At 37.6% G+C, this 247,280-nt stretch overlaps 1 protein-coding gene and 1 pseudogene across 2 annotated transcripts; both read right to left on the bottom strand.

Moving 5' to 3' along the window:
- Positions 1–18,800: 18,800 nt before the first annotated feature.
- On the bottom strand, positions 18,801–237,950 carry TEX11 (testis expressed 11). The gene is made up of 30 exons (XM_084789325.1): positions 237,865–237,950; positions 237,704–237,768; positions 228,264–228,385; positions 224,237–224,321; positions 217,308–217,387; positions 214,907–214,987; positions 214,704–214,823; positions 202,035–202,115; positions 193,175–193,260; positions 160,374–160,428; positions 154,736–154,831; positions 151,559–151,640; positions 147,991–148,069; positions 132,525–132,676; positions 126,307–126,392; positions 120,097–120,234; positions 108,258–108,360; positions 93,524–93,648; positions 86,641–86,726; positions 84,814–84,870; positions 69,909–69,949; positions 68,530–68,616; positions 66,441–66,511; positions 64,831–64,947; positions 55,522–55,594; positions 30,841–30,990; positions 28,917–29,025; positions 27,452–27,572; positions 19,825–19,989; positions 18,801–19,155 (listed from the first exon to the last, which is right to left on the bottom strand). Exons 2-30 carry the CDS (start codon positions 237,741–237,743, stop codon positions 19,000–19,002), a joined length of 2,844 nt encoding a protein of 947 aa, XP_084645451.1. The 5' UTR covers positions 237,744–237,768; positions 237,865–237,950; the 3' UTR covers positions 18,801–18,999.
- LOC311602001 (transmembrane emp24 domain-containing protein 2-like) lies at positions 185,455–189,371 on the bottom strand (annotated as a pseudogene). The gene is made up of 2 exons: positions 189,304–189,371; positions 185,455–186,195 (listed from the first exon to the last, which is right to left on the bottom strand). The product of its transcript is annotated as a transmembrane emp24 domain-containing protein 2-like (transcript).
- Positions 237,951–247,280: the final 9,330 nt, after the last annotated feature.

Genomic DNA, 247,280 nt, shown 5'->3' with positions numbered 1-247,280 from the left:
AGCCAAGCTGGACTGAACTTCTTCTTAGTCTCTAACAGGAAGTTCTCAAAATATCCACAAGATGATACCCATGACTAAATAAAATACTCATTAAAGCAAACACAAATGACCAACTTTATCCTAAGTGCATTTAGACATTAGCTAATGAAGGCGAAATCTTCACGTGAAGCAAGTGTAGAAGTTGAGGGACCAGGAATGAAGCTAATAGAGACAGAAGAATGTTGGTTTGAGGACTGGAAGAGCCTGAGAAGGAGCCTTGGGCTCAAGCAAAACAGGCATTTCTAAAGGTCACCAGAGTCTTTTCTGAAGCGACAACCCTGCCTAGTTTTAAGCACTGTCTAAACCATGGAAGTAATGAGATGAGCAGAGGCCCAGCACTCACCTTTTCAGGGTAGCCAGCAAGTTAGCGCAGAGCACAGCATAGGTCTAGAGGCCTTCCGCTCCACATGGCTGGGCTGTGCCACGTCTTAGATTTTGTCTGTTGGCCCGTTTTCCAGCTGTGCTTCCGTGGCCTCAGTTCCACTAATCTTTATCCATCCAGGAATTTCCTTGGCATCTCTGGGACATTGTATTGTCATTGTAAATAACTTCTGTAGCTCAAATTCCAATTTCCTCAAAAGCCTTCTGTTTCCACTACTTCCAAGAGAAAGCAAAACTGGCCCCTGCTCTTCTTCATTCCTCCCCAGACGTGTTGATAGCCATGCTTTGTGGGAAGCTAGAACCTCAACGATGACACTCCAAGTACCTTGTATATGCAAAGCTATCACCGCTGGGCACAGTGATTCCCTCTAGTGGGTTTTTCCATATATATGAGGTTGCATGAACAACCCGCTGTGGCCATCTCTGACTGGCTTGCTCATCAGTACTCGGCCAGGGAGGAGCAGGGGCAAGAGGTGTTGTTCTTGCCTCACTGTCCACCTCCAGGAGATGTACCCCTGCACGGCCCATTGCTCTTTGGTGTGGCCTGTCCGTCAGCACTTGGCTTTTTTTCTTCCATGGCAGCACCTACCCCCAGCCTGATTTTGACTCATGCTCTTTCTCTGCCTGGAAATGCCCACTCCGCCATCTTAGTTATGTAGAGGCTCCTTAATATGTCAAGACATATGACTCTCATTTGTTTCATGCTGCCTCTCACAGGGCCACTCCTTCCTACACAGAGTGCATTGTCAGGTAAGGAAACTGAGGCACAGTGTGATCATGTGGCTAATAACTGACAGAACCATGAGGCAAAGAGCCTATGGCTACAGCAGCTGTGCTCCTAGATACCACAGCAGCCTGTCCCTTCGCTATGCTCAAGACATCATCCTGCCCGTTTATGTGCTTTTTCTCACAAAGAGCAGTCGACTGCCCCTTCACACATGCCCCGGAGGGTAAATGAGCTGAGTAAGCGGCAGTCTGTCTCAGGCCTGGGGACAGGAATCTGACTAGGCCCCTGCCTGTAGTCATGTTCACTTTCTCACCTTGCGTCTTCCACTGGATTCTAGCTCCATTTTTTTTCCATTCGCCTTCAACCACTTTACCTTGCTCAGCTCATTTCCCTTCTTTTCACTCTGCTGTCCTACCCACTGCTAACTGGCCACCTGCCCTGTGTCATATACAAGTGACAACACTGGTGCTCAACTAAAGCTATCCTTTAACAGCAATTGAGAGTTGTCAGAGGCTAAGGAAATTCCAAGACCCTAGAAGCATGACAGGCCCTGTCCCCACTCTTCCTCCGGGACTTCATTTTATTCTGAGCATGCCCCTCCCCTTCCACAGACTCCCCCAGCTCTGGCCCTGTCTCTCTGGATGGGTCACATTTTCCTACCCCCAGGCTCAATGCTAATCTGACTCCTTGGGTCAGCATATAGAATTTTTAGCCAAAACGTGTTGATTATTCCTAACTCTTCAGTATAGCTCTTTGTTGCTCTCCCTGTTCCACCCTGTGTGTCTGCTTGCAGAGCACTTACTGATAGGCCTTCCTCTTGGTGACAGGAAGCCAAGGGCACAAGGAGAACAGTCCTAGTCTGAAGGAGCTCGGGATCTAGAAGAGAACAAGGAAACATGTTTATATCAGGGTGGAAGGCGGTGAGGGAAATGCACAGGCTGGTGCATAGGGCCATCTATTCAGGTTGAGACAAGCAACAAGCTGCTCTGCTGGGAATGGCTTGGAATGGCGAAGGCCAAGACTGGCTGAGCACCCTTCACTATACTGGTTGCCGTCTGTTCTAGCAGTGATACTGAGAGTTCTTGAAAGACCAGTGTGGATTCCTTGCTCTTTTACCTAGGAGCAAGGCCCCCGAAGTCCTTGTCGTCCACATCTCTTCTGTTACCAAACCTTCAAGCTTCAGCTTAAATGTCATCATTCACGCTAATGTCACTGATCTCTCTAGAAGAAACCCCCTTTTGTACCTTCCTAGCAGTTTCTACTGACTTGCTCTTCTTTGCAAAGTTAGCTGTTTGTCCATATGTACTTCTCCAACTAGACAAAATGCATCTGAAAGGCCTGGAATATATCTGGTGTATCTTTCATAACATGCCCTGCACATTATAGCTGCTGGCTAGATGACTGTTGAAATTTCCCTTCCTGGTCTGCAGTCTTGCCTGAAACTAAAAGGTATTTGGGCACATGCTCACAAGGCTCTCCCAGATCCAATACTGAAAACAATTCAGCTAAATTCTAAAGGGTGCAGCTTTGCCAGTCCTTCACAAAAAGTTCGTGTTTTTATGAACTTGTTCTTAAACCCAATGAGGCAGGCGACCGAAAGTTATAAGGACTGCTATTGAAGAGGACAGTTGTCACACAACCAAATATTACTTACTGGCAGGTTAGCGGCTTTCCTCTAAGGAGCAAGGGAACAAATGATCCTGGGACAGTGATCAGGAAAATTGTTTCTATTAGCTGGTCAGTGGGGTCAAATTCTAGAACAGACTGAAAAGTTAGAAAGCTCTGGGTTACAGTAGATTATCTGAACTTCATGAAGAAGTTGTGCTAGGGAAATTAGAGAATGAAGGTGCCAAGAAATACCCAGATGCCTGCATTTGGAGAGATGCGGTGGTCCTTAGCCTGAATGGGGCTACTGAAGCAGCAAAAGTGTGATGGGGAAGCGATTCTGGATGAGACTAACCAGGTTTGAGTCCTGCCACCATGTCCTGCAGCTAGTGAAGGGCCTGGGTTGCCTTCCTTGTGGGCTTATAAGACAGGGGTGAGGGGTTAGGTACAGAGTGTGAGTGACCCCAAAGCAGCACACCACCAGAAAGTCTTACCTCAGGATGGATGACGACTTCCCCATAAGACATAGATGGAATCACCTCATTATACAGCCATTGCCTCCAGAGACCATGAGGATTACATACAGCTTTGAGAGAAAAGTCTAAGGTGGCTAGACTCTTAGGTGAGGTTCTAACGGCCCTCCCCACTTCCCTTTTCAGGAGGGAACGCTAACAGATCCAATCTGGAGGGTGGCTTGCAGTGAGTCAGCTACTTTGATAAAGTTGGTTATAGCTGTTATGCTTTGAGGACATCATCCCACACCTTCTATATCTTTGAGTCCTTCTGCTCCAGTCTCTTGCATGTTACCTGAGCCTTGGAGGGGATGATGTAGATGACTATTTTCTTCCATTTGGATGAGCATTGGACCACTATGCTATCTCAACAGTCACTGACTCTTGAGTAGCTTGACCTAGTATGGCTTTACAGTAGCTATTCACTGCAAAAACAGGCTTTCTTGATCGAAGTTATAGCTGCAATAATTATTATACATATTTAGAAGGAATATCATATTTAATAATAACATTTATTTTCCCACCAGGGCCTATGAGCTCCTTAGCCACAAGTCTTGTTCTGCCTTATAGTACCGGATATAAAGTCCTTTCTTAAATCCAATTGGAAAGTTGCTGGTTGCACCTATAATACTCTGTGCCACTACCATAGCAGCTAGCACATTTGCCTACAATGTTGATAATGTGGCATATAGGGTTAACAATCTGGGAGTATTGATTACAGTTCTCTCCCAGAAGCCTGCATAATGGACCTTCCAGCATTACAAAAGCTAGCCAACTGGGAAGGAACTTTTAGCTCAGTCCTAGCTTGATTTCTTCATGTCCTGTAACCAAGACGTGAAATGTTTTTGGCAATGAGGGTCCGGGTCCTTACCATCAAGTTGTGGCATTCACGCATGCATCTCCCCAGCCCAAATAGGTTTGATAGTGCTGCCCCCTGGGTCTGACAGGCAGGTATCTGGAGTATATTTGGCAACTTCTTTCCCTAATTTCCCTAGCACAACTTCTTTGTGAAATTTAAGACATCTATTCTAACCCAGAGTTCTCCATCAATCACATTTGGTTGCTGAGAGGGGCCCAGGCTGGGTGACAATCTCTGCCCTAGTATACTGTTTTTGTAGGAGAGAAATGTACACATCTTACTCAGGGGGGGAGGAATAACTTCCCACCTCTGGGAAATACTATCTTCTCCTGTATTTTATTAATGTATTCATATTACGTCTCAATTGTTATCCCATCCTTTGTATCCTCCCATTCCTCCCTCCCTCCCACTTCCCCCTTACTCCCCTCCCCTATGACTGAAAAATATGGAACGCTTCACAAATTTGCGTGTCATCCTTGCGCAGGGGCCATGCTAATCTTCTCTGTATCCTTCCAATTTTAATATATGTGCTGCCGAAGCGAGCACTTCTCCTGTATTTTTTAAAAGTTATTTATGCCTTCTACAAACTATTCTTTAGTCTTTAACCCCTTCTAGAAGCTCACTAGCAGAGCATTTGGCTGTCATTTCCCCCTCTTGAGAAGGCTAGGTTGAGACAAATCTTGCTATACTTGCCTTCAAATAACCCAGACACCTTCCTCTGTTTTGTCCTTTTTTTAAAGTAAGATAAAATATGGATTGTTTTACCACTTTACAGGCTCATGTGTCAGGCTTATATGTCAGTCTGAGTCACTCAGATCAGTCAAGCTTCTCCTTCACAAAATCCACACCTCACCAAGGGGCCCAGCAAAGCCACTGAAGTTCCTTACTAGTTCCAAAGTCCACATTGAATTAAATGCCTAACTCTCTGGTGAACACAGTTATATCTGGCCCAATGAACTGGGCAGTAGACATCAGCCCTGGTATTCCCTCAGTAACCCCTGACTCGTCTGTTGTCCAGTTACTGATATTCATGAGGACATCAGCCCGAGAGAACCACATGTACCTAATGGTCCATAGGAGCCAGTCCGTCAGTGACTGATTTCCTTCATATTGCCTCAGGTTATGTGTCTTTGGATGGATAGTTATGGTACTTGGTTTCTCTTACTTTCAAAGCACTCAGGCAGATCCTACATGTTCACATGCCTGAAAGTCTCATAAGCCAGGCTGGGAGAGGTTCTTTCATTCCTTTAAAAAGATTTTCCCCAGCTCAAGCAGCCCTGGTGCTGAGTAGTCCTAGATTATCATAGTTTCGTGTGCTATGGGCCATTTTTAAGGCTCCACTCTGCATGCTGAGTCATGGTTTCTCCCTTCGTCTGTAATAGATGTTGGACTTGAGGCCTAGCTTGTATCATGTCTACCTCAATTTCTTCCTTCTTGCTATACAATTCTTCCCATGGGTTCCAAGGCTTTAGATCCCAAATAAGGGATCTCTAGTATACCTATAACTTATACTTTCCTTGCACCCTGCCAGCTTTCAGAAACAGAGGCTGGAGCTGCATGCAGCTTCAATCCAGCTGGTAGAGTACCGTGTGTTCACGAGCCCTGGGTTTGACCCCAGCACTGTCTACTGAGCTCTGGGGTACATGCCTATAAATCCAGTACTAGGGGTGTGAGGACCAGGTTCAGAGGTTCAAGGCCATCCTTGGCTACATACGGAGTCCCAGGCCAGCCTGGGCCACATGAGACATTGACTCAAACAACCATGCAAGCAAGCAAATAAAATAAAAGACAAAGCAAGTCAACACCTCCATCTCATCTTTCCCTTTCCCACTTTACAAATCAGAGCTAATGTGGAGGAGAGTATAACTTTTTCTCGCTGGAATTCCCCCTTATGTGTTCAAGATTTTTATTTCTGTTTTCCTGCACTCCAGTTGCATGTCATATCACCCACCCATGAAACTGACACCACAGCTCCTTTCAGGGACTGTGCTATGTTCCCTAGTTCATCAATTGTTTGGGGGGACATCCTAGTCATCAAGCAGGCATGATTCCCAAAAAATACTAAATAGAGAAGACAGTTACCATAGAATTCTGACCAAGAACACTCCCCTCTCAGCTGGTCCTTGGTCTCATGTCCTGTCATCCACTGTAAAAGGATTACCACCATAGCAAAGAAGCACACTTTCCCATGCACATGGGGACAGGTAGCCGTATCAGGGTGCCCCCCGTGGACTCTCTCCTCTTACATGCATCAGCCTCAGTTGTATTCCTCAGCATCTGTTGCAGGGGCCATGCAGTCACCCCTCCCCAGGCTATCTTTGGTTCTATCATGTCTCTGTTTTAGGTAAGAAGCACTTGGGGAGTTTCTCCCCCACCCTAGGGGGATATGAACAAATGCCTACTTACTCCTAGATAAGGCATCAATCACAGACCAAAGCACAATACCAAAGTCCAATTTGGTGAACTAATTAGTTTATTTGACTTACTTACAGAAGCATGGGCGAGGGGTTACTTAAGAAGCACAGTTGACTTCAAAACAGCCATACCATTGAAAAAGCTTCACCCCAGCATAGATGAGGACTTCTCCATAGTTTTATAAGTGGAGTCTAGCCTTCTTCAATTAATCTTTAACACTCTATGTACTCTTACTTCCTGAGACTGCAAGACCATGTAGGGAGCTGCAGGAGGGCGTGGCTGAGAGCTCAGGTAAGAGTCTAAGGGCTCTCCCCACCTCCTCCTATGATGAAATATCAACAGACATGATCAAGGGTGTCTGCTTTGAGGAGATAATGGCTGCTATCCAGAGGACATCTGGCTCTGTCCTTGTATAATCTTGGAAGTGATCAGACAATAATCACACAAATATATAGTTATCAACTGACAAGTTCTATTAAGGAATGTTCAGTGAGAACTGTAAATGGCCTCCAAATTAGCCTTTCTTCCTCTTCACTCTCCCTTCTATAATTTACCCACTGTTGCCTAGGTTAACACTCCTAGGGGCCATTTCTGACTCTGCCAATTTCCAGCTTAAACCTCTTCAGAAGTTAAGTTGGTCCTGACTCAGAAAAGTGCAGCTTTTCCTGACTCTTTCTTTTGGATGCTTCTCAAAACCTAAGTATACCTTTTCTGATACTTTGGGCTTCCTCACTCTCTGTTGCTGGGATACAATGCCATGGTCAAAACAAGGAAGAAAGAGTTTAGTTTGGCTTATGGTTTTAGAGGGAGAGTTCATAATGGCAGGGGAAGCAGCAAGTGGCCAGAGCAGGAAGTAGAAAGAGAACAGCTCCAACTGCAAATGTGGAACAGAGCGAGCTAACTGAAAGTGGGATGGGCTATGAGCTCTTAAGACCTGCTCGCGGGGACATACTTCCTTCAGCAAGGCTCCACCTCCTAAGGGTTTTAGAACTTCCCTCAAACTCACTACCAACTAGGGACCTAAGTATTCAAATATATGAGCCTCTGGGGTGGTGGCTCATTCAAACTACTGTATTCCACTCTCTGTCCCCCATAGCCTCATAGCCATATCATAATACAAAATTGCATTTAGTACAACTTCAAAAGTCCACATAGTCTGTCATAGTCTCAGTGCTATTCTAAAAGTCCAAAGTCTCTTCTGAGACTCAAGGCAGACTTTTAATTGTAGCCCCCTGTAAAATAAGAAAGGAAATCACATACTTCTAGCATGTAATGGGACCAGAATATACCCTCCCATTTGAAAAGGAAGGAATGGGGTCACAGTGAAGAAATACTGGACAAAAACAATAATGGGATCCTTCAGGATAAATCTAAATCCTGTAGTTCCATATCTGGTGTCTGGGACTTTACCTTTAGAAGGCTTTCATGGCTCCATCTTCCAGCTTTGCTTCCTACAACATACAGCTCTTTCTTGGGCTGGTTCTACTCTCGTGTGCAGCTGTCATCGACAGATGTCTCACAGCTCTGGCATCTCCAACATCCCGGGGTTCCCACTACAGTGTGCGTTTCACCTTTGCAGCTTCCCATACCAGCCTCTCGGGGCCCTCTTCTTGCAGTGACTCCAGCATTGCCACACTTTGCCTGCCCTCAGTGGTTCTCTGAAACTGTAAAGGAAGAATATATGGCCCCCTTACTCTTGTACTTTTCATGGCTCCAAAGTCTGTGGATAGCACAGTCAACTTTGAGTGGACCCAGGGACAGACCCTGGCCCCTTAAGTCGTATTTGCAGTAACATTCGTATATTTGTATACTGGTTTCTGGGAGCACAAAACTCATTAGGCCTTTGCCTTTCACAAATTGGAAGCTTAGCTATGTGGAAGTCTTGACCTGAGGGCACCCTGTGCATTGTTCCAAGGCTTGGTGGCTCTAATCTCCTGAACAATGACAGTCTTTCTCATCACAGGCTGCAACATTAAGCTTCCTAGTGCTCCTGTGCTGTCCAAACTGTACCTTTTAAATTTCTTCCTGCCCCACTTGCTCTTTTTACATTGTACACCCAAATAAGACAAATCAACAAGGGCCACGTGTCCTAGTTAGGGTGACTGTCACTGTGATGAAACACCATGATCGTAAGGAACTTGCAGAGGAAAGATATGCTTTGCTTGCGCTTCCACATCATAGCCGATCATCCATGGAAGTCAGGGCAGGAGCTCAAGACAGCACCGCAGAGACAGGACCTGAAACATGGAGGAATGCTTCTTACTGTCTGGTTCATCACGGCTGGGTCAGCTTGATTTCATATAGCACTCAGGGCCACCTGGGAGTGGGGCCACATCAACTACCAACCAAGCACCAGAGGCTTGCCTACAAACCAGTCTGATGGGCACATTTTAAAGAAAAAAATCGATTTAGGTTCCTTTTTCCAAAATGACTGGCTTGTGTGAAGTTGACATAAAACTAGACAGCACAATTGGCCCCTTGTCAACCTGACACACAGACATGTTATTATTCACCTAGAACCTTTTCTTTCTCATTTATCCACAAGATGGTATATTAATATTAACATCACAATTCAAAACATAAATAACTTTAAAATTCCCCAGTCTGTAAAGGTTTAAAACTTCTAAAGTTTCTTTCAAAGTCTTTCTACAATATCTAAAGTTTCTCTAACATTTCCAAGGTCTCTCTAAAATATTCATAGTCTCTAAAATTTCAATGCTGCTTAGCTGTAGGCGCCTATAAAATGAAAAAAAAAAAGATATGTCTCATAGTTTCTTACTCCAAGAAAGAAGAACCAGGGCACGGTGACAATCTGAACAAAGTCAAACCAAACTCTAACAGTGGCAAAGAACCCAGTGTCTAATATGTGGGATTCGCTCATAATCTGGGCTTCAAAGGGCTTGTGTAGCCATCCACACACAGTACACACAGCTTGTCTTGCAGGACCAGGCCAGCACCACTCCACGGTTCTGTTGTCCCAGTATACTGGCATCTCTAAAATTCTGGAGTCCCCATTGCAACTAGGCTGCACCTTCACCAACAGCTTCTCCTGGGTTCTCTTTAGGGCTCTAAACCTGCTACATAGTACCAACTCTCAGTCTCTTTCTATACTTCCTTCCATACTCCATTTTCAGTGATACTGGGTCTGCACCTTCACCAATGGTCCATCCTTATGCATCATAACATCAAGCCTCAGCTGCTCTCCATGACCCCTGCATACTTTCAAAACAAGGACCACCTGGAAGACTCTTAAAACAATAAACTCAGCTGCTACCTGGAAGACTCTTATAAAACCAAATCCAGTTCCTCACCTGCTCTGAGCCATAGCTTCTGTGCACCAGCCTGAGAAAACACTTTCAAAAGATTTCGATTATACTAGCAAAGCAAAGCTTCCACTTTGGTTGCCCTGGTCTTCTGTTAATGACAGGTGACTCTTCAGCACCACAGGACCAAGCATCACATTCTTAATTAAAAATACAGAATTGCCCTAAGAGCCTTCATAAACCATCATCTGCATGTCTGCCAACATTCTTATCTCCCATGCTCCCACAGAACAGCCCACTGAGCTCTGCGTACTCGATGGGTTTTCCAGCCCCAAGGTCAAATGCCACTAAATTTTCACCAAAACACATACCCATGTCTGTCAGAGCAATACCCCATGACCTGGAAGCAATTTCTGTCTTAGTTAGGTTTTCTATGGCTAGATAAAAATATCATGATTATAAGAAACTTGAGGAAAGGATTTCTTTTGCTTATGCTCCCACATATCAGTCCATTATCCAAGGAATTCAAAGAAGGAACCCAACGCTCGATCCTAGAGGCAGGAACTGAAGTGGAAGTCATTGAGGAACTCTGCTTACTGGCTTGTTCCTCATGGCTTGCTCAGCCTGATTATAGCACTGAGAATCACCAGCCCAGGGGTGACACCATCCACAGTGAGCTGGGCCCCTCCCACATCAATAAGAAGTCAAGAAAATGCCTCACAGGCTTGTTTCCAAGCCAACCTAGTAGGGACATTTTCTCAATTGAGGTACCCTTTTCCAAAACGACTCTAGCTTGTGTCAAGTTGACAGAGAAGTAGCCAGCATACCGTGCCACAGATGCTTCAGACGTTACGCAGCCTTGAGACTTCCTTTGCCAAAAAAATTAATCCATCACTTTCTATTTGACTTCAGGAAAGTTCCCAGGACATGGGCTTAGAAAGCAGCCCGTTTCCTTGCCAAAATATCAAAGAAATGGCCTCTAGCTTTGTTGCTATTATAGTCCTTGCTTCCCTTTGAAATCTTTAAGCCAGGCCTCTACTGTCCAGTTTATTCTCAGCACCAGTTTTCCAGGTTTGTATTAGAAAAGCTCATTAAGTTCTACTTACAGAATTCAACCACTTTTTTAGTCCAAAGTTCCAAAGTCGTTCACATTATTTAAAAAACAAAACAACTCCTTAAACCCAAACCCAACATGGTAAGGTTCTTCACAGCAACTAGCCATTTCTTGTACCACAATCTGTACAGACAGATTTCTCTAAAAGAACAGAACTGATGGCTGTCTCACACTGGAGAAGAGGCCAAGAATCTGGTAGTTGTCCATTAGGCTGAAGGTTTCAGCAGTCGCAATCTGGCACTGGAGTCCCAGAGGATTCCTGGAGAGCTACTGGTCTTCAATGTTGGAAGCTCTAAGAGGCTGTGTCTAATATTAGTGAAGGAATGCTGCAGCAACAGAATTGATGAACTTGACAGTGAAAGTGAGGTAAGCAGGCCCAAAGCCATTTCCCTCTTTCATGTCCTTTTATCTGGGCTGCCTCCAGAAGGTGCCACCCACATTTAGAGTATTTTCCTGCTTCAAATAATCTGATCAAGAACATCCCTCACAGGAGTCGCAGCAGCTTGTGTTTTGGTTGGTTCCAGAAGCAGTCAAGTTGGCAACCAAGATTAGCCACCACCGCCCCACCTCTAGGCCATGTAGCTGCGTCCTGCCATATGGTGGACCTCTATGCTCATAACCCAAATGGTAAAGCTGTTTTCCTTCCCTCTTACTGTCTCCTCTGGGAAGATAAGATTTACAGCTTGCCTGCTGGTGTGCTCTTCTTTTAACCTCCAATAAAATTATTCTTGTGTTTCATAAAAACAATCCTCCAATGGATTGTATGATACAGTCCAAAGTCCCTAGAAAGATAGTGGGAATTCTTCACCGTACCTTTTTAGCTTCCACCCACACAGTACTGCCCTTTGAATCCTCCATGCAGCAAGTCCACAGAGCCCCTCACAGTGCCTCGGACAGAAGGACTTCATGCCTCCTTCATTCTGCTGCGTTTCTTGTGTTCAAATCTTATATATAGTTTCTTTTTTGTTTTCTTTAGCTTTTGGGTTTTTTCTTCCCTTTTTGGTTTTCTTTTGGTTTTGCTCTATTGCTCAGAATAGCTTGGGGATCCCCTGCCTAGCTCCAGAGTGCTGGGACTGTAGGCATGCCCCACCATGGCAGGTTCAAATCTTATCTTTAAGGCCTACTTCAATATTCTCCACAAAGCATGTCCTGGTCTTCTACTTTGGAATCCTTGCTCTTCCCTGAGTAGACACTCCCACAGAAGTCTGTATCTATTATTGTACTGGCTCTAATCTAATAAAAATTAAGGCCACCCTTTCTGCTATCAGCAGATAAAACTCACTAAGTGAAAGATCTTGGTCTAAACCACAATCATTTATTGTCTAGAAGGACAGATGAATGAATGTATAAATGAATGTATGAACGAGTAATCATTGGTGGCTTCTTGGTTAATAATAGGGACCAGGCTGTGGGTATGTGGCTGCTACATTCCCATCATCATTCTCCAGGGAGTTTGTTTGACTCACTTTCACCTTCTTCCATATCTTATTTTAACAAGTGACCTTCCTGTAGAGATCAGTGGCCTCACAAGAGGTGAGACTCTCCAAGGACTATGAAGGTGTGTGTGTGTGTGTGTGTGTGTGTGTGTGTGTGTGTGTGTGTGTGTGCGCGTGTGTGTGTGTGTGTGTGAACACATGCACATGTGCGGTCTGAGGAATTGTGAAAACCAGTTGGTTTTGTTGCTGTTTAGAGACAAGATCTCACTTTGTAGTCCAGGCTGGCCCTAACTAAAGATCTTCTTTCCTTGGCCTCTTTTTTTTCTTAGATTTTTTAATAATTTGGCTGAGTATAAGGCATAGACTTTAGGGATAATTGTAGATTTTATATTATGTTTTTTTTTTGGTGAACAGTTCAGTTGATCTTGATGACTTCAACTGAAGGGACACAAAGATGAGTAAATGGGAAAGGATTGGATCTAGGAAGAATTATTGGAGAGGAGTAAATATGATCAAAATATATTGTGCGGAATTCTTAAAGAACTAGTCATTCTTTTTTTTCAAATAAGAAGGTGCAACAGAACAGTATAAATCAAATATTATAATAAGCCAAGTACAGTGACACATGCTTATAATCTCAACAGTTAAGAGGCCAAGGAGTTTTCCCTCTAGAAGTTACCAGTAACTAGAAAGTTACTAGAAAACTCTTTGGCCTCTTAATTGTTGAGATTATAAGCATGTGTCACTATACTTGGCTTATTTTATTTTATTTTTTTTACAAAAGGAAACCGGAATAAGAATACTAGGGATTTAACCCAGGGCCTTGCACACTAGTCAAATGCTACACCACTGAGTTACATTCTTAGCTGGAGATGGCTGTATTTAGAGATGGAATTTTAGAATAAAGTGGTGTAAAATACTGGATTACTGGGCTCATAGCTAAGGACAGAAATTTCTGTGATAACTGGGGAAAATATGTTTCCAAGGGCTTTGATTATATGATAAAGAAAACTTTAAATTGAAAGCAGAGAGGGAAAGAAAAAAGTACTCTGATATTAAACTCAATTGCCTGTAGATAATCTTAGATATGACAGCAAAACCAGCTACCAGGGAGCTACTCATGAAGCCAAAGAAGGAATCTAGAAAACATCACACAAATAGAACTTACAACTTCAGATGTTTCTATTCTAATACATAGCACACACATTTGGTTTCATTATATAAAATCGCCAATAGCCAACTATTTTTGACACACAAAATGGCAGCTTCATATGGTTATACCTAACAGTATAAAATAAAGTTTACATGTTAACTAAAGCATAACAGATTAGGTACCATTAAGTTTTACAGGGATGCAACTTATAGAAGGAATCTGGCATTAGAAGAAATATTAAGCAGTTACCCTTAGAATGGGAGGTGACATTGTCCACAAAAGTGAAGGCAGTATCCTCTACAGAGTTGTGACAGTTACAAGGAGAACAGACAAGGACTTACAGAGTAAATTACATTACATACCATCACGCAGGAAAGAGGCAGAAATGGATATCCTGTATTGCTGATGGACGCAGAACACAAAAGTTTTAACATGACTAAAATCAGCAGAAGTGGGAGATTTGGACCATAGTTGCTGTGTTGGACATGATGACACATACCACAATCTGAGCACATAGATGATGGAGGAAGGAAACTCAAGGTCATTTTCAACTTTATTATGAGATAGAGGCTAGCCTGTATATATAAAAAAAAAAGTACTGTAAGATTCATTGCAAAACACTTAAAGAGTCTTTACTTTTCTTCCTGACAGTATTACCCACCAGAAAGAACAGCCATAAAGTCAACAAGAGGGATTCTTTGTTATTCATAAGTTAATTACATACCATGATGAATTGACCCATGCTGATCTGTCAAGCAGAAACTTGAAGAGTGACCATATACAACATCTTAGAATTTGTGAGTGTTTCAGGCTAGTCAGTACTGAAGTGTTTTGTCTTAAAATTTAAGAAGTCATATTTGAAAGAGTTCAGAGGAAATAAAGGTAATGTGAAGGGAGGGGCCTTGGGGTCGTGTGCATGCTAGGCAAGGGCTATACCATAGAGGTATCTTTTAGCCCCTTTTGCTTTTTATCTTCAGATTCCTGCTAGGCTAGCCTTGAACCTGTCATACTCTTACCTCAGCCTCCAGAGTAGCCAGGATAACAATTATACCACTAAGTCAGTTTAGACCTGACTTTAAATCACATCTGGGTCACTGACCAGTTGTCATGTTGTGTTGTGGTTTGAATGTGCAATGTCTTCTGTAGACTCATGTATTTGAACTCTTGGTCCCTACCTGGTGATGGTATTTGGAAAGGTTCTGGAACCTTGGAAGGTAGACCCTTCCTGAAGGAAGTGAGTGCTTTATGGCCTGGCCTCTTCTTCATTCTCTGCTTTCTAAAATAGTGAATTCAATGCAACTATGCAGCCTGTTGCGCCTGCTATCATGCCTTCCCTGCCTGTTACTATGTCTTCTTTGCCACAATGGACTGTATCCATTTGAATCTGTAAGCCAAAATAAGCCCTTTCTCCCTTAAGGTGCTTTTGTCAGGCTATTTATCACACCAACAGGAAAGTAACTAAGATACTTTGATTAAGTTCTTAAATTTTCCAAGCTTCATGCTCCACAGAATAACAAGAGCAGTGGAGGGGAGGAGAGAGGAATGGAATCCCTATCTGACAAAATTTATTTTGACCATTAAATGAGAACACATGTGTTAGATTTCTTTGTAAAGCTGGACATACAAGCAGGTAATTTATTAATGTCAGTATTTATGAGAAAACAAGCTTAGAAATTTCATGCATTCTTTCCACAATATTTTTGTGAAGTGTCAGGGACTTAGTCACAGGAATGTACAGTTGTAAGGAAAACATTGCAGACTTTTTGGAGCTTAACAGATACTGGAGGATGAGGCTAGGGATATAGTTCAGCTGCTAGAATGCTTCCTAGTATGCATGAAGCCCTGGCTTCAATCCCCAGCACTCCAAAAACTGGGTGTGGCAGTGCAGACTTGTTACATCAGCACTTGGAAGGTGGAGGCAGGAGGATTTGGAATGAGAGCTTGCAGATAACTGGGACATAGTTAGAGGGGCAATGGCTTAGAAGAGTCGAATGGCTGGGAGACTGGGGCCATACAGAGAAAAGGAGAAAAAGGTCGATGTTGAAAGAGTCACAATTATGTCAAGGAGGGAAGGCTAGAATAAATCTGAGTACTGGATTGAAAATGGAGGCATCAATATAATCTCATGGTTTTATACGTGTGTGTGTGTGTGTGTGTGTGTGTGTGTGTTGGAATCATGTATAGGTATGTTTATATACATACCCACAGGCTTATTTCCTAGCTCTGATCACGCTGAAGATCTAGAAACAGAGTCATCCCAGTTACGAATGGATGTAGCTAGGAACTAGATCGTGGGGCCTATCACCATTCTCTATCCAAAGGAACCAGATCTCTGAAAAAATCATGGATTCCAAGATTGGGGCAGTAAATGCCTGAGGGGAGCCTGGAGCTTCTCATTGTCCACAGGTAAAGAAGTGCTGACAAAAACTGGGGACATATCAAAGGAGCAGAGAACAAATAATAGTGGTGAATTATTATCCACTGAACAAGCAAGACTATATTAATGTATACTAAAGTGTAGTTTGACAGTATAAATGGTAACTAAGTGGAGGTGAGGTCTGTGGCAGAGCATCTGCATGGATAAGGCCCTGGGTGGAGTAAAAAGTAGAGGAGCAGAAAGTGCGTTATCAAGGCCAACTAGTAAAGGCAACAGCGGAGACAGAGAAACCAACAATTAGCAAGCCATCACAGTAAAAATGGACCCAGGTAAGAAACTTGCTTGTGAACGTTAATGAGAAACAGGATATTTACTTAGTCCCAAATTATCTTCCACCAAGGACTTCATAATTACTTACTAATTACTAAGTACAAAATGTTTATCAATTAACCTCACACTGGAGAAACCTGACAGAACCATCTTAACTTTAGTCAGTAATAGGACAAATTGACACTGAGTGCTTGCTGGTGGGCCGCACCAGGAACACATTGCTTTCAAAGCTCAGCCTGTCCAAAGTGGGTAAACAGAATGTAATCAGCAGGAAACAGCTGACCCACCGAAACTGAGGTCCACGCTACAAAGCCATTAGTCTGTTCTCTGAAAAAATGTTAGGGTCATTTGCGGGAGATGAAAAATACAACTAAGTGCCGCTTGTGGTTTTAAATTTATGAAGGACTATTAGGACAACCAGGCGAACATGAGTGGACCTGTGGAATAGATGGTAGAATTGGATCACTGTTAGTTTTATGATTCTGATGTTTGTGCTATGGTTATGTGTGTAGGGGAGTTTTTGCAATATGCACTCCTGTAGTGGTCAGTTATGTTTTGTTTCTGGCTCTTCGTATGCCCTACTATGTATTCCTTAAAGTGATATTCTAGCCACATGTCCAGACAACCGAGCCAAGCAACCACACACTGAAACCTCTGGAAATGTGAGCCAAAATTAATTGTTCGCAATCTATGTTGATTTTCTTAAGTCTTTGTCACAATGGAAGATAGACTAAATGGTACCCCTATATTTCTGCATGTAGTCCACATTGTTTATAGTGTAGAAATTTTAAGGTGTTTTCTTAAAAAAATCAGCATGCAAAGAATTTGAAATGAAGACTTCAGATGCCTATTAAGAATCTGAGAAACTTATACTGGCAAAGACATCATGAATAAGAAGTATTATAGGGCTGGATAAATGGCTCAGAGGTTAAGAGCACTGCCTGCTCTTCCAAAGGTCCTGAGTTCAATTCCCAGCAACCACATGGTGGCTCACAACCATCTATGATGAGATCTGGTGACCTCTTCTGTTGTACAGGCATAAAGGCACACAGAGCACTATATACATGATAAACAAACATTTTAAAAAGAAACATTTATAGTTAAGACTAAACTCAGATATCAAGCCCTGAACTATACATAAGAAACTGAAATCCACCTAGTTTCAAATACATCGCATCTTACAAAATTCACATTAAATACTATTATTGAGAATATGTATGATATTAAATATTATTGAGAACCCATATAACAAAATATCTCTCAGATTTTGGAACTAGGAGCAAACTGAGTCCCCAAAGCTTACTGAAGCACATTCTAAATAGCATAATTAGAGAGTAATAAAGGAACTCCTCTCAGGCTCATGGTGGCATGTCCTCGTGTCACCTGCCCAGCAGGATTCCAGAATTGCAGAGTGTTCCTCCAATCTTTCCTCTCAAAGTGAAGCGTTTATTGCACCTGCAATGTTCTCACTATAATGCTCAAAGCTTGACACATACCTGTTTCAGTGCATGGATAACAAGAAGTCAAAGAGTCGCTATGAATCTGATGCAGAAGACTGCCTGTCCCCAGAATCTGGGAAACAATCTCAAGGGATTGAGGAAGAAAGGAAGCAGCAACAAGGCAACGTGGCCAATCTGCATCCATAGGGAGGCAGGTGAAGGATGTACAGCAGGTGCACTGTGACTTTTATTACATATGCAGGGATTTGAAAACCAGTGGTTGAAAATGTTATGAACAGAATATAAATTAACCACGAGAGGGGTAGCAACGTGGTACTTAACCACACTAATGTCAGTGCAGGCAGAACGAGCATTTTGAACTGTGCAGGCCAGGCCTCTCTGGAATGTGAGATTTGTCTCTTGGAATGTAAGGTAAGGAGACCAGAACACAGGAGGAATGGCTGAGAGGCCAGAGGATGTTGAAGCCAAAGAAGAAAAAGCTGAATGACAGGGCAGTGATGAGTGAGGCCAGTTTCTGTCTTTGATTCTCTAAAGGGCACCTGGAATGGAAATAGCAGACTTATTACTGGGAAACAGATTTTTATTCGGTAGAAAGAAAAGCTTTTTACCAATTAGGCAAACCAAAAAGAAGGGTGCGTTTGAACAGTCATAGGATATGATTCATTGTCATCCCCACACTCTCTCACAGGGTCTGACTATGTAGCACAGGATATGTTTTAATAGACTAGGTAACACATTCTCAAGGATTTTGAAGAAAGATTTCATGAATCTGGTAAATTCAAGAGCCAGTGACCACTAGGCCCGTCCAGTGATGTTTACTGTTTTGTGTTATCTTTCAGTTGGAGGTTTGAGCACTTTGGGAATAAAGTATGTATGTTGGGCAGGGATGGACATTCCATTTTATTTACACAGGGCATCTTGTTCTAGCATGGACTGTTTCAATAGAATCTTCAGCAGGCAGGAACATTCATTTTCTTCCTAGAAATTAGTTGATCGCTGAGGTGAGAGTCAAAATGCTTTTATTTGAGAAAACTTCATTGAACATAAAAATAGGGCTTAAGACAGCAAAAGGTCAAGGAAACATATGGCAAAACCTGAAATATTCAATATTCATGAATATACACCTCTGGGTTGCTGTGAGCCAGCCTGCTTTACACAACTTCTTCCAACCATTATAACTCTTGACTGAAAAGTGAACTCACTCTTAACAACAACAAAAGATTATTTTTATTTTATGTGCATGCCTGGTTTCCTTGGAGACCAGAAGAAAGTACATGCCTGGTAACCTTAGAGACCAGACGACAGTGTCAGATCCTCTGGAACTGGAGTTACAGAGGGCTGTGAGCTGCCATGTGGGTGCTGGGAATTGAACCCTGGTCCTCTGGAGGAGCAGTCAGTGCTCTTAACTGTTCAGCCATCTCTGCAGACCTTAAGTCCCACCGTTTATCTAATGCTTCCATGAGGGTGGCATATAGAAGATTCACCTGGAAAATAGAAGAGCAAACAGATTTTGAGAAGAAAATCAGTGTGGGAAAGCTTCCCAGATCCACAATGATGGCAGAGAAGTTGGGCCCTTGCCTTCTGAGATCTGAGTTGCTATTTGGGTACAAATAGTCCTCTCTGGAGGAATAGGAATCCTAGGGCACTAGGCCTGTTTAATTAGGAACAGGCAGCTCTAGTAAGGGAGGAGGTAATCAAAACAGAAAAGATTCTTTGTTCTTATTTGGTAACAAGGCCTTTTGGTTTCCTTACCAAACCTAGCCTAGTTAACTAATGGTCTAGATGCTTGAAACCGAGAGTAATAGTCCCTGGAGAGGTGCCTGTTTGACCAGCCATTGTTTGCACAGAGATCAGCCCTTATCCACACACATTGGCACTGACTGGATATATTTCTTCAGAACATACTCCTGGCAGTCCTCGTAATTAGATTCCATTCACTGCTCCTGTGTTTCCTGTTCTCTACCCTCCTTGGTTTTCACTCTAAGAAATTACTACACAGTCTCCTACCTCATGAAGTGATACGGAAGCACTGAGACTTTCAAAGAGAAAGATCTTTATCTAGTCAAGCAAGATAGAATATGTCCTTATGGGAGCCTGTCATGACTTCCACGCTCTCTAAGTCATGTCACCCACTGCAAGAGTCTCCCTCATACCTTAGCTTCGTAGTTTATTTTGAGGGAGCCAAGGCGGCCAAGGAAATCCAATGCCATCCCAGCCCATTTCTCTGCAGATACATATTCGTTCCTGCTATACATCAATATTCCAATATTCCAAGACTTGGTCATTAGCCATAGAACCTCCTCCTCTGGATAGCCCTCCTGAAATCCAAGAAGAGTGGGTGTTTTACAGTTGTCATTGTCACTACTGATTGTAACACTGTATCATGTCCCACTGTCATTAAAGAAGAGGTGCTTGGCTAGCAGTGAGGAAAGCTGCTTCTGGAGAACAGGTGAGTACTTGAAGATACAGCAGCTGTAGAAAGTCCCACAGTGAAGTCTCATCAAGTGACACAAAAATGGGGGCAAAGGCAATGAATCTCTCTTCTACTAAAAGAACATATAATCAGATAGCAATTTGTGGTCTCTCTGAAGCAAGAGAAAAATCTGTATCCTACTTGGATCTTTTGTTGCTCCCATACTCAACCAATTACCACCCCAATTTCTACATTTCCTTTTTTGAGATGGTCAAGAAACTGTTTTTATTGAGTCTCTTAATTTCCTTAACCAGAATGAATTTCTATTTTGGGGTGGTGGTGGTGTTAGTTTTTGGTTTTTCGAGACAGAGTTTCTCTGTGTAGCCTTGGCTGTCCTAGGCTCCCTTTGCAGACTGGGCTGGCCTTAAGAGATCTGCTTGCCTCTGCCTCCCTGAGTGCTGGGATTATAGGTGTGTGCCATTGCACCTGGCCTGAATTTCTATCTTGCAACAGAAATAATATTAATCTTTAGTGTTGAGATAATCAACTAAGTTATGAACAAAGGTCACATTTCTGAGATGGTCCCACAGCCTTATCAGTGGTTTCAAATGCCACTCATCACAAAATTATGTTAGCTGCTTCATAGTATTTTGAAATAGTGAAAAGGATTCATAAAAAGAACGGCTTTCCCTGTCCTATTATAGGAGATGAGGAACAAAGAAAGCACTCGTGTTGAAGCCCTTCATTTACCCAATATATGTCAGGCCCTGGAGGGCGAAAATATGAGAGAAGACTATGGAAGAAGCTCAAGGAAGTTGTCTTGGCTTTTATGCATTACTGTTGTGTTTCAGATAGGGATCTTGCTATGTTGCCTAGTCTGTTCTTGAACTCCTGGGTTCCAGTGATTATCCCATCTCAGTTTCCCAAGTGCTGGAACTACAGACCACCATGCCCAGCTGCCCTTCAATTGGATCTACAAAAAACTTCTATGTATATCATACTGATAATGAGGGTACCAAAAGAGATGACAAAACGCTCTCAAGGACACATGGCAGCTTTGTGAAAACAAGGCATCTGCATATAAGGATGCCTTCCTGGATCTCAAAGTACAACTCAGTGACAGAATGCTTGTCTAGTGTGTGAGGCTCTGGATTCCACCTCTAGTATCACAGGAAAAATGACTTCCCAAGGTATGATTAAGGGTTTGTTGTAGTGGCATGGACATTAGGTTCCCTGAGAAGGGTGACAGAAAGGAACAAGAGCAGAGCTTGGTCAGAGGCAGTCTAGTTTGCCTGAAATATTAACTTCATAAACATCTACTTTTCAAATTTAGTCATTTCTTTCTCTTCATTCTTACAGCAAGCTTTACAATTTCTCTAAATTAGACCACATAAATTTGAAGTGTCACATATTTATTTCTTTCGGCCTGCTGAATTCTTTGTTTCATTTCTGTATCCTTGGAGTCCAATACTATGCCTGACACACAATAGAGGCACAAGTTTGCTAACTGAATTAATGAACAAATGTCTCAATCAAATGTTCACCTTGATAGTTCACAATTACTTCCATAAACTTTTGTTCCCTGAAATTTTGCTCACATACCGGAAAGCATTCTAACACATCACTGTCTTTCTCCTTTACTCAGCAGGGATAAAGTTTTTTTTAAAGGTAAAATGTCATTCACTTTTGTGTATTCACAGCCTGGAACACTATAAGAATGTGGTTATCTTAACTACGTGTATGGAAAGGTGATCAAACAAACGTGATGCTGTAAGGGAGATATGAGTAAGATCTACATCTACAGAGATTTTAGGAAATGGCTAGACTAGGAAAACCCACAGTGAAAGACAGCAGACTAGTGTGGTCCTAGAGGCTGGAAGAGATTAGCAGTGCTGCCAGGAGCTGGCATGTCCTCTATCACAAAAAGCTTCTGTTCTTAACCATATGAAATGCCATAGTCAACAGACCTCTGAAGAGTTTGAGGATCATTTATCTATTAAGTATACCTGATTTAGTTACTTGCTTTAGGTTTAACTTTGAAAACATATACTGGAGGCTAAATAAAACTCATTCCTGTAATTCATTATGTTAGCACTTTACTATAGTTAGTACTTTATTATAGTTAGAAGTATACAGTATTAAGGATTGAATCCATGGCTTCACGCTTGCTAGGTAAGCACTCTATTAATTGAACTAGTACATTCCTTGGCCCACATAATGACTTTAAGTTTCATACATGCTATAGCATGTATCAGTATGCCATTCCTTTTTTATTGGGTCATTTGGTTTGTTGGTGTTTAATTTCTTGAGTTCTTTATATATTTTTGATAATAGCTGTCTATTGTATGTAGGGTTGGTGAAGATCTTTTCCCATTTGGTAGACTGCTGTTATGTCCTGTTGACAGTGTCCTTTGCCTTACAGAAGCTATCAGTTTCATGAGGTCCCATTTATTAATTGTTGCTCTTAGATACTGGGCTGTTGGTGTTCTGTTCAGGAAGTTGTCTCCTGTGCCAATGAGTTCAAGGCTCTTCCCCACTTTCTCTTCTAATAGATTTAGAGTATCTGGCTTTATGTTGAGGTCTTTGATCCACTTGGACTGGAGTTTTATGCAAGGTGATAGATATGGAGCTATTTGCATTCAGTTAGACATCCAATTAGATCAGCACCATTTGTTGAAGATGCTTTCTTTTTTCCATTGTATGGTTTTGACTCTTGTCAAAAATCAGGTGTGTGGTTTTATTTCTGGGTGTTCGATTTGATTCCATTGATCAACCAATTTCTATACCAGTAGCATGTGGCTTTTAGTACTACTGCTCTGTAGTACAACTTGATGTCAGGGATGGTGATACCCCCAGAAGTCCTTTTATTGTACTAAATTGTTTTAGCTATTCTGGATATTTACTTTTTACATGTGAAGTTGAGAATTGTTCTTTCAAGGTCTGTAAAGAATTGTGTTGGAATTTTGATTTTCCCATTGCATTGATTATGAAGATTGCTTTTGGTAAGATGGCCATTTTTACTGTTAATCCTACCTATCCATGAGCATTGGCGATATTTCCATCTTCTAACATCTCCTTTAATTTCTTTCCTCAGAGACTTGACAGTTTTTTTTTTCATATAAGTCTTTCACTTTCTTGGTTAGAGTTATAAAGGATGGCTACTGATTTTTTTGGCTAATTTTATATCTAGCATCTTTACTGAAGATGTCTATCAGCTATAGATCTCTGGTATAATTCTGGGGGTCACTTATATACACAATCATATAATCTGCAAATAGTGATACTTTGACTTCCTTTCCAATTTGCATCTCCTTGATCTCCTTTAGTTATCTTATTGCTCTAGCTGGGCCTTCAAGTACTGTATTGAAGAGATAAAGAGACAGTGGGCACCAGTTCCTGATTTTAATGGAGCTGCTTTAAGTTTCTCTTCATTTAATTTGATGTTGGCTATTGGCTTGCTGTATACTGCCTTTACTGTGGTCAGGTATGGGCCTTGTATCCCTGATCTCTCCAAGACTTTTAACATGAAGGGGTGTTGGATTTTCTCAAAGGCTTTTACAGCATCTAATGAGATGATCATGTGCTTCTTTTCCTTTCAGTTTGTTTATATGGTGGATTACATTGATCAATTTTCATATGTTTAACCATTCCTGTATCTGGAATGAAGCCTACTTGATCATGGTGGATGATATTTTTGCTGCGTTCTTGAATTTGGTTTGCAAGTATTTTATTGAGTATTTTTGCATCAGTGTTCATGAGAGAGATTCTCTTTGTTGGGTCTTTGTGTGGTTTAGGTATTAAGATGACTGTGGCTTCATAGAATGAGTTTGGTAATGTTCCTTCTGTTTCCATTTTGTGGAATAGTTTGAAGTATATTGGTATTAGCTCTTCTTTGAAGGTTTGGTAGAATTCTGTGTTGAAATCATCCGGCCCTGGGATTTCTTTGAGGGGGGACTTTTGATGACTGCTCCTATTTCCTCAGGAGGTATAGGGCAATTTGTTTATCTGATCTTTTAGGTTTTAAGTCAGATATTTATGTAGTCCACACTGGACTCAAACTCTCTATGTAGTATAGTATGGCGTTCAATTCCTAACTTTCATGCCTCTGAGTCCTGCGTGTTGGGATTATGAGTGTCTGCTACCATGTCCGGTTTTTTTTTATTACAATATTGTTTTGTAAGTATTATCATTGGGGAAAGCTGAGTAAGGAGTGTACAAGATTGCTATGTTATTTCTTGTAAGTATATATGTAAGTATATATAACTATTATTATTTCAAAATATAAATTTATTTAAGAAACAACCTAAACAATCTAATTCTTTTTGTTTGTTTCTTTGAGACAGGGTTTCTCTGTGTAGTCTTGGCTGTCCTGGACTTGCTTTGTAGTTCAGGCTGGGCTCGAACTCACAGCGATCTTGCTTGTCTCTGTCTCCCTGAGTGCTGGGAGTAAAGGTATGCACCATCAAGCCCAGCTAACAACTGAATTCTTAAAGAAGAAGCTAGAACATGAACCTATTATAGAGTACATAGGAATACCTACTTAAGCATGTGGCCCCCTTCCCACTGGGCTTTTTCTTGCAACTAGCTCTGAATATCAGCCTAAGGTTCTCATTTGACCTGAGATTTCCTAGTAAAAACTGCTAAAAATGTGTGTTCTAATAGAATGAGTCCAGCAATAAAGGGAGAATTGAATGAATATTTAGGTAAACTCCAAAGTAACCTGTTAAAATATTAACCTTCAAATTACCAATATTAAGAATTGGCAGCCGGGTGTGGTGCCTGGCGGTACTGGCATGGAGACACGCCTGTAATCCCAGTACTCAGGGAGGAAGAAGCAGACAGAGTTTGAGGCCAGCCTGGTCTACAAAGGGAGTCCAGGACAGTCAAGGTTACACAGAGAAACCCTGTCTCTGAAAAAAAAAAAGAATTTATATCATCAGGATATGATTAGGTAGTAAATGGCAGTCCTCAGAAATAAGGTTAGTTATAAAGCATCCCAGAGAAGCTGGGTGTGGTGGCCCACACCTTTAATCCCAGCACTTGGGAGGCAGCGGCAGGTGCTTCTCTGTGAGTTTGAGGCCAGCCTGGTCTACAAAATGAATCCAGAACAGCCAAGCATACACAGAGAAACCCTGCCTCCAAAAAAAAATATCCCTCAGACATCCCTTGTCCATCTTTCTATCTGAAGTTACAACAAAAAATTCTGTCATCTGTGAGGAAGCAGGCTCTTACCAGAGGCTGTACCAGGGCAGAGGACAACTTTTGGGAATTGGCTCTATCACAGATTCTCAGGATTGAACTCAGGTGATAATGTTTATGTGGCAAGAACTTTTGCTCATTGAGTCAACTTGCCAGCCTAATTTCTATTGTTTGTAAGGCACCCAGTCTATAGTGTTTTGTTATAACAGTCCAAACTAAGACATGGTCAGAAGACCTGGGTTCTATTTCTGACTCCTATTTGTTAACTACAAATGATTTTAACTAAATTAGTAACTTAACTTTTTGAATTTAAAAATGTCAATTGTAAATCCAAGATAAATAATAGTGGCACTGTCTATTGAATCACTGTGGGAGGAGTCATATGAGACAGTGAAACATGGATGCAAACTCTAAATCATAATGTATGAAGTAGAGGTTTTATATTTGTGTAATAGGCATTTTGCCAATGCATGGAGGTGGCTAATATAAATTATCAGCTTAATAAATAATAAAAAAGATAATGGGAGAATTTTCTCCTGAGCATTTGAAACACAGCAGATACATATAGCACATTCCATCAAGAGGGGAAATAAGCATATGATCATGTTTCAGCTATGGGCCAATAATGGACAGGAAACCCTGAGCATTTAACAAGTAAGGAAACTCAACTCAACAGAAAGATACTATGTAAGAAGCCACTTAGACTCTTACTTTTTACCATATATAACATTAATTTAAAGTGTATCATAGACTTATATTCAAAAGATAAAAACCTAAAACTTCAAGAATACATAGGAGTGGATATCTGTAAACTTGGATTGGGCAAAGAATTTTTAGCATTACAAAAATACTACCTATAAAAGAAAAACATGATAAATTAGACTTCATTAAATTTTTTTTCTTTTCAAATGATACCACTGGGGAAAAAAGAAAAGTTTTGGAGAAAATATTTACAAATAAAAATTTATCTAGAATATATAAAGAACTCTTACAACTCAATTAAAAGACAACCCAGTTTTTAAGGAGTGGGAAAACCAATAGACATTTTTCCAGGAAAGAAATACAAATAGTCAATAAATATATGGTCAATACCATTAGTCATCAAGAAACTACTAGTCAAACTACAGTAAGTTACCATTCCAAACTCACTAAGATGGTTATAATAAAACATAGGCAATAACAATTCTGGTGAAGAAGTAGAAAAAAATCTGTTTTAGCTATTTTTCTATTGCTGTGATAAAATACCATCTTACAGAAAAAGCTAGCCACGGAACTAGGAGGGGACCCCACAATTCTACTTGTACATACACATGTAAGGAAATTAAACATGTTTGAACCCGTCAGACTTAGTGGTGCATGCCTTTAATCCTAGGACTTGGAATGCAGAGGCAGGCAGGTCTCTATGAGTTAAAGGAAGGCCAGCCTGATACATACGTGTGTGTGTGTGTGTGTGTGTGTGTGTGTGTGTGTGTGTGTGTGTGAATGAGTTCCAGGATAGCCAGAGCTATACAGTAGGACTCTGTCTCAATATATATATTACATAAACAACTGTATGCAAATGGGCATAGGAGCATCATTCATAACAGTTAAAAGTGGAAACAACTTAAATGTTTAACAACTCATGAGCAAACACAACATGGTATAGTATTTTTCAGCAAAAAAGAGTGAAATACTGGTAATGTGATAACATAGATGAACCTCGAAGGACATTAACTGAAAGGCAGCAGGAACCAAAGGATTTTTCACTGAAAAGGAAAAAAAATCAATGGAAAGGGACCAAAATACAGATCCTTGTTCCTTCTACTTTATTGCCTGCCTCTGAGAAATGGTGAGAATAATAAGCCTTCTCACAAAGTTAATATAATCATAGGGGAAAGAAATATATTAATCTCCAAAAATATAAAACAATTCAAGATGCATGGTAGTCTTGCTATTCTGACCCAATCCTTTAGTCAACTTGTACTAGAAAAATCCTACCATTAACTATATTTCATAAACTCAGAGATGCTTTGTCATAGATATTTACACTGTAATATGAATTTATCATAAAACTCATATCAGCAAGTACCATTCTATACAAATTCAATTATACAAAGCACTTCAATTTTTAAAAAAACACTTCAATTTTTAAAAATCAGCTGAAAGTTCAATATTGCTCTTTGACTTACAGTTTGGCTAAGGAGGCTCAGAGCATTTTTAAAATGGCCCCAAATTTCTTGCAGAGGATACAGCACGATACTTGATACTCCATCTGACACCAAAAGGTCAATCAACTTGCGTGTACATTCACTGGAAAATAAGAGAAATATAAAAGGTCATCCTGTAAGGAGAGACACCATTGCCCTTGTTGCTAAGAGAAGACAAATCTGAGTCTCATCACACACCAAGAATATTAGTTCTGCTCGTTTCTCCATTTTTTTTTATCTTGCTTCTAACCTGGGAAGATGGATTTCTGAAGATGTAAAAGGGGTTGATCATTCCTTCCTTTGAACATGCCTGTGGTTGTCTTTTTAGACTTCATCTCCCTCATAAAGGAATTATTAAATGAACTTGTTATTTTTTTGTGTGTGTGTGTGTACATGCGTGCATGCATATGTGTATGTATGGGCATGCTATGCAGAGATCAGGGAACAACTCAGATCATTAGATTTGGCAGTGGGTACCATCATCTGCTGAGCCATTTGGCTAGCCCAATTATGTCACTGTCATATTTTATGAGCTGATTCAATTTATAGGCATTTAAAGGATCATGCTACATCTTCAAGTGGACAAAGGAATTGGGATTTAAATAGAAAAAATGGAAATCTCACTAGGAAAAAAAGAAGAAAATATAAGAAAAATGGTGAGGCTGAGTGGTGGCTACTGATTGCTGATCATTTAGGATATTTAGCAAATGACATGAAGGAAGGAAAGATGCATATTATTTTAGTATATGACTATACTGTTGGAGGTTGGTTTGGTGCTATGTATTTTGACGCTAATTACTGGCTCCCAAGATCTAGATGCTGCCCTGACTAGCATATTCTATGTTACCCACCTCCTCCCTCAACATTGTTATGTAACCTTATCTCCTTGTTTGACCAATGAAAAGTTGATACTTGGGCAGAGCCAGTGGCAAAGGTTCACAGGCTTTGGGAGAGAAGGATGTGGGGAAGGAGAAGCAGACAGGTACTAAAAGAGGAAGAAGGAAGAGGATTGCCATGGGATAAGAAAGAGCCACATGGGCTAAGAGGAGAAACTCTGAAGTTCCACATAGAAAGAAATGGTCCAGATGAACAACCTGAGGGAGTATTCTGGGCTTTTGGACAGGAGCTATGGCATGGAGGCTGCGATATAATGTAAGGCTACTCTAAAATATATCAAGTGTCCATCTTTACTGATTGTGAAAGCAGGTTAAATAGTACTGCTGTAATAATTATAAGCCTAATAATAAACATTTATTCAGCCACACCATTAAATTAACAGCAACATCAGACAAAGAAAATCAGGATATATCCCTCTTTTCAGGATGGTTTCCCTATCATCTCTGTTGGCCCAGTTAACTATGGTGTGGGTGACTTAGGAGACACTGACTACAGTTTTTTTGGCTTGCAAAAAAAAAACTGATTTGAGTGTTGGATTACATTTACTAACCTGTATTTCAAAACATCAATTGGCTCTTTCTTTTTATAGATCAATAAAAGTCTTTTCAAGGCCTCCTGTGCAATAGTAGGATAGTGTGCAGGCTTATCCATAGCTAGTACTATAGGAAGAGAGGGAAAGAGGTCATTGTGAATGCCACTATAGTCTTATTTATCACAATTTTCATGTAGGACTATAACTTGTATTCTCTAATGGAACAAAGACACACACACACACAAGCTCCACAGATACTTTCAGAGAGTCTCTTATTTCCAGGTAGAGTACTATGGTAGACCTTTCAGGACTATCAGCTTACAGTCTTTCTTCAACAAACAGTGACAGAAAACCTACTGTCTGTAACTATGCACACAGTCCTAGAAGTGATGCAACTCTCTTAATAACCACAGTGAAGGAAGGGCAAGCTAAGAAAGAAACAGAAATAGCTCAATAAAAGGCCAGACAACAAACACTACAATATACTGGTTTGTTGTTTCCAGATGCTGCACATAGGAAGCCTTTGGCATTTCTGTTGTTGCAAGTGTCTCTGAGACTTCCAGATGCATTCAACAAGCCTGTAGAGCAGTTCCATTATATAAGGAATTGGTAGTCATAGAGTATGCCTCATTGGTCCCATGGCTCTAGAAAATTCAAGGCAACTGTAGTGTACCGGAAGCTACCTAATACCTTTACTAACCATGCTCTAGCTCCTGAGGAGAGTAACAGGTAAAAGGGAAGGAAATCAGGGCATTTCTTGCACCATATTCTCCAGACGGATGGCTTTGAGGCCCTTAAGTCCTACATTATAGCTTAATAAATTATAATAAACAAAAATAAAAAAACTCATAATGGCATTTGCTGAGTAGTATAATATGTTGGTTTTCTTTTCTTTTCCTTTCTTTCTTTCTTTCTTTCTTTCTTTCTTTCTTTCTTTCTTTCTTTCTTTCTTTCTTTCTTTCTTTCTTTCTTTTGAGACAGGGTTTCTCTGTATAATAGTCCTGGCTGTCCTGGACTCACTTTGTAGACCAGGCTGGCCTGGAACTCACAGAGATCTGCCTGCCTCTGCCTCCCGAGTGCTGGGATTAAAGGCGTACGCCACCATGACCAGCTGATAGTTTTCTTTTAAGAACTTTTAGGTATTTTCTAAATTCAATGTTTTATTTTACATACTAATTAGCAATTAATAAATGATTTTTTCTGTAAAAAAAAAGAAATTTGAAAGTGACAGTTGTGTTAAAATACTTCCAAATTTCTAGGGGCTAGTTATATGACTCAGTGAGTACAGATACTTGCCACCAATCTTGATGACCCGAGTTCAATCCTTGGGGTCCATATGCTGTAAAGAGAACTGACTTTGCAAGATTTCCACTGACCTTCACACATGCATGCACACACTCACACGCACACACACGCACACACACACAGAGTTTATATATGTATAAATAACCTGTATCAAAATATTTCCAAATTCAGTAAATTACTAAGGTTGAGTCATCGTTGATCATCAAAGCAGCTATTTATCATTTCTAGCTACTTAAATAAAACTAACTTTCCAACGCTTAAGCTTTCACTGTATGTAGTTACATAATTAAATTCTACATATAGACTACATTTGAGCACCTATTATGAGCAATGATTGTCACCAAGATTTATTAGCAATATATATTTAATTTATATAATTTAATATGTTTTATATTATATATAATTTATATAAAATATAATTTAATATATAATTATTTCTCATGATCCTACTGAGATTATAATCTTTTAGAGTAAAAAAGATAAGTTTATAAATAATTATAGTTCAAAAGAGCTTAAGAATGCCACCAGAGAGGGAGAAGCAATGTATTATGAGGAGAAATCATTTCCTATCTCAAGGCCAGAGAACAGTAGGATCTAGATGGCGGTGGCCTTACACAAGCACAAATATAGCACTTACATGCCATTGTTTCAAGTGTTCTGCTTTCCAAATCAGTCATCTTCCAAACTGAGTCCATGAAGCTGTCCAGTGATGGATCATTCATTTTGGTTTTAACTTCAAACTCATACAGCAGAAGCACTGCCTCACAGTCATCACCTGAGAAGTCTCCTAAACAAAAGGCGAAGTTTAACACTTCCTGTTACTACACATTAGTACTCTCTCCTGTTCTAGCCTAACTGAACAGGTTTGCCCATAAGGGAAAATTAATTTCACTTACCATTTGAAGGCCATTCCAGTCTCTATCGATGGACTTTAACCAGTAAACATCTATAAGCACACCGCTAATATTACTACCCTGTAATACATTTACTAGCATTTCCTACATATTCTGAAACTTTAGCTGTGATGCTTGTAACTGGCTTAAAAATGTTCTGTTTGCTATGGCTAAGACTCTAATTAACATACTTGCGTCCTTTGAGCTTGTACATATGTCCATGCTCACTGTCATGGCTGAATTAAACAGACACTATAATGCTGTGTGAACTAACAGTTTTATGAGAAAAATGTTCCCAATTTGTTTTGTTTATTCAGTCAACAGTATGTCTTGGCTCTCATCATGGAAAGACTATTATTTCAGGTGATGTACAGCGTGCTTCCGGTTTTATTCACCTTCTGAATGAGTATTTAAGAGAGCTGGGTGCAGTAACATGCCATAGAGTGCATGGTATGGTGCTACACACCTGTAATCTTTGGAAGCTCAGTTGTTCTGAGCCTCTTCTAGGCAGCCTGCTGGTCTCTGCTTCTTTCAGGCAGCTCAGCCTGAGTGTCTCTCAGCACCACTTACTGCTTATATATGATTGGAGAGGGAGGGACCTAGTGTATTTGTTCAGTTTCAGGAACTTTCTGAAGCCACAGAGCTATTTATTGCCTAAGCTTAAGGAGTTTCCCTGCAGCAGGGATGTTTTACTTCCCGTTAAAACAACCTGTTGTTTGACATCCCTACAAGCATCCCGAGTCTTAGAGAGCCCCACTCCACAGCACATCCTGTGGTTTCACTTGCCTTTCAATATACATCCTGCCTTAAATAGCCTACTGTTGCATTTCCTTTAACCGTCCTGTGTTTTAATGAGCTTCTTTCCAAGATGGAAAGTTTTACACTTTCAGGAAACTGCTAAAAAATAGAGTGGCCCTTTCTAAAACTTCTTAGGCATAGAAGTGTTTGTTTTCTAGATTTTGAATACTTACGTATCTACAATGAAATACATTGAGAATTAGACAAACTCTAAAGACAAAATTCATTTATGCTTTGTTATATGTCTATGCAGAGCATGAAAGTCATTTTATATATTAGTTTTTTTCTACCACTCTCTTACCCTTCTCTCTCTGTTCTTCCTTTCCCTTCTATTTGTTTGTATGTGTATGTATGTGTGGAGGCACTGTGGGTACCTGGAGTTCAGAGGCCAACATGCAGGAGCTGGTTCTTTTCACCTACCATAAGGGTCCTGGGGAGCAAACCTGGGTCATCAGGATTGATAGCAAGCCCTCTTACCCAGCAAGCTATTATGTGGACACTTTGCCCTCGTTTTTTGAGACAGGTTTTTGGTATGTAGCCAAGGTTGGCCTTGAACTCATGGTTCTCCACTCTCCATCTCTCAAGAACTGAAATTACAGGTGTGCACTAACATAGCCAGTTATTATAACAGTCTCAGTACATTTTTGTTTTGACTGTGACTGGTCATATGAGGTCAAAAGTGGATTTTTCCACTTGTGGTTTTATGCCTGTCCTAAAATGTTTTGGATTTTGAAGATTTTTGTGACTTAGATGTCCAGATTTCAACTTATAAAATAAATCATAATTTATAATCACTGACAATAGATAATCAACAACCTCTGTACCTGTTATTACCAGTGTTGAAGTTAGAACATGATTCTCCCACAGTTATTTGTTACCTCCTAAATAATACCAAAATGTACCCTGCCTACAAGATGTGCAGGGATAAAGAGGGAGCCAACCAATGACTGGCCTAACCTGAGACCCATCCCATGGGAGACAGGCAACCCCTGACATTATTAACAATACTCTCCTATGCTTGTAGACAGGAGTCTAGCAGAGCTGTCCTCTGAGAGGCTCCACCCAGCAGTTAGGCGGAGCTTGGGGAGTCTTGTTGGAAGAGTTGGGGGAAGGATAGAAGGACCTGGAGGGGACAAGAACTCTACAAGATCAAAAGAGTCGACTAACCTAGCCCATGGGGGCTTCCGGAGACTGAAGCATCAATTAGAGCATGCATTGTGTAGACGTAGGCCCCCTACACATATGTACCAGATGAGCAATTTCATCTTCATGTGGGTCCCCTAGCAAGTGGGTGCTTCTGACATGAACTGTATTGCCTCCTTTTGGATCACTTTCCCTTAGCTGGGCTGCATTGTCTGGCCTCAGTGAAAGAGGATGTGCTTAGTCCTGATGTGCCAGGGTGTGTTGGTGTGGGGAGACAACTCCCCTTTTCTAAGAAAGGGAGAGGGAAAGAGGGAAAAGGCTGGGAGGGTGGGACAGGGAGAAGAGGGTGGGGTCTGTGATCAGGATGTAAAGTAAAAAAATAAAAACATCAATTAAAAATAATACTATTATTACATTTAAAGAAACATTAGTGAGCCCTTCCTATTCTGCATAATATTCCAAAGGACTTTTCTCTCCTTGCAGAGCATGTTCATTCCTTCAATCCTCCCTCCCTTATTCCTCGGGAAAGGGGAACACCCCCTACCCATCCACCCATGCTCATTGAGTTGCATCAGGACTGAGTTCAAGCTCATCCTCTTCCCCTGTGGCCTGCCAAGGCAGTCCTGTCAGGGGGAAGTGATTGAAAAGCAGGCAACTGAGTCTGTGTCAGAGACTTTTCTCCCCTGACATTAGTTATATTAACAAATACCAATATTATTTGCTAAATTGTTTTTGTTGTTGTTGTTGTTTTGTTTTTTTAAGACAGGGTTTCTCTGTGTAGTCTAAGCTGTTCTGGAACTCACTGTATAGACCAGGTTGGCCTCAAACTTAGAATTCAGAGGTCCACTTGCCTCTGCTTTCCGAGTGATGGGATTAAAGGTGCATGCTACCACCACTCAGATTTTTTGGACTACATGTACATCTGTGTGAATGTATTATAAGCCCTGTAACTGGAGTTACAGACAGGCATGAGCTGCTATGTGGGTGCTAGGAGTTAAACTTGGGTTCCCTGGAAGAACAGCCAGTACTCTTAAACATTGATTCATCTCTCTAGCCCATGCTAATATATTAATACATAAAAATGTAACTATTTTTATTATATAAATTAATATGCCAATGTTTGGACAATTTTCATAATTAGGGAATTAACATTTTCCAAATGACAATGTATAGTATTACATGATAATATCATTAATAAGAGACCCAGAGTATCAGACACAGGATTTTAGTGTTACTATATGAAAAGTACATGGTATTGTTTTAGATTCCACGTAACAGGCAATTAAAATAACTATCAATTGAATTTTAGTATAGTATGAAAAATTATATTCACAGGTATCTAAAAGATTATCAAACATTTCTCTCAAATAAAGTTAGATAAAACTAGCAAGTTCTAGTGTTCAATAGCACAGTGAGATAACTATAGTTCACAATATCCTATATAATAATACCCAGAAGAGAAGAGGATGAAGTCTTTAAACGAATAAGGAGATGGAAATGTTAATTGCCCTGATTTGATCAATGAATACTATATTGATATATGACATATATAGATAACGTTGAAATAAAGATATAATAAAATGGAAAAAATAGCCCATGTTCATGATTATTAGATTTAACACTGTTAAGATGGCAAAACTTAAAAAAAAGCCAGGAAGTAATGGTGCATGCCTTTAGTCCCATCACTCGGGGGCAGAGAGAGGTAGATCTCTGAGTGTGAGACCAGCCTACGCTATAGAATAGCCAAGGATGAAAAACCCTGCCTTGAAAAAAATATGGCAATACTTTTCTAAATGATCTGTAGATTCGATACAACTCATCAAAATCCCAGATGGGGATATTTTCCTCAAGAAACTGATAAATTGACTTAAAAATTCATATGGAAAGTCAGCTGAAAGACATGACTGAATAACCAAAAATAACCAATATGATCTTGAAAGAATATCAAAACTCAGTGTCTAAAACTTCCTGATTTTAAAGCTTACAACAAAGGCACAAAAAGGCTGGGTGAGGGGTGGCGCACTCCTTTAATCCCAGCACTTGGGAGGCAGATCGCTGTGAGTTCAAGGACAGCCTGGTCTACAAAGTGAGTCCAGGACAGCTAAGGCTACACAGAGAAACCCTGTCTCAAAAAACAAAACAAAATAAACCAAAGCAAAACAAAACTCACAAAGGAACAAAAAGATGGTATTATAGTATTGCCATAAGGACAGATCTAATTGATAACCTAGAAATGCAGACATATATTTGGCAAACTAATTTTTCACATGTGAGAAAAAAACTAGTCTTTGAAACAAAAAGTTCTGCCATATGTAAAACAATTACATGTTAAAGAATTAAACTTGGCTTGTACTTGATACCACACACAAAAATGGACTCAAAATGAATCAAGCCTTTTTCACAGAACAGAGTGAACTTTCATTCCGAAGGGACTAGCTTAGCTACTGTGTTAGTAGGTGCTTATAAAACGAGCTGACCTTCCTTTTTGTGTCTTGTTTTACCCTTTCACCTTCTGCCATGTTATATTCTCATTTTGTACCTTCACTGATTTTGAACTCCTCAGCCTCCAGAACTATGAGACAAATTATAGAATGGACAATAGCCATCTGAAAAAACGTGCACTATTGGTCATGAGGAAAACTAAGCACAAGAAAAATCAAAGCCACCACTGTACACTCACTAGGATGTCTAGAATAATAATAATAATAATAATAATAATAAAAACATTGCTAAGGAGGTAAAGAAATTTGAAGCTCTATACACTGTCAATGATAAAATGTAAAATTCTTTGAAAAGCATTTTGTCAGTTTCTTAAAATGATTAAACATAGTTATCATATGACTAGCAATTTCACTTCTAGGTACATACCTAAGAAAAGTAAAAATATGTACAGATAAAAACTTCTAGGTAAGTGTTCATAGAGGCATTACTCATAATTACCATTAGATAGAAATAAGCCAAATGCCTATCAATTGATGAATAGATAAATAAAATAGTGTGTTTGTACAATGGAATATTTGACTATGAAAAGTAATGAAGTACTGATACCTGTTACAACATGGGTGAAGCTTGAAAATATGAAATAGTCTAAATTAGCCAGTCACAAACTATACATATTACATAATTCCATCGATATGAAAGATTCAGAATTTGCAAATCTATCTGAACAGAACATAAATTAATGGTTCAGAAAATCCAAGGGTTGATAAAAGGTTCAAAGTTTCTTTCTGGGGTAATGGGATGTTGCCAGGCTGTGGTTGCACATATCTAAACACAGTAAAGTCTACTGAATTATCTATTTTACTGGTAAATTGCATGGATTGAGTTATATCCCAATACATTAATGTTTTCAAAGATTTCAATAAACTGGTTTATTTGTATATGTGTGCACCTGTGGAAGTGCATGCCACATGTGTGTGGGTACCTGCAGAGGCCAGAAAAGGCCATTAGATTCCTTGGTGCTGAGTTTACAGGCAGCTATAAATTGACAATGTGGATGCCAGGAACTGAACTTGAATCCTCTGAGAATCAGCAAGTATTCTTGACTGTTAAAGCCATCTCTCTTGCCCGCCTCCATTCACTTTACAAATTGAATCCAGTATATCCTGTTGTCCTTGATTTCTTCATAATGCCTGTGATTTTCATCTATATTTTTGCATGGACCAGAGATTATGTCCTTTTGTTGCTTTGCAGTATTCCACTATACAAACACAATTCAATTAATTTAATTCATCCTTCTGTTGACAGAGTTGTTTCTAATTTTTAGCTCTTTTGAATAGAAATATTATGAAGATTCTTGTGCATATTTTAGTGAATAGATACATTTATTCCATTTGAATATGCCTATGGGTGAGATTGTAAGGTCATTGCTAAGATGTTTGTATGTGTTAGGTTTTAATAGACACCACTAAGCATTTTTACAAAGTGATTTTACCAATTGTATGCCTCTCATCAGTGTATTATACCTTTTAAACTTTACTATCACAGAGGTGGGGCATGCAGATCTTGCTGTGCGGATGGAGGTGAGAGGACAAGTTAATGCAATCAGTTCTCTCTACCTTTCCATAGGTCCTGGAGACTGAAATTCAGGTCATCAAACCTGCACTGCTGTGAAGCAAATACTTTTACCCACAGAGTCATCTTACCAGCTCAACAATTGGTATTTTGATCTTAGGTGCAGTGTGTGGTGGTTCAAGTAAGATTTGTCTTCCGATGGCTCATGAGTACTCGTTGGTAGTATTCTTTGGAAAAGTTTATAAAACCTTTAGGAGATGGAACCTTGTAGAGAAAGTATGTCACTGAGGCAGGCTTTGAGTGTTTATGGTCTTGCCCCACTTCCTGTTCTTTCTCTCTACTTCTTGTGTGAAGATGAAAATATGATCAGACAGCGTCCACTTCTCCTAATTCCCTACCTGTTGCCATGCCTTCTCCACCAAGAGGGACAGGATCTCTTCACTGTAATCCAAAACAGTCTCCCTTTTCTCCTCTAAGCTTCTTGTGGTCATGACATTTTAGCACATCAGAAAGTTATCAATACACGGTGGCATCACATTTTACTTCTAATGTGAATGTTCTTGATGAATGATGATATTGAGCATTGTTTCCATTACTTCTTGACTATTTGGATATGTTCTTTTGTGATGTTCCCATGTAATTCTTTTGCCTAACTTATACTGGGTTACCTTGTTCTGTTTTGTTTTTCGAGACAGGGTTTCTCTGTGCAGCCCTGGCTGTCCTGCAACTTGCTCTGTAGACCAGGCTGGTTTTAAACTCAGAGATCCGCCTGCCTCTGCCTCCTGAGTGCTGGGATTAAAGGTGTGCGCCACCATGCCTGTCTCAACAATCTTAAGTTCTTAACTGTATCAAAGTGCATTTTGTTGTTATTTTCTTATATAGTTGCATTCTTTGTATTTTCAATGTCATACAGATAATCCTCTATAATTTTTCTTATAAATCTTATTGTTTTACACTATGATATATCATTTTGTGAGATGGGATCTTACCATATTGCCCAGGATGGCCTTGAACTCCTGGTCTTAAGTGGTCCTCCTGCCTCAGCCTCTTGAGTAGTCATGATTACAGAATGTGCGAATGTGTTCAGCCTGTCTCAAATCAATGTTTATGTATGGTGTGAAGGAGGGGGTCAGGGTTAATATTTCCCCCATATTGACATGAAATTATTTCAATATTTTAATATAGAACAAGAGCAACCCAACAGACCTTTTCCCATTGACTAGATACATTTCATAAAAATCAAATCAATATTTGTGGATCTATTTCTGGATTCTCTGTTTTGTGATGTAAGTCTTAAAACTCTATCTTTTCACAATTGCCCTTTGTATATCCATAAACATTTTCATATTATCCTGTCATTTTCTGCAATTAAATTAGCTGAGATTTTGACTGGGATTCTTTACATCTATGTATCAATTTAGAGAAAACTGCATAACAACAGTGGCTTTTCTAGCCCATGAACATTGTATATATGATATGTGCATATATACACATGTATAATCTTCATTTATTTAGGATGTTAAAATTTTCCAATGTTTAAAAATCAGTTTTGCGGTCTTCTACATCTTTATTGTTTAATTTCTAAACATTTAATGGATATTGATGCTATTTAAAGTGATATTTCAGAAGTTTTTTTCAATTATTTCTTGCTAGAATACAGAAATAAAATTAATTTTCTATAATGGCCTTATCTACTAAATATACCAAATCACTTAATTTTTCCAACATTAATAAAAATAAAGCACAAATACTGAAAACCACATCATCAGTGTGCTCACTTCTATGACATGCACATGCACTTGCAGTGCTAACATTTTTTGGGGGGGGGAATTTCAGTTTGTTCCAAGATCATTGGTATATCAGGGAACATTTACATATAATGTAAATTAAGTGCTCACTTATGCTCAAAATTCTATGTAAAGTAGTAGACGAATGCAGAGAAGTACACCTAGCTGTACTATGCTGCATAGAAATACACAGAACACATGCAAGTGCGCAGCTCCAGTGTGTACCCATCACCTCAGTTCCCTGCATGTATTATGAGCTATGTACATCTATACCTAGTGCTACAGCTTCCCCTCAAGCTCAGATACTCCTTCTTCCATGAGTTCATATTTCACAAAGCTGCAGTCCTTTGAATCTTCTTCTACAAGCAGCCATGAGGTCTATTTCAAGCCAAAATGCCATGTTTATTGTAGTATTGATGTATTTTAGTCATTTAATATACACCAAACTATAATTTTATTAGGTTGGTATCTTTATAAAATGTCTTTTAAGTTCTCATGTATATTCCTAACCTTATTTTCCCCACAGCTCCGTAGAATTTATTATACAAATTTGCATGGTAGAGTCATTTTTAGTAACACATATGTCATGCTATAGCAGAAATGACTATACATGTAAAGTATATGCATAATTGCTAACCTATATACCCATGAAAAGCAAAGTTCTTAACTAGAGCACAGTATTGTACACAATATTTTTATCTTCAACCTTGTATTCAAGTCAAAACAGTATTTTTCAAAGTTAAGTCAGATTTCTTTCATCAGTTCCTTCAGTATGTTTCTGTAGTTCATTTTTTATATAGTCAGATTCATTTATCAGTGTGAATTCTATCTGTAGTTCCCTCCACTATCTGTTTATTTTTGTTATATACAGTGAAATTACTCTTTATGGTATATAGTTATATGTGTTTTGATAGTATATATGTAAATATATGCATATAATATCATAGCTCCTTACAAAATACCCTTTGCCCTATTTCATTTCTTTCTTTTGTTTTTGTCTTTGTTTGGTTTGGTTTTGGTTTTTCAAGATAGGGTTTCTCTGTGTAGCCTTGGCTATCCTGAAACTCTCTCTGTAGACCAGGCTGGCCTCAAACTCACAGAGATCCACCTGCCTCTGCCTCCTGAGTGCTGGGATTAATGGCAAGTGCCACCATGCATGGCTCCTACTTCATTTCTTATATTGCCCCTCATAGTGGATTCATTTCATTTCAAGCCTCTGGCAATCACTAAAGTTATTTTTGGTTCCTATGCATTTATTTATTCCAGGATGTCAAACAAATTTAACTATATCCATACAATCTATATAGATATAGGCTGGAATTTTTAACTTAGCAAATACATTTAATATCCATCTTCGTTGTTTATGTGATATGGTTTCAGGACTGACTACTCTGTACTAGAAAAACAATCAAGAGAGCTCATCCGGGAGAAGCTAATTCTCCTCCTCTCAGCAGTCACTGGTGCCTACAGTTATTCATCTAGGGGTGGGTAAGAGATAATTGTACAAGATTGCCATTGCTTCTTTGTATATTTGAAAGAATCTACTAATAAAATAAATTTCTTTATGTATCAGTATTTAAGATTTCATTTAACAGGTGCAGAACTATTCAAAACATTTGAAACTGGCTCATTCAGATTCTTTCTCTTTGGGCCAATTCTGATGCATATGTCAGGGAAAAAATAATACAGTTTTTAAAATTTTATCCATTTTGCCCATGGTATAATTGGTATGATGTTATTCATTATGTTTTCTCTGTCTCTGTCTGTCTGTCTGTCTGTCTGTCTGTCTGTCTGTCTGTCTGTCTGTCTGTCTCTCTCTCTCTCTCTCTCTCTCTCTCTCTCTCTCTCTCTCTCTGTGTGTGTGTGTGTGTGTGTGTGTGTGTGTGTGTGTGTGTGTGTGCAGGTCTACTTGCATAGGTGGGTGTGCATATATATAGAGGCCAGAGGTTTAGACTATTGATTTTCAACCCACCATTTTTCTATTACATGCATTTGAAGCTATATTTTCATTTATTTTAGCTGTTCATAAGGTTTTACATTTTAATTTTTAAAGTTCATCATATTCTATAGCTTTCATTCGATTTTTTCTTTACTTGAGCTGTTCCAATTTTTCCTTCCTTCCTTCCTTCCTCTATCCATTTCCAGTGGAATTTATCTAGTTATTTTTCTGTTGTGGCTTTTTTTGTTTGTTTAATATTTCATTGAGGCAGCGTATGGTTTCAATTGCTTGAAATGAGACTTGGTTTTAGATTAGCATAAAATCTATATTGGCAAATGTTAATAAATCTCTCAGAAATAGTGTACACTCTATGGTTAATAAGTGTATTTATTCTATGTATAATCTCAGTTAGGGCTAATTGAGGTTTAAAGTTTGGGAAATCCTGCACAAATAATGACTGTGGATAAACGATAGCACATAGTTTACTCTGACCAGGAGACACCGTGCTAAGATAATTGTATAGGAAAATTTCTTGATTCACATCTGTATATTTATAAAGGCAAATTGCAATGAGATATATGCTGGGACTTCAGAAAATTGAATAACATTCCTAATTAGGGCAGTCATTAAGGAATGGCAGTTGCTACTATCTCTTGAACCTTCAATGAACCTCAGCTCTACCTGTACTTACTGCCATTAGGCCTTTGTTTTGTGTTGTCGGAGTAAGTTTACAAAGCCTGTGAGGCATACTTAAAATCAACTGCTGCCAAAATTGAAGACATTTGGATCAACTTCTCCCACAGATATCTGAGTATCTCAGTGTGTTAGTTTTCTATTCCTGTAACAAAATACCCAAGATAATCAACTTAAATTGTGAAAATGTTAATTTTGCTTCACAGTTTGAGGTTTCAGTCTGTGAGTAGTTATTTGCCCCATTGATTTGGACATGTGATTGCACAAGGCATCACAGAAGGGGAGCCTAGTATAGGAAGTTGCTCATTTCATGGTATCAGAAAGCAAGAGAGGGTGAAAGGAACGACCATGCTTCCAATATCCTCCTCAAAGGCATGCTCCCAATGACTTTACTTCCTTTACTAGGCCTCTCTCTCTCTCTCTCTCTCTCTCTCTCTCTCTCTCTCTCTCTCTCTCTCTGTCTCTCTCTCTGTCTCTGTCTCTCTCTGTCTCTCTCTCTCTCTCTCTCTCTGTCTCTCTCTCTGTCTCTGTCTCTCTCTGTCTCTCTCTCTCTCTCTCTCTCTCTCTCTCTCTCTCTCTCTTTGGTTTGGTTTTGTTTTTTGAGACAGGGTTTCTCTCTGTAGCCTTGACTATCCTGGACTTGCTTTGTAGACCAGGCTGGCCTCGAACTCACAGTGATCTACCTGCCTCTGCCTCCCGAGTGCTGGGATTACAGGCGTGCCCCACCACACCCGGTTAGGTCTCACTTCTTAAAGGTTCCATCCACATAATAGCATCACACTAAGGACCAAGCTTTTAAGAGATTCGTTTTTTAGAGGGCATATATGTAAACTAGCTAATTATCTAATTTCCTCCAAAGGAACCCCCTGAAACTCATGTTTTTATTTCTGTAGCCAAGTCTTAACCTAGAATGTACCTAGAAAGTTCACTTACTTGTTTAGCATATATAAAGATTAACCACAATTGCCTTTTCCTTTGGACAATCTGAAAACAATCTCTAAATGTTTCTTAGCCATTGAGAACTATTTTTTACAACAAAAGTAACCCAGGACTAATTAGTACTTAATAAATAATGGAACTATTGAGCAAAGACTACCTGCTGAAGGAATATACATGTAATCCTAGTTTTTGTGTACACAATTTAACAGACTTCCCCCTCTAAATCCAATGTAACTCTTCTTAAATGGTAGCTGTCATTTATGGTATTTAGATCAACTAGAACGACCTTTTCAGTTATGAGCTAAGAAGCCCATAATATATAAATATGTGATGTAACACACACACACACACACACACACACACACACACACACACACACACACACACACACTGCCCTGCCAGCTGAACTGCATTTCTGCTGGCAGAAGGTCAATGCTAGGCTTTATTCAAAAGCTCTCCAGTGGTGTCTTGTTTGTCTTAATCACTAAGACTTTCTGTAATGACTGTTGTCATTTTATACCAAAGTCAAAATTTTATCACTGAAAATAAATGAATTTTTTTCTTCTGATGACTTATGACAGAACTGAAGATTTTTCTTTATACTATGGCCTTATGACAATAATTTTACTCATTTTACAAAATAAACAAGTTTAATAAATTCAATAACTAAGATTATTTTTCTTTGGCTACGTTCATTTTGTATTTATAAGAGAATCATTATATTTTAGGACGATTGACTGAAATGCTCAAGTAGATACAAGTAACAGAACTATGTTAATTGTATTGAGGGAGAAACACAACACATTGAAACTTAACTTGTCTTGGCGCCCAGATTGAATCCCAAGTAGCATGAGGGCTTTGCTGAGTCTTTCTTTGCTCTTTCTTTTTATAGTTGGGTGTATATTTTGTTTTGGCTTCAAGCTTGTATATGGATAAAAATAAATTATTCTCTCTTGGTAGCATAGATGACTGGGAATGTGTTTTTAATGCTTTGATCATTTGGTGATCTTGGAACTGGATTAATGGACTGTCTAGTCTCTGATGAGTTATAAACAGTAGTTTAATTTGTCCTTTTTCTCTCTATCCATTTTGAGCTCAAATTAAGAATTTCATGCCCATAGAAAAAAGAAAATAACACTTTGATATCTGGCAAGTTCCCATGTAACTCTTCACATGAATCTGAAACTGTAGATCTGAATTAATAAGTTCTCTGCATTTCTGTGTTTGTGTATCTGTAATTGAGAGAAGTCTTGACACTGCATCCTGAATGTGGAAAATATTTTCTTTTCTCTGGGGAATACTGATAAATTAGAGTATAAAGCTATTCTAAATTAAAGGATATTTTGTTCCAATTGGTTTAAAGACATACACACTTACATAAATTCTTAAAATACCAAGGGAAAAAATCCAATTTTTCAATAATAAATATACTAAAGGTATTCTTGCCAAGAAATCCTCCCTCAGAAATTGTGTGTGTGTTTGTGTGTGTATGTGTGTGTGTACATGTGTGTGTATAAATGCATAGATGTGTATATGTAGAGGCCCAAAAGCAACAATGGATATCATCCTTAGAAATACCATCTACTTTCTATTGAGGCTGGGTCTCTTCCTAGCCCAGAGCTTACCAATTGGGCTAGACTGGCTGGTCATTGGGCCTCAGGGATTTTCCTGTTTTTATGAGTTTGAATCCAGGCTGTTCTACATAGAGAATTCCAGAGCTACATAGTGAGGTTCTACCTCAAGTTTTTGTTTACTTGTGTAAAGTATTAAACATATATGTTTTATTTTTCTCATTTCTGTCTTTCCTTAATATAAACAGACATAGTAATTTCATATCATTGTATATAACATTTAAGGGGGCTGGGGAGATGGCCCAGTAGTTTCTAAAGGACCTGGGTTCAATTCCTAGCACCCACATGGAAGCTCAAAACTTTCTAACTCCAGTTCCAGAGGCTCTGACATCCTTACACATAAAATGAAATTAAGCTTATTTTACAACTTTAAAATAAAAATTAAAACAATTTAAGGCAGAAAATATAAATCTCACTTAAACTGACTCATTGTTCTGACAAACTCTGCTCCATTAATATTTATGTTTTGTAGTGTGTTATTCTTAGATTATTTAAAATATACTTAAAACACTGGATTAATATTAAAGTTAGTTAACTAATGCATAACATTGGATGGTCATATAATTCTTAAGGAAAATAGAATACTTTCACATTGATTATTCATTACAGTTTTAAGTTTATGAATATAACTTTTAAAAATAGTAATATCATTGGGTCATGTTAATGTGTTCATTTTTTTCTTTCTAAGAAAATGGCAGCAGGTGGGTGTGGTGGTGTATGGCTATAATCCCAGCACTCAGGAGGCAGTAACAAGATCAGAAGTCTGAGGCCAGTAAAAGCTACAAAGTGAGACCCTACAAAGAAAGAAAAACAAAGGGAAGGGAGCTTACAAAGACAGAAAGTATGATACATATGTTCACAATCTCAACTAGTCTGCTGTGCTGTGTGTATATGTAAACTGTATCCTTCAAATTTCCTTTGAAGTTGACATTTTGAATAAAGGTTAAACATAAACCAAGTGGTTGTTAGCTTATGCCTATAATTCCAGCCTCAAGAAGCAGGAAGCAAGAAGATCACAAATTGAAGGACAGTTTAGGATTCAAATTAAGTTTGCCTCAAAGAAGGATGAAAGAAAATAGAGCCAATTCTCTCTCTAATAAACAGCAATAAATAGTTGAAATTATATTATGCACAATGATGAAAATAAGTATGTGCTTCTCATTCTCAAGAAAAATGAAGTTGGCTCCTGAGGTAGGATATGTAGAAGGCAGGCACTGAGGAGGATAGAAGAACACTTTTAATCTGAAACTGCACGGGACGATCCTGAGAGTAGAAAGGTTTAAATGGGGAGGAGGAGCAGAGAGGTGGAGAATAGGAGGGTTAACCAAAACTAATGATATATGCACACCCCACCCCCACAAAGACCATTTGAATAGAATTCTGGCCTCTGGACAAAACACTCAGGAGGCAGTAACAGGTAATGTGTCTCATTAGTGATCCAGTGTGCAAGCCTAATAAAACTCAGTAAGACACACACACACACACACACACACACACACACACACACACACACACACGACATACAGATCGAAGGCAGCTTAGGATCTAGGAAAAGTTGGAGAAATTAGGAGGGTGGATATGATCAAAAGCTATTTTAGACATGTATGAAGTTCTTACATATATATTTATCTATTATGGAAGAAGCAGGGGTTCATGGGACCCCACCCCTTCTTGAAGATGTATAGGCAATCATGGTTGCTGGGAGACATCTTTTTTCTTTCACTTATGTATTTTTCAATTACATTTCTATTTTTTAAGAATTTCATGAGTACTGGGTTTACATCACTCCCCTCTCCAATTCCTCACATGCCCGGCATTCTTTCTCAAATGAATGGCCTCTTAAGTCTTTATTACTACTACATGTATGTAATAAATGTATAAATATGACTTGCTGAGACAATCTAAAGTTGATCATATGTGTTGGAAAGGCTAGCCTATCACGGGGCTTGTCTTCTAAAGGTGAAGCCTTGTGCGAATTCTCTCATCCACGTTGAGATGTCAACAGGTGGTGTCATGTTTTACGTTTTACTTTTTTAGGGAAGCGCATTGTTGAGATTTCCTGTGTACAACTCCCCTAGCACATGTAGAAGAGATATCTCCTAGAATATGTCCAGGTAGACATGTTCTTCAGCAGTACAGCCATAGGTTAGGTCTCATGAGTGATCAGTGAGCAACCCTAATAAACTCATTGAGTCACACACACACGCCAAAGATGTGAAAGTACAATGGAGACTAGTTGGGAAGAAGGAAGTTATCAGTAGGGGAGGACAAAAGTGGACCATGTGGAGTGAATGCTATAAATACACTAAATAATATGCATGGGAATATACATAGACATAAAATCCATTGTTGCATATAATTAATATAGGCTGATAAACATAAAAGATGGCAAAATCAGTTATATTTCTACATAACAGTAACAAATGACTTAAAAGACAATAAAATAATTTGGCATATAATAGTTACAAAGGAATAAAATGGTCAAGGAGTTCAAAGAACCACATTGTAATAACTGTAAAACACTTATGAAAGATATTAAAGAAGAATTAAATAAATAAAATCCCACACATCCATGGGCTAGAAGACTTAAGTCTATAAATATACTCATGCCCTAAGCAATTCCTACTAGAATTTGAAGACTCTTTCCCCTTCAGAATTGAAATATCCAATTTTTAAAATAACATGGAATTTTAAAGGCTCTTCCCCAAATACCAAAAGAAATCTAGAAAGAAGGAAAAATAAAACACAAAGACAGAGGATTAATACTTTCTTATTTCAAATTTCAAAAATGTCACAAACCTACAGTAATCAAAACAATTTGGTAATGCTATAAGGTTATATGCATATATTGGCAGAGTAGAATTAAGGGCCAAGAAATAAGCTCATTTATTGTCTATAATCAGCTGATTTTAATAAAAGGTATCAAGACCATTACGTGGGAGAAAGAATAATCTCTTCAGCAAATGATGTGAAGGCAGTTGGATTTCTACAGATGAAAGAATGAAATCATATGCCTACTGTACCACTAAGTACAAACAACAGCTAAAAACGGATCAATGCCATAACTAAAAAAGCTAATACAAAATTATTTTATAAAGTAGCCAATTTTTTATTATATTTTATTTTTAATTATATTTATACATGCATATCTGTGTAGAGGATATGGGCATATGAGTGCAGATGCCTGCAAAGTTGAAGAAAGGGTGTCAGATCCTCTGTAACTGGAATTATAGGCAGCCAAGAGCCACCTAATGTGGGTGTTGGGCACAAAACTCCTCTGCAAGAGCAGTACTCTTAACTGCTAAGCCATCTCCCCAGCTCCAAGAGGGGCACATATGTCCTTAGACTTGGCAATATATTATGAGATATAACACCCAAGGAGGCATAAGCAACAAAAGGAAAGACATAAATATAATATAAACATAAAGACTTGAGTAGATAGGTAAGTATTCCTCCACAAAGATGATATGGAAATGATCAGTAATTACATGGAAAGATGTACAACACCATTAGTCATTAGAAAATACAAAGCAAACTATGACATACCACTTTATACCTACCAGAATGGCTATAATTTTTTAAACAAGCAGAATATTGTAAAGAGTTGAAATTGAAGTATATTTTTGCAATTTCAGGGATTTCAAACAGGAATATAAAATGGCACAGCTGCTGTATAAGAGTTTGGTAGTTCTTCAAAAAGCTAGGTATAAAAATGTCAGATGACCCTTTAATTTTACTCCTATGTATATATCTCAAATGAGAAAGCCAAATACATAACCACCAAATGGTCATACTACCATTAACCACAATAACTAAAAAACTGGAAACACAGCAAGTGGCTATGTACTGATTAAAGAATGATAAAATGTGACCTATGCATAATGGAATGTTATTCAGCTAGAAAGGCAGTCAAGTATTCATCAGTACTATAACATGAACTTTAAAAACAGTGTGCTGAAAGAAATAGACCACAAAGGTGATGTATTATGTGATAATATATAAAACAAATAATATACAATGTGGAAATTGTAGAAGCAGAAAAAAAAAAACTGCTTAATGTGGCGCCCAACCTTTTTACTGGAGAAACCAAATACAAAATGTTAGATAACATCATGAATATAATTAATAAGATTGACTTTTAAATTTATTCATGTATATATCTGTATTACGCATGTGTGGGGTTGCCTGCTGAGACCAGAAGAAACTATCAGCTCCTCTGGAGGTAGAGTTAAAGGCAACTATAAACCTTCTGACTTCTGTACTAGGAACCAAACTGTGGTCTTCTGCAAGAGTAGCAAGTGCATTTAACCATTGAGACATCTCTCCAGCCCTTGTTTTTTTGAGACAGAAAGTCAATATATAACCCTGGCTAGCCTGGAACTCTCTTTGTAGCCCACACTAGCTTTCTCCTGCTTCAGTCCTCCAAGTGCTGAAAGGACAAGCGTGAGCCACCATATCCACATGTGGCGGTGCTGGATTGTACAAAGTACACACTAAAAGTGGCAGAAATATTAGATTTATGTTATATATGTTGCTGCAATCAACAGTTATGTATTATAGTCCAATAAAGGATCTTATTGGGGCTAAGGAGATGGCATTTGCCATGCCATTATATTTTCAACAGTCTTTCAATTACATTCTCAATCATCCACACAAATAAAGCAGAAGTAGGTGCTTCAAGCTGCTAATATGAAAGACGAGATTGTTATGGCTTCTGAGCTGACAGTGAACAGACAGTTTTCAGACCAGATCAGCAGATCAAGTCAGGCTTCCTAGAAATCAGTTTGAGTTCAGAAGCCCATAGATTCATGAAAGTATCCAAGATCCAGCAGGACAGTAATCACATAAGATTGAATAACTCACTAGGCACTGTTGTCACACACCTTTAATCCCAATACTTGGGAGGCAGAAGCAGGTAGAGCTCTAAGTTTAAGGCCAGCCTGATCTACAGAGCAAGTTCTACAACAGCCAGGGCTACACAGAGAAAGCCTGTCTTGGAAAACCAAAAAGAGTAACAAAAGACTGGGTAACTTTGGTGAGAGAAACTTTTTATTGTGGATAGCTTTTGAGTACTGTTGGTGAGTTCTTCTCTTTTTAATTTTAATTTTTAATTATGTGTGTGCCCGTGTGTGTGCACGTGCATGTGTCAGTGTGTAAGTGCAGTGAGTCCAGGTGCCTGTGAAGATCATGGATATCAGATCCCCTATAGCTGGAGTTATTTATAGGCAGCTGTGAGATGCCTGACGTGGGTGCCTGGGATTGAACTCTTCCTCTGCAAGAGAAATATGTGCCCTTAACTACTGAGCCACCTTTCCAGCCCTCCTTTTCTTTTTAAATAAGTAAATTTTAACTAAAAAATGTAGTGGATGCTCCTTCTATGAACTAAATTAAAATATTTTAAAATATACTTTTTGGTGATCTCCCCATTTGGACACCTGCTTATGAATTCAGAAACTCTTATTCAGTCTCTATCTTAGTTATAGTTCATATTGCTATGATAAAACACCAGTACGAGAAACAAGTAGAGGCAGAAAGGGCTTATTTTGCTAACACTTCTACATCACAGTCCACCATCACAGGAAGGCAGGGCAGGAACTCAAGGCAGGAACTGAAGCAGAGGTCATGAAGGAAGACTCCTTAGCAGCCTGTTCCTAAATGGCTTTGTGCAGCCTGCTTTCTTATATCATGCAGGATCCCCTGCCCCTGGGCGGCACAACCTGCAATGGGTTGGGCCCTCCCACATCAATTAATAAGAAAATGCCCCACAGGCTTGTCTATAGGCCAGTCTGATAGAGCTGTTTTCTCAAGTGTGGTTCCCCTTGTCAGATAACTCTAACTATTGAGTTGACAATAAACTAGCTAGAATATTCTCCCTACTTTTCATGGCAATATAGTTATTTGCATTGTTATATAAGAATTTTCCTCTTTTTTTCCCAACCAGGATATAAATGAAAAAAAAAAAGTTAGTGTACAGCTAAGGCCTCATCTAGAGAATCATAACTAAACTGACATATATGTAATCAGACATGATGGTTATGAGAAGCTCTGTATAAAGAATGTAGTTGACTTTCCTGTAACTTCATGAAGTAAATGCTCACAAAAGTGTCTCAGAGAATTAAGCTGACTTATAAGCTCTTAAAAGAGTAGAATGTTGAGTGCAGGACAGTCAAGGCTCCACCGAGAAACCCTGTCTCGAAAAACCAAAAAACCAAAACTAAACAAACAAGAGTAGAATGCTTGGTAAATTTGTAGGTTCTTGAGAAAGAGGACTTCTCCAAGTTTGTAAGAATGACAAATGAAACATGACAGCGTTTCTTGGAGCCCACTGCCTAGTTTTGTAATAGTCTACAAGAGGATGTAAGCAATCTATTCTGAGAGTCCCTATAAGCACTTCTATTCAGAAGTGGCCTTAGTAGTTGGTTAGTGATACGTGTATATGTGTGTGTGTGTGTGTGTGTGTGTGTGTGTGTGTGTATCTTTAGACTTACAAGGTAAATTTGAGGAGTTCTATTTGATTGTTTTTGAGGCAGGGTCACACTATGTAGGCCCAGCTGTCCTGCTGCTCACAGGATCTACCTGTCTCTGCCTCCTGAGTGTTGGAACTAAAGATGTTTTCTAGCATGCCCAGTAAAGAGGTTTGTTTGGTTATTATAACTATTTTGCTGTGCCTATGTAAGTAATCGCCGCAAAACTAGCAAAATTAGCCTGATTTGTGATCAAGAGTAAAAATTCTCAAGATTCTCATGACCATAGATGAGAGAAGTAAATGGGACACTAGCCAAGAAAAACTGCGAAAGAGTTTGAAGGAGGGAAAAGAATTTACATATCTTATCTAATGTACCCTTCAGAGATAGCTCTACTTAGATTGTTTCTGAGTCATTTTTAACTCAGTAAGTCATAGAAAAATTCTTAATGTCAAGTTAATATTGCCTAAAGAATGAGAAATCAGTGTTTTGAACATTGAATAGTTTTGCATCTATTTGTAAACTTATTTCAAAATTATTTTAATTAATTAATTGTATGTATATAGGTGTTTGAGACCAGAAGAGGGCTTCTGCTCTCCTGAGACCGGACTAAGGTTGTGAACTGTTATGTGGGTGCTGGGAATAAAACCAGAACCTGGATCCTCTGTAAGAGCAGTCAGTAATTTTAATCATTGAGCTATCTCTCCAGCCTCTATTTCAGAATTCTTTTCAAAAATGATTTATTTTTATTTTATGTGCATTATTGTTTTGCCTGCATGTATGTCTGGGTAAGGTTGTCAAATCATTTGAAGTTGGATTACAGACAGTTAAGAGCTGGGAATTGAACCTGGGTCCTCTGGAATACTAGCTAGTGCTCTTAACCACGAGTCATCACTCCAGCTATTCCAGAATTTTTAATTATGTGTTTTTCTTTTTGAGCTACATGCAAAAACTTAATGATTCCCTTAATAATGAGTTAATACATTTTTTTGTTTGCATTTTCTTTTCTTTTCTTTCTTTCTTTCCTTTTTTTTTTTTCTTTTTCCGAGGCAGGGTTTCTCTGTGTAGCCTTGGCTGTCCTGGACTTACTCTGTAGTCCAGGCTGGCCTCGAACTCACAGTGATCCACCTGCCTATGCCTCCTGAGTGCTGAGATTAAAGGCGTGCGCCACCATGCCTGGCTATTAAATACAATTGAGACATGTGTTTAAAAATGAAACTTAAAACTTTAAAAAATAGAGATGTGAATGACAATAGACAAAGAATATTGGTAGGTGGAGAATTGGTTAAAAAAAGAAAAAAAAAGAAAAAAAGAAAAGAAACCCAAAATATACAGAATTGGCAAAGAAAAAATAAAATAAAAATAATGGAATAAAAGCATGATTAAAGACAATTATATAGAACATTCTAGAAAGAAAGTAATACTTAAATTTACACAGTGAAAGCATTTCATTAAAAAAAATGGCCCAGAATCCATTCCTAGCAGTTTGTTCTGCTTCTATTTTTTCAATGAATATTTATTTATTCATTTGAAATGTATTGCATCTGTGCACTTGTGGAGGTCAGAGATGATTTATAAGAGTCGGTGCTCTCCTTCCACCATATATAGGATCCCAGGGATTAAACTCAGTTTTTCAGGCCTGGCAGCTGGTACTTTTACTGGCTGAGCTATCTCACTGGCTCTGAATGAATAGGTTTTATTTTTAAAGCATCTTTAGGTTCACAGCAAAATTGAAAGCAAAATATAGAGGATTCCTTCAAGCCCTCCCCACTCGATGTCTATCTGTTTATGCATTAGTTACAAATGAAGAACCAGCACTGACACATAATTTTCAACCAAATTCCATATTTTGCTTGAGAGTTCCTGCTGTGTTGTATTATCTATGGGCTCTGGGAAATGTATGATGACATGTAGCCACAATTGCCACAGTCACATAGAATAGTTTTCTTTCCAGGGAAACTGTTATTACCCACATATTTATCCTGGACATGGACAATCTGATTTTTTTCTCTCTCTCTCTCCAAAATTTTGCCTTTTTAAGAATGCGATACAGTCAGAATAACATAATTTGTAGTTTTTTCAGACTGACTTCACTTGGTAAAATGCATTAAGATTTCTCCATGCCATTTTCTGGTTTGATATCTAACATCTCTTTAGTGCTGAATCATGTTCTGTGTATGAAATATACCATGTTTTATTGATCAGTTCCCCTATATTGAGGGACATCTATTAGGTGCTTTTAAGTCTGGATAATTCTGAATAAAGCTTCTATAAACATGCATGTGCAAGTTCTTGTGTGGCTATACACTTTTACCTCCTTTGGGTAAATACAAAAATAGCACAATTGCTGAGTCATACTGGTAAGATTATGTTTAGTTTTTAAAGGAGCTCCAAATTTCCAAAGTGGCTATACTGCATTTCCATCTGTAATATATGAGAGTTCTCTTGCTTTGTATAGTCACTGGGATTTGTTGTTGCCAGTGTTTTGGATTTGGTAATTTAAATATATGTCTAAGCTGGGTGCGGTGGCAAATGCCTTTAATCCCAACACTCAGGGAGGCAGAGGCAGGTAGATCTCTGTAAATTTGAGGACAGCCTGGTCTACAAAGCAAGTCTGGGACAGCCAAGGCTACAATAAAGAAACTCTGTCTCAAAACACCAAATTAAAAATAAATAAATATGTGTCTAGTGGTATCTCAGTATGATATTCATTCGAAGTTCCCTAATGACTGTATACCTAAGCATACACACACATACAAATACACACACACAGACCAAAATGCCAAAGATCACTTAATGATGGGTAGAAATGCACCATTATGTAATCATCATAGGGGTATACTTACACAAGAGTTACGATGTCACTAGGCAATGTAATCTTATGAGGACCATTGTATATTCAATCTATTTTTAACTGCTACATGGTTAAGCTATGTATGATGCATGACTGTATAAGTATATTTTTGTAGTTTTAGGGATCAAACCCAGGGCCTCACCTGTTAGGTTCAATCTACCTTGAGCTCTACCTCCATCTCTTGCATATGTATGTGTGTGTATTCACATACACAGATAGACTATAGATATGTAGATCTATCTATTTATCTATCTATCTATCTATCTAATCTATCTTTTATCATCTATCTATTGTCTAGTTGTATTCCTGGATAGAAGACAGGCTTTTGGAGGGACAGCTAGCATTCTAACATACTTTTAATAATTAAAATCACTAAGCCTATGTATTTTTCTCTAAGCAATGCTCTAGCCTTTTAGTTTCTAGTAGGGAGTATTTTCTAATTATTATCTATGGAGACTGTACTGATAAATCATAGCTATGCATCCTACAGCAAGAGTCTTTTAAAAACCTTATATGAAAACCTAACAATACAATTGTTTTAAGGTAAAGACTCCAAGCTAAGTCATAGATTTCCCACAGGGACTCAAAAAGTAGATGGAATGCCATAGGAGCTATTCTTTGACTCTTTGGGTGGGCAAGTCTCCTGTCCTATTTTTAAAGGAATCCTTGCAAAATCCCACTAGTACTAAACAGTTTTTGATCTTTCTCCTCCATCCTTTTTTTGTTTTTTGTTTTTGTTTTTTTGTTTTTTCAAGATAAGGTTTCTCTGTGTGTCCTTGGCTGTCCAGGACTCACTTTGTAGACCAGGCTGGCCTTGAACTCACAGAGATCTGCCTATCTCTGCCTCCCAGAGTGCTGGGATTAAAGGCGTGCGCCACCATGCCCAGTTCCAACACCTGTTTCTTGCTTCCTCTTTTCACTTTTCTACTTTCTTTCTCCTCTTTATTTTCATCAACTTCTGCATAGCATCTAAATTCTTTTTTTACTGCTACCTTCACATATACCCTCTTTCCTGTCTATATCTTTATCTTCATCCTCTTCATAAATTCTTCCTTATCATCCTTATCATCCAAGTATGAGGTATTTTAAGGCTACTCTTTAATTTTGTTTTAAAAAATACTCAGCATTTTAATGATTCAGTTATTAACTCCTACTTTTTGTCTAATTATCAGATATTTATTTTACTTGTACCTTAGAATTCAGATTTTTCTTTTAATTAGTTTTATAGATATTGAAAGAAACATACATAAAAGAAGATATGCTTTCTGTTCTTATGATGTAACACATAATTTCAGGTATAAAACCTAACAACAGTAGGTATGTTATTTAGGCCTTTTTGATCTTGACTTTTGCTGTTTTATTTATTTAAATGGCTGACACAGATAGAGATATCTTAGATGTTTATGTTCACCTCTAATCATTAAAATCTGTCAAAGATATCATGTATGCACAAAAAGAAAACAATAGGACAGTAGTTTCTAAATCCCACGAAACATGATTCAGCCACATATTAAAACAACAACATACCATGACCGAATAGATTTTATTCTAGAAAAGCAATTATGATTTAATTCTAGGAAATCTATTATTATAATTCAGTATACTCATAGTTTATAAAAGGAACATGATTATCTCCTTAGAGTTGGACAAAGCATATAAACCGACTTGATATCCATTGACTCAAAGCAATTGTAAATTATGAAGAGATGAACATACTTTAGAAATCTAAAAGCTGATATCTACTAAGGAAACAGTAAGGAGCTATTCTATAACTTCCAAAGGCTTAAAACAATTTTGTTTATAAAAATATTTAGCAGTATTTGAAATGTACTGGTAAATTTGATTAAAGTCAAGTCTAATTACGTAGGAGTAATAACATCATGTTAGACAATATTATACTTTCTCAGAAAGTATTATTCTCACTACAAGCACTGTCCCATGAAGTAAAAATTCTAACATACAGTATAGAAAAATTCCAAAAGAATTATTTTACTGGTTATGAAGAATAGTGCAAATTTCTAGTAGCCAAAGTTTCTGGTGACTTTTTACTCAGTTCATAACTCTCTTCTGCTTGTAGTACTAGGCAAGCATGGTACTACTGAGCTACATCTTTAGCATTAACTCACTTTGTAAATGTGTTACCAAACCCACTTCCCATTGTACCTGTTTGTTTCAGGAATTTCCAAACATATTTGCATCTCTGGATCTGCTCAAGTGCCATTCTCAGTAACCTTTTCTATATAAAAAAATATAACATATAATTAATTAAATTCAAAGAATTTTAAGCAAATTAAAATAATTTCAAACTGCATTCAATGAAAGTTAATAGTAAAATAATAAAAATAATTGTTTAGCCAAAGATTTTTCAATTAGTATAGAAATACTAGCTTCTATATGGAAATGTTTTTCTTTATTGTATCAAGAAAGTGAAGATTAGAAAACCATGAGCATTACCAATTTATTTAATAGTATAGAATATAATAATAATATTTCTCCTGGATAGGAGTATAAAGAATTCTATAGACTATTCCAAACAAAACAGATATAACTGATAAAAATTACAAGATACAATCATGTGGGGCTGGAGGCATAGTAAGTAATATATGCTAAGAGCTTGCTTAGCATGTGAGCTAAGCTTAGCACTGCTTCTTCTCTCTCCTTCCAATAAAAATAAACAAAATGCAATCACATAAAGTCATAGAAAATTGCCCAGAGAGTATGTATTTATTTGCTCCCAGAGACCTACTAAGCATCAGTCAGAGCAGTGAGAGCCTATACATATGAGCCATGACATGTTTAAATTAACCCTCATGTCAGTGTGATGTAAGCACTGCTTTAGTCAGATGTGGCCAAGTTTCCAGGCTAGGATTCCTAGGAGGTCCAAGACCAATAGACTTCTCTCTTCTCCACTAGGTCTGTATTATAAATGCTCTATTAGAAACAAGCACAAGTTTGAGTCTGTATTTATTGGACAAAAACAAGGCAAGTTCAAAATACTTGGTCTTAATTGTCATGTCAGCTTACAGTATAGTTTCCATGCTGAGAGACAAAAGGTAAAATAACTAAAGACCACAAGTTTCTACTCAGAGCTGAGTATCTGATAAAAATCAAACCACTTCTATCTTTGCCCCCAGATCTAAAACAGTGGTTTTGTTTCATCTTAGTAGAAGACATGTTATGAACTTTGAAGTTTTCCCTAAGGAGAATGACTTTAACTAGCACAGAGCCTAGAGATATTCAAGTCCAGATCACTGTGGAAAATCCTGGACCTTTTGTTGGTGAACAAGACTGATAGCTTAACACAAAACAGACCAATTTGAAGTTACAGAAAAAGTGGGTAAAGAGGAAATTACAAATATCCTTATCCATTCGAAGGGGCATTGGAGTGGATGTAGACATATTTTTGTTTTGATCCCAAGTGTGTGCTGTGACAGACTTGTGGAAGGGCACTAAAACTCATGTCCAAGAGTACTAGAGAGTGAGATCAAAATCACCTAGCAAGTAGTTAAGACTAAGGGTTAGGTGTGACACCAATAGAAGTCCATTTTGGAGCTTAAAAGGGAGATCAACCTGTATTTTAAAAAGTGACATGAATGTAGAAAGGAGACAAGTTGGGAAGGAGAAGGGGATCATTAGGCGTTGGAAGGGAAAGAAAAGTGAGGGGAGGGGGTTGGTGAATACGATCACAATATATTGTATGCATGCATAAAATTACAAAAACTAAAACTGTAGTTTGAATGTGAAATGGTCCCCACAGCTTCATTTGTCTGAACACTTGGTCCCCAGTTGGTGATACGATTTGGGAAGGTTGTAGAATCTTCATCAGGAGGAGTCTCACTGCAGTAAGTGGATGCCTGACAAAAAGTCTTAAAGCTTTACAGCTCAGCCCCACTTCCTGTTTACTGACTGCTTCCTGGATGTGGATGTAACGTGACAAGCTTATTCTCCTGTTCCTGCCACTTTGCCTTTCCTGCCTGCTGCCGCATCTTCCTTGCCATGGTGGACTCGGTCTCTCTGGAACTATAATCCCAAATAAAGCCCTGTCCTTTAAGTTGTTCTTGTCAGGATATTTTATCACAGCAAAAGAAAAGTAAGAGAAAAAACTGGTTCAGAGAAGTGGGAATTGGAGACTGTTCTGCAGTAGAAATGTACAAGAGTTTGGAACCTTGGGATAGAAAAGCCCTTGAGCCAGGTGGTGGTGCACACCTGTAATCCTAGCACTCTGGGAGGCAGAGGCAGAGGCAGAGGCAGGTGGATCGCTGTGAGTTTGAGGCCAGCCTGGTCTACAAAGTGAGTCCAGAACAGCCAGGGCTATATAGAGAGATCCTGTCTCAAAAAAAAAAAATAAACAAAAGACAAAAACAAAGCCCGACTTGAATGCAGAGCCTAAAAGTTTGGGAGGCCAGAAAACAGAAAAAAAATGTAGACTATGGAAGACCAGCTTATGAGGCTTTAGAGGGTGGTAGGGTGTCTTTTGAGAACTGGGCTAAAGGCCATTTAGTGTATATTCAGGCAAATAATCTGGCTGCATTCTGCTATTGTCCCAAGAACTTGAGTGAAGGTGAATTTAAGTTTCAGCCTTATTTATTTGGTAGAGGAATTTAAAGACAGGACAATGACAAAGATATGCCAGTTATTGGTCACTGCTCTCATTTGTATCTACATTAGGAGAGATAAAGTGGAACAGAAGAAAATGTATTTCTTTATTTTACATCCTGATTGTAATCGCCCCCTTCTCTCGACCAACCATCCCTTCCTTCCCTCTTCTCCACGCCCCCTCCCCTACTCCTAGAAAAAGTGGGGCCCCCTCCACCAGCCCACCTGAGCTCATCAAGTTGCATCAAGACTGAGCCCCTCCTCATCCACTGAGGCTGGGAGAGGCAGCCCTGCCAGGGGGAAGTGATCAAAAGCACGCAACAGAGTCCATGTTTTTAAATGTGAAGTTTGGTGAGGAAAGGTATATGAAAAAGCTTAAAGTTGTGAACCAAGAAAATATAGATGATAAAGCATCTGTAATTGTTAAAGAGGCTACTTCCATTAAAAAGAGACCTCCTGTTCTGGACAAAGACTATAATTGAGATGCCTGAAAGGCAAGACTCTCTCTAGCTTGTGAAAATGCAAATTCATTCGAAAGGGCAAAGTATAAACTCACAATGCCAAAGGAGCTTCCTGTTCCTGATAGCAACTGTCCAAAGAAGTGTTTCTCCAGGGTTAGTGCACAAAAACTGATATAATTGTGGTTCAAAGGAACCAAGTTTCATCCTAAGGTCAAAGTAGAACCTGGCACTGTCATTCATGAGGTAGTGGTTTTGCAGGCACAAAGGTGTAAAACTGAGGGGGGTCATGAAGTCTTGTAGCACAGTTCCAGAGAGCTGCTAAGGACAAGTAATATGTTGCAGGGTCAGAGTCCGTGCAAATGTGTCCTGAAAGACCACTGAATAAAGATGAGAAGATAAAGAGTAAATTGCAGTAGAGACTCAAGGCTACTGGAGAATCCAGAACCAAGAATGTCCACGGACTGAACCAAGAGAAAAGCAGCAGAGCTGGAGGGTCAGGGCTAAACAGACCCATTGGAACTGGGATGAGTCCATTATGACTTCCAGATGCCAGACTGGGCTGCAGGATTTGATGTTGCTGTACTGGCTTTTGCTCTTGCTTTGGTACCATCTTTCCTTACTATACCTCATTGCTCTGTTTTGGAATTGAAATGCATTGTCATGTCTCATTATATGTTGGAATTACACAATGTCTTTCTATTTTACAAAAGGTCATAACTAAGATACTGCCTCCATTCTCAGAAAATAGTTTAGATTTTGGGCTTTTGACCAGTGATGGGATTGGTAAGATTATAGGAATGTGAAGTTGGACTTCCTTTTTGCTTCAAAACATGGGCATGAGCCTATAGAGACTAGGGACAAAATATTGTGGTTTGAATGTTAAATGTTTCCCATAGGCTCACAAGTTTGAATGCTTTAGACTCTAGCACTAGTAGCACTAGACTCTAGTAGCACTGTTTGGGAAAGATGTGGAATTTTTAGCAGACAGAGACTTCCTGGAGGAAGTGAGTCACTGGGAGTAGGCCTTATAGCCAGTCCCAATTTTCTGTTCACTCTCTGCTACCTAAATATAGGTATAATGTGACCAGCAAGCCTTCTCATGCTGCCAATATACCTTTCCTGCCTGCTACCATGTCTTCTTTGCCAGGATGGACCATACTGCTCTGGAACAGTAAGCCAAAATAAACCCATTCTCCCTTAAGTTGCCTTTGTCAGAAAAGTAACTATACAAAACTAAAATTTAAAAATAAATAAGGGTGATTAGGAAAAAGGTATAATATTAAAGCACTCTACTAAAACCACAGTTGTGTGGAGAGTGGGGACTGACTCTGACATGAACTCCAGTGCCCCATATTTGACCACTTCCCCTGGATGGGGAGGCCTGGTGGCACTCAGAGAAAGGATAAGTAGGCTGCCAAGATGAGACTTGATAGCCTATGATCACATAATGGGGGGAGGCGGTCCTTTTCTGTGACAGGCCTAGGGGAGGGGAATAGGGTGAAGGAGGGAGGGAGGAACTGGAGGATACAAGTGAGGGGATAACAACTGAGATATAATCTGAATAAATCAATTAAATAAAAAATTAAAAATAAGAATGCTCACCAAATGTATTCCAATAAAGCTATACAAATTATAAAAGTAATCAAATGGGAATTCTAGAATTGAAATTGAAATTGAAATGTGTGAGAAAAGCAACATTCAGTGTGAATTGACAGTAGCAGCAATCAGTATAAAAAATATTTTAAAAGGTGATTATTGAGCATACCTTAGAGGTACACTGTGTGCCCAGCATGCACAAGGTTCAGTCCCCAGTAACAAAACTAGCAAACAAAGCAGTTGTATAATACATATAATGTGTGCACACACACACACACACACACACACACACACACACACTCACACACACACGAGTCGGATAAATTCAAACCTATATTTTTCACTCCTAGAGCAACCACTCTCAACATTAAAAAACTCTGTGTGTTTATTTCAAGAGAAAGTAAGCAATGAGGAATAAAAGACACATTAGATGTCTGAACGAGAGTTATGACCCAGTGGTGAAGAGCGCTTGGTGTTCTTACAGAGGACCCAAGTTTGGTTTCCAGCATGCATATCAAGTAGCACACCACCATCTGTTAGTACAGATTTGTCCTTTGTGGGCACTTTCACACACATAGTGCATATACAGATAAACAGGTGCACTCACACGCGCGCGCACGCACGCACACACACACACACACACACACACACACGAAGGAAAAGATAAGTTAGATCTATAAAAGACAATAAAATAGCAGTTGAACTATAAAATAATAGCAGTTATCAATTTATTAAAACTATGTACTAAGGGACAGGTAGTTTATATTCTGTCTACAAGAGATAAGTACTATATCTAAAAACACAGGTTGAAAATAAAAGAATGAAAAAAGGCTATGAGTTAGATATTTCAACACCTCTATAAATAATAAACAACTAGGAAGAACATCATCAAAGATATAGAGAATTTAAAACCATAAGTCTATAACTAACAAGCATATATCAAACATACCATCAATCCAACACCAATGTATATGCTCAAAATGAAAATTTCATATAAATATTTGTATATGAATTTATTAAGATATTATTCATAATATTTAAAAATGTTTTTATTTTATGTATATGAACTTTTGCCTACATATATGTATATGCATGCTTAATCGTTGACATCTATGCAGTCCAGATGAGGGCGTCAGATTCCCTAGAACTGGAGTTACAGACGGTTGTGAGGCATCATGTGGGTGCTGGGAACCAAATAGAGCAGCAAGTGCTTTTAACTGATAAGCCATTTCTCTTGACCTGAGGCATTATTAATGATATTTAAAAATTGGAAACAACCCAAATATTTATCAGTGAATGAGTGATAATGAAAATGTGATAGATCCAGACAATGTACCATTACTCAGCTACAAGGAAGGATGTATGAAGTACTGATACTTACTAAAAAAACAGAATCTGAAAACTTACATTTTATAAATGGAGCCAATCAGAAAAGAGTATAAATCATATTATTAGATTTACATAAAAAAGCTCACAATAGGCAAACTATATAGGCAGAAAATAGATTACTGGTTGCTTAGAGCTGTTGGTCATGACAAAGAGTAACTACTAATGGGTAAAAAGTGTCTTAGAATGATAAAAAGATTCTAAAATTAGATTGTGTTGATAGTTTTATATCTCAAAATATGCTAAAAATGTTAAGATGTGAACTTAAATGGATGGTTTAGGATGGGGATAAAGCTTGGTGGCAGGACACATGGAGTATAAGACACTGTCTTCAGTGTGTTGGTCCTAGGCTTCTTACATTTTTTGTTTAAGGCTTCCTGACAATGAATTGGAAGACACCATTGTTTTTAGAGACGGAAAAACTTGCAGATTCTGCTAGCTCTTTTGGGCCCCAACTGGTGAGGCACAAGAGTACTAGTCCAGGAATAGTCTTCTCTCCTTTTATTTTTTGAAAAACAAGTTGAGAACATTCAGATTGGCATCCACAACGCATCTCAAAACAGAACTGTGCTTCCTGTCTTTAGTTCTCCTTGATTTATATAACAAGAATGCTCCTTACTCAAAAGCAGGTACCCTCTGGTATGGGACAAGACACCTTGCATCACTGGAAAACCTTTGTTTTTCATTTCCACCACTGACCCAGACTACATTACTACATTAATTAATAAAAAAGAAATGTGCTGTATATGTCTGTGTTGTCCATTTTATCTGTGATGTCATTTACTTCAGAAGTTTTTCTGCTTACTTGTTGCCAAAATGAACTATTAACTGGAGAGAATGGGGTATTGAAGTCATTTAACATTTTGTTCTGGGGTTAATCTGTAACCACATCTATTAGCATTTGTTTTATGAAGTTGAGTACAGCTGTGCTCAGTGTTTATATGTTTAGAGTCATAAGATCTTCTATGTCTCTTGTGACTAGTTTTGGTTTTTAGTCTTTTTAGTCATTAGTTTTCCTATATAGTATTAATAAACATGCTGAAGAGGAAATAGGAGAAATGATCTAATTTATAATTGGTTCAAAAGATAGCTTAAAATAAATTTAATAAAAAAGTGAAAGAACTCTACAATGAAAACCTTAAGACATGGATAAAAGAAACTGAAATGATCCAAAGAAGGTGGAAAGACCTCCCATACCCATGGATTGGAAGAAGTAATATGTGAAACTCTCTTAACCAAAGAAATCTATAGATTCATTGCGATATCAAACAATAATATTCCGATTCCTCTTCCAATAAATAGAAAAAACTTCAATTCATCTCACAGCATAGAGACCATGGATAGCTACACAATCCTGAGCAAATAAAATATAGTTAAAGGTGTTACCTCATTTCAAGTTATACTACAGAGCCAAAATAACAATCATTACACTCCTGGCACAAAACCAGACATATACACCATGGTACAGAATAGAGGACCAAGAGATAAACCCATGCAGCTATAGTCATCTGATTTTTGTCAAAAATGTGAAAATACATATTGGACAAAAACAGTCTATTTAACAAATGATGCTGAAGAAAGTGGATAACCACATAAAGAATAAAATTAGATCTTTATTTCCCACTCTGCATAAACATCAAGTCCAAGTGAATCAAAGATCTTAACATGATACCTGAAATTCTGAAACTATTGGAGGAAAAAGTAGAAAACACGCTTCAAGACACTGAATAAGGAAATAAGGCCAACAACTGACAAATGAGACCTAGTAGAATTACAAAGCTTCAGTATAGTAAACAAGTGACTGACAGTGGAAGAAAATCTTTGCCATCAATACATATATCAGAGGATTAAAATCTGAAATACACAAAGAACTTTTAAAACTAACCACCAAGAAAACTAGTAACTCAACCAAAAATTGGTTAATGAATTGAGAGTTCTCAAATGATGAGGAACGAGCCAGCAGTATCCTAAGGTAAGCACCCAGGTGTAGGGAACTATTCTACATGGTGGAAGAGGTGGTGAATGAGCTGGCAGTGAGTTAAAGTGAACAATCATGTGCAGAGAACCAGTCCATGGGGTAGAGTACATACTTGGAAATGTTCAGCCTATAAGGAAGCACAACACAGCTCTTTATCAACACAAAGTGCACACAGGCTTAATTTGACCCACTGAACCTACCAGCTATCTCCCCTACCTGAGCAAGTAGCTACAGGGCCCAGTCTATGACACTCAACTAAGGTAAAATTGGGGCCAGTATTTTCTAACTCAGTGTGTTGGCCCCTGGATAGAATGTTACTGTGGACATCAGCTGAATCTTAGGAAAGGACTATGGATAGCCTAATCTCAGAGAAAGATGACTCCTCAACCCTATTACAGCACTGCAAATGCCTCCAATGATAGAAGAAACAACTTGAATTTTAAAAAGGACTACTGGGTTCTTGGACCTTCAGTTGGTAGATAGCCATTGTTGGACTAGCTGGACCACAGCCTATAAGCCATTCTAATAAATTATGCCTCCCTCCCTCTCTGTCTCTGTCTCTGTCTCTGTCTCTCTCTGTCTGTCTGTCTGTCTGTCTGTCTGTCTGTCTGTCTCTCTCTCTCTCTCTCTCTCTCTCTCTCTCTCTCTCTCTCTCTCTCTCTCTGTCTCTCTCTCTCTCTCCACACACACACACACACACTCACACACACACACACATACACACACACACACACATACACACACACCAAATAGATCATGGTTGGAAAGGCTGCATTAATTCTTTAAAATCAAGCAGAGTTGAAGGTGTATGGGAGGAGATAATGCTGGTAGCTCCTAAAGAGGTAGGTTTAAGAAAGTAAGAGGGGAGGCAAGTGTGATTGGCTAACATCTGTAATCTCAGAAAGGCTGGGGCAGAAGAACTACCATGAGTTTGAGGCCAGTATGGTCTACAATTTGAAACCTTGTCTCAAAAGCCATTAAGAAAGGAATTGAGAGTGGAATTTCAGGTGAAGGTAAGAGATTTTGTTCTTGTTAGACATGTGATAACAATGACATGCTTAAGCAAATGTAACCGAGTAAAGAAAAAGTAAATCATTTCACTTGGCTATCAAAGCCTTAGAAACAGATGAGCTCTTCCATAGCAAATGTGTGAAAGGAACCGGAAGTGGAGGAAACATTTTAATGGATCATATACAGCCACAGAGAGACAATGAAGATAAACATTAATAACATATTAGGAATGACTAGTCCATGGTAGGGGGCATCTAAAAAGAGGCAAAGCCAAATGTAACCTTTGCTTAGGAAGGCATTAACAAGTGTAAACCTTGAAGTCAAGATGCTTCCAAAATGGAGGAAAAGATCCTCTAAGGGGAATAAAAATAAATGCGTCAGGGAAAAGAAATATACTAAACAGCACACTTAACGCTCATTTGTTCTTTGAAGATTGCACATTACCTGTTCGGAAATTGTTGTAGCTTTTCTTCCTTGCTCTAGATCAACTGCAGCTGCTACAAGTAAACATGTTTTCTGTGCAATCAGTAGTCCTTGATCAGAAGGACAAAACAGGGACAGCTGATAAGAAATAACCAGAACATCAATGAATAGCAAGAATTCTGTCAGGTGAATACAATCAGAATGAAAATCAGCAACATCTTGTCTGAATGAAAAAAATTTTGCTGGAAAACCACATGTTGCCATAAAAAATGATATAGACTATCATACTGATTTACAGTTTTAATATTATGGTCCTTTTCATTGTTTTTAGCACCTTCCTTGAGATAAAAAGCTTCTCTTCTTCAGTTGTCTTTCTCAATGACAAGTACTGTCATTTGGCCCTGAATGCCTATCTAGCAATTTACTTCTTGGATGATGTTGTCATTTATAGGTGATTTCCCCCCTGGGAAGTAGTTTTTTCCTTTGTACTGAGCAGAGCCCACATCAGTACTTAAAATTGCTGTGCTTGAAGGGGACAATGTCAAATTTTGACAAGCACTAAGTATAACCTCATCATTAAACCTTGTCTTCTAGTTTTAGGAAATACTAAGAGCTTTTTACAATAATAAAACTCAAGGCCACTTTGATTCCCACATGTCAGTCTTATACGAGCATTATCACAAATGTCAAAGCTAATTAAAACCGCACTTATACATAAACTTGCAAACGCTTTGTTCTTGCTAGTACTAGAGATTTAGCCCAGGACCTTGTGCATGCTAGGCAGGTAGTCAACCACTGCGCTACCTCCCCAGTCCTCCAAAGACTTTCTTAATCTCCCCAAACATTTAGGGATAACAACCATGACCTTTACTGAATTACTATCATTTTAAGTTGTCCAGTCGCTTTAGGTCTTGGGTTACTCAAGGTGAGGGAACTCTGCTCTTCAGTTCACTCCAGCTATAAAATTCTAAACATTTAATTGGTCTCAATTTGTTAGACTGTAATACTTCTAAATCCAGATGAGGTCTATCCTGTAACCCTAACCCTCTGCTTCCATTCCCCCATCAGCACTTGAACTTCTTTCTAACTTTTTAATGTCTACTTTGGAGCCAGCCAAATGACTGTTTTCCAATGTTTAAAGTGAATCATAACAAATTCTAACCTGCTAGGCGTGGTGGTGCATACCTTTAATCCCAGCACTCGGGAGGCAGAGGCAGGCAGATCTTTGTGAGTTCCAGGCCAGCCTGGTCTACAAGGTGAGTCCAGGACAGCCAGGGCTGTTACACAGAGAAACCCTGTCTCGAAACACCCCCCCCCAAAAAAAAACAAATTCTAACATATAGAACCTGCTCTAGGAAAAATAGGAAAGGAGACTAAATACTTCTTATATCCCCTTTCAATCTCTGCTGTTTACAGGTACTTAAACTACATGTCTACATACTTATTGCATGCCCTTTCCTAATGTGTTGGTAGCTGGTAACATTGGAACATGCCCATTTTAAAGGCACTTAGGTTTTAATATAGGACTCTGGAACTCCAGGTCCCTTCAAAGGCAAAGGAATAGTTCTGTAATGGTACAGCTCTATCATGTAATGGTAGGCTCTATAATAAACATCTGTGATGACATTTACCTTATAGGAAACCATGAAAAAGTCTTTCATTGTCTCTAGATCCTTCTGAGATTGCAGAGCTAAGTTCCAAGCTGAAAGTCAATGTAAAAAAAAAAACTTGTGAGAAATCAGCTGTTTACCCTGTATATATTACCCTGTATATATATTCTCTGCAGTCAACATTTCCAATGCTATTTACTGATTGGGGTGTTCTTGGGATTAATTATATTTTAACTTAAAACTTAAACTTAAAATTAATTAAAAAGAAGTTAAATAGGTCAACAAATTATTTTGTTATTAAAAAGGTAACTGACTTTATGTTTGTGAAGAAACATTTTGCTGAGAAATTTAGTGATTCCTATCACTTCTAATCATCCATTCTAAGTCAATAACACATGAGGCACTGCTTAATTTTTATTAGAAGATTGAGACATACAAAAAGAATTCTCAGTACTAAATCAATCTGTCTGTCTGTCTGTCTATCTATCTATCTATCTATCTACCTACCTACCTACCTACCTACCTACCTACCCGTAATAATAACAATTGAAGAAAGATGCCATGAATTTGAGGGGGAGTAAGATGTTTGTGGGGCAAGGGATAGGAGAGACTGGGGGAGGAAAGGAAGGGGAGATAATATATTTCAATTAAAAATAAATACAGAATAAAAGAGTCACCAAGTGGTAACTGAAAGTCACCAACTAGTCAACTGAAACTAGTAAAAGGAAGACAGAATTTACCAAGGATCAGAATATACTAAAATCAATGGTTACAGTATTTCTGGAACATTTCCTATCTTCTCGAGTTTAGTAGGCAAACCAATGTGAGTGACAAAAATATCTCTCTTTTCAAACCTTCCAAAGGTCAGAGTCATTAAATCTTTCTGTATTTTAAAATGCTTACCTTCCGAATATCTTAGAACTCACATTATTTATTCCCTTTGCCTAGATTAAAGCCTCAGGAAATTCCATAAAATAGGAACAGATTCATGTAGAATTAGTCTAGTCTGTGATGGTATTAATAATAGTTTTTAACTACCACAATTTTAATACCATTTTATTAATTAAATCCCAGAAAGTGACATGACTAACAAAATAAACATATATCTACAGCAAGAAATATTTTGGCCATTATCAGAACACTGCAAGATCCTTTCATAGCCAGGCTCCCTCCTTATGGTAAATACTACCTAAACTTTCCTTCAGATTATTTTCATTAAAATTATTTTTATATTATTTACTTGCTTAATCATAGCAACTTCTCCACACATGAATATAATGCATTTTGATCATATTTACCTTCTCTGTTTTCTTTCTTACCTCTTAAACAGATCACTAGTTATCACTAGTTTGATTTCTAATACTAAATCAGTTTTGTGTGTTTTACCCTGTCTGTATATACATTGAATTTTGCATTGTGGTCTTTTTTTTTTTTTTTTAGTGTTTTGGGCACTTAATTTTTATTTTAATAAAAACTTTTTATAACATATTTACATATACATTTATCTTATTACACATATACACAATAAACTGCCTACAGCAAGAAGAACCATGACACAATCAGGAATTGTATAAATATTACATTCTTAGTGTTTTAGCTATTTGTATTTGACAGCCTTGAAGAAACATCTTTCCTATCTCAGTGCACCTAAAATTCTGAATGTAAATCAGTATCACTCATAATCCTTAATGTCTGGCTGTTTTTATTCAACAATATGTTGCTGAAATGTATCCATGTAGTTTATTTTTGGTGGATCACATCAAAGAATATATTCAATTTTCTACAGCAGGTTTAGGAAAATAATTTGGGAAACTAAAGTTATCTAATTCATTACTTTGTTTTTTGGTCACTCTCCATAGAAAGGGAAGAAAATAAGAATAGAATACTTTGTTATGTGTGAGATATATACGCTGTTTGTATGTAATCCTTAATAAAGATATGATCCTACATGAAAGATGTATGTATTTCTATTTTATATACAATGAAACCAAGATAAAGCAAATTATTCATGTATACTATAGGCTCAAGAGAAAGAGCCAGAATCTGTAAACCCGCCTCTGATTCTATTATATACCACGAAGTTTTCCATGCTCACAGATTTTTCTTTTACCTATTTTTCTGAACCAACTGGCATCATTGAGCCAAGAATCCAAAGTTGGCAGATCTTCATCAAAATGCTGAGATAATTGGTGGAATGCTATATCAAATAGGAAAATAGGACATTTATCTTAGACACTAGCAAAGTTTTTAATCATCCTTTAAAAACAATATGGATCTAGAAAGTTCATTTCTGTGTGTGTGTGTATATATATATATATATATATATATATATATATATATATATATATATATGGTTGCATATCAAAAACTATTCAAAGGAAGAAAAAGCGTTACTAAGCTCCATTAAGGCATTAACTCAAACTTTGAGAGAATATATTCTTAGAGAGAATTATAAATTTATTTATTACTCTTATTCACTACTTGAGGCACATGCTAGGAAATATAGAATATGAATAATAATTCAAACACTAAAATAATACTTAGTATGCATGAATCCCTGGGTTCACTCTTCAGCACAAAAAAAAAAACCCACAAAAACAAAAACAAAAGCACCCTAAAATAACCATAGTATCAGGAGACTGGCATAATATTTACTTAGCTTCTACAGTAGATGTAATAAAGAATCAGAACATCATCACCATAAAGCATTTATTACTTACCCCATATGCTCTTCTAAGAAAAAGAATACCAACCACCAAAGCTTTCTTCATTTGAAAAGGATTGGCTTCAAGCCCTTTTGCTATGTTTATAATTCTATATTTGAGGTATAAAATTCAACTATTGCAATAAGTAGATTTAAGTGTATTTAGAAATGAGAATACCTTTTGAGCAAAAGGGACACCACCAAAGAAAGTATAGTGCTGGTTTAAAAAAATAAAAAGAATGTGATGTTGCTAGACACTAGTTTAAGGAAGTAGACAGGAGAAAGAGTGTAAGTTGGCAGAGGAGAGATGTCACAGACTTGTGTAAATAGGCAAAAGAAAAGAACAAACAATGCAAGTTAGGTTAAGAGGGCACATAGAACCAGTAGTGTTCAGAGAATTTCATTTGTCTTGAATTCATTTTTGCATATTTAATCATAGGACAGGAAATTAAAAGGGAGGAAGGAGGGAAGGAAAGAAGGAAAGAAGAAAGAAAGACAGAGAGAAGAGGAGGGAAAGATGGAGAGAAAGCAGGGAGGAAAGAAGCATCTTTAAAACAAATTAGGATAAAAATGGAGCTAAAATCACATGCAGAAGTAGATGCTAGTGATTAACTAAACACGTTCCTTCTTGTGGATACAGAAGCTAAAATAGATCCCTGTGGTAAACATTAATAAAGAGTATGAAGTTTAACTGAAATATTAGTCAGTATATGCAATATATTTGGAGAGTTCAACAGAGGACAGAGGCAAGATGAAGGACTGAAAATAAGCAAAAACATAATTACCTGTATTCAAGTAAGTAAAAAGTCTATCCATTTCTTTCTTTCTAAGAATTAAAGAAAAATAAGTTTTTAATTGTTCTAAGTGTTTACCATAGGAAAATAACTAGAAAAAGACTCTATTCATGTTTGAGAATTGGGATAAAATGACAAAAATGTACATACAGTTTCTAGTTCAATGATAATCTATTACTTTAACACACTTGTTCCACTGTAAGATACAGTTACTCAAAACCAGTGTCCTCACAGTTTTCTCTCTATTTCTTCCTCTATTCTTAGCAAATGATTTTAATGGCTGGAAAGATTTCGTATAATGTTTTTTTTTACTTTTTTTATTTTTTATTATTAATTTATTCTTGTTACATCTCAACGGTTATCCTATCCCTTGTATCCTCCCATTCTTCCCTCCCTCCCATTTTCCCCTTATTCCCCTCCCCTATGACTGTTCCTGAGGGGGATTACCTCCCCCTGTATATGCTCATAGGGTATCAAGTCTCTTCTTGGTAACCTGCTGTCCTTCCTCTGATTGCCACCAGGTCTCCCCCTCCAGGGGACATGGTCAAATGTGAGGCACCAGAGTATGTGAGAAAGTCATATCCCACTCTCCACTCAAGTGTGGAGAATGTTCTGACCATTGGCTAGATCTGGGTAGGGGTTTATGAGGTTACAATATTTGGGAGCAGGTAATGACCTCTGTGATCTTTAAGTTCTCGTCATTTTTAAAGATTTATTCATTTTATGTGTATGTGTGTCTGCCTACATGTACGTATGTTCATCACATGTGTGCAGTGCCTATAGAGGTCATAAAAGCACAACTGGAACTACAATTAAAGGTGGTGTGAGTCACCATGTGGGTACTGGGAACCGAATTCACACCCTCTGTAGGAATACATTCTCTTAACTGTTGAACCATCTCTCCAGGCCCTCTTTTGTTTGTTTGTTTGTTTGTTTGTTTGTTTGTTTGTTTTAGGACAGGAATTTGAATCTCTGTTTTAAGTAAAATTGTATAGAAGTCTAATGTCTAAGAAAAAGCAAGGCTGATGGGCTGGTTCAGTGTAATACCTGAGATTCTGTCTCGTGTTCTGAAGGAAGCAAGCATAGATGGTGGACTTGAATCTCATCTTTAAGGAAGTGCCACATAATTTGCAGCATTCTAAGGAAAGCCATCTATAAAAATCATTTATCTAATACAAACTCCTCATTTTACAGCTGAGGAAACATACACCTCATAGTAGAGAACAGTTTATGTAAGGTGACACAGTTAGTGAAAAAGTCAACTCTAGTACTCTAATCTTTTAATCCTATGTCAAGTTTGTTTAAGGGGTTAACAAATTTCAGCAAAATCATTTTGGCTTTCCATTCTATTTTTAGGACTCTGAAAGTTAACATTCTGACCTAACAAGTAAAAACCAGAACAGACTGAAAAAAATCAACAACTCTTCTTGGATCCATAACAGTAGTGAGGAAGAAGACCAAGTTACTGCCAAAAAGATTGCTGAGGTGGTACAGGTGAATGCAGGGAGATATGGAGCAGAGACTTGGGAACTAATGCCTTAGTGAGAAAACCTGGACTACGGTTAACAAATCACTGGATGATAATCCTGGACAAGTCTTAGAGGTAAAAACTCCAAAGTGATCTATTCATAAGGAGATTTCAACTCTTCTATAAAATTCAGCATGGTAGCTTAGCCAGATATTCACAGAGGCATTGGGAAAAAAAATCCCTTCATGTTTCTGGCAAGAATAGGGAAAATACATCATTTGAAATATTTTTATTTAGTGTGTATGAATATTTTGATTGCATAAATGCATATGCATCATATGTTTGCCTAGTGCTCATGGAAGTCTGATGAGAGTGTCAGATGCCCTGGAATTGGAGTTATGGATTGTTATAGATCACCATGTGCTCACTGGGAACCAAATTCAGGTCCTCTAAAAGTACTTCCTATCTCTTAACTGCTAAGCCATTGCTCCAGCCCATGCTCTTTTAAAAATTATTTTTTATTATACTGAATTCAGTGGAAATAGCTAAAACCAGTTCACTTTAGTCACCTTGTCCATATAAAAGGGAAGAGAAAACTACAGAACAACTTCCTTCCCCCATAACTTGCCATCACACAACTAAAAAGCCTATTTGGATCAGTTCGTTTAACTTGGTTTATCATGTCTGTCTCGTGAGGGAATAGAAAATCATACTAAAAGGCAAAAAATAATTTGGGGAGACAGCCACCATTAGACAGGCAAGCAGAGATGATAAAATGATCAGATTGGGAGAGAGGGTGTGTGCATGCATGCGTGTGTGCATGTGTGTGTTGGAAGAGAGAGAGAGAGAGAGAGGAGGGAGGGAGGGAGGGAAGGGAGAGAGAGACAGAACTTACTCAAGAGAACACTAATATACAAACATACATGGGCAGTATAAAAAGAGTAAAAGAAATTCTAAGAAAGAATCAAAAAGAAATGCTGGGGCTTCAAAACAGCAGAAATGAAAATTCCTGTGATAGGCTTGTCAGCAGACCAGACACAGCTGAAAGGGGATATACCAACAAAGATTTCAAATACCTCAAACCAAAGAGAATAAAGACAAAAAGCCCAAGGACTGTGGAACAACTGAAAAAAGTGAAATGTATAATGGTAACACTGAAAAAAGAAATATCAAAACAGAAAAAATATGCAAAATCATAATGGCTGAAATACCCTCTCAAGTTAATCTTATGTATCAAACCAAAGATTTAGATCAAGAAACAAAATTAAGGGGAGAGAGGGGGAGGGCAGACAGACACAGGCAGAGCCTTAGCAGTATAGTTCAATACACAGAAAGTAAAATATCTAGAAAAAATCTTCAGGAAGCCAAAAAGGGGTAGGGGAAGACCCTTATAGATAGAGGAACAAATGAAAGAATTTATCTGACTTTTGCTCGCAAATTTACTAGACAGCTTTTTATTATAACAACAAAATATCTAACATTTTGTGTGTGTGTGTGTGTGTGTGTGTGTGTGTGTGTGTGTGTTTGTATTAAAAACAGGTATATTTAGCACATAGTGGATTTGTATCTGGTAAGATTGGCAGGTCACAGCACATCAGGCAGGGGCACATGTATGTAGAAGAGCTTACATAGCCAAGCAGAAATCATAAGGGGTGAAGGAGAGAAACTAGGATTTCTACAATCTCCTCTGAGGATACACTCCCAGTGATCAAAGGACTTCCAAGTAGGCCCTGCCTCTTTAAGGTGCCACAATATTTTCAAATATTGCCTTCATGTGAGCCAGACCCTTGAGAACCTCAACCTATGTCCAAACTGCACCAAAAACCTCACAAAAAATAGTGTAATGCTGTACTTTGTAAAGATCTTTTAAAGGGGAAGAATAGAAAAAGAAAAGTGAATGAAAACAAAAAGTGAATGGGAACATTACTATTTCCAAGGAATTAGTCACAAAACACTGAATCAATAGCAAGCTAATCTTAGGATTTCTGGCACTCAGAATTGTACAGTATTTATTAAAGCTTTCTTAACAGAAAGACGATGTAAATTCAGTGAGAGAGCATTTGTCTAACATGCACCAAGGCTCTGTCTTTTATCCTTACTGCTGGGATTAACACGACTTTTTGCCTGTCATATTTTGAATGGGAGAAGATATCTATTACAGTAGACAATAAAATGGGGGGGTATTCAGACAGGTAAGAAGGAACTATATTTGTTCTCAGATAATTTGTTTGTCTTTATAGAAAATCAAAGTAACAGACTCTACTGGCTCCCTCCCCAAACTCCACCCACTCCCACCCTCAAATACTGGAACTCATAAATGGTCACCATAGGGTTTCAGACTACAAGGTAAACATACAGAAATCAAGTACTTTCCTATACCAACAAAGAACAAATGGAACTTGAAATGAAAAACATAATACTATATGACCTGTCCCTGCCTGCCCTAACCAACAAATCTTTCCCATGCTTCATCCAACCTGTCAACCCAGTAAAAATCCTGCACAACCTTCTCCAAGGTCTAACCTGGTGAGTCTTCCTGCTCCCCCTCACCATCCCTCCCAAATTAGGTCTAGCCCAAGTCCTATGTCCAGTGCCCTAGCCTAGTTAGGCCACCACTACCTGCTCTGAAACTAATCTATAGGATTCCTTAAGAAACCCTCCCACACCATGTCAAATCTTTCCACCCAGTCAGATACGCCAGACTTGGATCAGGACACAAATCCTGAACACAGAAATTGAGCTGGTGCCTCTTAAGACCCTTCACCAACCCAGCTACAAACCCTGCCATTTACAGTGGTGACATACCTGCATGATATGCTGGTACAATAGTGGCACAAACACTATGAGAATAACCAACCACAATTTTATGGGATCAAGGCCCACTCTACAAGATAGAACCCATGATTGACACTGCTTGGGTGTCTTAAACTTGATAGGCCATGGGCTTAGAAAAAAAATCAAACACTACTGATCTGCTTAAGAAATGTAGCAATAAAATGACTCCTTATGATATTCTGTTATACCCATAGAATTGTATCTTCCTCAATTATCATCAGAAAAGCTTCCTCTTACAGTAGATTAGAACAAATACAGAGATACACAACTGGACAATGGGCAAAAAGTGAGACATTTCAGAACTGTCAGTCCTAAATGGGATATCGTCATCAAAACCCTGCCCTCAGGGCTCAGGAAGCTATGCAGAGAAGGAGATGGGAAAGATTGTGAGAGCCAGAAGGGATGGATGACGCCAAGGAAACTTTGTTTTCCAGACACAACAGACCAGATGACTAATGAACTCATGGAAACTGGGGCAGCATGCACAGGTTCAATCCAGACAGGGTCCCAGTGCTGGGAGGGAGAAGTGAACGCCATTTCTCTTCGCTAACCAATCTCCAATTGTCAACCATCTACGAAGGAAAAATTAGTTTTGACCAATGGAATCTCATGGTATAAATAAACCACACTCGGGATAAGCCCCATGCCCAGAAGTAGATGGCCAACACAAAATGAAATCAATTGTTCTGGGGGGATCAAAAATGGTGGCGCCAACTATGCATGGTGTCTGAGCAGCAGGACAGAGACTAGGGACTGGGATGGGGGCTACAGACCTCAAGACCTGGACAGCCCTAGGTGAGAGGGGGTCCACATGGTGCAGAGCACAGGTGGGTCTGGCCACAGGCCATCCAAGTGGTCCATGAAGGACCGGTGCCCAGTCACCAGAAACTGGCTATGTACCCGCCAGCAAGCTGTAGCTGCTCCCCGTATTTCAGACTCTGTATCTAGGACTGAAGTGTGGACAGTGAAATGCCAGCATCTGGATCTGCTGGCACAGGGGAGAACCCAAGAGAATGGGTGGATCTGACCTCAAAACATCCCACCAGTCCACAAAAACCTCATGGTCCTGTGGCCAAGGGCAGGGTCTCCAAAGCCCAGCACAGTCTAATTGGGCTGTACCTGCACTCTCTCTGACTGAACAGTGGGTTACATAGGACCAACATCAGTGTTTGCTGGCCTATAGGGGAGCCCAGAGTGTGGACTTAGGATAGATCTCACTTTGGATCACTCTGCCAGTCCACAGAGGGCCTCAGGGCCTACTCAGGGACTCAGGGACCACGCAGGGAGCCCAGGAGGCTGTGGACACATTCTCCGGCTATGGCACAGTTCCCACACTCTCTGGCAGACTGAACAGAGGCCCCAGGGCCCAGGTAGCTGAGGGTAGGGTCTCCAAAGCCCAGCCAAAGGCTGATAGTACCTAATACTATCTTGGACTGAACCTTAGGCTGCAAAGCAGCAGCACCAGCCTCTGCTGGTCCAGTGGGGAGCCCAGGGTGTGGAGCAAAGTCCCCTGGAGCTAAAATCAGGTCACCGCCTGATCCAGGGAAGGGTTCCCTGATCCCCACAAGTGAGAGATCTCAAACTATATACATTCACCAACAAACTACTCTCAACAACCAGTGAAGGACACCAGAGACTACCTCCCAATGTAAGGAACAGCAAGATGACTAAAGGCTAATGTAAAAACACAAGCAACAAAACCCAAAATATTATGGCATCTCCAGAACCCAGTTACCCCAACGAATTTAACCTTGGGAACTGAAACACAACTGAAGCATAAGAAAATGACCTCAAATCCTTAGTAATGAAGATGATAATGGAGGAAATAAAGAAAATCCATAAACGGTATAAAACGCCAACAAATGCCTTTCCTTGTTCTGCCTTTGCACTTCTACAATCTTTTGTTCTTCTACAGTGGATATGATGATTTTTTCAGGAGGGTAAGAACTGATATTTGTAGTTACAATGGAATAAGTAGTAAGGACTGAAGCTGGGTGTGGTGGCGCACACCTGTACCTGTACTCCCCAGCACTCTGGGAGGCAGAGGCTGGTGGGTGGATCTCTGTGAATTAGCGGTCAGCCTGGTTTACAAAGTGAGTCCAGGACAGCCAGGGCTACACGGAGAAACCCTGTCTCAAAAAAACCAACCAAACAAAGAAAAAAAAGAAAATCCTAAAATTCATTTGGAACCATAAAAATAACTTGAAAAGTCAAGAACAACTCTTGACCAAAAGAGGATATGGCAATATCTGACCTTAAAACATACTACTTATGGGTGCTGCAGCCCCTAGATGAGGCCCGATGGACAGTGAAGGAGGCTTCCACACTGCTCAATAATAGGAGTGCACATGTCCGCTGGCAAACCACATGACACAAAAGGAGGATCCCAGCATGGTAGAGCCTCAGAATGGTCCTGGTCTGCACGGAAGTCTCCTCGGACGCTGGCAGGCCTGGTACCTCCTCAGAGTGGCAATGGGATAGTTGGCTGCCCCAGAGCTATGTCAACTCCCCATTGGTCCAAAAGCTATACAAAAATGCTTGCTGCTGTATAATAAGAGTAGATCTTCACAGGATGCTGGTCTCAGGAGTCTGTTTCCTGGGTTGGTGACTCCATCTCCCTGACCCCCTTCTAGATCCAGGTTCCCACAGTAGAGTCATACTAATAAAAACAGCATGATATTGGCATAAATAATAGATACAATGATGCCTGGAATGAAACAGAGGGTCCAGAATTAAATACACTCATCGTCAGACAGACAGTTCTCCATGAAGGCACTGAAAGACTGTATGGTTTAAGCCCTGGATTCATATGGTTAAGTGCTTTGACTGAACATTGAAATCAATTTTATTTGTGCCTCCAAAAGAAAAAAAAAAAGCTAAATTGGTATGATCCTGTCTCAAACAAGCAAACAAATAAACATCTTTTGTATACAATCTTTGATCCAGGATAGCATCTAGGTTAAGGAAATTGTCAGAGGTGTTTGTACAAAGCTTTTTATAAATGTTACTTAGCACAATGAAGAAGTAATGTGATGGTTTAGATAAGTACCCTTCAAATATCTATGACTGGGCATGGTAGTACATGCGTGTAAATCCTAGCACTTGGAAGGTGGAAACAGGAGGATCACTGTGAGTTCAAGGCCAGACTGAGCTACACAGTGAGTTCACAGCCACCCTGGGCTACACAGTGAGAACCTGTCTCAAAAAATGTATTGGAGAATAGCAGCCTTTTAATAAATAGTGGTGAGTTTAAAAGTGCATATCCATATATAGACGACCAAAACTAGAGCAGTGACTCTCACCCTTTACAAAAATCAACTCAAAATGATCAAAGGCTTTAATGTGAAACTTGAACCATTTCAAGAAAATGGACAAACACTTCAAAATATTGACATAGGCAATGATTTCTTGATAGGACCTTTAGTAGCTTATAAAAAGGCAGGATTTCATAAATGAGATGTTGAATTAAAAAACTTCTGCATAACAAAGAAAATAATTAGTGAAAAGATAACCCAGAGATAGGAGAAATATCTATTAGCTAATCATATGGTAAGAGACTATTATCCAGAATATGTAAATATTTTTAAAAGAATGAATACTAGAATCAATTAAATTGGCAAATGAACTGAAAAGACACTTTCCAAAATGAGTAAGTACAATAAGCCAAACACAGAAGAGATAAGTAGTAGATATTTTCTTTCACATTTGCAAATTTAGAAAAATGACATGAGAATAAAAGAGAAAATTTGGAATTGAGAAAGGGGCTCTGGAGTGGGACAAACAGGAAGGAGAAAGTAAAAGGAAAGGGAGACATGATCAGTGTATGCTATATACATGCCAAGGGAGACATGATCAGTGTATGCTATATACATGCCAAGGGAGACATGATCAGTGTATGCTATATACATGCCAAGGGAGACATGATCAGTGTATGATATATACATGCCAACGGAGACATGATCAGTGTATGATATATACATGCCAATGTCACTATAAAACTAATTAATGCGTGCAATTCATACAGATTAATAAAAAAGATGGTAGACTCATTCTGTTTCTATGTAGCTATGCCCTACATAAACAGGAGTTGATTCGTTTACTAGACTAGTATTGTCTGAATCGGTTCAGCACAGTGGCTAAATCTAATGTTCCTACTAAAAAGTAGAATGTTTTAGTTAAAAATAGAGAAAAGGAGAAATAGTAGATAAAAGTAAGGCAAGAAAATGAGCTATATAATAAGGGGAATGAGATATTACATCAACATCTCAGAGAAGCTAGGAACATATGATATTGTCTCAGGACAGCAAAATGGCTTGACAACTCAACCTGGGTTCAATCCCTAGGACCCACACGGTGGAAAGAAAGAAAACATGGACTCTTCAAAGTTATTATCTGACTTCAATATAAGTACCCCTCTCAAAAATAAACAAATGAATATAATTTAAACACTATTAAAATCTAAGAATATGACATATAAAAAGATGCTCCTTAAGATATGTCATCAAGAAAATGTGAGGTAAAACAAAAAGACGTCACTTATTACCTATTACATAAGCCAGAAATCTTGCTTCAAAGTATTGACTAAAGGAGCTAAAATCTAATACTACACAAAGGCCCACAGATTTAGAATGTTTATAATACCATTTAAAACAACTAATACATTTCCAAATATAGAAGCAATCATGATGCCCTTTAATGGGTAAATGGAGAAACAAGATGTGGTACATTCAGTGCTGAAATGATATGTGCTATCAGTCATAAAATCAACATGTAGGAGTTGTAAATGCTTATTACATGAGAAAAAGCCAAAATAAGAACATTTATGACTATATCTACATGACATTGTACAAGACAAACCTATGACTGTAGCAAGGAGTTGAAAAGGGAGGGATAAATAAGTAGAGGATAGAGGATTTTTAGAGCAAAGAAAATACTCTGATATGGTATGGTATGGTATGGTATGGTATGGTATGCTATGGTATGGTATGGTATGGTATGGTATGCTATGGTATGGTATGCTATGGTATGCTATGGTATGGTATGCTATGGTATGGTATGGTATAGTATGGTATAGTATGGTATGGTATGCTATGGTATGGTATGGTATGGTATGGTATGCTATGGTATGCTATGCTATGGTATGGTATGCTATGGTATGCTATGGTATGGTATGCTATGGTATGCTATGCTATGGTATGGTATGCTATGGTATGCTATGCTATGGTATGCTATGGTATGGTATGCTATGGTATGGTATGGTATGGTATAGTACGGTATAGTATGGTATGGTATGCTATGGTATGGTATGGTATGGCATGGTATGCTATGGTATGGTATAGTATGGTATAGTATGTTATAGTATGGTATGGTATAGTATGGTATGGTATGGCATGGTATGCTATGGTATGGTATAGTATGATATAGTATGGTATGCTATGGTATGGTATGGTATGGTATGGCATGGTATGCTATGGTATGGTATGGTATGGTATGGCATGGTATGCTATGGTATGGTATGGTATGGTATGGTATGGTATGGTATGCTATGGTATGGTATGCTATGGTATGCTATGGTATGGTATGATGTTCATCTTTGTCTAAATACATAGAATATAGAACACTGAGAGAGAACCTTAGGGAAAACTGGGTAAGGTGACAATGTATCAGCCTTGTTCCCGTAGTTATGCCTTCTGTATTTATCTGGTAAAGGGTGTTGATGATGGAGGTTAATTATAGGTAAACAGGGAGAAGGGATATACAGGAATCTCTGCACATTCCTCTCAATTTTGCTATCAACCTAAAACTATTCTCTAAAAAGCACTGAGTTAACCCAGCCCAAAAAGACAAACACTGCCCGCATATTCTCTCTTATCTGTGGTTCTTAGCTCCAAATCCTCAATGTGAGTATAAAACACGGAGGAACCACAGAAACCAGAAAAGTATAAAAGAACACTAGGTGGGGGAGGGGTATGTGAAAGGGAAATAGCAAGATGTAGGTAATATGAAGTGGGAAACAGGAAAAAAAGGTAGTGGCTCCAACTCGGGAGGAGGTCGGTCAATACAGACAGAGATGGAGGGACGAGGGACAAATAACACCAACATTATTTGATAAAGCCTCAAAGAATCATATTATTTTGTATTTACCTAGAATTATATATAATACATATAAGTGTGTTTATGTATATAATATACAATATTATACGTATGCATATCTTAAAGGAAATTAAGCTTGGAGTACCAGTGTTCCCCAAAAGAACTATAGACTAGCAAAACCTCTGGTACCACGCAGAGTAAACCTTCCTTGGAATGGTTGGTCAGCATAGCCCAAGTGACCTTCGAAACTAGACTATCCATGTAGGCCTTGGTGGCCTCTCAGGTTGACGGTGGCCCCTATTGCTGAAGACACTTAGAGGACTCAGATGATCTGAAAGCCCCTTCCTGCACTCTAGCTCCCGCAGTGACAGGGAAGTATGATGCGCACAGCCAATAGAGGAGGCAACAGAGTAGTCATACCCAGCTGCCACGCCTATGAGCCATGACGACGGCCAGCAAGGTAAGGCATTTGTAACAATGCAGTAAGTGGCACTCACATGCTGGTGACAAACAACAGCTGCCCAACTGGCCCAACTCAACAGGAGGGAAATCATGCCTGGAACTAGAAACCTAGCCAGCATCCCAGGGCTAGTGAGGCCATGGACCTTAGAGAAGAATCCACTACTGCCACTTTGCTGGGCCAGCAAAGTTCCCTACTACATTCTAAAGCTTCTCCTTACACCCTCTGATACGTATACATGTCACCCCTCAGCAAAGAAGCCTCTCTTTACAGCAAATGGAGAAAATCACAGAAAACCACAGCTGGACACAATGCAGAGATCAACTGATCGTGCGGAGCCCTGCCGCCCTGCCGTAACGGGCACATCTATGTCACGCCTCCCCTGTCTATGGCTCAAGGAACATTGAGGAGGACGGGGCAGAAGACTGTAAGAGGCTGAATACCAGGAGTCTTCTGTGAACCAGTCTCTCCTAGGAATGGCTGCAAAGACAAGACCAGGACAATGACTATATTAATGGGCATTCTAACATGGAAGGGGAAACTGTCACAGGGTCCCACCCCTGGACAAGGACCTACAGGCAACAAAACTGACTGCTAGGAAAAGGAGAATTAGACTCTTCCAGGGATGAGCCCTCTTCTTAGTTGTTGTCCAATGCAGAATTGTCAGCCCTAAAACAATATATACACAAACAACAAAAACAGACTAAGCAGGTGTTGTATTTAGATATAGTTGTGCACACTCACATGTGTGTATGTGTGTGTGTGTGTGTGTGTGTGTGTGTGTGTGTGTGTGTGTGTGTGTGTGTAAAACAATCATAAAGAAAAGGAGGCCATCAAATTGAGGGGTAGGCATGGGAGGAGTTAAAAAGTTGGAAAGATAGTACTTGGGAGGGGCTGAAGGGAAGAAAAGGAACGAGGAAAAGTGGTGTAATAAAAGAATATATTGAAAAAATTTAAAAAATAAACATAAGGGGGGAAAGCTGTAACTGATCAGATATTGTGATGCATGTCTTTAATCCCAGCACTCCAGAGGCAGGTAGATCTCTATGAATTCAAGGCTAGCCTGAACTACATAGTGAGTTCTAGGCCAGCCTGGGCTACATAGCGAGGCCTTGTCTCAAAACAAAAAAAGAAACAAAAGACCCAGTAACTATTTTAGAAGATAAGAAAGACCAGTGGGAAAGGGCTTTAGGAGACAGTAACAGGAAATGAAGATCAAAGTATGTGATGCACACTTATCATAATGTCACAATGAAAGTCATTATTGTCTAATATATACATATAAAATCAATAACTGTTAAACCAAAATTCTGTTTTAAGCCAAGAAAAGTAAAAAAAAAAACTTCAAAGACAAAAGAAAAATCTACAGTGAGCACTTAACAGAATAGAAGACCATTTGTCTCAATCAGAGGAATGACTATGGAAGCTCTGAGAAGCTCATCTAAGGACATTTACAGGAAATAGGAGAAGACTGGCTTTAGGCAAGAGTGAGAAATACAGAAAGACCTACACACACACACACACACACACACACACACACACACACACACACACACACACACACACACGCACATGCACATATGCACGTACAAACCCACACCAAAACCTGCCCATGACTGCAGGTAGTATTACTTAACAGTCTGTGATTTCTGGAAGACAAATTTTGTAAGTCTTACAAGTTTATGTATAATAACTTTATAGAAACCTTTGTCAGTTTGAATTAAACTAAGCTAAAGTTGACTTCACTAATTTAATTCAGTTGTTATCTAGAATAACCCAGACAAGGTCCATGAATGCAAAAATGTATCACAAAGAAGATCAGGGACACAAAAACATGTATGTAGAAGATAAACTGTTTTAAATAACTAAGCACACAATTTATAAAGATACCCCGTTGCTGAATAGTTTTACGTCAACTTGACACAAGCTAGAGTCACCTGGAAGGAGGGAACCTCAATTAAGAAACTGCCTCCATAAGATCTGGTTGTTAGGCATTTTCTTACTTAGTAATTGATGATCTTAGTTAGTGATTAATGGGGGAGGGCCCATCCCACTGTGGGTGGTGCCTTCCCTGGGTTGGTGGTCCTGGGTTTTATAAGAAAGCAGGCTAAGCAAGCCATGGAGCACAAGCCAGTAGCAGTGTCCCCTCAGTGACCTCTGCATCAGCTCCTGCCTTCAGGTTCCTCCCTGTTTGACTTCCTGTCCTGACTTCCTTCAGTGATGAACAATGATATAGAAGCAGAAGCCAAACAAACTCTTTTCTCCCAACTTGCTTTTGGGTCATGGTGTTTTATCACAGCCATAGAAACCAAACTAGGCCATACTGTTAATCTAAAACTATAGAAATCTTAAAATAGAGAAGAACTTAAAACACTGTAGTCCAGTTTTTGTTTTGCAGAGGAGAAAATATAGCTTAGAGAAATTAAGTATGTTGTGATTGCCTAAGAGAAACGGAAAAAATAAGTGAAACAACACACTAAAATTCAATTCTCTTGTTTATCATTATTGAGTTAGGTGCTTTACAATGTCTTTACTAAGTTAGTTGAATTTTTATCTTATCAAATGCTGACCTCTACCGGAAAAATGCTGGATTTTCTGCATTAGCATACATATTTGAAAGTAATAATAAATAATTAAATGTTCTACAATTTATTATTAATTCGTACAATATCCTCCTCCTTTACCGGCTTCTGAATTAGAATTAACAGGTAGGGTTTGACTGAGTGCTACAGTTACATGGATTATGAAGAACTTTTAAGTACCGTGCTGAAGAGCTTGTAAAACACTAATTACAGTAATTTGAATAAAATGCATCCCATAAGTCTTGGGTATTTAAATACTTGGTCCAAGTTGGTGGCTGCTTAGGGAGGATTAGGTGGTGTTATTTTTTTCAGAAGGAAGTATGACAATGGAGAAGAGCTCTGAGGTTTCAAAGCACTGGCACCTCTGTACTCTGTGCTTCCTCTTTGCAGTTTGAGATGTGAGCTCTCAGTTGCCACCCCACTCTGCCAGTTGTGCTGATTGTGGTGTTTTATCAGAGCATCAGAAAATGTAAGGCATTGATATTCAGTTATTCAAATACACGTAGTGGCAATTATGTGCCTGCTGCTAAGCTAGATCCAGAGATACAAAGATACAAAGTTAAATACAAATGCTCCCAGCCTTCACAATTTGACAGCTATTAAAGTTTAGTTCTGAATTTCCTAACTCCCTACACCTTAAAAATAATTTTATTGTTGATAATCTCAAAGATGTTCCAATGCTAAAAGACAAGTTATGTTTAGTTCCTGTATGCTTACCACCCAGCTTCAACAATTATTAACTCATCCATCTTATCCCACTGTAAACCTGCAACTACTTCTGTATTATTTTGAAGTTTCCAGATATCACATCATCACACCCATACATATTTCAAGGATGCATCTCCTGGAGATGGAGAACACTTCTTAAATACTTTTTTCCTGCTGCCTAGAAATTAATGTCCTTCTTTCCATGACTAGTTAAGTTCTGGATATCTTATACTATGGGAACTGTGAGGAGAAATGTGTTTCTATAGTCTTAGCTGAGATAATAGAGAACAAGAGTCGACAACTATTCACTACAACATTTGTGCTTTGTGAATTCCATTGAATCTACAGTTAAAGAATTACAGAAAAACATGATCAGGTCATACATAAAATGGGAGGACTTATAAACTCCCAAGCACTCATTTATTTACTTATAGAATGATTTCCCTATAGACTGTATTTTTTAACCTATTAAATATATTAATTCACCAAGTAACTAAGAAACTCCATGAAGCACACATTGGTTTTGTTTCCATTTTACAGATGGAAAAACTGAAGAAAAGAAATGACAAGAAACTTATCTAAGCTATACATCTCATAAATAACCATACAGAATATGAATCCAGGAAGATTGGCTCAAAATCTATATTAATTTCATCCACTACACAATATATCTTTCAATATAAAGTTTCCATTTAAAACTACTCTATGTTTTCTAACAGTAAAGACACAATCTCTCTTTAAATAACTTACTTATTTTCAGATTCTGGCATATGAGAAATTTGTGGAAGAACAATTCGAACAAGACACCTGTGTAAAAAAGCAATACAGAAGATGATTCTTAGTGATAGAGTACTTGTGTGAGTCTGTGCTAGTTTTTCCCCATTTTGACACAAAAACTAGAGTTGTCTGAAAGGAAGGAACATCACTTGAGAAAATGCCTCCATAAGATCTGGCTGTAGGGCATTTTCTTAATTAGAGATTGATGGGGGAGGGCCCAGCCATTGTGGGTGGTCCCACCCCTGGGCTGGTGGCCCTGGATTCTATAAGAAAGGAGGCTGACAAGCCATAAGTACCAAGCCAGTAGGCAGCATTCTTCCATATTCTCTACTTCAGTTCCTGCCTTCAGATTCTGCTGACTTCCCTCAGTGATAGACTGTGATCAGGAAATATAAACCAAACAAAACCTTTTCTCCTCAAGTTGCTTTTGATCATGTTTTCATTATAGCAATAGAAAGTAATCTAGGAGAGGCCCTGGATTCCGTCCCCAGCACTGCACACAGGGGAGGAAAGAAGGGAGGAAGGGAGAGAATGAAGGTTAAACCAAGAGCAAGCAAGTGAGAGAGATTCTTAGGAAGAAGTATGTCAAAGTTATTACACCAACTTATCAACCTTGATTATACCAGGATACAGAAATGAGAAAAGAGGGTTAAATTAGTCTTATTTGTAGATCTTTGTATTGTTTTAAAGGTTGCAATAAAAACATAAACTTTATGGTTTGGAAGTGAAATTTAACAATTTTAAAACAAAATTATTATTTATAATAAGTTATTAAACAGTTCCAAGTTCATCTAAGTACAGAAACATCAAATATGGTATACGACTCTGTGTGTTGTTTTTTTTTTTCTGTAAGAAACCTATAATTGGTTTTCGAGTAACACAGAAGAACAAATGACAAATCTTTGAAGGGACCTGGAAGTATTGCTACAAAATGGTATGGCGAAGTAGTTGATTTTCAGACCTGAAAGTGCTTTTTTATGAAATAGTATCTGAGCCTGGTACAGCAGTACACCTGTGTAATACCAGCATTTGGGAGGCTGAGGAAAGAGGGTTTTGAAGTTAAAGTTACTCTGGGATACATACTAAGATCCTATTTATAAAATAAAATAATAAAATAAGGTAAAACTTGAACTAATAAAACAAAATGAAAAGATGGGGCTGGAAGGTCACATGTGGTAGTGCGTGCCTGAATTGCAGCACTCAGGGGATAAAAACAACAGGTTTAAAACCAGTTCCAGGATAGCCAGAGTTACACAGTGAGTCCTTGTCTCAAAACGGGTGTATGGCTGGAGTTGTTGCCGGCCTAGAATGGATGAAGCCCTAGGTTTTATTCCCGACAGTGGGAAAAATAAATTACTTAAAAAGAAATGCTATATGTTCTGAATGATTTTAGATATTTGATTGAAGATATTTCAACTTCTGACAAAAATAATTCGATTACTCTATTTCCTGTTAGAAGTATTGCCTGAAACAGAGTTGACAAGCAGTAGAACAGACCTAACATCCTTTAGGTTACTTATTTTTCACAATCACAACTGTAGTGCCATCATGTTCCAATCTGACCCTCAGTATTGCATGTGAACTATCCCTTCGAACAAATAATTTTCCTTTCTAGAAAGGAAGAAGTGGGAGACAAGGTTCAACCACAAACCTTTGCTTTTGTTCTTTTAACTGAGAATCTTTGTTACTGGCTTTTACTTAAGGCCTTAATATCATCAATACTATATTGGCAAAGTTTGGAAATTAAGAATAAGGAGAGAAGAGAAATCTTTACTTGTCCATAAAACATGAATTTCTTACTTTAAAGCTCCAAGTACTTCTTCTGGGTCTTCTGAAAGTTCATATAAATATTCCAAAGCTTTGCCTGCCACAGACTGTTGTCCATTCTAAAAGAAACATAGTATGTTAAGTTACATCTTAAAGAAAGTGATATTTGGAACAGGTTATCTATACAAAGAAATATATATTACAAAGTAATATATTCATTTTTTTCTCAAAAGAAGTAACAGTATAGAATAAAGCTATAATTCATTGAAAAAAAGGAAACAGGTTCATTTTATCTTCAGAAACTCACTTCTGTTTTTCTTGTGTTTTTCCTTTGGCTCTTTTTATTCTGTTTGCTTTGTCCTATTCCTATTTGTTTGTTTTTGTTTTATTGTATTGGATTGTATTTTTAAAATTATTCCTTAGATTCCTATTTTCTGTTTTGTTTTGTTTTTGTTTTTTGAGACAGGGTTTCTCTGTGTAATAGCTCTAGCTGTCCTGAAACTCTCTTTGTAGACCAGGCTGGCCCCGAACTCAGAGATCCACCAGCCTCTACCTCTCGGGTGCTGGGATTAAAGCTGTGGGCCACCACACCCCAGCTTAGATGCCTGTTTTCTAATGAGAGCCAAAGAGTGTGGATCCAGATGGGAGGGGAATTGAAGGTGTTGGATCCTCTAAAACTGGAGTTACAGATAGGTGTGAGCTATAATGTGGCTGCTGGGAACTGAAGTAGGGTCCTTTGGAAGAGCAGCCAGTGCTGTTAACCAGTCAGCCATCTCTCCAGCCCCATCCAAGGTTTTTTTTAAAGACAGTAACCAAAAGAACCCTAAATTGTTGAATTCCCTTGTTTCTAGTACTATAATACTGCAAAGGTTCTGTATATTCCCCTTCTGCATCCTTTTCTCACTTCTCTCAGCTCCTTCAACCTTTCTATTATACACTTTTAGTTTAGTCCATTATCAGAAAGGTCTATGAGAGACCTCTTCTCTGAAAGTTTCCTCCATGTTATTTCTGCAATGAAAATGTATGTTTCATCCAAGGATACTGCTTACATGGGAAGCTTCTCAAGTACCAATAGATTTTGCTTTCATTATCTTTCTAGATGGAGGTAGAGTATGTACCTTCATTTTTCAGTGCTATTTTCATGGTGTCCTCTCCCTTTCTTTCCTAAAATCACCACTTTGAATTTCTTGTCATCAGATTATATCTGTTATTAGTTACCATGATTTCTATACTTCTTACTGTTGCCATGGTCCCTAGATCCTTTATTGTTGCTATGGTTCCTATATCTTTAATGTTGCCATGGTCTCTATTTCTCTTGTTTCTATGGTTCCTAAGTGATTTCTTCTCATTTGTTGCTGCATTAACTACTGCTAAGTTATTTTATCCACCCCCTCCCTCCCTCTCCCCATCTCTGAGAATTTTCAATGCATAGACAGATGATCTTTGTAATATTTTAGCCTCTCAATAACTTAAATTCCATTACTAATAATTAAAACAATTTCATACTGTTATAAACTAATCTAAATGCCTTTATATTCTTTAAAGTACAAACTGGTGAAGTCACTATGGAAATCAGTATGGCGGTTCCTCAAAAAACTAGAAACAGATTTATCACTGTTCAGCTGCACCACTCCCTGAGCACATTTCCAAAAGACTCTATAGCCTACTACAGAGATACTTGCTGATCTATGGTTACTGTTGCTTTCTTCACAATAGCCAGGAAATGGAAACAGCCTAGATGTTCATCAGCTGATGAATGGGTAATGAAATGTGGACATATACACAATTGAATTCTATTCAGCTACAAAGAGAAATGTAATTTTCAGGTAAATGGATAGGGCTGGAAAATAATACTGAGTGGAGTGGCCCAGATGCATAAATAGAAAGGCCATATGCTTTCTCTTTCTTATTTGGGGATCTTAGATCTGAATCTTTAGGTTTGAGTGTTTAACCTGAAGTAGCCATAAAAGATAGGAAAAGAGGAAGAGACCATTGTGGGAGGTAGGGAGAAGACGCACTAGAAATGCAGCTAGTAGGGTATAGGTGCTATGAAGAGGGTTAGTGAAAATTGGGGGAGACCTAAATGGATGGTTAATATAGAGGGGGAAGGTGGAAAGAACAACAAATGGTTTGAAAAAGCCATAGGGAAACTTAGTACTTTATAAGCTGACTTAAAATCACAGTTTTAATATAATTACCTCTACATGGCAAGATAAGGCTCCCATAGGAGCCAGTGTTTATTTAACAAAAACTCCAGTGCCCGGTAACGGGATACTTCCCTTCAAATTGTTGGTCTCTATATCCATTATTGTCCAAGATACCCCATCAAAAAATACAGGCTATTGTCAATCACTCTTGGTTGCCTGTTAGAACATGAACATAAGACCCTGCTAATGGAGACACCATGCAAATTAAGCTGGTATTGACCTGAAAGCTAGCTGACTGAGGGTTACCTCTAATAGTGTTGGAAGTTGTTATGCAAACCACCAAGGAAAACCTTTACCAAAGCCAGCTATAAAGCCTGAGATTCACAATAGGAAAGCAAGACATTCCCAATGATGTGGCAGTGAGACTTGTATCCTGAGGCAACAAACAACTAATCGGACCTAAATCCCACTTAATTGGAGGGAACTCATACCTGGTACTGTAAACCTAGCCAAGAACCCATTGCTGGGAAGGTCATAGATCATGTGGTGATTTGAATAAGAAATGTTCAACATCCTTGAACATTTTAATACTTGGTCCCCAGTGAGTGGTGCTGTTAGGGGAGGCTTAGAAGAGGAACTACATCGCCAGAGGCAGGGTCAAAAGCTACTTGCTATTTCCAGTTCATCTCTATCAGGTTTTGGGGGAACTTTTTGTCTTACTGGTCTTTTGCTTATGTACTTTGGTTTCCAATTTTGTGGTTTTGCAGGATTTTTTTTTTACTTGTTTTTGGAAGTCTCTCTTTTGTTTGTTATTTTGTGTGTGTGTGTGTGTGTGTGTGTGTGTGTGTGTGTGTGTGTGTGTGTATGAGAGAGAGAAAGAGAGAGAGAGAGAGAAGAAAGAACATGGATTTGGGTGAGTTGGATCTGGTAATAATTGGAAGAGGGGAAATGTGATCAGAGTATATTGTATGAAAATGTTTTTTAATAAAAAAGGCAAAAAAGATGTGAGCTCTTGGCTTGTTGCTCCATAGTTCCCTTTCATGATAATGATGGACTGTCATCCCTCTGGGAGCAATAAGCTCCAAATAAACCATTTCTTCTATAAGTTACCTTAGTCATGTCATTTTATCACAGCTACAGAAACATAACTAATATATCACGGTGAACTTAGAACTTAGTACTACCATACAACTAAAGAAATAGAGTTCCCAACCACCTTCTAAATACTCATCCTTATGACCTAAGTGAAGATCTCATGTACCAGCAAAGAAGCTTCTTTTACATTTCATCAGATGGAGACTATTAGAAAGATCTATAATTGGTCAAAAGGCAGAGAAAGAGGTGACTGGGTTGCCCAGCCCTAAATGGGACATCTATAACACAACCTCTACACCTTAGGCTCGGGGGATATTGTGGAACAGTGGGCACAAAGATTGTAAAAACCTAAGGACTTGGATGATAGCTATTTTTCTGGGCAGGACAGGAATGTAGCTCCCATGAATACTCAACAATATGGTTACCTGTGTAAAACCTGCTAAGACGACACTAATTTACACATCAGCATGGCTAGAGAAAGTTCCATAAGCCTCCAAATCCCCATCCCCAGATGATGAACTAAAACATACCAGTCAAAGAAATCAAAGCTAAGGTCTGCATAAGAAAGAGAACATGTGTTTATTTATTATATCCTCACATAGTATATTTTTAAAGTTCCATTTTCCTGAAATTTCATTTGCATTTATAGTTGAATATAATTCCATGGTATATACGTACTACAATTTAATTATCAGTTCAATGATTGATAGACACCTAGGCTAGTTCAACTTCCTGAATATTGGGAATAATTTCATTTTCTTCACACTCTCTTACATATCTATGCATTCCCTCTATTACTGACTACAGCAACCCTGCAGTAAAACCTCCAACCCATTGATGCTTCCACGTTGTCATTGTGTCTCATTCACTTAATGTCTTCTGATACACCCACTTAAAATTCTAGAAGTATTCATTATAATTACTCTACTTTTACTGACAGTTTTCATTCATCGCATTCATTTTATAAAACTGAAGATCTAGTTAAGTACAATTTTGCACTGACTTTTGTTCTTTCATTCATTAGGCAGAATGTAGAAGTTGTACAAAATTATACAACTATTTGCTTTATTTTTGAACATTATCAAATGAGTCTTAATCCTATTAGCAAGCACATGGCACTTCCTTAGTCATTCATTTCCTGCCTTCATGAATGATTAGTTTATATCTTATCCTGCCTTCTCAAAATTCCTATATATATCTCCCAATGTCATCACTTGACAGCAATCTAAGAGAAATAAAAAGACAATCCATCAAAGGAGAGTGAGAGAGAGTGACTGATAAGAATAAAACAAAGAGTACTAGAAGCCAATTGTGCTTCAAAAAAGAACAGTCAACTGTATTGACTACTGATGATGATGGGTAAAATATAATGAGGACTAATATTTAACCATTGTAATATGCAGGACCAGGTCACCAGTGACTTTGACAAAAGCAGTTTGGTACACTCTCCTGAAAAAAATCTTACCAGGACAAAGTTCAGGAGATATAAAAGAATAAGTATAGATATTTCAGAGGAGCTTTGTTATAAAAGAAAGAAAGAAAACAAATTAGGCAGGAGATGGTAAGAAGATGGTTAAGACAGTTTTTTAAAAGTTTTTGTTCATTTGAAAAAGAAAGAAGAAATGTATAAGTTATGGGAATAACTCAGTAAAAGAGAACACAAAGGCAACGGGTGATGTAAGAAGCAAGTGCTTAAGCTGAGAGGTTGGCTTTAGAAAGGAATATGTACAGTTTACCTACAATTATTGTTGAGAAGATAAAATATATGGTGTGATGCCTGGTATATAGAGAGGTAGTTATAGGAATCTTGGAAGTCCTCTGCCAGGGTTCTTTAGGTTCTAGAATATGTATGTAGGTAAATTTTATGAATGGCTAGTGTTGTGCTTTCAATGTAAAATATCTCCCATAGGCTCTTAGATTTGAACACTTAGTTCTGAGTTTGCAGTGTTGTATGGAAATGTTACAGAAACTTCAGAAGGTGAAGCCTTGATAGAGAAAGCACGCCAATGGGGGCAGGCCTTGAGGCTTTCTAGTCCAGCCCAATGTTATGCCCTAGCCTTCCTGGACTACTGACGCAATATGACTGGCTGGCTTCGTGCTCCTGTCACCACTCCTTTCCCAGAACGATGGACTTTAAGCCCTCTGTAAGTATAGGCCAAATAAATTCTTTCACCCTCTAAATCACTTTTTCAAGGTATTTTATCCCTCCAACAGGAAATGAAACTAATACAGATTAAAAGATAAGGTAGCTTATTCTAGAAGAGAAAGCAGTGTTTTACCTCCGTAACATCCCTTGTCTAGTCTGTTATCTGAAGATTCGGTTATCATTGTCTCTCATTCTGCCTTTATTTTTCCCTATTCAGCTCCCTGGAAATAGAAACTGCTTTCCCCAAAGCACTGCTTGTGATTCTGTTTGTTGTTTGCGTTTGGTGTTTTCTGAGATAAGCTCAGTAGTCAAAGGCAAGTAAAAACAGATGTTTTTATTAAACTAAAATGTATATTTTGTTGTTAGAAAAGAAGAGATAACGGTTTATCATAGTACTAGCACATATCTTTAATCCCAGCACTGAGAAAGCAGAGACCCATGGATCTCTATCAGTTCAAAGCCAGCCAGGTCTATATAGAAAGCTCTAGACCAGCCAGAGCTGCATAGTGAGACACCACTCCCTCTTCAATAAAGACCGCAAATGTTTAAACTATTTCATTTAAATTGATGACAAATATATATTCTAAGTAGATACATATTTATTTGCATGGTGTGACAGATTCTCTATCTTTTTATAGAGTTGGGGATATAACACAGGCCTTTGTGCATGCTTGGCAAATGATCTACTATGAGCTATGTTCTCTGCTGCTGAAATAACATTTTTAAAATCTGAAGTTTCTCTTACTTTTAAAATGTCATTGTTATCATGATCATCACCATCTTCTTCATCATCATCATGATACATCATTATTATGATGTGGGGGGGGGACACATATGTAGAGGACGGAGGACAACTTTGTGAAGTTGGTTCTCTCCTTCCACCTTTATGTGAGTTTAGGGAGTTGAACTCAGGTTACCAGACTTGTTACAATTGCCTTTACCCACTGAGTTATCTCAGTGGTCCAGGAGTTGTTTTCTTTTCCTTCTTCTTCCTTCTTTCTTCATTCTTCTTCTTCCTTCTTTTTTCCTCCTCCTTCTTCCCTTCTTCACCTTCTTCTTTCCTTCTTCTTCTTCCTTCCTTCTACTTTCTTCTTCTTTTTTCTATTTTTCTGCTTTTCTTCTTTTCTTCTTATTCTCCTTCTCCTCTTCCTCCTTTTCTAACACAGGGTTTCTCTGTCCTGGCTGTCCTGGACTCACTTTGAAGACCAGGCTGGCCTCAAACTCACAGCGATCTGCCTGCCTCTGCCAAGTGCTGGGATTACTACAGGTATGTGCACCACCATGCTGGATATCCTGGAGTTTTTTTTAAATGATGTTTTGGTACGTTTGTTTTTATTTGTTTTAAACAAAAATTTGCTACTACCTCAGAAGAAGAGAAACATGACAATTCTCTATGCAGCTTAGTGTGAAAACATGAGATGAAAGAGAATAAAGGGACGTCTCTCTTGTGCCTAGCTGATGGTGAGCTTATGAATTATTTTTCAAAAAAGAAAAGCATATACTATATTAGAAGATAAATATGAATTACCTCTAGAGCACACTGTATGGCTAACCTCAGGATTTTGGTAGTTGAAACTCCACTTTCAAATACACCATTATCATATGATTCTTCATCTGTTAATAACATCTTTAAAGTATCGATTGCCTGTAAAGCTGAAACAAACAATAAAAATGTGAGATATTTTTAGCAAACAATACTTATTTATGGTTAATTATAACACAACAAATCTCAAATCACCGTAAGAATATTTATATCTTTAGAAAGATAAAATATATTACATCATATGAATCAATAAACCACCAAAAAGGATTAGAATATTTTAAAAATGCCTAACTGAGCATTTTGTGACTATGTTATTCCATAGATATATGGATATAGCCTCAAAAGCAAACAAGTACAAGATGTTCATCTAGCGCTACACGTAAGAACAAAATATGGAACTTAAAACCTAAATTCCATTATTAATTGGTGGATTGAATGCATTGTGCAACATTCACAAAATGGAGTATAATACTATTAAAAGGAAATTAATATATTATATTCCATTATACGTCTTAAAGGTAGATAATTATAAATTAAATGTGTACAATAGACATCAAGTGACACATAAGTTATACCTAATAAGCCAAAAAGGAGATAAATAGATTCACAAAATCCAACTGATCCAAAAGAAGTAAGTAAAAAGCAAAACAGCCACAAAGAATAGGATATAATTGGAAGACAAACAACCTAATGGTAAATTTATGTCTAATCGAGATGAATGTGGTGGTGCAGGTCTGTAGTCTCAGTACTAGGAGGCAAAGGCTGCAGGATCACAAATTCAAGGCCTAGCCAGGAAACAAAATAACTTCAAGGTTATTCTGGGCAATTTAGTGAGAGTATATCTTATAGTAAAAAGCAAAAGAAGGGCTGGAGAGCTGGAGATATAATTTAGTGGCAGAATGGTTGCCTAGCACGTATGGGGCCGTGATTTAATTCCTTACTACCTGAAAATAAAGTAAGCCTAACATTATTAAGAATCATATTATATCTAAATGACCAAATGAACCAACTGAAAGGCAAAGATGATTAAATTAAAACAAAAAGAAACATTCAAAAAGACATTAAAAAATTCTCCACTTCCCCTTGGTGGGGAGGCCTAGTGGCACTCAGAGAAAGAATAAGCAGGCTGCCAAAATGACACTTGATAGCCTATGACCATATAGTTGGGGAGGAGGGCCCCCTTGGTCATAGACCTAGGGGACGGAAATAGGGTGAGAGTGGGAGGGAGGGAGGGAGGAACAAGAGGATAGAAGGGATGGGATAACAATTTAGTTGTAATAGGAATAAATTAATTTTAAAAAACAATTCATAACAATATCAAGATTACAAAAAATTCTTTATTGGCATATACTCAGTTTACATAGTATTGGGCATTATAAAGACAATTTCACTCAGTATAGTATATACATGGGTCATATTCTTTCCTCCTTCCCTCCTCTCCCTTTTATCTCCTCCTACTAGTCTCCTTCCTTCCTTTAATCTCCATTCTACACTCACAATGTTTATATACATTAATGGCCTTACATATGTATAAAACCCCAGGATTCACCAATGACAGAAAGCATGCAATATTTGACTTTCTGACTTTCAAAGTATTCTGAGTTTGACTAACTTCACTTAATATGATGGTCTCAAGTTGTATCCATTTTCTAATTCTTCTTTATGCCTGAATAACATTTCATTGTGTATAAATACCACATTTAAACTTATTTTAATATCTGTTTGTATATATAAATACACATGGGTGTCTGTATGGTACAACACATGTGTGGAATTCATTACACTTTCTTTTTGGAATTGGTTGTGGGATCAAATTCAGATTGCCAAGCTTTCAGGGCAACTGCCTTTATCTACTGAGCTATCTCACCAGCCATCTTTTTTACTTTTTTCAGAGACAAGCTTTCATGCAGACAAAGCTACACTTGAATTTATTATGTAGCCAAGAATGACCTTGAACTTCTGATCCTCCTGTTCAATGGTGGGATCAGAGGTATGTGCCAACATACCTGACTTTATGTGGTGCTAGGGATAGAATCTAGACTTTCATGCACGCTAGTTAAGCACCTTACAAACTGATCTACATCCCAGCCACAATATCACATTTTCTTTATGCATACATCTGTTGACAACACCTAAGCTAAATATATACTTTGTTTTGTGAATAAAAAATAAAAGACAAAGTTGGTTTAAAATATAGGATAAAATACACTATAGTAAATATAATCAAAAGTAGGAACATCTATATTAATGATAGACAAGTAGATTTCAAAAACAAAGAACAAATAATAATCCATCCTAATTATTAAATAAGGTGCCAGTAAAAGCCTCTAAAGAAACTAGAAACTTACACACTGGACTGCAAGGCACAGACCTGTAGTCCTAGCATTCAAAACCTGAGGTGTGAGGATCATTTGTCCATAGGTGTTTGAAACCAGTCTGGGCAACAATGAAATCTTTTCTTTTTTTAAAGAGAAAGAAAGAAATGTAGATTTATAAACTGCCTGTCTAATAATAATACAAACGAACACATTTACAAGAATATAGAGAAACAGGGCTGATGAGATGGCTCAGCAGATAACGGTGCTTGCTGCTAAGCCTGATGAGCTCTGGAACCCACCTGGTTGAAGGTGGGACCAGACTCCTACACGTTTTCCTCTGACTTTCACACATACAATGTGGCCTACTTTCTTCAGCTTCCCTCTCCTCCTCAATAAATAAATAATGTTTTAAAAAAAGAAGATAAAGAGGGCAGGATCCAGTAGATGCTCTTCAAGAGAACCTGGGCTCAATTCCCTGCTCCATTCCCTGCTCCCACATGACAGCTCACAACCATCTGTAACTCCAGCCCTAGGGAATCTGATGCCCTTTTCTGGCCCCTGCAAGCAACAGGCACACTTGCAGGTAGAACACCCATATACATAAAATTAAAAAAAAAGAAAATAAGAAAACAAAAACAAAACAGAGCTAAACATATAGGAGCATGCCTGTAACCTGTATCCATAGCATACAGCAGAGGCAGGAAGATCACAAGTTCCAGGTCAGCCTGGCCCACACAGTGAGCTCCAAAACCAAAATAAATAAATAAATAAATAAATAAATAAATAAATAAATAAATACTGTTATAAAGTGCACCAGTAGAAGGTCTGATCAAGTAGAAGAAACTGAACTGAAAGACAGTTTAACAATATGTAGCCAAAGAAGAGATGAGGAAGAAAATGATAAGGAATGAAGAAATAGTGTGAAATGTATGGGACAGCATCAAGAGAGCAAATGCTCTAATTATAATAATAAAAAGAAGTTGAGATACAAACAGATAAAAATTTTGTTAAATGAAAAAATAGTAGAAACAATAAATTTCAGAAAAGATGTAAGTATCCATTTAGACTCTAAATTTTAGAGGTGAGTAGCAAGTGTCTAAGCAGATTTAACACAAGCAAGCTTTAACCAAGATATTATCAAGTAATAAAACACCAAAGATTGAGGAAAGATTTGACAGTACCAGCTGAAAAGGAGTGGCACATTTACGGGTGTGCTAATGATCCAGAAATATCATCAACCATGAGAAATTGAGAAGACAGATCTAAAGTACAGATGTTAAAAACAGCTAACTAGGAATACTTGGCAAGGAAATGAAGGGCAAATGAAAATTCCCAGATAAACACTAAAGAAGTATCATCAATATCAGAGATGTCTTGCTAGAAATGCTGAAAGGAAGCCTTTGAGCTGAAGAAAAAAAACATGCTGATTAGCAAGATAAAAAAAAAAATCTAAGCCATGAAAATACACAGCTAAATTCAAAATAGTCTTGATAAGAGTGTAATTCACTTGTATCTTTAGAATGAAGGTTAAAAATTAAAATATTAAACTGATACCTAAAATAATCTTAAAGAATACTTAATAGAAAATATAAGTTGTATCAGAAACATAAACTATGGAGAGGCAGATGAAATAAAATTGTTGAGTTATTTTGGTGTGATCAAAGTAGATAATCGTCAGCTCAAAACAGCCTATTATAAGATGTTTTAAATAAGACTTGCGGTAATCACAAAGATAAACTATAATTATTAGATAATACATACAGCAATCAAAGCAGATAACTACAGAATATCACCTGACTGCAAAGGAAACTAACAGGGAGAAAGGAAAAAGGGATCTGTAAGGCAAAAGAATGAATAGAATGGTAATACTATGTCCCTGTATATCAATAATTGCCTTGAATGTAAAGGGCTTAATTCTATAATCAAAAGACACAGAGTATATAAATATATTAAAGGCAAGAAAATATTGTATTTATAAGAGACTCACATTTCAGGACAACATTTTAAGGACACATAGTTTGAATGTGATGAGGTTAAAAAAAGACATTCTACATAAATGGATGACAAAATCGAACAAGATTAGCTGTATCTATATAAGATAAAATAAACTTTCAGTAAAAATTATAAAAAAGAGACAAAAAACAATTATATAACACTAAAGTGTATAAATGCATTGAAAAGTATTATAAATATATATATATTCATCCAACATTAGAATACTTAAGTATATAATGAGAATGACACAATTAAAGGAGGATATAGATTATAATACAATACTGGTGAGGGCCTTCAATGTTTTACTTTTAACAATGTCCATATTATCCACATAGACAAAAAATAAGGAAACACTGAATTTAAACTATTATTTAGACCAAATGGACCTGATAGACATATTGAAAATATTTTATTCAAAAGCAACAACACAATATACATTCCCCTCAAACATATAAAACATTCTCCAGGATAAACTGTGTCTCTTAAGAAATTTAAGAATACTAAAGGCTTAAAAAAAGAATACTAAAGGCATGCTAAATATATCTTTCAACCATGATAGTACTATTGAACTAGAAATTAATAAAAGGAATAATCTTGAAAAAAATCAAATACACAGAAATTAACCGGCATGGTTATGGATAGGTTATGAAACAAAAAATAATTAAGGGGAAGTTTTTAAAATATTTTGAGAGAAATAAAAATGAAAACATAAACATCAAACCTATTCTAAGAGGGAAGCCTATAGTAATAAACATATACTTAAAAAATGAAAGGAAAAAATATACATAAAAACTGAAAGAGAAGAATAAATTAAAAATTAAAAATTGAAAGAGTGAAAGCAAGAAAGAAAAATCAAGTGGAGGGAGGGGTATACACCTATAATCCTAACACCTTGAAAACAGAGAAGATGATTTTAAGCTCAAGATTTGTCTGTATTACATAGTGAGTGAGGTCCAGGCCAGCCTGCTCTACACAGTGGGACTCTGGGGTAGAGGGGTATAGAGAGAAGGGACAGGGAGGGGAGGAATAATAATAATCATATCAAATAAACAAATTAGCATTATACCTCAAGGAATAAGAAAAAGCCCAATTGTAGCAGAAATTAGTATATAGCAAAAAAATCAAAATTTACATAAATGACATAAAAACTAGAAAAACAAAGATGGCCAATTAGGGGGTGCACAGGGGCAGGGCCAGTAATCGCAAATGGAACCTTGAAGGAGATCACAGGTGTGAACAACATTTGAGGCTGCCTGCCAATGAAATATTACTCATGGATCAGGACAGCACTTGCAATCCTATCACACAATGAAAGAAAGACTCAGAAGACAGAAGCCTTTGCAGAGGAACTTCCAGTGGAGCAAGAGAATTCCAGAAATCAGTGAAGTAACCTGAGAGAGTCCAATCAAGCAATCAAGCAAGTCAATTTTTGTACACTATACCTTCACCTAGCATTTTCTCGTTACATCTACTTCATTTAATACTTAATGTCACCTAAGCAGATCCTCTCAGTCCGCTGTTCTTACCCTATATCGCTTAAACAAACAAACAAACAAAACTCAAAACAAAACAACAAAAACTTTAGCCTTTTCGTTTGCTTTTCTTCTTCCAAAGAACAAAGTATATCCTGGTTTGCAGAGTCCATTACTGGATAGAGTATATTTGCTTCTTTCTTTTCAGACTACCTTTCTAAAACTTCCTTATTCCCTTGTTGCCCATAAATTGCCATCTTCTATCTATGTTTACTTCCTTGGCTTTCTCTCTACCACCACAATATCAATCCTTAGTTTTACAGTGGTTTTTTTTTTCTTTTTCTTTCCATTCTTATCCATAGTAACCAATGAATCAACACACAGTATGATTAATGTCCATTTACTGCCTAAAATGCTTAAGGGTGGTTGTTTTATAGTTGAATATTATTCACTCTCATAGTAGGTCTGCTCCTGGATATTGACTGTTCCTACAGACTGGGGATAGAGCCCAGTATCTGAACACAAAATCAAACCAAAGAAAATGACACTACAACCCTCTTCCACCTTGAACACTGCAAACACTTAAATCGAAAAGAAACAAAGTGACCAAAATTTTTTTAAAAAAATTTAACCTATGATCTGATTGTTGATGCACAAGTCCCCCCAACTCCTCCAAAAAAACACAAGCAACATGAAAAACTAAGACATGTGGTATCCAAAACTACCAACCCCAGAGCAAAAGAATGATTATAAATTTGTTCAAAAAAGTAAAAAATTAGACAAATAAATTCTAGAATGAATTCCAAGGAAACAAAAATGGCAGAACGATATATGAGCATCTAGAAAGGTATAAAAATGGAATAAAGAAATAGAAATACTGAAAAAACTGAAATTATGTTAGAAATGAACAATAAGTCAAATTAAAAAGCCACTGTAAGGCTTGCCAAGAGAAAAGATTATGAATATAAGGACTTGAAGATAAGAATAAAAACAAAATTTAAAAACCATATGAATGAACATGTAAGATCTCTGGAACAAGATCTATTCCAAAGGCATAGAAAATATTTTGAATGCAATCACAGTGGAAAATTTCCCGAATTGAGCAAAGGAGAATTCCATCCAAGTGCAATCCAAATATAAGTGGCATATGGAACATCAAATACATAGGTCTGGAAAAGAAACTCTTTACATCATATAAAACACTAACTATATATAACAAAATGTATATTGGAAACAACAAAAGACAAAGCAAAACAAAAGAACAGGTCACACACAAAGGAAGCCCATCAGAATAGCAGCTGCTTTATCATCAGAAACTTTAAGAGCCAGAAGAGCATGAAATGATGTATTTTAAGTTCTGAAAGATTACAGCTGTCAATCCAGCAAAACAATATGCCATAATTGATGGAGAATCAAAAACATTCTCTGATAAAAGGAGAGTAAGCAATTTATGACCAATTAGCCAGTTTTACAGAGAATACAAGAAGGAATTCTTTGGGATAAAGAGAAAAATAAAAACATCCAAGGGGCTACAGGGGAAAAATAAGAATCCCAAAAATAGTAGATAAGAAAATGATGATTAAGAAAACACTAAATACTAAGAATCAATAAGTCTGAATACTCAATATCTCATAAAATTTTATTTAAAAATCCACCTACTTCCTGCTTCTAAGAAACATGCCTTGCCATAAAAAGACACTATCTTAGGCTACATAGGATGGTAAAAGGTAATCCACGCATTAGAACTAGGAAATAAGGTATTGCTATTCTGATAGCTGACAGAATACACCAGACGAAGACTAGTCAGAATATACAAAAACAGTCACTTTATACTGATCAATGGAACAACCAATCAAGAAAGCATCACAATTCTAAAAATATATGCACTGAACATGAGGTACATCCAGTTTCATTTAAAAAAAACATCATTATATATAAAGTAATAGGTTAATCCCAATATAATGGGTTACTTCGATACCCCATTCTCACCAACAGGTCATCCTAAGAAAAAATAAACAGAAAAACATCAAATTAAATGACAATCATAAATAAAATGGACTTAACAGATACCCACAAAGCATTCCATCCAAACACTACAGAATACACATCCCTTCTCAGCACTCCAAGGAACTCACTCTGAAACAGTTTATATATAATAGGATGCAAAGCAAGTATTAAAAAATTAGAGTACTGAATGGGAGAGAAGGCTCAGCAGTTGAATGCTTGCTGCTCTTGCAGAGGGACAAAGTTAGGGTATCAACACACACATCAGGTAGGTCATAGATTCAGAAGATTCAAAAGCTTCTGGCTTTTTCAGACACACACACACACACACACACACACACACACACACACACACACGCACAAACACACACATTGTATTTAAAGTACACATGAAAATTGAAATAACTTCTTATAATCCATTTGATCACAAAATAATAAACCTAAAAATTAATAGCAACAGAATCTACAGAAAATTCTACAAACTTAGAGATTAAATAATACAATATTGAATGATAAATGGATTATTGAGGAAATTAGAAATCACCAGGATTTAATGTAAATGGAGACCCAACATACCAAAGCCTGTAAGATACAATGAAAGCAGTCTTAAGAAGGAAGTTTATAGCCATAAGTGCCTACGTTAAAAATTCAGAGAAATCTCAAATAACATAAATTATGTCTCTTAGAATCTTGGAAAAATAAGATTAAGCCAAACATTGAAACAGTGAATATAAAGAAATAATAAAGATTGGGAAAGAAATTAATTATATGGAACAAATAATTACAAAGAATCAATGAAACAAGGAGTGGATTCTTTGAAAAAAATCAGTAAGATTCACAAACATCTAGCCAAATTAACCAAAAGGAAGAAGACCAAAATTAGTTAAGGTAGAGATGAAAAAGGAGATATAGCAAGCTATCAATGAAGTTCAGATCATAAAGACATACCTTAAAAACTTACATCCCAGTGAATTGGAAAATCTAAAAGAAACAGGTGAGTTCATAGATGCATATGACTTAGCAGAGTCAACCCAAGATAGTACAAAGAATTTTTCTTAACAGAACTATAGCAAGTGAGGAAACTGAATTAAAAAGCATCCTACTAAAAAATGTCCAGGCCAAGATGGAATATTACAGAATTCTACATGAACTTAAAGAATTAACATCAATATTTTTTAAATTACTCCATAAAACAGAAAATGAAGGAAGGCTTCCAAATGTTTTTTATGAAGTCAGTATGTTATACATACACAAACACATATGTGCATGTGCATGTGTGTGTGCACACATACACACATACACACACACACACACACACACACACAGAGAGAGAGAGAGAGAGAGAGAGAGAGAGAGAGAGAGAGAGAGAATATCACAGACTCTAATGAACTTTTATGTAAAAATCCTAAATAAAACACTTGCAGACCAAATTCAAGAATACACCATGATCATGATCAAGGATGGTTCAATATATGTAAATCAATAAACATAATACTTGATATAAACAGATTCAAGGACAGTAATAACACAATAACCTCAAAAGATGCAGAAAAGGCCTGTGGCAAAATTCAACATTCTTTCATAATAAAAGCTTTGAAGAGACTTGGAATGGAGGAAACAAAACTCAACATAGTAAGGGCTATATATGACAAACCTACAATCAACATCATGCTAAACGGAGAAAACTCAAAACATTTGCACTAAGATCAGGAACAAGACAAAGGTGTTTCCTGTCTATATGCCTATTGAATATGGTACTCAAAGTCTTACCTAGAGCAGCAAAAGAACAGGAAAAAACAGGAGAGATTCAAATAGGAAAGGAAGAAAAGTATCTTTATATGTAGATGATATGATTCTATAAATAAGAGACCCTGAAGAATTCACTAGGAAACATTTAGAACTGACATATAGTTTCAATAAAATACAGGATACAAAATTTACATCTAAAATCAGTAGTCTTCCTACATATAATGAAAAATACATTGATAAAGATATCAGGAGGATAATACCTTTTGTTGTTGGTTGTTTTGAGACAGGGTTTCTCTGTGTAGCCTGGGCTGTCCCAGATTCACTTTGTAGACCCAGCTGGCCTCAAACTCACAGAGATCTGCCTGCCTCTGCCACCCTGAGTGCTGGGATTACAGGTGTGCATCACCATACCCTTTACAACAGCCTGAAAAAATAAAATACCTTGGAACAAACCTAGACAAGGAAATGAACAGCTGCTGTAATGAAAACTTCAAAACACTAAGAAACTGAAGAAGACACTAGAAAACAAAAAGAATGGATTGTAAGAATATTGTAAAACCAGATATTCCCCTCCAAATAAATCTACAGATGCAATGCAATAGCAATCAGAATTCTAACAGTATCCTAGGACCTATTCTCTCCCCAACCATAGGCTTCTGATCAGGATTACAGTGTCAGGAATGAAATCCCCTCCTGAGAACCAGACCTCAAATCCCATCAGAAAGCTAATAGTCACCCCATAGCAGTCATGCCATTATCAGTACGCATAGCCTGCCTAGCAGGTTACCAAGATCATTGATGTATTTTATTCCAACACAGACGGCATGCATAGCATATTTTGGCACTATGAGTGCTAGTCAACAAGGAGGGAGTGTTTCTGTCAGTTTAAGGCTGATTTTCCTATGTCCTGCAGCCAGCATGTGTTGTGTTTTCAGCAATAGTGTCTTACCATATGGTTATGATGAGTAACCAAGGATAATGGCAACAGCCTGTGTTTCTTTGGAGACGTCTGGGCCTCCTTGACCAAGTTACTCCCAGGAAGCTATACCATGCCTTGTACTATGATTTTCATTTATTCACCCATGTCTTCAGAGAGCAACAGTGTTGTCAAACCATACATATTAATTCTGTTTGAACTTTTTTAGTTGTGTTTTGAAATTAGTTTACTAACTAGTAGGTTTCCGTAAAACTTTTTCAGAGATCCTTAGATTTTGGTTAACCTACTCCTGGCCCCTACTTGCCCATCTCCATCCCCATTTAATCCTTTAACCCTCAGTATTCCCTACTTCATTTCACATGTATCCTATTATCCTTCCACTTTTGAAAGTTGGATTATGAGGTAGTAGGCTTCCATACGGCTTTTTATACCCTTTCCATTAAGTTACACCTCCTCTTCACTTCCTAATTACTCCCAGACTCCCACACCCATCCTTGCTTAAGCCTTTCTGCCCTCAGTGTTCCACTTCACTGCTTTTGTTTCACCTATATGTTACCCTCTTCATTAACATCCTCTGAAAAAAGGCAGGTACTGCATAACACCTACCTAAGACCAAGCCAGGCAAAATCACACCATACGGTAGGTGATTTCTAGTCCCACTCCTTACTTAGGAGGTACTGGCATTTTATAGATGCTAGGGGAGGAAGAAGAGTCTTTTGAGTATGTGATCACTGGTAGGTTTCCTGTGATCTACTGGATGGCTGCATATCAATGCACATACTGGCAGCATTAACTAGACTTAGTGGATTATAAAAACATAAAGATATGAAGCACATGTTTTCTCTCATATGTAGATTCTAGATTCCAATTTTTCAACATGTTCATTTATGTGAGAATAAGTGTAGAGCTCAGGAAACTGGAAAGAGGAGCATGAGAGAAGCAAAAAGAGTCTTTAAAGAAGTGACTTTAGTAGAATGCATATGATATAAAAGTGGAAGTGGGACTACTAGAGGTAAAAAAGATTAAGAGGAAAAAGGGGCATGGGGGGGGTAGGTTCAATCCTAACTAATGATGTGTGGGGGAAAAAACCATACAGAGAGCTATCTGATCAATGGTAAGATAATTAAAAAACACAAAATAAATGAAAAGCAATTTGAATGAATGGGTGGTAAAGCCCCTTCTCATAACTTTTAAAACTTTTGAGTAGGTTGGCTCAAATGACAAAGTATAACCAAGTACAGTGAATAAAATAATCTCCCCAATGCTTGAGCAATAATTTGCCCATTTCAAATCCTCTAGATAGGTGGTCACTTTTTTTTTAACTGTAGAGGAATTCTAACTCAGCAACATTGCTGCTCTAGCAAGGGATCATATCCAAATACCTTCTACATCTATATTATCTGGCTGGAATACAGATACATCCTTAGTACACATCTTTAATCACAAACAATGAAGGTAAAGTTAGTTTGTAGAAGATTACATATTTGAAAATGACGATTAATTGAGAGGGAGATAAAGTGACAAATTAGAGAAAGACTTGACATATTAAGATATGCTCAGCTCTCAGGAGAACAGAGAAAAGAGGTGACTTAAGAGAGAACAGTGCAGAGAAAGGGAGAGGAGGCAGTTTTACCTACAGAGTTTTACAGAGACAAGTTGAAGAGAGAACAAGCTAGACACAGGTGAAAACAGAACAAGACAAAGAATGAAAATGAGACAGAAGCTTAGAACAGATTGTTAGAGTTAACTAGAGACCAAGTAGAGCAATTCAGTCAGAACACGGGAGAAGCCAATCTGATCAGTCAGCTTGAAGAGGAGTTTGAGCCAGAACAGCTGAGCTGAACCTGCTAGCCAGAATTCAGAAACCGCTAGAAAGAGTGAGCTTATTTAGCGGTAAGTCACAAGGCTGAAAACATTTAAGGCATAGATAAGATTGTATGGTGCTGAAAAGCTTTCAGGAATAGGCCTAGGTTAACAGATGGAGGCAGTAAGCCTCCAAGATGACAATTACATCTGGCAAATAAAAAATATTTTCCATCTTACTTTCACATACCCTCTAGTATTTTAGGAGCTTAAACTCAAGAATTACACTTGAAAAGAAAACAGAGGGGATGGAATATAGGAATGATATATAAATAATATGGATAAAGGGGTAGACTATTGAATCCACTCTTAAACTATAGAGCATTAATAGCCAAAAAGCTTACATTGGTATAAATATTTATATACTGATACAAAATTAAGGTGTTTTTTTTTTGTTACACCATATGTATTAACTCTTGTTGAGATATTGTACCTTGGTGATTCTTAAGGAAGCAACGTTAAGTTCTAGACCTTTTAAAAGCTACTATTACAAACTGTTTAGGATAATTAAGTTATGCAAGTTAATATTTAGCCAATCAAGCTCACAGTCATGTCTGATACTGGTCTAGTTTATTATACAAATATGCTTCCTAGGCTGAAGATAGTAAATAGCTAGAAACAAGCAACATTTGCCTATTAAGATTTATGATAGATAGATAGATAGATAGATAGATAGATAGATAGATAGATAGATAGTCTTATAAAACCCCCAGAGATTTACAGAATGTGGTATTTTAAAAATTGAGTTATTATTTTAAGGATGATTTGACAATAAGGTATGTCAGCTCCTGGCAGCAGCCCCTTTCAACTTTGAGGAAGAGATGAGCATCGAATCTCTTTATAGAGTTTGCATCAAATGTGACAAGCTAGCCACTACACAAGAAACTGTCCTTGCCTCAACTGCTGACAGTACGCTGTCCAAAGTGGACTAATACACATAGAGACGTTGACTGCCAAGCTTTGCAAGGATGATAGGCTAGTCTTTCATAGTTCCAGCTTCACAAAAAGTCTGTCAGATATTCTGGGTCAGAAGGCTGAAGATGGTCCAACAGTTGCTAAGAAACTTGGGTGGTTGTCCAGGTTAGATAGCTACCTCTGTCATTTCTATAATTTTGGAAGCTGCTTGCTCTGCACTTCCTATAAACTCAGGTAATATTTATTATTTCTCAGGTCTATGATAGGGTTGAGACTAGGTATAAAACAGTCTCACAATTAAGCTTAAGTTGTCTTAGGATTTAAAGAATTTGTTTTAAAAAGTTTTTTTTAGGTCTAAGTAGATTTTTTTTTCAGGTTGATAAGTACAAACTATGATAGGCAGTGATCTGGGTATAGAACTCTGAACTCACTAAGATAGGATAGTACTTTCACCAAAGTTGCCAAACACAAATGGACTGGACATTGTGAATGGAAATCTTAACTGATTTATTTAAAATAATTATTTTTCTTTTTTTATACTTTATTATAATTAAGAATAAAAGCCTTTTTATCTGGACTAAAAGAGGGGAGATGTAGGTATAATCTCTTGCATACTGAATGGTTTCTTCACCTGTCAAAGAACAGCCGACTGGCCTATAGTTGAGGCAGGAAATAGGAGGGAGGAGTTCCAGCAGACAGAGCGAATGCTGAGATAAGGTGAAACATGCAGATTGATGATTTGCTCCCAGACACTGAGGAGAACAGATGCATGAAATCTTAGCAAAAGTAACCGGCAACATGACAGAACTAAGAATAGAATAAACAGGATATTAGTTATGAGCAAGTCAGGGAACATTTCCAGCTATATTGGTCTAGGCTTTTGTAAATATACTTAAGCCTCAGAGTTATTATTTCTAATAACAAGGCTGTGGGTAAAAAGCACAGGTTACCAGAAAACCTCCAACATTATTGTATAGTTTTTATGTAAATATTATTATGCCTTTAGTTTAGTGTCTTAAAAACAGCGTATCTGATAGGGAAGATGTTTTCTTCAAAGTTGCCAAATACAAATAGCCAAAACATTATGAATGTAACATATATATAATTCCTGATTGTTTCATGGTTATTTTTGCCGTAGGTAGATTATTGTATATATGTGTAATAATATAAGTGTATAGGTAAATTATTTAATTAAAAAAGTGTATCTGTTTTCTTTCTTTTTTGTTTTTGTCTTTATTTATTTTAGTGGTTCTTCAAGATAGGGTTTCTCTTGTAGTCCTAGCTGTCCTGGACTCACTTTGTAGACCGGGCTGGCCTCAGACTCACAGAGATTTGCCTGCCTCTGCCTCCCTGAGTACTGGGGCTAAAGGCATGCATCATCATGTCTGGCTGTATATATTTTATTTGTTTTTTTAATTCCTTGAGAGTTTTTATTGTTCACACTAATACATAGAAAATATTTATACCTCTGTCAGAGTTTCCCTCCATGACTGCAATCTTGAATAGATAAAACTGTGTAAAAATGTTTGTAGGATCCCATTGCTCAGCTTCTGCTATAGCCTCTTTAGCCTGAAAAGAAAAACATTGGGTTGATTTTATAAAATTCCTTAACATATTTTATCAATAATATTATTGATTGACACAATAGTTGAGGAGTACTCACAATGAAAAGGAACCTAAAAAATTAAAGACCTGCTGTCTTAGAAGGCTAGGAAAATGGTTTTGCTTCTAGAACCAGAGTGATTAAGCTATGTTAAAATAACTTTCCTTCTGAAAACAAGCATAAATGTTGGATAACATGCTTTAATTTAAAAAAATAAGAGAAATAATAGAACAACTGGGAAAGTTTCAAAAAAGTTATAAAACCAAATCTAAGAAAAAGTGAAGTCCCAGAAAGTAAGCACAGAACCAAAACTACTTTTGGATGGTAGGTGTTTATAAATGTGGGCAAATATTTACAGAAAATTTGACAGGCTTTGGTAAATCAGGAACTAGACATCAAGTTCCACAATATCACATGGTTAGACTAAGTCAGAAATAGACTTACTCCTACTTATAGCCACTCCAGGAATCCACAAAGAAAGTTACTTTAGCACTGAATAGAAGGCAACACACCACATAGGGGGAAATGTTCCTTGAGTTGTAGCACAAGTAAGAGTTTTTTGTTTGCAGCCTTAAATCACAGTATTTGGTGGGGAGAGGGCTCAAAAGACCTAAAGTTATGAATGATTGCTCCCAAAAATATGAAAGAAGAAAGGGAGATCCTTTCTAGGAGAAGAGGCATTCATTTTAGGCTTCAAAATATTTTATAAATAATTTTTCAAGAATGATGAGCTGTGAACATTAAAAAATAACCAAGCACCCTATAAAATCAGGCACCATAAAGGAATAAGAGTAGAAATAATAATAGGAACACATATTCAAAATACAGAAACTGAGATAATGAAAAAAATGTTACAAAACATCTACACTTTCAAAATTTTAAAAAAGATATATTTAAAATGCAAGTAGGCAGCTGAGCATGGTGGCACACACTTTAATCCCAGCACTTGGGGAGGCAGAGGCAAGCAGATCTCTGTGAGTTCGAGGCCAGCCTGGTCTACAGAGGGAGTCCAAGACAGCCAAGGCTACACAGAGAAACCCTGTCTCAAAAAACAAAAACAAAAACAAAAGATTAAAAGTAGGCAGATTAATAGTAATACCTAGTAAAACAATGATCTTTCAAGCTTGTATACATACTAATTAACTTTTTCTATGCTACAACAGCTTTAACATTTTTGACTATCATTGAACTTCATGGAAACAAACACTAATTTTAAAGATTTATTATTTTTATGTGTATGTGTGCTATGCCTACATGTATGCATGTGTACTGCATGCATGATTAATGCTTAAGCACCCAGAAGAGGACATTAAATTCTCTGTATTGAAGTGAAATATGTAATAAGCAAAATAAAACAACACAAATAGGATGAGTAGTAGATTAGAAATGGTAAAGAGAAATTTAACTGAATGATAAAACAGAAAAGAAGTAACAAAGAGGATGGGTAAATCCCTTGCCTAGCAGGAACAATACCCTATGTTTGGCCCTTATCACCACAATCATAATTAAAACATGGTCTTGGGTAAGGTTTCTACTGCTATGATAAAACATCATGATCTAAAGGACCTTGGGGAGGCAAGGTTTTATTTTAGCTTGGATGTTATCACTGGAGCAGGAACCTGAAGATAGGATTTAATAGAGGCCATGGAGTAGTACTGTTTACTGGCTTGCTCCTCATGGCTTGCTTAAGCTGCCTTCTTACAGCACTCTGACCACTAGATTATGGATGGCACTGCCCACAGTGAGCTAGGCCCTCTCACATCAATTATCAAACAAGAAACTGTACCAAGGCTTGCCCATAGGTCAATATGATTAGGCCATTTTCTCGATTAAGGTTCCTTTTTCCGAAATAACTCTAGCAAGTTGACATAAACTAGCCAGTATAAACATTAAATATACAGAACACAGAAAAATGCTATTAACAATAAAATATAAACATAACTAAGAATACAAACCAGCACAATAAATAAATAAAACACATCAGAAGAGCTGCCAATTACCATCCATACACATATTTCAATTAAATCTAAATATCAATAGGCTCAATTCTATAATCAAAAGACCCGAGCAAGCTCGATGTATTAAAAAAACAACAACAACAAAATCTGTCCATGGCCTGTGCAGCAACAGAGGGCCATGTTGATGTCCATGGTTTGTACTGCTGCCCCTGTACGCCATATGGATGTCTGTGGTCCTTGCTGTCACCAGAACCCATGTAGAAGTTCATGCTCCATGCTCCTGTTGACTGCAAAGAGCAAGGAGGCTACTTTTGCAGTGGTATGAATGGCTGAAGACTCACAGCTGAAAAGAGGGGCATAGAAGACTTCTGTGACAATACCTAACCCCGTCTCCATGCCAATCCACCCCCAAAAAGTAACATCCTAGACAGGAAACCATCAAAGAGAACACTTACAAATTGTAATAGGACCGGGCATGGTGGCTCACGCTTTTAATCCCAGTACTCAGGAGGCAGAGGCAGGCAGACCTCTGTGAGTTTTAGGCCAGCCTGGTCTACAAAGTTAGTCCCGGGCAGTCAAGGTTACACAGAGAAACCCTGTGAAACCAAAAATAAAATTGTGATAGGGAAGTTGAAGTGTAGCTCTCCACAATTGAGAACTGCTGGTAGGGGTGTAGGTGAGAAAGGCTGAGTTTTCTTTAATGGGCTGACTACTGGGAGTTTGATCATGCTTGCATGAGTATATGGGCAACACAAACTGAAATTGTGGATTTTTCGTTCCTTTTTTATGGGGGAGATCACAAAAATAGGGAGCAGACCTGTGAGGACTAGGAAATGAGTATGATGAAGGTGCATGATGTGAAATTCCCATGTCATCAACAAAAACAGTATGCAGGGGGGAAAAAAACCAAAATACATGTATCTGGTGCCTACAAGAAACTCAGATTTAAAGATAGATACTATCTTAAAGTAAAATAACAGAAAAAATTATTCCAATAAAATGGGTAAAAAAGAAATCAGTTACTGTCATCCTAGTATCTAATAAAATAAACATCAAACTTAAACTAATCAGAAGAGACAGTATGGGGCACTTTATTCTAATCAAGAGATTAATTATTCAGGGGACTATCACACTACAGAACATATATGCACCAAAGACTGCTGTATCCAATTTCATAAAAGTATACTACTCAAATTAAAGACAGAGGTTAACACAAAACCAGTAACTGTAGGTAATTTCAACACCCTACTTTGTCCAAAAGATAGATCATCTGGGCAAAAAAAAAAAATAGAGAAACCTCGAAATTAAACAACATCATCCTACATCAAATGGCCCTAACAAATATATACAGAATATTTCATCCAAATGCCAAAAAAACCCCAAAACAACAAAAAAACAAAACAAACTACACAACAGCACATGGAAACTCTTCTAAAACAGACACAAAGCAAACATTAAAAAATACAGATAAACTGAAATAATTCCATGTACCATATCTGACCATTATCCAGTAAAACTAAAAATTGACAGCAAACAAACTCCAGTAAGTATACTAGTTCATGGAGATTAAATAACTCATTATGAAATGGTGAATAGGTCAAGGAAGAAAAGGAAAAAATGAAAACATTCTTGGAATTAAATGAAAATGTATCATGACTAAACCTCCTGGGTACATAAAAAGCAATACAAAAAGGGGAGCTTATAGCCCTAAGTATCTACACTAAAAGATAAAAAAAAATTAAATGACTTTATGATGAAACTCAAGAATTTGAGGGAAAAAGAATGAACCAAACCTAAACTCAGCAGATGGCAAGAAATAATAATCAAAGTAGAAATTAATGAAATAGAAACAAAACAATACAAAGAAGCAATAAATCTAAGAGCTCATTCTTGGCCCAAGTAACTATTAAAAAAAAAAAGGTAGAGATGACCCAAATAAGCAGAATTAGAAATGAACAGAGAAATACAGAATATTATAAGGTAATGCTTTATAAACCTATACTCCATGAAGTTGGAAAATCTAAAGGAAGTAGATCATTTTGACTCATCCAAACTACCAAAGTTAAACCAAGAAGATACCTAAACATAGCCACAAAAAAAGGAGATTGAAACCATAATAAGAAGCTCCTTCCCATCTGTAACTGGTCATGTGGCCTTAGCTGGTATTTATGAGTATCTTTCTCTACTAATCATTCTGTATTTCCTCCACCCTCGGCAAATATTTTAGCAAGTCTTGGCTCTCTTCCTCGAGAAGTAACCCATACCTTCCCTCCTGATGGGTCTGTGTCCTTTGTCATCCTGCCTGGATTAGGCTGTTGTAATTTCCAATTGCCTTTAATCATAGGACATGGTAGCACCAAGGGACACCCTGAAGGACCTCTTGCACTCCAGACATAATCTTTCTTACCTCCACTGTGGAGAAGAAATCTTATTTCCCAATGATAATCTGGAACCCTCCTAACACTGTTATTCGTTTCTCAGCATTTTGGCTTAAGGGCATCAGAAGCTCAAAGTGGCCAAGGTGGGAGGGGAGTCTGAGCTTCTAGTTCAATGGAATGTTTGCTACGGCTCCTACCAAAAGCAAATTACGGATTTGATTCAATCCCAATCAAAATACCCACAGCACTTTTCACAGAAATAGAAAAAACTCCTTAAGCTCAAATGGAACAAGAAAAGACCACAGAATCCAAAGCAATCCTGAGCAAAAATTATAATACTGGAGGGATTGCTATTTCAGACTTCAAGATATATTATAGAACCATAGCAATAAAAACAATATAGCACTTGCACAAAAACAAACAGGCAGACCAAGGAAATAAAATAGAAAACCCAAACATGAGTATTTGAAATTATAGCCAACTGATACTTGACAAAGAGGGGGGGAAATCATGGGAGAGAAAAGACAGCAACTTCAGCAAATGGTGCTGGGAAAGCTAGATGTCCATGTGCAGAAGAATGAAATTATGACTGACAATTAGCACCCAGGACCTCATGAAACTAAAAGCGTCTGTACCATTAAGGAAACAATTATTTGAACAAAGAGGAAATCTAGAGAATGGAAGTAAACTTTTGCGTGTTGGACTACCTGGATCATATCCCGAAAGCCACTCAAATAAGTCCATTAGTAAGTATGTATGTATGTATACATGCATGCATGCATGCATGTATGTATGTATATAGATATATAGACATATAGATATAGAGAGAATGTATCTATGTAATCAGTTCTGTTCCTTTAGATAACCCTGACTAATACAATTACCTATAACCCAATATTCCTTCATTAAATAATTATCCATAAAAATAATAATAAAATCTGAAGTATCTGTACTTTCATATTCATTAAAAGGATTATTTAATAATAACAAAGATGCATAGGCAACATAAATGTCCATTAATGGATAAATAAATTTAAAAAGCGTACATGCAATGGAATATTATTCGGCCTCAACAGAAGTTCTGCAATGTGTCATAACATGGGTGAACCCTAAAGATGTACTCACCAAAATAACACAGTCATAAAGGACAAATAATGTAAGATTCTACTTTTTTGTATATAAAGAATTTAAGAGTGGAATAATGATTTCCAAGGACTAGAGGAAACTAATAAAGAGTTACTAATTAATAATTATACAGTTAGAGAAGCAAGATAGATCTTACCAAAATTTGTCATATAATATCATATTTGAATTCAGAAATACTGTTTGATATGCAAAAAACTAGTTGAGGATAGATTCCATTTTAAGTTTAATAAAATAAAAATAATACTATTTGAATTTGGATCTTGTTTGAGGATTTTAAAACATTGATTAAATTATATTAATAGTTACTTATAGGACTGCTCATATATTTCTGGTTCTTTTCTTAATTCAGTGTGGTAAATTCTATTTTTTCTAGGGATGCATTCATGCATAAAGTTGTTCCAATACCAATACTCTCTTGGCCTTTTTCATTTTCTCTCTCTCATCTCCTTGTTTGTCTTACTAGAAACTTTCTTATTTTATTAGATTTTTCAAAGAGCATAGCTTTGGCTTTCTGGGTCTCTTCTACTATCTGTTTGCTTAATATATCAAAATTTTCTAAGGTAAATAGTTTTATTTTAAAATGCTCTTTGGATTTATCATGTACTTGTTTTAGTAATTTCTAGTGACAGAATATTTGCTTTTGCATTTACAATTTTCTTAGAATATATTTATGTGAAATATTTAATGCATTTCCCACTAAATGCTACCTCAGTTTTAGCCCTCAATATTTTAATTAAAATTTTACTTTTGCATAGCATCAATAAATAAGAACACACATTGTCAGTATAAAACCAGTTATCACACAATGACCAAAGCTACATAATCACTGTCAATTGCAAGAGATTTACAGTACTGACTTCCATGAATATGTCTTGCCCAGGAATATATTTTGAAACACACTATGGTGGAAAATTTATATGAAAATCAAAGAAGGACAGAGTTAGGGGAGCTGAGCTGGGGTATAATCAGAAAGGAAAACAAAACATCTTTTACATAATGAGTTTTCTAGATATTCCATATCCAGACTGTGATAGTGGGTACATTGTGGTTTATATTTACTGATTTTATTTAATTATATAATAAAATAAGTATATTTTAATATTTAAATTATTTTTCAATAGTTTTTAAGAACCTAGCAATGAGATCTCTTTAGTTCCAAATTTTAAAAAATCTAGTCTTTCACAATCTTCTTTGACCATAATAGAATTAAATTGCATTATCAGAATTAAATTATATTATTAGAAGCATGCAGCTAAGAGACTCCCAATGTCTGAAAATTCTTCTAATATGAGAATATTCTCAATAATATTTAGATGAAGCGACCATTCTGCATTTATTTAAATACCTCCAAGAAGAGGGGAGTTGAGTTCCTTATATCTTATTTTTAAAACTATCTAAATTTTCGATAAGTGTAATTGTTAGATAGGGTCTTCTTGTGGTGATTCAAAGTTTCATTCACAGGTTTCATGCATAGAAACAAGTGCTCCATAAACATAACTGGTTGTCTTACAGGTAGCAGCACAGATACTGGCAGTGTATGTTTATGTCCTAAATCTTCACTTTTCAAGTTTAAACTCAATACTGTCCTTTAACTAGTCATGAAATGAGCTGCCCTCCTTGAATGCCTTCCTTTTGGCCCATCAGAACTTGTCAATATCGTTCTTCAAAATTATTCCCCCAATCCAACATTATGTTTCAGATATGCTCTAAGCCAAGCAGCACAGGAAATGTGTTCAGTTATCCTTTCATGCATTATAGAGTCACCCCTCAGTATCTATGGCAGATTGGTTCTATGGCTCCTTAGCGCCGTTCAGATACCAAAATCTGTGGATGATCAAGTTCCTTACTTGTACATGACATAGATAGATAGATAGATAGATAGATAGATAGATAGATAGATAGATATATCCTCCTGTTTATTTAAAAACATCTCCAGATTATTTAAGATACCTAATATAATGAAATGCTATGTAAACAGTCACTTCACTATATTATATAGGAAGTAATGGAAAAATAGTCTGAAGAAGTCCAGTACAAATGCAATTTTTTTCTCAGTTTTTTTGATTTGCTTTCGGTTACATTCATAGATGGGGAATGCATGAATACAAAAAGCAGACTGTTTCTATTGATTCAATCTAACATGAGTGAACTTTCTTAGTACTGGTTTTTGTTTAGCTCACAGTCAACAAAAAGCCCTAAATGTGGCACATGTGCTTCTGTTAAAACCCCATTTCATCCTTTCTGTTCTATTACAGCTGGTTTTGGGGATTCAGCACAAGATGTTTTGTTGTTTCCTGTTTGTCTCCATCTTCTGAGAATGGCTTTATTATTTCAGTATATTCAGGTAGGTTCTTTTGGATCTGACTATCTTTCAAGATAACAGTTTAGCTCTTTCACCTTTGGGCTATATGGTACCTTCAATGAATGGTTACAAACACTTCTCATCATCATATTATTATTCTGACTCCATATGCTATTCCACATTAGTTTACACTTAATTTATAACTGTCTTTGGTTGCTTTATAATTATATTATTCATGTATATCTTGTACTGAAATAATATTTTAAAGCATATCTATACAGAGGAATAAGGTATATCTTCTACTTACTCTATAGTACCATTTACATATTAAGCAGTCAACAATTATTTGTTGATGTGAAACCCCAAATTGGGTGTTTATTACACTGTAACTTCATCAGTTGAGCCAAAATTAATTTTCACCTCATATTTTATTAAGTGCTCTCTTTTATATCCACACAGATGTATCTGGAGGGAAGGCAATAAAATCATTACAAAAACATTCAAAATAATTGAGCTAATAAAGTACAAAAAGAAGCCACAGTGCCATCTAGTGAATCGCACTAGATTATGTGCGCTGACCACAAGCTCATTTTCAGTCTTCTAGTGGTATAGTATGATTTTTAGAGCTTCATACAGTTGGCACAAACAATATATAAACAGAACATGAAAGATAAGTACTGAGTAAACAATCTTATCTTTGTGGCTGCTTTAATTCCTGCTTGTTTTTATTTTGTGTGCATTAGTATTTTGCCTGCATGTTTGTCTGTACAAGGATTGGCTTGCCAGATCCCCTGGAACTGGAATTACAGACAGCTCTGAGCCACCATGTAGGTGGATAGGAATTAAACCTAGGTCTTTTAGAAAAGCAGCCAGTACTCTTAACCACTGATCCCCGGCTCTTTTAATGTATACAGTCATCTTGTCATCCTATACCACTGCCCTTTCCTGCTCAGGTTTCCTTCTTAGTACTTATCACTATTTAACTAGCAACAGATCAACAAACGACAATCTTTGGCAAAATCTGAACCACCCTCTGTTTTTGCATAGTCAACAAACTAAAAATGGTTTAATTGGTTTTAGATGGCTAAAATATTAAAAGACAAATATCTCATGCTATAAGAAAATCACATGAAATTCAAACTTGAGTATTTCTAAATATAAAGGTTTCTTCATGGTTTCTTCTGGGCATGTGTTTACATATTATCTATGGCAGTGTCCATAGTAAGAACAGAGCTGAGTGTTCCATCGAGGATTGCGTGACTTACAAAATCTTAAGTATTTGCTGTGTGGCTCATTACACAAAAATCATTGACACCTACAACATATCACAATGCTTTAAAAATTATCTCCCCAGATAAAATGAAAGCTCTACAGGGTCAGGCTATTTGTTCATTAGTGTATTCTCAATGCCAGTACTACTTAGCATGTAGTATTCAGTAAATACTTCTAAATGGTTAAGTGCTGAAAAAATACAAATAGTTTTTTGTGTTAGAAAGTTTGGCAACCAAAAATGGAGCAGAGGAATCGAAGTTTGAATACACTTGAAAGATGAAGGATTTCTTTTAATAAACAACAGTTCAAAATAATTGTAACGGAAGGAGAAAACCAAAGAAGTATTTATGAACTAGGATTGAGATATGCAAAGTAAAGTCACCAGAAAAAAGTAATTCTTTCTCCAAAATAAGGATGGGTGAAGAGGAATAATTTGATGAAGTTCATGTCAGTGACTACAAGCTCAGCAATTCACACATGGAGACTTTTGCTAAAAGAAGTAAGATTTTTGTGGCAATTAAGGACAAAAATAGTGTTTTAGAATTATGACTGCAGAATATGAAAGAAGACAACAGTCAGTATTACTTGACTATATATAACTGGATTTAAAAAGCACAAAATTGCAACAGATCCAATAAATGTAGCTTCATAAAATTTCTCAGCAATATTCATACTGCTCACAGGAAGCATTCAAAATAGCAGACAATGAAATTAGCAAAGGTTAGACAATGGCAAAGCACTGGTGGCTTCTCCTCCCTTCTACCTTTCTATGTCCTACTGCAATAGGAAAATGCTCTTTACAGGTGCTAAGTATCCAAATAGTGTCTGCCAGGGAGACAGGAAGGATGAAATGAGAACATAACAAACATGGTTACCTTCAACATTTCAAGATAACCTTTGGCTTCCACACCCATATGGCCTTAAATTACAAAGTTGCACGTGTAGTACATGCTATTAAGACATACTGGTTTCCTGCCTGACCATTTTCTCCTCCTTACTGCTAACAACATTTCAACTCCAATTATAGGTTCACTTCCACACTGACTCCTAAACCAATCCTGTCATTAGTCGCAGATGTAAGCAGCACTGCTTCAGGCTTGTGGGGGGGGTGTGTGCTGCAGTGGCAGGCCGTTTTCCTAGTACACATGAGGCCCTGTGCCCAAGCTCCAGCACCACACATACCATTTCTGTTTCTTGTAGTGCAAGACTGGACCTAGTCAACTTGTATTTTTCGTCTGGTAATTTTTTTCAGCTAGCTCTAAGCCGTGTCGAGTTTACAGGTAATGCTAACATTTTTCTGTTTCTAATCCTCACAAAATCTCCTTTCTTTTATGAAAACAGTTTGCTGAGCTTGTAGCCGCTGACATGCACCTCATCAGTTTTTCTCCTCTTCACTCATCCATCATATAAACAATGCTTCAAAGACAGATTCTGAAGTTTAACTTCGGCTGTCAACCTGCATGGATCTAGAATCAACTAAGAGACATGCATACAGGCAGGTGTGTAAAGGTATTTTCTGGGAGGATAACTTAGGGAAGAAGATCCCCAACTCAAGAGTTCATGGCAGTGCCTCCTGGCCACAGCCCAGATAAAAGAAAGTCCAAGGGTATAGCTTTTTGCCTTGGGGACAAGTGCATCTATTCTGTTGCTGCCACTACCAGTGTTACCGCCACTACCAGTGGTCCTGCCACTGCTGCTGCCATCCTTCAGCGACATTAGAACTCAGCTTTTTCAGCCTGCTAATGGGGACTGAATATATGTGGCTCTCAGGAATCCTCCAGGCCTTAAGCATCAGATTGGGAAAGCTAAGGCTCCAGCCTCATATCCCTCACATTCCAGCCACCAGAATCCCAGCCTTCATATGAACACAGCTATTTGTGAATGTATTTATTCTATTGGGTCTGTTCTTCCAGAGAATCCTGAGAACACAGAGAGAATCTTCAAAGAAAATCTATAAAATCACTACCCTTATTCACATATTTCCCCCAAACCTGTGAGTAAAACTTGAAAGGCAACAAAACCCTTCATATTCAATTGAGTCCACCCTTGTATTTCTCAATTTTTGTTCTTCTAAGAACCAGTACCCTAGATTATGTGCACATTGTATGATCTTCAAAGAAGAAATGTCTCACATGCTGTTAGAAATATGAATGGCTTCGTCATTCACAAAATCGTTTTCATCTTTTAGCTTCTATATTTTTTCCTAATGAAGAGCCATACACTGAACTTTTCTTGAGTGGTTATAAAGACAGTATAATAACCAAAAAGTAAAAGAGTAGCTACATTCTGCAATTATCTGCTCTCAATGGATGTTTAACAAAAGTGTAGATCATAAATTTTTAGTCTGCTTTAAAGGACTATACAGCACATGTTTAGTGGCAAATAGCCTTTCAGAATATGGTAAATGATAAGTGATAAGGATAATAATTTTAAAAATTAATAGTTTCCCAAATACTCTCTCCTTTGCGAAGTTCTGCTTCCTGTTTGCAGTATACAAATCAAGAAGATGTCTATTTGACCCTGTTCGTATATGAAGGCATTCTCAGCCATCCTAAGTAGCTATGAGATCAGAACACAGCATTCATCTATGCACCACTGCACAGAACATTTTTTGCCTCTGAAAATAGAATTGATAAATTAAAGCACCTTACGAAGTTGTTTCAAATGTAAGTAACAGGAAGCCATGTTCCTCTTCAGCTTGACCAAATCCAGATCCACTTGATCACACGCATACAACTTCAGAGAGTAACTGTACCAGTGTAGAGCACTGGCATAATTTCGAATCTGAAGTTAAAAAACAACAAAAATCACAGATATTTCGAAAATTCACTCTAAATTTTCCCTACTACCCTCTATTGCCAAACAAAATGTTACAGATTTCACTTTTTAGACAAGCAAAACAATACCTACTTAATTGAGTTCTAAGTGTTTTAGTCTTTTTTTCTGTTTCCTACATGTTACAAAGTTCAGAGGCTGCAGTTGTACTTCAGTGACAGAGCAGATATTAGCACACAAAAGGCTTTGGCTCAGTCCCCAGTACCAATACATAAAAGTTATTTATTTCACTCAAAGGATGAAGAGTCTAAAAAGTGGTACACAACCTCCAGAAAATTTCAAAGCCATTTTTAAAACTACCGGAAAAACAATGATAAAAATCTTTAATGACAGCATCCATAAATTACCATGTTACTATACCTTCCTTTTCTATATAACATTTTAACTTTATCCTTTTATAGATGCAAATTATAGTTATCACAGCTTATATACAATTTCATATTTTTCCTTAATCTTATTTTATATATATTAATCTAGATTGTTATAGTTTTTAATGACTACTTGTAAAGGAAATATTTAGTAAAATCAATGTATTATTTTCTTAGTTTCATTATTTGATAAATTTCCACCATTAAAATTAATGCTACTGTATTCTTATACATAAATTGTTACTGTCAATTTTTCAACTATAAGAAATTATTAGGGGGGCTAGAGAGACACCTCAGCAGTTATGGGCACTGGCTGCTCTTCCAGAGGTCCTGAGTTCAACTTCCAGGAACCACATGGTGGCTTACAACCCACTATAATATTATCTGGTGCCCTCTTCTGGTGAGCAAGTTCACTCACATACAGTAAATAAATAAATAAATAAGTCTTTAAAAAAAATAAACTATTAGGAACAATCTAATAGAAATAGCCCGGTTTATTATTTTAACCTAAGACAACAGATTATTTATAAAGGCTATGTAAGGTAAATGAGTCTCTTGTACTCTGTTAAGAGGTTTCCTGTCTTTTAATTAACGACTGAAGTCATTACAACTTCAAAGTAATAAAATGCCCTTTTAAGTAGACACTATGCTAAGGAGGTAAAACACTGCCTTTGACTATTTGAACATAAGATTACATTCTTCAGAACTGAATGGGAAAGTTTAAAAGTTCGCAAAATTGGGCAATGATGAGGGGAGCAGAATCAAAAAGAGACAAGAGATGATTCTGAAGTCATGTTTACCTTCGCAGTACAGAAATAAAGAAGCCTTAAAAGAGAAAAGAGTGATGGCTTGGCTTGCAACAATTATATGTCTCCATATGCTTCTACTTCTTTGTCTGGAATATAATTTCTTGTTTCCTATTTTTTCCCTTTTCTTTGAATCCTTCCTCTTCATCTTTAATTTAACTACAAAATCTACCACAACATATTTTGCAACATTGGCCTTGAACCCAGGGACCTCCTGCTTGATAGGTAATAGACTTTTTCATCTGGCCTCTTTCATTCAACTTAGTTGCAGTATTTGTCCCTGTTGCTGCATGTATCAATAATTAATTTCCTTTTATTGCTAAGTAATATTTCATTATATGGACATTTCAGACATTGCTTATACATTCATGTATTGATGGGCATTTGAGTCATGTTTGAAATACTACAAACTGTGCCAGTGTGTTTTTATGTCAACTTGATGCTGGTTAGTCACATTAGAAGAAGGAACCTTAATTGAGAAAATGCTTCCACTACATTAGCTCGTAGGCAAGTATGTGACGCATTTTCTTGACTAATGATTGATGTGGGTGGGGCCATTCCAAAGAAAGTGGCGCCAGCCCTGGGTGGGTGGTCACAGATGGTATAAAGCTAAGCAAGCCATGAGGAATAAGTCATTAAGCAGCACTTTTCCATGGCCTTGGCATCAATTCCTACCTCCAGGTCCCTACCTTGGATTCCTGCCATGACTTCCTTGGATGCCATATAAACTATAAGATGAAACAAACCCTTTCCTCTCCAAGTTGCTTTTAGACACAGTGGTTTTTTGTTTGTTTGGTATTTTGTTTGGTTTGGGTTTTTTTGGTTTTTTTGTTTTTGTTTTTGTTTTGTTTTGTTTTGAGACAGATTTTTTTTCTGTGTAGCCTTGGCTGTCCTAAACTCACTTTGTAGACCAGGCTGGCCTCGAACTCACAGAGATGTGTCTGCATCTGCCTCCCTGAGTGCTGGGATTAAAGGCGTGAGCCACCACGCTCAGCTGACACTGTTTTAGAACAGCAAGAGAAACACTAAGACAGAAATTAGTACCATATTGCTATGATAGATCTGACCATGTTGTTTTGAGGGAGTTTGGAGCTTTACACTGGAAAAGCCACTGCATGTTCAGAGCTCACTTGGTCGCTCTCTGGGAACCTGGAAGATAATACTGAACTTCCTAAAGTATATTGTTTCATAGCTCCACCATAAAGGTTCCCATTCTTTAATCTTCCTACTAACATTTGGTATGCTCATTTTTTTTTAATTGTGGTTATTCTAAGTCATAGCTCCTTAGGGATTTTTGTGTTTTCTGGACAACTCATAAATGGTCTTTTTTTTTTTCATTGGTTATTGTGTCGGAACATGTTTTTGTATAATTTCTGTTCGTATGTTTTAGTGTCTATGTTTGAAGTTTTTGACTATGAGTGTTCAGGTGCTCCAGTAGCTTTAGTTTTAAAGACCTCTCTTCCATAAAATTACTTTTGGGGGGAGCGGTTCAAGACAGGGTTTCTCTGTGTAGCCCTGGCTGTCCTGGACTCGCTTTCTAGACCAGGCTGACCTCGAACTCACAGAGATCTGCCTGCCTCTGTCTCCCAAGTGCTGGGATTACAGGTGTGCACCACCACGCCCAAGCTATAAAACAATCTTTTATTTTTGTTTAAGCAACCAACTCTTAAAATGTATTTCTGTGTGTACGTGAGTGATCGTGTGGGCAAGTATGTACATGTGTGTACATATATTTAGATCAATGTCATACCTTGGGAGACATTCACTTGTTTTTGTGAGACAGGATTTATCATTAGGACAGGGCATCTCAGATTAGGCTATGGTGGCTGGCCAGGGAGCATCAGGAATCCACCTGTCTTACCTGCCCAGCACTGGGCTTACCAGCCTGCTTCTTTTTTTGGCATGGGTGCTAAAGGTCAAATTTAGGTCTTAAGGCTTACATGTAAACACTTTACCAACTGAACTACAGCCTCAGCCCTAAAGACATTTTCATAAGAGGAAAATATATTTATTCATGCAATGACTAATTCTGGTGTTCTTCATTCTTTGCAGAGATCCATAGTTCTAGCTAGTGTCAGTCTCTTTCTGCTTTAAAGGACTTCCTCAAAATACGGCTCTCTGCTGGAGTTATTTTAGCTTTTGAATAGTTCAAAGTCTTAATTTGGGCTTCATTTTAAAAGTTACTTTTAATCATAATAAAATGAGTAACATCAAATTGATCATCATAACTTTTTACAAGAGATAAGATTTTGCTATGTATTCCTTGAGTAAAAGTTCTACTTTTTCTCTCCCCAACCCCCTATCTTAACTATTTTTACTATGCAGGTCACTAGTTTATGTATATTCACCATATTATGGAACCAATCTCCAAAGCTTACCCATCTTGTAAAATGTGAGACTCTGAAGGCTGAAGGTACAATGCAATGGTAGAGTCCATGCCTAGCATGCATACATCCCTGAGTTCAACAGTCAACCTCATCACAAACCTCTGGCAACCACAACTGTAGGACACATTTCTATGAATATTACTACTCTATGTAGTTCATATTAGTGGAACTGAATACTATTTACTTGACTAGCTTACTTCACTTAGCATAACAGTCTCAAGATTTACATTGTAGCAATTTTTTACCAATTAAAATATGTATTTAAAGGAAAAAGTGTTAAAAGAGGTATATTTTTTAAAATTATGTATATTCATTGTACATTGTACTGTGTTAAAGACATTTTCATACAAATATATTGCTTACATTGAGAATTCAGAGTTCTTTTTTAGGATCAAATAATATTCTAGTGTATACAAACACTTAATTTGCTTGTCCATTTATCTCTTGATGGAACATGAGTTGTGGTCATTTTTTTTGTTAGTGTGCACAGCACTTCTATGTACATGTATGTACAAACATCTTGAGTTCTTGCTTTTAATTCTTTTAGATATATAACCAGAAGGTTTCATTGATTCACATGTCACTGAACTTTAATTTTTAGAAGTTCAATACAGTTTTCAGTAGTGGCTACACAATTTTATAGTCACACCAGTTGCCTACATTTAAAAAATGTGCCAGGTATAGAATTCTAAATTGACACATATTTCTTCTATTTTTTTTTTCAGAGCCCGAGTGATTTCATTATGATAGGCAGATGTTTGACATGGAGCCACAGGATTTAGTGTTTCTTCTCCTAGGTTTTGGTCTTTTTTGTTGTTGTTGTTGTTTAATTTTTAAATTTTATTTTATTAATTTATTCTTATTACATCTCAATGGTTATCCCATCCCTTGTATCCTCCCATTCCTTCCTCCCTCCCATTTTCCCCTTACTCCCCTCCCCTATGACTGTTCCTGAGGGAGACCTCCTCCCCCTGTATATGCTCATAGGGTATCAAGTCTTTTCTTGCCTCTGAGTGCCTGGTTCTAAACTAGTGAAGTTGCTTGGAATCAATTTGATCTTTTCACATATTCTTAAATGATTTTTAGTTGGTTATGGAAAAGGGCTCATTATGGGACTAATTATTCCCTCCTATGACCTCTGAGATCTTTACTGTCCATGAGCCAGCGCTTTCCAGTCTGAATGGTAAGATAGGCTCTATCCGCAGACCCAAGTGAGTGTCCAGTACTGTTCTTTGTAATATTTTTAGACGGCTGCACCTCTGATTTGAGATAGTTTCACTCCCTGCGTATGTTGTGAAACACTAGTGCAGGAACTTCTGATAACTGGAGTCTCTCTGCTATACACTCATCTTCTGATACCCTATTCTGTGAATTCTGCCTTAGCTTCCCCAGACTTTCCACTCCATCTCCTCAAGTCAGAACGCTTGTCAGACCATACTTCAGCTCCCCTTCCTCTGCTGTCGTCTGGAAACTCATTAAGTAAGCCAAATAATTAAACTGTTTACCCTATTTCTTATCATCCAGTGATCATTTCCCATTGTCTGATACTCAATGCTATAAAACCGACTTTTTAAAAAATGTATTTCAGGGGTTTTCTTTGTTTTGTTATCAGAGGGGGAATTTGCTCTTTGTTTTGCTTTTTTGAACCAGAGTTTCACTATGTGGTCCAGTCTGGCCTAGAACTCTCAATGTTAGCTTAAACATTCCTCAGATTCCAAATATCTACCTGCCTCCAACCTTCTGAGCGCTGAGATAATGAATATGCGCCACCATGCCTGGGGCTTTGTCTTGTATTTCTGGGAGGAGTCTTGTTTAAGCAAGGACACAATTTGGCCCCTGTTGCTACATTTTGGTTGAAAATAGAAATACTAAATAACATGTTTTTTAAAGAAAGTATATCCCATTTTATACACACAGGAACATACATGTACACAAACGTTCAAAAATGCATAAATGGCATAATGAAGAGTGATTGTACCTTGCTCTTAAACTGATTATCTGTACAGGAAACCAAGGTTGTTTTATCATTTTTAAAACTACTTTTAAAAGTAAGAATACTTTCTTAAAGGGAATCATACCCCTCCACAACTTTCTCGCCTCTCACATCAAATTACTTTCCTATCAGTAATATCATTTCTCTTTACTAGAAGTTCAAAATGGGAAGGAATCATGACTTACTATTTTTGAGTAAACATTCTGCACTGTGAATATTTATACACAGGTGGTATCTAAAAATAGCGACTGTTTAAAGTATTACTTATTACTATATTTTTTCTTGCTTGCTTATTTGCTTTCGTGGTACTGAGAACAGAATCTAGGGGCTTACCCATGCTGCACAAGTGCTCTGCCACTGAGCTGCATTTCCCAGATGCTATTCTCTATGATTTCTATAGTGAACAGTGTTTTTATTTGGTGCAGAGGAGAACGAATACAATAAGCAAAAACAGATTATTTCCAAACCTTAAAACTTCTGGCAGCTTTTTCCCATAGAATGTTGTGTAACCAATTTACTAAATCTCTTGTCAGTAGGTTTCTTGTTTGGTGACCTAAAAACAAACAAACATATAAAAAAACCAACCTCTGAAAAGAAGCTAGATCCACTCACTGCATTAAACAAAGAATGCTAACTATATTCACATTAGACTTAATCATATAACTGTACGTAATCTTTAAGTAATGTCTATAAAGCAATCACATTCAGACAGGTTTTTACCTTCAGTTTGGTTTAGCACTGTAATTGGTCATATAATACAATCAGAGTTTGCTACAATCACTGGAATTCTCCCAACAGTCCCTGATAGATTCCCAGCTTAAATTAGATCATCTGGTGCCCTAATAAGGTTATTGTGAATGAGCAGAGAGCAATGTCAGAAATCATTAATAATAACTGTTCATACTATTATGTACTAAAAAGATCAGATCAAGTTCACAAGAAAGGCCAATTATACCTTACAGCTTTTAAAAAGTACTTTAAGACCACGCTTACAGATAAGCTTTATTCATTTAAATTGTAACTTGTGTCTGATTATTTCTGGTCTAGACACTTACAGAATTCAACTACAATAGCACATTAAAGTAAAGTTTAAACTGCAATAGAATTCTATACCCCTTTCTCATCTGCCCTTTGGCATAAACCATCAATTTCCACAAATGTCTTCATTAGAACACTAATACTCTCTGACTCACCAGTGGAGTCAGCAAATGTAGCCTGTTTCATGGCTTAAAATACTTATCTAAGAGTAACCAGCTATGTAATATGCTTCCTTAAAAGATTATAATACTTTGATTATATGTGTAAAACTCTAACAGATTTTTTGTAAATAAATTATTCTGTAAAATAATTTTTTTAAGTTATCTGACAATTTCTTTCCTTAAACAGGAAGTCTAGGGCTAAGGAAATAACTCAGTTGGCAAAGTGCTTACTATGTAAACATGAGGACCAGAGTTTAATTCCCAGAACTCATGTAAAAGGTCAGGCATGGTGGCACATGCTTGTTGTTCTAGTGCTGGAGAGGAGGAGAAAGTGGATCCCTAGGGATCACTGGCAGGCCAACCTAGTTTACTCAGTTCACTCCTAGCTAATGATACGGCCTGTCTCAAAAGACAAGGTAGAGGATGCCTAAGGAAAGATACCTGAGGTTGCACTCTGGATATAGGCACATATACACACATGAATACTATACATGTGTGTATATATATACACACATAAACACAAAATATAAATACATGTCTAACTTCCTAGCTCTCTTATGTAAAATTTAACCTTTTCTTGACTATTAAAGGTCAACATCACCGAACACTTATTGTATTTTATTGTACTATCACTTTATTGCAGTAAGCAAAATACTTGTAGTCTCAGTGAGTTAGGAGGCTGAGGGAGCAGAATCACATGAGCACAGACTAAGCAACCAAGTAAGGTGCTGTTTCTGAAATATATAACTTGCCAAAGGCTGAGAAGACAGTTCAGTTGGTAAAGTGCTCAGCTGGTTGTACCATGTAAGCACAAGGACCTGAGTTTGGAGCTCCATACCCACATAAAAAGCCAGGCATGGTAGCATGATCTTCTAATCCCTGGGGTGGGGAGGGAGAGATAGGAGGATCCTTGGATATTAGGAGTGTAATTGAATTAGCAAATCTAACCCTAATGAGCCAGTCTACTGGAATTAGCATATCACAGGTCCCAGTTAGACTTTATCTCAAACCATAAGGTGGTTTTTAAGGAATGACAGCTGAGGTCATGCCCTGGCCTCCAACACACACACACACACACACACACACACACACACACACACACACACACACACTACCACCACCACCATCAAAATAACAGGAATTAACAATCATTGGTCATTAATATATCTCAACATCAATGGACTCAATTACCCAATAAAAAGACACAGGCTAACAGAATGGATCCTTCATTAAGCTGCATACAAGAAACACATCTCAGCATCAGAGTAAAGTGTGGGAAAAATTTTTCTAAGCAAATGAACCCAATAAGCAAGCTGGAGTTGCCATTCTAACATCTAATAAAATAGACTTTAAACTACAATTAATCAAAAGAAATGGAGAAGGACACTTCATACTCATCAAAGTATGAAAAATCCACCAAGATGATGTCTCAATTCTGAACATCTATGCCTCAAATGCAGGAGCACCCAAATTCATAAAGGAAACATTACTAAAGCTTAAATCAAACATCAAAGCCCCCATATTAATAGTAGAAGACTTCAACACTCCACTCTCCCCAATAGACAGATCATCGAGACAAAAATTAAATGGAGAAATAATGAAATTAAAGAAGTCATGAATCAAATGGACCTAATTGATGTCTACAGAACATTTCACCCAAACACAAAAGAATATACCTCCTTCTCAGCACCTCACAGAACCTTCTCCAAAATCGATCATATAGTCAGTCACAAAGCAAGTCCCAACAGATACAAGAAAATGGAAATAACCCCTTTGCATCTTGTCAGACCACCATGGATTAAAGCTGGAACTCAACAACAGAAACTTCATAAACTCTAAAAACCTATGAAAACTGAACAACTCCCTAATTAATGACCACTGGGTCAAGGAAGAAATTAAAAACTTTCTAGAATTCAATCAAAATGAAGGCACAACGTACCTAAACTTATGAGACACATAAAAGCAGTGTTAAGATGAAAGTTCATAGCACTAAATGCCTTCATAAAGAAATTAATGAGATACCATACTAGCAACTTAACAACATTCTTGAAAGCTCTAGAACAAAAAGAAGGAAACACACCCAGAGGAGTAGATGGCAGGAAATAATTAAACTCAGGGCTGAATTCAATAAATTAGAAACAAAGAGAACAATACAAAGAATCAACAAATATAAGAGTTGGTTCTTTAAGAAAATCAACAAGATAGACAAACAAACCCTTAGCCAAACTAACTAAAAGGCATAGGGGGATTATTCAATTAACAAAATCAGAACAAAAAGGGGGATATAACAATAGACACCAAGGAAGTCCAAAGAATCATTAAGTCTTACTTCAAAAACCTGTCCTCCACAAAACTGGAAAAATCTAAAGAAATGAACGATTTTCTTGATACCATTTACCAAAGTTAAATCAAGATCAGGTAAACAAATTTAACAGTCCTATAACCCCTAAGGAAATAAAAGGTGTGCCCAAAAGTATCCCAACCAAAAAAAGCCTGGGACCAGATGGTGTTAGTGCAGAATTCTATCATATTTTCAAGGAAGAGCAAATATCTATATTCCTCAAACTATTCCACAAAATAGAAACAGAACAAACATTGCCAAACTCATTCTATGACTCTACAGTCACCTTGATACTGAAACCACACAAAGACTCAACAAAGAGAATTTCAGAGCAATTTCTCTTATGAACATCAATGCAAAAATACTCAATAAAATACTCACAAACAGAATCCAAGAACATCATCAAAAACATCATCTACCATGATCAAGTAGGCTTCATACCAGAGAAACAGGAAAAGTTCAGCATATGAAAATTCATCAGTGTAATCCACAACATAAACAAACTGGAAAAAAACACCATATTATCATCTCATTAGATGCTGAAAAAGCCTTTGACAAAATCCAACAGGCCTTCACATTAAAAGTCTTGGAGAGACTAGAGATACAAGGCAGATACCTAAACACAATAAAGGCAATATACAGCAAGCCGATAGCCAACATCAAATTAAATGGAGAGAAACAAAGCAATTCCACTAAAATCAGAGACAAAGCAAGGCTGCCAACTCTCTCCATATCTATTCAGTATAGTACTTGAAGTTCTAGCTAGAGTTATAAGACAACTGAAGGAGATCAAGGGGATACAAACTGGAAAGGAAGAAGTCAAAGTGTGTGGTGCATTTACACAATGGAATACTATCCAGCTATTTAAAAAAAAGACATCATGAAATTTGCAAGCAAACGAGTGGAAATAGAAAAGATCATCCTGAGTGAGGTAACACAGACACAGAAAGACAAACATGGAATACTAGAAAAGATCATCCTGAATGAGGTAACACAGACACAGAAAGACACACATGGTATCTACTCATTTATAAGTGGGTAGCAGCCAGAAAGTACAGGATAACCATGCTACAGTCCACAGACCGAAAGAAGCTAAGTAATAAAGATGGCTGGGGGTTGAGGTGGGGAACAGACTTGAATCTTACTGAGAAGGGGAAATAGAACAGACATTGAGTGTGGGTGGATGGAGGGAACTGAGTGGGGGAGGGGTAGCGAGGGAGTAGGAGTGATCAATGAAAGGAGAGAGTATGGGGAGAGAGAACGGGCAGGGAACATCTCTGGCAGGAGCTAGAAACTTAGGACAATGGAAACTCCACGGAATCTATGAGGATGACCATAGCTAAGACTCCTAGCAATGGGGGCTGAAACAGCCATCTCCTGTAACTTCAAATGGAAGGACTGAGACACCAATCTAGCCACAAAACTTTAGACCCACAATTTTTCCTGCCAACAAGACTTGCAGTAAAGATAGAACAGAAATTAAGGGAATAGCCAGCCGATGACTGGCCCAGCCTGAGACCTATGCTATGGGGGGGGGAGAGTGCGCACCCCTGACATTATTAATGACATTGTACTATATTTCCAGGCAGGTGCCTAGCATGACTGTCATCTTAGAGGCTTCACCCAGCAACTGATGGAAAGATGCAGAGACCTACAACCAAACATTTAGGTGGAGCTTGGGAAGTTCTGTGAAAGAATTGGGTTAAGGACTGAAGGAACTAGAGGGGTCAAGGACATCACAAGAAAACATACATAACCAACCAACCTGAGCCTGTAGGGGCTCACAGAGACTGAGCCACCAAGCAAAGAGCACGTAGGGGATAGATCTAGGTCCCCTACTTATATGTTAATAGTTGTACAGCTCAGTCCTCATATGAAACCCCTAACAGCAGGAGCAGGAGCTGGCTCTGACTCTGTTGCCTGCCTTGGGATCCCTTTCCTCTAACCACTAGCCACAATAGAAGATGCTCCTAGTCCCACTACAACTTGATATGCCAAGGAGAGTTGATATCCATGGAAGGCCTCCCTTTTTCTGAGCCTCTTCTGAGGAGAAAGGGAGGAGGGAAGGGGAGGGGACTGGGAGGAGAGGAGGGAGGGGAAGCTATGATTGGGCTGTAAAATAAGTAAATTAATTTTAAAAAAGAAAAATGCAGCTCATAGGAAATAGAATTCAAAAAAGCTCTTAATGGATAACTTCCTTTCAGAAACTATTTTTTATTTTATCATAATTTCTTCAGATTACATCCTAATTGATATCCCCTCACTTGTATCTTCCCCTTCCCACCCTCCCTCCCTCTTTTGCCCTATCCCCTTCCCCTAGACCTCTGACAGAAGGGGACCTCCTTCCCCAAGCACATGATCACAGCCTATCAGATCTCATCCAGATAGCCTGCTTCCCCTTCCTCACCAAGAGGAAGTGATCAAGAAGCTATTAATGTCTTTGTTTTCATGAAAATATGATGCACACAATGCAAATTTAAGCAATGTAGTAAAATACAATAGAAGTACGCATCACCTTAAATGCCATCATTCAGAACAAAGTTTCCTTTAACATTTAGTGACTAACACTCCAGATGAGGTCAGGCAGAGAATTTTCTAAGCCAGTGATCTACACACTTTAAAGTATGGGGGCTATGCAGAAAGCAATGCTGAGCAGAGTTGGCTTTACATCTCTGCTTTAACTACAGAAAATCAAATCTGTTTTGTGAAGTTTATGTAACACTGCAACACAAAATAATGCTGCTGCTAAAATGCTTTCAAATCAAGAATTTGGTTAACAATATTCACTTCACAGCTTAAAAAGCCAGAGTCCAAAGATACTGACTTGCCCAAAGGAACACAGCTAATCTGAGGTCAAACAGAAATATGAACTTGGGTTTAAAAACCTCATAATTTTCTACTATAGATGAGCTCAGAGGTTTGTCTGTAATTTGAAGATGTTTTGTCATTTCTGTTTAGTTGTTCACTACAGCATACCAAAGTTGTGACCTCTAGATAGTTACACTGTTGTTGAAAACCATTAAGAAGAGAGGAGAAAGGGAAATGGGAAAAACTTGTTGATTTGAGGATTTTGCTATTGCTCTGACGTTTATCTTAAAATAATAAGCAGATTAACAACTTTCAGAAAATGCAAAGTCTTACTGACCTATAAGGATTTCTTTAATCTCCTCTTCAGCATTCAGGTTGTAATCCTTTTGTAAAAGTATGTCAATGTAGAGTAACACAATTCTCTTCCTATCTTGTGGCAACTTAAAATGATCCGAGATGATCCTCAGAAAATAAAATCCAACAAAATCTCTGCCCAAAGAGACATAATTTTAAGCAGTGTAAATAGAACTGGTTTTTGATTCATGGAATTAAAATAATTTCAATGTGAGCTAAAAACAAGCTTAGTTAATGCCATTGAATATTTGTCATTAATAAATAATTATAGTAACACTTCCTTCAATATTTTTATTACTTTATTTATATGACAGAGATAGGGAAAGAAGGGAGGGAGGAAGAGGGAGGGAGGGAAGGAGAGAGGGAGAGAGGGAGGGAAGAGAAAGGGGAGGAGGGAGAATGCACCTATGTCAGGGAACTCATGTGGAGGTCAGAGAACAGATTATTGGAGTGGGTATTTTCAGTTTACCATATAGGTCCCAGAAGTGGAGTTCAGGTCTTCAGGCTTGAGGGCAGGCACAATTACATGTTGAGACATATTGCTAGATTAACATTTTCTTTATTGTTTTGTTTGTTTCAAGACAAGGTCTCACTCTGTAGCCAAAGCTAGCTTTCAACTCAGGAATCTTCCTGTCTTGGCTTCCCAAGATCATGAGTCATCATGCCTGTTTTTTGTTTTTGTTTTTGTTTTGGAGAGGGTTGTTTTTTAGAGACAGGGTTCCTCTGTATAACCATGGCTTTCCTGGACCTGCTTTGTACACTAGGCTGGCCTTGAACTCACAGAACTCCACCTGCCTCTGCCTCCCTGAGTGATGAGATTAAAGGCGTGTGCCACCATGCCTGGCCTTTAATATTATTAAAAAGTCAATACTCTCAATATAGATTAATTAATGCAATAACTATTGAAATACTAAGAGCTTTTTATTGAGATAGAGTGTATTCATGTCACATTTCAAAGGCTCTGAAATAATCATAACAATCTTGAAAACAAAAAACAGAGTTGGAAGACTCATGATTTCTAATATCAGAGCATATTACAAAGATAAACCTTGGCATGTATGGTCAAATAATTTCTGATGAAAGTGCTATGACCATTTAATGGTAAAAATAAGTCTTTCAAAGAATAATGATGGAAACAAGTAGACTTTTACACTCCCCAAAACTGAGACTTTTACTTTGCAAAAATTAACCCCAAATGGATCTGAGACATAAGTGTTCCAGCTAAAATTTCTCTGGTTGTACAAGCAATTATAAGAAGCTTATATGATAAATAAATTCAGTAAAATTTCAGGATATAAAAGTAACACACAAAACTCAATAGCATTTTTATATCATAATTAAATATCCTGTAAGCAAAACAAAGGCCTTTCTCCTGAAGGCATGAAAAAATAAATAAAATAGTTAAGAATAAATATAACTGAGATGAAATGCTGATGCAAATGGAAGGATATATATTATCATAGATTAAAAGAATTAATTGCTAAAGATATTTATGCTTACCCCTTAAATCTATAGAGTAAGGGCAATCTCTACCAAAATTCTAATATCATTTTTCATAGAAATAGAAACAGCAATCCTAAAATCTTATAAACTACAAATAAACCTAAATGACAAACAAATTTATAAAAATAAAAAGCAAGGGCTAAAAAGATGGCTCAGAAGTTACGAGATATTTCTACTGTTCCAGAAGATCGAAACTTGGTTCTCAGCACCCATGCCATGGGGCTCCCAACTGCCTGTAACTCTGGCCCCAGGGAACTGGATGACTTTTGGCATTTGCAGGAGTCTGCATACATGTAGCACACATTCCCACAGACACACAGACACATAAAATAAAAATAAATCTTAAAAACAGAAAGATATAGAACACTTCCTGATTTTAAATTCTACTACAAAGCTATAGTATTCCCAACAGTATGATACTATCATCAAAACAGAAACATAGAACACTAAACAATATTGAAAGCTAAGAAACCACTCATTCTTTTCTATAAGAGTATCAATAAAACAGCAGAAAATGTTGTCTCTTCAATAAATGACGCTGGGAAAATAGATGTTCACATTCAAAACCATGAAACTGCACCTTTATCTTACACCATTCACACAAATTAATCCAACAGTAATAAATACTTAAGTATAATGCTTGAAACATAAAACACCTAAAAGAAATAAAATAGAGAACAAGCTCTTTGGTAGTGGTCTTGGTAATGAAATAAATTCAACAGACAAAAGCAAAATCAAAATAACCAAGTAAGACAATATAAATCTAAAATGTTTTTTATAGAGCAAAGGAAACAAACCTTTAGCAAAAATGAAAAGGAACTCTACATAGTCAGAGGAAATATTTCATATCACATATCCAATGTGAGGCTAGTGTGTCTAAAGTTTATATAGTGTGTAAAACTAACCTGTGAGAGTGGCAGAGACAGGAAAATCTCAAAAGTTCTGCTGGCCACTTAGTTTAGCTGAAACATCCAGCCCCAGATTCAGCAAGTGACAGTGTCTCAAGACAAAACATTGTCAAAGCTAGCCACAAGAGGATGTGAAGGAGAGATGCGGTAAGCCTGGGTAGCCTCTAATGTTCCAGGCATTTTAGCTTCAAATAAGGATAAAATTTCCAACAATTTCTGAAATGGCCTTCAACATATTGCTAATGTTTTTAATTCTGACTCAGTATATAAGATTATAAAATGAAAAGAAAAAAAAAGGTCAACTCTGAAAAATACTGAGGATACAATATATCATGCTGATTCAAAGATTCAGGCAAGAATTACTTATGTAAAAATAAGCAATTACATCCATCTCACTATTATTTATGGCAAGAAAAATAACAGAGTAAATCTGAGAAAAAATCCACCACAGAGCCAGAGCCTGGGAAAACATATTGTCTGTGCTTAGAAACCTTGAAAGATTTCTGTAATTAAAAGTAAATGCAATTTGACTGATAACAAACATCAGGCATGAGAATACTGAAACTAAAAAGAATAAATAGTTGGATAGTTATCTCACTCAACCAAAAATAAATAGCTTAGGAAAATCTATTAAATAAGAAATGAATGGTACATAGGAAAAATGATTATGATTACAGAAGAATTGTAAACATTAATCCAATTTTCCATTGTGTGACAAGCAATAGAGACCACTTATATTTGAATCCAGACTTTTCTGTTAAAGAAATTTTAAGCAATATCGGGGACCAATTTCAACTTATATAAGAAGCAAAGGATGCAAACTTGGGGGAAAGAATAACAAAGAAGAAAACCAATCAGCATAGTAGTGAAAATTCCTCTAATTTCTACATCAAAGAAGGGATGGAAGTAGTGTGTCTAGCCCACTGTAATAGCTAGTTTCTAAATATATCCTCCCAATGAATTGTGCTTTGATCTGAGAATGCTTGGAATCTGAAGCCAGAATTAATACAGATTTGGGGAAAGTCATAATCTGAACCTGGAAACCCAGAGTGGCCCTAAAACTGAAAATCAAGCAAAATTCTCCTGGTCTCCAACTTATCAGATTGGAGTAATAGCAACCAGATAACATTACACCCACTCAAGAAAAAAAGAACCAGATAGTCACAGCAAGACACACTACAATCGTCCTAACTGCAGACATCTCAAACAGTTCATGTTATAAGAAAGTCTAAACTAGACACATGATGACAGAGGGAGATACAGGACTAACCTTCAGATGTTTCAAACACTTCATGCAACAAATATGTAAGCGAAGAAAGCATAATTAATATTCAGTCTAGCCATGTTTTAGATTCTAGAAGTTTGGATATTTGTAGCACTAGCTGCTATCTGATTGCAACCATGAAACGCCCCCTCAAGCAACAGCCACCCATGTTGAGCCCAGTCAAGCCACAGAACTACAAGATAGTAACTTAATGCAACAAACTAGTATCTAGATCCCATTGCAAAAGAGCCCCATAAATAGGAACAATCGAGACAATATGCCTCTTCTAGAAACCAGCACCTATATTGTAATCATCCATGAGAAGAAACAAATCATCTGAAGCACAAACAAGAACTTTAAAATGGCAATTATGAATGTTTCTGAAGGCCAATATTCAACGTGTGTGTGTGTGTGTGTGTGTGTGTGTGTGTGTGTGTGTGTGTTTCATTCCTTCAGTTCTGTTCCTTTAGAGAATCCTGAATATACACTGTTCAATAACCTTAAAGAGAGTATAAACTAGTACTTCAGTAATGATGGTTAAAAACAAAAGCAAGCCCTTGAATGGAATATTGAAAATGATTCAAGATAGAATTGAACAAAGAAATATAATTGCTACTTTTCCAACTTGGGCCCAGCACAACGGCTTCCACAAAGAAAGGCTGTTCTGCTGTCAATGAGGTGGTGTCCCAAGAATACACCAACATTCACAAGCGCATCCATGGAGTGTGCCCCCCTCCTTGAACATTCAAATAAATCAAGAAATTTGTCATAAAGGAGATGGGGACTCCAGATGTATGCTTGATATCAGGCTCAATAAAGCGTCTGATCCAAAGGTATAAGGAATGTTCCATATAGCATCCATGTACATTTGTCCAGAAAATGTAATGAAGATGAGGACTCACCAAACAAGAGCTATACATAGGTAACTTACATGCTTGTTAACAAATATTTTAAAAACCTACAGACAGACAATGTAGATGAAAACCAACCTGCTAAGTGTCAAATAAAGCTGCAGACCTGATTTTCAAAATATAATTGCTAAAGAAAAGCCAAACTAAAAACTCAAAATGAAAAGCTCAGGAAGTCAAACAAAAAGATCAAAGGTAAGCCTCACAAACAGATTGAATGAAGTAAAAGAGGACAATTTCAGGTCTTGAAAACAAGGTAGAAGAAGTAGCTCAGCCAAAAAATTTATATCTAAAATAATGCAGACACAAAACATCCAGGAAATCTGGGGCACTGTGAAAAGACCAAATCTATGAATAACAGGTATAGAAGAAAGGGAGAAAGTTCAGATGAAAGGCACAGAAAAACATTTTTTAAATCATAGAAGAAAATTACCAAATCTAAGGAAAGAGATGTATAGCAAGGTTCAAGAAGCATACAGAACACAAAATAGATGAAAATAAATTCCTCAGGACAAATTAGAAATACTAAATATACAGAACAAAGAAAGAATAGTAAAGTTGCAAGGGAATAACCATAAACTGCATCCTATTCCCTGTGCTCCCTTTTCTGGCCCACAAATCCATCTGCTTTTTCAGATGCCACTCCAGCACCAGGGACACTGGGTATGACACCGCTTCATGCATATGCCCTGCCAGCTCCCCTTAAAGTACACCCAACAGCTGTAAAATGTACTCCATCCTCTTGACTCCATTTTCTGGCCCACAATTGCACCTGATTTCCTGGAGAGCACACCAATACCAGCAACACCAAGCCATGCAGGCACCAGCAACCCCAGGCCACAATGGTACTAGGGATCCCAGGGGCAGCACTGGTACCCAAAACCCCAGAGGTCATGCAGGCCACAAAATCCTCAGTGGAGATGCCCAACTGGACATGGAGACTCTCTGGTCACCAGAACCCCAGGCCACTAAGGCCAAAAGACTAAGAAACAAAAACCAATGGAAAAAATCCAAAAACATCCATGTAACAGATAAACTCAGAAATTAGACCTAAACCTATAAAAACCCCAAATCCCAGACAACTAGAGGCCAGGGTAAGAATAAGAACATAGTCAACAAGAGCCAGGGCAACATAGCCCCACCAGAGCCAACTACAGCAAGCCCTGGACATTCCAACTAAGTGGAAGCACAAGAAAATAACATTAAATCCAATCTTATGAAGATGAAAGAGGCCTTTAAAGAGGAAGTGAATAAATCTCTTTTAAAACCACAGGAAAATACAGTCAAACAGGTAAAGGAAACAAAACTGACAATGGAAATTGAAGCAATAAAGAAAACACAGAGAAGGAATCCTGGAGATGGAAAACCTAGGTAAGAGAAGGAACTACAGATGCATCAGCAACAGAATACAAGAGATGTTAGAAAGAATCTCAGGTGTAGAAGATATGACAGAAGAAATTGATACATCAAACAAAATGTTAAATCTAAAAAGTTCCTAACACAAAACATCCAAGAACTATGGGACACTCTGAAAAGACCAACCCTAAAAAATAATCGGAATAGAAAAAGGTGAACACTTAAGCTCCACAGCCCAGAAAATATTTCCAATAATCATGGACAAAAAATTTCCTAACCTAAACAAAGAAATGCCGATAAGCATATAAGAAGCTTACAGTACACCAAATAGATGCAACCAGAAAAGAAAATCCTCCAGCCACATAATAATCAAAACACTACATTTCCAGAACTGTTGGAAGTTAGTCTGATGTATTTTGGTTTTTTTGTTTTGTTTTGTTTGGTTTGGTTTTTCGAGACAGGGTTTCTCTGTGTAGCCTTGACTGTCCTGGGCTCACTTTGTAGTCCAGGCTGGCCTCGAACTCACAACGATCCGCCTGCCTCTGCCTCCCGAGTGCTGGGATTAAAGGCGTGTGCCACCACCGCCAGGCTGTCTGATGTATTTTGATGCTAATTACTGCTTGCTGTCTCTGTGCCCCAAATTTTACCCTGCCTATGAGCCTAAAAGGCCATCACACGTGGGCAGGGCAAATGGGATAGGTGTGGCTAAGGTTCGAGGGCTTTGGGAGACAAAGAGAATCTTGGGAAAAAGAAGACCTGAGGAGAGAGAGGAAGAAGGCGGCCAGCACTATGGGTTAGGTAGAGAAGCACATGGCCTGCGTGGATGGAGATTTGGCCCAGATGATGATAATTAGCAAGTGCTTGGGATTATGGATGGAGATACCTTGATGTAAATTATTAGAAGCAGATGGCATGGGATTGGCAGGGTATAGGATACCTGCCCTAATCTGGGAGGTAGTTTAGAGGATTAATATATGCCCTGCCCCAGGTTAACTAAGGCTGTTTTTAAATATAACAGGTGTCTGTGTCTTGATTGATTGATAGCGAGTTAGAAAATACTGCCCTAATAATTATAGGGCCAATAATAAACATTATTAGGCCATACTGATAAATTAACCACAACACAGAAAAAAGAAAGAATATTAAAAGCTGCAAGGGAAAATAGCCAAGTGACATATAAAGCATACCAACTAGAATTACACCCAACTTCTCAATGGAGAGTATAAAAAGCCAGAAGACCTGGCCAGATGTCTTATAAACATTTAAGAGACCACAGATATCAGCCCAGACTACTATACCCAGCAAAAATTTCAGTCACCACAGAGAAAGAAAACAAGATCTTGGATGACAAAACCAAATTTAAACACAAATCCAGCCCTACAGAAGATACAAGAAGGATAATTCCAACCAAGGAAAGGTTAACTACACCCAAAACAACACAGGGTATAAATAATTTCACACAAGCAAAATCAAAAGAAGGAAATGTGAACTACCAACAACAACATAAAAATAATAGGAAATAGCAATCATTGGTCATTAATATCTATCTCTCAACATCAATGGACTCCATTCCCCAATAAAAAGACACAGGCTATCAGAATGGATGCATAAACAGGATCCATCATTCTTCTGCATGCGCGCACACACACACACACACACACACACACACACACACACACACACCTCAACACCAAAGATAGATATTGCCTCAGAGTAAAGGTCTGGAAAAAATTTTTCTAAGAAAACAGGCCCATGAAGCAAGATGGAGCGGCCATTCTAATATCTAATAAAATGTATTTTCAACCAAAATTAATCAAAAGAGAAGGGTAGGGCACTTCATACTTATCAAAGGAAAATCCACCAAGATGACCTCAACCATAAAATTATTTTTGTTGCTACTATATAAGTATAATTTTCTACTGCTATAAATTATAATGCAAATATTGGCTATGCCTTACAAATATGATGAAACAAGCAGAATTCTGTTTTATACATGTGTAATAAAATAAAAGTATATAAAAAAGAATATCAGGATTTAAAGATAAAGTAAAGGATCTAGACAAAATAAGAAAAGAACATGAAAAAATTGAGGTATAGGAAAGGAATGTGCAGAAAATGTGATACACATTTTTTTAAAAAACCCTAATGTTTGAATTATAGATATAAACAAAAGAGAAGGAATCACAGGTCAGGTCAGTAGCACAGACCAGATCTGTAACAAGAGCAAAGAAGAGAACTTTCCCTAGGTAAGGAAAGACATACCAATACAGATAGAAGAAACACACAGAACCACAACTAGACAAGACCAAAAAAGAAACATGGCATGATCAACATGCTAAATATACAGAACAAAGAAAAAATAATGAAAATTGCAAGAGAAAAAAACAAGTCACATCAGAATAATAGCTAATATCTCTATGAAAATTCTGAAAGCCAGAAGGGCCTGGATCAGTCTACAACAAGTTGTAAAAGAACCTAACTGCCATCCTAGACTACTGTATCCAACAAAACTATCTGTCATAAGTGAGGGAAAAATATTTCCATAGAATTATCCAAGGATCTTTTAAAAATTCCTATCTAACAAAAAAGGCTAAACAGAATACTGAAAGCAATACTTAGAATTTGAGAGAGAGATAAGCATAGCTGAGAGATTTTAGAAAGAAAATAAGCAAAGGTACAATTTAATAAAATACAAAACACAATCAAGAACACAAACCATCAAAAAACATCAAAATGACTTTAATCTACACATGCCTCTTATTAACAACTCCAAATATTAAAAGCATCAACTTTCCAATCAAAATCCACAGGCTGGATGAGTATATTAAAGAATAAAATTCATCTATCAGTTGTTTACAAGAAACTTATCTGTAAAGATAGATACCACCTTAAAAAGGAAGGGATGAGAAAAAAATCCAAGTAAATGGGAACAAGAAGCAAGCAGGCATTGCCATGTTACTATCTGACAGAGCAGATATCCAACTAAAACTAATTAGGAGGGAGAAAAAAGGTCACTTCATTATAATCAAGGGATCAATTAATCAAGAAAGTAGCACAATATTAAACATATGCATCAAGTTCTGGCATACCCTATTTCATAAAAAAGCATACTACTGGAATTAAAGACACAGAATAAAAGAAACCAAATAACTGTAAAATATTTCAACATTCATTTTCTCAAATAGATAAGTCACCTGGATGGACATAATGGACAGAAACCTTAGAACTAAATGATATATTAAGTCAAATAAACCTAACACATATCTACAGAAAATATCACCCAAAGAGCAAAGAATGTGTATTCTACTCAGAAATATATGGAAGCTTCTCTAAAAACAGACCACATGCTGGGCCACGAAACAAACCTCAAAAAAGACAGGAAAACTGAAATAATTCCATGCACACTATCCTATAATTATGTAATAAAATTTAAAATCAACAGCAACTAAACCTCCAGTAAGAAAATCAGCAGCAAGTAAAATTCCAGTAACTACATAAACTTATGGATATTAAGCAACTCAGTACTGCATGGTGAATGGGTCAAAGGAAAATCAAGAGAGAAATGAAAATATCACTGGAACTAAATAAAAATGAAAATACAATACAACAAAACATCTTGGGCATATTAGAGGCAGATTTCTAAGCCCTAAGTAACTACATTTTTAAAAATCAGAAAGATCTGGGCACAGTTGGCACACACTTTCATCCCAGCACTCAGGAAGGCAGGCACATCTCTGTGAGTTCGAGGCCAGTCTTATCTACAATGTGAGCCCAGGACAGCCAGGGCCACACAGAGAAACCCTGTCTTGAAAAACAAAACAAAAAATCAGAAAGAGCATAAATAAATGACTTAATGATGCAACTAAAATTTTTGGGAAAATAAGAATAACAAACCACAAAGTCAAACAGATGGTTAAAAAAATAATAAAAATCAAAGCAGAAATTAAATAGAAATAAAAGAAAACAATACCAAAAAATTAATGAAACTAGGAGCTAGTTCTTTAATAAAGAGGATCATCAGGCACTTGGCCCAACCAGGCAAATAAAAAAGAAAGATAGGACACAAATGAACATAATCAGACAAGAACAGGGACAGATTACAACATAAAACAAAGAAATACAAAATACAAAATTAAAAAAAGGGAATACTTTCAAAAAAACTGTACTCCATTAATTTGAAAAATCTAAAAGAAATGGATGAATCAAGAAATTCATCCAAACTCCCAAAGTTAAACTAAGAAGGAATCAACAACTTAAACAGACTCATAACAAAGAAGGAGGTTGAAACAGTAATTAAAAGCATTCTGACTAAAAACTGTCCAGGTCCAGATGGGCTCGCAGCCGAATTCTACCAGACTTGCAAAGAATGACAGCCAATCCTTTACTGCTCAGGTAACCAGAAACTGAATGATGACTCCCAAACTTCCAAAGAACTATCACCATCCTTCACTCTTCAAGAAAACATAAGAATCACTCCCAAACTAGTTCTATGAACCTGGAATTACTTCAGTGCAGAACCCGGTAAAGGTACAACAACAACAAAAATGTACAGATTTATTTCTGATCAACATAGTTACAAATATCCTCAATAAAATACTAGCACACTAAATGCAAACACGTATCAAGAAGATCATCAACCACGATCAAGTTGTGTTTATCCTAGAAAAACATGGTTGATATAATAATACACAAGTCAGTAAATATGATAAATCATAAAAATGGACTTAGATAAAAATCACAGAATCATCTCAAAAGATGAAAATGCCTTTGAAAAGTCTAACATGTTTTCATGATAAAAGTCCTACAGTAGAGCTGGAAGAAACATACTTCAACATAAAAAAGGCTATATATGACAAAGCCATAGCAAATATGTTAGCTGATATCTTAAATGGAGAAAAGTTATAAGCAATCCCATTAAAATCAGGAACAAGATAGGGCTGTTGACTATCCATACTCCTTTTTAAGATTCTACTAAAAGCACTAGCTAGAGTAATAAAAGAAGTAAATTAATTAAAGGGATACAAATAGGAAAAGAAGTAAGACAATCCCTAGTTAAAGATTATATATTTTATATATAAGAGATCCTAAAACTTCTACTAGAAACAACAATTTCAGCAACATGGCAAGGTACAAAATCAAATTACAAAAATAAGAAGCCTTCCAATATTCCAACAAGAAACTGAGAAAGAGATGGTAGACACATTTCCATTTATAATAGCATCAAAATCTTGGAATAAAACTAACCAAGGAGGTGAAAGACCTCTACAATGAAAACTTCAAACTTCAAATCAAGAAAGACATTAGAAAATGGAAAAATACTCCATGTTCATGACTTGGTCAAATTAAGGTTTTGAAAATGACTATCTTACTAAAAGCAATTTACAGACTCAATGCTATCCAAAGCAACTGAATAAAAATAACAACACTGAAGCGACTGTTAGTCCAGATTTTAAGATTTATTATAGAGCTATAGTAATGAAGCCAATATGTTACTGGCACAAAACATATAGGGATTCCTGAATGTGCAAAGAAGTGGGTCTCTGCATCTATATCTGTTTCTTGTGCCTTTTCACGGATTCTTTTCCTTCTACTCATTTTCTCCTATACCAATGTGTTAGTTTTTGGTTTATCTTATTATATTTTATTTTATTATCCTTTAGAATCTTATTAGTTTTCTAATGAGAGACATAAAGGAGGTGAATCTGGATGGGAGGGGAGGCGGTAAAGAACTGGGAAAAGTAGAGAGCGGGGAAACCATAATCAAGATATACTATGTGAGAGAAAAAAGTTGTTTTCAATAAGACAAAAATGTGTTATTCTCTCATTTGTAGTTCGTAGTCCTCAATATTCTGATTTGAGTATATCTCATGGAGTAATCACAGAAACTGGGAAAGCATAAAAGGATCTGAAGCTAGGCAGTGGTGGCGCATGCCTTTAATCCCAGCACTCGAGGAGGCAGAGGCAGGTAGATCGATGTGAGTTCGAGGCCAGCCTGGTTTACAGAGAGAGTTCCAGGACAGCCAGGTCTACACAGAGAAACCCTGTCTCAAAAAGAAAAACAAAAAAAGTGGCGGTGGCAGCAGGCAGAATAGGGGATATGAAGGGACTGGCGAGGAAGGGCTGGGGAACAGCAGAGTATTCATAGTATGATGTAGAAAACTAAAACAATGGGGTGAGGGCAGCAACGAGAGAGTAATGAGGGCTGTACAGTAAAAAGAGAGATGAGGGATCAATAGCACCAATGTTGCTTAATAAGGGCTCAAGGAGTCGCATTTTATATATAAAAATTATATATAATATATGTGTATATATCAAAAATTATAGTGTGTGTGTGTGTGTGTGTGTGTGTGTGTGTGCGCGCGCGTGTGTGTGTATGTATGTCTTAAAGGAAGTTATGCTACCTAGGAAGACAATGCTCCCTAGGAGAACCATAAACTAACATAAACTAAAGTAGCAGGCATAAGAAACCTCCCTTCAAATTGATGGTTAGGGTAGTCCAAGTGACTCCCAAAACAATACAGATTATTGATGTAGCCTCTGTTTGCCTCTCAGAGGTTGAAGATAAGCCCCTATGGCTAAAGACAATAAAAAGTTTGGACGCAGGACTTAGTGTGTGATTCCAGCTGGATCTGACCTAATAGCCTCCTCTGTGGTCTAGCTTCGAAGGTAGTAGAAAATACTAAGCAAGTTCTCAAGAAATAAAAGCAATTAGCAGTCCTACCCACCTCAAACACACATTACCTCAAAAGTGAGTCCAGGACAGCCAAGGCTACACAGAGAAACCCTGTCTGGAAAAAAAACAAAAAGGGGGGAGGGATCTGAAGGGATTGGCAGGGAGGGACTTGAAAGGAGAACAGCAAGGTACAGTAGGAAACGACAACAATGGAGCAAGGGCACATATGAACTCATATGGACTCAAACACATACCCAGCATGGCCAAGTATCTGTACAGGGGCAATAAGTGACAGTCTGGGTAACTAACAGCTATCTAATTGGACTTAGGGCCTACTCACTATGAATAAAATCATACCTGGTACTAAAAAGCAAGCCAACTTCTCAGGGCTAGTGAGGCTGTGAACCTTAGAAATGATTCTACTACCACCATTAACTCTTTACTATATTATTTTTTGTTTGTTTACTTGTTTTGAGAGAACTTCAGTTGAGAAAATGCTTGCACCAGACTGGCCTGCCTGTGGGGCATTTTCTTGATTAATGATTGATGTAGGAGAACCTAGTTTACTGTGGGTGGTGTCACCCCTGGGCTTTAAGAAAGCAAGCTGAGAAAGCCATGGAGAGCAAGCTAATCACCAGCATTCCTCCATGGCCTCTGCCTCCAGGTTCCTGCCTTGCCTTCCCTAGATGATGGGCTACAAGTTTGAAGATGAAATAAACCAAGTTGCTTTCAGTCATGATGTTTTATCACAACGATGGAAACTCTAAGGAAGACATACTATGGAGCCTATAAAAGATAATATCTATTGGAAGGTCATTTAGGGGTGCTGTTCTTTCAAGAAAATGCTGTTTTTCCTGGAAGGGGTTTTTGGGACTGTGAGTTAGAAAAGCCTAAACTGGCATCACTGGATTCCTGTATTGAGATATAATCGCTAGTACCCACACATGCTCACATCATTGACATCCACCATGATTTGATACAGTCAAAAGGACCATCACTAGAATTAAGATGATGCCAATGCCCTGATCTGACCCTGCAAAACTAAACAAACTGAGTTAAAGATACACCTTTTCTTGATAAGGAGTCTGTAACAAGTTTTTCCTTATAATGTCAAAAAGTTAACTCTACTCTGGATCATATAATGCTATATAATAAAATTATTAAGGAACAACAATTTTCCAGAGCAGATCTACCATTTTACATTTCAAGTGGCAGCATAACAAAGTTAGTGCTTATATACATCCTTGTTGCTATCTGCTATGTGTCTCTTTTTATTATTATAGCCATCTCAATGGCTGAATTTTCACTGAAGTTTTAGGTTGCATTTCCCTGATGGCTAATGATAGTTGCCTCTTTTCAAGTGGTTATTCCACATTGATTCTGATGATGCTAAAGTTTGACAAGCACTAAAATGTCTCTAAAAACTTTAAAGACTGTAGATATTAATGATCCCATGAAAATAAATCCAAAGAACATAGCTGTAAAACAACACCTACTGATTTCTTCCTGTTTTACATTACTCTGGCATGCAGGTTAATGCATCTTAACTCTTGTGTTTTTCTAAAAGAATAATTTGGATTTTATTAATTTCTTATAATTATTTTAGAGAAATGTCATTTGAAGATCAGTGCAATGTAAGGCATATCAGAATTTAGGCACTCAAAATCCCTTAAATATGCAGAGTACATAATAGTAGTGCTCCCAAGTTGAAATAATTACAAGTTATCTCAAATTCTGTAAAAACATGGTTCACATACGTTCTTAAAAAGAAAAGGTCAGGGTGGGCACTGGTGGCACATACGTTTAATCCCAGCACTAGGGAGGTAGAGACAGGCAGATCTCCATCTACAGAGTGAGTTCCATGACAGCCAGGACTACACAGAGAAACACTGTCTTAAAAAAAAAAAGGAAGGAAGGAAGGAAGGAAGGAAGGAAGGAAGGAAGGAAGGAAGGAAGGAAGGAAAAGGACAAGCTGAGATCTGAACATAATGACCCCTGGGAACCAATCTTTTAATGAGTGCTTGTACAAGGGTTGTCTGAGACCAGGAAGCCCATGTTGTGGCCTGTTAACTTGTACTTTGAAGAAAAGTGCCAACGCAATGCATGTACAGCTTACAGCGTACCCTCACCACTTTGCTAACTGGTCCATGCTGAAGGAATTGAGTTGTTGGTTGTTGCCAGTAATGACAAGGTTTTCATGTTGCCTTCCTCCTACTGCACTTTTATAAAAAAAGGACAAATGACACCCAGGTCAGACACTTGCTGAATCACAGCACACCACTCTCATGAAACTCTGTGCTGTCACAGAACAAATCTCTGCTCAGATGATAAGTATTGGGTAGCTTGCTGGCAGCCAAGATAAACAGAAGGATAATCACACAGATGGCTAACTTGTCCTTTCTCCTTCTCAACTGGGTTTTATGAAGATGACCTTCACAGGACTACACACAGCTTTAAGGTTACCATTGCGCTCTTTGTTAACATTCCTTCACTCCACAGTCTTTTCCTGCATGGATTTCTTCACCAGCCCATTGTAACTTGGTTGGTAGGCAGTGCTGCCTCCACAGCTGCCACTGCCACCATCTTGTCCTGCCATGCCTTTAACTTTTATTTTACCAAACCATCGTGAAGTCTCCTTTTTTTCATTCCTTTGAAAAACTTTAACATTAACTTCAAAAATAACTTTACAATTACTTAAGTGAGTTAGGAAGTAGCACTATATGGACCAGTACAATAATATGTTTCTAAGAATGAATACAAATATATATTCAGTGCATTAATTAAAAACCACAGAAAAAAGTTAATCATCAAAGAAAGAAAAAATCAATTCATGATACCTTTTATTATCTATCAGGAACTGAATAATTCTCAGGCAGAACGTCAAAGGCATAGCAAAATATAGTATTTCCCTGGTAGCTAACAAAGAAAAACAAATTAATTAATTAATCATACTAACAAAGAAAAAATGAAAGTGAATAAAACATCAACTTTATAGTAAGTTTAACTATTTTCAATAACTTTTATGCTCAAAATATCCATATTAAAATTTTGCCTTATACCATATTTTACTTAATAATTCATTAAAATCTTTAATGCATTACTACCCACTACTAGAAAGAGGGTAGTAACACAAACACCTTTATATAGACTGCAAAGTAAACTAGTGTAAACCTTCTGAAATCAACTTGGCTATGCTAAGAACACCTGGTTAAGAGTTTAGAATCTGAAAAAAAAAGAGTTTAGAATCTGAAGTCAGATTAAACTTGATGCCAGTTGCCATCTGTCCATCCACAGACAAGTTATTTCATTTATCTGAACCTTAGATTTGTCACATGTAAAATAATGACTACACTACCAATTTCTTTATGTTACCAAGAAGATTCCACAAGATAATGTACATCCCACTGGGACTCTATGTAAGACAAATATAGGCGATGGGGAAATAGGAGGATCCAGTGGATCTTAGAAACCTACAAGAACATCGCAACGGGTGGACTAGGGCCCAGGGGTGCCTGTTCCAACTATTGCACTAACCAAGGACAATACAAACAATAAACACCGAACCCCTACTCTGACCTAGCCAACAGACAGAATATTCCCCATAGTTATGTGGAGAGCAGGGACTGACTCTGACATGAACTCTGGTGCCCCATACTTGACCACCTCCCCTTGGTGGGGAGGCCTGGTGGCACTCAAAGAAAGAATAAGCAGGCTACTAAGATGAGACTTGATAGCCTGTGACCATAAAGTGGGGGAGGAGGTCTGCCTCGGTCATAGACCTAGGGCAGGGGAATAGGGTGAAAGCGGGAGGGAGGGAGGAACGGGAGGATACAAGTGATCAGAGAACAATTGAGTCGTAATCTGAATAAATAATAAAAAAAATCAGGAAAAAATATTATATAGCAAAGTATCTAGCACTTACTAACATTAAGTGACAGTTCCTATTACTGATACTCCCTTTTTTCAGAAATTGAATTTCTGAAAAGCTATCTGAAGTATGAAAAAAGGTTTCTGAAAAAAGGATACCTAGGAGAATTTATACTATAAAAACAGAAAGGAAGCATCATGAAATATCCACCAGCATAGCCATAAACTATCATATAACTTTAAAACTGCTGAGCATTAAATAAAATTTACAAAAATGACTATATACTAACATAAAAAATTTAAAACTACTACATTTAAGACTACTAGTAAGTGCAAAATATAAAAGCCATACAAAATTTAAACATACAAAACTGACCAAAAAATACTAATAATACATCATCAAATTGCTAAAAAATTATTGTTTAGATTTAATGATTAATTTAGCAAATGCTTAATGAGTATATTCTCTAAATCTGTCACTGTAGTCTCTCAACCTACCTAATGCTGCAACCCTTTAACAGAGTTCCTCATGTTGTGGTGACCTCAGCCATAAAATTTCATTGCTGCTTCATAACTGTAATTTTGCTACTGTTGTGATTCATAATGCGGATGTCTGTGTTTTCTGATGGTCTTGGGGAAGCCCTGTGAAAGGGTCATTCACCTTCCCCTAAGATGTTGCAACAACCCACGGGGATATGCCTATTTTCAGTATCTTCCAATTTTTTATTTGATGAGTTTGTGATATCCTTTCCTGATAAAAATTTGTTCACTTTAAAAAAATTTTGCCAGGTATGGTGGCATACAACTTTAATCTCAGCACTTGAGAGGCAGAGGCATGCAGATCTCTATGAGACCCGTGCGGTCTACACAGCAAGTTCTAAGCCAGCCAAAGCTATAAAGTAAGACCTTGTCTCAATTTTTTAAAATTTTTTTCTGCTATTAAAAAATGGCAGTCAAAGTTGAATGCCTACAACTAGGCTAATCATTCAAAAAGGAAAAGAGTCTCAATACTTAGCATTAGGAAGGTTGAGAGAATACAGTGACAGATTTAGAGTATTTTTAAGAAGTAAAGACATGAACAGACTACATCTATGGGTGCAGCCAGTCGGGATGTAACTGAGTAGTATAAGCTTGCCTAGCAGGTGCATCAGTCCCCGGCAGTGCCAAACTGAAAAGACCATAAAGTTACCTTCTCAACATAGTAGAATGAAATCATTATTATTCTAATAGAAAAACATTAAGGTTATGGAAGTCTCAATTTATAACAATTTTCAGAAAAATTATGTTAAACCCTGTTTCTGAAACAATTCTAATCCAAAACTAACCAACTTCAAACTTGTTCATTTCAATAATATATTTTATTTTCATCTATAGTGTTAAGTCTGAGCAAGTCTATTCCTTTAGTAGGCTAACTTCCTTAGCTTACTAATGCAAGAAAAGTAGAGCTGTCATCCTGGTTCTGAAGTTTTCAGCCTGTGTATGCAGAGATGCTATAGAATCCTCTCTGCATGTGAGCATCTTAGATCTTTTGAGTGATTACATTTCTAGAGCTCACAGAAAGATTCGCCAATATTAAATTAGCACAAAACTTAGGGCCACTGCCAAATTTGATTACTATCCTAATTATTAAAAATGTTTATTATACATATACCAATAATTACACTAACACACAATTTATATAGTACAAACAACTCAGTTCTTAAAGATGACTAAAATATCCAGGCATGGTGGATCAGAATTTGGGTACTAGAAGCAAGAGGAGCAGGAGTCTGAGTCCATCTTCAGCTGCTTACTGAACTCAAGGACAGCGTAAGCTATATGGGATATATGTGATAAATGTTTTACATACACTTTCTCATAACATTCTCCAAACAACATAAGGTAGGCAACATTATTGTTGTTATTATTATTACATCTCTTTAGAAGATAAACTGAAAAAAAAATAGAGCATTTGCCAAAACACACACAGCTAGCTATATATCAGTATATTTATTTCTTGGTATATTCTTCACCCTTAATAATAATTGAAAAACAAATAACAATGTTTATACAAGTAATTATTTAAAAGGGTATCATTATACAGTCTCATTCAATGGGTAGTTTTTCTCTTTTGGCCACTGTGGAAGAGGCCAGGAATATCTCAGCCTGAGAACACAGATCTAATTGTTCTCCTTAGTACTTCCTCTACCCCCATGCCCATCTCTAAGTCCCTCAATAAAACAGCCATCCTTTCCCCACTACCCCTCCAAAACAAGAGTTCTTTGTTCATGGTCGTAGAAAATTTCATAAAGGTTGAGCAGCTGTAATTCTCTGCTAAACTAAAAGGAAACTGATTGCTTTGATTCCATTTTATTTTAAAAGCACTTTTTAATTTTGCTCCTATTCTTTCTTGTCTCTTCCTTACTAGTTGATAATTCCTTTTCTATTGATCACTTTCCTTCTAAACTACCACCAAATTATACCTATTGTTAGTAAATTACAAAATTACTTTGTGCTGTTATTTCAAAACTGTATGCTCTTTACACAGAGAAATGATACCTTCAAGGAGCTCTCCATTACATGCTTTGCCTTTCACGAGGATTCTCATCTTTAAGAAAAGCCCAGCTGGATCTAAATGTTCCTATTTTAAACAAAGAAATCACAATGATATTATAACTCTGGAATGTAAAAGACAATTTTCAAGTAATTGCCTGTTTTGTTCAACCTTTTCATGATGACTCAGAATCAAAGAAAATCAAAATTATAAAACACCATATAAATCATATAATAACATCTGTTCTATCCCCAAGGAAATTTTCTGATATTTTATTCAATCTCAATAAAATAATACAAGGAAAATAGCGTGCAAAACATTTCCATAGACTGGCAAACATTTAATGGCAATGTAAATATTTAAATGGAAAATCTCACACCATAATCTAAGGAAAACTTTAAACACAGCTAGATGTATTTTTTTCTTTTTTTCTTTTTTTTCCTATTTTTTTTATTAATTTATTCTTGTTACATCTCTCAATGGTTATCCCATCCCTTGTATCCTCCCATTCTTCCCTCCCTCCCATTTTCCCCTTATTCCCCTCACCTATGACTGTTCCTAAGGGGGATTATCTCCCCTTGTATATGCTCATAGGGTATCAAGTCTCTTCTTGGTAACCTGCTGTCCTTCCTCTGAGTGCCACCAGGTCTCCCCATCCAGGGGACATGGTCAAATGTGAGGCACCAGAGTATGTGAGAAAGTAATATCCCATTCTCCACTCAACTGTGGAGAATGTCCTGTCCATTGGCTAGATCTGGGTAGGGGTTTAAAGTTTACCGCCTGTATTGTCCTTGGCTGGTGCCTTAGTTTGAGTGGGACCCCTGGGCCCAAATCTGGCTATCATAATGTTCTACTTGTAGGTTTCTAGGACCCTCCTTCTACTTTGCCATTCTCCCATGCTTCTCTCATCTAGACTCCCAAAAGGATGTTCTCCCCTCTGTCCCAGTTTCCTGGTAAGTGAAGGCTTTCGTGGTACATGCCCCTTGGGCTAATATGCAGATATAAGTGAATATATACCATTTGAGTCTTTCTGCTTCTGGGTTAACTCACTCATTATGATCATTTCTAGTTCAATCCGTTTATCCATAAATTTCGGGAATTCCTTGTTCTTAATAGCTGAATAGTATTCCATAGTGTATATGTACCACAGTTTCTTTATCCATTCTTCTATTGAGGGACACTTAGGCTGTTTCCATGTTCTGGCTATTATGAATAAGGCTGCTATGAACATGGTTGAGCAAATTTTCTTGTTGTGTGCTGGAGCATCTTCTGGGTATATTCCAAGGAGTGGAATAGTTGGGTCTTGAGGAAGCCCTATTCCCAGTTTTCTGAGATAGCACCAGATAGATTTCCAAAGTGGTTGTACTAGTTTGCACTCCCACCAGCAATGCAGGAGTGTTCCTCTCTCCCCACATCCTCGCCAGCATGTGCTGTCATTTGAGTTTTTGATCTTAGCCATTCTGATGAGTGTAAGATGGAATCTCAGAGTTGTTTTGATTTGCATTTCCCTGATGACTAAGGAGGTTGAGCATTTCTTTAAGTGTTTCTCGGCCATTTGATATTCCTCTGTTGAGAATTCTCTGTTTAGTTCCATGCCCCATTTCTCAATTGGGTTATTTGGTTTGGTGGTGTTTAATTTCTTGAGTTCTTTATATATTTTGGATATTAGTCCTTTGTCAGATGTAGGGTTGGTGAAGATCTTTTCCCAGTCTGTAGGCTGTCGTTTTGTTCTCTTGACAGTGTCTCCTGCCTTACAGAAGCTTCTCAGCCTCATGAGGTCCCATTTATTAATTGTTGACATTAATGCCTGGGCCGTTGGTGTTCTGTTCAGATGTATTTTCTATAACGTTTCTCCTTCCCTTTCCTCCTCTAAAGCCTCCTATATACACCTCCTTGCTCTCTTTCAAATTCATCACTTCTTTTCTCATCAACTGTTGTTATATGGATATATGTGTGTGTTCCCAAATTTCTGCTTAGTTTGTACATGTTATAATAAGCACGCTTTTTAAACAATGTTAGAAAGAACATAAAATGTATTATCATTTCTATATGATATAGCTTTTATATCTACCATTAATAACAATATTGCCTAAGTGCTATGCCCAAGTTATTGTTAGCTATCCCTAAGACAACTGTGAATTCTTGCCTGGTTCTACTTTTGTCATCTGTACAACTGGCTAACCTTAAAAGAATGTAGAGAGTGGAAGCTATTTAAAAATGTGCAGCGTAGGTCCACAGAAAAGAATTCTTTCTTCTACAAGGACAATTAGCTTCTACAGAAACACTGTAGTTACTGGATCCATACTTTGTAAATACTTACAGCTAGTCACTACATAATAACTTAAGAATGAAAATTAAAGAAAACAAACACTGATGTATATGACACAAACACAGAGAATAAACTAAAAGTCAACTTTAACTTAGATTTATTATTGTGTTTAAATTTCTAGTACTGTATCTTTCCACACTCTGTCTCCTTTGAAGCTGTTTAACTTGGGACTTCAAATGATTGCATTATGTGATTTCCCACAGCTTCAAAAATAATGTGTTCATTCATTTTACATCCTGATTGCAGCCCGTTCCCTCCTCTCCTCCTGGTCCCACACTCTAACCCTCTTCCCTCATGCCCCCAAACCTGCCCTTCAGAAAAGAGGATCCCCCCATGCCAACTGGCCCCAGCCCATCAAATCACATCAGGGCCCATCAAATCACATTCAATTGAGGCCAGATGAAGCAGCCCACCAATAGGATAAAGGAATCCAATAGCAGGCAACAGAGTCCATATCAGAGACTGCCCCTACTCTGCTTGCTAGGGGACCCTCATGAAGACCAAGCTGTCAGGGGCCTAGGGGCTTATAGAGACTGAACATACCATCTTACAACATGTATTCATAGTAGAAGGGTCACTAAAGCTAATGACATTTGAGGGAAACTCACTTTCATTTAATCGTTCGAAAAGTCCCAACATAATACTGTCACCTTGAAGGTTAAGATTTCAACATAAAAATTATAGGGGGACACAAACATTCAGGTCACAGAAATATTTATTTTACCTTTATGTACTACAGAGTTCAACAACCTATTGTATTCTTTTAAGGCATACTAAAGCAACTGTCTAAGCTGGATTTCAAACTAAGAAATAAAACTTTGAATTTTTAAGTTAATATTTAAAAGTCTCATACCTTATTTGCTAGGAATATAGCAACGAGGGCCTTATTATAATATTCTTCATCATCACAATCCAAATAAATGGTAGCTAGTAACCGCAGCACTTTAGCCTATAATAAACACCAGAGAACAGCTTCTAGCTAAGGGATAAACTCCAACACACAGATGACTAGCATTTGCACAATGATGGCATCATCTCAACCAGGAGTTATCTTTTCTAATAGCACTGTCCTTATACAACAACATGGTCTCAAAAAATGTCTCATTGTGCTAGTTTATACCAAACATTATCTAAGAAATGATGGTTTTGTTTTGTTTCTTTGGGGGTTTTGTTTATATTATTTTGTTTTGTTTTGGTTTAGTGTTCGGAGACAAGGTCTCATACTATAGTTCCTGCTGGCCTAGAATTCCTCAGAATCATCTTGGGTGCAAATGCCACTGTGCCCAGCTTAACACAATTTATTTTCTTAATGGCATCTTACTAATAGAGTACTTTATCATCTCTAATTTAAAACTCAACTCAGCAGCATTTTAAAATGAATGAAATATCAGTTAATCAAGTCAATATCTCCAGCCAGGACAACATTGATACAGGGAGTATTTGTAGTCAATGTAAATGTGTTTACTTACATATTCATGGGAAGAATTGGAGGAGAGGGAATGGACTGAATCCAAACACATAATGTACACGTATGAATATTAAACAAAATATTAATAAATGTTAAAAATAAGAGGCTCTATTTCAATACACATGTCTCCCATTAAGTATAAGGATAGTAGAATAAAGCAAAAATGACCTATTAACCTTTTTAAAAATGTTAAGCATATTAGCCCCTTCAGATTGATATGAAAAATACTTGGGTTATCATTTTTCTTAGTTTTTAAATTCAAACACTAAGATGGATCAAATAAGATGTGTATAAAGTAATAGCATAAGTAATAGCATAATTACTCTGAAACAACTCTGTGAGAGTTTATAAGTTCCAAATAAATAAATAAATAAAAGTTTATAAGTTCCCATAGAGAAATTTTATGGAGCAAATATGGAATCTCTACAAAATATTGTAGCTATTTCATATAGCTGAAATATTCATTTGACAGAAGAATATATAAATCTCAGAATTTATGTTTTAAAAATATGAGCCAGACATCAACTAATACATATTGGATAATTCCGTTTATACAACATTCAAGAATAAGTCAAGATAATCTACAGTAAAAGTCAAGATATTGGGGTTTTCCTCTTGGGAGAAGTGTGTATTAATTGGCCCAGAGACAAAGAAACTTTTTAGAGTGCGGGAAGTTTCTGTACCTTGACCTATATTGTGGTTACAAGACCTTAAAAATATTCATCAAACTGCACACTTCAGACTTATGGAATTTATTATCATAATACAAATCCATAGTTGTTCCAAGGATAAACAAAAAATTATTTCAGAACTATCCCACCAAACTTTTTAATAGGAATATTCCACTTCAATCACATGGGTACTATCTTCCATTCAACTTTCCTCATTGGATATCCTCTCATCCAAATTTCTTGTCTGGAACCCTCTTCTTTTCAGTTTGTAAATCCCACCTACAAGGCCGATCTCCTACTAAAACTTTTAACTCCACTAGTGTACCCTGTCACATTTCTATGTGTCTTTCTATGTACTTAAGATATCACTTATTTACCCCAATTATTTCATTGGCACTATTGTTTTTTAAATATATTTTTAATTTATTTCAGGTATAGTGTGTGTGTGTGTGTGTGTGTGTGTGTGTGTGTGTGTGTGTGCGCGCGCGCGCGCGCGTGTATGTTCAAAAACCTCAAAACATGGCTCTGTGAATTTTGACAAAGTGGTATATTAAAAAATGTAAAACACAAAATGAGGCCATTACTTTTATGTTTTAAGAATAGTAAAAGTAAAAAAATAACAAAAATAGTAGAAGTGATTGCAATGATATATTCTTTAAAAGGAAAGAAATTTTGATACATACTATAACACAGAATGAACTATGAAGACAGTTATGTTAAATGAAATAGGCCATTCACAAAGACTCAAATGACATTTGGTTGTGTTTGTGCACATTACCTAGACTAGTTAAATTCGTAGAGTCAAATAATACAATAGTGGTTGTAGTAGGTAAGATGAAAGGAGAATTGCTTTATAGATAGATTGTTACATTTCGTATCCTAATGGAAAAAACCAGGCCTAAATACTCAAAATTACACTATGATATGGCATGTGGTAATCATATTGGTTGTTTTTATATAATCACAGTTCATTAAATACTAAAATTAAATCAGTTAACTTCCATACCCAAGTGCAGTGGCCTAAAGAAATATCCCCTATGCCAAAAATGGGTTACCTCTAGTTGCATTGTTGGCCAAAGAACTCCATAGAAATCCTCAAACAATCCAGGCTTATTGTCAAGGCTATTCTCCACAAACTGATGATAATGCGCTATTGCTAAAAAGCAACACCTATACAACCCATTGAACATGGAGAGGTCAAGCAGGAGCTTACCTAGAGCCTTCACCCTAATGACTGGTATTCATGGTGCTAGAAGTTACCCTGCATGCTACCAGAGGGGAAAGGTTATACCAACCCAGCTACAAACTCTTCAGTCTACAGTGGTGACCTGCCTGCAAGATATGCTGGTGAAATAATGGCACAAACATTGTTTGAGTAACCAACCACTATTTGATTGGATTTAAAGGCCCACTTCACAAGAGGTAACTCAGACTTGACATTGCTTGGCAGCCAAGAACTTGAAACTAGATAGGCCACGGACCTAGGGAAAAACAAAATACTATTGTTGTGCTAAAGGAAGGTAGCAATAAAATAACTAATAATGGCATTCTGGTATACACACAGATCAGTGCCTTGCTCAGCCATTATCAGAGAAACTTCCTTTTCAGTAGATGCCAGCTAACACAGAAACCCACAATTGGACAATGTGCAGTGAGTGAGAGACTTTGGAACACTCAGTTCTAACTGAGATGTCTTTGAAGCCATCTCCATAAGGAGGTTCTTTGATGCTCATCATCCTCTTTGAGGTAGGCTGAGTGTTGCCAGGAGTTAACCTGTCTCATTGTCACTGAATCTTTAAAGTAATAAAAACATTTTTAAATGCCATATTCTGCATGTCTCTGGGGTTTTTTGAAGACCTTATCTTTCTATAGAGTCGTATCTATCTGCTGCACCGAAGATGTATATTCTTGTGATAAAAGTAGACTAGCAAATGACATGACCATGATTTAATCTACTAACATTTAATTTGTATAACTTATTTCTCCTAAACAGCTTGCTATAGCACTTTCAAAGCACTGGGAGTAAACTTTGTATTATAATTGACTTATTCTGACAAAAGGTCCTCATTTCTATCACAGACAGAATTCTGCCTTTAAAAAAAGGGGGGGGGCAAGCTCGGATGCAGGCACAGTAGACAGCCAAACTCTACCAAGACAGGGTAAGCAAGTCCTCAATAGTTCCTGCCTGACAAATATGTCTGTCAGATATATTGGGCCAAAAGGCTGAAGAAGATGCTCCAACATTATAGAGAGTTTTGGGTGACTATCCAGGTAGAAAACTGTCTCTGTCATCTTTCCATTTGGAAAGCTAACCTGCATTCCCGGCATACTCAGATAATCAAACTTACTCCTTCTTAAGTCTCTGAGGAAGTTGAAGACCAGGTAGCTTAGTTTTACAATGAAGCTTAATTGTTTAGAGTTTAAGATGTTTTTAGGCTTAGATAAGTGTTCTAAGTTGATAATGACAAGATGTGATGGAGATTGATTTACATTCAGAAATTTAGGTGCACCAAGATAGGAAAGATGTCTTCTTCAAGGCTGTCAAATACAAATAGCCAAAACACTAAGAAAATAATATGTATAAAATTCCTGATTGTGCCATGGTTCTTCTTGCTATAGGTAATCTATTGTATATATGTGTAATAATATAAATATATATATATGTAAAAAATTAAATTAAATTAAAAGGTAAACATTAAGAAAAGAAGAAGAAAAATAAATAAATAAATAAATAAATAAATAAATAAATACATTAGATGTCTTCATCAAAACACTCCCCTCAGGGATCAGGAAGCTATGAGAAAGAGGAAACAGAGAGACTGTAAGAGCCAGAGGAAATATATGATTCCAAGGAAACAGTGTCTTCCAGATACAGTAAGGCTGATGCACATATGAACTCATGGAGATTGTGGCACCATGCACAGTGCTTTTACAAGTTCAAGCCAGGCAGTGTCAGTACTGAAATGGGCTCTTACCCTAACCAAGAAGCTAACCATGTGCAAAGAAAAATCAGTTTTATCAATGGAGCCTCACTGGGGATATTAAGCACACTTCATGTTAGATTCCATGGCCAGCAGTAGATAGCTAATATGAAATTAACTCAATGATACGTTCACAAAATTTTTGTCTCTTATCACTTAGTTTGTGCATATCATGTACTAGTCTTTTGCTTGTACATTATGTTTTTATGGGTTTTAGAGTGTGTGTGTGTGTGTGTGTGTGTGTGTGTGTGTGTGTGTGTGTGCATGTGTGCATGTTCTTTCTCTTTGTTATTTTTTTGTATGTGTATGTGTTTGTGAAATTACAGTTCAATTTTTGTATGCCAATTTGTTTCTTAAAGAAAGAGAAAGAGGACGTGAAGTTTGAGGGAGGATCTGGAAGGAGTTGAAGGACAAAAAGACATGATCAGATATATTGTATGTGTATTGCATTGTATATTATATTATATTATATTGTATATTATATGTATTGTATACTGTATATTGTATGAAATTTTTTTTCAATAAACAGCATTTGAACACTTGACTCCCAGTTGAGGGTGCTTTTCTGGAAGGTTATGAAATCTTTTAGAGGTTGAACATTGCTGAAGGAAGTATATCATTGGAGGAAAGCTTTGAGAGTTGATAGCCTTGCCTCACTTCCAACTTGTGTGCCCTATCCTCTCATCCTCTCTGCTCTTTGCTTATGACTGAAGATGTGATCTCTCAGTTTTTGGCCACTTGCCGCCACACCTCACCTCTGCCATTACAGGCTCTTCCCCTGAAACTGTGAGCCAAAATAAACTCTTTAGTAAGTTGCTTCCCACATTAGAAAAGTAACTAATATACCAAGAATGTCCTATCTTGGTTGTTTAATGGAAATATTAAACTTTAAGCTATGTAATAATAAAAGCTATAATTTACAAAGTAAAGCACTGTCTAAAATGATATATAACATATATGTGTTTATATATATATATATATATATAATATGTTAAGTCACAAGTAGATTATGAATTTATGGGGTATATCATATTGCTATATACATTTTATGAAAATTAATGCACTAAAATGTTAAATAATATACCCAATAGATAATCTATTCACCAATAAGGGGTCATTTGTCATAACTTTATAATAGCTAAATTATATTTCCTTTAGACCCAACAACACAGGAAAGATGTTTATTTCAAGCTGGACAAATACAAATAACCAAACCACTATGAATGTAACATCTATAGAACTCATGATTCTTATGATTGGCACATGGCTTTCCCTGCTGTATGTAGTTTGTTTTATGCATGTGTAATAAATTAATGTATTTATAAATAAACTATATTTCTTCAACCTACTTCAATATTTAATGATCCTTACCAGCATTTCTGGTTCAACAGAATCCTTATCCATCTTCCCAATTTCATAGCTTTGCCTATCATTAAAAAAGAAAAACCACATATGAGCATATACATACATTTCAAAATATATATACTAAGGATTACATTACTAAAAAGGTGTGGTATAATCATACTTTATTCTAAAATTTCTATTTTGCATGATAATAGATTAGTATTAAACGCATAAAAGTAAATTTTATAATACTTTGTAACTGTAGAAAACCCCTATTTCCTGAGGAGATAACCAACAAATCAACATTTTAATTATAGTAATTTAGATAGATATGTTGTCCTAGTTAGTTTTCTGTCAACTTAATACAATTTAGTCATTTTAGAAGAGGGACCTTCAGTTGACAACATCCCCATAGCAAATTGGACTGTGGACAAGCCTGTGAGACATTTTCTTGATTATATACACAAGAGAACCCAGCCCACTGTGAATGGTGTCACATCTAGGCAGGTGGCCACATCGGAAAAAACAACCAATGCAGTCCAGTGATCTCCTCCTCTATCTGTTGGAGGGCAAGAAGTGTGCACAACTGAACTGTCATAGTTAAGGCATGATCACATACACATACTCCATTATTGACCCATCATTGTCTCAAATCCAGTTTTTCCTCAAGACAGTTTGATAAGTCATCAAATCTGCATGAAATATTTTCCTAAGGGCAAGTTGCTCCTCTGGCTAACACCAGGCTTTTCCTTTTCCTTCTTCCAGCATAAGATTCCTGGTAAAAAAACTTTTTTTCAAGTTTGGGGAGAAACAATTGTTTGAACAGTTTGATAGCTAAATAACAGGACAGAAAAATGTCTCTCTTAATAATATTTTCATTCCATCCAGGTGATTATAATATTTTAGAATATAAAAACTTGTTAAATAAACAGATCCAAGACCAGAAGTGACCATAACTCAGCACTTGGCAGGTAGAGTCAGGAGGCCAAGGAGTTAAAGGCCAGTTCCAGATTCAGGAGAGCCTGTCTCAGCAACGCAAACACCAGACTACATAGTGAACTCAAGGCCAGCTTGGCCTATATAATGAGACCTTGTCCTAAAGGGGGGAAAGGCTGCATGTGCCAGTACATGCCTGCAATCCCTGTGTTTAGTACGCAGAAGCATGAAGATGGTGAGTTCAAGATCAGCCTGGGGGACAGAGTTAGATTTCATCTAAAAAGAAAAGAAGTCCAGAAATGAGGAGACTGAGTTATTAGCATGCTAGTAAAGATATAATTCTTGCCAAGTACCAGTTACTATCAGCCCTAGTTCACAGAGACCTATTCTGGAACATTAACTCTTTTTCCAGTCAAAATAACCAAAAAGTGTGGGACTAAAACCATCCTAGCAGGAATGAAAAGACTCTAAAGAGACATTTCTGTCCCTCCATCTGGCAAAGCACCCAGAAGTTCCAGAGTAGCTCTAATGTCCAGGACTCTAGGCTCTGGAGTTATGGATACTTTAAGTTTGATAAGCTCGTTTAGTTACAGAGTTATGAAGTGAAAGAGCTCCATCACATGCAAGAATTCCTGTTCATGTTTCCTGCTACCTGCTCTAGTCAGATAGCACAGAGGTTCTGCCCAGTGGAAAAGACAAGCAGTAAAGAAGATCTCTGCATCTTTCTCACGGGAAGTGATTTTATATGGACTGAGACCAGAGGTGGTAAATGCAAGGAGGCTAGTTGCTCCATAATAGCTGTCACAAGTGAAGGCTAGCATAAAGAACCAAGGAAAAAGGAGACAGGAACAAAATCTTAGGATCACAATTATATTTGAGGGTTCAAGAAAACAAAGCCCATGTGTAAGGCTACATCCACGTAGGTCCAAAGGTAATAAGTAGTAAGGCAGACTAGAAAGCATGACTTAAGGCATATACAAATCCACCAGCAAAGATTCTTCAGCCTAAGGGGTTCAAATAGGCCGGGTGTGGTGTCTCACGCCTTTAATCCCAGCACCAGGGAGGCAAAGGCAGGTGGATGGCTGTGAGTTCAAGGCCAGCCCGATCTACAAAGCGAGTCCAGGACAGCCAAGGCTACACAGAGAAACCCTGTGTGGAACCACCACCACCACCACCAAAAAATAAAAAATAAAAAAAATGAAAAAAAGGCTTACGTATAATTTCTGACCAAACACCAAATGAAAACTAAGCTAGGATAAAGGGAGGGTGTTGGGAAGGTAAACCTAAAACACAAATAAACCTCCTACTTAGGTCTTGAGAGAGCACATGTGCCTAAAATTGTATTCTTTCACAAGCAGAAAGATAGCCTATGCATTACTAGTCCCTATCTGACTGCACAGCAAAACAATACATTCCTTTAACTATGAAAATACTCTGTAAACTAATAAAAAGGGAAAAACTCTGAGCAAGGGGCCACTAGAGGCCACAAACTGTGAGGAAATTTGATCAAGTTAGTCCTGCCAGATGACTACATGAATAATAAAAACATTAAGCCTCAAAGAAGGAGCTATAGCATGTAGGCTTGCTACAATGTACAGGACAGGACAGTGTGATCAATACAGAAGAAAAAAAGCCAGTTGTAAGAACTTCCTTTAGAAGCCTCAATGTTGCATTTAGTGGGCAAATACTTTAAAACTATAATTATAAGTATGGTCAAATAAAGAAAATATGCTTAAAGAATTAAAATAAAGTATTGAAACAATGGTTTGTCACACAGACTCAAAGCTTGAAACTGTCTTCTAAAGAAAAGATAAAAAGGTCTTCTGTCTATACCTATCAAAGTAGTAAGCCTAGGTATAAAAACCACTGCTAGCCCCAGAATTAGAGATTCTTTTCCATATGCTGTCCCATAAGATCCTTAGATCCTTCTTCAAAAGTGGAAGATCTTGGTTCTTTTAAAAGATAAACAAGATTGACAAACCCATAGCCAAACCAACCAAAAGAAAGCCAAAAAATACAGATTAATATAATTAGTAGTAAAAAGATATAACAGATTATATTGAAATCCAGAGAATCCTTAGAAACTAGTTTGAAAAAATATTCTAAAAACCTGGAAAATCTAGAATAGATAAATCCCTAAATGTATGATCTGCTGAAGTTAAACCAAGAACAACTTAAATCTGTAACAAGCAATAGAATTGAAATAGTTATTTTTTTTTAAGTATACTAAAAAAGAGAAGCCTAGATAGTCACTGTTGAATTCTACCAATCCATTAAGGAAGAGCAAACACCAGCATTCCTCAAACTGTTTGTGATGGCTAATCTTGTTTGTCAATGTAAGTACATCTGGAATTAACTAAAACTTAAACTGTTAGGCCTTCCTGTGACAGACTTTCTTGTTTTTACATTTTAAAAAATGGTGAGGATGGGCGTATACGAAGGAAATGGAAGTCAGAAGACAACTACGGGTGTTGGGTCTCTCCTGGGGATTGAACTTAGGTTGTCAGAGTTGGCAGCAAGTGCCTTTACTCACTGAGCCATCTTGCCAACTCTCATAAGGGACTTTCTTAATTAGATTATTTAAAGTGGGAAGATCCACTCCAAATCTGGGCCACATCCTTGTGATGACTGCCAACATAAAAGGACATGGAGGAAGGGAGCTCTTCTTTTTGACTACTTGCTTCATTGTCACTGGCAAATACATTTATCCTGTTGCTGAGACTTTCCTTCACTAGTATTAAAACCAACTTTTCCAGGATTTCAAAGTAGACTAAACTAGCAGCCCTCCAGGAATCCTCTAGGGCTCTAGCACTAGACTGGAAATGCTGATACATTCAGCCTTGTGGACTCAACAACTACCAGATTCTTGGCCAATTTAAACTATTTTGATCGCGGCCTGTAAATAAGTACAATAAGTCATATGTGTGTGTGTGCGCGCGTGTGTACACACACACATTCTTTATAGCAGTTCTACAGTTCTGATCCTTTAGAGACCCTGACTAATATATTGTTCCACAAAATAGAAAGGAAAGGAACACTATGAAATTCATTCTACGTAGCCTCATACCAAAATCAGGTAAGAACACAACAATAAAACAAAATTATAGACCAATTTCATGATGAACATAGACACAAAAGTCTTGCAAACTATATTCAAAAACACATTAAGAAGATCAGTTTTCCACACAGCCATTTACTATACTAATACTGTTCATTCAATTTGCAGTGACATAATCCTACACTTAAAAGACCCTAATGACTATACCAGAAAACTCTGCTGTCAGGATATGGTCCAAGAAAGGAGTCACATGAGAATTCTGGGTGCCCATGAGAAAACTCCAAGAAAACAAAATAAGAGTCTTATGACCTCATCTTCTTCAAAAACATGGAACTGTTCTTGGAATGTATTTCAAGCCACCCCCAGGTATAGTGGTTAGGAGTGAGTTTACTTCAGATTATTCATTACATACAACTAGCTTTTGTTTATTTTTTATTTATATGCCTCAATGGAAAAACATGTTTCTGCTGCATGCAGCTTGTCTGCTGCCACCCTTGTGATTGGAAACTTTACTCATGTGACTCCTATTAAACCTCAAGAGTATAAATTGTCTAATGCGCTGAATAAAGTTGACTATTACATGGGACTTTAGTCCACACATTTATCAGCGCCATTCTGGCAGGTTCTACCACTTCTGGAATGGTGACCCTCTATGATATGATAAATACTTTCTTCAAAGTAACAGAATGCAAAATCAACATACATCCTATCTTTATACCAGTAATAAACTTTCCAAGGAAGAAATCACACACACATGCAAAAAACCACTCTTGTTTATACTAGTTTTGAGTAAAATAAAATACCTGGGAATAAATCTAACCAAAAACGTGATTTTAATAAAGTTATCCAAAACACTGAGGATGATAAGTCAGACTCCTCAAACATGCCACTTGTGGATGAAGGACCTAAAGGTAAGACCTGAAACTTTAGACCTACTGAAAGAAAACAGAAATAAAACACTTCAAGGTGTGACACAGGCACAGGGGAGAAACTCTCAAAAAGATTCCAATAGCACATGAAATCTTCTCCAATATTTAACACATAGGACTGAATGGAATTAGACAGTTTCTGCATTGCAAATGAAAAAGCACCAAAGTGAAGAGACAGCCTACACAATGGGGGAAAATCTTTGTCACACAAATATGCCACACAGGTGATTAACATCTAGAATATATAAATGCAAAAATTAATTATCAAAAAATAAAGTAAAAAATAGGCTAACAATCTGAACAAAGGATTCAAAAGAGGAGATACAAAGGATCAATAAATACCTGAAAAGTATTTGCCATCCCTAACCATGAGGGAAATGAAAATGAAAATGGCTTGAAAGTCTATCTCATCTAACTCTAGTCAGACTGCTTATTATAAAAAATAATATAAACCAAAATAATTAGAAGACTGGCACAATAGCTTAACTGATAAGAGTTCTTGTCATACAAGCTTTATGATGTGAATTTGGTCCCCAAAATCTACAGTGAAAGGTGAGAACCAACTCCCCAAAGTTATCCTTTGACCTCCACACAAACAGTGTCATGTATGCATCCTCAAACACAATACTTATATACATACACACAATAATAACAAATACGTTTTAAAGACAACAAATGCTGGCAATGATGTGCAGAAAGAGGAATTTTTACACAGTGTTGGTAGAAATATAAACTCACACAGCCACTTTTGAAGTCAGACTTAAGTTTCCTAAAAATTGGAACTACCATAGAATTCAGCTAGACCATTCACAGATATATACCTTATGAATTCCAGGTCAACATCCTGTGGAGATACACGCACAAATTGTATTAGCCACAATAACTAAGAAAAGAAACTAATCTCAGTGCCCACCAATAAATGATTGGATTAAAAAAAAATAGGGTACATCAACACAATGAAATTTTAGTCAGTTAAAAAGAAATAAAAACAAATCCATGATATTTGCAAGAAAATGCATAGAGCTAGAGGTCATTATGTTATGCTAAATAAACCAGACTCGATAAATGCCTCATATTTTCTGTCATATAAAAAATCTAAATTTAAATTTGTATGTATTTGTAAATACATGTAAACATGCACTGGGGTGAAAATAAAAAGAGAACCCTGAGAGAGAAAGGACACATGTTAAGGGTAAGGGAAGGATGGAAGAGAAATGATAACATGATAGCAGAAGGGAGGACTCTGGGGAGAAATGGGGAAGCAAGAAAAGGGATGGAGGGCTACCTTAGTTTCTTTTCCTGTCACTATAATTAAAACACATTGACAAAAGCAACTTCAGGGAGAGTTTATCCTGGCTTTCTGCTTAGGAGTACTGTCAATCATGGTGGGAAATCCAGGCAGCAGAAACTTGAAGCAACTGGACATATTATATTCACAATCAAGAAACACAACACGAGGATGGTTTTTTTTCTGCCATCTTTCTAGGCTGTCACCTAGTGCATAAGAATGTCCTGGCCTATGCTCTTCTGGTGGTTTCAGTAAAAATGCCCCACCCATAAAGCTCATTTATTTGAACACTTAGTCATCAGGGAGTGGCACTACTTTGGAGGAATTAGAAGGTGTGACCTTGTTGGGGTAGGTGTGGCCTTGTTGGAGGAAGTGTGTCACTGGAGGGGTGGGCTTTTAGGTTTCAGAAGGTCAAGTCAGACCTGGTGGCTTTTTTCTTCCTGCTGCCTGTAGAACGTGATGTAAAACTCTCTGCTACTCTGCACGCTGAGTAGGTCTGCACACTGCCACGCTCCTTGCCAGGATGACAATGGACTAAACCTCCGAAATTGTAAGCAAGGAGAGTTCCATCTCCTAGGACGTTATAAATCTTATGAAGTCAAAAATTAGAAGAATGAGGTAGAAAAGTGGGGAAAGGAGATATGTAAGGACAAAGTACAATGAAACATATGTATTAAATGCCATAATAAAATGCATCAATTTATTTGTTTAAATAAGTAATAAAAACAAAAGATAGAAAAAGAACAAAAGAGGGAAAAGGAATCATAAGACACAGGGAAAAAAACCACAGAAAGTGTGGGGACCCATGACAAATTCTGCCGTGTCAGAAATCCTGTGCCTAGGCTGTACTCTGTGACCTTCAAGTTGCTGACCTCTACCCACCACCAGGTCTTGTGTTCTAGGCCATCCTTGTACTATTTACCTTTGAAAGAAGTAGAGAAGTCTCAACTTGGAACACCCAGAGGATCTAGGAAGTTCTTACAAGGAACTATTCAGAGAACTAGGAAGTTCTACATGGAGCAATTTAGGCTATTGCATTCTTGCCCTGGGGCGGGGGGGGGGGGGCTAGGGTAAGTGAGAAAAGAATAGATCCTATTGACCTTGCCCTATATATGTTCCTGCTAGTTGGCAATAAAGTGAATCTTGATCAGAAATTTCCTGACTTGATTCATTATTTCTCACGTTTCTGTATCCTACTTTCAATCCCCACTCCCTCTTTCAGGTGAACCCTGATTCAATTTTTCCTGCGGGCTGGGACCCAACAAGAAAGCATAAATCTAATAATACTAATAGTAATATTAAATATGTATGAATTAAACAATACAATACGATATCAGAGATATTCACATTAGATTAAAAGCAAAATCCAGCAACATGTTACGTATAAAATCCACATCAATTTCAAAACTACAAAGAGTTTGAAAGTAAATGGATAGAAGAAAATGTTCCAACTAACAACCATAAGAAAACTTCAGTGGCTCTGGTAATATGAGGCTGACTTCAAAATAAAAACAAAGACTCAGCGGGTATGGTGGCAAATGCCTCCTCTAAACTCAGGGAAGCTGAGGCAGGCAGATCTCTATGAGTTCAAGACCAGCCTCGTCTACAAAGTGAATCCAGAGCAGTCAAGGCTACACAGGAAAACTCTGTCTCAGGAAAAAATAAAAAACAAAATAAAGACTTTAGAGACAAAGAATATTTAAAATATGCTAAAATATAGGTGGTGCACACCTGTAATTCCAACACTTGGGAGGTAGAGGCAAAAAGGTCAGGAGTTCAAGGCCATCCTCCAGTTATAGTTTTACTGTACTATTAACTCTATTTATATTTTATGGACTTCCTGGGTTACATTAGGCCCTGTTTCAAAAAACTGAAAGCAAACAAAGGAGAGATATTTTATAGTAAATATATGCGACAAAAAATACATGAAAAAAAAACTGACAGAACTGAAGGGAAAAATATATTACTTGACAATAATTGGTACCTTTTATACTCTTCTTTCAATAATGGATAGAAGTATAATTTAAAACGTATACAGAAAACATAACAACACTATAAACCTATTAAACCCAAAAAGCCACTTATAGCACAGACCACCAACATTCTCTTAAAATAAACATAGAAGGTACAGCAGAACAGAATATGTTGGAGTGTGGTCTAATGCTTTCTATGTGTCAATTACTTGTCCCCTGCCCATAAGATTCTTACTGTAGACTGTCATGTACCTCAAGTATTTCCATTTAACCTTACCACCCTGTTTGACTAATAAAATAAGTCATTACCTGGGCAGGGCAGGAGAAGGTAGGCTTTTGAAACAGAGAGGTTCTTGAGAGAGAAGCAGTCAGATGCCAGAAGAGGATCTTGGGACGGGCAGAGAGGAAAAGGAGAAGAAAGGAGGTCACCACCATGGGTTAGGTGGAGTAAGAAGCACATAGCTGGTGTGGATGGAGGATTCGGTCACATGAAGAGTGTTAGCAACTATTTGGGATTACAGATGGAAGGTAGCTGGATAGAAACTATTAGAAGCAGATGGCATGGGATTTTGGCAGGGGGAAATGGAAGGTAATTTAGGGGATTAATATCTGTCCTGTCCCAGGTAAAGCGATGTTATTTAAAATATAACAGGCATCTGTGTTTTCACTGATTGATAGCAGGTTAGAAAATACCACTGTAATAACTATAGCCTAATAACAAACATTTACTAGGCCTTAACAGCAACAGAATATATGCCGGCCACAAAAAATCACATTAGATTTAAGAGGATTGTACTCTTTGAACATGTAATTAAGTTTAAGATCAACTACAGGAGGAAATTTGATAAATTAGTAAATGTGAAAATTAAACAATATACAAAAAGAAAACGAATTGTTTAATTAATAAAATTAGAAGAGGAATTAGAAAATTACCTTGAGTTGATTAGGAAAAAAACACAAAAACCAAAACTTATGGGATATAATTAAAGGAAAATGTATAGATATAAACCCCAACACTTAAAAAAAACCACAGAGATATCAAATCAATATTCAAATAATCTATCCAAGGACAAATGAGAAATAGGAGCATATAAATTAAGAACAGGAGAAAAGAAGTCATAAATATTAGCATAGAGATGAAATAAAAGTTGGAAAACATGGTACATATCCCTTGGGCTAGTGTCCAGATATAAGTGAGTATATACCATTTGACTCTTTCTGCTTCTGAGTTAACTCACTCATTATGATCATTTCTAGCTCAATTCGTTTATCCATAAATTTCGGGAATTCCTTGTTTTTAATAGCTGAGTAGTATTCCACAGTGTAAATGTGCCACAGTTTCTTTATCCATTCTTCTACTGAGGGACACTTAAGCTGTTTCTATGTTCTGGCAATTATGAATAAGGCTGCTATGAACGTGGTTGAGCAAATGTCCTTGTTGTGTGTTGGAGCATCTTCTGAGTATATTCCAAGGAGTGGAATAGTTGGGTCTTGAGGAAGCCCTATTCCCAGTTTTCTGATATAGTGCCAGATAGATTTCCAAAGTTCCTGTACTAGTTTGCATTCCCACCAGCAATGAAGGAGTGTTCCTCTCTCCCCACATCCTCGCCAGCATGTGGTGCCGCTTGAATTTTTGATCTTAGCCATTCTGATGGGTGTAAGATGGAATCTCAGAGTTGTTTTGATTTGCATTTCCCTGATGACTAAGGAGGTTGAGCATTTCTTTAAGTGTTTCTCAGCCATTCGATATTCCTCTGTTGAGAATTCTCTGTCCTATTAGGACTCTACGTGAGAGAAGCATGGGAGAATGGGGAAATAGAAGGATCCAGAGGATCCTAGAAACCTACAAGAAGAACATTATAATGGGCAGATCTGGGCGCAGGGGTCCTGCTCAAACTATGGCACCAGCCAAGGACAATATGTGCAGTAAACTTCGAACCCCTACCCAGATCTAGCCAATGGACAGGACATTCTCCACAGTTGAGCGGAGAGTGGGGTATGACTTTCACATGAACTCTGGTGCCTCACCTTTGACCATGTCCCCTGGATGGGGAGGCCTGGTGGCACTCAGAGGAAGGATAGCAGGCTACCAAGAAGAGACTTGATACCCTATGAGCATATACAGGGGGAAGAAGTCCCCCTCAGTCACAGTCATAGGGGACGGGAGTAAGGGGAAAATGGGAGGGAGGGAGGAATGGGAGGATACAAGGGAGGGGATAACCATTGAGATGTAACAAGAATAAATTAATGAAATATATATTTTTTAAAAGTTGGAAAACAATGAGGATAATTAAGAAACCCAAAATCTTGTGCTTTCAAAAGATTAAATACAAAGAGTAAAACCGTTAGCATTATGGACAAGGAAAATGAGCACGAAATTTTAAATTATTAAAATCGGGAATGAAAGAACAGGTCTACTGGCACATGGAGAAAAATTATCCCTAGAAAATTAAGATAACAACTGAGCTGGGCACCCTAGAACAAATCTCTTACTCTGGGGCATTTCTATTTCCTGATCCATGTGAACCATTTTATAAACAAGCAAATAATTTTTCAAAAAAAATCTTATAAGAAAATATCAAGTAAGAAACTGATTTAAAGTATAACTTAGAGAATGTGCTTTCCTGGAAGGACATAAGAGCACTACAGAAAAAAAGGTTTCTAAATTCCTAAACGAGACAGTTCTTAAGATTTCTTCTAGTTCTAAATTAATATCTATATTAAATTATATTCTATGTTGAAATTATTATTGTATAATTTTGTGTTTCCACTAGATGGTGCTAATATATTTCATTTTCTATTAAAATCAGTTTGTATTTTCTACCTAATAATTTGTCATAGTACATAGATAAATCCTTAATCTTTTCCATGTTTTTCAGTTTTTTCTTTGAAAATTCACATATATATATAATACACTTTGATCATATTCACAGCTCACCTTCTCCCATATCTACTTCCCAACTTCATGTTTTCTTCTTTTATATGTACATATGTACATGTACATAAAATGTTATATTTCTGTATGACTTTTCAAATATCCTTAGTGTCAGTGATTTTACCACCGTCCCAGCTCTTCCTCTGCCTTATGCTCCTATCATCTTCCCTACTTAAAACTCCCATGTCATTAATCCCCTTACCCTCTTCACATAGCCCATGTTCTACTATGTCCCTCTCCAAAATATACTGAATGAGGTAAGACAAACGCAGAAAAACAAATAGTGCATGTTGTCTCTACACCATTAGATCTTTAGATTTCTGTATTTAAAGTGGAGTACCTGTGTGAGCCAGGAAACTAGAACATCACCACAGGAGGAGGGTTAACCTATACACTTAGCTACTATCATGTCAATTATGTTCTCCACACTACACACTTATAAAATGATACTGTACTTATTTTTTCCCAAGTAAAGACATTGTGCCACACAGCAATAGGATGAGTCAAAGTCAGTTGGACCCTTAGTAAGATTTTTTGGCTGCCATCTCTACAATTTCTCCCAGATCACACTATACTGTTGTATATAATAATGTCAAAATTCTGAAGATCTTAGTTGAAAAACAATATATATATATATAATTTGACATTAACAAATATTTAAAACTGCTAAGATTTGGGCTCATATTAGTGGACCACTAATATTTGCACATAAAATCCACTTGTATTTTGGCTGCTTCTTACAATAACAACTCTACTAACTTTGGTGGTATACATTTCATTTTTTCTAATAAGGCTGAAAACTGAACTCAGGGCCTTATGCATGTATAATAAGCCTTCTATCACTAAGTCATATATTCACCCCTTCTAGCATATGTAACAACAATAAAGGATAAGCAACAGTAAACAAAAATATCTCACATTTAAATATAGTAAATATGATATTGTTAAAATAGTTATGGAAATTACATAATCTAGGTTCACTAAACCTAAGTTCTATACACTTTAAAATCAGCAATATAGACAGTGTCCTTTGCCTTACAGAAGCTTTTCAGTTTCACAAGGTCCCATTTATTAATTGCTGATCTTAGAGCCCGAGCTGTTGATGGTTCTGTTGAAGAAGTTGTCTCCTGTTCCAATGAGTTCAAGGCTCTTCCCCAGCTCCTCATCTAATAGATTTAGTGTATCTGGTTTTATGTTGAGGTCTTTGACCCACATGGACTTAAGTTTTGTACAGGGTGATAAATATGGATATATTTGCATTCTTCTGCATACAGACTCCCAGTTGGACCAGCACCATTTGTTGAAGATGCTTTATTGTTTCCATTGTATATTTGTGGCTTCTTTATCAAAAATCAGGTGGCTATAGGTGTATGGATTTACCTGTGGGCCTTTGATTCTATTCCATTAAGCAACCAGTCTATTTCTATGCCAGTACCATGCAGTTTCTATTACTATGCTCTGTAGTACAGATTGAAACAGGGATGGAGATACATTCACAAGTTCTTTTATTGTTTAATACTGTTTTACCTGGGTTTTTCTGGTTTATTTGGTTTTCTCCTATGAAGTTGAGAATTACTCTTTCAAGGTCTATAAAGAATTGTGTTGCCATTTTGATGGGAACTACACTGACTCTGCAGATTGCTTTTGGGAAGATGGCCATTTTTATTATATTAATCCTACTGATCCATGAGCATGGGACATCTTACAGTCTTCAGGTACTTGAAGCACTTGTGTACAGGTCTTTCACTTGCTTGGTTAGAGTTACACCAAGATATGTTATATTTTGTGGCTAGTGTGAAGCGTGTTGTTTCCCTAATTTCTTTCTTAGCCCATTTGTCATTTTTATATAAGATTTTATACTGATTTTTTTAGATAATCTTGTATCTAGCCACTTTGCTGAAGGTGTTTGAGTTCTCTGGTGGAATTTTTGTGGTCACTTATGTATACAATCATACCATCTGTAAATAGCGAAACTTTGACTTCTTCCTTTCCAATTTTTATTGCCTTGATCTCCTCTAGTTGTCTTATTCCTCTAGCTATAATTTCAAATACTATATTTAAGAGATACAAAGAGAGTGGGCAGCCTTGTTTTGCCCCTGATTTCAGTGGGATTGCAAAGGACACTGTCAATAGAATGAAAGAGCAGTCTATAGATTGAGTAAGGATCTTCACCTCCCCTACATCCAAAAAAGGACTAATATCCAAAACATATAAGGAACTCAAAAAATTAAATACCAACAAACAAAATATTCCGTTTAAAAATTGGGTACAGGGCTAAACAGAATTCTCAACAGAGGAAATGCAAATCAAAATGACTCTGAGATTCCATCTTACACCCATCAGAATGGCTAAGATCAAAAACTCAAGTGACACCACATGCTGGCGAGGATGTGGAGAAAGAGGAACACTCCTTCATTGCTGGTGGGAATGCAAACTTGTACAACCACTTTGGAAATCTTTCCGATACTTTCTCAGAAAATTGGGAATACGGCTACCTCAAGACGCAAATATACCACTCCTGCGCATATACCAAAAAAATGCTCCACCACACAACAAGGAAATTTGCTCAACTATGTTCATAGCTGCTTTATTCACAATAGCCAGCATCTGAAAACAACCTAGATGTCCCTCAACTAAAGAATGGATAAAGAAATTGTGGTGTTCTTGCACAACGGAACACTACTCAGCTATTAAAAACAAGGAAATGATGAAATTTTCAGACAAATAGATGGAACTAGAACAGATCCTGAGTGAGGTTAACCCAGACCCAGAAAGATACAACTGATATGCACTCACTTATAAGCAGATTTTAGCCAGAGAGTACAGGATAAACATACTACAATTCACAGGCCCAAAGAAGATAAATAACAAGGAGGACCCAAAGGAGGATGCTCAAATATCATTCAGAAGGTGAAATAGACATAAAAAGTGGTTGAAGAGGGAATGCAGAGAGAAATGAGGGTGGAGATCAGACCTGGGGAGAACAAGGGCAGGAGAACAGAGGGCCTACAAAGAGGAGAGAAACCATGGGAATGGGCATCTCTGTGACAAGCTGGAGACCCCAGGACAGGGTAGGCTTCTAGGAGGATATGGAGGTGACTCCTTATAGTAGAAGTCATGAAGACTGAAGAGAACACCCTCTAACTAGACAGGACTCCTACTGGAGGGAGGAAAACACCAAAGCACCTACAAAAATTTATCCTGCCTACAAGATGTTCAGGGATAAAGAAAGAGCAGGGATTGAAGGAATGTCCAACCAATGCCTGGTCCAACCTGAGACCCACCCCATGGGAGAGAACAAACCCATGACACTATTAACAATACTCTGCTATGCTTGCAAACAGGAGCCTAGCAGAGCTGTCCTCTGAGAGGCTCCACCTAGCAGTGGTTCAAAACAGATGCTGAGATTCACAAACAAACATTGAGCTATGTATAGGGAGTCTTGTGGAAGAATGGGGAGAAGAATAGAAGGACCTGGAGGTGACAGGAGTACAACAAGAACAACAGATGCAACTAACCAGGGCTCAGAGGGGCCTGAAGAGACTGAAGCACCAACCAAGGACCATGTACGGACTGGACCTAGGCCCTCTATACAGATAGAGCAGATGGGCAGCTCAGACTTCATGTAGGTCACCTAGTAAGGAGAGCAGAGGCTGGCTCTGACATGGACTCTGTTGCCTGCTTTTTGATCACTCCCTCCAGGCAGTGCTGCCTTACCAGGATCTGGACGCAGGGGGTTCTGCTCAAACTACTGTACCAACCAAGGACAATGCATGCAGTAAACGTAGACCCCCTGTTCAGATCTAGCCAATGGACAGCACATTCTCCAGTTGTGTGGAGAGTGGGGACTGACTCTGACATGAACTCTGGTGCCCCCTATTTGACCACTTCCCCTTGGTCGGGAGGCCTGGTAGCAATGAGAGGAAGGGTAAGCAGGCTACCAGGATGAGACATGATAGGCTGTGATCATATGGTGAGGGAGGAGGTCCCCTTCTGTCACAGGCCTAAAGGAGAGGAATAGGGTGAAAGAGGGAGGGAGGAATGGGAAGATACAAGTGAGGGGATAACAATTTAGATGTAATCTGAATAAATTATTTAAATAAAAAAGTTTTTTTTAAAGGTACCGCAAGATGTGAAAAAAAAAAAGAAGAGGCTATGCTCAGGCGTGCTGTGACTTGATGAGCTGAAGAATAGGGGTGGGGAGGGGAGGAGGGAAAGGGGACCAAGAGGAGAGGGGAGGGGCTACAACCAGAATGTAAAGTGAATTAATTAATTTTTCAAAATCAGTGATATAATTCTTATTTTTTGGTTATTTTATATAAAATATATTTTAATCTTTAGCATCTTTTTTTAATTTCTAAAAGTGAGATTATTTATTTATTTATTTAGCTATTTATTTGAGACCTCACCTGGGCTGGCAAGGAACTCACTATGTAGCCCAGGCTGGTCTCAAACTTATGTCAGTTCCTTTGACTCAGCCTCCCAAATCCTGGGATCAAAAGTATAAGATATGTGCATGGCTTACAAAAAGCTTTGTTTGTCTTAATTATGTATATGTAAGGCTGGAGAATTGACTCAGCAGTATTCATTAGTAACATTTTACTTACATTACTTTGGCAACTTTCAAAAATAGTTATTTAGGCATCTTGGAGGTGTGTGTGCGTGTGCGCACGCACACACGCATGCATGCACCTGCACACATGCATAAGTACATGAGCACAAATGCAACAATAGATAAATGGAGGTCAGAGAACAACTTGTAAGAGTCAGTTTTCTTCTTTCACCATGTAGGTTCTGAAGCTGGAATTCAGTTTATCAGGCTTGATGGCATGTGTCTTTATTCATTGAGCCACCTACTGCTTGCCCACTAAATAGTTTAAATGTGCCTATTGATACATATACAAATAAATGTAACAGATCCTTAAATAACTATTTTTGGAAAGCAAACAAAGGAATATAAGTAAAATGTTAACAGTGAATACTTATAGTACTATACTGTAGAAAATTAACTTTCTATATTATGTAATATATTTAATTGCCATAATGAGCACAAGTAACTTACTTAACAAAGGAAAAAACCTATAAACTTTATTTTACTATACCAAGAGTGATAGTAGTTGGTATAGTAAAATAAAGTTCTCTCCCAGATTTTATTTGCCACAATTAAAAGGTCTTTCTTAAGTCTAAAACTATAGATCCAGACTTGAAGTCTGTCCTGTTGTGAGCATGGTCCCACTTCTCTAGGCTCCAGAAATATCCCAGTGACAACCACATCCCTGAACTGAAAGACTTTGATCTGCTATTACAGCCTCAAGCTCCAGAAAAATTGAAAAATCTTGTAGGTAGGGTGAATTTTGGATCAAAGCTTTTGGGAGTGGGCTGCTTTCTCCTCCCTCTTAGAGACTTGTCTAGTTAGAGAGTGTCCTTTTCAGTCTCTGTGGCCAATGCTACTAGGAGTCTCGGCTAGAGTCCCTCTCATATCCTTCTGGAGCCTACCCTGACTTAGGTCTTGAGCTTGTCACAGAGATGCCCCTGCCTACAGTTTTCTCTTTTCTTTACAGGTCTTCTGCCCTCCCATCCCTGCCCTCCCCTGGTCTGATCTCCACCCTCATATCTCTCTGAACTCCCTCTCCTCCCTTGTTTTCTCTCTTCAACCACAACCTCTGTCTATTCTATTTCCCCTCTGAGTGAAATTCAAGCATCCTCCCTTGGTTCCTCCTTGCTACTTATCTTCTCTGTGTATGATACTATGTTTATCCTATACTAGATGTACAGGAATTGATAGAGCAGATAGAGGAGAGATTGAGAGAATGTCCAACTAATGTTTGACCCAACCCAGGGGAGAGAGCCAACCCCTGACATTATTAATGATACTGTTATGCTTATAGACAGGAGCCTAGAAGAGTTGTCCTCTGAGAGGCTCCACCTAACAGTTGTTCAAAACAGATGCTGAGACTCACAGCCAAACATTAGGCAATGTATAGGGAGTCTTGCGGAAAAGTGGGGAGAAGGAGAAAAGGACCTGGAGGGGGCAGGAGTTCTACAGAAAAAACAACAGAGCCAACTAACCAAGGCCCAGAGGGGTTTGCTGAGACTGAAGCACCAACCAAGGACCTTGCATGGACTGGACCTAGGTCCTCTACACAGATGAAGCCAACGGACAGCTCAGGTTTCACGTGGGTCCTCTAGTAAGGGGAGCAAGGGCTGTCTCTGACATGGACTCTGTTGCCAGCTTTTTTTTTTTTATCACTTTCCCCTGGTGGAACTGCTTTACCAGCCACAGGGGAAGAGGACACGCTCAGTCCTGATGCGACTTGATAAGTTAGGGCAGATGGGAAACAGGGCTCTCTTTTTATGAGGAGTAAGGGAAGGGGGATGGGAGAGAGAGGGAGGGTGGGACTAGGAGTTGAGGAGGAATGGGGCTATGGCCAGGATATAAAGTGAATGAATGAATGAGTCCAAAAATCATTTAAGAACATAAAAATAAATAATAAATAACTATTTCAGTCTGGTTGGCTTGTTTTGGATCTGTTTAAGTTATTGAAATCTTCTTGATTTAATTTTTGTAGATTCAAGTGTATTTAGGAATTTACCTATTGCTTCTAGATTTTCCAGCTCTTTGGAATGTTTTCAAAGGATTCCCCCAATGATCCTCTAGGTTTTACTGGAGACTGTTGTAAAAACTCCCATTCATCTCCAATTTTACTAATTTAGGTCTTTCCTCTTTAAAAAGACAAGAGTAAAGAATGATATAAAATCTTTGCCAGCTATACTTCTGACTAGAAATTAAATATCTAGAATATATTTAAAGGCTGACAAATTAAACACCAAAGACCACATCCTTCAATTAATAAATGACCTAACACATAGACAGTTCTCAAAAGAAATATAAATGACCAATAAATGTTTTTGAAATGTTCAACATCCTTAGTCAGCATGGAAATGCAAATTAAAACTACGCTAAGAATCCATCTCATCTCAGTCAGGGTAACTAATAATACAATAAATAGTTAACTAACTACCAATAAAACAAACAACAATACTAGGAAGGATGTAGGGAAAGAGTGAAAGTGTAAATTGGTGAAGTAGCAATGGAAGTTAGTATGGAGGCTTCTGAAAACAATTAACATAGAAATACCCCATGACCCAGCTATCCTGCTCCTGAGTGTGTAATAAAAAATATCTCACCACAGAGATACATGCACATTCACAGTTTTTGCTATACCATTCATAATACTTTAAAAAATAGGGACCAGCAAGAAAGCTCATCCCTACTGATGTATATCCAAATCCCTGAACTGATTCTCACAGGTTGTCCTCTGACCTCTACATGTTGACATGTGGAACACATACAAACACACACACAAATGAATCAATTAATTAGTTAAATGTGAACTTAAAATGGAATGAAGCTGGGCAGTGGTGGCACATGCCTTTAATCCCAGCACTTGGGAGGCAGAGGCAGGAGGATCTCTATAACTTCCAGGCCAGCCTGGTCTACAGAGAGAGTTCCAGGACAGCCAGAGCTGTTACAGCTGTTACACAGAGAAAGCATGTCTTGGGAAAAAAAGTTTTGGGCTGGAGAGATGGCTCAGAGGCTAAGAGCACCGACTGCTCTTCCAGAGGTCCTGAGTTCAATTCTCAGCAACCACATGGTGGCTCATAACCATCTATAACATGATCTGATGCCCTCTTCTGGTGTGCAGGTATACATGCAAACAGAGCACTGTATACATAATAATAAATAAGTAAATCCTTTTTTAAAATGGAATGAATCTAGATGTCCATCAACAGATGGACAGTAGAGAGTGTTGGGTGACTGATTGGGCAGTAAACTGTCTCAGCCATTTTTTTTTTCATTTTGGAAGATGCTAACCCACACTCCGGGTTCACTCAGGTATTTAAGTTTTATCCCTTTTCAAGTCTCTGATGAGTTTGAATACCAGATAGTTTAGTCTTTCAATTAAGCTTAGTAGGTTAGGGGTTAAGATGTTTTTAGATCAAGAAAGATGTTTTCAGTTAACAGAGATGAGATATGATAAATATTAATCTCCATTCAGAAATTTAGACCCAACAAGATAGGAAAGATGTTTACTTCAAGTTTGCCAAATACAAATGGTCAAATCACTATGAATGTAACATTTATATAATTCCTGATTGTCTCGTGGTTCTTCCTGCTGTATATAGTTTATTTTACTTATGTGTAATAATATAAATATATATGTTAAAAAGAAATATAATAAAAATATTTTCAAAACAAAACAAAAAAGATATCCATTCTGATGATCATGTAACTGCTAATGAACTGGTTGCTAGCATTTTAGGTGGTTTCTTTATACATTTAGGGTCCGAAATAATGAAACTTTTGTTTAAAAAGGCATTTTTATTGTAAATTGCCTTCTCTGTGTTTTTACAGTTTCTAAATAGAAACAAAGAATAAAAAAGAATAAGATGGTTTCCTCATTGCTCAACTGATTTTAATAAAAGGAAAATGGGGTACCTGTATATAATGGAATTTTATTTATCCACCAACAAAAATGAAATTGTGACATTTGCAGAAAAGTAGATAGAATTAGAATTCTTATATTAAGTAAAATGAGCCCAATATAGAAAGAAAACTGCTACATGATTTCTTTCACGTGTGAATCCTATGCTTTAATAGATATATATGTAAATATATTCATGTATGTGATATATATGTATTATGAAGATAGAAAGGAGACCATAAGATGGGAGAAAGATCTTGTGAAAAACACATACTACATGTGCCATGAAAGCAGACAGGGAGCTACTGAGGGCATGAAGGGAACCAGTAGGAAGAGGACAGGAGATAAGGAAGGCATATGGTGAAAAAGGATAAATAGGAGCAAAGAACATATTAAATGGAATACTGAAATCCATTACCTTGTATGCTAATTTAATTAAGGACTGAGGAGATGACACAGCTTATAAAGTACTTATCACATTACAATGAAGACCTGAGTTTGGATCCCCAGAACTCACATACAAAGCAGGCATAGCAGTACATGTCTATAATTATAGCACTGGAGGAGCAGAGAAATCTCAGAGCATCAACCTCTGGCCTCCATATGCCTGCACATGTACCCATAAACATACACATATAAAAATAAATAAAGCAAAATAAAATTAAAAACATATTTTAAAGTATCATAGAAAACAAAGAAAGTTAGTATACAATGCTAAAGTGTCAACTGAAAAGGAAGATATAAAAATTATATATATACATATATATCACAAATGGGGCACCTAAATATATAAAATAAACACTAAAGGTTCAAAAGGGTAAAACAGATTATGAAATAATAATAGTAGACTTCAATATCCTATTTCTGAACTGAGTAGATCTCGCAAACAGAAAATGAATAAGGAAACTCTGGACTTGATTAACATTTTATATAGGGTGGATCTGAAAGATAAATACATATAGAGGAAATTTTTACACCATTACTTTATTTATTGGCTTTAACATCCTGATTACAGCCTCCTCTCTCCTCCCATTCTCCCCGTTCTTTCTCAAAGAAGGGGGATGTCCCTATGGGTACCAACCTGCCCTGTCACATTAAGTTGCTGCAGGCCTAAGCACATCCTCTCCTACTGAGGCCAGACAGGAGGTGGGCGGGAAGGAGTCTCTGTAACATGCCAGAGACATGGGAATAGGGGAGGCCCAAGAAAGTCTATGGGGGGGGGGGGACTCACCCTAGCTGAGACTCCTAGCAGCTGGGGATATGGAATCTGAAGGAGCCACCTCCTGTAACCAGGCAGGACTTCCAGTAGATAAGGACACCAACCCACCCACAAAATCTTTGGCCCAATATTTGTCCTGCCTACAAGATGTGCAGGGACAAAGATGGAGCAAAGATTGAGGGAATGGCCAACCAAAGACTGGCCTTACTTGAGATCCATCCCATGGGAGAAAACCCATTCCTGACACTATTAATGTTACTATGCTATGCTTGAAGACAAGGAGCCTAGCATGGTTCCATTCAGCAGCTGATGGAAACAGATACAGAGACCCACAGCCAAACATTAGACAGAGCTTGGAGAGTCCTATGAAAGACTGGGGAAAACGATAGAGGGAGCCAGAGCGGTCAAGGACACCATAAGAAGACATACAGAGTCAACTAACCTGGGCCCATGGGACCTCACATAGACTCAACCACCAACCAAAGAGCATGCAGGGACCTAGGCTCCCTGCATATGTATATGCAGGGAGAGAGAGAGGGAGAGAGAGAAACAGACAGAGAGAGGGGGGGGGATATGTTGGGCTTATGCTTGATATGGATCCCCCAGAAACTGGGGCAGGAGGGGAGTCCTCTCTCAGACTCTGATGTCTGCCATTGGATCCCATTCCCCTAACTGGGCTGGCTTGTCTGTAGAGGAATTTTAATCCAGCAACATGGCTGCTCTGGCAAGGGATCACATGGGTCTATGTGATCTGGTTGGAATGCAGAAATTTCCTGGATTACAGTATGATCTGGCTAGAATGCAGACATGCCCTTAGTACACACTTTAATCCTAAACAATGAAAGAACAGTTTTTAGAAGGTAGTAGGAAGGTTTGAAAGTGACAGACAAAGGAACAGACAAAGTGATAAATTAGAGAATGAGACAAGAGATGGGACACACTCAACTCTCACGAGAACTTGACAGGAAAGATAGTGTGGAGTGTGGTGCAGTTCAGTTGAATACAGTTGAGTTCAAGTTCATACAGGTCTGTTTAGTTCGTGAAGTCAGTTCAGTCAGTGAAATTCAGTTCATAGAATTCAGAGGCAGTTTTTCCAAGCAGAGCAATTCAGTGAGTCACTGAAAGAAGCCAATTTGAATCAATCAACTTGGTGAAGAGTTTGAACCAGAAAAGTTGAGTTGAACTAGCCAGAGTTCAGAAAGAACTAGAAAGCATGAGCTTATTCAGCAGTAAGTCTAGAGGCTAAATCATTCTAGGCCCAGGTTAGCAAATGGAGACTAGAAACAGAAGCCTTCAAGGTCCAGGCTTACAGAAGATTAGATTGTATGGAGGTTAGAAGTTTCCAGGCCTAGGCCTAGGGATAGCTAGAACAGGAGAAAAAAAATGTTCTGGTTCAGCCCAAGCCATGGATTTGTACAGCTTGAGTATGGCTCTCATTTCATCCCTTCCTCTAAGAAAATTAAAACAACATTTCCACCCCACCCCAAAACAAAAGAATTCATATTTTTAAGTTCTCATGGAATAGTCTCTACAATATATCATATGTTAGGGGACAAAGTAAGCATTGACAAAATTTAAAGCTGAAATCACACCATGTATCCTTTTCTATTCATGATGGTATGAAACTAGAAATTACTATTAAGAAGAATTGAGAAAACTTGCAAAGAGATGGAAATTAACCAGGCTCTTGAATAGTCAATGAAGAAACTGAAAGAGAAATGTAAAGGATTTTGAGGTAGGGGCTGGAGAGATTGTTCAGTGGATAAAGTGCTTGCCACACAAGCAAGAGGACTGGAGTTTGAATTGCTGAAATACATATAAATGCCAGGCAGAGTTGACAGCCCACATATAATTTAGGTGCTAAAAGACAGACAGTGGATCCACAGAGCAAGCTGCAGAGCTAGCCTAGTCTAGTCCTATCTGCAAACACTAGACTCAGTTGAGAGATCTTGACTCAATGAATAAGGTAGAGAATAATAAAGACACCAAATGTCAGTCTTAGGCAGCCTCCACATACACACACTTACATGTGCAGACAACACATACATACACATGCAAAATAACTGTAAGACAAAGAAAAATGGAAATCAAACATATCAAAATTTACAGGATAAAGCAAGCAGTTCTAAAGCATATTTATAATCTCAACATTCATAGGGGAGGCTGAGATGGAAAGATTTCTATTTCAAGACAGGCTCTGGCTACATAGTGAGACTTATTTCAAAAGAAGAAACTAATAATTTGCCAGGTATGGTGTCAGTATCACCCTGACACTTGAGAGACTTAATAAAGATCTCAAATTTGAAACCATTCTAAACTACATAGTGAGTTCAACAAAGGTCAACCCCCAAATCTTATCTTCAAAACAAATCTACAAACAAACAAACAAAATCTCCCCTAGAAAAAGTTCCTAAATCAAAGTTGGTAGAAGGAAGTAATAAAAAACAGAGTATAAATAAATGAAACAGAGACTACAAAAATAATTTAGAAGATCAGAGTTGGTTTGTTAAAAAAAAAAGTAAAAACTAACCTACTTTTATCTAAACTAAGAAAAACTAACAAAACTCCAAATGATAAAATAAGAAATGAAAGAAGAGACATACTGTTACCACAAAAATAAAATGCGTAAGATCACTTTGAACAATTACATACCAACAAATTGCACAATCTACAAAAAATGGTTAACTCTTAGGCACATTCAATCTACCTGTAATTGAACTGTGATGAAATAAAGTGGGTATGACTTTCACACGTACTCTGGTGCCCCATATTTGACCATGTCCCCTGGATGGGGAGGCCTGGTGGCACTCAGAGGAAGGACAGCAGGCTACCAAGAAGAGACTTGATACCCTATGAGCATATACAGGGGGAGGAGGTCCCCCTCAGTCACAGTTATAGGGGAGGGGAGTAAGGGGAAAATGGGAGGGAGGGAGGAATGGGAGGATAGAAGGGATGGGATAACCATTGAGTTGTAATATGAATAAATTAATTTTTTAAAATGTAAACACAGTAAGGAGATTGGATCAGTGATAAAAAGCATTCCATCTATGAAACAGACAGAATATTATGGTTTTACTGCACAGCCTTAAAATTTTTTGTTGTTGTTTTTAAAAAGAATTGTTTATTTAATGAACCTGGGACATTTAAGATAGACAACCAATTTTTAATTTCCATCTTTTAATTCAATTCTGAAGTGTTTTTACACACACACACACACACACACACACACACACACACACACACACACACAAATACTGGCATGTAACAGCTGCCCTAGGGTTTAAGTCACCTTATCAAAAACAAATTGTTGCAAAGATATCATCCAAGATTGTGAAATTATTTGTCCTGAACATAAAAACCTGTAACAAATTTAAATTAAATTTATTAAAATTGTTACTTGTAGTTTTCCCCTTGCAGGATCCAAAAGGAAAAATAAAATATCCAGGTAACAGACATCAGTCGCCACATAATCCTGGACCACCCACACAGAAAGCAGAGTACCTGTCATTAAACCCATCATCGGAGAGTATCTTCATTTTATATAAACAAAACTGACATGCAAAAAAAAATGAAAGACTCCAGAGGATAAACAAAACCCTAGCACTGACATTGAAGACAAGGGCCCAAAAGCTACGAACTAAAAGGACAACAGTGGCTGTCTATCACTGCAAGCAATCCAAGAGGCTTTAACCCTTTGGTGTGAGAAGTGCAGGCTTCCACGTGAGCGAATTTGCTCTTCCTAATTGCCAACAATGGACATGCTAATGCAGCACCTGGGAAAATGACTAAGCTATCAGCTACTTGTGTCAATTCCAATAGAGATGATTCAGTTCTGAGATTTTATATAAACCTTTAGGGAGAAGTGTTGGGACAAATCTTTAGTTTAAAAGTATGAGTGCTCACACTGGTAAAATACCCTATCAGGTCACTCTGCCCTGAGGCAGGGCCAGAAGGGTCAAGATTCAGTTCGCTGTTGCCGTAATGACTCAACAAAATGAACCTCTGATGATGACCCACAGCTCAGGACTCCTAGAATGCAGTCAGTTAAGAAAAAATTGTCAGAACAAACTACATTTTATTATGAAAACCAAAGGTGAAAGCAAAATAAAGAGCACAGTCCCATACAGCATTAACAGCCTCTGGAATCTTGAAAGGGTCTGTATAATGGGGCAGCACTAAGGTAAGAATTACAGGCCAACCAAATGTCAAATCTTCACTCTAACTTTCCGAAGCAGGTTTTCCCCAACACCTACTAATTATAAAGAAACATAAGTCACTGACTGTTCATAAAATAAAAATGTATAAACTGACATTCTTATGACCAAGGTATTTGATAAACAAGAAAATTGTGAATTTAGGATCAATAGAAAAAGGCCTTTTAAACATCCTTTGGACTTCAAAAAAAAATCTCTTCAGGTAGTAAATCTGTCCCAGTGTCATAGCAACTAGACCAAGAGCTTTAAAGAAGGACCAAAGGACCACTCTGCTGTTTGTGTTGTCATTGATGACTCTGTGTACTCTCTCCCAGACTTCCATATACTCCTGTTTGTGCTTTACAGCTGTCATTGCCACTGCCAGCTCATTAATTACTTCTTCTAGCTTGTTCTGATGAGCTTCTGCTCTGTGTCTTGTCCTTTGTAAGCCTCCCCACTGTCAATGATGAACATTACTATCATTGGAGTCATGATGGACATCCTATTACTAAAGCAGAACTTGTACATCCCATCCATGTGGGCAGAGAATGTGTACTTCCCACTGGACTCTCTGTCTCCTCTATAGATTCCTTTATTATCTGGTCCTGTGATCTGCACATCAATGTCTAGGAAGCCACTCTCTGCCACCTCGAAGATGAGGCCCATCTTGGTGCCTGAGGTGACCTGCTCAAAGGAGCACTCCTGGGACTCCACCTCAAAGTTGACAAAGTAGCCCGAAGATGAGGCCCGCAGCACCAGCAGCTCTGCAAGTATCACTATGGTGCAGCATGGGCCAAAGCCAAGACGCAGATTGCGGCTCCCAGAGCTGCCCCTTCAGCCAACAACATTTTTTAAAACAAGTAATAAAATACTGCTCAAACTTTCTCAAAAATTAGAAAAATATGAGATATATCCAACTCTTTTTATACAGCTAGTATTACCATGATACCAAAGCCAGACAAGGAAATTACAAGTATAAGAAGTGGATAGAGGTAAAAGAGTAAAGGAGAAGGGAAAGGAGAACAGAAGAAGGAAAAAGAGGAGATGGTTGCAGGTCAGTAAGAAAATGAAATTAGTATAGGAGAAATATAGGAAGTCCTATGCTCAGAATAGCCAATACATGGAAGCAACTCAACTCCATCAACAGGAGAACAGATAAAGAAAATGTCACACACACACACACACACACACACACACACACACACACACACATGCGCGCGCACGCGAGCGCACACATGCACACATGTGAGCACACAAAAGGATGAATAAAAAGAAGGAAATTCTTTCATTTACCCCAACACCAACGAATAAGGAAAGCATTATATTAAGTAAAATAAGCAAAGCACTGAGAGATGAATATTGCAAGTTCTCACTTAGATGTAGATTTAAAAAACAGTCAAATTCAAAGAAGCAAATAACTGAATAACTTCTCAAGGTTTAATTTACAGCTTGGTGACTAAACATCAATAAATTTCATTTTATATGTAAAATTTTTTGAGAGATAATCTTAAATGTTATAACTAGAAAGGGGAGATAATAATATGAGTGTAAAGTCTTAGCCAGTTATGAGGTGTAAACTACTATTGTAAGCCCTAAGAGGTGGAAGAATAAAATAGAACCGATTTTTGCAATAATGGAGTTTAAGCCATACACATGAATAATACTGTAAAACTGTAGTATTTCTCTCAATCACTGTTCTATTTTTAAAATAAAATTAGAATCACAAAAAAATATGAGTGTATATATTTGCTAGCAAGCTGGATTATGATAATATCATATACATATAAAATATCACATTAGTTTTGATAAATTATCATTTGTATAAAAATGAGTATTTTGAAAAGTGGACAGCAAGAGGGCAGGTGAGTAAGATCCTTCACCAACTGTCTAACTACAGACACAGTTCAGTGGTTGTTACTGCACCACACTATCCTCAGAAGATTCAAGGAAAATCAGTGGCGTGCCCATGGGAAAAATCTCTGGTAAAGCCCTACTGTCAAGAACAGACATGCAGCATCACTCATCTATCAAACTGCTACTCAAGCCAGCATTACTAATGACTTATTGCAATGGTCTTAAGCAGACCTCTAACACTGTAGTAAGCAGCTGCCTTGATGTTATGTTTGGCAGGCTGTTTGACATTTTTGTGGCATTGGTCACATGTATGACATAAGAGCCTGATGCTAATCAATTGACAGAGAAAGGCAAAAATCCTTCAGTGGTTAAATCACATCTCTATGACTATGAATATCTGATCTACCCCAGCAAAAGGGAAAGGTTGGGGGACTAGAGGAACTATCTTTGTGGAGTCCTAAGATTTATGTTGAAAAATACACCATTTATAGAATTGGGACAAACTTGGACTTAGATTTCACTCTAATACTGACAGTAACAACACACCAACATCAGGAAACTTGGATGTAGCATATCTAGTGCTGAAATAGTGGAAGCTACCATAAACTCAAGAGGAAATTAGCAGACTGCTTAGACTTTCTGGAAAAATAAACACAAAGTCACTTTACATAATTTCAAGTGCAGATGATGCTATGCAAATATCTAACGTTTCCAGGAAACCAAGATCCCACCTAAAGGTGAAGATAACACAATAAAATCTGACTAGGTAGTAGCCAGTATGGGCAAACTCTAGGATAGATGATTTAAAACAGATACTTTAAGGAACTCACTGAGCTTCAAAGGAAGGAAAAAGGAATAAAGGAAGCAGAAAGGAGAGGGGACAGGAGGGGAGGGGAGGAGAAGAAAGAAAAAGAAAATGGAAAGGGAGAGGGGAAGGGAGGGGAAGGGAGGAGAGAGAGGGGGAAAGGGAAGAGGAGGAGAGGAGAGGAATCAAATGATCTGTAATGGAAATCACATAGGAGACATTCCTGGGCCTGTCTGCAAGGGTGTTTCTGGAAAGAATTAAGAGGATAGATGTACATTCAAAATAGATAGCACCTCCAGTGGATAATGTTGGCTATCCACGCCAACCTGAACAGCAGACATTGCTTTCCCTGGTAAGCCTTGCCCCTTAGGAGCTCCAATGGCCAGCCACCTGCCACCCCAGATTTCCCTAATAGCTATAACAGCCATTCCCAGCCCCAGGGCAGGAAAGTGGCCAAGCCCTAGGGCCCACCCTAAGAAAAATATCCTACCAATCCTAGGTCACTCTAGAAATCTCCTCCCCTACCTCCATGAGAAATCCTATGTAAATCCTGTTTCCTGCCTAGTTCTCTTTTGCTTCTCTCCAAAGCAGTGTCAGCTACCCTCCTGGGTTTCTCCCTCTCAATAAATCTCTTGTGTGAGGTTTATTGTGCAGTGTAACTTTGTGGTATTCCTTGGCTTCCAATTGCCAGAATACCTTTTGAAGTGGAGGTTTCTGGTTTCTTTAAAAACTCAGTTATGTAACGTGATGTTTTTCTGGAAGCTGTCTTGTGAGAAGGCATGTGGTGATTTCCTGAAAACAGACACCTGAGGAGGCACATGATGTTTAGAAAGACTGTAACTAGAACCCCACAGACACTGAGACTACAGCATTGCATTGCTACGCCCGTGCAGTGCTTCACTGATCTTTACTTCATAGAGAGACACGTGCCAGAGAACTTCTCATGGTATTCCACTAACTCATTTCTACTGGATCATACAGCCACTATTGATTTGTGTTTCTGTTCGGTGTTTGCTATTGAACTGGACTCCTGGTATCCTGACAACGAAGAGTGGAATCGCCCCAAGAAACTACTTCTAAACAGGTCCACACAATCCCCTTTTCCTACTAACATTCTTTCTCTCCTACCTCCGGTTGGTGGGTTGGAAGGGAGGTAGAAGCGTTTAAGAACCTTAAATAAAGCATGTTTCGAAAAAATCTAATCCTACAACCTTTGCATCTGAGCTGTAACACTTATCGGTGATTGAGACATAAAGAGATCCAAGAAAAAATAGTGTGCACCTTGCTTCTTCCTGACCTGGCTGCTGCTGAGCTGTGCCTCGCACCTCAAACTCTAGCTTCTTCCCCATGCAGTATGTAATGATACCAACAACACTAGGGAGCGTGCGGGTTTTCAGGAACAGATTGGGACTGTGAAGCCATTCAGCTTCTTGGACTCTGTCTCTCTAGTGTGCAGACTGCTACTGTTTGCCTACATGGCCCCTATCTTTTAAGCTAACCTAATATAGTCCCTCTAATAATATATAACATTCTATTGATTCTGTTCCTCTAGAGAATTCTACCTAATAAAGGTTTTATTACTAAGAGTAGTTACTAAGAAACAGAATTGTTAAGGGTAAATTTCTCTAATGGGTTTGGTGGGTTCCAGAGCTGGCTTTCCAATTCTACTGCACCAAAAGTTCATAAAGACTTTCCTGGTACTTTGGAGAGCATAGGTAATCGATGGACAAACTGTTTAAAGATCTATGCACTATAAATACATTTGCTATCCTATGCGCTACTTATGAGGAGCAGGAGATTTACTGTCTCCACATGTGAGACTTTTGAACATTTCAGGAAATACACACAGTAATGCACTTTACTTAAAAGAAATAATGGCCAGATGTGTAGTTATATACTGATTCTTCGGTGTAGCAAATGACTGAATGGTTGGTGACTTAGAAAGTAAATTATTAGAAATGATAAGAAAATATTTGGAGAATGGGTGTGTAGATACACTTTTCCAAACAGACAAAAGATGTAAAGACATCTGTGTGTGCGCCATTTAAATGCTCACCAAAAGGTGACTTTAGCAGAGGAATAATCAAGTAGACAGGATAAGCTAATCTGTATACAGCAATCTCTTTCCCTGGCAATTCCTGACACTGTTCAATGGGCCTATGAAGAAAATGACAACTGCAGCAGGAATGACGGTTATGTACAGGCTTGACAACATGTACCAAGGCTACCATGCCTATAGCTGCAGCTGAGTACTAAGCAGTGACTAAGACAAAGCCTCCTTATGATACAATTCTCCCAGGTGACCAAGCAATGATTTGGTAGTAGGTTGATGGCATTTGATGGGAGGACTACTTCCAGCATGGAAAGGGGCAGCTCTTTGTTCTTACTGAAACAGATTCTTATTCTAGTTACGAATTTGCCTTTCCTGAACATAATGCTTCAGCAATCGTATCATCTATGGACCTATTCACCTTCACAATATAACACACAGTATTGTCTCTGACCAAGGAATTCATTTTACAGCCAAAGAAGTGCAGCTCATGTGCTCATGCTCGTGGAAGTGATAGGTTTTACCATGTTCCTAACCATACCGATGCCCATAGATTGAAAAAAACAAAACAAAACAAAACAGTGCAAACTAGATATCAATAGCCAGTAAGACTTGGGCAGGGTTCTCCAGAGGGTTGTATGTGTTCTGAATCATTATCCAACATAAGGTACTGTTCCTCCCCTGGGCAGTATTCACAAGCCCAGAAATCAATGAGCAAATGAGAATGGATCATTCGCTCACCCCTAGTGACCCACAAGTAAAATTTTACAGTCCTATTCTTTCAACCTTATGTTTTGCTGGACTAAAAGTCTTTGTTATAAAGTGAGGAGTGATTCTGTCAAGGAGGCAATTCCACTGAACTAGGAACTAAGATCTCCCCATGGTCAGTTACTTTGAGCTTCTGATGCCCTTGAGTTAACTGGCTAAGAAAAAACTTCCAGTGTCAGCAGGGGCAATTGATCCAGACTACCACAAAAGAGGTAAGAAAGAGCATGTCTGAACTTCCAGAGATCCTCAAGATACCTCTTGGTGTTCTGTGATCATATCCTGTGATTAAGAAACTTATAACAACCCAACTAAGGCAAGATGATAAATGGTCCAGAGTCTTCAGGACTGGAAGTGTGTGGCATCTTTCTAGGCAATGACCTACTGACAAAAGAGAATACCAGATAAGGCCACTTGGCCAAGTACCAAAATAAGGGTTGTAATTACCGTGTTTCATCCTATTTTGTTAAAAATATGTCTGTGACCATTTACATAAGTATTAAGTAGATATTTGTATTTTTCCTCTCTTAAAGGCAAAATGGTATTTCTTATGTAACCTTTTATTGCTCATTTTGAGATTGTAATTTAATTACATCATTTCTCCCTTCCCTTTCCTCCTTCCAAATACCCCCATATACTCCTCCCCACTCTCCTTCAAATTCATGACACATTTCCTCCAACAAGGCCACATCTAATCTTTCCCCCCAAAAATGGCACGAACTGGAGACTAAGTATTAAAATATAGGACTATGGGGGCTATGGGGGCTTGAATGAGAATGGCCCCTGTAGGTTCATATATTTGAATGACTGGTTCCCAGTTAGTGGACTGCTTAGGAAGGATTAGTAGTTGTGGCCTTGTTGGAGGAGGTGTGTCACTGGGGGTTGGGTGCTCCACTCAAGGTTCAGTCTCACGCTCTATCTCCTACCTGTAGATCAGAATGTAAGCTCTCAGCTACTGCTCCCACTCTGTGCCTGACTCCCTGTTGCCATGCTCCCCACCATGATGATCATGGACCAACTCTCTGAAACTGTTAGCAGACCTCCAATTAAGTGTTTTCTTTTATAAGCTGCCCTGGTTATAATATCTCTTCACAGCAATAGAATAGTAACTAAGACAGGGCTGTTTTCATTCAAACCACCACACCATTTAATGTAACATCAATAAGATCAGTAGAGTTAAGTGTTCTTAAATCTATAGTCATGTTTAAGCTATATAATATTAAGGAACTGGTCATCCTTCAAGGGAATTTTTCCTCTTTTCTGGAAGTAGGATAGTTATATCATATTAGGTCAAATTACCACCTTTTATTGTCTTCATTTGAAAATCAAGCATTACATAAAAATATATGGTTTGGTGTCAAGTTGACAAGAGGTGGACTTGTGACTGTCAATACTGAGTGTTAACTTGACTGGATATGTCTCTATCTGGGGATATGCAAGCATTTCCAGGAAAGGTTAATTAAAGGAAAAGTAGTCTTCTTGAAAATGGGCTGTATATTCTGGCTAAAGCACAGATAGTGAGGAAGTCCTGGCAAAAACAAAACAAAAACAAAAACAACAACAACAAGAAAAAACCCACTGCTGCTTGCCTCCTTGCCTTTTCTTCTTGCCAGTGAGTTCATCTAACTCTATTGCACCACCATTCTTTGCTGACATCAGAATCCACCTTCATCAGGTTCTATTATGAAGTAAAGACTAGTGACTCCCTTGGGAATCTTTAATACCTTTGGCACCAGATTGAAACTGCTGAGGCATGTAGCTTCATGGACTGAAAAGAAACCAGGTTTCCCTCTACCCAGATCTAGCCAATGGACAGGACATTCTCCACAGTTGAGTGGAGAGTGGGGTATGACTTTCACACGAACTCTGGTGCCCCGTATTTGACCACGTCCCCTGGATGGGGAGACCTGGTGGCACTCAGAGGAAGGATAGCAGGCTACCAAGAAGAGACTTGATACCCTATGAGCATATACAGGGGGAGGAGGTCCCCCTCAGTCACAGTCATAGGGGACGGGAGTAAGGGGAAAATGGGAGGGAGGGAGGAATGGGAGGATACAAGGGATGGGATAACAATGGAGATGTAATATGAATGAATTAATAAATAAATTTTTAAAGTGAAAAAAAAAGAAACCAGGTTTCTCTGCCTTTTCTTTTATAACATATATACTTTCTATCCCTTCTACTCCTCTAGAGAATTCTAAATAACACAAGCTAAAGAACCAAATAAATTTGGCATGTTGGGCTTTTAAAGATTTAAATGGCCAAAGAACTACAAAGTAAATATTAACTGGTCTCTATCATAATATCTCTGAATTTTCAGTTTTTTTTTTACATTACCTAAGCCAGAATGAGGTCTCGTTACATTTATTCTGCTTGCCTGTTTCTACTCCAAGGTTGTAACAGAGTACATGAAGATATTTTGTCTGTAATATAAAAGCATAAATAAGTAAATAAATAAACAAATAGATTCATTCTTTTCTTCAAGTTAAAAAAATATATAATAGCTGCTTAGAGCCTTAAAAATAGGCCAGGAGTGGTGGCACACACTTCTCACCTCAGCATTCAGAGACAATTTAAGACAGATTTCTATTAGTTTGAGGCCTTTCTGGTTCCAGGCCAGCCAAGGCTACATAAATAACCATCATTATCAAAAATTCTCAATTTATATAAGATAGATACAAAGCATTCAAGTGGGAATTCAGTTATAAGTAAAAATATTACAACAGATTATTTATAGAGGTTGAAAGTCTCTTTGTAACTACCAGTAAGGAATTTGATACCAGAAAATAATAAGATTTCCCATGTTTATGGATTGGTAAAATTCATATCGTAAAAATAACCACCCTACCAAGTTAAGATTCAGCTTAATCCCATCAAAATTCCAACACAATTCTTCATAAAAAAATTTTTAAAGTATTCTTAAATTTCATATAGAACCACAAAAATAAACCAGGATAATCAAGATAATCCCAATCAATGAAAGAACTGCTAGAGGAATCATTATCCATGATTTAAATTATACTACACTGTAACAGTAATTTTAAAAAACAGTATGGTATTGATATAAAAAATAAACACATTGATCGATGGAATAGAATTAAGGACCTAGATACAAGTCCATACATACACAGCTATCTGAATTTTGACCAAGAGGCTGAAGACACACATTGCAAAAAAGATAGCACCTTCAACAAATGGTGATGGTTAAAGTAAATAGTTATGTGCAGAAGAATGAAACTAGATCCTTGTCTCTCAACATGCATAAACCTTAACTCCAAAATGGATCAAAGATCTCAATATAATACCTGATTCCCTAAATTGGATAGAAAAGAAAGTAGGAAATGTTTCATTTTATACAGAAAAGGACTTTTTGAACAAGATTCTGATACTGCAGGTATTGAGACCAATAACTGACAAATGGAACCTCCTGAAACCAAACCCCTTCTGTATAGCAAGGGATATTATCATTTGCGTTAATAGGAATCCTACAGAATAGGAAAAGAAAACCTTTATCTACTACACATCTGACAAAAGCTTAGTGTCTACAAAATATAAAGGACTGAAACATCAGGAAAACAAACAACCCAGTTAAAAATTAGGTCAAAGAACTAAAAGAAAATTCTCAAGACATGAAATGGCAAATAGTTGAGAAATATATTTTTTGAATGTTCAACATCCTTAATCATCAGAAAAATGCAAATCAAAACTACTTAGAGAGAATGGCTAAGATACAATAAATGCTGGGTGGATGTGAGGAAAAGGAAACACTTAATACACTAATGGTGTGAATGCAAGTTGGTTGCAGCTACTATAGATATCAGTGTGGTGGTTCCTCAAAAGGCTGGAAATAGATATACTGTATGATCTAGCTGGGCTATGCTTGATATACACCTGAAGAATTCTATAACCTACCATAGATATACTTGCTCAAGTATCTCTATCACAATAGCCAGGAATGGAAACAGCCTTGGTATCTACAAACTGATGAGCAGAAAATTAAAATATGATATAGATAATAAAAATGTGAAATATTTACATAATGGAATATGACTCAGTTATTAAGAAAAGTAAAATTATATAATTTTCAATTAAATGGACGGAGCTGGAAACAATCAACCTGGATGAAGTAACCCAGACCAAGAAAGACAAACATCATATGTTTTCTCTCATATGTGGATGCCAGCTTTGAATATTTACATATGTATTTCATTTGGAATACCTATAGAGGCCAAGGAACTAATAAGAGGCCATAGAATTGGGGAGAGCTTTGGAAGAGAAAGAGACTGGTTACATAAAGGGGAAAGGGGAGTAACTGAATAGGAAGGGTTAAATGAGGTAGGCGATGGAAGGACAGGATAGAGGATGAAATATGGGGAGGAATAACTAATTTTAAAGGTCTTTTGAAAAATTCATATGGAAACCTACTACTACTGAAGTTTCCTTTAAAAATATAAGTATACATATACATAAATTTAAACGTTTCAGTGAAGTTACCCATTAATGGTGAGTGTAAGTGCTACAGCTCAGATAGAAAGGTATCCTGGAAGTTGGGAGCTAAGAGATACCACAAAGTCATACAAAGATGCTTACTGGTTCCCTTTTCCCCTGCACTCTCCTGGCTATCTCTAGCTCCAGCCTGCAGTCCCGCAGCTTCAGTTCTCAGCTAACCCATGGAGCTTACAGGAACAAACTGGCACAGCATTCCATTCTATGACTCTCCCTTCCTCAATGGACTCAAAATTTTATTATTACAGCTTGGTCTCAATACTGATCAATGGCCAAAACATGGCACACTTAATTTCCAAATTCTTTTTTTTTTTCTTTTTTTAAAGATTTATTTATTATGTATACAATGTTCTCCCTGCATGTACACCAGGGCACCAGATCACATTACAGATGGTTGTGAGCCACCATGTGGTTGCTGGGAATTGAACTCAGGACCTTTGGAAGAGCAGGCAGTGCTCTTAACCACTGAGCCATCTTTCCTGGCCCTAATTTCCAAATTCTTACAGATTGTAACAACTGCAGAAACAAATGATCTCCAAAGCTCTTATATCTAAGGTTTCTCGGCTCCACATTTCCAAGTCTCTTATCACTAAGGTTCTAGGTTCTACTTCCCACTCCTAAAAATCTTTTATCTCTAGGATTTCTCTGCACTCTGCTCTCAAAATAATATGTTATAAACTCTTGTCTCAGGATTTGTAAGTTACTCATGGGGTATGGTTAAAAATTTATAAGGGAGAACTGCTACTACTATGTTGTTAATGGACACAGTATTAAACTGATTCCTAACGAATTATTGTATACCTATAGATTAGTGCAGACAGGTTTTCACTATGTAGCTGGCTCACAGAAAAATAAATTTTAAAAAATTAAAGATACAAAATTGGGTAGGTTCAAAAACATCATGATGGGTGGATCAGGGCCCAGGGGGCTCTGCTCAAACTATTGTACTAACCAAGGACAATACATGTAGTAAACCCCTACTCTGATCTACCCAATGGACAGGACATTCTCTACAGTTATGTGGAAAGTGGGGACTGACTCTGATATGAACTCTGGTGCCCCATATTTGACCACCACCCTTTGGTGGGGAGGCCTGGTGGCACTCAAAATGAGACTTGATAGCCTATGACAATATAGTGGGGGAGGAGGTCTCCCTCCGTCTTAGCCCTAGAGGAGGTGAATAGGGTGAAATCAGGAGGGAAGGAGGAACGGGAGGATACAAGTGATGGGATAACAATTTAGTTGTAATCTGAATAACTTAATTAAATAATAAAAAAAATAGGTAGGTTGGGAGTGAGAAGCAGGTCTGGGAGGAGTTGGGGAATAAATATGATCAAGATACATTGTATAAAATTCTCAAAGACTTGTTTTCCTCTTATCTTCCTACCTTGTATCATACCTTTCATGAAACTATACCCAAATCTCAATGTCTTAACAGTAGACACTGTTCTCATTCACATCACACGGGACATGGTGGCTGTTATACTCTGCTCTCTATGGACATGCTCTTACACAGAAGTTTCCCATCAAATTCTCTGCAGCTGGAGAACAGATAGAAGATGATGGTGTGTGTGTGTGTGTGTGTGTGTGTGTGTGTGTGTGTGTGTGTGTGTGTAGTCCCCAAATCTTGTTCAAACTTTGGGAACCAGTATAAGAGGTGGCATTCAACTAGGGCACACATTCCATTGATTGTAACTTTATGAATCAGGTTTGTGCATGGTTAGAAAACTACTTTAGTGGCAAGCATAACAAAGAAGAAAACATGTATATGAGGCGGGAGGGAGGGAGAGGACATTGGTTTTTTTTAATAGGCCCTCCTTCATCTGTATAGAAACTCAAGAGACTTGGTTCAAAATCTTGGGTTTTTTTCTGATATGATTATAAAATATTATCTTTTATGGAAAAAAAGCCTGGTCAGGCAGAAGTGGTAAGCACTTGGGAAGCAGAGGCAGATGGGTATCTGTGATTTCTAGGTCAGCTTGGTCTACAGAGTGAGTTCTAGGACAGCCAAAGCTACACACAGAAAAACCCTGTCTCAAAAACCAACAAAAAATTTGATCACTTGCCTAGCAAAATGAGAAACAAAAATATTGCTTTGAATTGTCAGATCCAGTAAAAGCATTAGAGTAGGAAATATACTCAAAAACAAAGTAAAATTCTCAAAAATTCTAAATTTTGAAAAATATCCAAACAGCTATACAGCTATAAGGCTGTTTGTAAATAGTTTAATGGACTCTTTAAATTTCCCTTACATAAATTATCACTGAGACAAAAGCAGGAACAAGTATATGAAATTAAACCATTGAAAAATACTGTTATAGGTAAATCAATATATCAGTAGAAATATATCAGTAGCATGTTTTATATCAGTTTCAACTCTAAAATTACTAGAAAATGACATGTAAAGCTGTGTTATAATTCTAATAATTTATCTAAATACTCCCTGAGTATTTGAAAATCATCTATGTAGAATTCTATCCATAAAAAGGGGAATTCGTTATAAGTTTTATGAGAGCAAAACTAAGAAGCAGATCCTGAAATAAAAATGTAAGATCTAAGGCTATTTATTCATGAATAATGTGTAAAGCCTTGGCTTTCTTCTTTAAAGATTTCCCTTTGAATGGCACTACATTCAAAAAGTATGAATTCAATATGCATGACTGAGCACACCAGATCTACTGTATATCAAAATCTAAAATAAAGAATAGTCTTGTTAATCTTGCTAATACGTGTTTGAAAAGTGTCTATTAGTATTTAAATGTATTCCTGACACTGCAGCAAAAACAGTTTAACTCATTACATGCTCCAGATCCCTTAGGCTCACACAAGGCCATCTCAATTACGTAGCTATAATGATGCTCTCACCAACTGACTACACAGAGGCCTACAGCTAAACTGGTTCAGAGGAAAATGTAAAACAAAATTCTGATCAACAATTATGTATACTAAGCTTTTATCCAGTTTCTTCAGTACTTTTTGTTTATGCTCTCACCATTCCTACAAATCTATTTACACTAAATGCAACTTCTTAGAGGGGAAAAATAACAACAAATTAATAAAGGGCTAAAAACAAAGTCCTTGAAGGCATCTGTAGCATTTTTTAATGCAATGATCAAAAAACCACCAATACTGCTTCATTGGCTTATTAATTTATATATTCACTAACAATGATTTACTAAACAATAGTAGGCATTATTCTAGAAATTAAGTACACATCACTGAACAAAATTCCTGTCTTCATGAAACACTCCTAATATGATATGAAATAAGATCCATAAAAATATATGCTTAAATAAATGTTTCTGTGCCCTGGACCCTGGCTTTGATTCATATGGGGAAAGACGAAAGAGAAAAAGCAAGTAAGAAAGATTTTCTTAGCCTTACATAGGATGCTAAAATATATAAACTGAGGGTTCCAGCTACATCTATGTTAAAAGATTCTACAAGGTTAGGCTGGTGTGGCCTGAGGACTGTAGCTTACCTATCATGCACAAGGCCTTGGGTTTGAACCCCGTGCTCCATAAACTGGATGTGGTGGTGCATGCATGTAATCCCAGAACTTGAGAGGAGAGGCATGAAGATCAGAAGTACAAGCACTGAAGAACTAGTCCCAAACACAAAAGTGGAATGTAGTCTACACTTTAATTCAACAAGGGTTATTGGCAATGTTAACACAAATATAATCTAAGGGAGTTAGGGATAACAGCCAACAATTCTTAGTGCACAGGTTAGTGTTAATGATCTATGGAGATTCTCAATTATGGAGAAAAATAAATGAAACATGGAAACTAAGAGCCTATGCTTCCTGATTAAGTAAGTCACCATTGGGAAATAAATGGACAACATTACAAAATTACTCCTACTGAAGCCTCACTTCCCTTTCTAACTATAAAATAAGTAATAACATTTGGGTTTTTTCCCCACAAAAATCTATAAAATCCTGACTTCTTATAAATTTGGCCTCTTGTCTCTACTTCTGTCATGAAAACATTTGGTACATGGAAAAAGGATGACTTTGTTGAGAAGGAATTTAAAATTCTATTGTATAGTTACTATGATTTCTTGTGTTATATGTTATATTTACTTCTCCAAATTGAATTCCAGTCTGATACAAAGATAACAGAACAAATCAAGTCATTATTAAGAGTTATAGAGTTATAAAGATATAGATATAAAATATCAATCTTTCCTAGTATTAAAACAACTCATTCCACATGAAGTTATCGCTATGGAATAAAACTGGCCAAAAGAAAACTTAACATTAAAAATAATGAAAAACCTAAGCTGGGCATAGTGGTGTATGCCTTTAATCCCAGCACTCAGAAGGCAGAGGCAGGCAGATCTCTGAGTTCAAGGCCAGCCGGGTCTACAGATTGAGTTCCAGGGCAACCAGGGTACACAGAGAAACCCTGTCTCAAAACTAACAAACAAAAAACTATAAAGAAAATAGATATGCAAGTCTACAACATACTAGTCATACAGAAAAGGAACTACTAAAGCGCCACTGCTATATTGACTGGCCCAGAAACAAAAATTTGATAATACCTACTTTACAATGCTGAGACTATATTGATGATAGGCCCAATTTATTATCACTAATTAAAATTATTTTGTCCACCAACTTTTGTGTTTGATATGAGGCCTTCTATTTTAATTAAATAAATGACTTCTTCACGTTTTCCCTTCCCTTTCTTACCTTACCATATTTGTATGTGTGTGTATGTGTGCTGTGTCCAGGCATGTATATGGTAGCCAGAGCCTGATGTTAGTATCATTATCACTTGCTTTCCATCATATTATTTTGAGACAAGGTCTTTCATTAAACCTAAAGATCACCAAAAATTTGTATGGATTTACTTATAAGTGGGTATTAGACACATAGTACAAGAAAATCACGCTACAATCCACAGACCGAAAGATGCCAAGTAACAAGGAGGGTTTAAGGGAGGATGCTTAAATCTCACTCAGAAGGGAAAATAAAATAGGCATCTGAAATTGATGGAGGGAGGGAACTGAGTGAGAGGGGTGGGGAGGGGAACAAGGGTGGAGATCAATTATATGGAGGAGGAAGGACTAGGAGATCTATAGGGGGGATCTCTGGGATGGGGAGGGTCCCTGGTGTTAACCCTAGGTGAGAGTCCTAGCAGCAGGGGATATGTAGCCTAATGTCACCATCTCCTATAGCCAGATTGGAATTCCACTAGAGGGAGGAGGAAACCAACCCATCCATAAAACCTTAATTTGTCCTGCCTACAAGAAGTGTAGGGATAAAGACCGAGCAGAGTTTGAAGGAGTGGCAAACCAATGACTGGCCCAACTTGAGACCTAGAGAGAGCAAACCTCTGACACTATTAATGATACTCTGCTATACTTGCAGACAGGAGCCCATTAGTTGTCTTCTGAGAGGCCCCACCCAGCACCTCATGGAAAAAGAGCAGAGACCCACAGCCAAACATTAGGCAGAGCTTGGGGAATTGGGTTATATGGAAGAGGGGAGGAAGGATTGAAGGAGCTGGAGAAATCAGGGACACCAAAAGAAAACACAGAACCAACTAACTTGGGCCAATAGGGCCCCGAACACTGAACAACCAAGCAAAGAACATGTGAGACAAACCTAGGTCCCCAGCACACATGTAACAGTAGTGCAGCTTGGTCTTCATGTGGGACTCCTAACAGCAGGAGCAGGAGCTGCCTCTGACTCTGTTGCTTGCCTTGGGATCCCTTTCCCCTAACTGGACTGCCTTGCCTAGGCACAAGGGAAGATGTGAAGTGTCTAGTCCTACTACAACTTGGAATGCCAAGAAGGATTGATATCCATGGGAGGTCTCCCTTTTTCTGAGCCTTTTCTGAGCAGAAAGAGCAAGGAGGTGAGGTAAAAGGGAGGGACTTAGAGAGGAGAAGGGAAGGGAAACTGTGATAGGGATGTAAAAATTAATTACTTAATAAAAAGATAGAGCAAGCAAAAAAAACAAAACAAAACAAAACAAAACAAAACAAGAGTGCCTGGCACATTATAAGCAATTATATAAAAATATATGAATTCAGTTCTACCTTAAATATTTAAAGGAAGTTAACAATTTCACAAGCATAATTTATGTAGCCTTTGACACATTCACCATCTCATAAATATAATTTATATAACCTTTGACACATTCTCCCTAATATCCAGTTATAACTCTATCATTAATCCCTCTATAAGAAAAAAGCCTGAAACAGGCATAAACACTGGAGAAAAAGCTGGCCAATGGGAGTAAGCGGGTCAGGAAAGGAAAAGAAGGAAAGCAAAAGGCTATATTTAGAAGTTTTGATGAGACCTGGGGAAGAAAGCAGGTTTTATCCTATAAATCTCTCATACCTCCAAATCCCAGTATAGGAAAATTCTAGGACAGTGATATAATTAACTGCATTCAACCTCATCAGCAAGGGAATAAACTGATTTTTAGGATGAAATCTTATCAAAATGATATAACAATAAAACAATGAGCAAAGACATGTAAGAACAGGCTTCATCTTAGCAATGTTCTTTCTGATAAAGAACAAGGGAAGTACATTATTTTAAAGGTCACCTTAAAAAGTAGAACGGACCTCAAATAGAATCTCCAAAAGGTTCCACATAGCAGCGATATCTCTTCAACACTTTATATAGCATATTTTCAAACTCTTGGAGAAAAGGTACAGCAATTTCACTCACCATTTCAGGGAGCTTCATCAGCATATCTTTACAACGTAATGCGCACGTGGATGCTTTCTTGAAATCCCCTTGAGCAACAGCCTAAGAAAGAGATGTCAAAACTTGGTTAAACAGAAATGACAAGATAATTGTCTCACATTCTGATTGATTTTATCTATTCATTCGTGTGTGTGTGTGTGTGTGTGTGTGTGTGTGTGTGTGTGTGTGTGTGAGGGGGGGGGAGGGAAATATGCTAAGACTTGTATGGAACTCACTATGTATCCCAGACTGGCGTCCAATTCATAGTGATCCTCCCGCATGAGCCTCCCCAAATGCTGGGATTATACCTGTGAGTCACCATATTGGGCTTTTTTCAATAATGTTATAAATTACTTTCTAATGGAGAAAAGCCTCTACATTTGCTGTTTTCTTCTCTTTACATAAAGTCAAATATTCTTCTGCTTTGACTCTGGGTGGGTTAACTCAGTACTGGAGCACGGGCAAATATTTAGATTCCATCTCCAACACCAAAAAGGTGTAAAATACCCATTTTGCTCTAGTTTTCTCATTCCTCAAGCTGACAAATATAAACCTTGATATCTTTCTGAATAGATGCTCCTCTGGCTAAGGTTTTTAATAGTAAAATGTTTTAAAATAAATATAAATTAAGACAAGAACATCAATAAATCAAGTCTCACAGAGATTAAAAATAACATTCCCATTTATACTGTAACTATTCAGTGAATACTTTCCAAAGAAATCTTATAATTAAAGAGAAATACTTAATAATTGGATGTTGCTTTCTAGTCTTATAACATAAACTATTGAGACTAATGCTCAAATAAACTACAAAATGTTTATCAGTACTCAAATTATATTCTACAGAAATGACAGCTATAAAAATACATGTTATGGTTTTAACAGAAATATGAATATAGCTGCACAGTGAATCAAAAGATGTGTAGTTAACTGTTGTGACAAGACTGTGGGGAAACTGGCTGTATAGCTCAGTGGTACAACACTAGCCCAACATGTATGGTACTCTGGGATTGAAAAAGATTGTGAATTCTTTTAGAAGGAAAGGAACATAAAATATACTTTGTTAAATTATAGAGAATTATTTTTCTTGGGACAAAAATCCAATAACCTTCAAACTCACAAGATAGAGAATTCAAGTAAAAGCAAGTCTTAAATAAGAGGGAGAGCTGGGGATGTAACTCAATGGTAGAGTACCTTCCAAGGACATGAACGGCCTGTGTTCCATTCCTAGCATCACTACTCCCAAATAAAACAGAGACAAAGATATTTACTGAAGCAGAAAGATAAGATAGAGTGCACTACCAAGCTATAGCCATTCTGGTGGGTGTCAGAAAGTCACATAAGCAAGTTTTGCACTTAGAGTCCAATTCATTCAGTCTACGATGATGTAGTGGAAAGATTATGTATGGGCTTTGGGTCTCCAGCTATTTCATTTCCTTGTTCAGTGAACTTAAAACAAAACAAAACAAAACCTCTTTAGGTCTCAATTTTCCTAACTACAAAATAGGGACAGTAAGGTCTACCATATAGAATTGATCTTTTTTTATTATTATTAATTTATTCATGTTACATCTCAATGGTTATCCCATCCCTTGTATCCTCCCATTCCTCCCTCCCTCCCATTTTCCCCTTATTCCCCTCCCCTATGACTGTTCCTGAGGGGGATTACCTCCCCCTGTATATGCTCATAGGGTATCAAGTCTCTTCTTGGTAGCCTGCTGTCCTTCCTCTGAGTGCCACCAGGCCTCCCCCTCCAGGGGACATGGTCAAATGTGAGGCACCAGAGTACATGAGAAAGTCATATGACCATCAAATGAGATCACTGATGAGAAAGCATCTAACTATAACAAGATACAATAATGTGAATGAACACTGAAGCTGAGAGTACAGCTTAGTGGTAGTATGGCCTAGGTTTAACTAACTAACAGAAAGACAGAGAAAGGGGGGAGAGGGAGAGGTGAGAAAGGGAGCAGGAGAGAGGAATATTTTTGGCAGTTAAAACTACCATCAAGAATTTAGAGAAAAGTTACTTTTTCCTATGCAGTATTTAGGGATAATAATGAAAAGAAATCTTTTGAAATCATATTCTGACAAATCAGTAAAGTATTATATATTATTCTAATGGATCAAGAATCTTAGATTTAGAAGAGCTCTAAGGTTGAATTTGAACTGTTGCTCAACGATGGATTATAACTATTGTTACATAAGGATTAAATGCTACAATGACCATTACACAATAGACAATTAAGTGATAATGACAATACAATTAATCTAAATACAGTACATTACACCAAATGGATCCAGAATAACTTTTTGCTGCTAAGTAGACCCTCTTTGCAGATCAGCAAACAACAATATTGTAGCTATCAGTACTACGCCCAACATATACTAGACTGTCAGTTAAAATAAAATTCTTTCTTTTTTTTTGATATACTTAGTACATTTCCTACAAAGGTCAAACATTTTACAATTTCGGGTCTGCCATAATATGACATATCTTCCTACCTGCTATTCCCCTCCACAAGATTCACTTCTTACTTTAAAATTTTATTATTTTCCAACATGTAATTGTCTACAATTTAAAAAGTATATTTTAGGTTTCTTTCCTTCTAAAAAATTTTATAAAGTTTTTCTTCAATTCCAGGACACCATGAATGCTGGTCAAGTGTTCTACCACTGAGCAGCTATTCAGCCACTCTCCCCACAGTTTTAATTATTGCAATATTGTTAACTACTCATCGTTTGTTGTAGTATATAATTTCATTCATATTCCCGTTAAAGCAACGATCCTGTTGCAATGCATCTGTCTTGTAGCTTTGTACTCTCCACAAAACTTAAGTTTCTATAAAACAGGTGCTACATATTTAAGCTTACTAATATTTTTATCACTAGAGCACAGAGCAACAATTCACATACAGGCACCAATTAGCTACATACGCACCTGATACATTGATTTTCTTTTTTAAGTTCTATGTTATCATTAGTGTGTGTGTGTGTGTGTGTGTGTGTGTGTGTGTGTGTTGGGGCCTATGTGACTGCACATATGCCGCAGTGCTTGTACAGAGATCAAGGAACAACTTTAAGAAGTTACTTCTTTCCTTCTCTCTTTATGTGGGATTACCAGGCTTGCATGGCAGGCACATTTACCCACTAAACCATCTTGTTGCTCTCCTAGATTAATTTTTATTTCCTTCTAATCTATATCTCCATCTTCTTTACCCACCTCCTCCATTTGTTTCTGACTTTTGATAGTTTACCTATAATTGTTTCATATACATTCTATTTTGAAATAAAATAATTTGCCACTGACCATGGTACTCTACAACCCAAATTTCTTATCTCTTCTTTTTGGTTCTACCTAGCATTCTTCCTTTGTTCTTATGTCTACTGTCTCTCTTTTTTTCTCATTGTCAAATATTCTGACATACTGCATTGCACTAATTGTTCTCAAATTTTAACATCTAATAAAATAATTTAAAAGCCATGTCAAAATCAAGATTGTTGGGCCATTCCTACAGAATATGTGATTTCTTGGGCCTGGGTGGTACTAAAAAGTTTCCAAATGATATAGACTCTTTTGTTCCAGGAGCCACAAACTACTTTGAAAATCACATCTGTAGACCAATTCTATAAACAAACAATCCTTTTGGTCTCAGGAACACCTTAACTGAAAAATTATCAAAGATTTGTGTTGCATACTACTTTTTAAACTATTTTGTGTTCCTATACCTCCACCTCCCTTCCACCAACCTCCCAACACTAGGTAGGAGAGAAAGAAGGTTACTGGGGAAAGGGAACATGGACCTCTTTAGACTTTCCTGGCTGGTTAGGGTCAGCATGGTCTTTGGGGAAATACCAATCTCAGTCATCAGGATACCCAGCAGTCCAGTGAACCAACAACCTTCTTCCTCCTCTAACCATCTCCTCAAAGCATTCCTCTCTCCCTCCCGCCCCCTCTCTCTCAGAGCTTCCTCTTCCTCTCCTTGGACTCTGGTATTTATACCTTTCCCTGAGTCCTCAGAATTAAATTATCTCCAGCTGTCAAATACTACACCCCACTCTGAGCTGCACAAGGCTGTTATTGGCTGTGAAAAGAAAATGAAAGTAGCTTCATATCCCACACTTGGGATTAAAACAAAAACCTGTTTACATAACTGAATTTTTAAAGAAACCAAAACTTCCATTACAGACTTGGGCTGATGAGATGGTTGAGCAGGTAAAGGCACTTGATTCTCTTCCAAAGAATCTGAGTTTGGTTCCTAGTACCCACATCAGACAGCTTACCTGTAGCTCCAGCACCAGGGAATTCAATGCCTTCTTCTGACCTCCATGAGCACCCCCATTCACATGTGGTATAGACAACCACACACACACTCACAAAATATATTTTTTAATTTTCAAGAACTTGAAAATATTTTGTTTATATCAATCAATACTTATCAATAGTATGAATTAAACAAAAAAATGTTATTTATCTTTAAAATAACCAAAAAGCTGGTGTGGTGGCACACACTTTTAATATCAGACTCAGAAGGAAGAAGCAGGTGAATCTCTGTGATTTCCAGGCAAGCCTGGTCTACATAGCAAGTTCCAGAATAGATGGGGCTACATAGAGTGATCTCGTCTCAAATAAATAGGTAGGTAGGTAGGTAGGTAGATGGATAGATAGATAGAAAGAAAGAAAGAAATAGCAAATTAGCCAGGCATGGTGGCGCATGCCTTTAATCCCAGTACTCAGGAGGCAGATCGCTGTGAGTTTAAGGCCAGCCTGGTCTACAAAGTTACTCTAGGACAGCCAAAGCTACATAGAAAAACCCTGTCTTGAAAAACCAAAAAAAAAAAAAAAAAAAAAAAAGCAAATTATCTGAAACTAGTGTTGTACACTTTTAACCTCAGCACTGCACTTCTAAACTGAGGCTGGAGGATTGACATGGGTTTTAGCCAGCCTAGACTACAAGTGAATTAAAAGCAAGCATGGACTACAATTTTCTTGTCTCAAAAAATTTATATATTAACACTTCATTAAAAACAAGCTAAAGCCAGGTATGGTGGCACACACCTTTAATCCCAGCACTTGGGAAGCAGAGGTAGGCAGATCTCTGTGAGTTCGAGGCCAGCCTGATCTACAAAGTGAGTCCAGGACAGCCAAGGCTATACAGAGAAACCCTGTCTCAAACAAAACAAAACAAACAAGCAAACAAAAAGCTAAACTATCCCCAAACAAAACAGTAGTAAAGAGTATCATTTTATATCTTTGCAGATTTACTTCACTTCTAGCATTATACAATGCCTGGATTTTTCTGTCTATGTTATGCTCATGCTTGAGTATATAAAGAAATTTTAGTTTAATACATGGTTGTAGTTTGAAAATAGTCTTTTCAGATATTTGTGGATATTCTTTTATATAATACCAAAATTCAACTTTATTAAACATCTCATCCTTGGCTTACATTAAGATCCCTAGGTCTACTTACATTTTGTATAATCTTTAACCAATATGTGCTTTCATTAACAATATAAATGGTAATTTTTAAAACATTTGCTATGCTATACATATATGCAAATGTTAATATAGTGACATAATGCATACGAAACAACCAAAGGAAGGAGAGTGTGATGGCTCAGTGGGAAAACAAATTACTAAAGACCTGAATGAGTCTAATCCTAGAACCCATGGTCGAAGGAGAAAACTGATTCCCAAAAGTCGTTCTTGACTTCGCGCGTGCGCACACACACACACACAACACACACACAACATACACTCATCATCATCATCATATTTTTTAATCAATTGGGAAGAGAGTGAGTTAAAGATAATTTGTGTCTCCACAGATTTGAAGCAAAGCTCTAGATGTGTGGGGGTAAAATGTGTGTGGCTGTAGGAGAGGTAAGGGGCATGGACAGTACAGAATAGCAACAATTATAAACTAGAAGGTAGCCAGAAAATTAAATTTTATATCTGAAACAAAACCACAAAGCACTTGACAATGTAGTAAGGAAGTGGGGTTTTAGTAAAAAAAGAAAAGGATAAGTGTTAATGAGCTCCACAGGCACACAATCTGGCAACCTGCAAAATTACAGCTCAAGATAAGTATCTGAAACCAAGAACAGGCAGCAGGCAGCATGACAAGGGGCTCTCTGTGCTTTCTAAAAACTCACTGGTGCTTCATGGGGAAAACCATAGTCAAATCTCTGTCAGAAAAGCAGAACCCCCTATACTTCTATATCTCCTACCCCTATATACGCCCTACTCTCCACTGGGCAAACAAGTAACCACCTGGAGCATCAACACGGGCCCAGTAAACAGGCTATAGCTTAGATGAAGACTTGGGGTAGGTGGTGCTCAGACCTACTCAGTTAAGAAGTATAGGTCACCTAAAAGGCGCTTTGCTTTAGCTGTTTTCTACCCTGAGAGTACCAGAAATACTTAATATAAATGCAAACGATGTGGGCATTTTCTGACAAGCAGAGATTCTGGTATGAGGGTCATCCAATCAAGCAGTCCTCTGGTTTAGTCAGTGGGACCAGTTTGAAAGCTGTGCCTATACTTTCCACATTGGCAAGCCTGGATGGGAAAACTTACTGACAATAATTCAGCCTGGCAATGGTCATGGAAGCATACATCGTGGCAGGAACGGTAAGGTAGGGTTCAGCTTGCAAATGGCCCTTTCCGGACTATCTTGTTGGGACTTCAGAGAGAAAGCAAGTCGGTACTCTCCTGCCAATAAGTAAACTGCAAGGAACAAGCCTAAAGGGGAACTCTATCTTCTATCTCCTCAGAAGGGCTTATGTTGTATCACAGTTTGAACAAGCCCATCACAGCAAAGAAGGCATAGTGGGGAGAGTAGCTCTCAACTATGGCACAGAGCATGAAATAGCAGGTCACAAGTCAACAATACAGATTAACTGTTTAAAAGTTCACCCCTTGTCAACCAGACAACCAAACACATCACTTTAAAACCCTAACACTCCATTCCTGGCCCTCAAAGGTCCTCAAAAGTCCATCTTATAATCCTAAACTGCAAATATCCCCACAATTTTGAAAAGGCCCAACAATACTCAAAAGTCCAATGAATGGTCGGGTGCAATGGCCCATACCCCTAATCCCAGCACTTGGCAACAGGTGAATCTCTGAGTTCAAAGCTAGCCTGGTCTACATACTGAGTTCCAGGACAGCCAGAGTTAGATAGAGAGACCCTACCTTAAAAACACAACAAACAAAAAGATAGTTTAAAGCATCTCTAAGATTCAACCATATGCCAAAATTTTAAATTATTTTAAAAAGAGATTTGGAAACAGAGTGTGGTACACATATTTAATCCCAGTACTCAGGAAACAGAGTGGAAGTCTGTGAGATCCAGGTCAGCCTGGTCTATAGAATGAGTTTCAGACTAGCCAAGGCTACAATGGTGAGCTCTTGCCTCAAAAAATTCCAAGAAAAGGAAGGTTGGGGATTAACTTGTTGTAGAGCTAATGACTATCTACCATCCCCAAGACCCTAGGTTTACTTCCCAGTGCTATAATTATTTTAAGATGTTATCACCAGTCATAAGTAATAATTATATAATTCTCATTATTGACCACAGTTACTACTAAATTTTTCAGCTAGCTAAAGATGCCATTGTGAAATGAACATCTAGAATACTGAAGAAATGCCACAAGCCTTTCTAGAAGCATAGAATGTTAGCATTAAGAAAGCTATGAGCCACAGAGATCTAACTTCCTATCTAATGACAGAATCCTTTCTAGAATACATATTATGTTTTGTTCACACCTCTGCTTACAGGTTTCTAGTGACAACAGAATTAACTATCTTTCAACAAAGCTGTCAGATTTATAGTATCACTATCTAGTAAATGGTTACTCTTTACATTGGTCTGAATTTTTTCCTCCTGTTTCTATTCTGTGGAGTTTGATTGTTCTTTGATAATTTAGTCCTTAGTCATTAAACACTCAGAGAAGGGCTGTCATTCCTACTGTCTCAGTTTTTCAGCACCAACATCATTATATTCTCCAAATATTTTTCACATGGTATATTCTCTACACTAATCCAATTACTTTTAAAGTGCAATGCCTAGAAAAAAATCACAATACACAAAATTTAACTAATACAAAATGCCCACTTAGATATTATTAAAATAGGCTAGTCTCCAATTCCTGGTCTCAAATGATCTAAGGACCCAGCCTCCTGAATAACTGTGACTCTGGGCAAGAACCAGCCCTCCTGGCTTGTATTAAGACACCTTTCTCATTGCTGAGATCTAATACTGACAAAAGCAACTTAAGAAAAGAAAGGCTTCTTTTGAGTTATAGTTCAAGGGACAGTCCATTATGGCAGGGAAAGGCATAGTAGTAGGAGTGTACAGCTTCTGTCATATTGTGTCCACAATCAAAAAGAAGGGCGCAAGCAATGCTAGTACTCAGCTAACTTTCAGTTTTTTATTCAGAACTAGACTTCAGCTCATGAACTGGCACTGGCCATACTCTTAGTGGGTCTTCTTAGCACAGTTAACCTCACAACCCCTCAGAGACATGCCCAGTGCTCTAACCTGATCAGATGAAGCCCTCACAGGCATGTGCTGAACCTTGTCTCCTAGGTGATCCTAGATCCTGTCGGGTTGACAGTCAATGTAAACTGTTATGCTGGATCCGGGATCTTTTTCCCAAATGTACCTCTCTCTCTCAGACTAGTACATAGGCAATTGGCAGCCTTGTACACAGTCTTGAACTATTAAAATATTGGCTTTTATAGGCTAAGAAATATCAAGTGACAACTCAGAGGCATAGAACAAATTGTAATAGTTAAGGTGTAAAACTGAGATTTACTCTCACCACCCAGGACACTAATACAGGAAGATTAAGAGTTCAAGGCTAGCCCTGCCTACACAGCCTACCTCAAAAATAATATCTAAGTCTGAGGTCTGCTAGACTTTATATCAATATTTCATTAATCACCTTAAATTAGTGAACAAAGGACATTAATAATAAAAGGCAAGGAAAATTTATGAAGTAAACATTTATGTGCATGACCAATCTCATTTGCAGTGTAGGAAGCATTAGACAGAAAATCTAGTGAGATTCATATCTTGGGGGTAACTAAATGCCATCTAAACTGGACTTAAGGCGTCCTCGGTTGGAAGGAATTCATAACCGGCACTGTAAACCTAGCTATGCCAGGTCAAACCATGGACCATGGAGGAAAACTTACTATTGCCACTTTCCCAGACCAATATAATTCCTAACAACATTCTAAATAGTGATCATTATACCAACAGGTTAGTATAGTTCTCACTCTTCATCAAAGAAGCTTCTTTCTGAAGCAGATGGAAATTATTACAAAAATCCGTAACAGGTCAAAATACATAGAACAGTAGACGATGGAGTGCCCAACCCCAATCAACACATCTGCAATGCAACCCCTATGCCTAAGGCTAAGGGAACATCTCAGAAGAGGAAGCAGAGAGAACGTTAAGAGTCAGTGGACTAGGATGTCTTCTGGGATGTGTGTGTGTGTGTGTGTGTGTGTGTGTGTGTGTGTGTGTGTGTGTGTGTGTGTGCTGTCTGTCTGTCTGTCTGTCTTTCTGTCTGTGTGTCTGTCTGTGTCTGTGTATATGAATAACAGGGAAGGTACATCTATGAAAACTCAACAACATGGTAACCTAAATAGGACTTGCATAATGACACTACCAGTTGACATGACAGAGCAAATGGGGAAAATCACACAGGGTCCTACCCCTAATGAAAAGCTAGAGACAATTGATGGCTACTGACAGAGGGAGAACCAGTCCTCTCCAGGGATGAACTTCCTGACATGTTATCCAATCCCAAGTGGTCAGCCCTCTAAACACATACATATGAACACCACTAAATGAACTCAGGAGAAAAGGGGGAAGGCAGGAGGTAAGGGAGAGAGAGAGAGAGAGAGAAAGAGAGAGAGGAGAGAGAGAGAGAGAGAGAGAGAGAGAGAGAGAGAGAGAGAGAGAGAGAACAAAAATTAAAAAGAAGGTCAATAGTTTCAGGGGAGGGGACATGGGAAGAGTTAGACAGGGGAGAAGGAGGAATGGAAATGACCTGAATAACTCATGGATGAAACTCACAAAAAATAAAAGGTTCAAAAAATTTTTTGATTCAGGTCTTAAACCTTCAGGTAAATCAGGTTTCCTCGGGCTGGAGAGATGACTCAGCAGTTAAGAGCACTAACTGCTCCTCCAGAGGTCCTGAGTTCAATTCCCAGCAACCACATGGTGGCTCACAGCCATCTATAATGTGATCTGGTGCCCTCTTCTGGCCTGCAGGTGTACACTCTATACATAACAATAAATAAACAAATCCTTTTTAAAAAATCAGGTTTCCTCTATTAACTTCAATTTCATCATTATAAAATAAAAGCTATCCTGGTTTGAACAACGCATAATATATGTATATAAAAATGTGTTCTATTAATTTTGTGTCAATTTAAATTTTTAATAAAAAAATATAAGAAAAAGGAGAATCATGGTGGTACACACAGCTTTATTCCCAGCAATCAAGAGGCAGAGGCAGACCTCTGTGAGTTCAAAGCTAGAATGGTCTACATATTGAGTTTCAGGACAAACAGGGCTGCATACATACTGTGAAGATGCCTTTAAAAAAGAAGAAAAAAATATATATAAAGTTTTTAATATACAGAAAACTTTGTATTATGAAGATAGCAATACTCCTCAACATGGTCTACAGATTCAACTCCATTCCTATCGTAATTTTTTAACATATTTTATTAATTTATTCATATTACATCTCAATTGTTATCCCATCCCTTGTATCTTCCCATTCCTCCCTCCTTATCGTAACTTTAACTGACTTCTTTGTACAAAGTGACAAGTTAATCCTAAAGTTCATATGGAAATGCAAAGGTCTTAGAATACGCAAAACAATATTGAAACAAAATAAAATTGGGTAACTCATTGTTTCTCATTTCAAAATTTACTATAGAATTACAGTAATCAGGACAGTCTAGTGCCAGCACAAAGACAGACGTACCCAAACAACATAGTAGAATATAGACCAAAAATAGCCCTCACAATTGTGATCAATTGATTTCACAGAGGTACCAAAACTGCTTAACAAGGGAACAGAGTTTCTCAACAAGTAGCATTTGAGATAGTTGGATAGCCATGTTCATAAAAAACAATGGAGTTAGGTACTTACTCGCTTAATATCTAGAAAGAAAACTAAAAATGAATCATGGGCTTAAATAGAATTACTTGAAACTATCAAACTTTTAGATAGGGAGAAAATGGAGCTTCCACACACTACTGGTGGAAATGCAAAGTGGCATAAACACTGTGAAAGATAATCTGGCAGTTTCTCAAAAAACTTTCTAATTCTAAAATAGTTATATTTACTATCCATGCTATCCTGCACTTTCACTTCAAGATATATACCAAAGAAAAAGATGTAGACATAAAACTTCACACATGAATGTTCAGAGCATACTGAATAACAACCAAATATTGGAAATGACTCAAATGTCTATCAATGGATGAATGGATAAATAAATAGAGCCTATCTGCAGAGTGACACATAATACAACATAATTGAACCTTAAATAATTATGCTAAATAAAAATGTTAATTACAAAGACCACTTACTGTACATCACTACTTGCATGAAATGTCCATAACAGGCAAACTTACAGAGACAGAAATTTGACTCAGGATTATAAAGACTAGGATCAGGGAAAATGGAGCTTGACTGCTAATAGGTAGGATGGTTTATCATGGAGTAAAAAACGTACTAAATTCAGACTGTGATGAGCACTATACAATCAAATCGCTGATCCACTGTAAATAGGTGCATTTTATGGTATAGAAATTATAGGTTAATAAAGATGTTAAAATAATAAGATTATATTGAAAGCCCTCTTTCACTTCTAGAATTACCAGAGGCAAATTCATCAGTTTACATTGTGCCAACTAAAAATGGGCAAGAAATGATACAATACAATTTTGATGTTTTAATATATACATAATGCCAGCAGGCTTTTTAAAATATCAGTGAACAACACAAAACAATTACAAATGAGAAGGCACCTTTGAGGCCAACTGGTTAAAGTTCATTGTGAATGGAGGAGACTCTCAGGGCTGGGGAAACGACTCAGTAGGTATCAGCCATCAGAGCATCTCGAAGCATGAGATCTAAGTTCCAATCCCCAGCACACACTACGTCAACCAGCTTAGCCCAAACAACAAGTTTCCAGTCCAGCAAAAGAGAGCCATGTCAAGGGACTACAGCAGGTAATGATAGAGGAAGATACTTGATGTCTTACTCTGGCCTCCACTTGTGCACACAAAGGCACACCCTCTCCACACACTCACATGTATGCACCATACATACCACACACCCATACACATGAAACAATAGTTTAAAACATGACTATCATTATTTTTTAAAAATTATTGCCATAAGTAGCAGATGTTAAATGAATTGGTTGAAAACTATGCTTAGCTATTGTCTTTCATTTCACCCTCATTCACGCTACACAGATTACAGGCAGGACTAGTAGTATCAACTATCATAATATAATATCCTATAGAAAGCCAAGGATATACCTTATGACTTTTACATTTACAAAATACCCAGTTGTAAGACCACCGTATTTACGATACCTACTGACTCAGCTTGGTAAGAAAGCACAAGGAAGATGCCTTTCTCCACAGTGATCTTGCACATGGTCAAGCTAGGCTTGGTGTAGCAGCTCTGCATTAATTTGATGTACAATCTCTCCAGATTCTGAAAAGTAAAGCAGCACAAGCATGAGGCCTACCACAGATGTTACTAATAATTGTCATTGCTGAAAACCAATGGTAACTTACAGCCATGGCAGCTTGAAAAAATTCATCAGCCATCAGAGCATTTCCAGTATCTAACCATTCTTTTCCTGTTTTCATATTCATCTGAAAAGCAGAAGTTACAAGATAATTTTATGGTGCCCCCAATTTGATCGCTTCCTTTTCTTCCCCTTGGTGGGGAGGCCAGGCAGGCACACAAAGGAAGGGTAAGCAGGCTATCCGGATAAGACCTGATAGGGTATGATCATATGGTGGGGGAGAAGGTCCCCTTCTGTCGTGGGTCTAATGGAGGGGAATAGGGTAAAAGAGGGAGAGAGAGGGTAACAGAAAGATACAATTGAGGGGATAACAATCGGGATGTAATCTGAATAAATTATAATAAATTAAAATTTAAACTAAAAAAAGAAAATACAGTGATGGGAAAACATCACACAATACAATCTTTGTTAAGCAGTAGCCATGTTAAAAGAAAAAAACTTTATACATCTTCAAAATTGGTTGAAAGATGTTGGAGAAAATAATTTATCCTGTATATTGAGACCTAATACACGGGAGGCGGGGTACAGCAATCAGCACTTCCTAGAGTTCTATACTCTGCTTGGAATTTCAACTTAAGTTAAGAAGAGCAACGATAACAGAAAGTTAATGTTTGTGCTGATTGGTTTTAAATGTCAACTTGCCACAACCCAGAATCACCTCAGAAGAGTCTGAATGAGAAATTATCAAGATCAAGTTGGCCTGAAAATATATTAAGAAATTCTCTTGTTTGTTAACTGATGTAGCTTTGGGTGCTGCCATTCCCTAGGCAGGAGATCTTGTACTAGATAAAGCAAGAGAATGCTAGATGAGAGCAAGCAAGGGAGGATGTGTATATTCTTTCTTTGATTGTGACTGTAGACATAATGTGATTGCTTGAGTTCCTGCCTTGCCTCCCCTTCAACAATGGACTGTAACCTGGAATTTTAAGCCAAATAAATCCTTTTTCTCTACATTGATTTTTGCCTGGCTATTTCACCACAGTAACAAATTTTAAAATAGAACAATGACTTGAAAACACATCTTCTAAGAAAATATTTTTAATATATTAGTCATGTATGAAGTTCTCAAAAATTCCAATTATTATTATTATTATCTCAATATTTTTAATAGTTATAACTTATATAGAAAGAGAAAAGTTCTGAAATTTTAATGTTTCACATAACTGAAGAAAGTTATATGATAAACATTGGGCTATATGGGTCAGCACACCTAAGTTCTAGTTTTTAATTCCATCTTTAGTATAGTTTTAAATAATTCAGTGACTGAATCACTATTAAATATCCTTTACCTGTCAGGCACCTTGAAACTGTATATATAAGCAATAGCTGATATTTAATATGCAAAACTGCTGTGGAAGCAAATAAGGACTGAATTAAGATGGAAGAATGAGCATGCATGGTACAGCCACCTCTTCTGGTATATAGATTCCCCAGAAAGGATAATGAAAAAAAAATTGCTGGGCATGGGAGCACACACCTTTAATCCCGGCAGAAGCAGAGGAGCTTTGTGAGTTCACAGCCAGCCTGGTCTACAGAGTGAGTCCAGGACAGCAAGGGCTATTACACAGAGAAACCCTGTCTCAAAAAAATGTATTTCCTTATACAATAAGTCCTAGAATTTAAGAAACATTTTCAATGAACCATAAATTATGAAGAATCTCTAAAAATAAACAAATAAATGAGACAAAGCCCACTCATCTTAAATGCACCAAAATGAAAAATGTGGAAATACCCCCGTATGTGAAAAGCAGAAACATCCAGTAGTCTCCCCACATAAGGTCTCTAGCTTCTTCTCAGAAAAGAGCAATGAATACAACTCTTGGGCTAAAAGGTAAATAAGTACACAAGTAAGCTAAGCATGACACACATCTGCAATCTCAGTACCTCGGGAAGCTGAGGCAGGAGGCTCATGAGTTCCAAGTCAGCCTGGGGGCTATGGTTTGAATATGAAATAACCTCCACAGTCTCAAGTACTTGAGACTTGGTCTTCAACTGGTGTCACTACTGGCAATTTCAGTGAATAGGAGCTGGCTGGATGAAGTCAGGCCCTGAGAACAGGTCCTTAGGGGTACCTTGTCTCTCATCACTTCCATTTTGAGGGGGAAATATTGGGACAGGATCTAGATATGTAGCCCTCCTTGGTCAGGTTAGTATTCACTGTATAGTTTGAAATGGCCACCACCTTTTATCAATCCTCCTGCTCCAGCCCCCCAAATGCTAAGAGTACAGGCACGTGCCACTAGACCTGGTTTCCTTCCTGCATTTTCTTTACTTTCTGGATAACATTAAAGGGTACTTCCAGCTTTAAACTAACTTCAACTAATTTCATAGAAGCAACTACTCTGTCATTTAATTTTATTTCATTTCTTTAATTAATCAGGGCTTACCCAAATCTGCCTTTGAATAGCTTCTTCTGAAGGAGCTGAGATTCCACACATACATACCAGCTTGCAAGCAATATAACACACTGCAAAATAGTAATTAGATATCCATTAAACATAACGCACTCCTTCGATATATATATATATATATATGTATGTATGTATGTATGTATGTATGTACCAATGATTAAAGTAAAGCCAGCTTTATTATTTTTTAAAAGTTGGGGGGTTTTGTTTGTTTTCGCAGAGTTTTGCTATGGGTTTTGTTTAGTCTGGGTTCTTGTTGTTGTTTGAGACATGGTGTCATGTAGGCCAGGCTTGCCTCAAATTCACTATGTGGCTGAGGCTAGCTTTGAAGTCCTGAACCTCTAAGCCTTCAACTCCTCAGTGATGGAATTATAGACATGGACCACCAGATCCAGAACTCATTTTTCTTTAAAAATTTTTCATACAATATATGTTGATTATATTCTTTCTACTCCCCCAACTCCTCCCAAATCCTTCTCTCCTCCCTACCCACCCACCTTCATGCTGTCTCTCAAAAAAAAAAAAAAAAGGAAGGGAAAATAAAAACAAACAAAAAACTCATTAAGAAACTATACCAAAACAAAAAGCACACAAAAACACATGGTGTCCATTTTGTATTACATCCAGCATTTTTTTAATCTTCTATTTTACTTTTTCCTGTGCTAAGGTTCAAACACTCATGTAGTAAGTATTCTAGCACAAAGCTATATTCCGAGGCCCAAAATAAGAATTTCAAAAGCAAATAATCAGTTTTTAAAAATAAATAACTTGAAGTTTATCAAATGAATTGCTTGCTTACTAATTCCAGTAAATATATAATTATATATTATAATATTTGTAATTCTAACACTTGAATATCTATAGAAGTTAAATCTTAAATCCTCACTGAGGATATCTGACTCCATATAATGTTCATGAATGATACTGGCCAAATAACTCTCAGTAGAGTTACAACCTATAGTTCACTCATCATCTGACAAATTTCTAGCTATCAGTGTAGTTTTGCATTGTCTTCTAAAATCTGAAACTTTCTAAATATATATTTTCTTAGACGGCAGAAATGTTCTTGAAGTATAATACATAAAATTAGGTGCCTTTATTATACAGTTGACTGTCACGGAAAAAAAAGGAAGGTCTGCATAATTGAAACGTGTTCATATCTATACTCAGCTTTATTATAAAATATGATTTTTAATATTTTATTAATTTATTCATATTACATCTCAATGGTTATCCCTCCCTTGTATCCTCCCATTCCTCCCTCCCTCCCACTTTCCCCTTACTCCCCTCCCCTATGACTGTGACTGAAGGGGACCTCCTCCCCCTATATATGCTCATAGGGTATCAAGTCTCTTCTTGGTAGCCTGCTATCCTTCCTCTGAGTGCCACCAGGCCTCCCCCTCCAGGGAACATGGTCAAATATGAGGTACCAGAGTACATGAGAAAGTCATATCCCACTCTCCACTCAACTGTGGAGAATGTCCTGTCCATTGGCTGGATCTGGGTAGGGGTTCGATATTTATTGCACATATAGTCCTTGGCTGGTGCCATAACTTGAGCAGTACCCCTGGGCCCAGATCTGCCCATCATAATGTTCTTCTTGTAGGTTTCTAGGACCCTCTGGATCCTTCTATTTCCCCATTCTCCCATGCTTCTCTCACCTATATGAAAAAAATTTTTAAACTGAATTTATATATCACTGGACTACTTTTTTTTTTTGAGACAGTCTCATACAGCCCAAGCTGGCCTCAAACTCACTATGGAACCAAGGGTGACCTTGAACTTCTGATCTTCCTGAATGCTCAGATTACAGGCATGTACAACCATTCCTAGTTTACGTAGGACCGGAGATTGAACCCAGGATTTCATACATTCTGAACAAGTATTCTTCCAGCTGAACTACAGACCCAGTCAACATGATGCTAGATCTCAGTAATCATTCTCCCCATGCTGTTAGCATTTCTAATAAATGTTCCACTATACAAAATATTTCTTGGCGATCCAAGATGGCAGTGCCGAGCACAAACTGTGTCTAATCAGCAGGACAGAGCCTAGGGACTAGGCTGGGAGCTACAGACCACAAGACCTGGAGAACCCTAGGTGAGAGGGGTCCACGCGGTGTAGAGCCTTGGGCCATCCAATTGGTCCACAGAGGGCTGGTACCCAGTCCCCATAGTCTAGACACATACCCACCTGTGAGCTGCATCTGCACTCTCTATCTCCAACTCTGTATCTGGGACTGAACTGTGGGCTTTAGTAAAGTGCCAGTGTCTGGATCTGCTGGCCCAGGGCAGAACCCAGGAGAACGGGTGGATCTGACCTCAGAACACCCCACCAGTCCATAGAAAGCCCCAGGGTCTGGTGGCCACAGCCAGGGTCTCCAAAACCCAGTCAAATGCAGGATAATGGGCTGTACCTACTATCTCTGACTGAACCTTGGGCTGGAGGCTATATACAGCAAGCCAACAGCCAACATCAAATTAAATGGAGAGAAACTTAAGGAAATCCCACTAAAATCAGGGACTAGACAAGGCTGCCGACTTTCTCCATGTCTCTTCAGCACAGTACTTGAAGTTCTAGCTAGAGCAATAAGACAACAAAAGGAGAGCAAGGGGATCCACAATGGAAAGGAGAAAATCAAATTACCCCTATCTGCAGATGACACAATAGTATATATAAGTGACCCCCAAAATTCCACCAGAGAACTCCTACACTTGATAAACACCTTCAGCAAAGTGGTTGGATACAAAATTAACTCAAAAAAGTCAGTTGCCCTCCTATATAAAAATGACAATCTGCTGAGAAAGAAATTAGGAAAACTACACCCTTCACCGTAGCCACAGTAATACAATGTATCTAGGTGTAACTCTAACCAAGCAAGTGAAAGACTTTTATGGAAAAAAACATCAAGTCTCTGAAAAAGGAAATTGAAGATGACATCAGAAGATGGAAAGAACTCCCTTGTTCGTGAACTGGGAGAATTAACATAGTAAAAATAACCATCTTACCAAAAACAATTTACAGAATTAATACAATCCCTACCAAAATACCTACACAATTTTTTAAAGACACTGAAAGATCAATTCTCAACTTCATATGGGAAAAAAAAAGAACAGTTAAAACAATTCTGCACAATAAAATATCATCTGGAGGAATCTCCATCCCTGATCTCAAGTGGTACTACAGAGCAACAGTAATTAAAACATCATGGTACTGGCATAGCAATAGGTTGGTTGATCAATGGAGTCGAATCAAAGACCCAGAAATAAATCCAAACACCTATGGGCACTTGATTTTTGACAGAGAAGCCAAATCTATACAATGGCAAAAGGATAGCATTGTCAACAAACGGTGTTGGTCTAACTGGATGTCTACATGTAGAAAATGCAAGTAGATCCATATTTATCACCATGTACAAAACTGAAGCCCAAGTGGATTAAAGACCTCAACATAAAACCAGAGACACTAAATCTGTCAGAAGAAAAAGTGGGGAAGAGCCTTCAACTTATTAGCACAGAAGACAACTTCCTGAACAGAACACCAACAACAGCCCAGGCACTAAGGTCAATAATTAATAAATGGGACCTCATGAAACTACAAAGTTTCTTTAAGGGAAAGGACACCATCAACAGAACAAAACAACAGCCTATAGACTAGGAAAAGATCTTACCAGGCTAATATCCAAAATATATTAAGAACTCAAGAAATTAAACACCATCAAACCAAACAACTCAATTAAGAAATGGTGTTCAGAGCTAAACAGAGAATTCTCAACAAAGGAATATCTAATGGCTGGGGAACACTAAAAGAAATGCTCAGCGTCCTTAGTCATCAGAGAAATGCAAATCAAAATGACTCTGAGATTCCATCTTACACCCATCAGAATGACTAAGATCGAAAACTCAAGTGACAGCACATGCTAGCGCGGATGTGGAGAAAGGGGAGCTCTCCTCCATTGCTTGTGGGAGTGCAAACTTGTACAACCACTTTGGAAATCAATCTGGTACTTTCTCAGAAAATTGGGAATAGGTCTACCTCAAGATGCAGCTATACCATTCCTGGGCATATACCTGAAAGATGCTCTACCACACAACAAAAACATTTGCTCACCTATGTTCATAACAGCCTTATTTGTAATGGCAAGAATCTGGAAAAAACCTAGATGTCCCTCAAACGAAGAATGGATGAAGAAACTATGGCACATTTACATGATGGAATACTAATCAGCTATTAAAAACAAGAAAATCAGGTAAGCATGGTGGTGCACACCTTTAATCCCAGCACTCAGGAGGCAGAAGCAGGAGGATTGGTGTGAGTTCAAGGCCAGCCTGGTCTACAAAGTGAGTCCAGGACAGCCAAGGCTACACAGAGAGACCCTGTCTCAAAAACAAAACAAACAAACAAAAAAAAAAAACCAAGAAAATCTTGAAATTAGCAGGCAAATGGATGGAACTAGAAATAGAAATGATCATCCTGAGTGAGTTAACCCAGACCCAGAAAGACACACATAATGTATACTCACTTATAATCGGGTACTAGCCCAACATGGATGTCCTCTGAGAGTCTTCACTCAGCAGGGGATCGGGACAGATGCTAGGACTCACTATTGGGACTCCAGGTGAGAATGGTATGGAAGAATGGGGAGACAGAAGGACTCAGAGGGGTCCAGGAACCCTACAAGAAGACCATCAAGGCTGGTGGATCTGGACTCAGTGGGGCATTCACAAACTACTGTACCAACCAAGGACAATGCATGCAGTAAACCTAGACCCCCCCATTCAGATCTAGCCAATGGACAGTGAATTCTCCACAGTTGTGTGGAGAGCAGAGACAGACTCTGACATGAACTCTGGTGCCCCCTATTTGACCACTTCCCTTTGGTGAGGAGGCCTGGTGGCACTCAGAGGAAGGGTAAGCAGGCTATCCAAATGAGACCTGATAGGCTGTGATCACATGGTGGGGGAGGAGGTCCCCTTCTGTCACAGGCCTAGGGGGGGGGGAATAGGGTATAACAGGGAGAGGGGGAGGAATGGGAGGATACAATGAGGGGATAACAACTGAGATGTAATTTGAACAAATTATTTTTTAAAATTATAATGAAAAAAAGAAAATCTATTGGGAAATAAAGATATCTGATTTCATGAAAAAATATTTCTCAGCTAAATTTATAGGATAATTGGTCAGACTTTTATTGCTTATCATGAAATATAAAAATCTCTTAACAGTTATTTCTTCTGACAAATATTTTTGGTAAAATAATTTCTAATTGTATGTTTATACTGATTTGAATTTCCAGTTTTGAAATGTTTTGAAAAGGTTTCTTTTCTTTTTGTTAATGTTTATTAATTCTTTAGTTATTTTCAAGAGCCCTGATAGTTCAGTTATGCCCTCTCTTAAAATTATCTTCAGTCCCCTCTTCAAATTTTCTTTCATTCTACCTTCAAACATACTCAACTCAACTCATCCACACCTTTAAACAAACAAACAAACAAAAACAGTTGGGCATGGTGGTGCATGCAGGTGGAACTATGTGAGTCTGAGGCCAGCCTGGTCTACAGAGCAGGTTCTAGGACAGCCAGGACTCTGTTACACAGAGAAACTCTGTCTCAAAAATATAAGAAAAACAAAACAATAAAACAAGTAACATCACTGTGATTCAAACCTGTACTCCATTTCTCCTCTTCCTTTCAGTGCTAAGCTTTTTAAAATTTGTTTTATGACTTTGTGTGTTTATGTTTTTGTCTGCATGTATGTCTGTGCACCACAGACACTACATGCATGCCTGGTTTGACACAGGCACGAAGCTGTCACATCTCCTGAAAACGGAGTTAAAGATGATTGAGAGGAGCATGTGGAAATTGCTGGGTCTTTTTTTTTTTTTTTTTTTTTTTTTTTTTTTGGTTTTTCGAGACAGGTTTTTCTGTGTATTCTTGGCTGTCCTAGACTCTCTTTGTAGACTAAGCTGGCCTCGAACGCACAGTGATCCACCTGCCTCTGCCTCTGACCTTGAACTCACAGAGATCCACCTGTCTCTACCTCCTGAGTGCTGGGATTAAAGGCGTGTGCCACCATGCCCAGCTCTATAGTTTTTCTTAGTAATTTACCACTATGTTTATTAGCTTACCTCATGGAGAAATGCTTCTTTACATTTTTAGAAATCAGAGGGCTAGAGAGATGGCTTGGTAGTTAGATGTGCTGACTGCTCTTCCAGAGGATCTGAGTTCAATGCCCAGCACCTACATGGTCACTAACAGCCATCTGTAACTTATGTGTGTGGTATGCAGGTATGCAGGCAAAATACCAATACACATAAAATGGAAATTTTACAATCTACCTCCCTCACATGGCAATGTATTTCTTTCTAGTATTAGCAGAAAGGAGAAGCAACTATTTGAAGGTCCTTTAGAATCTGGAAGATTTTGACCATGTATTCCCAGCAACCCATGTTCTTTCACATTTCAAATCTCAGTTTTTATTTTCCCATCTTTTGACCACCCTTGCTCATCTCCAGACTATCCTGCAGTGGTACCTTAGAGCTTGTACTAAGAAAGAGATACCTCTAAAAAAAACCATGAACAGAGGGAAGCTATTAGCTTGGGAAACAGAAACCAGTGCTTTCAAACTATGTTTGGCTGTCACTTAACAAATTAATCCCTATGTAAGAACTTGTCAAGCCGGGCGTGGTGGCGCACGCCTTTAATCCCAGCACTCGGGAGGCAGAGGCAGGCGGATCGCTGTGAGTTCGAGACCAGCCTGGTCTACAAAGTGAGTCCAGGACGGCCAAGGCTACACAGAGAGACCCTGTCTCGAAAAACCAAAAAAAAAAAAAGAACTTGTCAAACTTCAAGAATATTACCCCACGTCCAGTAAGACTATTTTTCATAATGAGCCTCAAAGTGTATACGTACATTTAGCTGTCTGGCTTTTACTCATAGACAATTCTATTCTCTTAGTAACTGTCCAGTTCCACAGCTTCACTGCAATTTCTTCAATCTAGACAAAGGGAAACATTTCTTTAGCCAGTTAAGATTCTCTCCACCTTCAATTACATATTCTTTCTAATATGTTGTATGCTTATACAGTTACTGTGGGTCATTTCCTGACTCTCCAAATAAAATCCCAAACCAGCTTTCCTCACATCTTTATGTAAATAAAACCTATTTTAGTCTCACTAGCAACATCCGTGAAACTTTTAGCAATCACTACATTTTACTGATACCTCCTCTCTGCTTTTGTCACATGTTTGGCAGTTTGAGGAGGTCAAACTCGAAGTTACGTGAATGTTAAGCAAGCACTCCACCATCGAACCACCCTCAGCTCTTTCTTCATCGAATTCCTATATTCATTGTCAAACAATTTAGCAATTAATTATAAAACTGCATTGTTCACTCTAATTGTGATTTAGTTTGGTTTAGTTTAAGGGTTTCTTTGTTGTTTTGTTTGTTTGTTTTTGTTTTTGTTTTTGTTTTTGGAGTGGTGGAGAAGATAAAGTCTGTGCAGCCCTAGCTGACCTGGCAATTCAGGATATGGATCGGTTTGGCTTAGAATTTAAAGCAATTCACCTGCCTCTGCCTCTTGAGAGATGGGAGTACAGGCATGCAACATCATCCCTGACCTGTTGATGTTTCTTGCCCTGTACTGAACACTGGATCTCTCACATAACAGGGAAGCTTCTAAAACTAAGCAACAACCAAAGCTTAATTTTAAGTAGTTTTAATTCTTATCCTTATTTTCCCAACTAGACCTCTTTGTACCAATTATCATCTCTGACAGCATATTTAACATAGTAAATGCAAAAGTATCAAATACAGAATATATATTTAAATAATAGAATTCATCCTTTTTATTATGTTTTATTCTGGGAACTAGGGGACAAAGCTTCTAAATGTTCCTCTTAGTTTATGTTTCTATAAGGTAGAACCTAGTTAACTGAGTAAAAAGCTAACAGTGTCATAAGGAAAAAATGAAGACTCGAGATATATGTAAATTGAGGACTAGAGAAATAGCTCAGTGGTTAAGCACACTGCCTGGTCTTCCAAAGGACCCACATTCAATTCCTAGCACCCACATGGCAACTCATACCTGTCTTTAACTCTAGCTCCAGGGGATCAGACACCCTCACATGGGCATGCACAACAGCAAAATGCCAATGCCCATAAAAAATAAATGAGTTTTTAAAATGTTTGCAAATGGGAATAGGTTGAGGGGAGGTGCTATAACTCAATGATAGCATGCCTCCCTAAATTCAATCCCCAATTCTGATCCTCAATTATGACAGGAAAAAAAAAAAGCTTTGGAGAAAGTTTTGGTTTCTGGCAAGAAAGTTGTAAAGGTAGTAACTGAGCCAGGATGGAAGCTATGCTAATAAATAAATGGTAAAAAAAAATACAGATGGTAAATAAATACAGTTTTTTAAAAAAGAGCTCAGTAGAACAGAGTATGTTTAGCATAAATAAAGCTAAGTTCAATCTCCTGTCCTGGAAATTAAAATAAAGGAAAGAAGCAAGGGAGGAAAGATACAACTGTAGAATCTAAAGTACTGCTAGAGAAGTTTCCACTGCAATTTGGGGAGGGGTCAGTGCTTGGGAACAAATCCTGGAACCTTATAATAGCTTTTCACTAACATTTAAGTACAAGCAAAGGTTCTAATTTAAAAAGATTTACATACTAAGTAATCTGCTAAAAGATATTATAACTAGTCAACAAGTTCAGCAAGGCTAGACAAAAAGATCAACATATAAAATTTAATGAATGCTAGGCTGAGGCTCAGCTCACTGACAGACTGCTTGTCTAGCATGTACAAGGCCCAGGTTCAATCCCTGCACAAGAAAGCACAAGAAAAAAACACAAGAAAATAAAACAAAATAAAAGTTCAACTAAATTTCTATGCAACAACTGGAAATATAAAATTATTCAGGAATAAAACTAATAAAATAAGTTCACAATGCATGCCCTAAAACTAAAAAATGAAAGATGACCCAATGAATAGGAAAACATATCATTTTTATAGGACAAAAAACTTAATACTAATACAAAATGCTCCTTAAACTGACCTATAAACTTGTTCATGGAATCTTTTTATATTAATATTAACATATATTATATTAATACTATAATAATTATATTAATACTTATACATGAGTGCTTTGTCTGCATATACAGAAGAGGGCAACAGGTTCCATTATGGATAATTGTAAGCCACCATGTGGAAACTGAACTTAGGACTTCTAGAAGAACAGAGGAGCCAGTGTTCTTCAATGCCTGCTGAACAATCTCTCCAGCCTCTGACCTATAAATTCAACTGCAGTCTTGATCAAAGTTTTATCTGCCATCTTTACATTAACTGAGGAGATAATCCTAGAATTCATATGGAAATTCAAAATATCAATAATACCCAAAAACAGTCTTGAAAACAAAGAAGAATCTTAGGGATCTCACATTTTTTAATTTCAAAATTTACTGTAAAACTACAATGTAGAAATGGCATAAGGAAAGACAGGGGAAGAGCATAAAGTCCAGAAATAAACCTCCACAGTTATGGTTAACAGACTTTTAACAAGGGTGCTAAGACAAAGCCGATGGAGTAAAAGTCTTCCACAAATGATGCTACAACAACATGTTATCCACATGCAAAAGAATAAAGTTGAATTTGTTTTTCACACCATATACAAACAAACTGAAGGGGCTGGAGAGATGGCTCAGTGGTTAAGAGCACTTTCTCCTCTTGGAAAAAATATAGGTTCAGTTCCTAGCACACACAAGGTGGCTTGCAACTGTTTAACTCCAGCTCAAGAGACTCTGATGTCCTCTTCCAGGCTCTGCAATCACCCAGCATATATGTGTTATGAACACATATATGAAAGCAAACATAAAAATTGGTACAAAATGATCATAAACACAAATATAAGAATTAAAGGTATAAAACTCTTTTAAAAATAATGTTAAGGACTGGAGCTATTGCTCAATGGTTAAGATTAGTTCCTGTTCTTCCAGAGGAACAAAATGTACTTCCCAGCTGGACAGACTCATAACTACCTGCCAGCTCCTGGAGCACCCAATGCCTCTGGTCTCCATAGAGACCCTCCCTCACGCATCCACACATACATAATTTAAAAGTAATAAAAATAAATCTTAAATTCTATTCTAAATCTTACATTTTATTTATTTTGTATGGTAGGGGACACACATGCAGGTCAGAGGACAACTTATGGAAGTTGTTTTTCTCCTTCCACCATGTGAATCTTAGGAATCAAACTTAGGTTCTCAGGCTTGGCAAGATGCACCTTTACCTGCTGAGCCATCTCACTGACCATAAACCACTTCAAGAAAATACAGGCATAGGTGCGCTGTGCATCCATGAGGACCTGAGCTCAGATCCTCAAACACACACATGTCAAATCCAGACATGGTAGCATACACCTATAATTCTAGCCCTGGGAAGGCAGAAACAGAAGGCTCACTAGGGCTTGCAAGCCAGCTAGTCTTGCCCAGTCAGTAAGCTCCTGGTTCAATGTGAAACCCTGTCTCAAAGAAAAAAAAATGGGGCTGGAATGATGGCTCACTGGCTAAGAGCATAAATTGCTCTTGCAAAGGACCTCAGTACAGCTCCAGGGGACCTGAGGCCTCTGGCCTCCCTCCAAAGACATGTACTCATATGCACAAACTCACATCCAGACAATACACCTGTAGATAACTAAAAATAAGTCTTTGGGGGGAAGGGTTTCAAGACAGGGTTTCTCTGTGTAACCTTGACTGTCATGGACTCACTTTGTAGACCAGGCTGGCCTCGAACTCACAGAGATCCACCCATCTCTGTCTCTGCCTCCCAGGTGCTAGGACTAAAGGCTTCTGCCACTACACCTGGCTAAAAATAAATCTTTTAAACAAACTTGTCACTAAAAATTAATCATAAGTAAAATTGTTTTTTTAACCAACCTGAATAGTGTATGTTTCAACCATAGACTCCCTGTTGACATTTAATACTTTCATGAAAAATGTGTCAACCATTTCATGTAGTCTCCGTGAATTACCAGTTATGATGAGGGTTTCAACAATTTCTGAAATAACAATAATAATTTTAGTAATAAGTGTGCTATGAACAATTGGTTAAAGTTAGCAAAGCATTGTGAAACTTGTTCCTATATCTTTGACCAAATAAATATAGCATTAAAGAACTTGAATTTGGTGATCATTACTCATTCTCAGTAAGTAAAATGTATTGACTCCACAAAAATGATGTTATTATAGATGAAGTTAAAACAACTACAAAACAGACACTAACAATGCCTTCCAACTTAAAAAATGTACAAGATGAGGAGAGTGGGTATATATCCTGTAAAACTGAAATATTTATTATTACTTGCAAGCATTAGTCAAACATCAGTTTATGCCAGATCTGAAATACTGGCCTTCCTTTGTAAGGAAAAAAATGACATGTCTAATTAGAGACAACATTGTCCAGTCATTGAATCTGTATAAATGATGGAGCTGGATCTTACTAGGCCATGAAATGCATTAAAGCAAAAGAACATGATGTAGAGTCAAATTGATACCTTTCATATTATCAAAATTGAGGAATTTTTTCCCCAAACTCATGTAACAAAGTTTCCAAAATTTCAATATTTTGCTTTCCTTCCGACCATTATACAAAAATTAAAATGTTATTATTTTTATTCATAAAATACTATAAAAACATCTCCTAACAGTGCTAAACAAGTATATGTTTGTAGGGGTGTGTATGCAGTTGGGCTTTAGAGCCTCATACATGTTACCCAAGTTGCTATAACACTAAGCTATACTTTCAACTTCAACAAACAAATCTTTAATCTGCTACAATAACTTATTATTTTCACCTAAATGTTAGAAAGTAGATTCAAATAAAGACCTCGCAAAGCAAATTATGTCCAAATATTTTTATAGCATATAGCTACCTGTGGTAGCTATTTTCATGGCAACTTGACACACACTAGTTACCTGAAAGGAGGGAACCTCGGTTGAGAAAATGCCTCCATAAGATCCAGCTGTAGGGCATTTTTTTCATTAGTGATTGATGGGGGAGGGCCCAGCCTATTATGAGTGGTACCGGGTTCTATAATAAATAAGGCTGAGCAAGCCCTGGGGAGCAAGCCAGTGAGCAGCACCCCTCCATGGCCTCTGCATCAGCTCCTGCCTCCAGGTTCCTGCCCTGTTTGAGTTCCTGTCCTGACTTCCTTCAATGATGGACTACAACAGGGAAGTGTAAACTAATAAATTCTTTCCTCCCCAACTTGCTTTGGCCAAGATGTTTCATTAAAACACTATTAACGTGAACTAGGAAACCACTGGATATGCAGAAATAATTAACATTATATGTGATAAGATATATTTGAAAAAATAAACCTGTATCTTTTCTTCTTCCCATAAATTATTTAGTGTAAAGATTCATATCAAATAACTCAGGCAGGATATATAGCTTAGTGGTACAGCAGTTACCTATCATGCACAAGGCCTTAGGTAAAAAAAAAAAATTGCAAAAAACTTGATTCTTCAGGTAAGTTTACTTTAAGATGATACTCATATATTATAGTCCTGGCTTAAAATATCAGCAAGAGTTCAGGTGGTGGTGGCGCACACCTTTAATCCCAGCACTTGGGAGGCAGAGGCAGGCGGATCTCTGTGAGTTCAAGGCCAGCCTGGTCTACAGATTGAGTCCAGGACAGCCAAGGCTACACAGAGAAACCGTCTCCAAAAAAAAGTATCAGCAACAGGATGGAAGATATTTTTAATGATGTTTTTAAAAATCCACATACTGTTCTAAAGCATATTTTTATTTAAAAAATAGTAAGTGCTAGAGATCAAACTTAGGGCCTCAAGAATATGAGACAAGTTTTAAGCCACTGACTTTAATACCCACCCATGAAATGATAAAAAATAAGCCAGATCCCAATTAAGAAAATGGCATTGAGTATTAAATCCAGGGCCCACCCTTTAAATGCTAGTTAAGTGCTCTATCACTGACCTACAATCCTCAGCCACAAACCCATATAAATGTTTAAGTTGCTATTTTAAAAAATCCTAAAATGTGGCTAAAGGGACTTTCCTATAATCCCAGCACTCAGAAGGCAGAAGAGGCAGGTCATCATAAATCAAGGCCAGGCTGATATACAGAGAGTTTTGGGCCATCCAGGGCTACATAGTGAGACTCTGTCTCAAAACTGAGATCAAAAGCTCAAGTGATACAACATGCTGGGGAGGATGTGGAGAAAAGGGAACACTCCTTCATTGCTGGTGGGAGTGCAAACTAGTACAGCCACTTTGGAAATCAATCTGGAGCTATCTCAAAAAACTGAGAATAGGGCTTCCTCAAGACCCAGCTATTCCACTCCTTGGAATATACTCAGAAGATGCTCCACCATACAACAAGGACATTTAGCTCAACCATGTTCATAGCTGCCTTATTCATAATAGCCAGAACATTGAAACAGCCTAAGTGTCCCTCAGTCGAAGAATGGATAAAAAAAAAACTGTGGTACATATACACTATGGAATCCTACTCAGCTATTAAAAACAAGGAAATCTTGAAATTTACAGGCAAATGGAACTAGAAACAATCATCCCGAGTAAGATAACCCAGACCCAAAAAAAGATACACATGGTATATATTCACTTAAAATTGGATACTAGAGCACCATAGATGTCCTCTGAGAGTCGTCACTCAGTGGAGGGTTGGGGTAGATGCTGGGACTTGCTATTAGTACTCCAGGTGAGAGAGGTATAGGAGAATGAGGAAATAGAAGGACCCGGAGGGTCTGGGAACTCTACAAGAAGACCATCAAGGCTGGCTGATTTGGACCCAGGGAGGTCTGCTCAAAGTACTGTACCAACCAAGGACAATGCATGCAGTAAAACCTAGACCGCCCCCCCCAATTCAGGTCTATCCAGTGGATAATTCATTCTCTATGGTGGTGTGGAGAGCAGGGACTGACTCTGACAATAACTCTGGTGCCCCCCTATTTGACCACTTCCCGGGGAAGTGGGGAGGCCCGGTGGCACTCAGAGGAAAAGATAAGCAGGCTACCAGGATGAGAACTGATAGGCTGTGACCATATGGTGGGGGAGGAGGTTCCCTTCTGTCACAGACCTAGGGGAGGGGAATAGGGTGAAAGAGGGAGGGAGGAATGGGAAAATACAAGTGAGAGGATAACAATTGAGATATAATCTGAATAAATTATTTAAATAAAAAAAGAAAAACCAAAGAGTCTGAGGCAAACTCAGGTGTTATAAAGTATTTTTAAAAACTAAATAACAACAACAAAAAGCCTAGGATGTTATGAAAGATAAACTACTATAATTTCTGGTTGGGGCATATATAAAACTATGAAACAATGGTCGGGCGTGGTGGCGCATGCCTTTAATCCGAGCACTCAGGAGGCAGAGGCAGGTGGATCACTGTGAGTTCAAAGCCAGCCTGGTCTACAAAGCAAGTCCAGGACAGCCAAGGTACACAGAGAAACCCTGTCTTGAAAAACCAAAGCAAAATGCAAAAAACAAAAACAAACAAACTATGAAGCACTAATTTTGAGTTTTGAATGCCTTAAGGAGTTAGTTTTATATAATTCCCTTTTATCAAAATAATTCTGATCTTTTCAAAATACATTTTCAGTGTCAATCAAGGGAACAACTTGATTGATACCAGCAGAGAGCATTGGCATACTGCAGTACTTTAGGATGAAATGCAGTCAGAAAATCTGAGTAGGAGGTAGAGATCACATACTTGAATTAGAGTTCCACTAAGGAGAAATTTGCTTTTTGAAGAAGCTCACAAAAGAGATTCTAAATGCAATCTTCCTAAGATGTGAAAACTGCATGTCAGACTTATTAAGGTTATATCAAGCAAAATTATATACTGGAAATAAAAACAAAATGGTTAAACAATGCTATCAGAATAAAATATAATTTATGGCATGATTTTAGTCTATCTAATTTAAACTGCTAGCTAAAACTCTGGCATCATTCTATTGTGGTGGCTCTGTTAACCGGCATCAATTAATGCTAATTAGGTAGACAAGATTATATGTACAGAATAGTAGAAAATAAATATTTCCCCTGTCTAAAGAAATAAATTTATGTTACAACATGGAAAAATCTACCAAAGGCCTGTCTGTGCCCCCTCCACAACCTCAGTGACCCCCATTGGCTCAACCAGTCAGTCAAAAGTCAAAGCAGCTCAAAGGTCTACCAGGGTCAGTTCAAGAATCTACTTCCTGTCACAATGATTACATTCAACTTCTTTAGGGAGAAAAGAACAAAAAGCACGATGTGACGGCTCACACCTATAATCTAAGTACTTGAGAAGCCAGCCTGTGCTATAGAGTGAGACCCCCATCTCAAAAAGAGGTGGAGGGAAGGGGAGAAAATAAGCATGTGCATAGTGTTTCAGACGCATGCTTTTTGTCAAATGCATTCTCATGAATTACTAATCTACTCAATACAGGAGACATTATTTTGTAAAAGGGGTTCAACTTCCAGCACTGAAAAAAAAAGTGGAAACAGTATGCGATCATAAAAGAGCACCTCAGCAGTAGAGCACTTATCTAAAAAAATAAAGTGACTTCAAAAATATGAAGTGACTTCAGAAAAATGTTCTTAGGTCTAGATAGTTGTTTTAAGTTGATAATAACAAGATGTGATGGAGATTGATTTACATTCAGAATTTTAGATGCACCAAGATAGGAAAGATGTTTTCTTCAAGGCTGTCAAATACAAATAGCCAAAACACTAAGAATGTAACATTTATATAATTCCTGATTATGTCATGGTTCTTCTTGTTATAGGTAGTCTATTGTACATACGTGTAATAATATAAATTTATATGTAAAAAATAAGAAAATTAGATAAAAATAAAAATAAAAAAGAAGTAACTTCTTAGGTGACACAAATGGAAGATAACAAAACTGTCAGACAAGCAACAAAGCAAGAAAACTATAGGGAAAAAAAATAATGTACACAAAGAAAGGAAACACACACACACTACCAACAACAAAATAACAGAAATTAACAATGATTGGTCATTAATTAATATCTTACAATATCAATGGACTCAATTTCACTAATAAAAAGACAGAAGCCAACACAATGGATGAGAAAATGTGATCCACCCTTGTACTATATACAAGAAAAACATCTCAATATCAAAAATAGACATTACCTCAGAGTAAAGGGCTGGAAAAAAGATTTTTCTAAGCAAATGGACTAAAGAAGAAAGCTGAAGTAGACATTCTAATAGCTAACAAAATAGACTTCCAACCAAAATTAATCAAAAGATAAAGAAGGACATTTCATATTCATCAAAGGAAAAAATCTCATCAACATGATGTTTCAATTTTTAAGGTGTATGCCCCAAATGCAAGTGCACTCACATTCATGAAAGAGACATTACTAAAGCTAAAATCAGACATCAAACTCCAAACATTAATAGTGGGAGACGTTAACACTCAACTCTTACCAATGGACAGGTTATCAAGACAAAAACTAAACAGAGAAGAATACAACTAACAGACGTTATGATTCAAAAGAACTTAACAGGTATCTACAGAACATTTCACCTAAGCACAAAAGAATACACCTTCTCAGCGCCTCATAGAATCTTCTCCAAAACTGTGACCATATACTAGGTCACAAAGTAATCCTCAACAGATACAAGAAAACTGAAATAATCCCCTATGTCTTATCAGAACACCACAGATGAAAGCTGGATTTCAACAACAGAAGGCCTACAAAAGCATGGAAACTGAATAACTCTGCTGAATGATCTCTGGGTCAGGGAAGAAATAAAGAAATTAAAGATTTCCTAGAACTCAATGAAAATGAATGAACAACATAGCCAAACCTATGGGACACAATGAAAGTGGTGCTAAGAGGAAAGTTCATAGCACTAAGTGCCTTCAAAATTAAATTAGTGAAATCTTATACTAACAACTTAAAAGCTACCTGAAAGCTCTAGAAAAAAAAAAAGAAGCAAACACACTGAAGAGGAATATATGACAGGAAATCATCAAACTCAGAGCTGAAATGAATAAAACAGAAACAAAGAACAATACAAAGAATCAATGAAACAAAGAGTTGGTTCTTGGATAAATTCAGCAAGACAGACAAACTCTTATCCAAACTAACTAAAAGATACAGAGAGAATATCCACATTAACAAAATCAGAAACAAAAAGGGGACATAAAACACACACTGAAAAACCTAAAGAATCATTAAGTCATACTTCGAAAACCTATATACCACAAAATTGGAAAACCTAATGAACAGTTTTCTCTCAATAGCTATCACTTAGCAAAATTAAATCAAGATCAGATAAATAATTTAAATAGACCTACAACCCCTAAGAAAATAAAAGCAGTCATTAAAAATCTCCTAACCAAAAAAAAAAAGAAAAAAAAGGCCAGAACAGACAGTTTCAGTGAATACCAGCCTTTTAAAGAAGAGCTAATGCCAAATTATTTGGCATATTTGCCAAGAAGAACTATGCCAAATCCAAAGGAACATTGTCAAATTCATTTGATGAGGCCACAGTCACTCTGATACCCAAATCACACAAAGATTCAACAAAGAAAATTACAGACAAATTTCCCTCATGAACATTGATGCAGAAAACTCAATGCAGACAGAGTTGACAGCTAAACTCTGCCAAGACAGGGTAAGCAAGTCTCAATAGTTCCTACCTCACAAATATATCTGTCAGATATATTGGGCCAGAAAGCTGAAGACGATGCTCCAACGTTATAGAGAATTTTGGGAGATTGTTCAGGCAGCCACCTGTCTCTGTCATCTTCTCATTTGGGAAGCTGACAACCTGCACTCCCTGTATACTCAGGTAATTAATTTTATTCCTTCTCAAGTCTCTGATGGTCTGAAGACTAGATTGTTTAGTTTTACAATTAAGCTTAGTTGTTTAGGGTTTAAAATGTTTTTAGGTCTAGATAGATGTTTTAAGTTGGTAATGATGAGATATGATAGATATTGATTTACATTTAGAAGTTTAGATGTACCAGGATAGGAAAGATGTTTTCTTCAAGGTTTACAAATACAAATAGCCAAAACACTATAAAAGCAACATTTATATAGTTCCTGATTGTTTTGTCGTTCTTCTTGTTGTAGGTAGCTTATTTTATATATGTGTAATAACACAAATGTATATGTAAAAAAATGTAATAGAAAAATTTGTGGAAAAAAATACTCACAAACTGAATACAAAAACTCATCAAAAACTTCACCGACCATGATCAAAGTAGGCTTCACCCCAGAGATGCAGGGATGGTTCAACATTTGAAAATTCATCAACGTAATCCACCATATAAACAAATTAAAAGAAAAAAGCCACATGATCATCTCATTAGATGCTGAAAAGGCTTTTTGATAAAAATCCAACACCTCTTCATGATAAAAGTCTTTGAGAGATCAGGGATACAACAGACATACATACCTAAACATAATAAAGATTTATAGAAAGCCTATAGCCAACATCAAATTAAATGGAGAGAAACTTAAAGCAAATATACTAAATTTAGGGACAAGACAAAGCTGCCAACTCTCTCCATCTCTATTCAGTACAGTACTTGACATTCTAGCTAGAGCAATAAGACAACTAAAGGAGATCAAGGGGATACAAATTGGAAAGAAGTCAAAGTATCTCTATTTACAGATATGACAATACATACTGACCCCAAAATTCTACCAGGGAACTCCTACAGATGATCAATACTTCAACAAAGATGCTGGGTGCAAGATTAACTCAAAAAAAAAGTCTATAACCTACCTATTTACAAATGACAAATGGGCTGAGAAAGAAATCAGGAAACAACCCCCTTCACAACAGCCAAAAATAATATAAAATATATCGGGGTAACTCTAACCAAGCAACAAAAGACCTGTATGATAAAAATTTCAAGTTTTTGAAGAAGGAAGTTGAAAAAGATATCAGAAGATGGAAAGACCTCCCATTCTCATGGATCAGTAGGATTAACACAGGAAAATTGACCATCCTAATCTACAGATTCAATGCAATCCCAGTCAAAATTACAGATCTCAGAAGAATATACTTAACTTCATCTCAAAAAACAAAATACCCAGGATAGCTAAAACAATCCTGTATGATAAAAGAACTTCTGAAGGTTATCATCATCCCTTATTTCATACGATACTACAGAGCAATAGTAATAAAAACAACTGAATAGTATTAGCATAAAGACAAGACAGGTTGATCAACGGCATTGAATCGAAGACCTATAGGTAAATCCACATACCTACAGCCACCTTAAACATCTATGTCAACTCCCAGAATAGGTTTTTAATATCGTTTGCCCATCTGCTTGCAATATTTTTTTGTTGTTTTTTTGTTTTAACATATGGTGTCAGTCTCTTTATGTAGCCTTTATTGTCTCAGAATTCACTGGGGTTTCTTTCTTTCTTTCTTTCTTTCTTTTTTTCTTTTTTAAGATTTCTTGACTATTACGTATACAGTGCTCTGCCTGTATGTACATACACCTGCGTGCCAGAAAAAGGCATCAGATCACATTATAGATGGTTGTGAGCCACCATGCATGTTGTTGCTGGGAATTGAACTCAGGACCTCTGGAGGAGCAGTCAGTGTCCTTAACCTCTGAGCCATCTCTCCAGCCCCCTGCTTGCAATATTTTTAAATGTACTTTTAACAGTATTTTTTCAATATACTAAAACAGTATATTTCTGTATCTCCTAAAACTCCTGGAAAATCTGGCCTGAAAATATGCTATGGATTGTGAATTTTGTTTCCTTACACTAGCTCACAAACGGTCCCAAATACCTATTGTTTCCAGTACACAAATGAGAAAAGCTGGAATAATGGACAAACTTTTTTTTTGAGACAGGGTTTCCCTGTGTAGCCTTGACTGTCCTGGACTCACTTTGTAGACCAGGCTGGCCTCGAACTCACAGAGAGCCGCCGGCCTGTGCCTCCCCAGTGTTGCGAGTGCTGGGATTACAGGCACGCACCTCATGTCCGGCTTTAAAACAACAAATTTACTAAGACAAACCAGCATGTTTATCTCTGCAATGCTGGGCCTCCAACCCAGAGTTTTACATGTAGACCGCAAACACTTCCTCAGAGCTACCTCTTGAAACAAAGGTACTTGAAGCATTTTCCATGCCTCACTCTTGTAAATGCTGGGATTATAAACCAGGTGTGTGGTTGACGTCCACACTCTGAAAGCTGAGGTAGAAGGATTGCAAGTTTGAGGATAGCCTGAGACACAAAGTAAAAACTGTCTCAAGAAGCCAAAGCGAGATTAAAAACTTTAAACAATACACAAAACAGTTTGGCATTTCCTTTGTTACTACGCAAAGCTAAGCCTTACCTTTAATGTCCATGAAGCAAAGGTCAACAATGTCACCCATTTTTTTTTAAATCTCTGTCTCCGGCCTATGGAACAAGAAAACATTTTAATATTCCGTCCTTTACTCTCTAATTTCTCAAAAACACTTTTTTTTCCTGACAATTTTTCCCACTACTTATTACCTAAACGTATAGGGAAGTTGAGGAAGCTGAAGAGCCAGGAGAAAATTAAGAAGGGAGACTACAGCTGTCTCGCGAGAGGTCCAGGCGGGAAAGGGAGAGGCAGATTGATTTGCGCTCTGGGGTTGGTCAGGTTGGCACGCATTGCCCCGCCCTCGCTGTTCAACGGCTCTCAGGCACGCCCCACCCCCACCCCCCTTGTTCCCGGCTGCGTTCTTTGCCACCTTCTTTCCCGCTTTTGCAAGCCCTTCCGCTAGGAGCTGACACTTTCTGGCATGGCCCTGATAACACATACACAGAGATGAAATAAATCACCTAACAAGGCTGGAGCACTTTCTCCCCACTACACCTCTCACCTGCTGCAACAACAGCCTCTTAGCCTGAGCCTCAAACACTCCTCCAGGGAGCAAAGCTCCTCCCCTTCCAGTGCGTCATCAAAAGCCACTCCCACCTGGCCTTTACCCTATATTGGTTCTACTCCTTGGAATCCACTGTAGATTCTCTACACTGGATGAAACCAGAATGAGATTCTCAAAACAAGGACTATGATGTAAAACTAAAAGAGTGCTGCCTTTCAAGGAAAGGCCAGGTGGCCAGGATTACAGGAAAGAGCAAGAATTCACAAACATGCGCATACAAAGTTAATGGGGAAACCCTGTGGCTCAGTGTTTCAAACTGGTGAGGGATTCCTGCGCAGTAACACAGGCTTGCAGTCCCAGCAGTCAGAGGCCTGAGAGCATGCATTCTGGATTGCCTAGGAAGCATAGCAAAACCCCAGGAAGTAAATAAATAGTGTCAAAATTCAGAAAAAAAAAAAAAGAAACAGCACTCTGGCCAGAATAGCAGGTAGGCTAACCGTAGACATTCATATTCCCCTCCATTCCTCCAAGTCCAACCCCCAGTCTCATCCCGAGCTCTGTAGCACTCCTCACTCTCTGCCCCCCCGACCCCGGTCCCAGGAGATTAAGCAGATCCTGGTGGAAAATCGTGCTTTCATCCCTCCTGTGGATGGCTTTACTCTGCCCGTTTAGCCCATCCCTAGTCCTAAATGCCAGCTTCCAATACCTCAAAGAACATTTTGCCCAGAGCCCCTCGTGGATACACCTATCAGGATCCCAATGCGCAGGCATCACACACGCCTCAGAAACAGACTGGACACCAAAAACCAAGGAACAAAACATCCTTCCAACAAAAAGGACCCGAGAGCAACACCTACAGTTCCAGTCTTCCCAAACCCTAATGCCTAGACGCCAGCATAAAAACCCCAGCAAAAACAGCCAGGACATAGTAATTGGGGAAAATAAGATATCATGATTCAAAAAATTTTAAACAATAACTATCTAAAAATCCAGGCCTACAGAAGGCACTAGAAGGAAAACTTTAACCTAAACACATTAACCACACCCAAGAAAATACAAGAAATGAATAAATAATTTCAGACCAGCAAATCAAGAGAAGACATACACACATACACACACACACAAAAAAAAAATAACAGGAATCAACAAACATTGCTCATTAATATCTCTCAACATCAATGGTCTCAATTCCCCAATAAATAAACACAGACTAACAAATGGATGCAAAAACAAGATCCATCCTGCCGCATCAAAGAACCACACCTTAACATCAAGTATGTATATCACCTCGGGGCAAAAGGATGGAAAAAGATATTCCAAGCAAATGGACCTAAGACACAAGCTGGTATAATGATTTTAAAATCTGACAAAATAAACTACAAACAAAAACTAACCAGAAGAGACAGATAAGGACACTACATACTCTTCAAATAAAAAGAAATGCACCAAGAGGACATTTCAATTCTTAACATCTATGCAACAAACACAAGGGTGCCCAAGTTCATAAAAGAAACACTATTGCAGCTTACATCACATATTATCCCTCACACAATGATAGTGAGAGATTTCAATACCTTACTCTCACCAATGAACAAATTAGGTTATCCAGACAAAAATAATACAGAGAAATATTGGAGTTAACAGACCTTAAACATAAAATGAACCTAACATATTTACAGAACATTTCATCCAAACACAAAAGAATATACCTTCTTCTCAGCATCTTACGAAACTTCGTCCAAAACTGACCCATACTTGAACACAAAGAAGTCTCAACAGATGCAAAAAAATTTTTTGAAATGACATCCTGCATTCTATGTGACCACCACAGATTAAAACTGGATATAAACAAGAGAAAACTTACCAACTCATAAAAACTGACCAACTCACTACTGAATTTAAAAAATAGGTCAAGATAGAAATTAATAAAGAAATTGAAGACTTTCTAGAATTGAATAAAATGAATATACAACATATCAAAACTTATGGGACACAATGAAGGCAATTCTAAGATGCAAGGTTTTAGCACTAAGTGCTTACGTAGAAGAATGGAGAGATCTCATATTAGTAACTTAACAACATATCCAAAAGCTCTTGAACAAAAAGAAGAAATCATACCCAAAAGGAGTAGAAGGCAAGTAATAAACTCAGGCTTGAAATCAATAAAATACAAAGAAACAAAAACAATATAAAGAATCAATGAAATGAATTGGGGGAGGGGGTTGGTTTTTGCTTGATTGGTTGTTGGTTGGTTTTGGTTTTTTGAGACAGGGTTTCTCTGTATAGTTCTGGCTGTCCTGGATTTGCTTGGTAGATCAGTCTGGCCTCAAACTCAGAGATCTCCTCTGCCACCTGAGTGCTGGGATTAAGGGCCTGCACTGCCACACCTGGAGTTGGTTCTTTATGACAATAAACCCTTATACAAATTAACTAAAAGGCAGAGAGAGAATATCCAAATTAACAAAATCAGAAACGAAAAGGGGGATATAATACTGAGAAAATCCACAGATACTGAGAAAAAACACAGACACTAAGAAAATCCAGAGAAAAATCTTTACTTCACCAAAATGGAAAATCTAAAAGAAATGGAAATTTTTCTTTCTTTCTTTCTTTTTCTTTTTCTTTTTCTTTCTTTCTTTCTTTTTTTTTTTTTTTTGTTGTTGTTGTTTGGTTTTGGTTTTTGGTTTTTTGAGACAGGGTTTTTCTGTGTAGCCTTGACTGTCTTGGACTCACTTTGTAGACCAGGCTGGCCTCAAACTCACAAAGATTCACCTGCCTTTGCCTCCTAAGTGCTAGGATTAAAGGCGTCTCAAAAAACAAAACAAACAAAGAAAAATGAGTAGCTTTCCTATTACAAATGGCAAATGGACTAAGAAAAAAATCAGGCAAACAATGCCTTTCAGAACAGCCTCAAATGATATAAAAATATATTGGGGTAACTCTAACCAAACAAGTGGTGGACTTTTATGATAAAAAATTTAAGACATTGAAGAAATAAATTGAAGATGTTAGAAGATGGAAGTATCTCTCATGCTCATAGATTGGTAAGATTAATATAGTAAAAATGGCCATCCTACCAAAAGCAATCTACAGATTCAATGCAATCCCCCACCAAAATGCCAACACAATTCTTCACAGATCTTGAAAGGATGGTTTTCAGCTTCATATAGAAACATTTTTTTTAATGCTAAAACAATCTTGAATAATAAAAAAAACTGATGAAGGTATCATCATCCATGATTTCAAGTTATACTACAGAGCTATAGTAATAAAAACAGCATGATACTGGTACAAAAACAAACATGTTGATCAATTGAATCAAATTGAAGTCCCAGACATAAGCCTACACACCTATGAACACCTGGGTTTTTTTTTAAATAAAGAAGCCAAAAATATACACTGGAAAAAGACAGCATCTTAAACAAATGGTCAAACTGAATGTCAGCATGTAGAAGAATGCAAATAGATCCGTGCTCATATCTACACATATCTCCTCTTAGAGTCTGTACTAAGATGTGTTTCAGCTGGCAAAAGCCAAGCCTCCACAGGAGGTGGTTCGTCTTCTCGTGGATAAACATCACTTGTTCCCTCACAAATCTGTTCCCCATCCCACACTTTGGATAAAAACAAAAACGTGTACATCCACTACAACACTTACACAACTCAGCCATTTTTAAAAAACCATGAAATTCAGCCAGGCATGGTGGCACACGCCTTTAATCCCAGCGCTCAGGAGGCAGAGACAGGAGGATCACTGTGAGTTCGAGGCCAGCCTGGTCTACAAAGTGAGTCCAGGACAGCCAAGGCTACACAGAGAGACCCTGTCTCAAAAACCAAAAAAAAAAAAAAAGATTGGGCTATAGGAAAGCCTGTGGAGCATTTTCTTAGTTAGCAATTACGGAGGGCCCAGCCCACTGTGGATGGTGCCATCCCTGGGCTGGTGGTTCTGGATTCTATAAGAAAACAAGCTGAGAAAGTGATGATAAGACAGTGAGCAGCATCCTCCACGGCCTCTGCATCAGCTCCTGCCACCAGATTCCTGCCCTGACCGAGTTCCTGCTCCGACTTCCCTCAGTGATAAACTGTTACCTGGAAGTATAAGCTTGAAACAAACCCTTTCCTCCCCAGGTTGCTTTTGGTCATGGTGTTTCCCTGCAGCAATAGTAAGCCTAACTAACCCAGAAAGACAAATATGGTATATATTCACTTACATGTGAATAATAGCTGTTAAGTCAATGATAACCAAGCTACAACCTATAGAACCACAGAGGGTAGGGCTAGAGTAAGGGCGTAGAAGGGACAAATAGATCCCATATCTGACTCTGTTTGTGTGACCAGGTGCCTGAGACTAGATCATTCAGGGATCTAGGGGAAAACCAAATACTACCATTCTAAAACATACAACGCAGCAATAAAATGGCTGCTAATGACACTCTGTTACACCCAGATCAGTGTCTTGCTCGGCCACCTTCAAGAAGCTTCCTCCTGCAGCAGATGGGAACAAATACAGAGACCCACAGTCAGACAACACGCCGAGAGAAACCTTGGAACACTCAGCCTTAAATCTCCACCAACTCCCTCCCCTCAGAAGAGGAGGCAGAAAGAGTGTAAGAGTCAGATGGGTTGGGAGGAGACCAAGAAAACAAGGTCCTCTAAATCAACATGGTCAACGCACATATGAGCTCACAGGGACTGGGGCAGCTTACCCAGGACCTGCACAAGTCTACGCACGGTCCTTTGCATATATATTATGGATTCCAGTTTAGAGTTTTTGTAGAATCCCTGAGTGAACCACTAGGGCGTTCCCTTTCTCTCTCTCTCTCTCTCTCTCTCTCTCTCTCTCTCTCTCTCTCTCTCTCTCTCTCTCTTGTTTTTGAAAACAGGGTTTTTCTGTGTAGCCTTGGCCTGTCCTGGAACTCACTGTGTAGCTGAGATCCACCTGCCTCCCACGGGCTGGGGGATCAAAGGCATGCACCACAACTGCCTGGCTATTTTATCATCTTATTAAAAAATAAAAGATCCTACCCAGATCTAGCCAAGGGACAGGACATTCTCTACAGATGAGTGAAGAATGGGAACTGACTTTCACATGAACCCATATTTGACCACGTCCCCTTGATGGGGAGGCCTGCTGGCACTCAGGGGAAGGATAGCAGACTACCAAGAAGAGAATTGATACCCTATGAGCATATAAAGGGGGAGGTGGTCCCCCTCAGTCACAGTCATAGGGGAGGGGAGTAAGGGAAAAATGGGAGAAAGGGAGGAATGGGAGGATACAAGGGATGGGATAACCATTGAGATGTAATATGAATGAATTAATAAATAAATTTTAAAAATAAAAGAATTAGCAAAGACTGAAAAAACTTACTTCTAAGACTAAAAAGATGGTTCAGCAGATCCAGGTTCAATTCCCAGCACTCACATGGCAGCTTGTATGCATCTGTAACTCCAGTTCCAGGGGATCCAAGGCCATCTTCTGGCTTCTACAGGCACTGTGCCGACATGGTGCACATATATATGCAGGCAAAACACTCATACACATAGAATTGTAGTAATATTTTAATTTTTAAATTTGTAGTTCCAAGGCATGTTTCTGCTGCTCTTGCTCTTAGCAAATCTGATGTTTTGAATCAGACTTTAATGTAAGTCAGGTGCACTATGCTAGGCCAGCACCGTACCTACCGATGTCCATCAGTACCTCCTGTCAAACCTAAAACTACCTAATGACTGCCCTGCAGACTCACAGCAAATTTATGTATCTCATTCACTTTCAAACGGTTTTAGGTGAGGCATAGACTATATAAGTAAATCACCTTGCTTTTACCTAATACATATGCAATGCCTCCAAGTAAGAAAAAGACTTATACTGAAATCTCCATTAAGACACAACACAGCCTCCAGATTTGCAGACAAACCCAATATCAAAACATCAAGCTGGGCGGTGGTAGTGCACGCCTTTAATCCCAGCACTCGGGAGGCAGAGGCAGGCAGATCGCTGTGAATTTGAGGTCAGCCTGGTCTACAAAGTGAGTCCAGGACGGCCAAGGCTACACAGAGAGACCCTGTCTCAAAAAACCAAAACAATAAAAAATAAATAAATAAATAAATAATGGTTTTAAAAATTACATTAACAAGCATGCGGCAGATCCTGGTTTCCATCCTCAATACTCAAAAAATATTTTTTTAAAAATTAAGAAAGAAGGCTGGAGAGATGGCTCAGAGATTAAGAGCACTGACTGCTCTTCCAGAGGTCCTGAGTTCAATTCCCAGCAACCACATGGTGGCTCACAGCCATCTGTAATGGGATCTGGCGCCCTCTTCTGGCCTGCAGGCAGAGCATTGTATACATAGTAAATAAGTAAGTCTTTTTTAAAAATTGAGAAAAAGAAAAGCAGTAGCTGGGCTGCAGAGATGCTTCAGCGGTTGAGAGCACTGGCTCCTGTTCCAGAGGGCGGCTGGGTTCAACTCCCAGCACCCACATGGCAGCTCACCACTCTCTATAACTCCAGTTCCAGATGATCTAACACCCTCACCCAAACATACATGAAGGCAAAACACCAATGCACATAAAATAAAATAGGTGTCTTGGTTTTTGTTTTTCATGACAGGTTTCTCTGTGTAGCCCTGGCTATCCTGGACTTGCTCTGTAGACCAGGCTGGCTTCTTCAAACTCACAGTGATCCACCTGCCTCTTCCTCCCAAGTGCTGGGATTAATGGTGTATGCCACCACTGCCTGGCTAATTAAATTGTTAACAGGACTACAAAATGAGAAGTCTCACTTCACTGGAAGGATCAGTGACTAAAGAAAAGTACACACAAAAAGTAGAAATTTGTATATTGCTTGAGTATCTCCATTTTCTTTTTTGCTTATGTGGCCTCTCTAAATGCTACAAATGAGAATTAAAAATAAATAAATAAATAAAAAGGAGAGACTAAGAGACAAGAGAGAATATAAAAGGAGCAGGTGCCTATTGAGAATATTCAGCAATGATTAGTAAGTGGCAGGGCATTGTAGATTAGGCGTCTTTGCTACACAGTGAGTTTGAAGCCAGCCTGGCCTACAGGAGACCCAATCTCAGTGGGAAGGGAGAAAGGGAAGAAGGGAAGAAGGGAAGAAGAGAGGGAAGGAAGGAGGAAGGGGGAAAGAAGGAAAAACTAATAATAAAATGGCATCATGTGACACTTAACATGCCTCAGATGTTTCCTTGTCCTAGAATAACCTATAAATTATGTGTCCTCCCATTTAACAAAATGTTATGGAAATAGTGAGATAGAGAGTACCAAAGATTAGTGGACAGCTTGAACTCTAAAATGAGAACCTGAAAAGACTCTCATTAACAGAATGGATTCAAAGAGAGAAAGCGAGCAAGAACGGAAACCAATTTCCAAGGTAGCACGACATTCTGTTAAAAGATTAAAGAGATTCTCAAGATAAGCACGCAATGATAGGCAGGAAATTTCCAAAAAGCAAATTATTAGCAGCATGAGAAAGGCCAGTTTGTTCTTCCAGATAATAAAACTACTGTGAATGAAATTATATGGTAATTGTGCAAGTAGAAAAAAGAACAGGATGGAAAGCTAGCCATGACGGCGCACACCTTTCATCCTAGCACTCAGGAGGCAGAGGCAAGTGGACCTCTCAATTCAAGGCCAGCCTGGTCTACAGAGTGAGTCTGTTTCCAAAAAAATTAGTCTATAAACAAACCCAAATATGTACAGTATAGAAACTATTTAAATCCATGAGGCAAAGACTCATTCAAGAAAAAAAGTTGAAACAATTGGATAGCTAATTCTTTTCTTTTCTTTTTTAACACACATGTAAAAACAAAAACAAAACCTAAGAACAACAACAACAATAGCAAAATCCTTACTATTTCACAAACCAAATTGAACTCTAGAGCATGATCTGGAGCCAAAAGCACAAAGCAAAATAACCAGGGGTTTTTTTGGGGGGAATGTATTTGGGGAGAAATTGTCCTGTTTTAGTTTTGTTGTTGTTGTTGTTGTTTTGCTCTTGTGTTTGTTTGGTTTTGGTTTTCCAGCTATGTGGATTAAACTAGAGCCTCACACTTGCAGGTAAGTGCTCTAGCCTCAGCCCTAGCAAGTTTCTTGCTGCTATTTCTGTTTTTGACACAAGTTCTTACTATGCAGCCCCGGCTGGAGCTCATTATGCAGACTAGGCTTACCTCAAACTTGCCTGCTGGGGTTTGCCAGCAGGGATTAAAGGCATGTGCCCAGCATAGCATGCCTTGGCCCCTAATAAGTTTTAGAATACATTAAAAATAAAATCTTAGTATAAATAGTAAATCTTTTTAAAAATAAAATCTTACAAATGGCAAAATAAGCAAGATTCGAACAAAAAAAAACACAGATTAGAGAAAGATTTTAATAGATAGATGAATGATAGATAGATAGATATCACATATATATCAGATAACATTAGCAACTTTAATATAAAAAGAGCTCTTCAAGCTGGTTGTGGTGGCTCACACCTTTAATCCCAGCACTCAGGAGGCAGAGGCAGGTGGATCTCTATGAGTTTGAGGCCAGCCTGGTCTACAAAGCAAGTCCAGGACAGCCAAGGCTAACACAGAGAAACCCTGTCTTGGAAAAAAAAAGACTTCTTCAAATTAAGAAGAAAAGCATCAAATGTTTTTGCAAATAAAGAATGAAAGGGCTTGATCAGACAATTTAAACAAGAAGAAATACAGCCAGTAAACATGAGGGAAGATATTTAACCACATCAGCCAGCAGTCATAGAAGTGCAAAGGAAAGCAAAGTGCATTTTTTTTCATTTAGTAGATTGACAAATATTAAAAAGATTAAGAGAAGTCTCAAAGTTAGAAAGATATGTAGAGCAGGCACTTGTTTCCTGTTGGTAGGAGCACAAATTATTTTAACTTTTCTGGAACGAAGATAGTTTGGTTATACAAAAAAAAAAAATTATTTTATTATGGGCCTAGGGAAGTGGCTCATGTCTATAATCCCAGCACTCGTGCTGCCGCAGAAGGATCTGTTTGGGCTCAAGGAGACAGCCTGGCCTATAAATAGGTTCTAGG

The sequence above is a fragment of the Acomys minous genome (genome assembly GCF_964271855.1).
Source record: "Acomys minous genome assembly, chromosome: 7".
In the NCBI taxonomy this organism is placed as follows: domain Eukaryota; kingdom Metazoa; phylum Chordata; class Mammalia; order Rodentia; family Muridae; genus Acomys; species Acomys minous.
This window is presented reverse-complemented; position numbering and strand designations above follow the sequence as displayed.

What these genes read in the sequence shown, in the direction of transcription:
- TEX11 (XM_084789325.1), bottom strand. Translation starts at nt 237,743, where the DNA reads ATGGGTGACATTGTTGACCTTTGCTTCATGGACATTAAAG. An exon ending in TAAAAGCCAGACAGCTAAAT is followed by an intron (nt 217,388 to 224,236) that starts GTACGTATACAC and finishes ACTATTTTGCAG; the next exon opens with TGTGTTATATTGCTTGCAAG. An exon ending in GAGACCTCATTCTGGCTTAG is followed by an intron (nt 160,429 to 193,174) that starts GTAATGTAAAAA and finishes TTTTAATGATAG; the next exon opens with GCAAAGCTATGAAATTGGGA.